We start from the raw sequence: 270,276 nt of genomic DNA on the forward strand, positions 1-270,276 counted from the left end.
CGTAAAAAGAGTACATTCCATGTCCATCGCAACATGGTGTATCTAACGCAAACAGAATGAAACAAATTCATCAGCGTATTTCAGTGTGTGAAACATGCAGTGGAAGTGTGTAACAAAACAAGTATATTCCTGAAAAGTACTATTTTGAAAAATGTGTTATGCATATTGTACAACATGTATCTAGATATTGTGATGGTTGTCAACATCGTTCGTGGGTGCATACCTGTATTGATAAACAGTTTATTTGTGATCAAATGGACATTGAGTTTCCACCAATTGATATCGCAATAGACCTTAAAAGACTTCAATTGGAATTAAAATTATATGCTAAAGACAAACTAGTGCAAGAAGTTCAAAATACATTGTATCGACAATATCCAGAACCACTATCTGGTATGGATGTATGTGGAGTGTAATAAAATGATCCATTTCAATGAATTGTGTTTTTTTCATTTCAAGTACAACCCTATGTTCTGACGTGTACTATTGCACCACAATGTTGCCAGAGGTTTTAGTTCTAACAGTTCCGGTTCTTTACTAATGAGTGCACAAACTTTTAAAAATGTCAAACCAAACTTTGAAACAAAACTTTCGAAACAAAAAAAAATTTAAACAAAAAAATTTGGAAACGAAAAATTTCGAAACAAATTTTCAAAGAAAAAAATTCAAACCAAATTTTCTTCTAAGCAGTTCCGGTTCTTCACTAATGAGTGCATAAACTTAAAAATTTGAAACAAAAATTTCGAAACAAAAATGTTCAAACAAAAAATTTTAAACAGAAAAAAATTCGAACATTTTTTAAACTAAAATTTCAAACAAATATTTTTTTAGTTTTGAAACAAAAAAATTTCAAACAAAATTTTGAAACAAAAAATTTCAAAACAAAAAATTTTTAAACAAAAAAAAATTTGAAACAAAAATTTCAAACAAAAATTTTTTTAAACAAAACTAGAAACAAAATTTTCAAACTAAAAATTTCAAACGAAAAAATTTCAAACCAAAGTTTCAAACAAAAAATTTCGAAACAAAAAATTTTCAAACAACAAAACTTAAAACTGAATACAGCAAAGATTTGAAAATCAGCAACCAATCAGATTGCACGAAAGATAGTGATCAACCAATCAGATTGCACGAAAGATAGTGATCAACCAATGAAATTGCATTAACAATAACTTTGCCAGTGTTGTAGCATGTATTCCCTTAAGACTATGAGTCATAAGATTCAATAAGGATAGCTATGTATCCCTGTACACTACCTCATCAAGGTCAATCACGTGGTACATCGTATTGCTTACGTTTATATTTGGCGGGGAATAATCAATACCAATGACGCATTCTCAAATTATCCTACAAAGTTTAAATGTACCAATGTCCTGGACTCCTAATCCCATCATAGGTCAATAACTGATCACGTGATCATAATGAGATACCCAAAGAACAATTACCAATTATTGATATGACAATAAGAAATGTACCCCTCCCAAAATTTAAGATTGGTACACAAATACACCTGTGTCTTATAAAAAAGTAATAAATCCTGTACTTATTCAATAATAAAGCCGGTCAATAACCTTTAAATTTTGAATATTTGGCCATAAGAGGAATACCAATGGGTCCTAGAAAACGTTTACCGAATTTTGTTATTTGATAATTCCCAAATTTAAAAGAGAACATAAACATATAGAGGTAATAAACCATATAACGTATTAAATAGGGGTCAATAACATCCGAAATTTGATTTTGTGGACCATCCAAATTTATAGTGGTACATATTGAAGACCTGTACGAAGATACCAAATGCTTATATTAATCAATTTCTAAAACTGAGTGGATGAGTCAAGATACCCCTCCCAAATTTTTTAAAGGGTGCATCAATATACCCATGTCTTATAATAGGGAATGGACCAATATACATAACCATATAATCATATAAGGTAATAGGACCTCATCCAAGGGGTGAACCAAAATACCAAACACGTGGTTGTAGTAAAATTTGGCAATTTTTTTTTACGCATGAAAGAGAACAAGGTGAACTACCCAAATTTATCATAATACATGTTAGGGTCCAGTACTATAATACCAAATATATAAAATGAGCAATTTCCAAAATTTAAGGGGTGGGCCAAAGTACCCCTCCCAAAAAAATTTAAAGAGTGCACAAATGTACCTATGTCTTATGATAGGTAATGGACCCCTATACATGACCATATAACCATATAAGGTAATAGGACCTCATCCAAGAGGATAAATTGGGCCAAAACACCAAACACGTGGTTGTACTAAAATTTGGCAATTTCGTACCCCTAAAAGGGAACGAGGTGGAACACCCAAATTTATCATAATAATACATGTTAAGGTCCGGTACTATAATACCAAATATATAAAATGAGCAATTTCCAAAATTTAAGGGGTGGGCCAAAGTACCCCTCCCGGGGTGCACAAATGTACCTATGTCTTATGACAGGGAATAGACCCCTATACATAACCATATAAGGTAATAGAACCTCATCCAAGAGGATAAATTGGGTCAAAAGACCAAACACGTGGTACAACGTATTGCTTACGTTTATATTTTGACAATTTTGTACCCCTAAAAGGGAACGAGGTGGAACACCCAAATTTATCATAATAATACATGTTAAGGTCCGGTACTATAATACCAAATGTTTAAATTGGGCAATTTCCAAAATTTAAGGGGTGGGCCAAAGTACCCCTCCCAAAACTTTTAAAGGAGTGCACAAATGTACCTATGTCTTATGATAGGGAATAGACCCCTATACATAACCATATAACCATATAAGGTAATAGAACCTCATCCAAGAGGATAAATTGGGCCAAAAGACCAAACACGTGGTACAACGTATTGCTTACGTTTATATTTTGACAATTTTGTACCCCTAAAAGGGAACGAGGTGGAACACCCAAATTTATCATAATAATACATGTTAAGGTCCGTTACTATAATACCAAATGTTTAAATTGGGCAATTTCCAAAATTTAAGGGGTGGGCCAAAGTACCCCCTCAAAAATTTTAAAGGAGTGCACAAATGTACCTATGTCTTATGATAGGGAATAGACCCCTATACATAACCATATAACCATATAAGGTAATAGAACCTCATCCAAGAGGATAAATTGGGTCAAAAGACCAAACACGTGGTACAACGTATTGCTTACGTTTATATTTTGACAATTTTGTACCCCTAAAAGGGAACGAGGTGGAACACCCAAATTTATCATAATAATACATGTTAAGGTCCGGTACTATAATACCAAATGTTTAAATTGGTCAATTTCCAAAATTTAAGGGGTGGGCCAAAGTACCCCTCCCAAATTTTTAAAGGAGTGCACAAATGTACCTATGTCTTATGATAGGGAATAGACCCCTATACATAACCATATAACCATATAAGGTAATAGAACCTCATCCAAGAGGATAAATTGGGTCAAAAGACCAAACACGTGGTACAACGTATTGCTTACGTTTATATTTTGACAATTTTGTACCCCTAAAAGGGAACGAGGTGGAACACCAAAATTTATCATAATACATGTTAAGGTCCGGTACTATAATACCAAATGTTTAAATTGGGCAATTTCCAAAATTTAAGGGGTGGGCCAAAGTACCCCTCCCAAATTTTTAAAGGAGTGCACAAATGTACCTATGTCTTATGATAGGGAATAGACCCCTATACATAACCATATAACCATATAAGGTAATAGAACCTCATCCAAGAGGATAAATTGGGCCAAAAGACCAAACACGTGGTACAACGTATTGCTTACGTTTATATTTTGACAATTTTGTACCTCTAAAAGGGAACGAGGTGGAACACCCAAATTTATCATAATAATACATGTTAAGGTCCGGTACTATAATACCAAATGTTTAAATTGGGCAATTTCCAAAATTTAAGGGGTGGGCCAAAGTACCCCTCCCAAAAATTTTAAAGGAGTGCACAAATGTACCTATGTCTTATGATAGGGAATAGACCCCTATACATAACCATATAACCATATAAGGTAATAGAACCTCATCCAAGAGGATAAATTGGGTCAAAAGACCAAACACGTGGTACAACGTATTGCTTATGTTTATATTTTGACAATTTTGTACCCCTAAAAGGGAACGAGGTGGAACACCCAAATTTATCATAATAATACATGTTAAGGTCCGGTACTATAATACCAAATGTTTAAATTGGTCAATTTCCAAAATTTAAGGGGTGGGCCAAAGTACCCCTCCCAAATTTTTAAAGGAGTGCACAAATGTACCTATGTCTTATGATAGGGAATAGACCCCTATACATAACCATATAACCATATAAGGTAATAGAACCTCATCCAAGAGGATAAATTGGGCCAAAAGACCAAACACGTGGTACAACGTATTGCTTACGTTTATATTTTGACAATTTTGTACCCCTAAAAGGGAACGAGGTGGAACACCAAAATTTATCATAATACATGTTAAGGTCCGGTACTATAATACCAAATGTTTAAATTGGGCAATTTCCAAAATTTAAGGGGTGGGCCAAAGTACCCCTCCCAAATTTTTAAAGGAGTGCACAAATGTACCTATGTCTTATGATAGGGAATAGACCCCTATACATAACCATATAACCATATAAGGTAATAGAACCTCATCCAAGAGTATAAATTGGGCCAAAAGACCAAACACGTGGTACAACGTATTGCTTACGTTTATATTTTGACAATTTTGTACCCCTAAAAGGGAACGAGGTGGAACACCCAAATTTATCATAATAATACATGTTAAGGTCCGTTACTATAATACCAAATGTTTAAATTGGGCAATTTCCAAAATTTAAGGGGTGGGCCAAAGTACCCCTCCCAAAAATTTTAAAGGAGTGCACAAATGTACCTATGTCTTATGATAGGGAATAGACCCCTATACATAACCATATAACCATATAAGGTAATAGAACCTCATCCAAGAGGATAAATTGGGTCAAAAGACCAAACACGTGGTACAACGTATTGCTTACGTTTATATTTTGACAATTTTGTACCCCTAAAAGGGAACGAGGTGGAACACCCAAATTTATCATAATACATGTTAAGGTCCGGTACTATAATACCAAATGTTTAAATTGGGCAATTTCCAAAATTTAAGGGGTGGGCCAAAGTACCCCTCCCAAATTTTTAAAGGAGTGCACAAATGTACCTATGTCTTATGATAGGAATAGACCCCTATACATAACCATATAACCATATAAGGTAATAGAACCTCATCCAAGAGGATAAATTGGGCCAAAAGACCAAACACGTGGTACAACGTATTGCTTACGTTTATATTTTGACAATTTTGTACCCCTAAAAGGGAACGAGGTGGAACACCCAAATTTATCATAATACATGTTAAGGTCCGGTACTATAATACCAAATGTTTAAATTGGGCAATTTCCAAAATTTAAGGGGTGGGCCAAAGTACCCCTCCCAAATTTTTAAAGGAGTGTACAAATATACCGATATCTTATGAAAGGGAATGGACCCCTATACATGACCATATAACCATATAAGGTAATAACATCTCATCAAAGGGGATAAAAATCGACCAAAAATCAAACACGTGGTATAACGTATTGCTTACGTTTATATTTTGGCAATTTTGTGCCCCTGGAAGGAAACGAGGTGGACCGCCCAAATTTATCATGATACATATTAGGGTCCTGTACTATAATACGCAATGTTTAAATTGGTCAATTTCCAAAATTTAAGGGGTGGGCCAAGGTACCTCTCCCAAATTTTTCAAGGGGTGCATTAATATACCCTTGTCTTATGAAAGGGAATGGACCCCTGTATACGTCCATATAACTATATAGGGTAATAATACCTCATCAAAGGGGATAAATTAGGTCAAAAAACCCCGAAATTTAAATTTTTGGCAATTTTTTACCCATGAAAGGGAACGACATAGACACCCAATACTGATAGAGGTACATACTATGGTCCTAGGCTACCACACCAAATTTTTAGATTTGACAATTTCCAAAATTTAAGGGGGGTGGTCCTATGTACCCCTAAAAGGGAATGAGGTGGACCACCCAAATTTATCATAGTACATATTAGGGTCCTATACTATAATACCCAATGTTGAAATTGGGCAATTTCCAAAATTGAAGGGGTGGGCCAAGGTACCCCTCCCAAAAATTTAAAGGGGTGCATTAATATACCCATGTCTTATGAAAGGTAATGGACCCCTGTATACGCCCATATAACTATATAGGGTAATAACACCTCATCAAAGGGGATAAATTAGGTCAAAAACCTCCGAAATTTGAATTTTTGGCAATTTTTTACCCATGAAAGGGAACGACATAGACACCCAATACTATTAGAGGTACATACTATGGTCCTACCCTACCATACCAAATTTTTAGATTTGGCAATTTCCAAAATTTAAGGGGGGTGGTCATATGTACCCCTGCCAAAATTTAGGGGGTGGGCCAAGGTACCCCTGCCAAAATTTAGAGGGGGTGGTCCTATGTACCCCTAGGTCATTGACCCCGGCCAGGGACCATGGGTCCTGAGGCAGGGACCCAGGGGCCAAAAAGTTAGGCAAAGTGACGCGATTACTACTTTGGGCTTCATTTGTGAACAAAATGGATTAGAGAAAACCGACAGTTGTTGCTACCAAATGGAGAACCTGATTACAAAAGTCCAGCCTGGGAGGAAAATCCCTTGGCGATAGACCCTGTACCCATTGCAAATGATAGGGGTAAAAATTGTTGGCATGAAGGATCGACAACACCCTCTCATGACTGACATTATGCTGACGGGCAAGCTCCCTGGAACTTCCACTCGGGTCATCGAGCACATGTCGTAAAATACGTTCTTCGGCATGCACAGTGCGTTTCTCACGTGGTCTTCCCGTGTCATACATGGCAGGGTGAAACGTTCCAGTCGCACACAAACGACGAAACAGCGTTGCAAATGTATGATGCGGTTGGTTGGCGTCTATTGGGATATCGATCGTTGTATAATTGGGCTGCCTGCTTACCATTTCCATGTGCTTCTCCATACACAAAAATCATCTCGGCCTGCTCCTGATTGCTGTAATGGGCTATTGTCACAACACACTACACTATGAACGTGATTCACAATACACAAAGTAGTAGTTGCCCACTTCAACTTCACGGATGACTGACAGACAAGCTAGGTCTGCTTACTGGTGATGTATTGTTTGTTGGTTGTGCACTCAGTGTTTCTTCAGTGCTAATTCCTTGTTCATCGGAATGAATTGGACTGGCAACTTGGGGGTCCTCTCGAAGCAAATCAACGAAGTACGTATGTAGTGTGGTTTAGCCATATGGTAGCTATCGCCCTCTGTTTGTGACCGTGCAATGTTCCCGAAAATAGTCAATGTTTTGCTGTCAGCAGTGTTCGAATAAACGAGGGGGTGCAGGGGAAATCACCCTCACGTAAAAGCTTATCCCCGGCTTATATCATGAAAATAACATAGTATCCCTGGTAGGAATAATTAATACCACTGCATTGTTGGTTACCACCAGTACCTGGTGGTTATGGATCTTCACCACATCGAAATGAAACTACCGCTAATTTTATTTTTTTTTATAATATCTTGAAAACAAATAACATTATTGGAAAAATAAAAACATAGTGCACTAGATAATATTCTGCATGTGATACCGTTATCACAACTCACCTATCTTCTTTGGGTGTGCCGCTATTTACAAAACCCGCAAGAAATGCTAACTCTTTTGGCAGTTGCAAATGAAAAGCAGATAAGTGAGTTGTGGTGACGGTATCACATGCAGAATCATAATATCTAGCGCTCTATGTTTTTGTTTTTCTAATTTTTGTATTTATTTTGAACATATTAGAGAAAATCTATAAAATTAGCGGTAGTTTAATTTTCGCTGTGGTGAAGACCCTTATGCAACCACACATAGCGAATATGACGCGTCCACCATTTCGTCTCTGAGATGTCGGCATGGTTACAACTAATTATGGTTACCAGGTGGGAAACCTATCCATGCACGCCTATTTTGACGTATCTTTACCTGACAGTTTATCCGGTAGTCCCTACGCTCCTTTGGGGAATCCCTTGTGCACTGATTTCACGATTGCGACATACCCATCTTTGAATAGAGCCATGCCGCCTTGACTCTATCTTTCGAAATAGAGAAGATATAGCGCTCTAGAGTGTATTTTGCCCCGTTTTCAGCATCATGTAGCTCCGAAACTATGTGTCCTAGAGAAAAGTGCAAAAGGACTTTTTTTCTTGTTTCGGTGTCGAGAATCACCTCCCGAATTTTGTCGGTGGAGTTTCCTACCACCCTGTATACATAATGAATTGTTGGGAGATATAGAAACTGTAATTGGAGACAATATCGTGGATAACTCTGAAAGTACTGTTATGCTAATGATAGGAGAATTAAACATTGGTACATAAAACAATGGTGCAACTAAAACTTTTGAATATCTACAGTTTTGTAATTTTTTCAGGTAAATATTAAATATCCAACCAGGTTAGCAAATAATAGAAATCTTTGATTGACCATGTATTAGTGAGTAATTTAAGTGTCGTTATGACTGTTAATAATATACTAGCTGATGTCAGTGACCATAATAACTTAATATTTAAACGTGTATATTACTGTGAAAATCGTAAGAAATACTTAAGTTTACCTAATAATTATTTTAGATATACTGAATTATTATTTTGTATTCCTCTTTAAATGCTAACAGTATTGATGAACAATTTAGTCAATTGATAAAAATACTTATCAGAACCAATTGAAATAGCTATACGCAGTGACGGATTAAGCTTCCTCGGTGCCCCGAGGCACAAACGTAATGAGCACCCTTTGTTCTCTCTATGAGCAAGCAGTTCAATACTTCATAACAAATTGTAGAAGACAGGTAGATTGAATACGCCTTTCCTGGATTTCCACACTTTTCACTGTTTATAAAAAAAAAAATGGATCAAACTCAGTGATAATCTCTAGAAACATCAAGGATTGCTCATTGTGCGAGAATGGAATTTTTCTTCTTAGTCACGTAAGGAAACCCTTCTTAACATATTGACCAAGTCGTCTGAACATATGTCTGAAAATATTTTCCGAAGTCCTCACAAATGTCTACTTTATTAAGAGCGCCAACTCGTAGTTACGGTGTTCTTCAGAATATTCATGAAATGATACAATAGAGTGGATACTTTTGCACTTTTGTTGGAGATTTGACGGCTAGTGCGGAAAACGTGCCATTAATGGCACCGACCTTACTGATTATTATTATTATTATTATTATTATTATTAATATTTTGGACAACCCCTTACCCTGTCCCAAGTCCCAACGGACTTAAAGTTTTTTTAAGTGTTTGGTTAGGCAATACGCACAACACCAATGACAAAAAAGCTGCTTGTGTTCGTTTTTAGAGTTACCTCAGTGTTGGGTAAGTTACTTGTAAAAATGTAACGCGTTACAAGTTACTTTACTTTCTCTTAAAATGTAACGCGTTACTAACCCGTTACTTTCCTCAAAAAAGTAACTGTTACTTTACTTCAAAAGTAATGTGTTATTAACGCGTTACTTTTAGGTCCGAAACTGAATATGTGAAAAAAAACTTATTACTTCAGTTTTCCGTATTACTATTACTACCGCTATTATTATTATTATTATTATTATTATTATTATTATTATTATTATTATTATTATTATTATTATTATTATTATTATTATTATTATTATTATTATTATTATTATTATTGCAGTTCTCAATCGATATATGTAAATGCAAGGACAAATTTTTACTTGACAGCTATATGAACATTTTAATGTAATGTAACATTGACTAAAATGCCATACTGCTTTACTCGTAGGTATGGGCACGAGTGAGTTCGAGCAAGTTCTCTTTGAAACTCGATTCGACTAGAAACAGACATCTTTGAGCTCGATCCGAGAACTCGGTTTGAAAAATTTCCTCCAACTCGACTCGAATTCGGGTCCAGTTTCGAGTCGAGTCGAGCCAAATCTGGTGTATAGTTTCGCGTGCTCTCTTCAAGTATCTTACATAGACAATATAATTATTATCAATGGTACTACTACTACTACAACTTCTTCTTCTTCTTCTTCTTCTTCTTCTTCTTCTTCTTATTATTATTATTATTATTATTATTATTATTATTATTATTATTATTATTATTATTATTATTATTATTATTATTATAATAACAACACTGTGTATGAACATGAAAGATAGGCGGTTTATATTTGAATACTAAAAAAGTAGTTGATTGCCAACCTCAGTAGTTGTGAAGTCTAGGAGTCAAGGACATTGTTCACGAGCTTCTGAATTTGGGTTGAGGGTCTAGGTTGAGTATTCGGGTTCGAGCCAAACATTGTTAAAAGTTATAGGGCACTGGCCAAATATCTTGAAAACTTCTCGGCCCCGGTTTAGAATTGTCAAGGATTCGAGCAGCTCGGCTCACAGCTCGTTCACTATCGACCCAAACCGAGAAGTGAGCCGAGCCAACAGCTCACCCATCCGAGTCGGCTAGAGCCCTTTGCTCAGTTGAGTCGAACCGAGCAGATGGCTCAACCCAACCAAACCAGCTCGAGCCGATGGTTCACCCCAAGCGAGCCGGCTCGAGCCATCGGCTCAGTTAAGCTGAGCCGAGCTAAGCTTGTTATAAAAAATCTCTTGTAGTCTCGCTATCGAGACGAGACGAGATGCGAGCAGTGTCCCCTCTCGTGAGCAACACTAAAAATATTCCATATTACTGCTTAGCTTACATTTCTCAGGCTTTCGCTTCCCAGTGTAATCAGGCCATGATTTCAAAACGAGTTAAAACGAGCGAGCCATTTATCAAACTCGACTCGACTCGATACTCAACGCCAAAAACAGTGAATCGGCTCGGAACTCGACTCGAGAATATTACTTTTGACTCGACTCGAAACTCGACTTGGATGCGAGTCGAGTTTTAGCTTGACTCGTACCCATCCCTATGCGTTAGAAAAATTGTTGCTTATTATTATTCTGCTAAACTAATTATTTATAATAATAACAATGTTGCTATGTAAAATTAAAAATACAGAATATAGAGAAACATTACACTACAACTGACAAAATGAGAACACATGAACTGGGGGTAAATCAAAACTTGCCAATGACTCTAAAATCGATACGTGCTTTTTAAAGCTAGTTGTTCCAAACTGTATAATTAACAGGACTTTAGGATACGCAAACTGATCTAAAATAACTCTAATATTACATACCATCAACATTACATCGATAAAGTAGACCTGCTCATCAGAACACAGTTTATTCATATTAACCCCTTATTGTATGTCGTTAATTATGGCACCATAGTTGTTGATAAATATTTCCCGTCGGGGCACGACTTTACTTTTAAATTCTGTTCACCATCATCTTCAGCCTTTAAGAAAAGGTATTCTTTCAAATGTTCGAACGATAAAATATTTTCGTTCTCCATCATTATAAAAACAAAATCAAGCAAAGTAAAATAGACTACCAGTACCATTGCACTCGTAGTTCACTCACTGAATGTATTGATTTGGAGCTGTTAAAATCTAAGACAAAATCTTCCAGATGCTTGCAATCAGTACACGTGATTTTCCTGAGGCTGTCCTCATCTTCCAAAAACAGCAAGTGGCACTACATTTTGTTATATAAATAAACAAATCAAATTGTATCTATGCTGTATTTGCAAGCCTACCAAAATAAAGTTCGTAAGGCGAAACGGGAAAACGCACATCGAGATTTCCCGTTCTGCCTTACATTAAGATGAAAAATGATAACAGGTTTTACATGAAAATTACATTGCTAGAAGTCTTAAGGCGAAACGGGAAAAGGCGATCAGTGCAGGAATCGTCGGTTACTGACATCTTTCATGCTCCATTGTTCCATTCTGAGAAATCCACTTACAGGAAAGAAACATTTGTTTCCGAAAAAAAATATACATATATTATAGTTACCCATCCCAAATGTAACGCGAAAAAAGTAACGCAAACTAGGTACGTTACTTAAAAATTTGTAACGCGTTACCGTTACAGTTACTTTGGAAAAAATGTAACGCGTTACTAGGAAACGTTACTTAAAAAGTAACGTGTTACCAGTAACACGTTACTTGCGTTACGTTACTTCCCAAGACTGAGTTACCTTATAGCTATAATACAATTATTTTATTAAAAGAAACTTGTAACAATGCCAGTAAATAATTTTAAAATGTTTGTGAGTCAAAGTACAGCCATATTAACTCACTTGTTGGACTTAAAGTCCAGATTTTGTTTGGAATGCTACGTTAACGATGATTATAGGCATAGCTCTTCATATAACACGATATGTTTTTGGCAACTCTTCGCTTGTTATGTACACCGACAGCAAATGCCATCTAATGGCAGGCTACACAACTTCGTGGTTGCTTACTTTGGCCATGCTCTTCAAGTGAAATGAGTGAAGTGCAATTACGGGACGCAGACAAGGTTGGACGACGACAAGCCTGGACACTTAATTTTGGTCGCTCCCGACAAGGTTGGACAACGACAAGGTTGGACGACGACAAGCTTGGACACTTCTCAATTTATCCTCTTGCGCCAGACTCGAACGAATTCCTGAGGTGTCCAAGCTTGTCGTGTTCGATCCCGACAAGCCTGGATACATCTCATTTTGGGTCGTTGACGACAAGGTTGGACGACGACAAGCCTGGACATATTCCAATGGGCTGATTTGGTGCATTCAAAGCACGTAGATCTGACAAATACAACTGTTTATTCACTTGTACGAGTGTACAAGGACAGTTAGTGTTATCAATGTACAAGGGCAACTGTTCTCTCTGATTATGCTGCAGTGTTATTTTTATACCACCGTGATATTCATAAAAATCGTAAGAAGTACCACAGACATGAGGGTTCAAACCTATTCAAGCCATCAGGCTTTGTCGCCGCTACGTTTCGACGACACCGTATCGGCGTCAGCTCAGTTCGACGAAAATTTTATGTACAAGGGCACACATCCCATTTAATAATTATTTAACTAAAACGAAAATTTTGTAAATAATAATAATCTCTTTTAATAAAAGATAAATCAATTTAAAATAATTCGAAAATCCTCTAGTAGAGGGCAGTAGCTGACTAACGAGAATCAGCCAATAGCGATATAGATGCGAGCCATGCAACTCTATATTGAAGGACATGTATGTATGAACTGGAAACGCCTTAACTGGTAGAGTTTGTTGGAACAGACATTTCAAATTGGGTCGTTGACGACAAGCCTGGACACATTCCTGGGGTGTCCAGGTTTGTCGCGGTCGATCCCGACAAGTCTGGACACATCTCATTTTGGGTCGTTGACGACAAGGTTGGACGACGACAAGCCTGGACACATTCCTGGAGTGTCCCAGCTTGTCGTGGTCAACCCTGAGATACTTTGACATATCTCATTTTGGGTCGCTGACGTCAAGGTTGGCCAACGACAAGCCTGGACACAAAAAGTGTCCAGGCTTGTCGTCGTCCAACCTTGGCGCGGTCCCGCAATTACACACGTACGCTGACGTTATGCGACATTCATTGGTTTCGAAGTGGTTTAAGTGGTGACGAAAGTGTAACTAAATTACCAATGACTGACATTTGAAAACTAGTTGTACATATTTGGCTTAAAGGAAGCATTTCTGTGGTTTCAGAAAAGAGAGTTTTTGACATGATAAAATCATTTTATAATAAATGTCGCACCAAGGAAAAACATTTCAGTCGACAAGGACAAGAAGCAACACTTCGTGCAGGTTTTGTTGCACATGCGGAAAAGTCTCTTTTTGATATTGCGTCTTGCCAATGTAAAACCACCGAAGATTGCAACTGTGAGAGGACAGCAAGATTCCAAAACAGAATTCAAGTTTCTTTTGGACCAGAGAACATCACGGAAAATGAGCATTGGTATCATTGACGTCCGACCAAGCAAATCTCTGTCAAAGATGTTTTCCCCTAAAGTGAGCAGATTTAAGGGGCAGACAACCAAGAAAGACGCTGGAAGTGTTGAAGCAAGTCCATCACCTAGTGGCATTAGGCATAGGCACAGGTCAAAGATACTGACGTCGTCAGGGGAATCCAGCCAAGCTGTTGAATCGGGAAGCACGTCGGGATCTGACTTCGAGGCGCGACCAAGAAGGAAACATAGCCTAAAGCGCATTTGTCTTCAAAATACAGCGGAGACAGCATTTAGAATCGAGCTTTAGACAGACAGGTTACTTTGAACGCTTCTGCCGTACCTCAGGACGCGAGACTCATAACGCCAGAGGACAAAAATCTTGTTGTTGACAGATCTAAGGTACGAAGAGGAAAATACACACTGGATGACAAAAGGCTCACCTAGGCCGGGCTATTACAAGTATCTACTTCGACCGAAAAAATGATGCAACGATTGTGTAAGAAAAAATTAACGGCAAACTACGAAGACGAGAGGTTACAGAAAACCATATTACAGTTCTATTGGAGCCCGGTTCAGAATACGTGGGTCATGCCACACCTAAGTCAGGCACTGGCATGGATATTGCCGAAAAAACCAGTACGACTTGTCAAGTCTTGAGGCTGTCGGCAGCGATGGTGAAGCCACAAACTCAGGATGGGATAACGGCGGGATAAGTCAGATGCAAAGATCCCTAGGAAAGGAACTGCAGCATCTCATTTGCCAATGAGTTGCCATTTCGACACCTGGTTATCGAATTGGATGGTGGAACGACCGGGCTCAACGATTTTTCCGGCCCCATCGTAAAGTAATTAAAGGATTGTGAACGTTCACCGATCGTCTCCTTTACACCCGTTGAATGGGTGTCTGAAATGAAAAAACAAAACAGATGGTTTAAGCAGCGACCACAATTATCTCTTTGAAATTTGTAAGGCTGTTGCTACAGGAATGTGTACTACCGATCTAGCAAACAGAAAACTAGGACCATTATCACATTCACGATGGCTTACATTGGCCTATAGGATGCTTCGCCACTACATCAGTACTGATAAAGCTAGTTCAATTTTGTGTCTACTTTGCCAGTACTTTGTTAAAATATACGCTCCCGACTGGTTTTCAATATGGCGAAATCCTTCGTGCGAAATGAGCGCCATGTATCTGTTTAGCATAATTAAGCTATCACGTTTTCTGCCAGAAAATCTACAACACATAGTTCATTCTGTTCTACAAACAAACGGATATTACGCTCATCATGAAAAAATGCTGATAGCGATGACAACAGATGAAAATCCACATATTCGAACGTTAGGCTGGAGAAGGATAAGAAAGTGCCGCAGCCAGAAGACTCTGAAATCAAGCCGCCCACGTGACTTCATTGTTCCGCAATTAAACTTTACAACTGAAAATTACTACGACAGGAGCGTCATTTCAGATTTTGCTTGGGGGGGGGGGGCAAGACCCCTTGATATAAGTAAAATTTCGCGTTTTTCATTGATTTACTATTATTATATTGATAAAATCTATATACATTTCAAACTCAGGGGGGCAAATGCCCCTCCCTGCCCCCCTAAATGACGCCCCTGTACTACGACATGATTAATTGGATTAAATGTCTAACAGAGCCGCCAATCACACGAAACATAACGGATCCGCAGCTTGAAGAAAACATCCGAATTTGAGCTACTCTAAGAACAACATTCCCTTGCCATAGTCAAGCTGTGGAACGCACAGTGAAGCTGGTGTCTAAGGCAGCGCGCGTCCAGAACGCAGGAGCTATCTACGTTAGAGCTAAACTGAAGTCTAGAAGAAGAATGCCCCGCTTCGAGACCAAGAAGAACTACGTGCCCTAAGGTCAAATGTCAACGTATTCCTACTGGGTGAGTGGGCGGAACTCGATGTGCAACCACCACCCCGTGGTGAGTTCTGGGTTATTTTGCGTGAAGAGCAAAATAAGCGAAGAGTAGCACAAAGAAAATCGTGCTATATCAAGGACTATGCCTATAATACTAGTTAACAAATTTAAACTTTTTGTTTGTTACATGAGAAAAATCATCTGATCTTACAGGAACTTTTTGCGCTGAATTCGAATATGCACTCGGTTTCTCTCCATCACGTACAGTTTTCCCGTAACAGAGGGATTTTCGGGAAATTCCCTAAAAAATTTCCCTTTTTCAGATATTTTATTCCCCGAGCTCCTGTCCCCTTACATATAGTAACATAGAAATTATACCTAAGTATACCTTGATTTATATTTAATAAACCCTAAAAGTTTCGTAAAAATAGCTTTGTTCTTTCTAGAAAAATAAATATATTTGTATGTATACTGTGTGCACTGTTTATTGCACCTGATAGTAATGCTTTCAGATCTCCTGAGTTGGGGTAAAAACGATTTGCTTTATTACTACAAACACAGACATAAAAATGAATATTTACAATAGTCAACAACACACTTGTATTGCTCTCTGTAAATTAGAAACGTGTATAAAAATAGAATGTACTTCCAACGTATATTTTTTTTAAACGTACAGTATATGTATATCTTAATATATATATATACAATTCTCCAAGTTTTTTCGTTTTGTCTTGACCTAGTCCGTGATTTGCACCTGACAAAACAAGAGGCGGAAGTTCTGGGATCAAGGTTCCAGCAGTGGAACTTATTGGATGCAGAAACGAACATATCAGTGTACAGGAAAAGGCATGTTCAATTTTCAAGCTATTTCTCAATGCAAGATAATGTGTGCGTATGTACGGATATAAATGGGTTGATGGCGGAGCTAGGAATTCCTTACGTTCCAGAAGAATGGAGGTTATTTATCGACGCGTCAAAGGTCAGCCTTAAAGCTGTCCTTTTACATAATGGAAATAAAAAACCTTCTATACCACTTGCGCACTCAGTGAAGATTAAGGAATCCTATGACACCATGTCAACTTTGCTAAATCTTATAAATTACAAGGACCATTGTTGGCAAATATGTTGTGATCTCAAGGTAGTAAGTATTTTATTAGGACTGCAGTGCGGTTACACGAAGTACCAATGTTTTTTATGTTTATGGGATAGCCGAGCTGATGACAAACATTATGAAGTGAAGGAATGGGAACCTAGAGTGAATTACGTACCTGGAGAATGCAACGTCAAATACGCTCCTTTGGTAGATCCTAATAAGATATTACTACCGCCACTTCATATCAAGTTAGGACTTATGAAAAACTTTGTCAAAGCCATGGACACATCTGGTGAAGGTTTAAAGTATTTGCGAGATAAGTTCCCTAACCTGAGTGATGCTAAGATTTCAGCGGGAGTGTTTATTGGTCCCCAAATTAGGAAATTAATGCTTGATGATAGCTTTGACAGCAAGTTAAACAGTGCTGAGCTATCTGCCTGGACAGCATTTAAGTGTGTTGTGCGCAACTTTCTGGGCAATAACAAAGCTGAGAGTTACACAGAAATCGTACAGGACATGATACAGAAATACAAAGAGTTGGGTTGTAGGATGTCTTTAAAAATCCACTTTTTGCACTCCCACCTCAGCTTCTTTCCTGCTAACCTAGGTGCTCTCAGCGACGAACAGGGGGAAAGATTCCACCAAGATATGGTGGAATGGCAATGGAGAAAAGGTACCAGGGACGATGGGATCCTTCAATGATGGGAGACTATTGTTGGGGTCTTGTTAGAGAATGTAACATTTCTTACAAAAGAAGGAAGTAGTGTACGTTTTTGTAATCCAATGGAAGTTTCATATATTGTGATAGTTTTGATTGTCTTTTCAGGACCTTTTGGTACATTTGTATTATTGTTTATTGTAAATTGTCACACTTGTAAATTATATTGTATTATATTTTATATATGTGTTTGTGGTAATAAAGCAAAACGTTTTACCTCAACTTAAGAGATCTGAAAGCATTACTATAAGGTGCAATAAACAGTACACACAGTATACATACAAACATATTTATTTCTCTAAAAAGAATAAAGCGATTATTACGAAACTTGGAGGGTTTGTTAAATATGAATCAAAGTATACTTAGGTATAATTTCTATGTTAGTATATGCAAGGGGACAAGATCTTGGGGTCAGTGGCGGCGGTTGGACGTTAAAAGTGGGGGGGGGGCAAGACATGATCTGAATATTTGATATCAATGTTAGTTTTCCTGGTTGCTTGTAACACTTTGACGAAAGGTTGTATAACTATTAGGATACTGTCTCTTTCAGTTATACCGTATATCTTGTTTCATATTTTATTAAGTAAATTGACAAGAGCAACGCACGTAGATACTAGCCCTTTGTACTCTTAAACAACGAAGGTGTAAGAAGAGATTTGATTCATTGCTCATCAATATCTGTCTGGAAAATTGTGTGATCAGATTAGGGGCCTATTTAATAACAAATTTGCAAAACAAATAAACAGAAAGGATAATATTAATCAAATAATCATAGTAATGAATAATAAGGCTTGTTCTGCAAAAGTTATATTGAAACTGGAAATTAATGAACAACTTCTATTTTTAATTCCACGAATGCTATTATATGTGTTATTACTCTTAGAATGACAGAGAATACTATAAGCCAGCGTTTCCCAACCTTTTTCAACTTGCGGCACACTATGTGTGTAACTTGAATTCTCGCGGCACACTCATAGATTTTATTATTTTTAAATATAAAATACCATGGTATCTTTTTCTGTGATTACTGATCTCCTCATAGAGAAGAAAGCTCCATCACTGGTTTTTCACCATGGTAAATCATTGTGCTTATGTTTCATTCTAATTTAAAGATAGAAAACAATTGCAATGAAATATTGAACTTAAGTTTTAAAAAATACGCTTTCTTTTTCGAAAATTGCATCCAAACTTTCACTAACAAGGAAGATCACTAAATAACGAACGAACAAACAAATCTCTTTTACTTTTAAAACACAAATGTAGGTAATTCGTACGCATGTTTGTTTTGTCGAAAGGATTGAATATTTTAAAATTTAAAGTTACGAAATAGTCTGCAACAATAAAGAAGCAATAATGGTCATAACGTCATAACAATGATAACAAATACCTTTTTCAACATTAAAAATGTACAGAAAAGTAACGCGGTATGAAACTTAAAACTCTAGATTCATATTAGAGGTTCATAGTAATGGGAAATACAAATATACATTTTCCCCTATGTCCTCCAGTTTAATTGCTATAGAATTAATAATTTTGTTTCGATTTACTCGCGGCACACCAGCGGCCCATCCACGGCACATCAGTGTGCCGCGGCACACCGGTTGGGAAACGCTGCTATAAGCATATGCTACGACATTTAAAGAAATACTTTTGCAGCTTCCCGAAACATGTTCGCTGCCATTAAGTACAGTTTTCACTTTCTTGGAATATATCAAAACTCAGCAATACTTAGAGTCACTCTACATTTCAGTTATACAAAATAATCCTAAAACCTAGAATTATGCTGAATTCACTAAATTTAATTGTATATACAAAACTATATATGTACACCCCTAAACTCGTATATTACACTGCAAAATTAATATTCCTTACTGAGCTCCTTCGTGGCTAAGCGGTTAGCGTACGCGCCTTAGTGTGGGAGACCCGGGCTCGATTCCCGGGGGGAGCTCACGTGGTTCGGACTCCACGTTGATCATTAAGTCCACGTCTCATATAACTTCGCTGCTGAACAGGATGTTAAACTGAAAAAATCAAATCAAAATATTATTATCAGAAAGAAGAAAATACATTTTAGGAACTGTCGATTTTTGTACAATTAAAGAATAACTTGTGAAGGACTTCTTTTCTTGTGGAATGTTATCTGAATTAGTTCCAGAGCGGCTCACTAACATATCGAGCCCTTGCAAGAAGAAATGAAAGTACGCTTGAATTGTGGCGCTCCAATAGATTAGTTTTTGGACCATTTTTAGTGGCAGTTCAAACGCAATTCCTGTAGCTTTCATAATTCCACGGGCAGACAACCAATACGTACTCATAGAACGACAAATATTTTATGGCTTCATTTTTATTCTATGAACAAATAATACCTACAAAACTTTATATTTCCAAATAAAACTATATACATTAATGGGTAATTTCAAAAAAGTGGGGGTCAACTGCCCCCTTTGCCCCCCCGAATCGCCGCCCATGCTTGGGGTGTAAAATAAACGAAAAGGGAAATTTTTGAGGGATTTTCTCGAAAATCCCTCTGTTACGGGAAAATCGTACGTGATGGAGAAAAACCGAGTGCATATTCGAATTCAGCGCAAGAAGTTCCTTTAAGAACAGGTATTTCCTTTTGTGTAACAAAACCTTTGTTAACTAGTGTAATCATCGTTAACGTGGCATTCCAAACAAAATCTGGATATTATTTCCAACAACTGAGCTAATATAGCTGTACTTCGACTCACAAACACTTTAAAATGATTTACTGGCATTGCTACAAGTTTCTTTTAATAAAATAATTGTATTATAGGCATAAGGTAACTCTAAAAACGACCACAAGTAGCTTTTTTGTCATTGGTGTTGTGCGTGTTGCCTAATCAAACACTTAAAAAACTTGTCCGTTGGGGCAGGGTAGGGGGTTGTCCAATAATAATAATAATAATAATAATAATAATAATAATAATAATAATAATAATAATAATAATAATAATAATAATCAGTAAGGTCGGTGCCACTAATGGCACCTTTTCCGCAGTAGCCGTCATCGAATTTCCAACAAAAGTGCAAAACGCTCCACCCTATGATAGATTATTTGAAATATTTTCCACTGTTAAAAGTCACGAGTTTACCATATTTGTTTTGGACTGGAGAATCTTACACAATAAACAGCAGCAGTGTTGCACAAATTTACCAACTAATCCCGCAAAATTTATTCATCATTTACACACTTACTGAAAATATTCTTATTTAAACTAATCTTGCTCTTGCCTACTATGAGTCTGCGGTTTAGAAAAGAAAATACTTTTTGAATGCTGAATAATTCTGCATCTTACGAGAATGTCATCTGTATAGTACTCGTTCAGACACCAATCTGCCGAGTCATCACTAACAAAATTGGTAGCATCACCATTACAGTGGCGAGGCCCTACCTCATGCAGGAGCTGTTTCTTCCTTTGAGCATTTTGCATATTACGTGGTTCATTCAATATGGTCGTTTTCACTTCATTTTGCGTATACCACTAGTGCTGCTTTTATTTCGTAAGTTTCTTGTTCCTTTCGTTTAAAAAAACATCCATTGTGTCGAGCTTTTCTGTAAGCTGTTACTCTTTCTCGTCTTCTCTTGAATATAGCAATAAGCCACTTCATTTTGCTTACTTTATCTTGTTGGATTAGAAGCAAGAACTCATCAAGTTACAAAAGCACACAACTTTCAAATGTGGAAACGACACTTATTTGCCAATAGATTCAACAATGTTGTATTGTTTATAAGTATTTTCTCTAGTTCTGTCTAATTTTAATTTCTTAAGACTAACATTGTAACAATCACGCGGAAATATCAACACCTCAATGTAAAGATTTTCAACTTACATTGTCTGAATCTGTCTTTCGTTGAATACATTCTGCTGCATTATTCAGAAAAGATTTATAGTTAAGACCATTAGGTAACTTTAAGAATAAAGAATAATTACGAATTATGAATGTTTCCAACAAAATATTTTTCACATTAAGAGTCTTCATCCCGGCAAAATTAAAATACCGCTAATTTTACAGTAATTATGTGATATCTTCAAATAGATAAAAGATAATTGAAATATGGAACAAGAGCGCCCTAGACAATATTATTTTGCGTGAGGTACCGTTATTACAAGTCATCTAGTGGCTTTCCGTTTTCAGCTATTTAGAAACGCGAAAATAAATGCCGATTTTCAAAATGACTCGAAATTGAAAGCAGATAAGTGAGTCGTGATAACGGTTTCTCATGTAAAATAGTATTGTCTAGGGCGCTCTTGTTCCACATTTCGATTATCTTTTATCTATTTGAAGATATCACATAATTACTGTAAAATTAGCGGTATTTTAATTTCACCAGGATGAAGACTCTTAAGAAAATACTTCTATCATTTCTGATATTTGCAAAAGGGATTTGCTGTCCTCATGAGTTGCCGCCCTAGAGGTCTTTCTCACTTTAGCTACTCATGTGGAAATTATAAGAATTATTGATACATAAAAGAGAAAGAAAAATCAAACAAGAGATGGATTACGTAGTGTGTACAAGAACACAATAAGTCAAACAATATCCATATTAGTAAATTATTTCCTTGCTCTAACTAGTAAGTGAATTTGCAACCCAGTAAAGTAATTCCAACTTATAACTTACAACTTACTTGGAGGTAAGTTAGATCCAAATAATTATAGACCTATATCTATACTAAACTCAAACTGTTCCAAAAGCAATTGAGAAGTGAGTAGGTAATCTAATGGTAAGATATCTGAGCTTTAAAAATTTCTTTTCAAATATGAATATTATTTTAGAAAAAGTCGAGTATCTTAAATGCTCTGACATAGTAGTAGAAGTTGAAGAGTGCCCGGATAACAATCAACTTGCAGTAGGATTATTTATTGATTGGAAGAAAGTGTTTGATACACTGAAGCATGACATACACGTGTAACTATAAAAGATCAAGAGTATAGAATTCAGAGGCATATTGCTTCTTTGATTCAAGAGCAATCTATCTAATCTATGTATGTTATAAAATTGAAAGTGACTATGTTTATGACTTTTAATCTATTGAACCGCCCTACCGATCTTGATCAAATTTTCAACATAGGTGAGGTTCAGAACTGGAATGAATACTATCATTTCAATTTGATAGAACAATGTAGGGGAGGGCAAGGAGTGGGATACATATATAAAAATAAATATAAATAAAAATAAAAGTTACTAGGTTTGTGACTCAATAACTCTTGAACCATCGGGCCTGGGGTGATTTTAATCAATTTACTTTGACGGTGCAACTTAGGGGAGGGGGATGGATATATATATATATATATATATATATATATATATATATATATATATATATATATATATATATATATATATATAAATGAAAGTGACTGTCTCTGTGACTTCATTACCCTAATCTTAAACCACCCGACCTATTTCGATCAAATTTTCAACATGGATGAGGTTCGGGCCTGGGATGGTGTTTTATCATGTCACTTTGTAGTCTAACGTACGAAAAAATAAAGGAATTTTACTTTGCAATAGAAATGAAACATGCCCTAAAATGATATTGAGCACATTGTAAGCAAACCTGAAAAAGTCCTCAAGAATATTCAGTCTGGAAGGTCGTTAAATCCAATATGGCCGCCGTTGGTGGTCATTTACGGCAGACGTAATAACAAACAGAGTAATTAAATGACTTTGTAAGAAAATTACAGGCTCAACACCCCTTATAAAAGTTGTTCATCATTATGTGTCCTTTCGAATGAGACACTGAACATGCCTCAAATACACTTAATTCATTATCTACACATGGTAGGCTCTTTATGCTTCTTGTAAGTGTAAATGTAACTCTGTTTGTACTAATAGTAATGCTCCATGCCAGTGAACAGCATAAAAAAAAGTTCAAATGCTAGAATGAAAAGGAACACGGAGGACCCGTTGAAAGTTGTAGAATCCATAAAATGCTTAAATAAACGGAGACACGCACCAGGAGGAAGAAGGGCAGAACGGTATATTCTTTCTAGCAGTGTAAATCACAACTAAAACGTACTATCCCCACTCTTAAAGTTTCCTCTAGCTGAGAATCTATCTAAAATGTTAGGATTCAGAGCCACTATTACATGGTGACTTTGTGGCTCTACTAGCAGATCTATGATTGGATGAACGGATTAAAGTTCATCGTTCCCTTCAACAACAAGGCTGTATAAGATGTAGACCTACAGCCTAACGAGCTATCCGAACTACATGAACTCCCTCCGGAACTCGAACGCTAGTCTCCCGCCCGAAATGAAATGAAATCTTTGAGTATTACGTTCCACGGTTATGCCGGTTAGGCTAAAGGAGACGGTGATGATGAGTAATGAATAAAATTGTGGAATGAAGACAGTGGGAGGAAACGGGAGAACCCCGAAGAAACCCATGCATACGTTGTTTGTCCGCCTCAAAGTTCACTTGGCGGTGGCTGGTATCGAACCCGGAACCCCAAGCACCAGAGGTGAACGCTCTACCACTGAGCCACCGCGGCCCCAGTCTCCCGCCCGAGTCTCGCGAGTACGCGAATCATGTAGTTCGGAGTTAATTATCGGACCTAGAAACATAGTACTCACTACTTCTATTCAAAATTGAGATCTTGGGGGGTCGTAGTGGCTCAGTCGTAGAAAGTTCACCTCTGGCGCATGGGGTCCCTTGTTCGATTCCATTTCGCGCCAAGTGAACCTTGTGGTGGACAAACACCGTGTGTGAGGGTTTCCTCGGGGTTCTTCAGTTTCCTCCCACTTTCTTCCACCATTTCATCCGTTTTTCATCATCACCGTCTTCTTTATCCTAGCCGGCATATTCGTGGGACGTAAAGATCAAAAGATTTCATTTCATTTCATTTCAAAATTGAGCTCCTTGTACGTTTCCATTACAGGCGAGCGAGTGTTTGGAACAAGCAATTATTCATTCTTCAAGAGCTTGAAAACTACTGAGTTTACTTATTTATTGAATGGAGAATTTATTTTATTTTCTTTGTTATATGTAATAAAATACCTATAAAATATGTTTTGAATCCTCGCGACTTATCCTTTCGTTTGATATCTAACAGAAAAGTTACGCCTTAAACAAATATGTCATGAGAGTATGAAGACTCTATCGACATCTTATTCATCAAATTCCAAGAAACGTTTTAGATTATACATAGGAATAAAGACAACATGCATATAGTACCTTCTCTTAATTTCGCCGCAGCCAGAAAGAAAGAAAGAAAGAGAGAGAGAGAGAGAGAGAGAGAGAGAGAAATAAGACTCAAAAGTTACGAACCTTCTTATCCAATATTATAAAATTCTTAAATGTTGAATATTCCTTTGTACATACTGTCATTTCTGGCACCAAATATTCGGTTTTAGCATCTCTTAAATTCTGATCGCATTTTAAAAAGGCGATATACCAATTATAACTGAAAAAAATTAACCTATTACTTCGTAATGAATCAGTAAAACAGGTTTTATCCTCTTTAACTTCTATCTCCTCTCTCTCTTTCTTTTTTTAATTGTCTATTTCCTCATCTATTATGAAAGGTCAAACAATGATCTGAAATACTATAAGGAACTTAATATCTTCAATAATAACAGCAAGTTCGCTTGATTTCTCTTTTTCTTTTTCTTAGCCCATTTTCATGAAATGACAACTGTTTGACAACGATTCTTTGTGAAAAACTGAAAAATAACTATGAGTTAACAACACTGAAAATGAGACTAATAACAGTTGATTCTTCCATAAGCAAATAGTACACAACAAATGCAATATATTATAGTAATTAATGTATTGTTAAGGCATAGTAAGAACTTTTAGGATCCAACTCAAAGTGTGTATCTGTATGAGATCGAAATCTTGAACCAAAATCGAATTTGTAAGAGAAAACTGTTATAACAAATGACAAAACACGCGAAGTGCGTGCCACAATTTAAAGATGTCGCCCAAGGAAGCCAGCAGGTTACCTACTGCTCCGAGTCATTCGGTTAAACATAAACAATGCAAATCCATAAGTGCAGAAGAAAAGTATTTATTATTATATATTAAAGTATTATTTATTTACTTTGCAGTACTGTAGTTACTATTTGTATGTTCGCATGCTATACAGTGTAAGAAAGCACATCAAGAAATTGAACTTAAGGGGGAAAAGTACCATCTGTTTTCATGGATATGCGTAATGATTTAGGTAATAGATGAAGAAGATCTCCCATAATGATAAATATGCTTGCAGTTACATACTAGCTCTTTATAGTTCAGTTGATAATTTGACATAACGCATTGTAGTTTCATCTGTAATTACAATTTGTAGAAAAATAACAATGTTTAGTTGCTCTTAAATGAGAGGTGGATTATATAGTACTGGATAATTTGCCCCATATCACAGCGATGGTGTGAGAAAAATGAAATGAAATCTTTAGTTTTACGTCCCACGATTATGCCGGTTAAGCTAAGGGAGACGGTGATGATGAGAGATGAGTGAAATGGTGGAATGAAGAAAGAGGAAGGAAACGGGAGAACCCCGAGAAAACCCACGAGCACGGAGTTTGTCCACCACAAAGTCCACACGGCGATGGTGTGAGAGTGAGACGAATAATGCACATCGCAGTGTCAGAAATATATGCACGTGCAGCAGCAGAAATATTGTGGGAAACAGACGAAACAATTTCCTTTTCACCAATCAGCAAATAGTCGTGCGCGCAGTAATACAACATCGAGTTACGCAGTTTGTTTTTGATGGGTGCAAAGGACTGTGAAAAACGCTTTAGAAACCATGATAGATAAGAATGTAACAGAGTACAAATATAAGAAGGCACCACAATGCATCCCACTAATAGATAAACTGTCCATACGGGTAGAAGATAGGCCTAATGTCATACATATTAATCTTAAGCAATTATTTCTGCGCCTGCTGTCTTCTATGCCAGATTGTGAAAACAACAGAATATATGTATTTAAGTATGAGTTATGTAATGTGGCTCCTGTTGTTTGATAATGATGGCCTTCCGCGAAGAGCTGACAAGTCAGTGCTTTCAGTAAGGTTGTGGCAGCACCATCCCCGTGTTTCAGTTTCCATGGATGATGCAAGTGTCATAGATGGGGGTTCCATATTACGAAGAGTGACATGGCCAAACGTGGCAACGTTTCATGAAATGTTTGCAGTATTTCCAGTACGTAACCAGCTGCTACAAAGGCTCAATGGTTGTGTTTGACTCCTTAATGAGGCAGAGCCAAGTGCGAAAGATGTAACTCACTTAAGAAGATGTGGGAATAAAGTAGCACCACAGGCCCTGTTCACTGAAGCAACTGTCAACAAATTAAAGAGAGATGTGTTCCTTAAGAATGAAAGTAACAAACAGCGCTTCATACAAATGTTGAGTGATGTATTACGCGATAAAGGCATCACTGTACTCCATGCCGCAGGTGATGCCGATGTCCTTATTGTTAATACAGCACTTCAGCACGTTTATCATGAGAACATAGTTGTAATTGGAGAAGATAGGCCTACTGATCTCCCTGTACTTTTGCTGCATTACATTACCAACAAGCACATGAAAGTCTTATTTTCTATTTAATGTGAAATCTCGAATATCTCGTGTTTGGGATGTGCAATCACTACGCCAGGCTCTCGGTGAGCACTTCTGCACAATATCTAGTCGTGCACAGTGATGCCAATTGAAGGGAAATTTCCCTTGGGGCAGGAAAATTTTGAGTAAATTTTGGAGAAAAGGGAAAAAGGGAAATTGCTTGTAATCTCTCAATATTGCAGGGAAATTTGAACCTCTCTTCAATCATTTATAGATTGAATGTATTTACGTATCTGATTAATCTCATTAAAATTCAGTATAAATTCAACATCCTATATGTTCCAAACATAATCTGTTGCACATATTTCACATAAATTCTCACAAGTTATCTATCTTTGCATTGGTTAATATTTTTCAACATTACACATCGATCAACATATTCAGTTAAATTCGAAACATTACAAAAATGCTTATTTAAAATCTTTTATCAAATTTAATCTTCCCATTGTTGAATTAAATGCAATTCAATAAGATGAAATGTTTCTCAATTAAGTTATCACTCCAACTATTATAACAGTTTGGTTTTCTCAATCAGAAGATGTTTTTCCCAACCAGAAAATTGATTTTGAAGAGGATTAATCGATTTAAGAGAAGAAAATCTGCGTTTCGTGAATGTAAATATATGGGCGAATACTGGGACATTAGTGTATGTGTGTTTTTGTAAGTTTACAAATTCTCTGGTGACTATGTGCACTGAATTATAAATTCTTAAGAGTCCCGCATCTCTAAACTTTGTATTGTGCTTACGAACATTCCTCGTGTAGAGCCAAAGACAGTAGCAGCTAGAGTTTTCTTTGTAACTGTTCGTATTCGTTTCAGTAAATATGAGAATGCTGTTCTTAAGTACATACCAAATATATACTTAATATTTTCTTTGTACCTTAGGTTACATTAATATTAAAATCTATCATAATATCTAGGATAAAAATTAAATTTACATGGAATTAATTATATATTTTTATGATTTATTTAGGTTGTCCGTCCTGACTGAGGTATTTATGGCGTTTTTCCTCAGTCACACCAGGCAAATGCAGAGATTGCACCTATAACATAGGTCCTGGCCTACACCTTTCCATATCCTTTCCCCTCCTCTATCGCGACGCCTTAGATACCTAAACAATAAATCAAGTTCAAATTCTGCGTAAGCTCAAAGGAAGGCTGTCAGGTATCTGCTTGTATGTGGTTATAAGATTGGGGTGAGGGGGTGGAAGCGAAAACGATTAAACATGCGTTTACTAAATACAGTACTTGAACGGTTTGGATGAAGGGAAATTTTGTCCGGGAAAGGGAAATTCTGAAGCTTGTGAAGGGAAAACGGCTCTGAAGGAATTGGCATCACTGGTCGTGCATAGCATTCTTGGATCTGATACTACATCACACGCATTTAGCTTGGGTAAGAGTATAGCCCTTTCCAAATGTATTAATGATCGTAATTTTCGCAATATCATGCTACGGAAATATTCATGCTACGAAATATGGATGGAGATGCAATTTCAAAATCTGGGGAAAGAATCATAGTGTTCTTGTATGGCGGTGAATGCAATAAAGATATAAACACTCTAAGATTTAGAAACCTTCTGTGTAAATATAGCTATATCTCATTCAGCACTTAATCCCACATCGCTTCCACCATCAGGAACCTGTCACTACCACAGTTTACGTGTATATAATCAAGTACAGACTTGGCTGGAGGATTCCCTTAATTCTTTTGATTGGGTCTGGCGACTACAGGATGGAAAGGTAATGCCGCTGTTAACTGACCTTCCACCGGCTCCTACATATTTAGTACGCACGTTACGCTGTACATGTAAGACTGGATGTGGTAAAGCATGTGGCTATAGGAAGCAACAACGTCACTGTGTTACTCATGCAAGAAGTGCCACGGTACTTCATGCACGAACAGTGCACAAATATTAGAAGACAATGAACAGGATTAGGAACAATTATTAGTGCATTATTCTTAAAGTTTTCTTTTATTTTCATTATTAATATCTACTGTGAATTTCTTATTTCTTAATTTCCATCTCGTACGTTACATGTATATGAAAATTTCTGGAGTGTATTTTTGAGCTACTATCCTATTCATCTGAATTATATTACTTTGTAATTTTCATATTTATTTCTCACAATGCAGTTGTATACTGCATATGTATGTATCGTCGAGTGTGTTATGTATACGAATAAAGATTTTCACTGTTATCCTCAATCACAATTTACACAGTAGTTGCAGCATTACTATTAGCACACAGAGTTACATTTACACTTACAAGAAGCATAAAGGGCCTACCATGTGTAGATAATGAATAAAGTATATTAGAGGCATGTTCAATGTCTCATTCGAAAGTACACGTAATGATGAACAACTTTTATAAGGGGTGTTGAGCCTGTAATTTTGTTACAAAGTCACATAATTACTTTGTTTGTTATTAGATCTGCCGTCAATGACCACCAACGGTGGACATATTGGATTTAACGACCTTCCAGACTGAATATTCTTGAGGACTTTTTCAGGTTTGCTTGGAATGTTCTCAACATAATTTTGGGGCATGTTTCATTTCCATTGCAACTTGTTCAAGGTCAATCCTTATCTTGGCTGGACTATTGACAGTAGAACTAGGGATGCGCACGAGTCGAGTCGAGTCGAGATTTAACCCTGTCTCGACTCGTCTCGAGAAAATGTTGTCTCGACTCGTGTCTCGACTCGAAAATATGTTGCTGTCTCGTCTCGAAATTCGAGTCGAGACAAAATATACGAGTTAAAATATACACACACATCAGCCAGGCCATTATGAATACCTACCTAATTGTTAGTATGTCCACCTTTTGCCACGAATAACAATGGCAACGCGTCTTGGCATGGTCGCAATGTTCCTCGGTGGGTCGCTGGAGAGAGTTGGCACCACATATGCACACAACAGGTCATCTAATTCCCTTAAATTCCGGAGAGATGGTCATGCGCCCTCACGTCACGTTCAATCACATCCCTGATCGATTGGGTTCAGATACGGAGAGTTTAGGGGCCAGCACATCACTTGGAATTCACTTCTCTGTTCCTCGAACCACTCCATCACACTCCTGGCCTTGGGACATGGTGCATTATCTTGTCAAAAAATACCATTACTGATGGGAAACATGGCCGTCATGAAGGGGTGTACGTAGTCTGCAAGCCCCGTGCGACGCCCCGGCTGTTATGGTGCCTTGCTCGAGCTCCACTAGACACACGGATGCTCACCTGAATGTTCCCCAGATAATAATTAAGCCGCAGCCAGTTTGTCTCCGTCCCGCAGTACAGATGTCAAGGAGCTGTTCCCTTGGAACACGACGGATTCGCACCCTCACATCGTCATGATGAAGAAGGTATCGGGAATCATCAGACAATGCAACGCTCTAGCATTGTGCCAAGGTCTAGTGGCGATGGTCACGTGTTCATTTCAGTTGTAGTTGACGATTTCGTGGTGTTAACATTCGCCATCGTTAGGAGTGTTCGGTGCACTGTGTGTTCAGACTAGTGTTGTGAAGGCCTGTGAAAAAAACGGAAATTTTGGGTAAAGAAACAGTTCTTTTTACGGTTTTCCCGAGCTGAGGAAAAAACGGAAAATTTGGGTATTATCAGAATCATCATTTTAGTTAATCACAGAATCATTTTAGTTAATATGTTAAATCAAACATATATTTCGTAGAGATATCTACATTGTTCTATGTAAAATTCCGGAAATTTTGAACCCATTAGAAAAAAAAACTGTTCGGAAATATTGGCAAAAACAAGAAAATATAGTTTAAAAACTATTTATTGGCCTGATGCTAGTAATCTTACTTGCTGTAATATGTCTGCAACATACACAGTTGGAAGTCGAAAATCCGAACTAATTGGGACCACAGGTAGTTCGCATTTTAAAATTGTTCGGATTTTCGAAAATGACCAAGAAAATGCCATTTAGGCTTATATATACTGTACGGTATGTTCTTCTATCGATACAGTGGTTATTCAGAACATACAGTAATACAATACAGGTACGTAAGGCTACTTATATTTAATGTTTCTGAAGAACCTGCTTGTACTCAAAATAACACTGTTGTTGTAAGTCACACTTAAAACTTATAGGCCTAAGAAAAAATAAAAATATATGACAAACAATTACATATAAATGAACTTTTGTAAAAACACTGACTTCACATAACGTCGACGGACACGCTATTGTTTATTTATCGCTAGCGTTAAAATGTAAAAAGCTTCTAGGGACCGCGTTCGGATTTTTGACGTTAAGATTATCGACGTCCTACTGTATATACAACGTATTTTGCTAACGGAAAAATACTTAATGCAACAGGTTTTAATTCTACTTTACACACATATACCGCACAAGTGAGTAAATTTGAGCAGCGAGAAATACATTAAGTGAAACTTCCGTTAGTTATTATTACAGACTAGCAGAATACCCGTTCTTCGCACGGGGAGAATTTGGACACAAAGGGCACCAAAACTGTCACCAATGAACTTGTGGAGCCCCAAAACTATGAATTTCACATTAATATTGACAATTTTCAATTATCTTTACATGTCATCAACCCCCTTAGAGTACTAATGGGGCTGAATTTGTGGATTTAAACAGTATCTTATGTTCGAAACGAGTATGGATTCGAGGTCATTTTCGATCATATATATATATATATATATATATATATATATATATATATATATATATATATATATATATATATATAGAGAGAGAGAGAGAGAGAGAGAGAGAGAGAGAGAGAGAGAGAGGAGGATCCAAGGAGGCTATAGGCCCCCCTTCACACTCAAGTATACACTGCATAAAATGGGCTTCAATCCTGCTTTACACTGGCTAAAACTGCAAACTATTGTTTATCCCCTCCCTAGATCATATCCTGGATCCGCCATTATATATATAATGCTCAAAAAATTAGGGGTTCAGCTGAAATATCACACAAGACCTTAAGATAAGGTATGAATAAGCTTGTGTTTGACTCATATATATCATACAATAAGGAATGCCTTAAGATGTACTAGAAAAATGGGGCACATTCTGGTGTTGGGGCACGGAAAACCTTGTTCACATGACTCATGACACAAGACGGTCATGTGTGCACCTCTCGAACTGCTCACAAACAGGCATGCAACAACACTGATTGTTCCTTAATATGTCATATGATCACTTCGAATAGCCAACAGAGCCTCGCACCTGCGTGGCATGGATTCAATCGATGAGTTCTTGGGGGATATTGTACCACTCATCCAGAAGAGCGACTTCCAGCTCTGGAATGGTTGTTGGATTTACTGGCCTAGCGGCAATTCGTCTGCCAAGCATATCCCAGACATGCTCAATTGGAATGAGATCCGAAGAGCATGCTGGCCACTTCATCCGAGTGATACCCTCAACATCCAGCATCTCATCCACTAACCGAGCTCTGTGAGGACGAGCATTGTCATCCATAAAAAGGAACGAATCACCAATGGCACCAGCATAAGGAAGAACAAGAGTTTTCAGGATCTCATCCCTATATCTGAGAGCCGTCAAAGAGCCATTTCGGATGATGTGGAGATCAGTACGCCCACCAATGCTGATTCCTGCCCACACTATCAGTCCACCACCATGATACTGGGATCTTTCTCGCACAAATATGGGATTGTGTCGTGTTCCACACTCTTTCCAAATGAAAACACGTCGATTATCAGGCTCCACACTGAATCGAGACTCGTCAGAGAACAAAACATTGCCCCATTCATTGCGTCCCCACCCACGATGTTCCTCCGCCTACGATCTTCGATCAACACGGTGTCGTGGAGTTAATGGGACACACACCATAGGCCTACGTGCGTACAGACCATCTTCTCGAAGGCGATTGCGGATCGTTTGAGTGGATATTGTGCGTCCTGTTGTTGTTCGGAAGGCTCGCGGGAGCAGAGTTGTATTCTAGTGCCGGTTTCGACGGGCTGTTAACAAGAGATAACGATCGTCTCTGGCTTTGGTTGCTAGTGGGCGGCCCTGTCCATGTCTTCTTCGAACACTTCCAGTTGTTTGAACTAGATTCCACAATCGGGGAATCACACTTTGTGCTACTCCTATGACATGTGCCACCTCCCGCTGTGACTGACCAGCTTCCAATATGCCGACAGCTCGCCATGCCAACGATTCTGGCAAATGACGTTGTTGCGCAATTTCACTACGTGGATTAGTGACGCACTAAACACAATGAGAACAAAGGTATCCTGGATCTGGAATGTGTTGGCAACTCCACACTACAAAGTAATATCTGGTAGCGCCACGTCACTGATCATGTGCACAGATGTTCCAAACGGTTTGTTTCCACGTTGGGCCTTCATGATTTTAATCTGAACTGGACAAGATACAGTGTTCTCACATTATTCGTAAGAAGTTTTACACGACTTTTCATCTGATTCCCTAATTTTTTTGATCAGTATTATATATTAGCTAAATATACCCATTTTTCGCATGGAAGTCAAGGCCTGTGGAAGTATTACCCTCATTTCGGCGACCGCGAAAACTATGGATCTGAGACTAATATCGATCATTTTTGATTACTTTTACATGTCTCGGTATCCCCCCCCCCCGCTGACTCCCGGCCCGCATACAATGATAGCTGAATTTGCAAGTAATCGCTAATGAAAGTGTCACCATTCATCTCAGCAACCGCGAAAACTATGGATATGACACTAATATCGGTCATTTTGGATTACTTTTACATCTCTCGATATCCCCCCCCCCCCCGCTGATTCTCGGCTCGCATAGAATGGTAGCTGAATTTGCAAGTGATCACTAATGAAAGTGTCACCACTCTGCGACCGCGAAAACTATGGATTTGACACTAATATCGGTCATTTTGGATTACTTTTACATCTCTCGGTATCCACCTCCACCTCCCGCTGAATTTGCCCGGCCCACATACAATTGTAACTGAATTTGCAAATCATCGCTAATGGATGTGTCACTATTGATCTCAGCGATCAGCGATGTATTTGACACTAATATCGGTCATTGTGGATTACTTTTATATGTCTCGATATCTCAATCCCCCCCTTGGTGACCCCCGGCCCGGTGCCGCAAGCATGAATTTGGAAGTTAATGCGATCGGAGTTTCACCATTGATTTTAGCGACCGCGAAAACTATGAATTCAACACTAATATCGGTTATTTTCTACTACTTTTACATGTCCCGGTAAACGACCCCCTGAGACCCCCCTGGTTCGAATTTTGACAAAATCACTTAACTCTGGTCTGGAGCCTGGACCAAGGCATTCGTGACTAAAATTTGGTAACTCTCGGTCAATTTGTCTGGTTCCCAAGCCGGTTCCGGTAAACGCTCCCTTGAGACTCCCCTGGTTCGAAATTTGAAAACAGGGCTTCGTCTTGATCTGGGACCTAGGCCAAGGTACCCGGACCAAAATTTGATAACTCTCGGTCCACTCGTCTGATCCAAAGGCCGCACACAGACAGACAAACACGCAAACAAACTCTTATTTTATTTATATTAGACAGCTGAATATACCCATTCTTCGCATGGGGCAGTATTTGGAAGACAACGCCTGTTGAAGTATTACCATTCATTTCTGCGACCGCAAAAACTATGAATCTGACACTAATATCGATCATTTTGGATTACTTTTATATGTCTCGGAATCCAACCAGGAGGTCTCAGGGGGGCGTTTACAGGGACATGTACAAAAGGTAGGAAATGGCCAATATTACTGTCGAATTCATAGTTTTCGCGGTCGTTGAAATGGTGACTTTCACTTGTCTTGGTAAGAGATAGGCTTTTTGTTTTTAAACAAGATAACGCGCCCAGCAAATGCTTTACATTGTGAAGATTATATTAGTGAAAATTAAACGAATATAATTTTACAACTTAATATACATATTACTAAATGTTGAGCTCCCCGTTGTTATGTGGTTAGCGTATGCGCCTTTCTCGAACGAGGTTTGATTCATGGTAGAAGCTCATGTGTTTCAAATCCGACGTTAAACTATAGGTTCATGTCTTGTAGAACTTTGTTCCTAAAAACGACGCTAAAGTATATTGTAATTTAATATTACTAAATATTAAAAAAATAATGACTTACCAAGGTGACGTCAATTTGGCAGTCTTCAAATCCATTTTATACTTTCACTTAATCCAGTGGATATTAATATAACAATTACAAGATACACGCGCATATAAATACTCAGAAACAAGCACATACACACGTACTCATACACAAATATGAACACTTCAAATCTATTTACACGTGGTGGACTGCGCTGCATCAAGCACTGTTATCTTCGTCATCATCTTCTCATGTATCTGCATTATTTGATTCATCCACAGATTTGTTGTTTGTACGCATCATTCATTTTTGCATTTTCGGGAGGGTTCAGAGTTCTTTCTTCATTTAAAGAATCGGTTCTCTGTATTGGAAAGAGAATCAGGGGAGGAAGGGGGAATTTATACTTTCTGAATGGATAGCATTGTAAGAAATATATACAAAACATGCCGCTTCCGACGCAGCACTGAAGCATTTCTTTTAGCGGTGTATTACTAGTGGTCCCCTTGACGATCATACTCCCTCCCCTCTCAAGTTGTAAAGTGAGAAGGGACAGAAACATCCCAGATAATCTCACACTCAGGGTTCAGTTGACAATAATAAAACTATGGGTAAGTAAACATCTTGTGAAGAGTCACGTTTTGCTTCTTTTTGAACATTTCTGTGAATTCAACAATACAACAGCGGAAATGCTAACTGGTTTTATTACTCCAACCACTTCAACTACGGTCAGTGAACCATATAAATTTTCGTTCTTTTTCTGTTCTCCAGAGGGAAGAATGAGATTTTGCCAAGATGCTAAAGTGAAGATGTTACATGCTAAATGAGAGTGAATTATGCTAGATCCAGCTAGTCGTAGCCGCCTTGTATAGATAATTCAATTCAAATTTTCAAAGTATCCATTTACTGAATGCTCATATCGTGTATGCATGCATTTGCATGCATTATTTTAATAAGTAAATAAATTATACACAATTAATTATGTCAGTGATAAACGGTGTTTATTGGGCAAAAAAAAAAAAAAAACTCCCCAAACAATGAAGATTAATCTTAGACTGGAGAAATGGCTATCCTTCGTTTTCATTATCATTTGGCCATGAAACAAACGCCTGACAGATATACAATCCCTATATACAACTATGTGATGTTGTAATATATAACTCGTAGGGTATGATGCTTTCCTTTTTCAAAAATTTCAGTACTTCTAGTGAAATGAAATCTTTAGTTTTACATCCCACAGTTATGCCGATTAGGCTAAAGGAGACGGTGATGATGAGAAATGAATGAAATATTGTAATGAAAAAAGTGGGAGGAAACGGGAGAACCCTGAGAAAACCCACGAGCACGGTGTTTGTCCATCACAAAGTTCACACGGCGCGATCTAATATCGAACCAGGGACCCCAAGCACCGGAGGTGAACGCTCTACCACTGAGCCACCGCGCCCCACAGTACTTCTAGTGTACCCCTAAAAATGTAATAAAAAACTAATGGCCATGTTTTTTTTAAATATTCAATTAGAACTGGACAATTTACACAAAATTTGGAATCGACAAATGAAAACGGCACGTTTCTAGCACTTGTGGGCTCGAGATTTCATTGTTGAAACGATTGAAGACAAACATATAAACTTTTATGTGAGGAGAAACATATACGCGTAAATCTAGTATTTTAATATATAGATAATAATTGAAATAGTTTTATATTGATATTTTTGAACTTACATTTTTCACGTGTTTGATAAAAAAAGAGATATCATTATTAGTAAAATTAACCTAATACAAACATTTTAATTTTTTTCAATTTTTCCGGAAAATCGAAAAAATGTTTAAAAAAAACAGGTTCAAAATTTCCGGAAATTTCACAAGACTAGTTCAGACACACTTGTATTTGCCCAGCATTAAACTCTGATCTTAGTTCCGACGCAATTCGCTGCCTGTTCTGTTTTACCAGTCTGACCAGCCTACGACGTTCGACATCTGTAATGAGGTGAAGGCGCCCAACCCCTCGACATTTGAACGTCTTTTTCCCTTGGTTTTGCCACTTGTTGAAGACAATCACCACAGCACTCCTCGAACACCTGACAAGTCCTGCAGTTTCCGAAATTCTTGTGCCGAGTGTTTCTGAGTGAGTACTTTCTTCAAAATAATATTAAAAATTATAGAAAGATTTTCGAGACATTCGAGTCGAGTCGAGATTTGTACCAGCTGTCTCGACTCGACTCGAGTCTCGACTCGAACGCATCCCTAGGTAGAACTTAAGGGAGGGGTATATATATATATATATATATATATATATATATATATATATATATATATATATATATATATATATATATATATATATATATAACTTAACTCTTGAGCCACCCGACCGATCTCGATCAAATTTTCAGCATAAATCAGGTTCAAGCCTGTGATGATTTACAATTCTGTATTCACAACACTAACATATAGGCGATTGCGACTTTTGGACCAAATATTTCCCTTAATAGAGAAGAGACGTTCGGTAAAAGCATTACCTACGGGAATACATAATGCAAATTGAACCAACTTATAAAAGTTTGGCAGATTTTCATTTCCACATTTCTGAAACAAGAGACTCCGTCATACTTTACGCAAACTCAGGAACAACTAAACAGTATTACTGAGTGAAACAGTATAAAATTTATAAATGTACATTTCATATCTGCATTATAATACTGTATAGTAAGACTATTCATGGCTTTGGATTAATTGTTTTAACAAAAGAGACACGCCTATATATTAATTGGAAAGTGAACACGAAGACATAGGATTGGCTGAAGGGCTCGGTAAATAAGAAAAATAAATAAATAAATAAATAAATAAAAATAAAAAAGTACAACAATGACTATATATGTCTGTTAAAAGAATTTAAATTTTTTTATAACAATGACTATATATATGACGGTTAAAGAATTTAAACTCTGTTATAACAACATTTATATATATATGTCTGTATTTTCATTAATTTCGATCGTGTCTGAAGAAGGATATGCTAGATATCCGAAACAGTTACAAATTATAATTTAAAATAAAGTAAAGTTTTAAGCTTTGGTCAGTGTCTCTTTTGTTAAAATAATATTGTATATAAACCGTAGTGTTTCAAACAAGCACTACTGAATATTTTTATATTTCTTGTCCCCCGCTATCTTTTTTTTAAATTAATGAATTGTTTTGTACTTTATTCGGAGGTTTATTATGTGGTTGATACCACTAACGCAAGCTCCAAATAGGTTATTTTTTTCATTTTGTGAAACAACAAAACCTACTTTCCATTATTGATTGTTATTGATTGTAACTGTCAGAGACAATGAAGCGGCAATTTTTGACCTTTTTTAAAACAAGGAATCCCTTTGAAACGAAATGACGTCAGTATAAAGCTATTAACATTAATCTATAATCGTAAGAAAATATAATTACTCACGCAACATTTGAAGTGACTTGCATAGTAGTGAGGGTCATCGACTGAGATGGATAGTTTCTTTAGTTGTTCCTGAGTTTGCTTAAAGTATGACGAGTCTCTTGTTTCAGAAATGTGGAAATGAAAATCTGCCAAACTTGTATAAGTTGGTTCAATTTGTATTATGTATTCCCGTAGGTAATGCTTTTACCGAACGTCTCTTCTCTATTAAGGGAAATATTTGGTCCAAAAGTCGCAATCGCCTATATGTTAGTGTTGTGAAAGCAGAGATACAGTGTAATGTTATTTTTTTTTCCAGAAGTGCTCAGACTTTTATGACTATTTAATAACAAAAACCATGCTTCTTGGAGCTTCGAAAGGTAACAGAAAGTATTCATTCATGTATAAGGAAATTTAAATGGCAGTTAATTTTACAAGTATTAATATGAGCTTCGAGATCATATTTGAAGTTACTTGGCAAGCATTTTAGTAATGTTTCGTACATTGTTTATGTCTAACGTAACTGAAACTCATCCTATGTACAATCCGCGGCAAAAAACCTGCAACATGAGGATGTAAGTTTATTGTGATACTACGCCTAACAGTACAGGGAATGAACATAACGTCTAAGTGGAACGAATCACGCCAGGATAAACCTTGTCCTCCTCCCGTGTACACTTATTTTGGAGCAAAAGACTTCGTCATTTCACAATAAACTTATATGCTCATGTTGCAGGTTTTTTGCCGCGGATTGTACATGTGTAATTTCGATAAACTGGAGTCACAAACTAAAGCAGAATACTTAAAAAGTGATACTTTTGAAGAAAGAAAATTTGAGGTCAACTGCTAAAAGGGAATAAGTAAAAAGAATTTTTCAAGAAAGAAAGTTGTTTTCTTTAAAATTAGCATTTTTGACTTTTTTCTTTTTGCAATGCAACTCCCGGATTGCTCTCTTTAAAGGTACAATTTTTCACTTATTCTCTTTTACTTTGTTATGCTAATAATAAATAAAAACATGTTTTTAATATTGAGAGTCTACCTTTGCATATGGGTGTGTAAACGATGGATTATGGCTAGTTTTACATGTCTATCTTTTAACTTGACTTCAATCCTCTATATGTCCGGGATTTCTCCAGAGGAAAAGTGATAATCCTAAGTAGTATGATGTAGATTTCTATACATCAAAGCAAAGGCCGCGCTTGCAGAACTTGTTAGTTTTAATGGTTTGAACATGTTAAGGTGATAGATAAAGCATTTTCGTGTTAATTGCTTGGTACATGTGAAAGTAGGTCTTGATTTCTAAAATGTGAATGATATTTGTCATGTGAATGACTTTTCATGTGACAGAAGGACCGTGGTCCATGGCTTGAGAATGGCCCCTGGGTCACCAAGGACATCCTATACCCCCAGAAGCTTTTTTGAAGGTCCGTATGCCAAAGCATACTAGTTGTTCCCTGAGTTTCTATGCTTGATTTTAGGTACTGTATAAAACTTGATTCTTATGATCCCTGTAGCCCTCGGTCCCCAAATGTAAAAAATGACCCCCTGTAGGAGAAGAGGAATTGCTTAACCATGACATTAGCAACAATGTTTCGTACAAATAAAAAGAATGGGAATTAAACCCGGAACTCCCATGCCAAAGGGGTCCACAGTAAATGCTTAGTCATGACATTAGAAACTCTTTCGTACGAATAAAAAGAATAGGAATCGAACGATTGACTCCCAGGGCAAAGGCGCGCGCGCTAACCGATTACCCACGGAGAAGATTGGATATTCATTTATTGGAACGCTTTGTAAGCCTACCAAAATGTGTAAACTTTGTAAGATGTAGTGTAGGAAGGGAGCCCAATGAGAATCGAATACAGGATATGGAAGGAAGGAACATTTCTTTATAATTTATTCATTCGAACACTCAATGAGTGTGATCATACTAAATGTGAGAACTTGTGAGGTCAAAATATTGATTCTTTAATCATTCATTTCATTTTATTGTTCATATGCTCGTTGCTGGTTCATATACTGTATACAGAACATGGTCATGATACGTCCGTCTTGGCAGAAGTCAGGAGACTGATTGAAAGCCAAGAGGAAAGCTTGCTGTTCTGCGAAGTGAAAGTGTGCCTTTTGCGTGACGTCAGCCATCCCTAAGTCACATTATCATTGGCCTTCACTACCCGTTACAAGAAAATGCATATGAAAATTCCCTCTGCTGGCGTTGGGCTGGTATCTTGTATTTCACCCCATCCCCCTTTTTACACTTGCGAGCATTCCGTCTATGTGATTCACCTGGCTGAGGGGAAAAGGCGAGTATGATGCGAACTGAGAGTGATGGGGAGGGGAGGGAGCGACTCTGTTGTCTTGCTGGCGATAATATGCAGTCAACTTCCCCTTCTTTAACTTTTGCACACTATAACCCGTACATACAGACAGTCTTTCCCCTCTCTATACTTGTGAACAGTGTCTGATTTCTATCACTGACCCAGGCCTACATACTTTTGCTTCCCTATTGCTACCAACTTTCGTCTTGGTAGATGATTGATGATAGATGATGGTGAGATGATTGATATTGATTAGATTGAAAAAATGATTTTGAGAACAGTACTTGTGAACGCATTAAGGAAATTCATAATATAACCATTTCTAATCAACAATTTAATGGCCACGCATTAGAATGAAATTTTATTATACAAGCTGTACAGGAAGTCTAACTACAAATCACAATTTCAATCTATGAAAAACATGTCTGCAATATGACAGAATCTATGTAGATCACATCTTGAAAATTTTCCAGAAAAGATGTAAATGCAATCTCTTATTTGCAGTAAGAATTTGTAATACGTGAAAAGTCTAATGTTGTATGAAAGTGTTTATGAATTTTTGGAGAGAATATGTTCATTGATGCTGGATGAATGACCTAAATAAAAATTTTATAAACCCTGATCTCCTTCTTTTTTCCTAATATTTTAATATTAAGCTGTGCATATTGTGCTATCGATTTGTTTTTGCTAATTAAACTTTGTTTTTAATCGTTTTAGAAAATACATATAAGTTGTCCTCTTTTTGTACTATATTTTATGGTCTTTTTGTATAAAAAACGGGTAAGATGGAATTTACAGTGTTTTGAAAATGGTGGGATGAAAAGTAGGAGGAAACGGGAGAGCTCCTGGAAAACTCACAGGTACAAACACATTTTGTATTATGAAGTTAGTTTGTTGAAAAGCAACTTTGCATACATTTATGCTGTAATAACTTACAGTGCTTGAGAAATGAATGAAATATTGTACTGAAGAAAATGGGAGGAAACGAGAAAAACACAAAAATCTGATACAGTTATTGTATGGTACAAGCCTAGCTTGTTGAGAAACAACATGGCACATTTTTATTCTATTGTCTTCTTTTCTATGAAAGTTCGTTAAGAAGAAGTTTACAGTGTTTGAAAAATGATGGGATGAAAAGTGGTAGGAAACGGTAGACTCCGAGTAAACCTAGGGGACAAAGTTATTGTATGGTACAAGCCTAGCTTGCTGAGAACCAACCTAGCATGAACTTAGGCAGTAATAAGTTATAATTTTTGAAAAAATAGTGGAACGATAATGTGGGAGTAAACGGGAAAGCTCCGGGAAAAACTACATTGACAAACCCATTGTATGGTACAAACCTACCTTGTTGAAAACCAACTTAGCATGAACTTATGCAGTAATAATTTATAATCTTTGAAAAAATACTAGAATGATAATGTGGGAGGAAATTGGAGAGCTCCGAGAAAATCCACGAATATAGTTATTGTATATTATAACCTAGCTTGTGGAAAACCAACTTAACATGAACTTACGCATTAATAAGTTACATTTTTTGAAAAAGTAGTAGAATGGTAATATGGAAGTAAACGGTAGAGCTCCGGGAAAAATAAACGGACACAGTTATTGTATACTATATACCTAACTTGTAGAGAATTATTTCATTTTCTTTTTTCTATGAAAAGGCGTTATGAGGGAGTTTCCAATGTTTGGAAAAATGAAAGACTGAAGAAAGCGAGAGGAAATGGGAGAAACCCGAGAATACCCCGAATAGGATTTAATCTATTATGAAAATACATGGTGGAAAGCGAACTCATGTACATTTACACACTGAAAGTTGTAGTATTAAGGTATTGTCTTTAAAATGATGGAATGTGAATGTAGAAACAAATGGGAGGAACCCTGGGAAAATTCACGATCATATAGAATTTCTTGTGTTCTTAAAATGTATGTTTTATAAGGTAAATGCAGAATTTAGGAACTAAGAATTGAATGATTGTTATATGTAGTTTATTGCTCAACACGACGGATGTGTGAGACGTTGACCTACACTTTTTACCGACAAATATGGAAATCGTTAATAGCTAACTGCGTAGTTAAGAAAAAGCAAGAAAGCTATATTTTTGTAAATTTTCATAAGACTTTCCTTGTAGTGATTTTACAGATAATCCAAACCACTTAATGTATCATGCACGGGAACCGGTTTTCACACAAGAAGTGTGATACGCGGAACGTTTTGCGCACGCGGACCCTTATTTGCAAATTGCGCGCGAGTTTTAACGTTGAAGCCGTAAATGCTTGTAGTACAACGTCGGGTCCGATTTGGGTTTTGAACTCGGGTCTTTAAGGCAAAGACGCTTTTCCCCGGGCTTGAATTCGGTTTCCTAGGCTAGAGACGCAAACGATACGCGTTATTGCCGATTTTTTAACGCCAAACGCATCTCGCCAGGAACCGAATCGTAAATTTTACGGTATAGATGCTTCCGCCCAGATTTGAACTTAAACCTTTTATGACAGAAGCCGCATACATTAACCACTTAGTTAATTACGAATCGCTTCGATACAAAACTCAGATTATGTACTAGGGGCACTCCACCCCGTAATCAACGCAAGGTCCTTTGTTTATTAAATACGTATAATTGTTTTAAAATACTTGTTTATTTAAAGTAATTTTTAAAACGGTAATTAGGCATGGAGATTACACGCACGAACATCCGACGTGAACGACACTTTACATTAAACTGAACAGTAGTTCAAAAAATTGACACCAGGTGTCGCTACTAGCGGCAGTTTCGGCATACATGATAGGACGTCGGCATACATGATACGAGGTGATATAGTACCTTTTTATCCGGTTTTGATATTTCCTATTGCACTGTTATAGGTAAAAGATAAAATAGAATTTCCTACTGGAGTTGTTTTAATCAGTTGCTTTAAATATATAGAGAATTTTGAAGGAGATAAGATTTTTATTGAGATCTATTATTATTATTATTATTATTATTATTATTATATTACAGTGAGCTAATCCTTGGCGTACCATTAGTGGGAGCAGCACTAGTAAAAAAAGAAATCCAGTTTTTTAAGGAGACTACCATTTTGTTGAGCGGCCAAAGTACCCACGTGGCCACATCATCTTGTTTTCACATATATACCAGGGAATAATCAGAGATTAAGAGGCGTGTATTATATAATTCTAATAGTTAGTGATTTCTATAGAGAAATCACACATTTTGCAATTTTCCTTGGCTTGCTTTCAACCAGAATTAAAGAACAGAGAGAGAAAGGCTCTTATTTAAATTGTAGTCATTATTCTGCATAAAATAATTTCATTGCTTTCTTTCTCTTTTACTTTTATTATTATTTAAGTGAAGTTCGAAAATAAGTGATTGATCCTTCTTTTACACAATATTTAACTGCTATTTGAAAATTATTGGTTGCTTCCTTTGTCAGACACAATATTTAACTATTGATTGAAAATAAGTGATTACTCTCTTTTTTAAAATTTTAGCCATTCCTTTGCATAAACAATTTGATTGCTCTCTTTCTCTTTTACTTATTATTATTTAACTGAAGCTTGAAAGTAAGTGATTGATCCTACCTTTACACAATATTTAACTGCTGTTTGAAAATAATTGGTTGCTTTCTTTGTCACACACAATATTTAACTATGGCTTGAAAATAACTGATTATTCTCTTTTTTAAACATTATTACTAAATAAACTTGATAACTCAAAATAGTTGTTTCTATTTTGTCTAATTTAAATGGATTTCTTTTGCACACTAGAACAGCTCAATCTTGTGGATGAACTCTACTTGCAGGAGCTGGTGCGCGGTCTAAAGGATTACCCTAGAGTTTTGAGCGTCTGGAAAGTCGTAATAAAGCTGAGGCGGCTGGAACATCGGGAATCTTAGAGGTGTGACGCGCTGCTTTGTCTCATTCGTGTTTTCAAAGGTAATGGCAAATTAATTCTCCAGCACTGTGTATCCTGTGCTGATATTTCAGATCTGCTTTTCCACGGATTTTTCCGTACATATGAAAGATATGATCAGGCTAAGAGAAAACATGTATTTATTATCTTGTGGGGAAGGTCAGGTAGACAGAATAAAGGATACGGAGTTGTCAAACTTTTGATTTTGGGACCCGGATTGTTTCGGAACAATGCTTAATCATATCTGAAATCCCCATATTCGTCACCCCTCAAGGAACTCATAACTTGAGTTATAATAATATAAATCAATTAACTAATGACGATTTAGGATTTTAGATGAATTAGATGGGACTGGCAATCTAAATTCTGTTGAAGAAAATGAGGAGATTGGTTGAAAATGTAGCCAAGGGTGTGGTTAGGCTACATCTCCCTACGCAAGAGGTACAGGGACAAAATCCTCTATACAACATCCCTCCATAAGATTGTGTGCAGGATAATAATGACTTTGAGAAGCAATCTGATCCTCGGCCTGGCCCGTCATACGCCCCTGTTCCAGCATTGATGGGATATGGAAGCAATAATAGTAATAGTATTACAAGTGGTACAAGTAGTACAAGTAGTAGTATTAGTGGTAGTAACACAAGTTGTGGTGATGATGGTGCTGGTAATAGCAGTAGTAGTAGTAATGACGGGCAAAATCAGAGAAATAGTAACTTCGAAGTTATTAGAGAAAGCAGAAAAGGTTTCGTAAGTTTCATCTTACGAGCCATGAAATCGCCGTCAGACCTGTGGGTAATGAGAGAAGCATAACCTAGAGGCTCACAATGAGTTTAATTGATTTTGCGTTGGAACATGTGTTATCCAACGCGTGCCCCACGGATTATATCAGGCTATGCATAGATAGCAGTAACAGTACAAACTAACCTGTGTATATTCCATAGACAAAAAAACGGTGATTTCTGTGCTAGAATGTCCTTACCTCAATTGGACTAGTAGTAAGTTTAAATGAGAAGTTCCTTTTGGGGCATGAAGTACTCTTTCCGTTCCACATTGCCAACAGCATGTATGGAAGGGGGAGAAATGCAACGAGTGCCTTGAGAAATATTCAAAATACTAGAATTATTTGAAAAAGCGTTTAATACGCAAAGAAAATAAAAATATTTATTGTCTGCCTCTTGCGATTGATTATTGTTAACGAAACATACACTAAGTATTTAAAGTTTGTATCTTTTAATAATAAGAGACCGATACGTGTCTTCTTAAAGCAGAAGTTATCTGCGATAAGGCAGGAGTTAACGTTGAAACGAAGGGAGGCTGCGACTTTACAGATGTTGATGCTTTCCAATCGTATTTGAAAGGGGAGTATCAAATTGAAATTTATGACGAGCATGAAAAGAATAACCGGGAATATATAGTTCGTTACCGAGGAGAACCTGTAAAAATAAGATCTTTATTTACTATGAAAGAAGTGACACTGTAACCATTTTGAACCTATTCGCAATATTAAGTTTTTTCGGTAAAGGAAAGTGTTGTTATTATTGTTTGGAAAATTATGGTGAAACATTTCTGTTCAACGTGTGACATGCGTGTAGATATAGACCACACATGTTTTGTTCGGCGGCAAAAACCTGTTCATACTAATAGGATTATGTACATCTCTTATGACGTAAAAGATGTTGAAGGCACCGAATGCGCGTGGTGAAAAGGAACATGAAGTTGTGCACATCTGTCACGTATGTATAAGTAATGTATCGATAAGCCTTCTAAAACGTGTGGTGATAATGTTGCAAATCGTTCGTTTTCTTTTAAAACGGTGACGGCTTTTATTAACCATGTGTTAGTAGAGCGTCCTGTCTTTAGCAGGAGAGCCATCGCTCACTACTCCAGCAGCTACGATGGTCTCTTCTGCTTTAGAAATCTAATACAAGATCAGCATATTATTTCTACTGTACTTATTCAGGGTCAGAAAATTTTTAACATTAATATTGGCAATCGTATTTTTCACGGACTCTTCTTTTCCTTTTTGTGAAATTATCCAAATTACCCAAAACATTAGGCCTAAGTCAAAATTTAAAGAAGGGAAATTTCCCATATTTATTTAATACCGAAGAAAATCAAAATTATGTTGGTCCCTATCCTGCGCTTGAGTTTTATGACTCTGAGAGGCGAAGCACAGAAGAAAATGAATTGGAAGTCTGGCACAAAGAACATACGCTAAGTAGAAAGGAGTTTAACCTCCAAAAGTAAATGCTCTTTTATTGTGAGAATGATGATAGAATTCTAGCAGAAGCGATTATCAAATTTAGCAATATTAATGAAGAGAAAACGAATGGTTTACAATGTTTTATTACTTCATTCACCATTGCAAGTCTTGCGATGTGAACATATCGTACTTTATACTTACCTTAAAATACCATTTCTGTAATTCCCGATTTGGGTTTCCATCATAAGACAACGTATAGTGGTAAAGCTACGCAATGGGTTATGTATATGGAAGAACACATTCGAATAGAAATCCAGCTTGCTAGATGTGAAGGAAAGTGTATTGGTAGTTACAAGGTCGATTGATGGAACGAAGGACTCAAAGCTGCCTCTGACTTCTATGGGTGCTTTTCCAGAGCTGTAAGAGATGTTTCCCTTTTAACAGCGACGCCATTTTGCATGACGATCATGGCTCGTACAATACGATGGAAAAAGATATGTACAAACAATAAGTACCACAAAAGTATAGGTATAAACTTATACGAAAGGTGGGAATGTTCTTGGGATAAAAAGGTAAAGACGGATAAGGAAGTACAAAGGCTTATTAAAGAAGGTTGTTCTAATCTGCCTGATTTCCTTATTCCCAAGAATTGTTACAAAGGCGGCCGCACTAAAGTGTTTCGTTCTTACGTCAACTGTATGGGTGATGACGCGTTTAAATATTTAGATATCACGAGCCTTTATCCATGGGTCATGGCACAAAAACCTATGCCTTTTAATACACCTAAGATACGTACGGGGCTGGGCTTTCCAAATGTGGAAAGTATTCATGGTGTAGTGAAATGTACTACATTGGCTCCAAAAGACTTGTATTTTCTAATCCTGCCGTGTGTTGCGGGAGGGAGATAACTTTTTGGTGTTTGCCGTATATTTCTGGAGGAGGATAACACTAACGATTGTACTCATAGTGATGCTGAGTGTGCTCTCAAAGGGTCATTTTGCACTCCAGGAGTAAACCTTGCTCTTCAAAAACGTTAAAAATACTCGATATATACCAAATACGGGAATTGGAAATCTTGGTTTTTGAAGAGGGGAATGTAGTGGATTGTTCGGAACTTATGTGAATTACTTCCATCAACTGAAGCAGGAATCTCTGGTTTCCCTCATTATAAAACAGAAGAAAAACAAAGATACATCGAGGAATATTATGCTCATTAAGGCATACAGTTGAATTATGATAACATTAGGACGAATCCGGGATTGAGGCAATGTGCAAAATTTTACCTCAATTCATTCTATGGTAAATGGGGTTAGCGCACTGATATCACATAGTGTAATCGCTAGTGATGAAGTAACGTTTCTTAGGTGTTTAGGAACGTCACGGTATGAAATTCAGTTTGGTCCCAATTAATCAATTGATCACTTAATCATTTAATTATTATTTAATTATCATTTAATTATCACTTACACACACATTGAAACTGAGAACATTCCATTGGAGTTTTCCAATGTGATACTAGCTGCATTTATTACTTCGTCGGCCAGACAAACTGTACGAACTACTGACGTCGGTAGGACCAGACAGCAATCTAGTGTGACACCGATAGTATCATGTTCTTACAGAAAAAAGGTGAGGAACGTTTGTTATCGCTTGGAAACTATTTGGGTGATCTCACAGATGAAATTCCAGAAGGCTGGAAGTTTACAACAATTCTCGCATGAGGCTAATTAATGCCCAAAGGGATGTTCGGCATATACTTAAAATTAGGGGATTACACTGAATGATAGGACCTCTCAGAAAATTAACGTTGATAGTTTCTATGAACTAGTATCTGGACAATTAGAGTCCACAGTAATAGAAAATACAAATAGTATCGTGCGTGGACCAGGATTCCGTATCTTTAGCTGTACAGAGACACACCCTGAGGTCAACAAAAAACGTAAGCGTCTTGGCGAACATGACGTAACTGGCGATGCACCTGTCCGAAAACGTGCAAGTGTACCTTACTGTTATAAACCCACGAACGAGTGAATGTGAGGTTTAAGAATGTCTCTTTTTTCCTTTTGACGTATCACTTCCCATAGAAATTCGGAAGAACAATTGTAGATTGTGAACATCCTAAAATCTATTTATTTTTAAATTTATTTTTCTTAACTTATTTTTCATTTGGTTGGTTCGTTTCTTATGGAAACTCGTTATTTATATATTGGATTGGTTTCTGTGAATCCTCGAGAGATTTAAAGATTTCAAGCTTGAATATTCTTATATCAGTGATTTTTCTTTTTAAAGCATTGCGTGTTTTAGAAAACTTCAGTTTTTCTTTCTTTCTTTTTATGTGTGAATGTATGTATATAAAGCAAATGCTCTATTGTATGCATTCATTTGAGTACAAGATGTTAAAATTTCAACATATTTCTACTATTTTAATCGCCAATCCGTTAAGGACTGGAAAACTTGTTTTGTAAATCGATTACTTAATGAACGTAATCAAATATTTAGTTTAAAATTTAATGATATTGTATGGTGTTATGGGGACGCACATAGACGCACAATTAGACGCACATGCAAAAATATGTTTTGTAGAGGGAAAACTTGATATTGGTAATTTTTAAATTAAAGAAAATTCATTACTAATACTTGATTTAATGTCGGAAACCAATAGTGATGTTGCTAATTTATTTACAAAGTATGTACATCATAGAATGTTGACTGTAATATTTATTATTCAAAATATATTTCCAAAACGAAAACATGCACGCGATAGTTTAAATGCATATTTTATTACAGTATTTAAAATCAATGTGATAAATTACAAATACAATATTTAGCTATGCAAATTATGCCTCGATATAGTAAGGAAATCGTGAATGTGTTCGAAGAAGTAACACGTGAATCTCACACTTATTTATTATTTCACTTAACATAGAAAACAAACGATGCATTGCGAATACGTACAAATATTTTCCTAATGAAATCATGTACGCTAATGTAAAAGACATGTATTCAGAAATTTTTGTTTAGTCTGAGTCAAGATGTTGAAGGTGAAAGAACACTACAACACGCTCCGTGCTCTGTGCAAATGCAAGAGTACAAAACGAAAACAAATTTTACAAAATGCTTCAGAAGATTTAATAAGAAAAATTCTCAAGTAGCTTAAAACACAATAAAAGGAAACATTTCTTTATATTCTTCTCAGAAGCAACGTTTGCGTAGACAAAAAGATCCTACGTGCATTTTCTCAACAGCGTACGGAATTAAAGAAGAAGTGGTTAGTACAAAAAGGTGGTTTGCTTCTACCATTAACATTTGGACCACTTCTTGCAGCAGTAGTCAGTAATATCTTTTGTCATTAATCATTTAAGAATTACGTAAAATAATTTTAGTTCCTGAAATTGTTCTACATGAAATTCGATCCTATCTTAAATCGATAGATTCACATCAATCACGTTTACATGAAGAAATGAATATTTTAAAACGTCATGGTCATAGTGTACAAGTTGAAATTATATCAACAAGTTTTCCATCGTTATTTAAAATATACTTCATCTTCACAAAAACCTATTACATTACCGGTTATTTAGGAGGAAGAAGAAGAAAAAGAAAAATCATCAACTTTCCAACATTATAACATTACTTCTATTTTATAATTTGTATCAGACATTTTAAATCAGTACCGAAAACACTGCGCAGGAAAACAGATCTATTATTAAACAGTCGACAAGTTCTGATAAAATTCAGTAGGATAACTCTGGTATAGTACGTATCGATGGAAAAACAGTACCAAATATTATAGATTTGGTAAATAACATTGTTCGTACAAGAAAATAATCAAGAAATCCTAAAGGTATTCATGAATTTAAATTTTTTAGATCTTAATGTTCCTAAAGAATTTATTGGCACACCTAGTAGTACACAAGCATCAAAAGTGAATATTAGTAGTAGTAGTAGTAGTAATAAGAGACAACGTAGTCGTAAAGTAAGAAAAAGTATGTACTCCTGCAGCAGTGGCTAATTTATTTAAACATTGGAAAGAATATAGTAGGTAAAAATGAAAAAAGTTACCAAAAATATATTATGATTATTCAAATCCTGATTCTTTATCATATACAAACATTACATTGTAAAACAAAGTTATCTAAAAGGAAAATCAAAAGTAGCCAGCTTCTCAAGATGCTTATACATTACATGCACCAGCTCGTAAAGTTTTTAAATGTAAAAAGCGTTATATTAGTGCACCAAATGAAATATTACAAATGGAATTAACAGATATGAAAAATATTGCAAAGTATAATAATAATTATAAATATATATTATGTTGTATTGATATTTTCTCACGTTATGCATACTGTGTTCCCTTAAAAACAAAGAAAGAGCCTGAAATGGCGAAAGCAATGACATTTTAAAAAAAATCAAGTTACCCCTGTTTAACGTACAAACAAATTTAGGCGGTGAATTTTATAATAGTCATGTAAAACAATTATTTAAAGAATATGAAATTAATCATTATAGTGTTCATTCCGATATTAAATGTGCTTTAGCAGAACGATTTATAAGAACGTTATAAGAAAGATTGTATCGTTACCATACTACAAAGAATACTTATAGATGTATTAATGTATTCGATCAAATTGTAAATAATTATAATCATTCATGTCATTGAAGTATTAAAATGGCACCTGCACAAGTAAATGATTCCAATGTGAATCAAGTGTGCGAAACATTATAAGGAAATAGAATTAATAAAAAGAACATAAGTTGTAAATTTAGTCCGGGTGAATATGTTCGTGTTAGTAAGTATGAATATATTAGAAAAAAGGTATATACCTAAGTCTTCACAAAAAATATTTATTGTAGATAAATGTATTAAATCAAATCCTGTAACTTATAAATTAAAAGATTGGAATTGTGAAGAAATTAAAGGCATATTTTATGCACAAGAATTACAAAAGGTTATTATAAATTCAAAGAAAATTTATCTACTTCAAAAATGTATTAAAACGTAAAAGTGCCTGGATCTATGTAAAATGGTTGGGATATAAGACAAGTATGAATTCGTGGATTAGATCAGATTATATTCAGTCTGCAGGATAAATTCAAATTTTACACACGACTTTTACGTTACTCTTCCTTCAAACGCAAGTAGTAAACTTTTTGATAATACTACAGCTTAATTTCGAGTTAAATTAGCACAACCTATTGATTTAAGTGATGGGGAATGGGGTATTGCATTAACACAAATAAATATTCCGTGGAGTTTTATAATGGTGAAAATGAAGAAATTACAATTACTACTGTTATTGATGAGGAAGTTGAACGTCATCATGTTCGAATAACACCAGGATATTATTTTTCTATTGAATCTATTCTTCAGTTGATTCCTGAAAATGTTCGTATATTACAACATTTACAAAACAAAAATCAAATTGTTATTAAACATTCTTTAAAATTAGAAGATCAATGTATGATTGGTATTACACCAGGATTACAACATATTTTTGGATTTATTAATAAAAAATACACTTGATATTAAAAATTTTGTATACACAAAGTTTAGAAATGTTGATTTGATGTTAACAAGTGGAAAATTTCCTTTTAATTTAGATTATAATATTCCCAACACAATTACTGTCTGCGTTGATATTGTAAAACAATAAAATATAGGGCCATTAGTTCGAAAACTGGGTGTGTATATAATGTATAACATGGGCATGTAAAAATGTTTATGTTTCACACACCACATTATGTTAAAGTTGAAAAGAAATATTTTGATACAATAGAAGTAAACCTAGAATATGAATATGGATTAAAATTACCATTTCGTTTTGAAAACCTCAAACTTGATACTTCACTTTAAAGGTAAATGATTTTGATATTATTGACGATAGTTTTTACATCGCATTAGTTTCAAACGCTAGTACAAATGTAAATCCTACAGATAGTCTAACACATTTTATCAATCAATTAAAAATAGTAAAGGATTATCAGAATCCGATTTTTACGTGGGGTTAGGTGAAGTACATATTCCATTAACATGTTATAAAATTGCCGAATGTAATGTGGTAAAAATTTTTAAAAATTCAGAGCCTATGAAAAGTAAGGTCATTGTTGGATATTATCCAACTATTCGTCATTTAATAGATGAATTAAACACAGTATGAAGATTTATAAGATTTAGTTTCTGTCATATTGTACATGTCGAATGTGATGAACGTGTAAAATCAGTTACATTGTCACACACATTAGCTTTACAATTAGGTTTTTCTGAAAAATCGGATCTTGTTAAAGAACGTCGCGGATTCAACAACCATACTTAAATATTGTATATCCTCATCGAAGTTTTATTTATACAGATATTATACAATATCAATTTTTAGGTGATATAAAATTGATTATTATTATATATAAACAATCTCTGATATTAAATACGGAAAAGCGCAAACAATTAAGTTTGAAGATATTCATTATATACCACTCGTAAAATTTTGTTTTAACACAACCGAAATACTATCAAAAGATCACGCAGGGCGAAAACAATAAAAATAATAATTACAAAATGATAATAATTACAAAATAATAATTACAAATGATATTAAAATTCCAACATTTTTAATATCAAGTGTGTTTTTTATTAATAAATCCATTTTCTATCCATTTACGTATTGGGCGCGACATGGTATCCCTGCCCAATTCTTCTTCCAATTGTGTTCTTGAAGCTACTCCAATATCTGTCTTAAATCATAACAGTTATATCTTAGGCCGTTCATTGAGGATTTTCATGTATATCTTCTCTTGTGCTGAATGAACCAAACGTTCTCAATTACTTGTGTATTCTATCTACATAAATAGACCAATCCCTGTGCCCCTTTATCTTTTTTTCGTCTAAAACATATTTAACTGCGACATTACCTTCTTATAACTAACTGATTCATACCAGCTTTTAGTGTGAATTACCTTCTTATTTTTCCCCACAATTGCATTGATATGCATTGAAATCTCCGATGACATTTACGCAAAGGCCCTTTCTTTTCCTGTCCACAATTTCACATATTTTCTCATAATTTTCCTCTATTTCTTCAGTTGTATGTGAAGCAACTGATACTTAGGAGATGAAATAATTCTCTCTCAGCGTGGCGTACAACAAGGCAACCCTCTTGGCCCTGGTTTGTTCGCACTAACTTTACAATCCATCGTTAACAGTATCAATGCGGAACTGAACATATGGTATTTGGATGACGGGACTATAGCTGGAGGCAAGGATACAGTACTAGAGACATTAAAAATGATTCGTAGACGGGCTAAGGAGATCGGATTGCAAATGAATTTCTCCAAATGTAAGGTCAGCTTTCTCGGAGTCTCCAATGAGCAGTCTAATAATCTCTTCAAGCTGTTTGACGAAGCCGCGCCTGGAATTCAAAGAATTTCGACAGATGATTCCAGGTTATTAGGAGCAGCAATATCTAATGAGGCAAGACGAACAATATTAAAAGACAAAATTTCTAAATTAGAATTCTTCTTTACACGTCTTTCCTTGATTTCAGCTCACTCTGACTTTTACCTACTACGTGCCTCATTGTCCATGCCAAGGCTGCTATACTTTCTTCGCTGTGCTCCTTCTTGGCGGGATGGTGATCTACTGGAATGCTATGACAACACCTTGAAAACCGGTCTAGAATCTATCCTGAATTGTTCACTCAACAATAACTCTTGGTTGCAGGCGTCCCTCCCTGTTAACCACGGAGGTCTCGACATTTGCCGCGTCATGGACCTGGCTATTTAATCCTTTCTGTCTTCATTCTATGTCGCTAAGCCATTGATCGAGACCATTCTCCAACAACTACCACATGTTAATGAGCTACAAGTATTTTCCTCGGAGTAGATGTTTTCAGAAAATCTTAAGGGAATTCATGTCTCAAAACCTCCACTACATTTCGACAAGCCGCCAGGTGCCAAGAGTTGAAAATTGAGATAGTTAGCTTTAACCGTGAGAATTTTCCGGGCTTACTAAAGCTCTCCACTTTTGAAAGAAGCCGATATAGCTAATGGTTTTACCAAAACAGACAGGATAAACAAATACGTACAATTATTTCCTGAATTCCTGTACGTGCTTTTCTTATTCACACTTCCCTTCACCTCCCATTTATCAGAGTAGTGTTCTGGCCATTGAACTCCAAGAACAAACCGTGGGAATCCATGCTTCTTTGTCTCCAGTCACAAATACACAACATTTGCCACTCATATGGGAATACGAAAGAGTTAAGAAAAATAACAAAACTGTATTTTGCGTGGCCAAAATACGCAGGTAAATTTATCATTATCATCAAAGGGTAACATTGCTTCAAAGTGGCCAACTTCCCAGATAAACAAGTGGCCAACTTAGAGAGTAATAAGTAACGAATATCTTATGGGAAAATGCTGGTTCAAGACGAACCAGACCAAGATAAGCAGGTATCCAACTTAGAGAGGTGGCCAAGTTGACAGGTTTTACTGTACTTAAAGGGATGTAGTGGTGATACAGACATACCAACCGACGTCTTCACATACAACTGAAGAAATAGAGGAAAGTTATGAGAAAATATATGAAATTGTGGACAGGAAAAGAAAGGGCCTTTGCGTAAATGTCATCGGAGATTTCAATGCATATCAATGCAATTGTGGGGAAAAATAAGAAGGTAATTCACACTAAAAGCTGGTATGAATCAGTTAGTTATAAGAAGGTAATGTCGCAGTTAAATATGGTTTAGAAGAAAAAGATAAAGGGGGACAGGGATTGGTCTATTTATGTAGATAGAATACACAAGTAATTGAGAACACTTGGTTCATTCAGCACAAGAGAAGATGATATACATGAAAATCCTCAATGAACGGCCTAAGATATAACTGTTATGATTTAAGACAGATATTGGAGTAGCTTGAAGAACACGATGACCCTTCCCGGGGCCGACATTTTCTCTGATCATAACCTTATGCTGGTCGAAGTGGATATTCATATGAAAAATGTTGACAAAAGAAAAGTAGGCAACAAGATATTGAATACTGAAACGTTGAAAAATGAGGAAGTAGGGAATCTTTTCGTTGAAAAAGTCGAAGAAAAATACTCAAACGAGGGTATTCTGAAAAAGATAGGTTCATGTTGTAACAGATGGTGGGAACATATTAAACTTCGCGTACAGCAGGCTAGATAAGAAGTATAGGTTATAGCGGCTAAGAAATCATGGGCTACAGAACAGATGTAGCAAAAAATGAGTTACAAGAAGACAGGGGAACAGCTTGATACAGAAGAAGACAGAAAGATGTACACAAAGTTAAACATCGACTTACGAAGGGAAACAGACAGAGCAAGGGAATAGAGTTACAAAAGAAAATGCGAGGACATAGAAGAATTAGGAGGAGCTGGGAAATCTGAAGAAATATACAAGGATGTGAAATCTATGAAACTTCGGAGGAATCAAGGGGATATTACGATGGCAGTAGAAAATAAAAATGGGAGGTAGTCATCGAGAGAACTGAAGTCTTTCAAAGATTGAAAGAATATGTTAAGTACTTATATGAGAGTAGAGACCTTGTCGCATAGATGTTGTTATAGCATAGAAGTACGCGAAGATGATAAAGGGTTTAGTATTCTTCGGGATACGTTTGAAAAGCTATATTCGAAATGAGAAACGGAGAGGCAACTCGTAATATACCAATCGAATTCATTAAGGATATGGGAGACAAGGGCAGGAAAGAACTGTTTCGATTCTGCAATAAAATATATGAAATAGAAGAATGGCCAAAGGACTTCCTGAAGACGATCATGATACCGATGGCAAAGAAACCGAACCCACAGAGGTATGAGGATTATAGAACTATTAGTCTTACATCACATGCAGAAAAAAAATTTTCCTTCGAATACAGAACAGAAAGTTGTATGGAAGAACAAATTGAAATTGTGAAAAGGATCAGTTTTGGTTCAGGGGAGGTAAGGACAAAAGAGTTGCAATTACATTTTTAAGGGTCGTCGGTGAAACGCAAAAGCTTTATAGAAAAAGTGAATGAGGTGTTGTTATATTTATTGATATAGAAGAGACATTCGAAAGTGTGAACTGAGAATTGTTTGGGAATTCTAAAGAAGGTTGAGTTGGAATGGAAAGATTAAAGACTTATAAGAAATTTATATATGAACCAACAAGTAAATGTTAGAATAGAGGAGCAAATGATTGAGGAGAATGGAATTGGAAGAAGAGATAATGAAAAAGAGCCTACATAATCAAGACGGCATTTCGGAAGGAGGTAAAACAATGAAATGCATACGGTTTGCAGATGATATGGTACTTGTGATGGAATCTGAACAGAAAATCCATAAATGTTAGAAGACTTGAGGAAAGGCTGTGAATACTATGTGATAAAAATAAATGGTATAAAGAAAAAAAAACATCGTGATTGGAACGAAAATGTTGGTTTCAAATATAGAAATAGAAGGGGAGAGAATAGAACAGATGACTAGTTTTTGATACCTGGGTAGTATTATTAGTGATAATATGAAGTGTAAACGTGAATTAAAAGCAAGGATAGGAATGGGGATAGAAGCCCTTAGAAGGAAGAGGTCTGTTTTGTACGACAATCAATAAAGAGTTGAGAAAAAGACTCATAAAACATTTCGTGTGGAGTATTGTAGTGTATGGGGTAGAAACATGGACATTACGCAAAAATTGCGAAAAAACGACTGGAGGTTTTCGAAATGTGGGTGTAGAGAAGAATGGAGAGAACTAGTTTGGTATAGCGGTAAATGAGAGGGTGTTAGAAATGGTGAGGAGGGAAAAATAGTTTTAAATATTATTGAGAAGAGGAAGGGAAACTGGTTGGGATATTGGTTGAGAATGAACTTATAATGGGTGACGTCCTAGAGAGTATGGCGACAGGAAAGAGAGAGAGGGAGCGGAGGAGTCTACAATTGATGGACTAAGTGAAAACAGAAAAAAACGTACGTGAAAACAAACAGATTTGCGGAACATGGAAACTTCTCAGTTTCGGCAAGTATTTGCCAATAATGTCAGAATATCTATGTTGCTAATAATGATGACGACAGAGTTGTTCCTTTTAAAATTTTTTCAGGGGCCAAGAAAGTCCATCGATATGAGTTTCGCGTTTTTTTTTTTTTTTAATTATGCTAGTATACACTTTATTAAAATGTGTGTGTTTGTCAAACTCAGGGGAAGAAATTGCCCCTTCCACTTCAGAAATAATGCCCCTGCTGCTATTCCTGTTATTGCGAAACAAAACGCAGATTCAGATTTGCGTGGATGCAAACTGTTACGCTAAGAGGCTTTATAAGGAAATCACTATGAAGTGAATTCCTATGTGAATAATGTGTTAATTCATGAACCATAACGATAGAAGTCACCGAAAGCTTTCCGACAGATAAGGGATCTAGTAAGATGAGGAGCACAGTGTATTTCCATTGTCATCATTTATACACATAAACATACACGAAAAAGCTCTCCACAAGTAATTTTGGATTTGATTCAGTTTTGAGTTTAGTGCTTCTTTAAGAGCCTTTGAGGTTATATGAGACGGACCTACAGCTTAATGTGGAATTCAAACCATATGACCTTCAATTGACTGTGTAATAATGGATCACATTTGGTACTAAGAGTTAGCAGTTCTACTTAATTTCCCATATTTGAAGAACCCGTATTCTCATTACACTCTATGAATGCCTGTTCTTGTTTGTCCAGAAAACAGACAAGATGAATGAAACGTTTCATAATGTTTCCGTTTTCAAGAAGTCACTCATTGTGTTACCGATCACTTATTTTCTTTTGTTCACAATGCATATGGTCAATCTTAGATTTTAAAAAAGTTTATTCTATAATTACTGCATGCAGATGACATTGAGAAAAATTGCCTTAAAAGGAAGAAGAAGAAGAAAACTTTGTGTACATCATTCATGCCATTGTTTGTTCCTTCTTCCAAATATTCTTATCTTTTTAAAGAAGTAATAGACCAGGTCAACAATATAATTTGTTTGTAGAACAACTACATAGCAACGAATTACTGGCATGTAGCATACTAGGAATGCAATGGATGTACCCGATTGCAATGAAATGAGCTGAGCGAGCTTAAACTACGTAATCATTCCTGGCCATTATGCAATAATAAATGCCATTTTTAATTATTGACAAAAAAATCGCGTGAAAACTTTTTCCCCATGTTAAGTCTATGCAAGCGTTTTTCGGTGATTATTCCTCGATGGTACATCGGATTTTTGATTTCGACCTATGTTGTCACTCAGCACGACATACTCTATCAGCGTGCTAAGTTTGGTTGAGATCGGCCAAACGGTCTAGGAGGAGTTCGCGGATAACCAAACGGCTAACCCGAGTATAAGAGCTTCGCTTCGCTCAGCTCAACTAGGAATGCAATGGATGTACCCGATTGCAATGAAATGAGCTGAGCGAGCTTAAACTACGTAATCATTCCTGGCCATTATGCAATAATAAATGCCATTTTTAATTGTTGACAAAAAAATCGCGTGAAAACTTTTTCCCCATGTTAAGTCTATGCAAGCGTTTTTTGGTGATTATTCCTCGATGGTACATCGGATTTTTGATTTCGACCTATGTTGTCACTCAGCACGACATTCTCTATCAGCGTGCTAAGTTTTCTTGAGATCGGCCAAACGGTCTAGGAGGAAGCGTTTTTCGGTGATTATTCCTCGATGGTACATCGGATTTTTGATTTTGACCTATGTTGTCACTCAGCACGACATACTCTATCAGCGTGCTAAGTTTTCTTGAGATCGGCCAAACGGTCTAGGAGGAAGCGTTTTTCGGTCATTATTCCTCGATGTTACATCGGATTTTTGATTTCGACCTATGTTGTCACTCAGCACGACATACTCTATCAGCGTGCTAAGTTTGGTTGAGATCGGCCAAACGGTCTAGGAGGAGTTCGCGGACAACCAAACGGCTAACCCGAGTATAAGAGCTTCGCTTCGCTCAGCTCAATTACTATTTAAATGTCAAAAACATGCTGTCATTTTAGTTGAAATATTAAATTGAGTAGTTAGACGAACATTCTGTGCAATTATTATTATTATTATTTTTGAATACTCGAGAAGGAAAATTAGATTGCCGAAGATCACAAAGTATACAGTCACAATTACCTCTAGTGTCTGTGTCTGTCTCCGTTTCATAGGCTTCTTCGTTCCACTGTAATAATCAGAAGATGCTACTCCATACCTTCTTCTCATATATTACACAAGATTCAAAACGCATGCCAATATATTTTGTAAATTATTTTTTGAATAGTTTTAGTGCAAAATTTTCTATAATCATGAGAAGAAGATTGACTCTTCCTCACAATCTTTCTGTTTAAAGTTTCGGCGTGGGTAAGCAGTAGAAAGACTTTCTTCCAGACCAGCAAACTGTGCAAAAGAATGACGCTAGTGGACATGATTATGGCTTAAGCTATTGTGCTCCTACTATTAACTGTATGAGGAACTCGCAACAACTATTCAGTTTAAAAGTCAAGGGAGTAAAGCAAAAGAGCAATTTTGGAATTCGGTTGGAAAATGAAGAAACATTAATATTATGTGTATGAGTTTTATCTTTGAGTATGCACTGTTTATCTTACATACATGAGATAACCGCCATTGATCTGTACCTAGAAATGCAACACCTTCCATGATAAATAACTTATAATTATTTACTTGATGTCGTTGACACTAAGTCTTTCAGAAGATGTTTGGAAAATCTCTGCGTAGCGTTTTCGATTATTAAAAGAATAGAGATCAGTTAATTAAACATCGGAGAAAATCAAGAGAAAAGGTTGAAGAGTTCAATGTGGATGTTGGTGCGGAGATGTTCTACTTGGAATCCATTCTGTTCTTATATACAATTTTTATGTGCAATTATCTTCTGCATTTTGACAATTCTTTTACTAGTGCAATTGTTTTTGTATGTTTCATAATAATTCATCTTTGTGCCGCCCAATATCAGTATTTAGTCTATTTCATTTCATTTCATTTATTCGCCTGTTTCATTAGCTTACAAAGCACGAGAAATTCCCATGTAAGCATTACAGTTGTCAAAAGATATTCAATATTGTCAAGTACCAGAGGTATACATCATATTATACCTACACATCTTTCTAAAATACAAAACCATATAATAGGCTATATCAATTATATAAACATGACAGTAATTAGGCAACCGTTTATAGCATACCAGACATGTACTCACGAGTAAGTAATCTGTTGCCAAGTCTTAACTTAGTGATACATTTAAATATTCCTTAATAGTATAATTACATATTTTAGCAAGTAGATTAAATAACGACTTACCAAGAGCAGAAACATTGGTCGTATTCTTCAAGTACATGGGAAGTTTATTATGAAATCCGACACAATTAATATACACTGCTTTGCTTATATTAGCATACTTTTGATGCATCACAAATATGTCACTAGCTTGTCTTTTATTATAGTTATGAGCGTTTTTGCTAAAGATAAAAGATGCCTGTTTTTCACAGTAAAAAGAATAGTTTTATAAATGTATAAGCTGGAAAATGTTAAAATTTTTGCGTCTGTGAAAACCTAAGATGTAGATTTTATGGGTAATCCAAAAATTATTCTAATCGCTTTCTTTTGCAATCGGAAAGTGCTTAAAACATTTTCAGCACTTCCCCAATGTATTATGCCAAAGCTAATTAATGAATTAAACTTGCCGTGCCAAAAATATTAAAAAGTGCTTCTCTCGACACAGTCCCTTTAAGTTAGTATAAATCAATACACACGTTACTTAGCTTGTTTAACGTGGAGATGTGAGCATATCATGAAAGATCGTCACTTATGGTTTACACCTGAAAGCTTTGTCATGCAAGAATAATGAAGTAAGTGAGAGAATATTTTTATTCTAGGTGATATGCGCGGTTTTCCTGAAAAATGAAAATGTAAGACAATGGATTTATCATGATTTATAATTAACTCATTCCCTGTTAACCACTTTATTAATTTGTCCGTGAAAATGTCAGATTTCCTCTCAACTTCTATAGATTTTCCTGTCAAGGGCGCCGATTTCTCTGTGAATTTAGAGGGCCCATCCAGATGCAGAAGGGATATATGAGGATTTTAAGAAATTGCATTCAAATTATACCAAATATTGCAAATTCATAAATACAATGTGAGGGGGCCTACATGAGCTTAGGAGGGCCCGGGCTCCCTCAGGATCGGTGCCCTTGTTTCCTGATATGATCATGTTGATGTCAACAGCATATAGAATACATTTCGCTAGATACATATATTCTAATAAATCATTTATATACACCAGGAAGAGAATAGCAACCAAACCGGAACCTTGGGGAACACCTCTGATTACAGTCGATAAAGACGAACAAGTTGTTTGAACTCTATCTGCAGCTAATTTTGATATTTGTACTACTTGTTTGTTGTCTTCTGGATAAATAAGGGAGAAACCAGTTTTGAGCTACACCTCTAATACCATAAGCATACACCTTGCTTAAAAGAATAGCGTGATCAATGGTATCAAAAGCTTGCGATAGGTCGATGAATAGGCCAACAATATACTTACAGTTCTTTACTTTTAATTCAAGAGCCATATTGGACATGTAATCACACAAGACTGTTTCAATACTTTACTTAATTTGAAAAGCATGTCCTGATGGTGATAGGAAGTTACAAGACTTCAAAAAATTTCAGAGTCGGGACTTCATGACCTATTCAAAACTTTTTGAGAACGTGGAAAGAATGAAGACTGGGTGATAATTTCTTATATCGTAATCGTGATTCCAATATTTTATAGTCGTGACATACTATTTGGAATCAAGCAATTGGTTCGTCTATACCATCCGTTTTTCTTTCTTTGCTTTGTCTTCTTCTTTTTACTTGCAGTTCTACTGCGAACTTTTAGTCAATTAGGGCCTTATGCAGAGTCGTTTTGACTTGTGATTAGTACCATACTAAAGAGTTCGATTAACATATGTTTCCTGCAGTAGTCAAGCCTTTAGTATGACTCTAATCATACGTCAAAAAGACTCTGCATAAGGCCCTTACTGTTTTCATTATCAATTATTACATATTTAATCATAACGACCACATTACTATGTAATTTCAGTGATGTTGTTGACTTGGTGCTAAAGCTGCGACCAAAGTTAATAAGGATTATTGTTATTGAATAAGAAAGAAGAAAATGAATTTTATTTAGCCTGTGTATGGTAAACAGATGATCATTTGTCTGCATAGTAAAAACGATTAAAACGAGATTATCATTATCATAAAGAGAAAGGTTGTTTGCTGCTGGAATGTATGATGGCAACGGAAGGAAGTGAAGTTTATTCAGAAGTAGAAGCCCATCAAAGATCTGATTTGTCAACTATAGAGTCGGTAAGATTTAGTGCAAAGTTTGTTTCATGAGAAGTACCCTCGTCGTTTTGTAAAGTAACTAAAGAGCACAATGCAATATTTTAGTGGTACTCCTAGATGTACAGATCTACAGTAGGAGTTACGCAAAAAAATCCTGGTAATAGTTAAGAACAGCTACTTCTCATCTCCCGTGCACGAGGATACATCTTACTGTTGCACTACCTAAACACCCTAAGTACAAGGGCAAGAACTCAGTCTATTACCTACTTTTTAACACCCTAGATAGTCAATAAATAATTCCTGAAAGTATGGCGTTTCTCGTCCTTCCCTAAATGGAAAGTACGGCTCAAGTAGGTAATAGACTGAGTTCTTGCCCTTGTACTTAGGGTGTTTAGGTAGTGCAACAGTAAGATGTATCCTCGTGCACGGGAGATGAGAAGTAGCTGTTCTTAACTATTACCCACTGCCTTCTACATCCGTCCGTTCCCTCTACCTGCCTGCTCAATCAGCCCAAAAATGCGTGTACCTTTCATCACGAATTCGCCACTAGATGGCAGGTCCTACCATGGCATCCTACCGTTTGACAGTCAATCCTGTAGCGTTGCAGTTTGGCATTTGTGCGTATGCAATACATGTTAATAGAAAGAATGTAAAGAAATCTAAATGGTTTGCGTAAAGGATATAATATGCGGTAGTCATTGAAGAACTACAAAAAAAAAAAAAAAAAAAAAAAAAAATCAAATAGAAACACATTTGTTGATGTTACGGCTGAGGCACAAAAATTAAAGAATACGCACAATCATATATTGGCCTAAATAGAATATATATAATTTTATGCTCTTGTGTGGAGGAACTCTGATGCTATAAGCAAGGGTGCTGATCCTGGGGGCGGGGGCCCGGCCCCCCGCATTGTACTTATGAATATGCGATATTTGGTATAATTTGAATGCAATTTGTCTTAAAATCCTCATATATGTCTTCTGCATCTGAACGCCCCCCTCCCAAATTTACTGAGAAATCGGCGCCATTAACTATAATTGTAATTATACAGGGTAGCTCAAAAGTAGGTATACGCCTACACCCCTGCATCCATCAGGTATATCATTCTAGCTTATAGGTTTATTTGTTTCGGCTGTTCCGAGCTTAAGAAATAAGTACAAAGACATTAAGAATAAATAAAGAAACTAAGTCTACCTTATATATAGCAATAACAAATGATATAAAAATCAATCAGTACTGGGTTGATCAGTAAGTTACTGTATACCTACTTTTAGGCCACCCTATATATAATAAGGAAGTTTAAACCCGAACACTAGTCATTACTAATACAAATGTCAAACACAAAGAATTGTACCTTTTCTAATACACTTTCCAGACTTTGGGCCATCGCAAACCACACCACAACATGTTATATAGATTTTTCTTAGTCTAAGCCAAATTGTACATTGTTTTAGTATTAAAATTAGTGTTGCCGACGATACGAAACAGCAACTGTCTATGAGAAACGAGATGACAAAGCTGTCTCACAATATAGCAACAGCTTCTTGAGATGAAGTAGCTTAAATCTTGTCTCGAGAGCAACAATATCCAAAATATACAAGTGAGTATCGTTTCAGACAGTGAAACTACAGTAGACTTCCAAGCTATGCAAATTGAATACTATATTGAAGACATGGACATTCTTGGGACTGAATCGATTATTGAGAAACCTTTCGCAAAATCTCTTACCGGTTTTGCTATATCAAAATCAACATTGAAACTGGACGTAGTACTGAATTTCTTCAACTTCCAGTCAGGGGCGGATCCATGGAGGGGGCGATCGCCCCCCCCCCAGAAGAGCAATCTTTCTTATTTTATATATATAAATAAAACCCATCCCAAAGTTTGGAGCCCTTAAAAGTAGCAGTATGACAACCCACCGCCCCCCCAGAAGTCGGTCCTGGATCCGCCCCTGCTTCCAGTTTTACTAAGACATAGGGGTGCAGATGGGTTATTTCCCTGAGACCATGAATCAATTTCCGAAAACAGTTTGTGGCTATCTATCACCGTTTTGAGTTATAAGCTTTACTGTTGAAACCGGAAGTGGTCGATTTCAACCAATTCCGGCTTAAGCAGAAGGTAGTCCAAGGAGATGGAAGATATTCCTGGGACACTGAATCGATCCCCGGAAACTGCATGTCGATAGCTCTTGCCATTTTTGCTCTGATACCTGTCAACCGAAGGACATAGCCGTTCTAGAAGACTGCCAACACTTATATTATAGTTTGGAAGTCTAATACTGGAGATCTTTTTCATTTTATAACTCCTCATCAATATACCCCATTGTTGAACTCATCAGCTGTGGAGTATACAGTTAGTTTATTGACTTAGAGAGTTTCGTATATGCAACTGCCAAAGGCTTGAGGAAAAAACGGAAAATCTAGTATCCCTCATGTATACCCCTATTAATTTTCTTACATAGTTCATTATCGGTCGGTATTTCATGAAATAACACTCCATTGTATTCCAACTTGCCTTTTCTTGCTTTGCAGAATAATACCCAACAATATAAGACCATTTTTTTCTAAACTATTGGAAAAGTGTGGTCATTCCTATGCAAACCATAAAAATTTACTCACAGAAAATGGTCAGTACGTGCTGCACTCTAGCGTCGAAATTAGAAAACAAGCGTTCACGCGGGAGACAATGGTTTTTGAAAAGAATGAACAGGCAGGTAAGTGAATCGAGAAGGCGGTGCTATTACCATTTATTTTTTTTTTTTGGGGGGGGGGATGTTCTAGAACACAGGTCCCCCCCATATATGTTAGTACGAAGGTTGTTTCTTTTCTGCATCAAAGTTTAATATGGCATTTATTCCGAAATTGGGCGTCCGCTTTCTCCACGTTTTTTCGCTGTTATCTCCTTTCCACACTTTCTGCAATTTGTTATTAGGTTCATTAATCCGTGCTCTTCACAAACTTTTAAAAGATTTTGCTCGTTATCAACGTATTGCTTCACAAATGTTAAAACTGTTAGTTCATTGCCCTTGTACATTCGCCATGTTGATAACATAAATGCTCGTTTCTTTCCCACAATGCAACTGTTCGGTTACCTTGCGCCAAATAGTTCCCTCCGCTCGCCGTATAGTCCCATGTTTATAACCGCTTATATATAACAAATAAACAGATTTTTCGAGACTCTTATACATTATCAAGCACACAAACGATCAAATTATCCATATCTTTACTATAAATTTTAAAAATTTTGCTGGAAACGGACGCCCAACTTTGGAATTTAACCCTTTAATATTTGCGGAGCGAGCGTCAGCGAGTGAAGGCGGGTTAGAGCCCTGCAGGGCACGTTGTTTTCGGTCTTTATTACAGCGAAATGAGAAGGGGGACCTGTGTTGTAGACCTTGCCATTTATTTAGCATACTCGTCCCCTAGTTCCTTCAAAAGTCATAGGTGACGGTACTTTCTGCACTTTAGCCTTAGAACGACATAACCATTATGGCCATAAATAGAGTATTTTACGCACAAAAGAGTGGTATATATATAATAATATTCGTGTAAAAACACGCACCAACTTGTGATAGGCGGTGACTACAAGCAAAATTTCTACCAGTTCAAGTGCAGGACATTGCGAAGCAAGGGGTTCTCATGTATACTATTACCCCAATTATAATTGTTGAAGATTTATAATTTTTCAATATTTTTTGTAGTGATGCGTCAAAAGTAAACAAGTACGGAATGCACATACTAGTCTATGGTTGTGGTCGGTATAAGTAACGTTTTTATGTATTCCTGGGTGCAGATTTACTTACACCGTCATAAAAATGGTAATTTCACGGTTAAAGTGATTAATTTCATATGAAACGGCGGAGTGTTGCTAAACCATACATGGTACGCATATTTAAACATTTCATGTGAGCATAAAACCCATCAAAGAATGGCATAGGACCTACATAATACGAACTCATATCCAGGTAATATGTATCAGTACTTACATAAATTGTCAAATGCGTTCTTGTGGTAATTCGGAATGCTCATTATTTATTATGGAATTATTTCTTAGGCAATGATAATAAGAATAATTGAATGAAATCCATAAAGAAATGTTTCAATTACTTATATCCACGTATCTATCAAGCACACCGCAACGATGTTTTTTAAATGTGCTCCAAGAAGCATTAGTTGCAGCATTGTAGCAGAATGCCTTTGAACCAATGACGTTCAAGCTCTCCAGGCACGTAGCTGTTAGATACTGGTGTCTAACATTTATATTACAAGCACGGATATCTTATTGCAACCAACAGGTTGCATTCATGCTTTTAGTGGCAGCCTGGCGCAAGTTGTTTAGTGTTTGTATGACATTCGTTCGGACGTGTAATTATGCCTGTAAGGGGTTCATATCAGTTTGCATTCATATTATTAACGTGTACGCACATGCGCCAAGGAAATAAGGGTAATATCTTAGGTAATCATTTGGAGCAGAAAAAGAGAAGTACCTTTTTTTTTCAACTATATTGTCAATTGCACGTATTCTGGTTTACTAAAGGGCCCTCACGGGAGTGCGGCCGTGAGGAGAAAGCACAAATATTAGATCATGGGTATACGCGTGAACGAAGGCAAATACGAATAACACTGACCAATTTGTACTAGGTGGTTACTACACGCTAGATTTGTCTCTCCTTTCTTTTATCGTGGTATTTCTATATTAACTACGGTTACTAACTTCATGACACACACTGTTGTCTATCTTACCTTGTAATAGAGTATTTTTCACCTATTTACATTTTCTATTTTGCATAGTTTTCTTCCTCCTTACAACGTCGAAGAACATCAAATACATGTCTTCCCCTTATTAAATATAGTAGTTTTTCCGCCCAAGCCTTCAGCCCGCTGCACACTATATGTTAAAAATCATGCTTTAAAAAATATTAGAAGCTCTAGTTCGTTACATTTAAGAAATTTATTGTTTTCATATAATTAAATTAAAAGAATAGTTTTCAAGATCCCCAGTCAAGTAAGTTTGTGGCGGACAGCATCGTCTCCGTGGGTTTTCTCGGGGTGCTTCCGTTTCCTCTCACTTTTTCATTCCATCATTCTTCCATCATCATTCACTTGCTTTCATCATTGTCTCTGTCAGCCTAAAGGGCATAATCATGGGACGGTAAACTCAGTAGTTCGTTTTGAATACAGTTTTTAAGTTGCAATATAATCGTCAAAAAAGTTTTAAATCGCTAAATTATCTGCAAGAAATACTTACATGGCAGCTAATTTTATTTTCCTACATACCCTCAATCCACATTGAGGTACTTAAGAAGAAAGAGAAGACGAGCAAAACAATGTATTTATTTAGAGCAAGAATGAGGATCTTCCATTCTATAGATAGTGAATAGCCCATTACCTGCTGTGTGAAGTTTGTGGGTTGTTGCTGTCACCTGCTGACTTCCCGTTGCACGTCTGCATCATTCGCATCATCCAGCTCGTAAGATGATTTCTTACTAATCCAAACTGGAAAAAATCACTTGGAAATAGGCTAAGTAGGTTGTGCGGTAGTTTGAGAAGAAGTTGTAACGGCAACTACGCACGATTCTTGTAGATTTTGCCTCGAGTTAGACTTTTTCGGCTAATGGCAGCCCGAAGTTGCAACGACACATTATAACACAATGAGCAGATTCAGTCTCTTCTCTCCTCTGAAAATGGACAAATCACATGTCTCATCCATTCCAGAGCACGCTAAACTAAACTTTCCCAGTGGAGGCCATAACCTTGAAGAAGTCTTCATCTGGCAGTGAAGATAGTTCTTTTCACCTCATCACTTTAGACTTCTAATGATATACCTATGTTTCATCGTCCATGACGATCCTGTCTCCTTTGCCATACTGACAGATACGTTCGAATGCTTTTGTGTTCTTCGGTCGCTTCATTCAATTACTGGATACGCATTATGCATGCACTTTTCAGAAATTCAACTTCTCGTGCGCCATGTTGTAGGTAGTCCACATGAACGCGGTCAATCGATCCTCAACTTACTACAATGTTCCATTTGTCACAATCTCCACTGAGGGGGGGAAGAGGTATAAATAATAAAAAATATAGGCCAGATTATGATACATGTTGATGAGTGTATTCAGAATGTCCATATATTAGAGATATCGTTATTATATAATTGTTATTTAGTACTATAATTTCATTGTATTCAAAATGCAAAAAGTTTGAATAATACGTATTTACAGTAAGAGAGTAACCTTATACGGGTTTTAAAAAAATAAAAAGAGAGCGTTGTACGGCTATGGGGATCGTGGAGACAGATTGGCGCGTCCTCAGGTTGCGGATCGAGGAGAAAGCCTCTAGATATAGAGGTTAGCTGCGAATATACTGAATAAGCAGTCGCGGACAGACGACTAGGAGTGGTCCTCTTCAGCTTGGGGGTTTGGGTAAGGCTAACAACCTCATCCTGTAAAAAAAAAAAAAAAAAAAAAAAAAAAAAAAAAAAAAAAAAAAAAAATGGCACTTGCTCAGAAACATTCACAAAAGCCTCGGACAAGGACTGATAATTTGGCATGACCTCAGCAAAAGAAAATGAACATGAAATTTGGAATATGGAATATTAGAAGTCTTTATACGACAGGCTCGTTAAAATCCGTAACGAATGAGTTTGAGAAATACAGGATGGACCTAGTAGGAGTTAAGGAAGTTAGGTGGGAAGGAAATGGATCTGTGAATTTCCGGAAATTTTACGTTCTTTTACGGGGAAGGAAATAAAAATCACCAGTTAGGAACAAGGTTTTTCGTTCACAAACGAATATTACCAGCAATTAAACGGGTTGAATTTTCACTGACAGACTTTCTTTTATTACTCTTAAGGGGCGGTGGTGTGATATTATTGTTTTAAATGTGCATGCCCCAACTGAAGATAAGGATGACGATATAAAAGACAGTTTTTACGAAGAAGTGGAACGGATATTTGACCAACTCCCGCGATACCATATGATAATTCTACTAGGGGGTTTCAATGCGAAGGTAGGACGAGAGGATAATTTCAAACCGATTATAGGGAACGAAAGTCTGCATAAGGAAAGTAATGACAACGGTGTTAGACTCGTGAACTTTGCAACATCCAAAAACCTAATCGTGAAGAGTACAAAATTCCCACATCGCGACGTTCATAAATACACTTGGACATCACCAGACGGAAAAACACATAATCAAATTGATCACGTTTTAGTAGATAGAAGAAGGCAATGTAGCATAATTGATGTCCGGTCGTTTAGAGGGGCTGATTGTGACCCTGATCACTACCCGGTAGCAGCGATAATACGAGAGAGATTATCATTGAATAAAGGTAATGTTCAATGTCCGAAAACGGAGAGATTTAATTTAAAGAAATTAAAAGAGAGCCAGGTAAGAGAGGAATACCAGATTGAAGTTTCGAATAGATTCTCGGCTTTAGAAGATTCGGAGTGCACTAGTCTTGAGGACACTTGGATTGAAATTAGAGATAGCATTAAAAGTTAAGTAAAAGAAAAATTGGGACACGCGGAAATACGTAGGGACAAACCATGGTTCGACCAGGAATGTATTAAACTAGCAGAGAAGAGAAAACAGGCAAAATTACACTTGCTACAAAATCCGAATGAAATAACTACACAAAATTTCGCAGATATCAGGCGGGAAACTTCCAAAATTTTTAAACAGAGAAACGCGATTTTTTGAAAGCTAAAATTAAGGAACTTGAAGATAATTAGTAAAAATAGAAATATTCGGGGCATGTATAAGGGGATCAGCGAATTTAAGAAAGGCTATTAACCTCGTGCTTATATATTAAAGAAAGCTGACGGAACAGTTCTCACTAATACGAATAGCATCTTAAATAGATGGAAAGATTTCTTTGACGATTTGCTGAACACGCAGCCAAAAACTAATGTGCGTGGAGAAAAGGAAATACACACCGCACAACCGTATATTCCAGAACCCAACCGAATAAGTAGAAACCGCTATAAAGAAATTAAAGAAATCTCCGGGTGTAGACGAAATTCCGGCTGAGTTAGTTTTAGCTGGAGGCAAAAAATTGTGGAACAAGATACACAAAGTCATCCTCCTTATCTGGAACAAGGAAGAATTGCCACAAGAGTGGAAAGAATCAATCATTGTTCCAATTCACAAGAAAGGCGACAAAACACTGTAATAATTATTCAGGCATTTTTCTTCTGTCAATATCCTATAAAATCCTTTCAAATATTCTATTAGCAAGATTGACCCCATACACAGATGAAATTATTGGAGATTATCAGTGCAGATTTAGACGAAACTGATCAACTATCAACCAGATATTTACCATTCGCCAAATACTCGGAAAAAAGTGGGAATACAATACCCCGGTTGTTTATTGTTGACACCGGTGTGCAATCCAAAAGTGTTCTCTGTGTGGTTTCTGTCCTAAAATGAGGAAATACCTTCGATTGACGAGTTTGAGTCGTATATGCGTGTGCATGATGTCTCCGAGGTGAAAGGGGCGAAATCCGTATTAAAATTGGTTTTGTGGTTATCTTATTATAAAGAAATAAAAAAAAATAGGCCTAATGAACGTTAAAATTCCGTAATCTTTAACAATGAAATCTAGTGCAACGGAAGAACGAAAAGTGTATTTTTATCAATTAATATTCGTTAAAAGTGTATGTTTGAAATTTTCAACAATAACAATGAGTGAAACAAAACAATTTTAATAACTTATAACCATAATATGGATACATCAAACATTTCAAACGATATGCAATGTCTTCATTGTAATAAACATTTTCTTAGCCAAAGAGGCTTATCCATTCACACAGCCAAATGTCATCACGTGATACGCAAAAGTAAGGGCAGTAACGTGAAACTTCAACAGCCTATACTATATTTCGGATTTATTAACCTTAGATTTCAATGACAATTCTTCTGAACTTTTATCCAAAATGAATGATCTTATGTCTCATTTGAAGGCTAATGTTCCGGTTCATCGTCGTGTCCCGGCGGTGCTCGTTCATCGCAAGCTGATTCTCTATGTGATAGTATTCGTAATATCAACAACACCAATAGTGTTGATTCTTGGATCGACCTTCTAGTTTTCCCTTACGCAGTGCTTTGCATCCCACCGCGTTCTGAGAAAGTAAGTAATCTCACCACTTGGATGAAGCTAAGAGTCAGAAGCTGGAGGGAACATCATCGTGAAGTATTAACGAAGCAGCATCGAGGGACCAACGAACCTCGCAAACCACAAAAATCCGGTTCAATCAGTACCAAGAGCATCGAACAAAATTAGCAGATGGTGATATACGTGGCGCTATCAGACTACTGATATCCGATGACACTGTGGCTACGCCAGATACTACATGCTCTCAGAGAAAAACATCCAGCCCACGCTCACTCATTCATCAATCCCGAACCACCTGAGGACTCGACTACAGTAACTAAAGTCTCTTCCATCGAATTATTAAAGGCCATAAAATCCTTCCCCTCTGGTTCGGCAGGCGGAATGGATAATTTCCGTCCCTCAATCTTAAAAGATCTACTTATAAATCAAGACTTCAATTCAAGGGAACGCTTAATCACATCCATTTGTGAATGTATGCACTTATTTATATCTGGGAAAGTGCCGACCATTTTACGACTTTTTTTGGTGCTTCACTTATAGCACTGAAGAAAAAAAGCGGTGGAATTCGCCCAATAGCTGTTGGCAATGTTTGGAGACGCTAATCAGCAGAAATTATCTGCTTCCGGATACGACATTAATTAATTAATTATTTACTACGAGCTTCACTCTCACTTCCAAGATTACTGTATTTCCTCCGTTGCTCCCCTTGTTGGCAGGATAATAAATTATTTGACAAATTCGACAACACTCTTAGAACAGGACTGGAATCCATTCTAAACTGTTCTTTGAAAGACAGTTCATGGTTACAAGCTTCCTTACCAGTTGAGAATGGAGGCCTTGGGATTCGTCGAGCCATGGATATCGCTATACCTTCTCTCCTCGCATCATTCTATGGCTCACGAGAACTAATTGGATCTCTTCTTCAACAGGAGGTTAACTTAGACTCGATTCGAGATGTACAAGAATGCATCGATAAATGGACTAATCTGGTTGGAATGGATCCCCCACCTAACGACAAAAGACATATCCAGTCTGCTTGGGATGAACCTATAGTAAAGCTTCGTTTATCTTCACTCCTATCATCAACTAATAACCCAGATGACAAAGCCAGGCTGTTGGCTGTCTCCTCCTCCAAAAACGGAGCATGGCTTCAAGCCCTACCTTCTCACACACTCGGCCTACACCTTTCTAATGAGAGAGCCTTCGTATTGCTACAGCTCTGCGCTTAGGTGCTAATATTTGTGAGCCTCACTTTTGTCCTGCTTGCAACGCATATGTTGATAATAAAGGATTACATGGTCTTTCATGTAATAAAAAAAAAAAAAAAAAAAAAAAAAGTGCGGGTAGACAATCTCGACATCATATTGTAAACGACATTATTTGTAGAGTCCTCGTTTCAGCGGGAGTTCCTTCAATAAAAGAACCAAATTGTTGTTGCCGCTCTGATGGTAAAAGGCCTGATGGCATGACCTTGGTACCGTGGAAAAATGGAAAAGCACTAGTCTGGGATTTCACATGTTCCGATACGTTTGCTCCTTCCAACTTACCCCATTCTTCAGTTCAGGCAGGTCTCGTCGCCGCTCACAGAGAATCAGACAAAAGACCAAAATACTCAAACCTATTGGACAAATATTGGTTTGTAACAGTAGCAATAGAAACCAGTGGGTCTTGGGGTCACGAAGGATCTAATTTCATTAATGAAGTTGGTCATCAAATAGCAACCAAAACTGGTGACCCCCGAGCTACTGCATTCCTTTTCCAACGTATCAGCATCGCCATCTAGCGCGGGAATGTGTCATCGATCTTAGGCACATTACCTCCTGGTAAAGAACTGGACGAGATTTTTCTTCTATAACACACAATAAGACGGGAGTAAAGACATCCTAGGAGGCTGACAACCACTTTGACTAAGTTCATGAAGAATGTTTTGAATCCAGTTTGGATAAATATAAATTCTTGGAAGTCATGACTAATACCGGTAAATTTGGGAGTGGTAGCAACATTATCTACAGATTTTACTTTGTTACTCAAAACCGTTAAAGACCCGAAAGATATTGTTGTCAAGCTGTCCGATGTTTATTTTGGAACAAATATGATGGCTACAGATACTGTATGTATTCTTAGATGGGTTTATAAGGAGGAAATAATGTCCGTATTGTTATTGTAATATTCTTATTAACGGGAAATTGTATGTTTAAACCTCTAATGCATATACAAAAGTTATATTATGGATCACTATAAGAATTCCTAGTATGTCTAGTTCACATTGTAAATCAGGCCTATGGATTAAATCATTTCAATAAATTATACAAATACCCCGGTACATCAACTATTTATTGATTTCAGAAAGCAAAATCGGTTAGGAGAGAAACATTATACAACGTTCTTACGGAACCTGGAATACCGAGAAAGCTAATTATATTAATTAAGATATATTTAAATGAATCCCAAAGTAAGGTCCGGGTAGGAAAATTTTTGTCCACGAGCTTTCACGTCGAAAACGACCTGAAACAAGGAGATGCGTTGTCACCATTATTATTTAACTTTGTGCTGGAATACGCTATAAGGAAAAACAAAGATAGCTCCCAGGGCCTAGAGTTGAACGGTACTCACCAGGTTATGGCATATGCTGATGATGTAAATTTAATAGGGGATGATAGGAGAACAATAGAAAGAAATGCAGAGATCTTATTAAACGCTTGCAGGGACATGGGTTTAGAAGTAAATGCAGAGAAAACTAAATACATGGAAGTGTGTCGGGACCGTAATATGGCAAATTATGGATGCGTTAAAATATTAAATAATACTTTTGATAAAGTAGATACTTTCAAATATTTAGGATCAATATTAACAGACGAAAATCATATTCACGAGGAAATTAAATGTCGACTAAAAGCAGAGAATTCGTGTTTCTATTCAGTTCAAAATCTCTTGTCGTCGCGAATTCTGTCGAGGAATTTGAAGCTTAAAATATATAAAACGACAATCATGCCTGTTGTTCTGTATGGTTGTTAAACATGGTCGCTTACTCTGAGGGAAGAACATGGACTGAAAGTATTTGAGAACAAGATCCTGAGACGAATATTCGGACCCAAGAGGAACGGGAATGGGGAATGGCGGAAACTTCATAATGAGGAACTACATAATTTATACGGTTTACCCAACATTGTTAGGGTCGTCAAGTCTAGGAGGCTGAGGTGGGCAGGCCATGTAGCTAGAATGGAAGAAAGTAGAAACGCTTTCAAAGTCTTGACTGGAAGACCAATCGGAAAACGATTATTAAAAAGACTTAGGCGCAGATGGGAGGACAATATTAAGATGGATCTCGCAGAGATAGAAATACAAAGTAGAAACTAAATCCAATTGGCTAAGGATAGAAGTCAGTGGAGAGCTTTTGTGAACGCGGCATTGAACCTCCGGGTTCCATAAGCCATAGAGTTAGTTAGTTAGTTAACTTTTTTTTCTAAACCGAATCGTGTTCAGTGTCACGGGTCAGGGAAAATTTATTTACTTAGTCATGGAAATTCAAGAAATCAATACCAGAATTTCAATGTGAACCCTGTAAAGACTTATGTTATTTCTCAGTACATTTTCTGTGTTGCTCTTTATTGTTCCTTAGATTGTCATACCATGGTTTACTAGTGTTTCTATCACAAGACTAAAGACCTATTTATGCTGCTGAGTTTGATTGTAATTTTTTTTTTTTTTTTTTTTTTTCGTGTGACGATCCGGACTCATCTGGTTGGTTTATTCACTTATTGTATTTTAGGTTGAACATTTTATCTTAAAATTTTATAAGGGGCGAGGTGGATCAGTGGTAGAGCGTTTAACTCTGGTGCATGGGGTCCCTACTTCGATCCCAGCTCGCACGACGTAAACTTTGTGCTGAACAAACACCATGTGCATCGGGTTTTTTCGTTGTTTTCCCGTTTCCTGCCACTTTATTCATTCCATTCATTTCTCATCACCTAGCTGGCATAATAATCGTGGGATGTAAAACTCTTCATTTGTAAAATTCTATAATTGATTTTCCGTCTTGGTATACAGTTAATGTGCAGTTAAAATATGTCATATTGTTTACTTTGTTTCATTTCTTTCTACTTCAAGGAAAATAATGATACAGATGAAGAAGGTAGTTCAACGTCAGAAGAAATAGAACCTATTCTGAAGTACGGTAGAATTACAAATGATCTTCAACATATTCTCTGTAAAGATGCTGCTAGTTGCATTGCTGTTCATCCAAAGGTGAGATATAAAACATTATTATTAAGCATAAAATAATATGTTAGTAGTATTGTCTCCCTGTTACTGGTAAAGATTGACATGCTGATGTTGTCTATAATTTTGTAATGAGGTTATGTTATTCTTGTACACACACAGTCGTTCAGTAGTTTACAAAACGTTTCTCCCATGCATTTAGAACGTACTTTGTAGGAAACAGGGTTGGCAAAAACCATGATTTTTATTGAAAAAAGGAAAGAAAACAGTTTTTTTTTATTTAAACCCGGTTTTTTTTTTTTTTAACCAGGTGTTTTGGTTTAAATAATTTGCTCGATGTATTTATATCACATATGGATAGAAATAAGTTTGTTTCGCCTTGATGTAATTATGCAACAACTAGGTTATGCTGGAAGGGATCACATAAGCTTAAAGCGGAATCTAAACGGCTTTTCGGCTTACGTCCGAGAGAAATTGTCCTCCATTTGAACTCGAAACCGGGACTAATTGGGCATAAATGAGATACGTCTGCCGACTCACTCACGAAGGACTCCTGATAAAAATACGGTGTACTGATTTTTACATACTTGTTAATATAATTAAGAGTCATTTCAGAAAGACAAAAAGATAAACAGTTGCAGAAATGAAATCATTGTACAGAATTACATATGAACAATTTCAAAATACTACAGAGTACAGAAGAACTAATTTAGTCCAAGTTAGTTCACTACGACTTTCATTGGTCCAAGTTAAAGGAATATGATGACTTAATTTGCATATCAGTAAGAAAGGTGAATAAAGATAAGAATACAAATAATTTGAGTCCACCTTGGCTCTGACCAATTTATACATAAATAGATACCAAAGATACTTCTAATTTCAATAAATGCCTCTTGTGGGGTTTGTATGACCCCCTCCCATTTCGATTTATTTTATCAATAGTAAACATTATTAAAACGAAACAATATTTAGAATTTTCTTCGGTTGCAATTGCATAACAATAATAAAAAAACTACAAAAAATCACAAAAGAAATATTCATAAACTTTTATATATATATATAATAAAAGGTGCTTTTGTAGTTTTATATCTTTGAGTAATGAATGGGGGATTTAGGTCTGAATATAATACTATAATATTCAGACCTAAAAAGTGAGTGAACGGGAATGAAACGTGATAACTCATAAATGTGTGTTCATCAAGATGTTACAAACACTTACCCTTTTACGAACATTTTTCGTTTTTTGGTTTAAACCAGCCAACCCTGGTAGGAAATAACGTCGTTCGAGAAATAATACTGTGTTGTTTAAAATATACAGAAGAAAACGATCGATGTATCCGTAAAATATTTCAAACCAAGAATGTTATATAGTTATTCCATATATTCATATATTTCATTAAAAGAAATTTTCATATATTACTAAATTTTCATATATTTCTATATTACTTTGATACTTTTACCTTGTTAAGGGTAAAATGATGGAAGGTAAAAGAATAGTATCCAATGTAGCAATTATCAAAATTTGGAATATAACTCTTTAAAACTAAATTTCACTTGCGCGCTAATTAACAGTTGTTCACGATTTCAAATTTCTAGAATGTGTAACTGATTCTTAAATTTTCATCTCCAATTATTATTATTTTTTTTTAAACCAAAAGAATTCTTAGTCAAATGCAAGAATGGATAACAAAATTTACGAAGCAGGAGGTGGAATTTCTTTGGTAAAAGGAGTGTTCTGAATTTCTGTAATTGTGATAGTGTATGTATTACTTGAACAATCATAGCATGTGTAGAATTCAGCGTTTTCCATGCAAACAAAGAACAGAACGTTAAAGAAAATCAATTAATTAATTTATTAAAAGATAAGATAGTGAATGTGAACTTTTTTTCAGTATTTTTTAGGTACCGGGTGTATCAAAAGTCTGAGGCAACAGGACACCTCTTTCATGAGTAAAGATAGGTAAAAAATGAAAAGATAGGGAAGTGTTGGAAAAGGATGATTTTCAATCTCAAATGTGACATTTGTCCAGTCGCATCAGCCATTTGGACTCAACAGTGGTAAAGCGCTCTATGAAAATGAAATGAAATCTTAGAGTTTAACGTCCCACGGTTATGCCGGTTAGGCTAAAGGAGACGGTGATAATGAGAAATGAGTGAAATGGTGGAATGAAGAAAGTGGGAGGAAACGGGAGAACCCCGAGAAAACCCACGAACACGGTGTTTGTCCACCACAAAGTCCACACGGCGCGAGCTGGAATCGAACCAGGGACCCCAAGCACCGGAGGTGAACGCTCTACCACTGAGCCACCGCGTCCCAAAGCGCTCTATGTTGAAGAAAAGAAAAACATTTTCGAAGAGAACGTAAGGCCAGGCAAAAGTGACGCGAGGAACGTGAATATTGTTTTGTGAGGAAAACCTAGAGCACCTGAAATCCGTTTTCCAATATTGCCGGATTGTTGACATGGTGAGGGCTCAAGGGAACAGTTTGCTGAACTGGTAACGTTAGTTCTGCATTTAATATAGGGCTTCTTACCAGTGTGGAGCTCAAACGGTAGTGTGATTAAAAAATCCACTATTTTAGATTAAAAACCACCTATTTCTAATAACATTCTTTTCTTATAGAAATTAATGACAAAGGAAACAACCAATTTTTTAACACACCAGATCCTCTGTAGTGAATTTTGTAACGCACAAAGAGTAAAAAAGTGAGTGAACGGAGACGCGAACCCGGGACCTCCGGCATACGGTGCCGATGCATTAACCACTACGCCACCCAATCCGTTTCTCAGAACAAGCTCTCACTTTTTCACCCTCGACGTCGGTGCTCTCCACTCGGACCACGTTGGTTGTACCACAGACCACTGCTGTGCTTGGACAATCCCTATGTCCATATACCGAGCACCTATGACCTCGAGAGTGAAAGAGTAAGTGGCTTTTCTGGAAAGCGGACTGAGTGGCGTAGGGGTTAACACAAAGGCACAGTATACTGGAGGTCCCGGGTTCGAGTTCCGGTCCAGTCAGTTACTTTTTCATTCTTTGTGCTTTATAACATTCTTTTGTTTCCATTTTTCGTATCTTTACTCTTGCGGAATTTGCCTGTGGCCCCAGACTTTTGATACATCCGGTATATATATTCACGGAATGCATTTTGATAGCGATTCGTAAGGGAGAGTGATTTGCCATTCGTCTAGAAAATTGCATTGGCTAATACAGTTCATTCTAGCGATAAAAGTAACTACTTTAGGAGCTTTTTAATTAAAGAGATGATCTATTAAAAACAAAGTCTTATTACTTTTCTAAGACAGTGTATTTCTTCCCACATACGTTCAAACAAGAGTTTACCTATTGTGTTCACTACCACAACGTTATCACGAAGCATGACTGGCGCGAACATCCTGATTTCTTTATAACAATACAAAAATAAACCACACTTTGTGAGGTTATACAATCCTGAGGGCTACAGCAACAGGTGCTGGTTGGTATCAAATGTATGTCATATCACGCTTTGGCAATACTGAAGTTTAAGTGATAACAAACTTCACATAAGAAGTGATCGGTGTTCCATCCTGTTTAAAAATTAAATGTTATTTGTCTTGTAATTGAAGCATGAGCCAAAGTAAGATACGTAACTGCTATTATTGTCTTATTTAAAAATAAATAAATAAAAGAAATTACTTTTGGGAAACCTTATTTATGATCCACATAAGAATGCTGTTTACAGTTTCCCATATTCGTGTATCATGGTGGGTTATTTTTTCCAGTTGTATGGAAGATAGCTTTATCGTTGATCACCATATTTTCTACGAAAATTTTGTCCTCGGTCATCGAGATCTGGAAGCATGCACAAAACTTTTTAAATGTGTCCTCGCGTAGCGTAGTAGCTAATGTGGGAGGGTTCAGTCCCCGGTGGGGACATTCAGCCGAAGAAGTGTGAAAACTTTTTCAGGCAAGCCATCCTGGTTATGGTTTTCCTCATTTACATGTAGCAAATGCCGGGATGGTACCTCACATAATGGTCGCAAGCCGCTTCCTTCCTTCCCAATTCCCGGGGCAGTATGATCGCCGAGGGACGTCATCCCTCATACATGAGGGGCTAAGACGGTACACGTGCCGGAGTGATTTGCCATTCGTCTAGAAAATTGCATTGGCTAATACAGTTCATTCTAGCGATAAAAGTAACTACTTTAGGAGCTTTTTAATTAAAGAGATGGTCTATTAAAAACAAAGTCTTATTACTTTTCTAAGACAGTGTATTTCTTCCCACATACGTTCAAACAAGAGTTTGCCTATTGTGTTCACTACCACAACGTTATCACGAAGCATGACTGGCGCGAACATCCTGATTTCTTTATAACAATACAAAAATAAACCACACTTTGTGAGGTTATACAATCCTGAGGGCTACAGCAACAGGTGCTGGTTGGTATCAAATGTATGTCATATCACGCTTTGGCAATACTGAAGTTTAAGTGATAACAAACTTCACATAAGAACCTTAATTCCTGTTCTTATTTTTAAAACTTTTGTAGCCTTTGAATATTGCGTGATAATAACTGCAGTAGATAAGATGGTAATTTGGAGTAGAAACTCTTTTTGGAGAACCCCCATTGTTGTTTCTGTTATCCCCAGTTCTCTGACTGCGTTTCCGGTTTATTTTCGTGGTTTGCTCAAAACTTTCTCACACGCGTTCCTGTCATCCTTTTGAAGTAGATAGGTAATCAGTTGACCCTTCGTTCTATAAGCAGCCTGTTTTTTTTTTAAACTGTTTGTACCTTGCACAAAATGAATTGTCGCAACATATAGTTTTTTTTTTTTTTTTTTTTTTTTTTTAATCTTAATACTAAATGACGTTCTAGAGTGATTACGGATCTACTAACATGATATTTCACAAAACCATTTCCTTACACTTCCAGCAGCACTCACTCACACAAAACTGCAGTGTGGCATGTAAACTACATCTCATGGAACTAGAAAAAATATTGAGTTCTTCCATTCCATTTTGATTTCACGAATTTAAATTTAATAATCTACTTCTAACAAACGTGAAACTCTTAAAGATCATTTTGAAACGGGCTCTATGTACAGGGTGTTCATGAAGTCCTTGACTAGGTTAAATAATCATAAAACCACAATTTCGTTGATATTGTTGTTGTAACGGAGGTAATAAATCTTAGTTTATTTGTTTCTTTATTCACTTACGTACGTATTTTTAGCATAATTCACTATAACGAAACATAGGCACAATTTAGTACATGTAGCACATCAAACTGATATTTAATTTCCAACATTTTTGGTGAAAGTGTTCCTCTATAATGATTTCAATGAATTCCTGAATCCTTTGCTTCAGGACCGCGATATTCCGCATTTTGGTACAATAGGCTTGATCGTTTTAAAACTCAGTTTTCTATTTTGGTGATAAACTCTGATTTGGTTCACAATATGCAAGAGTCAACTGAAACATAGGGCAACCATAAGAAAACAGTGAATTTTGTAAAGGTGGAAAGAAGTTTTATATTAATCATAAACTTTTCTTTCTGTGACAAAGGGAACTGCAGAAACTTACAAAGCTTACAGCATACATTAAGCTAATCAGTAGATTAGTTGTTGAGAGGAATACCAGGAGTTATATTTTTCTTGATTCACTACATGATTAGAAAAATTACAATGTATTTGTGCTATAAATGGGTAGCATTTTTCTTCTGATAGTATAGTGCAGTATATCACAAACCATATCTTTCAAGAAAATTTCCTGAAATAAATATAGGAGCATATAGATATAAAGATTTGTCTTATTTCCTTGTAAAATGTTTCTATTATACTTGAATTTTATGTCGAAAGTAGTTCTTTTGTATTGTTATTATTATTATGTCTTTTTAGTTCTTATGCCTTGGAAGCCACTGGGGAATGATTCATCTTCTGGATCATTTAGGGCACAGTGTTGGAAATAAGGAACTAAGAGCTCATACAGTCGTTGTAAACCAGATAAGCATTGATGAAAATGGCGATTTTATTGCAAGCTGTTCAGACGATGGAAAGGTATATTTTCGTTTCAGCTTAGAGTAATATGTGTTAGTATATAGATCGGGTGTTAGCTTAGAGAGAAGAATGTAGTAAAGTGAGTAGTAGTTTATTTTTTGTGTGCTTTAAAAAGTAAAAAGGGAAGTGGTAAAACGTAAAAGAGGAAGGTACGTGAAAGGATAAAAGGATTTCGCAGGATTAAAATATTCTCCTCTGTGTATTCTTACGTGCACATGCAACGGAATTTTGGCTATATCGATGGGTATACGGACAAAGGTGATATGTCCATGCCGTAATTTTTGCAGGTGACAACATTCAATGCATCTCACAAATCAGAGGTTCATGCAAAACTTTGTTTTTGTTAATGGATTATTTACTGGAGGTTCTTTTGTTTTTATGTAATGTGCTACAAATGTAAAAACCCTTCGGACATTATCCATATCAGTCAAAACCTGATTTTCGAAGAAAAATGGACAAATCACCTTTGTGCAGATACCCATCGATATAAATTGTATCACATTAAATTCAGGAATGCATCTAAATATTTATTAGTGGCTATATTTTCAATTGGAATATTCTTCTTTGTTAACAGCTTGTTTATTTATATACACAGTACCATTTCAGTCGGATCTCATGGCTTGCATTATATAGTGAAAGATCATTAGAGTGGCGTGAATTACCCACATAGCCACGAATGACCTCTAATGACAAATCTTGTCAGGTGTGGGTAAGCTTACTGTAACATTCTGAAAATAACATACTTAAACTATATATTGATAAATGATTTCCAGCAATTATACTTAATAGCCTCAAGTAACTAACTTCCTATTCCAATCAAGGATATTGGGATTTCAATTAGAGTGGCTTGAATTTTGAGTTTAGCGTCCCGTTCAGCAGCAAGGCTGTATAAGACGTGAATTTACAGCTTAACGTGGGATTCTAACCACGTGAACTCCCGCCGGGAATCGAACCTGGGTCTCCCGCGCCGAAGGCGCGTACGCCATCCACATAGCCACGAATGACCTCTAATGACAAATCTTCTCAGGTGTGGGTAAGCTTACCTGTAACATTCTGAAAATAAAATACTTAAACTATATATTGATTAATGGTTTCCAGCAATTATACTTAATAGCCTCAAGTAACTAACTTCCTATTCCAATCAAGGATATTGGGACTTCAATTATATTACAATTTTTTTTAAATAATGTGTGTAGTGGATCATCACATCAGGAGGACCATGGCTCAAGGAGTCTTCGCAGATCAAAAAGTTGGAAGCAGAACATACTCGTTATTTTGAACTGTCAGTGAAAGTGATAAATCAGTTGGATATTTAAAGTTATTTTAGCTACTATAACTATTTTTTTTTTTTCAAGAAAATAGAAATTATCAGAAACTACTTTATATTTCATTCTTAGCTTTATTTTTCTTAAAAAAATCCAAAGCTTAACATAAATGAGTTGATTAAGCAAGGAATGAGAAACAGTAATTAAAAAGTATATAGAACATTGGAACTGAAACAAAAACATCAATATGAGTTGAAAAGCTTCTTTACGTAAACTAAAGAATGCAGAAATTGATCCCATCATTCCACTGCATGCTGCATCACCATTCGACGTGTGACTAGGAGCTAAGACAGGGTGTTTTTCGCACGGCTCTACCCCTGTGAGTCCACTCCGTTTTATTTTTCCCTTTGTTTTTATTGTTTTCCTCCTGTTTTATGCTCTATGAAAAATGGTCCAGAGGAGGGTTGAAAGCTAGGCAGTACGAAGTATTTTCAGAAATCACAATTACAAGTAAATAAAAGGATTATTAAAATTCCTGAGCGTCTTAGCACATTGTCTCTAATTGAAATTCGTTTGCGCTGACCAAAGAGCAAATGTCAAGAACTAAGTTTCGTTGTTTCTTATTGTGTACGTGAATTTCTTAGTGGTACTTGTAATATATATGGAGAGCCACTTCGCTGTTCTGTAGGTAGAAAAAATATTCCTGAGATGGTATATGACATCTTCACGTTATGAACTTTATGTAGTCCAGATATAATTAGTAATGAAGGTGCTTCAATTTTTAAGCATTGTTTAAATCTTGGTTGAGCCAATATTCTTCAAGAACGTGAGTTAATGACCTTGTTAATTGAATTTGTTATGAGTATTATGTCATTTTTTGAGTCAATTTTGAATTTCAGTTTTTCTCTATAAGTATTTTTTGACATGATGGTAAAGGAGTTGCCATTATAAGATCTGAGGCACCCACAGTTATTTCGTTTAACTATTTCATAGATTTCGTAATCCAGATTCATGGTGTTTTATCTTATTTCGGGTTAAAACTGGCCTAACTTACATTGAAAATCTCTTCAAAAAGTTTCCTTGCTATCCAGGTTTTCAATTAACTATGTTGATTTTTCTGTCGAGCTAATGAAACACAGAATATTTAGATTCTTATCTAGTGTTCTAGATTAAAACCTTTTGTTAAAAATATTGTTAAACTTCTCTGGAATTTTCTTATCGGGAACGTAAAACAAGTTGATTTTGGTTAAGTTAATTTCAGATCTGTCGTTGTTAGGGGTTTCTATAGGTTTTGCGAATTCCTCTTCATTTGTACTTTTCATGATGGTACCAGTATGATCTGCTCGGTGAATACATAGTTAAAGTTTTTGAGGAATGTGTAATTTGTGTTCCTGATGAAGTTTCATTGGCGTCCCTCATAGAAAGAGCAAAGTGGTTTGGTTGATATTCCGAATTAGAACTGGTATTTACGGAACTGGTGCATGTGTCCCTGACTTTTTTTTTTTTTTTTTTTTTTGAGGTAAATTGTTCATTGTGGTCGTTGGTTGGTTAGGACGTGGAAATCAAGTACCTTAATATCGAAAATGTCTTCTAAACTTCTTAGTTTTGAATTTGATTTTTTGACTTTTGCGTAGGAGATTTCGTGCAAGCTAAGATACATGTTGTACGTACGGCGTCCTTCCAACAATTTTAATTGATTATTGGCTAATTCTGACCATAGGTTAAGCACAGATTTGTTTTACACTTGCAGAGTAACCTGTACGTTTCTGTGTTGAACTTAAGTAGCTTTTTCTTGAACATTTCTAGTATCTTTATCGATTTCTAAGATTTCACTAGAATCTTGTATCTCATAAATTTAGAAAAAATATGATTTTTGCAAACTTTTAAAAGCTGAATACCTAGAGATTCAATCTTGCAGCATAGTTTTCAAACTTTTGAAACCCTAATGAGGATTGCTACAAACTACTCATAATGCTATGGTTATTTTGTTTTGAGGATGTTACCGCAAGCTTAACCTTGTCTGACATAATTTTTAATTGAAGACCTGAATTGCAGAACATCCCAAGTCTACCGGAGTACTTTTGTGATTTTAGAAGAAAGAAAAGAAGATTACACTTGGCATGGTATTCTGTTTAGCTGATATAATAATAATAATAATAATAATAATAATAATAATAATAATAATAATAATAATAATAATAATAATAATAATTTTGATTTGGATTTACGTATTATGCAAATGAATAGCCCTTAAAAATAATGGATATAGATGCTAACATAAAAAACAAAACAAACGGGAAATGCGAAGAAAAAGAGTGGACTTGGGATGTTATGCAATTCAGCTCTTCAATTATATAATGGAATCCATGAGATATGATTAAAACAGCAGTGTGCTTATTTAAATTCTACGATAGTAGTGTTTAAAGGAAAGAAAATGTCCAAAGATGAAATATATACTACTAATCGATAAATCTTGTTGAACTATTGCGAGTGTAAAAAACTCCTCATGTGACGTTTTTTGAAAATGGAGGAAAATTAATTTAATTTGAGAATCTAAAAGTTGATGTTACACGAGAACCATTCCACTTATTCAGGTGAAACTGATATTGAATTGTATCTTCACTGTGCTTTCATTATGATACTAACAAGATGACAGTGCGTAGTAGGGTTAATGAGATATAGCCTGAAATAATCATTAACTCGTAAATTTTAATTTCTGCTTAATTACAATAAGCTGAAGACAGGAAAATAAAAATTATTCTGAACGGATTTGAAGTAAAAGACGAAAGTAGGAAGAGATATGCTCAATATGGATGAGGAAATAAAGCGTTTGGAGAAGTAAAATGAATTGCACAATATTGTTAATTTTTTCTAAGGATATATTGTTAATATACTACAGCCAGTTTTATGTACATACATCTATACTTTCTCGCTGTGACTTTTTCCTTTCATATATGACAAAACTCTCATCATGTGACTAAATTTGCAGATTAAAGCTTTAGGGAAGATGTTTAATTTCTTGTTTCGAGTAGGAATTTTTATTAGATAAGTGTTCTATAATTTCATATTAAAATACGTTCTATTTGTTTTCATATTATTATTTTTTCTGGTTGATTAGGGAAAAGTACGTTACTTAAGTATCATCGTTGTCATGTTTTCTTGGTTTTCTTTTTTCATCAACGTGGGAGAGCCTGTACGGCTAATTACACTAGCCTACGATGGTTCTGTTTTTCAACATTTGATGATGGATTCCCATGCATCTTGGTGCGCTTAATCCAAAAAGAACCTTAGTTTGTTTCCATCACGTCAAACTTGTTTGCAAATGGCATATATAATATGCAAATGTAATATATGTCCAAAAATGTCACAAATATGCGATGTAATGACATAGTCGGTTTAGTCGTTTTATATATATATATATACTAGCAGCGTTCACCCCGCTTCGCTGGGGTCACCCCGGAACGCAATAAACTTTGTTACTTAGATAATTTTTACTTTTTCGCTTTCAAGTGATATGATAGAAACCATAGAAGATTGGAGTAAATGTTAACATTATATCGCCTGTCATTTATGTTAACCCGCCGAGTGACACGGTCATGTGGGTTGCATATAAATACGGTTAGATTTAGCTATGATGAGCTAACAAAGGATTTGTACGTTATGGACACTTGAATGGTCAATTATCTCAAGACACTGGTAATTGAAAATTAAAGTGATATGATAAAAACCATCTAGGGTCCAAATCTTAATAACCCCCCAAAAATGAAAGAAATTGGTTCAGCCGTATTAGCGTGATGAGCTAACAAAGGATTTGTACGTTCTCTTTTATATATATATATATATATATATATATATATATATATATATATATATATATAAAACACGTGGTATTGTGCGGCTTAGAAGTGGAAGAAAATAGAATAGGATATAATAGAAAAGAAATACTCAAGAGTTTAGTCTTTATGTCGAACTCTTTAGACTAGTAATGCTATTTTTCTGACTTTTCCGCGCTTGTTTTTTTCTGGGTTCATCTCGGTGCAACATCTAGCAATAGTCCACCATCATTGTTGTATTCCGTCGTCCTTGGTAACGCTTTTCCATTTCGTGGATGTCCTGATGGAATCTCTCATTCATCTCTTCACTAACCCAGATTCTCGGGGAAGTAATCCAAATGGGAATGTAGGAAATGAACCTTCAAACTCGTGGAACAGTCTAATTTTTCGTACTTCAGCAGCATAGTATAAATGATAGACTTGAAATTCGGATCCTTCTTGTTGCCCAGAAACTTGGTTACTACGTATTTAAAGGTGACCTAGGTTTCTTTTTATGCAACTGAAATACACGAGATGCACTTGTCGCACGAATGCTATCTGTCTTTTTTGCCTTGCCAATATGAACTCACCAGAAATGTAACTAAAGGAATCTGCAAACGTTTTACAGCCTCTTAACGTCATGTCGAACACTGTTTGCTGCTCCCCCGACACACACAAACTTTTGATCGTGGAGGATAGTACGGACTGTTGCACCAGCACTAACAGTTGCAGTGTACACCACATTTAATAACATAAGTGTTGTCGTCTGCCGGTTTATGTTGCCAGCGTTTAGTTTTCATCATAAACAAACAGATGGCAGCATTTCCTATGTCCTGGCATCGGTCTGTACGTCTCATATATGTGATGTTTCTAGAGATATAAATCATTCTGACACATTGCGATTTGCAAACAATTCTGACATGATGGAAACAAACTACGGTCATTTTTCGATTAAGCGCACCAAGATACATAGGAATTCATTATCCAATGTCGAAAAACATGACATAACCGAAATAATGCAGGCCTGTGTTACACATCAGGGAAAATTTCAAAAAAATGTTCTAAAAAGCCGGGAAAAGCCAAGGAATTCTTTTCCCGTAATTTTTGTCTCCACCCTGAAATAAAGTTTTGACTGATTTTTACTGTGTTTTCTGCAGTCCTAACTCTATGTCAATAAAATAGTTTTTCACATCTTAATTATGCTTAACTTTGGACACTAGGGTGTTATCAGTGTGGCCTTACTTGCAGAAGTTAAATATTCAAAGCACGGAAGAGATGAGTTAGGATCAAGCAATAACTGAAGAAGTAATATTGCAAGAAATATTCATTTTTCTATAATAATAATAATAATAATTATAATAATAATAATAATAATAATAATAATAATAATTATAATAATAATAATAATAATAATAATAATAATAATAATAATAATAATAATAATAATTATTATTATTATTATTATTATTATTATTATTATTATCCCCTCTGATCAGTCGATATAGTGATATACAGGCCATGCAAATATTAAGAACCAAGATAACTGCTCTGGATTTTCTCTTTTGTTCAGGGATTTCATGGGCATTTCTTACAATTTTGCATGTAATCAATATATCTTTTTTGTGACATTTATGACATTTTGTATTGTAAAGTTCCTTTATTTTTTCCTCCAATGTCCTTTATTTTTTCCTCCAATTATACTAGGTACATAATCAAAACAGATGATGACTTAACTTAAAACATTGTCTCCTCAATAGCTAAGTAGTTAGCATGGCAGTCTTGGATACGATTCCGGGTAGGATTCCGTGTTTTTCAAATCGAACGTCAAAATTCTAGGTTTTGTTATATGACTTGTATTCTGGAATTCTTCTAGGAGTAGCTGCTGGTTTGGAAATTCAACACATTTGCATCAGTCAAGTATTTTTAGTAACTGTGTTTGCTGTTTGAATAGAATCTTGTCGAAACAGGAATCGAGAATAGCTAAGTAATTAGTATGGTGGGCTCATTTCTGAATCATTTTTTTAAAATGTAAAACTGAAGGTTTTTTTTTTTTTTTTTTTTTTGCATTATATCCTTTGAAGAAATCAAAATCTAAACTGATATTCCAGTTCAATTTCCACTGGGACTATTATAGATCTTAAAGATAATTTTGGAAAGTATTTTTGACAATTTCTGCAGAACAATGTTCGGAAATTGTGATTTTAATATGTAAGTCGTGTACAAATGTTTAAATAGATTAATATAAGTTAATTCTTACTGCATGATACTGTTGATCGTAGGTTCTTAATTCTAATTTTAAGTGATTAATTTTATAGTAAATTTTAACCTTTACATTTTTAATTATAATTAGTTGCTTTTTCATAGTTTTAATTGTGATTTTAATCCGTTAAATTAAATTGTAGTAATGCTACAGATAGTGAAACTTAATATATACTTGATATAATGTATTTTTGGGGATGAAAAGTTACATCTAACTTTATACGTAAGGTGTATTGATGAGGTTATATTAGGTTATATGAGGTTATATGCTTTGTTGTCAATGTATCTTAATAAAGTTACTTTGTAAGTTACAAATAATAAACAGTCTGATTTATAGTTAAAGATTTTGCTGATTTGGTGTGAAAGCGAATAAAAATAGAAATAATGAAATTAACGGAGGTACACCACTGCTATTTTTCAATATCTTGTTAAAGAAATTATACTTTGACGTAGGTCGTATGCAATGACGTTCTTTAATTTTTTTAAGAATCTAATTTTATGAAGAGATTACTAAAAATCGACAATGGCCATGAGTGTACCTGATTGGCGAAAACCTACGTCGCTAACTTGCTTAAAAATAATAAACTTAGTTCCACACTGTATGATAATTTTATCTAAATGTAATCTTATTGCAGTGCATATTTATATCTACACCAAAGATTGACAAATTTCTTTCCTTATTCACAGGTTATTTTGTATGGTCTTTATTCAACTGAAAATAATCAAAGCTTAGAAATGGGAAGACTAGTGAAGTCTGTTGCTATTGATCCAAATTATTCAAAATCAGGCTCAGGGAGGCGTTTCATAACAGGCAAGTAAAATAAAATGGCGTACTATACGTTGTGTTTTGTAGATAAATTATGTGAATATCTAATTTTGTAGCGTACTGACGAAATGCGATAAAAGAACTATCGGAACCATGTTAGTTTGATATCTTTGCTGTATGTACCAACGTATTTCTTCTCACTTAGTGCACTTTTAATGTCAGGAGTAGAATTTAAACGTGGGTAAGGAAGCAAATGCAGTAAAAATTAGAAAGTCCACTCAGTACACAACATTTTTCTTTTTGTCCTTTGAAGCTGAAGTGAACAATCTTCAGTTCAAGAACATTTCGGTGGACCATGAGAAACAGTCGTAACATTCATGCATGCAGAAGTGACATACCATCGCTGCCCTTCAAAAATCGCTCTGTGTAAAATGAAATGTTTTATGTGAATGAGAAAAATGGAATGCATTCTGTGTTGCCGTTTTTTAGGTGGCGAGAAGAAAATCAATGTAGTTGCTGGCATTATTGTTAGAATCTTAATATAAAATCAACCATATTTCTTTGAGAATACTTAACGTAAAATGATAGGAGCAGTTTGACCCCACATCACATGCTGGATTTTGTTTTATTTCGTAATTACCCCTTAAATGAACGATGTCATATAAGGATCTTTATAGGTATGTGCTCTACAACAATCTGTGCCCATATCTATAAAAATCGCATTTTGAGGGAAAACTGCACTTAAGCACTTTTTGAAGACGCAGTGACGATATACTGTCATTTGACCATTCTCAGGCTCGAATTTATAAATTTCCCCCAAATTTCCTCGCTAGGTATTACCCAATTAGAGGAAATCCAAGGGTTCACTTTGGAAATATTATTAATAAACCAACATGTCACACCCCTACCTGGCAAGTACCAAGGTGATTACAGAATTGAAATGTGGCTGTTTTGACGTAAAATCTAAGATGTATAAGTGCGTACGTGCTTGCTTTTGTTGTTATTGTTTCATTGGCTACTAGACAGCCCTTACATGTATGGGAAGACCGTTTGTTTCAGTTTCAGTACAAAACGCATTTCCAGTATTTACATATGAGTGTATGCACTGAGCGTAATTTCATATCTGATGTCACTAAATGATGGTTGCTTAGTTAATAGAGCGCTGACTTCACACCCGGAAGGTGGAGGTTCAAATTCCATCTCTGACCTCCTCGGTTGATGTGCAGATGGCTGCAGAAATATAGGTCACATAACGGCTTGCTACATTCACTAAGACTCTGCTGCTTATTCATTCCATTTTCTCCTAGATGATTGGTCACGTAGGGATCTCATATCCACCTTCTGACGTGTGTACGCCACAAATACCTAACCATCCGTGGAATATACTGTATCTATAAATAACCTATCTTCGAGACTCGCTGCTTGTCTAAGTAATTACCTCATCTCTGTTATTATGTAACCACGCATAACGTTTAGAACTTCTGGTATGTTGAATCCGATTGCAGTAACTATTTTTTGCCGACAGCGAATTTCAATTCCTTTGTGATGCGCCCTTCTCTTCATGCTTATTTCGATCAACCTTCATCTCAGAGACCATTGCATAGTCATTTTACACGTCTACAGGATGTCTATCGGTCACGAAAGTCATGAAAAAGTCACAAAATCAGAAAACGGTCATGAAAGTCAAGAAAAAGTCACGAAATTTAGCTTTTGGGTCACGATATTTTTATCTGTACAAATATAAGTATAAACTGAAAAATTTTGTTCTATAAAACGTGTAACATTTATTCTAACTTCAACTATTTTTGTTGAACAGTTAGTTACATATTTGCCCTAAGTTCGTCAGAAATGATTATTGAATTACTTAAGATGTAAGTTAGTCAATGAATGTTCAATGATAACACAAAATAAAATAAATGTAAACTTATGTATTTTCCGAAGGCTTTTTCACATTTACCTTATATTTCTTTTTCACATTTACCTTATATTTTTACAATATTTCTTCCTTTTTTAATTGAACATACATGCAGTCATAATGACATATTTTTGGATTATTTCTTAACTACCTATAAATCTTTCTGGCCACAAAACCTAACAACATAAATGTGCAGGTCCGGCCATAAAAGAAAATGAAATCTTCCGTACCAGACCATTGTCCATAACAACGTTACACATTTATACGGATTATCGTTACAAACGTCAAAATTCTCCACTAAAAATGTCTATGGTCGGCTTTAGACGTTACTAAGTCGCAAACAAAGCACGCTTCTACCACATGCATGAAAATTCGGTGTAATTCGCATCCAAACTCCCTCTTGAGAATGTTACGAAATTTTGTGGTTTGGGAAAGAAAAGGTCACGAAAAAGTCACAGAATTTCATTTTGGAATTTTAGTAGACACTCTGGTCTACCATCCGCAGTTTTGGCTAAAACAGGGTTGCTTCATGTGACGAACTCTTGGACTGCCAGGCGTTTGATTGTTGAAAAACACCGCTCTAAAGTTTCTATGTTCGGAAGCCTCTTGTTCGGAAACTATGCGGTTTATGACATGTTGATATGAATATTTTTGGTATGCAGAAACACCTCCCAAATTCATGTTACGAATTTCATTATATATATATATATATATAGATAGATAGATAGATAGATAGATAGATACATACATATATACATACATACAGATGGTGATCAGAAAAATGGAAACACCTGAACGAAATTGCAACTTACCAGATTAATATGGTGTCGGGCCACCTTTCGCCTTCAGAACAGCCTTGATGCGACGTGGGATGGAGGCATAGAGGTCGTGAATGGTAGCAAGTGAAATTTTACACCATTCCTCGTGCAGGGCATCGGCCAGTTCTGCGAGAGAGGATGGAGGTGAATAGTCGCCGGAGTCGTGTTTCCAAGACGGACCACAGATGTTCAATTATGTTGAGATGTGGGGATTGGGCGGGCCAGGGGAGGTGTTGAACTTCATCCCGATGTTCCTCAAACCACGCTGCAACAACGCCAGCTGTGTGAATGGGTGCATTATCATCCTGGAAGATGGCGTCATTGTCCGGGAACAACATCCGGACCATAGGATGCAAGTGGTCTCCTAAAATTGCGACATAATCGTTGGCAGTGATTCGTCCGCTAAGTGTGACCACAGGACCCAATGAAAACCATGATATGGCGGCCCACAGCATCACCGAGCCGCCGCCATGTTTCACAGTTGGGCGGAGACACTGCAGATCATAAGCTTCTTTGGGCGTTCTCCACACATAAACACGGCCCGTGGTTGGGAATAGGGTGAAGGATGACTCATCCGACCATATCACACGTTTTCAGTCCTCAACGGTCCAAGTTGCATGGTCACGGCACCATTTGCGGCGTGCGAAAGCGTTATGGTTCCTGATGAGCGGTTTGGCCCGTGCAACACGACCCCGTAAGTTCATGTCATGTAATTCGCGGCGGACTGTGATTGTCGAAACAGGGTGGGGGAGGTGCTGATTGAGTTCCTCCGTCACTTGCTCCGCAGTGGCACGACGGTTCTGCGTGACAATGCGCTTTAATACCCGTCGTGACCTGTCATTCATGATTTTCTTCCGCCCACTGTTCCGCTTCCCCGATGTGGTTTTCCCGTGTGTTGTGTAGGCCGTCATCACCTTCGACACTGTCCCACGCGACACACCTAACACAGTAGCCACTGCCGTCACACTCACTCCACATAACCGTTCACCAACAATTTGCCCTCTTTGAAAACCTGAGAGGTCTCCCATTTTACACTACCTCCGTCTGCTGCAGCCACTGGACACTGCAGTTCCACTGCGCCTGACGTAGTATGGAGACCGACCTAACACACCACCACCAGCGGTCCGGCACTGCGGGCGCCACGACACCACTGCCAACCCATACATCTGACGTGTTGCCAACTACAGGTGTTTCAATTTTTCTGATCACCATCTGTAGATAGATAGACAGAGAGTTATAGATATATTCATAATAATCTATCATTTCATAATAGATTACCGATTGTCTTTAAGTATTATACATAGAATTATGACATCATCCTCATAAGAATTCTTACGTTTGAAGAGCACTTTAAAAATGATAAACTAGCGACATTTTTTGGAAGGAAAAATTGTAGGTATCTCCATGTTCTAATGCGATAAGTGTCCTCTTCACACCTCTGTTCGGTTCTTCAGATATTTATTTCATTCTTTATGTAGATTGACGCAGCGGAAAGTCAGAGGAGATAAAATACAGAATCCAAGGACAGAATTTAAAAAATGAGTTTGAAGTTATTATGTAACACTCAAAACCTAAGGATTGATTCTTTAAGTGATAATAATGCCACAAAGTCGTTTTTCGACGAAGAAAACAAACAGTTCAAAATAACAAACATAAATCTCGATTTCAATCACGTATTCTAGGTCATACTAAATCTATGTATATAGTAAATTTTTGTAGTAGTACTTGCTGTACTACAAATGGCAGAAGAAGTTCAGAAAACCTAATATAAAGAGTTTAAAAATTACAGTTAGTTTCATGTATGTAAAATAGTGATGCAGCAAACATTCTAGTGATCCGATCCAGTGATTTTGTCATTTAAACATTAGCTTCAATAGATTAGTTGACTGATTTGGAATTTGGCATCCTGTTCAGCACTAAGGCTTTATGAGACGTGGACTTAAACAGCTTAACTTCGAACGACATGAGCTCCCACCGGGAATCGAACCTGAATCTCCCACGCTAAAGGCGCGTACGTTAACAATATAATCACTAGGGAGTTCAGCTTCATTAAAAGTCAGAGGTGAAATTTTCTTAAAGTGGTTATTGTCATTGTAATACATGAAGCACAAATAGAAGCTCTAATTTTTTAGTCCTGTACCATAGATGACAATACGTAATTTAAAGAGTTACATAACGACAGTTACATGCTTAGAAGTATTTGATTGTGTAGTATTCGCGTCAAAAGGAAGCTACTGCGCTGTGAAATTTAGAAACAGTACATCCTAATCAGTTAAACATTTGGTGACTAGAGTTTGATATTTTTATAGCCAATATGCCTTCTACATTTCATTATTCATAGAAAGTTGGTTGATCAGTTTGCATCACTTCTTACTTGTATTCGATCTTCCTTCGTACAGTTTGGATGATACTCATGTAATGAATCACTTAATCTTCATGTCGATGTGTACACAATGTTTGATAACATAATAAATCTTTTTACCGCAGGAGATGAACGACTGGTACTTCATGAGAAAACCTTATTTTCTCGCCTTAAACAAACCGTATTGTATGAAGTGGAAGGTACTGTACAGAATATTAAATGGAAAGGACAGTTTGTTGCATGGGCTAGTGATATTGGTGTTCGTGTATATGATATAAATGCACGCTGTTCACTTGGTTTAATAAAATGGAATAGAAATCCAAAGTAAGTACAACTTTTGTTCCTTTGTTGAGATTTAATGTTCAAAGAAAACCTAAAGCGCCAGTAAATTAGTTCTGCTGTGTTTTACGGCGATGTAAGCGCAATTTAGTAGTTTAATTTACTAGTGATACTTCATAACTCCCAGTACAAAATCTGAACGTTGAATACGTGTTATTCTTGATCACTTGTATTTAACCAAAACTATCCCTGTAGATTTGATACTGGTAGATGTGCTACATCCAAACCATATTACACATATTACTTTGAATCAGTTTCAATGCTGCGTGCAGCACAGATCGTGGACTATGCATGACGTGAAGTTTATAGTATTCTATCATAAGACTATGTTCACTTGTTTCCATGTCCAGTAAAGAGTATGTATGTAGCTCACGCCTACCCCTTTCAGGTTATTTTGTGTCTACTGTGAAACACGGAGGAAACTAGAAACGAATATCCTCAGGAATATCTTGGTAGGAACTAGCCACTACCTATAAAAGAAATAGCTAGAAATTTAACTGGAGACTGGATAAGACACCTTCCAGTAACCACGAATTGTTGCTGTATTAACCAGCAAATGAGGTCCAAACCGTAATAATACAGAATTTTGACCATGCAAAGTTTTACCTTCGTTGCAAACTTGTTTTAGGGGCAGTTTATTCAGTTTAGGGGGAGTTTATTCAAGCTAGTTCAATAATGGGACAAGTGCCTTAACGTTAATGGTGAAAAAGTTTGTACATACGTACTTTTACACTAAGTGCAAAAATTCTAGAATAACACATGGACAATATCAGCACAAAGAAACTTACTTATCGAATAACGCTCACGATGAAAATATAACTTATTTTTTGCTTTTAATCTAAAGCAGTGGTTCTCAATGCGGGGTGCGCGACCTAGCCGGGGGGTCCGCGAAGCCTAAATATTGAAGTGTGTTGTAATGAAATGGAACTTACAGGTGTTATGGAAGAAGTATGTTTAAGATTAAGAAACTGCAGCTGTGGGTAGTACGAGTACAATACAATAACTATTCATCATTTCCATCGATTGATAATGACAAAACTTATTCCAGATTTCAATAATATTATGGCAAAACGCAAAGAATTTCATTCCTTACATTAGTGACCCACCCCACATTTGAGAACATTGTTTATCAAGTGGATTTTTTAAAAAAATGATTTTCAGTTTTGAAAATTACTGTATTGAAATTTCGTTCAGTAGGAAACAATCATATGTATCTTTAGAACAAATTACTTATTGTATTATTTTTCCTGATCTTTTTCTTGTCAGTGGTAGTTCTAATTAGTATAATTTTTTAATACCATGTGAAATTTCAGATAGCATTGCAAGGGAGTCCGCAGATCACTTTCCGAATAAACGGAGGGTCCGCGTTATCGGAAAGTTTAAGAACCACTGATCTAAAGGTTCCACAAAAATGTGACAGGTTTATTTTCTCCTTCGAATAAATTATTCAGGCTGAACGTTATATTGTCTTTTATGTGAGACGAAAGTTTATGTTTACTTGTAATATATGCTAATATGTCGTTGTTAGTGCTTGTGTAAGGAATAAGATTGTGTAGTGTTGCAGCATCGTAATTGAGTTCATAAAAATGATATTGCATAAACTTCATATATGTATGTATAAAACATGTTTGGAGTTTGTCAGCACATACAAGCGTCAGTTAGCTTGGTGTGTACATTTTCCTTCGAGATTATAGGCTATTCCTGAAATCATCCTCCTACCATAATTGTGTACGTAAGTGTGTAACATGAAAGTAAAACAAAGCTTGACTTATTTTTCATTCGAGGGATTTGCACATTGGTAGTCTGTTGCTATAAAGCTAGGTGCTATGCTGAATGAGCTGATGTACTGTCTGCCAACAGCAACAACCATTTGTTGAGTATTATTCGACATTGGGTCTTCAATTCCTTTCGTAACCGAGCTGGGATATGAGAATAACATTGACTTTCGTTAGTTTGACTTGTTGACAGGTAGTCTGTTATGATGATCTCACAGTCCTAGAACACGAATAGCATCATTTTGGCAGCAGATTTTTGCACCTTTGCCGTTTTAGGGTGGAAGAGGAGAGGTTTCCATCGCTTACTCATTTTTTTAATTTCTGGGTCAGAAAGATATACTCAGTCCTCAGTGTTTAGGAGGACTAGTCATCCTAAAAAGTCCTCTTCATTGCGCTTAGAGCAATCCAACATTTTCCTGGAGTTTCCCTCTGGAGTTGTCTCCTGGAAAGGGGTAAGCAGCTGCGACACTCATCGTGCTAACACTTTCTGAGGAGGTAGCTACTTATGTATTATATTCTAGTGAGGTATATAACTAAGCACAACACTGTCAATGGTTATCTTTCTGTCTTCCGTTATGATCTACTCCACTTTCTCTGTCATGACGGCATCGACTGTGAAAGGTCTCACAGATCTATTGACACCCGGAGTGGCCATGTGTCCAGTTTGAAACTGCCATTTTCATTTGGATATCATTTCAGGATGGACTTTCATTCCATAGACTGCTTTCGTCTCCTCGTGAATTTGTTTTGCTGGTTTTCCATGGAGATGGAGGAACTTGATAACATCCGAGTCCCAGTTTGTCAGTCATTGCATCTTAAGTGATTTACCTGTAAAAAAGGAAAGAACAAATTACACATACGAATCAGTGTTTTCTATGCTTAGAAGAAACAAGGTATAATACACATATGGAACGTACCGATTTTATCGGTAATGATACATTGTAGTTGCACGTGGTTTGAATTTTTCGTTTTAGGTTGTGTTAGGTTCAATCTGTTATTATACGTGTTAAGTTATGTTTAATTTGTTATTATACGTTTTGCGTATGAATTTATAGTCGATAGTCCCTTTTATTTAATGTTTAATACTGTTATGATCGTATCTTGATGGTGTACGTAATCTTTATCTGCGCCATAAACATAGTATATGTTATTGTCCCTAGAAGTTTAGTAGGCCTCAGCTTAAATTAATTCGGTAATGATATGTAATGAATATTTTCTATCATGCAAGTGTTTATTTATAATATATAGAGGTTGTCATTATTGACCCGTATATTGTATATTTGCAGACCATATTAGTAGAGAGCAAAACTTATTAAATAATTAGTACGTACCGGTAATCGTATAATTAAACTGAACAGAAATGTTTAACATAATTATCCATTGCAATACTACATTAGAAGCGTGCGTGATCTTCTAACTTCATAACACGAATGCATATTAATGTAAACTACCCTGTTACGTGAAATGTACACTTGCACGTATTTTAGTTTTTCTTTTGAAACTGAATTAGTTCATTTTATCAATGTTAGTATCGTTGGCACAAGGAAACTACTTACTTTTAAATGTATTCAATACTGGCTGACAGTTTATAACAGATGATGCCTGAAGAAAATTGTGGTATTACATATCAAGTCAACCACTAACATTATCGTAAGTTTTCTTTTCTTTTTCGCTTCTCATTTGTTCGCGCTACTACAAGTATTACGTTACTCTGTTGTTTGAGAAGAGTACGGAAACTTGTCACATTTCGAGATTAAGTGAGAATAGTAAATAACTTTTTTTATACGATTTTAAAATTAAGTTTTAGGTTTTATATATATATATATATATATATATATATATATATATATATATATATATATATATATATATATATATATATATATATATATATATATATACGTAATAAGAATAATACAAATCTTTAAATCTGAGCGGGTAATGATGCTTACATTTGTTATTATTAAGACGCGATATATTATGCGTGATGTGTGAGTAAGCATGTTGAGTGCACATATAGAAAAAGGAAGCAACATGTCGACGAAATTGACCGTGACACAGCAGAGTGATTTTAATTTAGAAATTATGTAGCTAAATCGCTTCTTTTGATCAATCTGTAAAAATTATCTAATTAGGAGTAACCTATACCACAGTTTGGTGAGAAATGATCCTCTGCTCAAAATTAAACTAACCTTTTTGGATAATTGTCACGGTATGGTTTGTTCCGGCCTAGTTTAAATGGCATCGCTGGACAAGAAATTCTGTGACTAGCGACGGGATCCGACCGAAGATCAAATCCGAACGGAAGTGAAATTTGGTTGAGTCCTGTAGCTAATCAACTAACAGAATAGTTACCTCATTTGTAGATATCCAATATATTTAGCAGGACAGCGTGAATATTATTTAGAGTTGAAGAATACAATGTTGTTCAACTCTAAATAATTGGAGAATTGTAATTTTACTTAAGTGCCATTTCCTTTATAAACATGTCTCAGATGACCATAATGAAAGGCGATCAGTCTGTAATATCGTAGATGTGCTGAATATGTTATTGCAATGAGGTATTTTGAACAGAGAAGTAGGGTTTTTTTCTCCATTTTCTTTCGTTTCTTTTCAACACAAACAAGCAACTTCTAGAATTTTCGATGATTTATTTCAGTATGAGAAAATACATCAGAAATTTTGTTATGAAATTAAATACTAAAAATGTATTTGGATGAATAGTAATGTAAATCTTCGGTCATTTACAAAAATTCTTCTATATAAATATTTTTTCTTCATTCGATTTATATTGATGTTATCCATCCTTTTAACTAGAATGATGTATATTTCTGTATTTTATTATCTGAAAACGATAAAAAGGCAATAATAGAGAGAAATTGAACATTCTACTTCAGTCTTGTGTTATAATTGGAACTACTATAGTATGACTTTAATATATATATACATATATTAATACATTATTCTAGAAGTTGTAAATTCTTTACAAGCGGTTACTATTTTGGTAAGAACTTGGAAAAGAGTTAGATCATATTGAATATAAATTTGAAAGTCCAAAATGGAAATTGAGAATAAATATTGAAATCTAGAATAATTGACTGGGCAAAACAACTATTTTTTTTTTTTTAATTGATATTTTCAGTTAGAATCCGTTGCTATGGAAATGAATTTAAATCATTCTATATAAATAAAACGGAGAGAACTCCTTTTTTCAAATTGGTGACTACATCTAAGATTTGTGATTTTTTTTCGAAACGAAACTCTTTCCTTTTTCACATATCCGACGGGGTCATAGTTCATTTCTGTTAAAGACGAATCAGATATATATAAAACAGTTAACATATATGAAACAGTTAACATACAAACTTCCTGTAGTTTTCCTTTTACGTACATCATAAAATTTGCATCCTTTTTCATGTATACCTGTGACATACAACTTCTGATCTTAATTTCATAATACAACATTATTCGTAACTACATGAATTGTATTACAGTTGAATAGTGTACATGTTGTTTACGCTTCTGTTCTCTTTCGTTTTCCTCTTTTCTGTTTTCACAACGAATTGTCGTAACACTTACTACCCAAAACGTTCTCTTTTTCACCTCTTTTTAACTTCCTTTTTTTTCTTTTTCTTTTTGATGAAGCCATTGTCTGTTTTATTCTTTTTTGCCACTGTCGACACACATTTCTGTTTTCTTCTTTCGGTTCTGCTATTCTTTTAATTTGTAACTTTTCTTCTATTTTTTATTCTGGTTTCAGTGCTCTCAACTTTATTTTATAAACTAACTTTCTCCTTCTTCATTCTTCCTTAATCCTTTAAATAGCTTTTTTGTTTTAATGTTCTCTTTACTTTTTCCTTGAATTGTGTTCCTTCTGTCTTTTTCTCTCGAAGTTTGTTTCTTCTGTCAAACGTGGTTTCATGTTTTCTGTGAACTTCATTTTCTCATCTGTGTCCAATATTTTAGAACGTGTTTCTAGTAGCAGATTATTCACTCTCTGTAACCCACTTGTAACAGCCTTCAACTTCTCTATGTTATTCTTCTGTTACTCTTCTCTATTATCTTTAAATCAAACCGCTCATGACAGGATGGATCCTATTCCGGTCATGGAAAGCTTATAATTCGGAGTAATTATCCGACTTCGACTTGAAGAGCAAGTTTGGCACGCCTAGTGAAACCATCGAACAGTTCCTTTATATATATAAACCTGAGACCAAACTATCTAAATTTCTAATAATGAAAATAATTCAGATTTCCTTCTAGCTAATTTCATGCATTTATTTGGCATCCAAATCGATATGTACGAAATACTCATGCAATATAAATCATATACTCATGTACAACTAACATATTCATGCACATAAATCATGCAGACTACTTATTTGCATTAGTTAATTTAATACATTTTACATTTGCAGGCATCAGCATGCTTTTTGTTGACAAGATATACATATAGATCTACATGTTAGCAATCAGACTAAAGAGATATGGAGAATTACATGCTACCTAAGTTACTTTAAATTCATATATAGAAAACAATATCGATAATCAGACCATATGTTTCTCAGGCGATTAATTGCCGTAGATTCTATTCATTTATCTTATAAAAGATTCATTCCGACGTAGCTTCACTTTTAATTACATATTATATAAAGAAACCTTATTTCATTTCATTAAATTCATGGCTTTTAATGTTGGAAAACATATTTGATCATATTCTAAATTCTCCCTTTTGATATGGGCTGGTAGCGTGGCGATTAACTTTTAGATTCTCCTTAAGATGAAACATAAAACTTTCTAACGTATTGTCTGATGCTAATAATTTATTTCAATGCTTACATAGATATAAATAAAGACGCAGTCGTAGTAAAGTGCATGATGAGTAATCTCTTGTATTATGATCATAATCATGGATAATTTAGCTATGAAGTTCAGCAATCTAACGTATCGAACATCGAGGGAAAATTAAGCTATTTAATGCATAATTACGTGTTTCAACATTTTTATCACAAAATTAATTTAACTTATAAATAGTCTGTTATAATAATTTCAGTGATACGACGATATCACTTTTTTTTTTTTGAATTATTAAAACTGCAAGGAATAATATATTCAACCTTTCTTCTAAGAAACACACTTTGTTACACATTTATTCTCACAACACATTAGAAGAAAAAGAAGTACATCTATTCGGTATTTAAAGAGATGACATGGGCTCTAATACATAAAGCTTATAAGCATGAATGCAAAATTCTAAGAAAAATTGATGCATTAAAATAACATTCAATAATCCAAATTAGACAAATAAACGTGCAAATAATTAAACATTGAATACAACTATTTAGACAAAATAAATAAAACTGGAACAGAGTAAACAATCTGTTACATACTTTTCACCTTGCAAATGCTTAGAGGTAACTGTCGCTTTTTTTTTTTTTTTTTTTTTTTTCATTCATTGTGTAATTATTTGTACAGTCCAATCGTGGAATTATTGCAGGGTTCCTACTGGTTAGGGAAAATCAGAAAAGTCAGGGAAACTCAGGAAAAAAAGACTGGAAATCAGGGAAAGTTAGGGAAATTTTATAAAATATATTTTTTCTAACATTAATTGTACACCAATTTCAGCTTAGCCAATCAATAATTATCACAGTATGGAATGTTGATCAGATTTTTGTGGGTGGTAAGTGGGATGTACATATGAGCAATTGATTATTATTTGTCTCTATGGAATAAATATTCTCATATATTTATATTCACCGTTATTTATTCCTTATATGTCAACGTCATCCGACACCTGTCATGAAAGTCAGGGAATTTCCTGCCAAAGGTCAGGGAGAAGTCACGGAAATAGATTTCTCCAGATCAGTAGGAACCCTTGCTTTTCATTCTGTTTGGATTTATTTATTTATTTATTTATTTATTTTTTGAAAGCACTATTATGATAAGTAGAATAAATTTTCTTATATTGTAGTCCTCATCGACCTCTTGTAGAAGATTTTAGTGAAGAATGTCGAAATTAAGGGGAAAATAGAATTATATATATATATATATATATTAGGCGCAGATCCAAGTTGAGGTCTATAGGGGCTGTAGCCCCCCTTGACGCTTAGGTATACGCTGGATAAAATGGGCTTCAATCTACTTTCTTTACACTTGATAAAGCGGCAAACTATGGTTTAGCCCCTCCCTTGATCATATCCTGGATCCACGGCTATATATATATATATATATATATATATATATATATATATATATATATATATATATATATATATATATATGTGTGTGTGTGTGTGTGTGTTTGTGTGTAGGGTGACCATTTATTTTGACACGCCCTCGTAACTTATAATTACTAATTAATAAAACTCGAACTTTTGCAACATGCGAATATCGATAGGGAACGTTGCTTGACATACTCCGCAACAGCACATAATTAATAGTGTTTAACTTATCTTTTCAGCACTTACTTTAAGGTGGGACTTGATCCACAATAGCTCCTCTCAACTCTCCAAAAATTAAATAAAATAAATAAAGAACTGTGAATACGTGGTAAATTAGAAATGTACTTCGTAGCAAATATTTTGTGTTTTCTTTAGGATTCGTATATATTTTAAAATAAACTACAGACATTTTTGATTTGAGTACTGTGGGACATTTTTCGTTACAGTTACATGATATAGTAAAGAAGTAGATTTTGTGTAAGAACATGCATTATTTTCGGCGTTTTGATGGCACATGCAATAATAAAACTAATTTTGATTCATAGCAGGTCTAAGTTACCATATCCGCTACTGGTACTATTCTCACGACATGACATAATATTGCCAATTGATATGGTGTTTTTATGACAATAACTATCGATTTCTTGGTAGTTACCTGTTTTAAGTTTAAGAATCACAACGTTAAGCACTAATCAAACAAATTACAGGGCAATTCTGTGTCCCGAAGAATGTTGTCGGGACGTTGGGATAGAACATCGTAATGAAGGAGGATCCCGTAAAATACGGGACGTATGCGAACTCCAGTTTCGTCTGTTAAAAGTCTATCAGCTTAACACTGATGCTGTTTTATTTTACCTACTGTTCCTCAACCACATATTTTTATAATTGGTTTATTATTGTTTGTAACATTTATAGATAGGCTACACGCCCTGCCAGTTATAATCGAAATATTTGGTCAAGACTGACCGACTTATTTATAGTTGTATACGGTTGTAAAGCTGATTCGTCACTAAAATTCTGTGGTTTATTAGTAGTTTCTCTGTATATTATTTGTTTCTTTGTGTTAACAGCACTAAATTATACACTATACTACAATGGACTCTTTCGTAACCGACCTCTTCTTAACCGTACTATATCTTCCAAGAATAAGTATTTTTCGTTTTCAGCTGGTCTCGGTGCTATACGACAATACCTAGGTATACTGTACAATAATAAACAAACTAATAATCGCTATGAGGTTTATTTTGTTCAATTGAGAGCCACAGGAGCAGCCATTGTTTAAAACTTATGATTTTGGAAGTTAAAATTATTGAATTATTATTCTATGAGGATTTATTTTACGATCGTAGACGTGATATACAATTTAGGGGCTATAAATTGGCGATTTTCGCTTTCAGCGACGTTTTCGTTATTCAACCAAGGCCCGGTCCTGTGCTGATCGGATAACAGGATTCTGCTGCACTGACAAAAAATATTGAATTATTCTGTCAAATGTGCTCGGAAAATATTCTATAAAAGTAACATTTATACTTCTAGTTAAGTGGCATAATCGGATTTTCATTCAAGTGCTACTGATACCACTTTCGCATGTGCAGCTTCGTCCTTATATAGGCTTATATTTTATTTTTACAGTGCTCTTCCAGAACATTATCGTTGCAACTTGTGCTGGAAGGATGACACTACGCTTCTGGTTGGTTGGGTGGATACAGTAAGAATATGTGTTATAAGAAAACGAAGTTCTGCCGAGCTCATAACTAGAGACGTCCCAGAACATATAGTAGAACCTGGTAAGTCATATATATATATATATATATATATATATATATATATATATATATATATATATATATATATATACTCTCGTTTTGTTATTTTCAGACAAATTTTTCTTAATATTTGTTGGCTCAATGTATACTTATGGAAACTCATTTAAGAGCATCTCTTCCGATTTGAACGAAATTCGTACCACAGATGCCTATCTACAGAGGTCATATTGGTCTTAGTTTGAAGGAATCAGCACACCAACCATTGTAGACGACAGGTTGATCATTGTTCTGTAGAGAGCATGCTGCTGATAGTTAAAAAATCGTCGCACAACACAATGATTGCAGCTGCTTTTGGTTCACAGTCTCTGTGATACTAGTGAATGTTTATTATGAAAATGATCTTAAGTGTAGCAATATAGAGTTGCTTCGAGAGGTCGGATGATTGTTCCGCAGAATTGCCGCTTGCATAAGTCATTGCGTGTCAGTGGTCAATCTATGGCATATATGATGGGAGCAAGAGAACCTTTACATCACAAGTGTTTCCAGTACTTCAACGACACACAAGGAAGCTCTTCGACAGAATCTTTGTTCGGACCACCCTAACTGACAGGACAGCGACCACCCTTTAATCATAGTACCCGCATCCCCTCCCCCTTCGCCATGTGAGCGCACGAACACTGACCAATTGTGTGTTGCAAGTATATCTACGTTTTCGCTTTCCTTGCGCACAATTACTAGTTGTCGAGAACGTCTTTGATAGTGTTCGAAGTGACAGGTTTGTCAAAGTAAATGGAGGTTTTGGCATTCAGTGACAAGAGTCGCTTCTGTCCTTGACAGCGATGAACATACACATGTCAGTTGACATACAGATCGATAGAAACATCCTACATTAGCCCTACAGATTCTGGGATTCTGGTATTGGAGTATTAAGCTATATCTTTTCCTCAAATCTAGCTTTAGTTAAGGGTAGTATTTCAAGAGTACCTTATATTCGTGATGTCGTCAGTCATATTTTCCGACTATGATGCTTTGCAGGACCCATCCTCTAGCAGAATAACGCGTGTTTCCCGTAGCGCCAGGCCAACTTAGCATGTTCCTCTCGTCATAAGGCTCTTCCCCTGGATTGATACGTCTCCAGACCTAAGTCCTATTCAGCACTGTAGAATATGACGAGATGGTGCCTGAGTGCCAATCGGACTTCGGTAATAACCATCACCCATCTATATCTAGCATGTGCCATATCCTAGCATCTGTACCAAAGGCTACCTGCCCGATCAGTTGCTTGTCTGGCGACGTGCTATTAAGACGAGTACTGTATGGTTTTGTACGCACTGTATAGCGTCTTCCAAGATAATCTGCAGACGCGATGGTGATAGTACTACAACTTACCATTAGTTTATTCTAGTTTGCCGATTCGTGAATTCCTACTGGGTGTTTCCACCACTATATACACTCAAGTATTAGTTGTCTGATAGAATAACATTGGTGAATCATTTGTAGTATGATGAACTTACAATATATTTTATTGATTAATAAATTCATTGATTAATAAATTTAACTCATATATCAAATATCTTATTCAATCAAGTTAATATTTAAAAAAAATCTTTGATGCTACTGTTTAGGAACAGTGATCATGGGAAGATGCAAAATAACGCGTCAGGGTTTTGTTTTTGTAACTGCTTCGTAGGGCACAACATATTTAGTACTTTAATAGTTATTGATTAAAGAAACTATTTTATATTGTTCTTTCACAAATAACAGTATTTCTCTGCGTCTAAAACCATATCTTTCTCAGACAAGACGAAACCATAAATTTGGATAGTTATTGTGCCGAATTACGAGAAGTGAACGAACATCATCAGATGCAGTCAGCATTAACGAACATACACGATATGTTTGTTATGCCTGATAAACTTCGTTTCCCTTCGTATTTGTCTTAGTATATCACAAAGTCTTGCTGATAACGGTGCGATCGGTTAACGTACGCGTCAGGGTATGTGGAAGTAGTTGCATCATGTTTAAAGCAACGTGACTATAAAACTAGATGAAAAAATCGATCATGATATACCCTGTGTACAAAGAAAGCATTAACACTCAGTGTAATCAAGCAATACATATCAGTGAATGATGGGAAAAAATTATAAAAGCGATTGGCTGAATAACATTGGAGCAGCATGTACGCTGCGGTGAGCTTTACTTAGTTACCAGTAATTAAAAGATATTAATTTTGACCATCCGAAACTTCGCCCACTTCATACAGCGGACCGTCATTGTCGGGAAGGAGATGAGGCTGAGAGAGCGATTTAATTCATCATTCATATGATCATCCTTCATCCGCATGTTCTTTGCTTGCCCTCTCAGTGGGAATATCGCTGCCGGACTCGTAGGTATGTGGTGAGAGACTTGATAGAGATGAACAATGGACGTCTTTCTCTCACAGAGGTTGAATGTGCACAATTTCATGCGTGTGGGTTATTTTATTAAGTATCTGCAACTGGACCCTACTAGGGGCATCCAAACTAAAAGAAATAGCTTTTCCAAGAAAGTTTCCAAAAACATTCTCAAAATATCTCTGAAATTCATAGGTCGTGATACATGTGTTTGGTAAGCGCGATTCATTCTGAAGATCGGAGGTACGATCCATGAATTTAAGATAATTAGGGTACGATTAGTGACATCATAAATGAAAGCCTACAATTTCCTGTGTGAAAACATGTATTTCCTGTGGTATTAAAAGAGTTAATATTTAAAAATAAAATCTTACTTAAGTTTGGAAGTCTTACTTGAGTTATATATAACACAAAAGATAAGTATCTGACAAGATTTGAAGTTTTTTACTATTAAATATGTAACCTGGTAGAAACAGTTACGAAAATGTTGAGAATTGAAGATAATATTCAACTTTTGGTAGTTGAATCCCTTTAAATTGAGAATAATTTTTTTTTTTTTTTTTTTTATTTTCTTACTTTACTCGCAGCTTAGTTATGGGGGATTATTCGTTATGGAAACCTTGCTTCTAAGTGAGATCTGTCTGAAAAGTATCCGATTTTCCTTCTTTCTGGAAAACTGCATGGCACAGGTTGGTTACACTGCGTCGTGAAAGAAAGGATATGATCTATTAAACCTGAGATAGCGGTACTTACATCTTTTGCTGTGAAGGTGTAGTCTCTGCACAGGTTTAAAAAGATGAAAACGTAAGTGTATGGATACGACCCGAAAACAAAGGTATAGTTAACCCATTCCAAGCATCTGAGATTGCTAAGGCCCTAAAAACTTGCGAAGGCCAGGTTCGTAGCTAAATCAAAGTAATATTGATTGTGTCTTTTGCTGTGACATTATGCATCATGAAGGAAGGACGTACAGTTAGAAATGACTAATTTTGGACGTTTTACGTCGTCTATGTGACATTCTTTGTCCGAAATTACCAGATTTGTAGAACTCAAAGACCGGAAAATTGCACAAGGATCATGCTCCAGTTTATGCAGCTCATGCCATTGTCTTCTTCGGCATAGTGCAACATTCTGACGCTTTACCGGGCTTCCTACTGTGCGAATGTAGCCCTGTGTGACTTTGGCTGTACCCGAAAATCAAAAGTCACCAGAAAGGAACTCCCTGTCGCATCCGAGAGGACATCTACCGAAACGCAACGGCTGTCCTAGCAGCTTTTTATTGAGTAGTGGAAAGAGCAGTATTCGGTATGTGGAAGCAGGAGGAAACTATTTGAAGGGGATTAGAATGAACAGCAGCAGGTCCGAAAGCATGGTCAGATACTTTTCAGACAGGTCTTTTGTATACCTTCACAGAAAATAATTGGATGTTACTCTTAATATGAATTCTACAAATTCTAGTACAATTTTAAGAAGAAAGTACTTATATTTGTGTAGCATAATACTAAAATAGACTTCTAAGTATATAAATGTCGTAACATATTTGTCTTGGTTTCTATTTTTTCAAAACAAGTATCTTGTCACTTAACAGCAGAAATTGTGGAATATAAGCACTTTCTTTAAAATTTGTTAGGAAATATTGCGTGAGCTTCTTCAGTTAAAATATTATTTTATGGAAGTAACATATTGATGGAGTTAAGACATTTCTATACATGAACAAGACTGCGATCATGTAATAAAAGTGTTACATAATACTCAAATAAACGCATGTTGATTTCATTAACTTTTTCAAATAGAGATACAATTTTCTTGTGATAGAAGGTCTAAGACTTTTTAAGGTGATAATTAATGTAACTTTACACTTAATTTCGGTGAAAAAAAGTTTAATATTCTTTTGTCTTGTTTTTTTTTTCTTTTTTTAGTCTCGACTTTTCAAACTGATTTTTATATTGCTGGAATAGGACCTTTAGAATCATATGTAGTGGTTCTTGGCTATTCAAAGGAACGGGATGATTCTGGTGAGGCGCAAAGACCACAGCTTCATGTACTAGAACCGAAGAAAGAAGAATATGTAGAAGTTTGTACAGATAGTCTTTCGTTACGAGGTTATCAAGCTTATAGTTGTAATGATTATCATCTAGGTAAGAGATATAGTGTTCTTTTTCTTAATTGTAATTGAATTTATCTAGCAGAGTAAAATGAAATGAATTTTTACTTTAGTTTGTTAATTTTCTGGTAGTTTGTAAAAATAAGCCGTTCCCAATATGTGCAGCTTTATCATTATTACGATATTCTCGAACATAATTACATCTACCATTTGTATTTTATTATTCTCAATCAAAATACCCTTTCGTAATTTCTATTTGCAATGATTCAATTTCCGATAGGAGAGCATCAACTCATAAAAGCAGTTCAAAGCCTCCTCATTTAAACTGTTGTCTCTTCCTATTATCTTGTAAAATAATCTTGAGAAGGTAGAGCAATTTATACACGGGATTCTGTTTTCTCCCACACCCTTTTCAGTGTAAAGTTTCTCATATAAAATGTAACACAGAGTGACTATAATTGTAGTCCCAAGACCAATACAAAATCCATTAAATAGTTAGGGTAAATAGGTCTTCCAAGACACACGCCTACTAGGAAGGATCCCCATAAAACTCCAAGCAAGCTGAGCGAGTGTGGGTTAGGATTCTCAGCGCTCCACGCAAGCAAAGGAAAGTTGGAGTCCTTCAAAGCTCCAAGCAAGCTAGGCGGGAAGGAAAACCACGAAGCTGTACGTAAGCTGGGTGGTCGCGGTTAGAAATCTCTCAGAGCTACACGCAAGCTAGGTGAGCGGTTAATTTCCCACAAAGCTCCAGGCAAGCTAGAAGGTTGAGTTTAGGTTAGGATCTTGCTTGTATCTTATTTATATCATCAGTAAAAGGATGTCCAAGGAAATAGCGACGATAGCGAAATCTCAAGTCAGCAATTTAATCATGCCATATTACTATTCTCAATTTTATATAAGATTTTTCTCGTTTTGCATTTGACACAGCAGAACATAATATAAGAAAATAAATCAGAAGAGAAACAAAATAAGTAACATAAACAAAACAAACAACAGTAACTGTAACGCAATTAAAATAGCGGCGTTACAAAGTTACAACGCAATGTCGATTACACAAACATGTAGCATTGTGTACATAGAATGTAAGAGAGATAGTATACTAGTTTCAGATCACTTTAGCATGATGATCGTGGAACTATTCAGCTCAGATGCTGCTATAATCATTCTGCATTTTCAGTTTTTTTTTTTAAAATTATTATTTATTATTTTTTTTTCTTCAGAGAAACGTAAAATCCTGCTACATTTCAACAACTTATATGCCATTAAAGAAAAAAATAAAATAATTGTTCCAGCGCTGTTACCTGTTTTCGACACTAATAGTTTATCACTTTATGTCAGTGGTATGAAAGGTTTTTCCATGTAACATTGAATTTGGTCTAATCTGACTTAGCATGAAATTCTAAATGACGAAAATGTACCAGTTTCAATCTAGAGCATAGACCTTCCCGCTGAGCTAATGGCTATTGCGCGTGCCATTGATGCATGTAGTCCCTGGTTCAATTCCCGGTGGAAGCGCATTAAATGCATTACAGTTTCTTTCTTGTACTATAGGTCCACGTCTCGTAGTCTCAGTGCTGAAAAGGGACGCTCACTTCAGTACATAACATAAGCTATCTGGAGCGTCTATCATGGACTTATTTCTACTTCCACATGTACAGTAATACACATAATCTTTTTATTCCATTAATTTCTAACCCAATGAAGATCAATTCATGATTATAGGAGTTTAGTAAAATTAGTGACTGTTTTCTAAGGTAAAATAGTACAGAGAAGAAAATCTTGATTTTACTTTATTTTATTTATATTTTTACTTTTATTTTTTAAATATGTCATTTTCAGAAACTCTCGTTGAAGAAAACACCTTCTTTATTGTCAGTCCCAAAGATGTCGTTGTAGCTAAACTATATAACGCAGATGATCGTATTCAATGGCTTATTGAACATAGGTGAGTATAAATGCATGTGCGCAACATATGTATGGTGTTATGTCCATTCTTTTTCTGATGTAGGCCTGTTCCACTCTGAATTAATTTCATTTTGAGGCAAAGGGAATGCGATGACCACTTCGTGTTTCTTTCAAAACAAGTGTGGGATACATCAAGTGTATGTTGAGGCATACTAAAGGGTTTTTATTAAATAAATTTTTATCCGCTAAGTTATTGCCACTTACATTTGACGATAATAACATTTTCATAGAAAATGAGATTTATCGCTACGTGATACCCTGTAAATACAGATACTATTAGAGATTTAAAAAAAAGGTTTTTTTTTTTTTTTTTCGAAACAGGAAACTAGTACTTTCATTTTCACTAGGAAAAACAAAAAGAAAAGAAAAAGAAAACGTTGATCGAATACTCGGGAATAAGGCCTATCCGATTGATTAATTGAAGGAACGATAACATGTTTTCTCCAAATGTATTATTCTTTCTTTGCCTTAACGCTTTGAAGCACGGTGGTACTAATATTATATCACATTTTATATACCACCGTGCTTCAAGGAGTTAAGAGTTTATATAAATATTATATTAACAGGAGGTAAAGTGTATTTAATCTTCACATAGCTAGATTTGTTGGCCTATTATGTTAGCTTACTAACCAGAAAATTAAACTTTATTCATACCAAGTCACAAACAAAATTTAAAGTCACTATGAGTTATAAAGTGCAAGAACCAAAAAACCACTAAGTACGATGATTAAAACTTCAAAGGATTTCAACGCTGCTTTATATATGCCCTGGAACGTAATAAATACTTCTCGCTTATATTTGTTAGTTCGATACATAACCTACCTTACAGTAAATGCACTCTCCTTTTTAATGCTACACACATGCTTCATGACGAGAAGAAAAGTCCGTCGTTTAAGCTGGCTGTCTAAAGTGTACCACATTCGTGAAACAGTACCAGCTCAACTGGAAAGAGATTGAAAATGCCGTGACCATACAACATGGTGGTGTCAACGAAGTTTTCGTAACACCTAGGACGACGAATCTGCGCTTCCCTGCAGAACAGTGTCACGGTGTTTAAAAAGTTTCAATGAGGGGTGCCACAGTATTCCAGATATGCTTCGGCCAGGTCACCGTAGACTATAATTGAAGAGGATGTGCAGCCTGTTTGCACATTGCTGAAGACGGATCGACGCTAAACGATTCATGAGTTAGTCCGAGATACAAAATTATTACATACAACTGTGCTTCATATTCTGAATGAACGTCCAAACTTGAAGAAAGGAAGGAAGAAAAATAAATAAAAAAAATAAGAAAGCAATACGTTCCACACTATTTAATGTAATGTAGAAATTGCCACTATAGGATGCTGTCCAAACCCACTTGGAGCGCTGTGAACATGAATGTGAGGGTTTCTTATTATGTTGATTCTCGCTTAAGACTGTCATAACCTTTTCCTAACGGATAGTGTACCCAAACGACAAACTGTCAATGCGAAGTGTTACTGTACATTTTAATGTGCATAGCATGTAATCATTGTCGCAAATTAAGCGACGACACTTACTCCAACATTCTCCCATCGTTTTTCAGGATAGTGCTCGAGTGCATCTAACCTATCTTGTAGCTGATTTGTTCCCTCGAAAAGACTGCTATACCATCCGCTATATACTCCTATGACATGCTGAACTCTCCCCATATGATCATGATTTTATTCCTGGGATGAGGGAACCACCACGAGGCATCCGTTTATGAAGTGTTCCAGAAATAATAAGTACTGACATATGCCCTAGGATACTTTTTCGAAAACAAAACCTTACCTGAGTCTGTGATGATATAGCAATTTTAAAATCGCGCGAAGTGTAATCTAAATTCATCCGTTTGTTGATTTCTTCTCGTATATGATTATATTGAAGGAAAATAACGGCTCAAATTTAACTGGAATACCTAGGGTTCAGAATTTGCTGATTTAAATGGGAACACCCTCTTGATCTTAATAGATGTAGAAAAAGTATTTTTAGATTCTGACTCAATGCCATAATGAACTTCTATTTAAAAGCAATAACTGAAAATCCAAATACCCTATACATTAGATTTTATGAAGTATTCAATTGCAACAGCACTTCGTAGCAGAGAAATGTTTTACAGCCTGTCGGTGAGGCGTAATCCTGTATTCGTACAGTAATAAAACTATAGCATAGACTTGTGCTGAGTAATCGGTTTCAATAAATCATATGTGCACTCATGTCCAAAATTATTGTCGCATGTCTATAAATATTCGCCCGGTATTTCTTATAATGTTAGTATGTGTATAATCGGCAAAGACATGTAAATAGCAAATTTCATGTCCAAAAAGTAGAAAATAAGAACAATAAAACGAAAAATAAAACTTTCTTGTCCATTTAGCAACATTTTGTTTTACTCATTCTAATTTTCGTATTTATAATTCTTTCCTATGAAATTTACCAAAAATATACATTTACCAATTATACCCATAGTATTAGTATTAAAAGTACCCTGCAAAATCATCATCAAATTATATTATAAGAAGACAGTTATAGATATGCGACAATCATTTTGGACATGGGTGTACATATTCGCACGGAGTGCCTATTTGTCACCACGTCTCACGAAATCAATATAAATCTATCTTCCAGACCTACATCTTCCTTGGACCGCAATTCAGTGGTAGAGCACTCACCTCTGGTAATGTGGTCCCTAGTTCGATCCCATCTAGCACCAAGTGGGCTCGGTGTTGAACAGTCATTTGTGCGTTGTGAATAGTCATTTGTGTCATTTCTCTGATTCTCCCGTTTTTTCCCACTCCCTTCATTCCACCATTTCATTCAGTCACATCATCATCGACTCCTTTAACCTACATTGCATAACCAATGGGAGTAAAACTGAAATATTTCATTTTATTTTGTATTAGTCTCTCAAGTATTGTGTAGCAGAAAAAAGGTGTTGCAGTGGGTAAAATTGCACCGAAAGACATTGTTTTAGGGAAAGGTACGTAATGGTTCTTTCCCATGTAAACATTTCCCGTATAGTAGAATAGTGTACTCTGCAACTGGTATCCATGCTATTCTGTTCGAGGATATTCCCGCTAAGAATCCATATGCTGGTCCCGTAGATTACTCTGTTTTTGAACTTTTGAAATGGTGCCGTTCATCACGTGTTTGCATTTACGGTCTCTGGAAAGCCTCTAAACAGGTATATACCTCCAGTAATGCTGCAGTGGAAACTTCAATGACATGCAATGGTTACATCAAGCGTGATCGGGTTGGATGGACGGAAAACGACAATTTCAATTTGTTCAGATGGAGTAAATCAGTTTCTGCGGAAAGACCGCGGTGGCTCAATGGTAGAGCGTTTACCTCTACCTCTAGTGCATGGGATCCCTGGTTCGATCCCAGCTCATGCCAAGTGAACTTTGTGGTGGACAAACGCTGCGTGCTTGGATTTCCTCGGGGTTCTCCCGTTTCCTCCCACTTTCTTCATTCCACCATTTCATTAATATCTCATTATACTGTCTCCTTTAGCCTAGCCGGCACAACCGTGGGACGTAACACTCAAAGATTTCATTTCAGTTTCTGTGGATCTTATTAACTGTTAACGTTGTATTAATTATTTTCAATTATATGTATTTACTATTCATCAACAGAAACAAAGTAATAAAATCGATTAAGAGATCAACTTATATTGATAAACTAGATGCCAGTAAAGTTTTAAAGTAAACTAACTGCTTTTGTTATTGTATTGTTACCAGTTGTTCCTTTTTCTCCCTTTCTAGCAAGTATGAAGCAGCGATGGAAGCAGTAATGAAGAATGATGGTGCTGATCTGAAACGATACACGTTATTGCAAGTAGGCCGTGCTTATTTGGATCATCTTCTTCTAACGGAGAATTACGATGAGGCTGGAAAGTTATGTTTGAAAATACTTGGTAAATTACCTAAATGCATATTAGTAAAATTATTTTTGTTGCTGAAGGATATTATTTAGTTGGTACTCAGTTACTCGTAAGATTTTATAGTGTAAATTATTTCTTGTATGTGGATGAGGGATGTGGCTGAAGAAGGAAAGAAAACATGTAGGTCAGAACTCTCACACGAAGCTTCGTCTTAGCTGATCTGTTTCTGTTTCATTGTTCTTGTGAAGTTCGACTATATATATATAGATATATATAAAAGTCAAAGAATGGCGAACGTAGTAGATCTCACGTAATTAATGCTTATTGACATGTAAGCTGGACGAGATTTGGCAAGGGCAAGACCTATTGAAGATTAAACTCAAGATCTGTGAAACATTACATGATAGCCATGAGTTCTTATAGGTCTGGGAAAGAAAGAAACAAATTCCAATAAATATGAATAGAAAAACTCCCTTTTAAAACGTTACCCTTTTGTAATTCTTATTTGTTTTGAGTTGATAAGGATTGTGCTTCACATCAAATTCCTAATTCGTTTTTCATTTCTCCTTTTTATCTTTCGGGACCATGTGTTTTAGTCGAATGGTAGTTTGGTGCATCTCCCACTTCCCATGACCAACTCGGACACTCGTTAATCCTGGTGAAGGCGTGTGTATGGGGTTGCTAGGAAACTAGCATATTTTTCCTATAAGCGCTATGGTTCGTTTGCGGTGACCGCACAGAATTTTTACTGCTAATATTTTTAAAAGAATAATCTCACTTTTATGGAGAAAAATTTATCATTTCGGATCTGAATTCAACCAACTGCAGAAAATAAGCAAAGACAAGTATCGTGGTTATTGTAGTCCGGTATAGTCTAAATAAAGAAAAAGATCGATAGTGCGAATAAAGGACCTTTCCCCTTTCGTTACAAATGAAGGTTTTACCTAATTACACAGTAAGGACATCAGCAAATTGCGAAATGACAAAGTAGGTAGCAGTGCAAACGATCCATCACTATAGACACGGTACTGAAATTAGAGATCATTGAACCATTTTGCCTTCTCATAGAATTTCGTCTCTGAGGGAAGAACATAGACTGAAAGTATTTGAGAACAGGATCCTGAGACGAATATTCGGACCCAAGAGGAACGAGAATGGGGAATGGCGGAAGCTTCATAACGAGGAATTACATAGTTTATACGGTTTACCCAACATTGTTAGGGTCGTCAAGTCTAGGAGGCTTAGGTGGGCAGGTCATGTAGCTAGAATGGAAGAAAGTAGAAACGCTTTCAAAGTCTTGACTGGTAGACCCATAAGAAAACGACCATTAGGAAGACCTAGGCGCAGATGGGAGGATAATATTAAGATGGATCTCGCAGAGATAGGAATACAAAGTAGAAACTGGATGCAATTAGCTAAGGATAGAAATCAGTGGAGAGCTTTTGTGAACGCGGCACTGAACCTCCGGGTTCCATAGGCCATAGAGTTAGTTAGTTAGTTAGTTCATAGAATTTCGTCATCTACTGAATATTAGTCTCGTAATCATTGGATGTTGAAACTTCCTGTAAGTAATTGACGAGGAGATTAAATGGAAACTAGCAGACGAAGTTGTTGAAGTAGCTCGTACTAAGAATAAAAAATCAAGTGAACTGCGTCTAACGGTCACTGATGTTTACTTTCATTCTACTAGGGTCCGTAATTCGTGAAGGCTGATGTTATCGTCTAAAAGCTCGACCCAACCTTGCTTGAACTCTTCGTTTGTGAAAAATATGTTGTTCTACTGAATATTCGGCGTATTCTTGTAAATTTTCGGAATACTTAGACCTCAAGAGAACGTTTTGGGCTGCCTAATAATAGTTTGGTTTTGGAAGGTGTTTCTACTTTTAGAGACCGTATTCTCGCTTACGTTCGAACAATTGAATAGTTAATTTCTGTGAGTGCAATGGCCCGTCGTCAATGTAAATTGGATTTCCTCATTATTTCTAAGAAAGAATATTCCCAACACCTCAGAAATGAGAAAACAAACCAATATCAGATAGACAAAAGAGTTTTACGAGCGTATTAGGCTGGTTGGTCATTATTTGATAAAGAAAACTATATATAAATTTGTTTACAGAACTTAAGTAACATATATTTTTGTAAAATAAAGTTAAATTTATAAAACAAAAGTATTCTCTTTCTTTTTAATTTTTAATTCAATGGTGATCCAATAATTGGGTAGGTAATATTTTCATTTACTATTTCATTTCTTTCAATCTACATGAAGAAAATGAATATGTCAGCATCCACACATACACCAGTTGCCATCTTATCCACGAACCGATCCCCTTGTCGAACTGCCCATAAAAGAATCAGCCTCACTACATTTATTCTGTTCCTCATACTTATTCCTCATTAATAATTGTTTTTTAGTTTATCTATTTTTGCTATATACTTTCATTCTGTATTGTCTTGCATTTTTTAACGTATTATTTTTAATTATTTTTGTTTATTATTCGAGATTAATTTTTATATTTTTAACCCTTTGTTTCCTACATTACATAAAATTTTCCTTTCATTCATTGTTCTTTGGCTATTCTACACTCTCATTATCTTATAATGTCCTTTAGTTTCACCTTCGTGCAAGAGAGTTCTACTTTCAGCGTGGTAACATTGTTAGCCTGATCCTGTATTCCAAAATGGCACGCATGTGGTTGATTCACAGCTGCCTGTTTGTCTTTCGTATTTTATCTTTCTTTCTTTCTTCCTCCGTATCTACTAACGTATCTAATAAATGGATCAGCGAAATACCTTATTGCGTTCTTTTAGTGTATGTTTGATGATGTTTTCATTATTTTCTGGTTAGTAATTGATTTTCCATTCCTACTTCGGGATTCTTTTGTTCCAACTGTGTATTTATGTATTCCTTTCTCAATATACGTATATTTAAATTAAAAGAGAAATTCTGACCAAAGCATATATTAACTAATAAATAATAGCGTTACAGTTTCGGCAAATTAACTTTGCCTTCTTCAGACACATTATCCAGAAGTTCCAAAGCTAGAATGAGTGGTATACGTATATTTAAAATCAGCTACTACGCAGCAGGAGCGAAATAGAAACTTAGTCTTTGACTCTTTGAAATTATATTTTAAATGTGATATTTTGAACCTACATCTCTCTGTTTTAGGAAAAGATAGAAAGTTGTGGGAAGATGAAGTGTTCAAGTTTGCCCGCATTCATCAATTGAGAGCGATTAGTCCGTATTTACCAGAAGGAGAAGACCGTTTGGATCCTCATATATATGAAATGGTTCTATACGAATTTTTAAAAATGGACCCGGAAGTAAGTACGATTTGAACTCCAAGGAAAACTACTATTTGATTTCACAGTTTATGTGGGAAATCTATTAATATGTGGTTTGTGAATATGTACTACTTTGTGCTGATACTATCACATGATCATGGTAGTTGCTTTTCTGTGTGTTTTATTATATAGTATGAATTCGATTTTAGTTTGATTTTGAAGGGATCAACGCCATTCACCCCTCCTCTGTGATATAACACATGCCGTATTACGGTGGGTACCTATGAACACACCGATGTTATTGATAAGTAAACAAATGCACCACTATTGCTTGCGCATTTCAAATTCCTTCACGATTGAAAATCCGAATGGGCCGTGGGAGTATATAATCAGGATCTCGGAGAATCCCAAAATATTCCTCTCAGTCTATTATTGGTTGGACCGACTCACAATAAGCTCTATCTAAGCTTAGTTGCAGATCTCCCGGCTAGGACGGTCGCTTAATCTACATCACAAGCAGGAATATGGGATACGCCCATTTCGCAAAGAAATGAATCCAATTTCCTAGTTATATCTATTGGTTGAGAGTACTATTCTAGCTAGTAGGGTTCTACCAGCATTTGCAGTGCAAGCACCCGAATGTTAAGGCAAGTTTACTTCCATCTTTTACGTCCGTAGACCCACCAGGTACCAAGTCGTATGGTATGACCTCAACCCGGCAGAGACCAACCTAAATCCTAAAATTCCAGAGAGGGCTTGCTAATCCCTGCCCAGCTTACATCAGATCCGTTCAATTGTCCGTGCTGAGATGCCGCGTACCCTTTCAGACTTAATGGTTCGTAGAGAGTCATTTCGGGGATATGCTGAAACCTCTTCTTCTTCTGTAGAGCCTATGGAGCGGCAGAAAGAACATCTCTGTAGCTTTGGATAACGTTGCTCCCTCTCACGTAAAGATTTTAACGAATTAAAGTGGCGATATTCACTTTGTCAAGCCAGAATCGCCACTTTTTTTTTTTTTTAAAAATGTCCAAAGTAAACAAAAGTGTTGTCAATCGTCAGTGATTCCTTAGTACTAGTTAGTGCTTCAAGCACTATGTTAGTGCTCTCTCCCACGTAAAGTTATTAATGAATTAAAATATACTACTTGATATTTACTTGACGTCAGGTCAGAATCGCCACTTTTTTAGTATTGTTTTTTTAGTATTGTCCAAAATGTACAAAAGTAGTGTCAATCGTTAGTGCTTCAAGCACAACGAAAATGCTCTCACCCTCGGGAAGTTATTAACAAATTAAAGTGGCGACATTCACTTGAGGTCAAGCCAAAATAGCCGCATTTTTGTTTGTCCAAAGTATACAAAAGTAGTGTCAGTCGTTAGTGCTTCAAGCACAGCGTTAATGCTCTAACCCACATAAAGTTATTAACGAATTTAAGTGGTGATATTCACTTGACGTCAAGCCAGAATCGCCACTTTTATATATTTTCCAAAGTATACAAAGGTAGTGTCAATCGTTAGTGCTTCGTTAGTGCTGGTTAATGCTTCAAGCACAACGTTAATGTTTTCACTCACGTAAAACTATTAACTAATTAAAGGAGCGATATTCACTTGACGTCAAGCCAGAATCGCCACTTTTTTGTACTGTCCAAAGTATATAAAAGTAGTGTCAATCGTTAGTGGTTCATTAGTGTTGGTCAGTGTTTCAAGCACTATATTAGTGCTCTCACCCACGTAAAGTTATTAACGAATTTAAGTGGCGATATTCTCTTGACATCAAGCTAGAATCACCACTTTTTAAAATAATATACAAAAGTAATGTCAATCGTTAGTGCTTCGTTGGTACTGGTTAATGCTCTTACCCGCGTGAAGTTATTGACAAATTTAAGTGGCGATATTCCCTTGACGTCAAACCAGAATCCAATTGTCCAAATGTTGTCCAAAGAATACAAAAGTAGAGTTAATTGTTAGTGCTTCGTTAGAGCTGGTCAGTGCTTCAGGCACAACATTAGGCTTTCAGCCACCTTAAGTTGTTAACGAATTAATGAGACGATATTGAAATAACGCCAAGCCAAGATCGGCACTAGGGACATTCTCGTAGCAGGCTAGGGACTATTGTTAGAATATGCTTTAGATACGTGGGTATAAACTACTGGAAATTGTTAAGCATTGTTAGTCGATTATTTAAATTGTATATTTAAGAAAAAATGATATACATCTGTTTACATTCGAATTCTTGTGCCACACAACCTATTTGGTTTGTTTGATAATACGTATTTTTGATAATCGTATATTTTAAGTATATATTTAGTGAATGATGTAAACCCATTTAATTCACATTCTTATTCTGCATGTAAAAATATATAGAATAATACTAACTCCCTCAATACTATTAAGACACATACTGTTGACGACAACCGCCATATAAGTGTACAAGTGTAATCCACATTTTCAGTTCTTTCTTTTTCCCTTTCTTATATTTTATTTTATGGAATGACTGAGGATGATTCAAGGTGTTGGCTTTCAATATGAATACCAACCAAGTGCCATATTACCCAGTACTTCATGTAGTGTAATTATCGAAAAGAATGATTTTCATAGAAAACATAAAAATAACTCAAAAAATTAATGTGTAGTTACAAAATAGTGGTGTAATTTTGCTATCTTGTAACGTTTTCAAGCTCAAGTACGAAAAAAGACTACTAAACACTTATGAATACTAATTCTTCTAACTAAGTGTGAGTGATGGAGGAAAAACACACGTGCAATTTAAGGATTTCCTCAAAGCCCCAAAATATAATTATATAAAGTCAACTCTGATGATTGTCTGGAAGTAGAAATAGAAGTTATTAGTCAGGTAACCGATCATAGCACAAATCATGAAGAGGATCATACAAATTGTGCAAACAATATACTGGAATTATATTGAAAGCACTAATGATCGACACAATTGTTGTTTACTTTAGACAATATTTAATATTTGGTCTAGGAATTAATTCGTGCGGTTGGTACGCACACATTGAAGCTGTAGTACAAACACAAAATACATAAATACCTTAAGAAAAATATTGTCCATCGCTAGCCACCACTTTCGCCCATCTGTCAGGCAATGTACGGATTCCGTGGCGAAAGAAGTCCTCATCCTTGGAAGCGATCCAGTCAGAGACCCATGTTTCGATATCTTCTGAAGAAGTAAACCGCTGTCCAATCAAATCGTTGTTCATGCAATCGAACAAGTAGTAGTCCGAAGGAGCAACGTCTGGTGAATACGGCGGGTGGGGTAAAACTTCCCATCCGACATTTTCTAAATAGGTTTTGACCGGTTTTGCGACATGTGGGCGAGCGTTATCATGTTGAACAATAAGTTTATCATGTCTGTTCTCCCATTCTGGTCGTGTTCTGGCCAGAGCTTGCTTCAAACGCATTAATTGTCGTCGATAACGTTCTCCATTCATAGTTTCACCCGGTTGCAGCAGCTCATAGTACACCACACCTTTCATATCCCACCATATGCACAGCATAACCTTTGCACAGTGAATATCTCGTTTTGGTTGTGATGGACCTGGTTCACCTGGTTTCACCCAGGCCTTTTTTCGTTTAGAGTTCTCGTAATGGATCCACTTCTCATCACCCGTAATAATTCGATGCAGAAACCCCTTTCTGCTCCGTCGTTGAAGCAGCAATTCGCAAATGGTTTTTCGTCTTTCAACGTCTCTGTCTTTCAATTCATGTGGAACCCAATGTGACATCTTTTGAATCATTCCCATGGCTTTCAAGCGTTTGGAGACTGTTGTTTGATCAACGCCTAATGCTGCTGCAAGTTGTTCCTGCGTTTGACACGAATCCTGCTCGAGCAATGCTGTCAATTCTTCGTCTTGAAATTTTTTTGGCTGTCCAGCTCGCTCTTGGTCTGCTAAGCCGAAATCACCACTTCTAAACCGTGCAAACCATTTCTGACACGTTCGCTCAGCTAGAGCATGGTCACCATACACTTCCACCAAAATACGATGACTTTCAGTCGCACTTTTCTGCATGTTAAAGTAATGCAGCAGGACACCCCGCAAAAACACTTTATCAGGCACAAATTGCGCATGTTCACTTAACTACAAACTGGTGTTGTTGACGCTTTAATCCACTGCCCTATACTACGAACGATACGCGATGACAGGGGTTTGCAACACATGTGTGGATACACGGAACTGTAGGACGCTCCGTTCGTTGCGCCATCTCTTGTCCACCCGCACGAATTAATTCCTAGACCAAATAGAGTGGAGGTTCTGGCTTGACGTCAAGTAAATATCGCCACTTTAATTCGTTAATAACTTTACATGCGTGAGAGCACTAAAGTTGTACTTGCAGCACTAACGAACCTCTTACGATTGACACCACTTTCGTATACTTTGGACAATATTTTAAAAAAAAAAGTAGCGATTCTGGTTTGACGTCAAGTAAATAACGCAATTTAAATTCGTTAGTAATTTTACGTGGGTGAGAGCACTAATGTTGTGCTTGCAGCGCTTATTAGCAGTAACGATTAGTATATTTTTAATTTAGTTTTTAGCAAGTGGTAATTTTAACTTGACAAACGCTTTTGGATATATACCATATGTATTAATAAAATACACAGTGAGCAAATACTATATATATATTTATAAAGGTAACCAAGAAAGTTCTGTCGCTTTTTCACCCACCACCTTCGAACATCGGTATGTCACCAAAGACGTACCTGGAAGATCAAAAATAGTCCCCATCAGATTCGAGGACCTTCTTCCAACGTTCTGGAAGGCCATAGATTCCATCGCGGTAAAACTTGGTGGGCCGTGAAGCGAAAAAGGTATCAAGTGCATTTTGCACCTCTACTAGGGATTTGAACTGACGTGATTGTCCATCAGGTGATAATCGGACGGTGCAATGTAAGGGGAATATGGCGGATGCAATACCTGTATTTCCCATCCAGAGCGTAGAATGGTGTCCCGGGTCATCCTAGCCACGTGGAGCTTAGCGTTGTCCTGTAACAGGAGGACCCCTTTGCGATTCAGAAGTTCTGGGTCCAGAGTTTTGAGTTTTTCTAGAACACGGCTCAACTGTTGATAGTACATAATTGCATTGGTGTTCTGACCAGCTGGTAGCAGTTCCCGATGCACGATGCCGCGAGCAATCCACCAAACACATAGGAGGACCTTCTTCTGTTGCAGTACTGGTTTCGGCTGTTTCGGAACCGGTTCATGGGATGCTAACCAATGATGACGGCACCGTCAAATCATATGGGACCCATCGACCCAACTTGTACTGCTTTCCAAGTTGATGGAGGTGCTGTCAAATGGTTTCTTCATTCACACTGAATTGTAGTCCCAGTTCCTCACATGTCTGCCACTGTTCGCTTCAATTGCTGCCTGAAGATCTTCATTTTGTACATGTGTTGGCCTTCCGGCACGTGGTGCGTCTTCGAGTGTTTCGTCACCCTCCGTAAACTTGGTAAACCACCGCTACACTGTCCGCGTAGTCATGACACCCTCACCAAAGGCCTGGCATATCTTCCGCCCCGCTGCAGCGGCGTTTGACCCCAGTTTGAACTCGTACAGCATACACGCCCTTATGACGCATTGTGAAGGTCCCATGTTCACGCTGTCCTTACACAAGTTCACGGTGTAACTAAAGTGCCACAACCAGGTAGTATGTTGGATATACCCACGCCAACAACTGACCCTCGCCTTATCTCCATTCGCATTAAACTCACGGTGTGTGGGCCAATTGAACACAGACTTCCACAAAAACCGATAGAACTTTCTTGGTTACCTTTATTTGTATATATATATATCTATATATATATATATATAGATATAAAACAGTGTCGACAATGTATCATCGCCTGCATCAAACACATTTTGGAAGTACAATCTAAGATGACAACTTGAATATAAACAAAAAATAACGCCCTTGTTTAAGTCAAGTGAATATGGTTTGGCTGATTATACACAAAATCGAATATATTTAGGTAACCATATTCTAGTGAAATCCGGTGAGACTCAACAGTGAATTATAGAAAACTATCCTCTTGCTAAAAATGTTGTAGTTTTTAACATATTGCTCAATAAAAATATCTGGTATAAAATGAAAACAGAAAGTAGTACTAAATACTTCACATAAGGAAATTTTAATAAGTTTTCCATATTTTCCGGAGTATAATCGTAAATTATTGTATGAAACACCTTTCAATACTCAGAAATCTTCTGTAGATATCACACTACATTGAAACATGCCTATTCATGCATTTTTTAAATTTATTTTTTTTTTTTTTTAACCACAATCGCTCTTATGGCTCCGATAGATTTCGGGCTAACTGACTAGAAATTATTTTAATTTATATTTTTATAGTGTCATCTTTTCGAAAGAAGTTACACTTCAGATTCTATAATATCTTTCTTAACATTTTTAAATGGCCTATAAATTTAGAAAACTTGCTGGTATAGTTCATCTGAAAGAAGTAGGTCTTCAGTTTCGTACTACTTTCTTCATATTTTTAAATGAGTTGTGTATTCAGAAGAAAGGTTAAATAAATATTTCAGCTATCTGTAATCTAAATGATAAAGTTGTAATGTGAATTTTTGTTTCTATCTAGGGTTTTTTGAAATTAGTAAAGAAATGGTCATGCGAGTTATACAATATACCAGCTGTTGTAAATGCAGTATTAGAACATCTTCTTGTGAATGACTCGGACAAAACAACTTTGTTAGAAGCATTGGCAATTCTTTATTCATATGAGAAAAAATATGATAAGTCATTAACAATGTACTTGAAGTAAGTAATATACTTTGGCTTTTTTTATTTTTTCCATTAGTTTATGAACTTGATTTCTGTTTTAGTGACTGACATTGTATCTTTGCGATAATTTAATCACAGTCGTTTTATATAGAATTGTGAGCAAATTACTCGAAAAGATAGGACGTATATGTATCTACAAAGTCATCCAAAATACGCATCACACCCCTAATAATTGTGAGTTGTGGCATGTAAACATGGCTGATGAGTCAACGTATTCCACTAAAACTAGTGAGGACATCGGCCCACGATTAACCACACCAGGCATCCGATCAAGGACATGCAAACGAATTTCAGAGAACGGTTTAATGAACCTGTCTCAACGAAACAGATAGTTTTACTATGAAAGAAAAAACTATTTAATACTGATTCAGTCAGAAATGTGTCACACTCAGGATCACCTGCTACGTCCCAATTAATATGTGCTGGAACACCTGCATCTATAGAAAATTCACCACCAAAGTCCTTTTTACGCAAGAACATGAACTAGAAATGCCTAACGTAACATTACAACTGCATATGAAACAGGATTTTACTATTGAGGCTTATAAACCATGATTTGTAAATGAGTTGAGTGATTGGGACATAAAAAAACTCAATGAAACTGTGGGAGTTTACATGACATATTTCCAACAAGTCCTGTGCTTCATGACATAATTTTCTTCGATGAGTGTGCAGTTTATTATAATCCAAAGGGATCTTCTATTTATGGAGTTCAAAACTTAATACAGCTCACATTTCTTTGGAGGGCTGGAAAGGAACCTACCGCATAGGTGGAGTGGCCTGCGATGTCTGACAAGTATCTCTTCTTCCATATTTCTTTGACAGTGTTGTAAATCAGATGTCCTACTCCTTTTTATGTGTGGTTTATTCCGTAGCTGGAAGAGCAGGGATTTCTTGGGAAAATGTGCTTCGAGTGTGATGGTACACCAACACACAAGGCGTTTGGCATTAGAGAATGTCTGAGTGAATGAAGTGTGTAGAGATAAATTAGTTGGAAAAGTTCAGCACAGTTACCAACACTTTTGGAATGGCTGTCAGAAGTCTGGATCTTTCCTCGTGCGGTAATGCATTATGGTGGTACGTTAAAGAATACAGCGGACACTTAAAGCTGCTTGTGAATCTGCCTTTCTATCATCACGGAGAATTGCACTCTTCACTTCCCTTTCGAATTATCCTGTGCTATGAGAATGACGGAATTCTTACAAACTCTCTGGAGTATTCTGAGTATAACTTACATATGATCTACTCTTTATTATAATCCACTTGTACATCTCTTCCATCATAATTAATTGATTCTCCATTATTTATAGTGGTGAAATGACTTTTCGATACATATCTATATATGTCAATAATATCCTTGATATTTCATGTATTGGATTTCATGAAAACCGAGGATTTATGATTATTATTATTATTATTTAAAAGACTGACTAGTACGGGTAATTACTTCAAAACAATTATCAAACAAGGCTTCATTATCTCAATTCGATAAGTTAAAGCAAAGGAAGCATGTAAACAGTCAATGTTTTCTTTTCTAACTTGAAAGTCTGGAATTGGAATCCTACGGTTTGCCATCCTGATTACATTTCTATGATTATGGAGACGACTAAACCAGACCCTTGTTTCCTTTAGTTTTCCGCAGACTGTTATACTGTCTCTTCGGTAGTATAATTTTTAATCTTGTAGTTTTTACCATGTTTTGCCTGGTCTAGAATTTATATTAATTTTGATGAGTTAGTAGAATTTATAAGAAAATATAAAAAGTAATATGACGGTCCCAGGCCCTGGTTGAGAAAGGTGGAGGGTTGGAGTGAGGACAAACCGCCACTAGTTTCTCCGTAAAACTAAAAGAAAAAGAAAAGAAGACACAATATTTTATTCTAGAGAAGCAGAAGAACGAGCCTTTCGTGTACTCATGGTTCTAGAGAAAAGGTAGTTCCTTCACCATGCTAAAGTGCTGTAGGCCAATCCCCTGCTCACTCGAATCTCAACGATTAAAAAGAAACAAAATAAAGCAAGCCAGACGGCTTGAAATATACAACGAATTGGCGAGGGTAAGGTTCAGTGAGTATTGACATATAGAATGTAAAGGTTTTAACGGAGAGGAATGATAATTAGCCAAGGAAATAGAAAAACAAAAGAACAGGAGAAGAGGAAATAGATACTTTGTTATGTTATACAGCGGAATAGTAAAAAGGGAAAGAGCAAGACCAGGAGTAGCATGCATGCCAAGAACCACAAACAACACATCAAGGAATAGCAGTTTATCAACGAAGTAATAATGACAGTAAGCATAGAAGGATAGAAGATAAATTTTACTTTTGTAATTAGATATGCGCGAGCGAAGATGATACAGGAGAGTAAAAGGAAGAGTTCTGCGACTACTACAAAGAACTGTTAAAAATATAGACTCAAACATTATTTTGTTAGGACACATAAATGCAAGAGTTGGTAACAAACCGGAGGAATGGTATGAGATAATAGGAACAGAAAGGGAAGAAACATTAAACAGTAACAGAAGGAAATTATTGGATTTTTGCCTATTAAACAACCTCATCATAGCAAATACATTCTATACATAAATTCACCAGGGAGGAACCATGCAAAAACGAAAAATCATAGACTATGAAATAATCCCAAGAAACATGAAGCAATATGTGAGAGACGTTTGAGTTAAGCGAGGTCCCTGTATAGACAGCGATCATAAACTGGTAACTTTAGACTTGGTACTTCTAAAAGTGAGAGAGAGAGAGAGAGAGAGAGAGAAAACGAAGACAAGGAAGTGAATCAAAAGCTTCAAACTAAAAGAAGAAACAAAGAGGAAATGATTTTACAAGATAATGATACAGAATTGGAGAATGCAAGTATCTTTGGCAAAGATGATGATTTAGAGATAATATGGGATAGATGGAAAACTACGTTAATAGCAGCAGTGGAACAAGTATGTGGAACATATTCAAAGGAACAAACAGAAAAGTGACATCTTGGTGGACACTCGAAATTAAGACCGAAATAGAGAAGAAGAAAGTAAAATTGAAGATATACCTCACAGGAATTTTAGAAGCTTTCTAAGATTACTGGAACAGAGAGATAACATTAAAATAAAAATCAGAAAAGCTAAGAGAGAAAAATGGGAAGAATTTGGCAGACGCCTTAGCATGCACTGGAGAAAGTGCTAAAAAATCCCGGGACATTGCGAATAGCATGACAGATGTCATATAGATATTACTCCAAAACATGCACATCACGAATAGGCGTAGCATACACCACACTTTTAATATTCTTCCAAAGGTAAAAATCCAGACGATTGAGGTTTGGACTCCGGAGAGGCCATGGTATGGATCCTTTCCATCCGATCCATCCTCTTGGGAATATAGGTCCAAATAGCGACTTACATCCGCACAACAGTGAACCAGAGCACCATCATGCATTACCCATGTGCACTAACATACTGATAATGTACATCTTCAAAAAATACCTGCAAAGTGTTCCCAGTAAGTCGATGAGGCAGAATGCAGAGCCCAATATAGTAATCACCAAAACTACCAGTCCATACATTAGTTCTACAGCGGTGTTGATGATGAGATACAGTCCTATCATAGAAATTTTCGTCCGCCCACATATGAGTGTTCTGAAGGATTGTGATTGCATTATTTCTAAAGGTAGCCTCATTTGTGAACAAGACTAAAGACCAGGCGCGCAACCAGAAATTTTTGTTGTAAGGGGTCCAGACTTTGAGGAGAGAGGTCCAATACTACAATCCACTGCGTCTGTGTAGTATTGAACGGGTATTATTCTGCTCCGGAAAAGACAAAAAGTAATTGTAAAATACTTCCACTTATATTTTCAGAAAAAATAATAAAATTAGGTTGTTTTTGTAAGAGAAAGAGTGCAGATAAAGTGTGTAAGATCAAATTTTCATGCTGCATCAATTATTTCTCTGTTAAACGTATATAGTTTTATTAAGAAAGTGTACAAATGTATGTTAAGCTAGGAAATTTGGGCAGAGAGGTCCGGATACGGTGGATCCCGTGGGTTCACCCCTGCTGAAGACGAAAATGTCGCAGTGGTAGTACCTATACGAGGGCTGCTGGATAAGTTTCTGCAGACTACTGCGTACAGTGGCGTTAGTGTTCCACTGTTGTGAAATTCGTAGAAATAGACCTTTCTATATTTACATTATGTTTGTTTGTTTAAGCCTTTGAGGGAATGCGCCAACAACTGCTTCAGGCAACATAAATCATTCACCATGCATCTTATTTTTCACGTGTGGGAACAAAAAGAAGTCATTTGGTGTTACATCATTTGAGGACAGACAAAAGTCTTTACTTCGACACTATTTTCGAAAAATAAAAATAATAATAAGTTTTTTGTGTGCTTAGGGAACCGGCGTTGTGGTGGTAAAGAATGATGCAATGATTTGGGTTTGTTTTGTGCAATTCATTGATTATCTTTGTCGAACAGAAATTTTGTATACTACTCAGCGTTTACAGTCTTTCGATCTTGTAAAGCTATGGTTGCCACGTGTCCGATATAACAGAAGATTCAAGCAATCATCTGCTTGGCAACACTCCTCTAACGAACAACTTTTGTTGGTTTCGGTAGCAATCATCTGCTTGGCAGCACTCCTCTAACGAAAAACTTTTGTTGGTTTCGGTTCACTTTGAAACATTCAAATAATGGATTTCTTTTTAGTTTCGGATTTGTATGAATAGACACAAATTTCTTCCCGTGTAACGATGTAGTATAGCAAATTTGACGTACCTCGGTTGAAAGTTTTGAGCATTTTTTTTTTTTTTTTTTTTTTTTTTCACCAATTGACACATAGTTTGTTTCTGAGCTTCAGTCAAGTTGTTCAGATCTAACGGCTTGAAAGTTTCCTTACATTCAAATGACCCCGCAAAATCGTATGTATTGCATTAATGTCAATGTACAAGGATGCCTGAATCTCACGGGGATGTCATATGCCGATCTCTCTTAATAATTTCACGTAGCATCAACACTTCTGGCAACAACAGACGTAGGTGGACCAACTTTACGAGTTTCATCGCTGAGAAATGTGCAACCACGCTGGAACTCGGAAAACCAATTGTACACAATCGTATTGGATGATGCCTCATCTCCAAAAGCCAAATGAAGTCAATCGATGCATTGTTTCGATGTTAAATCATGAAAAGTCATTTCCCGAAAGTGTTCACGAGTCTCACACAAAATAATTTTTTTAAACTGCTGTGAAGAATACACGAATCGGCTTAAATAAACAATCAAAAATAGTTACAACATTGAAAGTCTGTTCTTCCGAATTTTGTAATATTGTAATACTAGCACTACTGTTAGCAGTAGTTTTCATGAACTTTTCCAGCAGCCCTCGTAGTATAAACCAGCGACAAAAGTCTTCCCGCACATTGAGATATGGAGCTGTTAGTCCTTGTACCTTTTAGAAATACTATTAATGCAGTACGTTCTCATGAAGAACTCTCCGCACGGCTTACATTCATATCACAAATCACCTGTCTTCATTATCAACAATTTGTAACATATGGTCCTCCACATCTGGTATCTGTACGTGACACGGTCTGCCACTGTCGACATGTACGGGCCTGTAAACAAGATCGGACTGCAAATTTGTTGCTGTATTGGTTGTTGTTGCTGGGGAAATCGTCCATAGTGCAGATGTGCTGCTTCTTGCCATTCCCGTACATGAAAAGCATATCCGGCTGTTCTTGGTACGAATAACGAACCGTACACACACAACCACCCCAATCGCAGTTTTACTCTCCAGCACACACCCAGTACCCTAGTCTTATTACTGATACGCTGATAACGATAACTTGCGACTGATGTGCCATCTACTGTTCAAACGACACATTGACGTTTATTCGTCCATGGGATCGTTTTGTCCTGTGTGTGCAAGCTGTCTTTCCACGACGTATGGTTTCGCATAACTCTTGTATATTAAACCAACGGTGTCCAACCCATGACCTCCGGGCTGTTCATCATGTTGTGCCGATTTTTGAGGCATTCATTTTAATAACATTTATCTATCTGTTGTGGCTACGATTATATCGTTTTCGGTCATATTCATGCACAACAATTTATATACTAACTTCACAGGTACGCATATTTGCAACTTTCGTAAAAGTCCATCTTCATATTGGCTTTAGCTTCTTCCTGATTCACTAAAGATCTTTGCTCAGAGAGTGGTTTGTGTTGGCTTTAATCTAAGATCTCTCTCCTCGAGTATATTCCATTTCCATTTGAAACGATATACACCTGCCGTTACATGTGAGTACCCGCATATCAGTTATTATATCATTCGCTATGTGAAACATCGACATCTTGCAAACGAACTATTATTTGTTAGTGGTCAGTAGTCCAATGTTCATTTACACTTGCGTTTACTTGCCAGAGTTGCCACAAATCTTTTTCGCCTTCTGAGAAAAATCCAATGCTCCGCCAGTGTATAGTTCTGAAAAGTGTCTTTAAATTGATCAGATTAGAGATCTATAATGGGTACATATTTTGGACAATATTTAGTCCAAAAGTGTATTACTGTATTATTTCGTTAGTCTGTAAGTCGTATACTACTCATTGCTGGACACACACACACACACACACACACACACACACACACACATATATATATATATATATATATATATATATATATATATATATATATATACTAGCCTTTGACTAGCTCGGGGCTCCGCCCCCAGGCCACCGCATTTGCTCGGCCCACGGTCTCGCATTTCTTATATATATCAGTCTTTGCATCAAGAGTGAATATCGTGCATTTGCTGTTTAATTACCTGAATTTGGCCCAGATGGGGTCTTCACCCCCTGATCCTTCGTTTACTCGGCCTACAGCCTCGCACCTCTTAAACCCACAAAATTTCAATTTTCGTTAAGTATTTCAATTATCTAAAAGATAGGATTTTGTATCCCAAGGAAACGCTCATTTAAATAACAGGAATTTCTTCTCCCTCCCTTTAAACCCCTTAAAAACTAAAAATGTTCACTTTTGGCAATTTTCCTGTGGGTTAGTCCCGGAAAGCTACAATAATCACAAATTTCATCATTCTAATCCTGCTGGAAATGCCTAAACATTTTGGGGTGTAGAAGATGCCCCATATAAATAACATGGAAAAGATTTTTCCGTTCCCCGTAAAACCACTCTACAGTTGGATTTTTTTTTTTTTTTTTTTAATTTTTTGGCAAGTTACTTAGTTAACGCTAACAAAATCGTGTGAGCATACCGAATTTCAAGCTTTTATTCCAATTTCAAGTACCAAATGAGATTATAGGCCCAAAAACAGAACCATTTAAATAACATGGGTAAGTCCTTCATCGCCCTTTTAGATCCCGAAAACTTAAAAATATTCACTTTTGGCTACTTTCCTGTCGGTTACTCCCGAAAAGCTACAATCAGGTCAAATTTTGTCATTGGAGGCCTACATTGAAATGCCCAATAATTTTGGGATGTAAAAGGTGATAAATAGAGAAGATTTTTCAGTTCCCAATAAAACCACTTAAAAATGGAAATTTTTATTTTTAGTGATTTACTTAGGTAACGCTGATGAAAACGTACAAGCATACCGAATTTCAAGTTTTTATTCCAATTCTAAGTACCTAAAACATGAGATTATAGGTCCAAAAAAGGCCCATTTAAGTAACATGGGGAATTTCTTCATTCCTCCTTTAGATCCCCTAAAAATTAAAAATATTCACTTTTGGCAATTTTCCTGTGGGTTAGTCCCGGAAAGCTACAATCATGCCTAATTGCAACTTTCCACGTCAACCAGAAGTACCCTTTATTTTATGTCAGTTTATGTAGTTTTATATATAGTTAGGATATAAATGTACTGTATATCATTTTGATACTGTAGTACAAATATTTTCTTTTTAATTTTATTTTTTATAGGTTGAAACATAAAGGTGTATTTCAACTTATTAATCAGCACAATCTTTACTCCGCTGTGCATGATATGATCGAAGACCTAATGGCTCTCGATCACGAGCAAGCAATCAACATGTTCTTGGAAAAGGACAGAATTCCAACTGATGTAATTGTATCAAAGTTGGAGAATAACCAAAGGTACCTCTATCTGGTGAGTAGTTTGCTTATGTCAGGAAGAAAATGAAATTTGATTACGGTGATAATATGTTATTGAACATTATATATATATATATATATATATATATATATATATATATATATATATATATATATCGGGTGATTCCATTAGTCCGTTCCAGGCCTTTAAATCGAAAACGGTCCAAGGTATGTACAAACTGAAAAACATGTATCCCATTAGTTGCAAAGGACAACAGAGCGAAGTAAAAAGTTTCGTCCCAGGGTCCCCCGCAGGGCCCCAGATGGGGTCCAACTCAAAATTGTCAAATGGAAAGAGGGGTCAAGTGGTTTATCGCTTGAAAGCTCTTGTAAGAAGAAAGAAGCTACAGCAAGTCCCGATTCTCTACGATCACCCTATGCAAAATGGCGGCGGGTCAAAATGTCATCAAAATTTGCATTGAAAACAATATGGCCACCCCTATAAATCTGAAATGGGCAGCCAGACGTAAAAACTGAGAAACAAGTATCTCATTATTTCAAAAGTACAACATACCACGGTAACCAGTTCGAGATATCCAGGCAGGGTCCACCTTCAAATTAGCAGTTGTTTGATTGTGCTGGAGGGAAGACCCTGAACATTTTGAACAGCTATATTTCCTTGGTAACATACGTTTTCCGGGTACAATACTACAGAGATTGTTCAGTCCTTTTTCGTGACACTACTGAAAAGTGTTGTCTTGTCTCGTCTCGTAGCCAACACTAGTAACATACACAGTATGGAAATGGAAGCGTTATGGTGGACAGGTAAGCATATTATATTCAAACGTCTAACGTTGTTCTAAGAATTAATTTACCATCGCATAACGTACAAAGGATATATCATATTTACCTTGGAGACGGCTGCTGTCCATTATGTAACAGATGTGCACTTCACACATCACGTTTTACCGAAATTGTCGTCCATGTACAGCAAGACAACGGTCCAGACGGCAATAATAATTATAGCCCACAGCTTCAAGCTCTGCCTCTCCTATGCTTCGAAATGCGGTCATTATACATTGCCTCATATCTTCTGCTGTAGTTGGTCTATTCGTGTAAACAAGCTCCTTGGGTCGACCTCAGAAATAATAGTCCATGCACGTAAGGTCTGGAGAGCGAGGAGGGAAAGGAGTATTGGACCCTCTTCCTAACCAACGGTGCGGAAATAAAGTATTTAATGCATTTCTGCGTATACGAGCAGCATGTGCTGGACAACCATCCAATTGCATCCATATATTACGCTGCACATGAAGTGGGATGTTTTCCAGCAGTTGCGGTAGATGTTCTGTCAAGAATTGATGGAATAGAGCCGACGTTAAATTTCCATCAATAAACCAGGGCCCAATTACATGTGTTCCAATGATACCACCCCACACATTGATGCTCTAACGTCTTTGTTGGTCGATCTGTAGTGTCCAGTGCGGATTCTCCGCAGCCCAATAATGCACATTGTGTAAGTTGACATGACCATGACTTGTAAATATTGCTTCGTCTGTCCACAGCACGTACATACTGAAAAACGTTGGGTTTGTCCTCAATTTCTGACGGACCCAATTACAAAACTGGTGGCGATTATTACGGTCGGCATCTGTTAGCACCTGGCACAAGGAGATATGATACGGGTGGCGTTTATGCTTCCACAGTATACGCAGTACACTTGTTTGACTAATTCCGCGATCCCGGGCAATATCTCTTGAGGATGCATTAGGACGTACTTCGAGAGCAGCCAAAACATCAATAACGATATCGTTGTCATCTACAATTGGAGCATGTTTGTGACCCCCATATTGAGGAGGTATGCGCCCTGTTTGTTTCAGACGATTTGCTAACCGTCGAAGTACATTATGGGAAATTGATTGTCGCTGTGGGAACCTTGCATTATAAATTCGGGCTGCAGCTCTACAGTTTTGCCTACATTCCCCTAACAACATTAACATGTCAAATGCCTCCCCGTCCGTATATGGCATTGTTCCAATACAATGCTATCTTTAGCCGACACTGCACTAACACACGATATTAGGGTAGTACGTGCCACCTTCTACAATGAAATGAAAGTCTTCTGACACACACACACACACAACTCAATTCTTAGCCTGTATTACTTTTGCACAGCACAAGTACTTCACTACAATTCGTACTAACGACCCTTCAGCAAAGCGAGCTCAACTTACTGTGGAACAAACTGTGTTCCAGCGTACCTCACGTTCGTGCCTTTCAATTCAAGGTTGTCTGCGACTGTTTCTCTCAAAAGGCGTATGTTTTGTACAACAAACATAAACCAGCAAACAGCACAATCCAGTTGCAGTAATCGTTATCAAAGATGTGTATGTTTATTCATTTCGGTATTTCATTTGAAGTTATACGTTTCACGACATTAATGTCTCATGAATTTCACTTTTACACGACGCATAGGGAAGAAAAGGGCAGGTAACCTTGCGTCAATCCCATTATTTGCCTGTTGTTACTGAGGAACACTGAGGGGGCGCGGTGGCTCAGTGGTAGAGCGTTCACCTCCGGTGCTTGGGATCCCTGGTTCGATCCCAGCTCGCACAGTGTGGACTTCGTGGTGGACAAACACCTTGTTTGTGGGTTTTCCCGGGGTTCTGCCGTTTCCTCCCACTTTCTTTATTCCACCATTTCATTCATCTCTCATTATCACCGTCTCCTTTAGCCTAACCGGCATAACCGTAGGACGTAAAACTTAAAGATTTCATTTCATTTCATTTTTTGAGGAACACTGAGCTTAAGATAGGTATACAGACGAACCAGGCTGTGACATCATTCAAACCTAGGTCGGGAATTGGGGGAAAATGCATTCTCGAACGAAAATAACATAATAACGCGGAGAGGGTCGCAAGTGACACTCGGGGATTGGCAAGATTTATACGTCATTGGATACCACACGGCAAGTCCAGAATACAGATCTATTTATACCGCCGTTTTGGGTTCTGGGCTGAATGCGGACAAATGGTGCAAAACAACATGTCCCAGGGGAATGTTCCGTATAATTGCTGTACCCTGGAGAGTTATGGTGTGCATCATGGAAACAAATCATCGCGTAGTGCACACAGCCGAAATATTTCGTCCGTTGCACTAGCCAGTCGGGAGGATACAGTGTTCAATTTCCTTGATTCCATAGTGTCGGAGGTCAGGGAGGGGAGAGGCCACCCTAAGAAGCAACATCACAACTACCGACAAAGGGCTTTCAAACACACATCCTGTGCGGACACCAAGGTCAAGATCTGGGAAGAGCCCCAGACCTCTTACAAAACAGATGCAGGAAACATTGGTAGAGCATGCTTGCCTCGTTCCACATCTCGAAGAATTCTGTGCAACCAAAGTGAAAACAGTTGTTTTCTCCCGACCGACTAGTGTCATTGACTCAATATTTCGGCTGTGTGCACCACTCGCTGATGTGTTTTTATGATGAACACCACAACTCTCCAGGGCTACCGGGCACTGTCCAGCAATTTTATCACCAATTCCACTGGAATATGTGTTTTTTCACATTCATTTCAATGCAACTTTTGATGACATTTTGACCCGCCGCCATGTTGCATAGTGATCGTAGAGAATCAGGACTTGTTGTAGCTTCTTTCTTTTTACAAGAGCTTTCAAGCGATATACCACTTGACCCCTCTTTCCATTTGACAATTTTGAGTTGGACCCCGTCTGGGACCCTGCGGGGGACCCTGGGACGAAACTTTTTACTTCGCTCTGTTGTCCTTTGCAACTAATGGGATACATGTTTTTCAGTTGGTACATATCTCGGACCGTTTTCGATTTAAAGGCCTGGTACGGACTAACGGAATCATCACCCGATATATATATATATAGTTCAAGGAAGGAATGTTTCAATTAACAGTCTTTTTTTTCTTAAAGATTCAGATGTATATAAAATACATAATCACTACTCGTCCATTCCAAATTACACTGAGAAAGATATTTACCAGTGTAGCCTCGCTTTCGCTAGAATCGCTGCTAACTCCAGTCCACTTTATTGAATACGGGATATTAAAGATTAGATAAAAAAAAAAAAGTACACATAAAGTTTTTTAGTGAGGTCCCACCCAAGGAATTGTTACTAAATTTTTCGTGTTAGTAATGATCACACAATGTATCATGTTTTTGTCTAACATTAGAAGAATGATTATCTTTTATGTTCGGTGAGACTATTGATTAGTAATGACCAGAGCCGTAGCTCCGTGGAAGGGGGGGGGGGGGGAGAGCGGGACGGTTACCCCGGGCGCTGATAGCAAGGGGACGCCGAACGAGCGAGAAGAAAGAAAAGTTGTCGGAAAAGAGTAAACGACGCGGCGCCCCGTAATTGGTGCCCTATTAAATCAATATTGTTGTCAGTTTGCAAAGAAATACAATTGTTAAAAATTTTCTTGCTCGCTCCGCTCGCAACCCAAATTTTTAGTAAAAGCCACAAGTTTTTACTTATACTTAAAGGAAGTTACTGTATATAATTTGTTAATGACAATGTGATATACAAGGTGCCGAGTAATGGCTTATAGTGTGTACGCAGGAGCGTTTTCAAAATAGGAAACGATGAAAGTTTGATATACGTGTTCTGCGTTTTAATGGTTATGAGTTTGCTTAGTTAATCATGCTTTTCTACCCAATCGGATTAACCACGATAGTGAGAATGAAGGTATAAAAATGAGAGGAGTGAAGAGACACACTCAAGCTGCTGTTTGCACGTGAATATTAACAATGAAGGTAAACAAGGGGAATAATAACATATTCGAAATCGTAGGGTAGGGGCTAAAAGGGTCAGAACTTAACCCAACGAATTTTGTCTTTCAAAGATTAATCACTACCAGTGATTTTTTTATTCCATTGACATGTGAAATGCTTCCTATTCAAAGGAATTTATTGGGATCATTTCTTCATCAATTAGCTGTATCGCCAGGATATGTTTTCTGTGCATACGAGTCAGTTGTGCTCTTGTTTATCTATCTACATAGAGACAAAACATAAACCTTTTGAATTTCCGTTATATTTCACCAAATACTTTTTACCATAAAAGAACTAACTAACTCTATGGTCTATAGAACCCGGAGGTTCAATACTGCGTTCATAAAACGTCTCCAATGACTTCTGTCCTTACCCAACTGAATCCAGCTTCTACTTTGTATTCCTATTTCTGAGAGATTCATCTTAATATTGTCTTTCCATCTGCACTACGTCTTCCTAATAGACGTTTTCCGATGGGATTTCCAGTCAAAACTTTGAAAGCGTTTCTACTTTCTTTCATTCTCGTTACATGACCTGCCCACTTCAGCCTCTATGATCTGATGTCTCTAACAATGTTTGGTAGAGGGTGTAAATTATGCAGTTCCTCGTTATGAAGTTTCCACTATTCCCAATTGCTGTTCCTTTTGAGTTCGAATATTCGTCTCAGGATTTTATTCTCAGATACTTTAAATTTGCGTTCTTCCCGTAAAATAAGCGCCTATTTTTCACAACAATACAGAACAACAGGCATGCTTATCGTTCTACATATTTTGAGCTTCAAATTCCTCGACAGAATTCGCAACAACAAAAGATTTTGAACTGAATAATAATACGAATTCCCTGCTTTGAGTCGACATTTAATTTCTTCGTGGAAATGATTTTGATTTGTTAATATTGATCCTAGATACTTGAAAATATCTATTTTATCGAAAATATTATTTGATGCTTTGACGCATTTATAAGTTGCAGTATCACGATCCCAATGAACTTCCATGTAAATTATTTAATATTTTCTGCATTTACTTCTAAACCTGCAAGCATCTAATAATGTCTCTGCATTTCTCTGCATTGTTCTTCTACCATCTCCTATGAGATTTACATCATCAGCATACGCCATAACCTGGTGAATACCATTCAGCTCTAGGCCCTGGTTGCTGTCTTTGATTTTCCTTATAGCGTACTCCAGAATAAAGTAGAATAATAATGCCAATAACGCATCTCCTTGTTTCAGACCATTCTCTACATGAAAGCTCATGGACAAAATTTTTCCTACCCTGATTTTACTTTGGGGTACGTTTAAACCTATCTTAATTAATCTAATTATTTTTCTTCGGTATTCCAAATTCTGGAAGAATGTTGTATAATATTTATCTCCTAATAGAATCTTAAGCCTTTTTTGAAATCAATAAATAATTGAGGTACGGAGGTATTGTATTCCCATTTCTTTTCGACTATTTGTCGAATGGAAATATGTGATCCATAGGTGACTCATTTCGTATAAATCCACACTGATAATTTCCAATAATTTCATCCGCGTATAGGATCAATCTTGCTATTAAAATGTTTGAGAGGATTTTATAGGATGTTGACACAAAAGAAATGCCTCGATAATTATTACAATCCTCTTTTTCGCCTTTCTTGTGAATTGGAACAATGATTCATTCTTTCCACTCGTGTGGTAATTCTTCCTTGTTCCAGATAAGGAGAATGAGTTTATGTATGTTGTTCTACAATCTTGTTCTAGCTAAAATTAACTCAGCCGGAATTTCGTCTACACCCGGAGATTTATGTTTCTTTAATTTCTTTGTAGCAATTTCTACCTCTGTTCGGCTAGGGTCTGAAATTGATGGTTCTGCTGTGCATTTTCCTTTCCCCACGAACATTAGTTTTAGGCTGCGTGTTAAGCAAATCGTCAAAGATAACTTTCCATCTATTCAAGATGCTATCTGAATTAGTAAGAATTGTTCCATCGTTTCTCTTTAATAGATACTCGCAAGGTTGATGCCCTTTTTTAACTTGGTTGATGCCCTTGAACATGTCTCGAATTTTTTAGTTTTACTATTATCTTCAAGTTCATTAATTTAAGCTTTCAAAAAATTGCTTTTCTCTCTTCTAAGCATTTTGAAAGTTTCACGTCTGATGTCAGCCAAATTTAGTGTAGTTATATCGTTCGGATTTTGTAGCCAACGCAGTTTCGCCTATTTTCCCTTCTTCGTTAGTTTCGTGCATTCCTTTTCGAACTGTTATTTGTTCCTACGTATTTCCGCGTGCTCCATTTTTTCTCTTGCTGAAATTTTAATGCTATCTCTAATTGGAACCTAAGTATCCTCAACATTAGTGTTCTCAAAGCTTTCTAAAAAAGAGATTCTATTACACTTCAATTTGGTATTCCCCTCTCGCTTGGTTCTCCTCTAATATTTTAAACTAAACCTCTCCGTTTTCAGATGTTGAAGATTCTTTTTATTCAACAATAATCTCTCTTCCGTGTTATCGTTGCTACCAGATAGTAATCAGTGTCACAGTCGGGTCCTCTGAACGACCGAACATCAATTATGCTAGACTGTCTTCTATCTACTAAGACATGATCAATTTGATTGTGTATTCTTCCATCTGGCAAGGTCTATGAACATCGCGATGTGGGAATTTTGTACTCTTCACAATAAAGTTTTGGATATTCCAAAGTTCACGAAACAAACGCCGTTGTCATTATTTTCCTTATGCAGACTTTCTTTCTCTATAACCGGTTTGAAAATATCCTGTCGCCTTACTTCGCATTGAAATCCTCTAATAGAATTTCCATATAGTATCGCGGGACTTGGTCGAATAACCGTGATACTTCTTCGTAAATGTGTCTCTTATATCGTCATCCGTATCTTTTGTTGAGGTACGTACATTTAAAACAATAATATCACACCACCGACCCTTAAGAGTAATAAAAGAAAGTATATTATTAACAAATTCAACCCGTTTAATTTGTGATATTTAAAAAAATCGAAATTAAAATGCTATTTGTGTGGTCACACATAGAATAAAATTACAAAAGCTTACAATTATAACGGGAAATTAATGCTCTCACCCACTTCTAATATTTCAAAAGCACATATTTTCTAATGTATTGAAATTTCATTTCTTATCGATAGTATGAAACGTTACAAATAATTGTACTGTAAATTTCCATAACTGATCTCCAAGTGGATCTGTATACCTACCAATGTTAATTTTGTCAAGTTTAACAAAAAGTCCAAAATACGCCTCTTGAAAACAACTCTTATTTGTAAAAGAATACATAATGATCGCTTTTGGCTGTTGCAATGGTCCGTTCAAGCAGATTGAGAAAAAAAAAAAAAAAAAAAAAAACAACAACGGAAACTTAGTATAACAACAAAGTCACTCCGACTATCCTGCTTCTCTTATATGTTAAAAAAAAACGAAAGGAAAACTAGGTGTGGTGAGTGTAGGGGGGCGGCGAATTCTACTCCGCCCCGGGCACCGAAATCTATAGCTACGGCTCTGCTAACGACTCATTCCTGCATGAGGTATTAATCATCCAGGACAAAAACATGATGTCACCAAATTTGGATTACACGTTTTCTTCACTTAAATACTGGAGAATCGCCTGACGATGCTGAGTCATCGGTGATTAACACGTGTCCCCACCTGCGGGTCGAAGCCGTAACCAGCCATTTCGGAAGTGAATCTGTAAGATGCTTTTTTGCTGTTTAGTGTCCCATGATTATGCCTGTAGGCTGAGAGAGACGGATGATTAATGCAAGTGAATGATGATGGAAGAATTGGTGTAATGAGAATTACGGAGGAAACGGGAGTTGCCCAGAAAACCCACGAACACGATGTTGTCCACCACAAACTTATTTGGATGGGGCGGTGTGGATAGGAAGTGTGGCAGTATTCACCCTACAGTCCAGATCTGGCACCACACGATTATCACATTTTCAGCTAGCTTAAAGAACATGTGGGTGGATAATGATTTGCCAACAATGAACAAACTCAAACGGTGGTTCGCCAATGGCTCCGCGACTAAGGATCGGATTTTTATCGGCAGGGAATTGAATTATTGGTGGAACGTTCGGACCATTGTTTATAGTGACTTGGTGACTATGTCCAAGAGTGGCAAGTGTTATTTGTGTCACTTTGCGTTGCAGTGGTTCTCAATACACTTCCCGTGATCATGTATAGCTTTTTCTTGACTGACTGATCCTCGTACATTCATTGTGTCTTACTCAGGCCCGTATTTACATATTATGCGCTCCTGTGCTCTAAATAATTTGCCGCCCCCCTGCACCAGTACCAAAGATAACTGATAAGAAAAATAATTGTTGACATTATTCACGGTTCAGTAATGGTTTACTTGCATCTATATTAATAATACAGTAAGCTGTCTGTCTGTAGCGCTTTTCAACTCGAGCACCATAATAGAGTGGAACACGAAAATCTAATATGTTTTAAAGCTCTCAGAGAAATTATTCAAATGATCTATTTCCAGGTCCCTAGGTCACACCTGAGCTGAGATATGGTGGTGCAAAGCTCCTGTAAGATTAACATGGGGCATTTTAAAAATAATCGAAAACGTCTAATGTTAGAGTTGAATTAATAGTTTTTTTTGGGGTTCCTGAGATGAATAGTGACAGTTTTAATCCAATTCAACTTGAGAGTCATACTTCACTCCCCAGGAAGGGGGCGAGATTTTAAAAGTAATCGAAAACGACAGATATTAGTGTTGAATTCATAGTTTTCGAGGTCGCTGAGTTTAACGGTATCAGTTTTCATGATGTTCAAGTTCATCCTCACCCCTTGGGGGGGGGGGGGTAGAAGAGGACGACTTTTAAAAAATAATCAGATAAGCTAGCTAATTAGTAACTACTGTAATTAGAGCAAATTAAACATATTAACATATTTTCTCGCTCTTGCTCGGGACTGCGGGATGCTAGTTTTAAATATTACTTAATTGTGAATCTTACAAAAACTCCAAAATTTTGCCGCCCCCTAAATTCTGCCGCCCTGTGCTCGAGTACAGAATAGCACTTACCTAAATACGAGCCTGGTCTTACTGCAGAAATAAATACGTATATACAAAATACTGGAAATAATTAGTCAACAAAATAATTCATTCAATATTGTGCCACTGTTGAATAGATGGTGAAGACCACATTGTTTTACTTCGAGTGTCGAATAGTGGTCGACGTTTTAACGTAAATGACAATCAGGTTGATACATTAAAATGCATTTACTACTATTTCTTTGTTACTAACAGATTTCAGCCTTATACAGAATATAGCAACAAAATCCAGTTCTTGGTATGTATGATAAATTACATTTTAGTGATGAATGGTCAATGTGAGCACACTAGTCGACAGTTTTATACCAGTGGTCTTTGCATGTCTTCCTAAACGAACGTCATATCTTCCGCGCGCATTTACCTACAAAATACCACATTTCATATGTGGTCAATAATATGTGATGTAGAGTACTACACATTTTTCTTATGCTAAAAGATATTCTACTATATAATGGTGTTTCTGTGTAATTAAAATAAAGTACCATAATTTTGTAATATACACTTGATTATTTCTTGCAGTATCTTGATGCATTAGATAAAAAGGATGTGAAGGAAACATGCAAGAAATATCATGGGAGACTCGTCAGATTATATGCAGATTTTGCAAGAGATAAATTACTTCCTTTTCTGCGTCGAAGTGATCAATATCCAATTCAAGAAGCATTAGATATTTGCAGAGAAAGATCGTTTTATTCTGAAATGGTGTATCTTCTTGGTATGTATTTTTCTGCACAATTGAATAAAGTAAATACCTTGCATTTTCTGTCTATTTCGCTCTTAAATTTCAAAAATTACGGATAGTTATGTACTATCATTAAAATGCCCTTTCTCTAGGAAACAATAACTTGACATAACATCGATTCTTTGGATGGTTTGAATGTCCCTATGTCCAAGCAAAGGATTTCAGTCATCCCATCTCAATATCATCCACACATTCGTAATATTTCCGTCTGCAGAACTTTGAGTGCCTCTGTGTGTCTGTCTCCTTGTCCCAACGTGCACGATTGAATTAATGTATAATTTGTCGTCGTATTTTACGAGAAGACATTTCAAGCCAGTTCTGCACAGTTTGAGGCAGATCATATTGTGCCTCATTCTTCTAGAAGATCTTTACGAAACAGCATGAAATGCATAAAGCCTTAAACGATCAGAAATGTGCTACTTACCTGTTACCCTTGAATAGGGTATTTAGAAGGAACAGCGGATCAAACCATGGCATGTACCAGCCTCACAACTATGGACCTATTTTCATGAAAGATTCTCACTATATTGACGAACTACGAAACACCGTGTCTGATGTGCTGGTAACATAAATACTCAGGAGTATATTCTTCTCTTATTTTTCACTGAAGCTGAAGACATTTTCAATTGTTTATTGAATATGCGTGGCCTGTCTCATCAGTGGAATGTGAATGTAATTTGTGAATATCTTTTTTCTATCTGCAGTTCTAGCACCCATTTCCACCCTCTTGTCAGTGTTAGTAAGGTTTCGTTATAGCTATTGTACTACCTACTGTGGGCAATAATTACCGTCCGTGAAATATTATTGGTATATAAGTAACAGTGTCGTTCGAGAAATGTATGTACGCATCATTTCGGGAATTGAATTATCGTGTGACGAACTACAAAAATTAATGTTTCCTTCCCCAGATCAAGTTGATTCGTTGAACAGTACATTACAACTCATAAAAATCCTACAATTTGTGTAAGTTGTAACGTAATAGTGAAGCTATTTAACAAGTTGTACGTTGCTACTTAATAACCACGTGTCTATAGACTATGTATTACATTTATTCTCTTAAAGTTTTGCACTTACATTTCGTTAAAATTTTTTGTATAATTAATCCACCAAGCAGTAACTTACTGTTTGAATAGATACCAAAAAATCTTTCTCTCTTTTTCTCTCTCTCTCTTTTGTTTCTTTTTCAAAATGACTGTGTTTTAGAACCTTACGCAGATTCCCCTTTTCAAGCCAGGGAGTGAAAAAGTGAATAGACTCCTCCAAACCGGCCAGATGGAAAATAATAACAATAAAATTGTTGGAAATTTAAAGATAGTTTCTTAGCAGAAACTAACAATATGTTACGGTTTTGATTATTATTATTGTTTCAGAAATTACCATCATATCGCATCATAATTTATTTAAGTTGCCTTTGTGAGTTCCAATGCGAACAGTACAACCAATAAATTATCTTTTCTCAAGTCGAAATATTGTTCCGAAGGTAAGATATCCCTCTATTTGGATTCCTAGGAGCGGGATCTCTTGGAAAAGATTCTTGGACGAGAAAGTACCAATGGACAAAATAGCGCTAGATTAGAAACGTGAAATACGTGCAGTGTTTTATTGAAGAAAACATAGGAAATCTTAAAGAAGTGCAACAAAATAATCTATATTTGGTAAGAATTCGTGAAATTAAAGTAGAAGGTAATGGGGAATTCAGGAGCGAAGCATAACGTCTGATTTGGTTTATGACAAGAGGAAAGTAATAGTGCAGGAGTAACTGAGTAAGCGTCTGATAGAGAAAGTACCCAAAATTTTGTTCGTTGTTGATATATATTGTTAGTGTAGAAGAAATTGTAATCGTTCTTCAAACTAATATAAACTATAGTCGAGATCTTTTAACTGGGTTAGTCTTACCTGGAATAGCGAAATTGAATAAAATGGATCTTTTTAAATCGCACCAATTATAATTTTATTTCCAACTAAGTATTTTTGGTTGTAATACTTAATCACCATCGTCGCACCGACAAATCTAATTAATTACAATTACGCACCAAATAGAATTTTAACTACATTTGCAATTCAACGTAAGATTGCATAGAATAACCGCTAATTGCTATTTACTCCCTACTCCAGGACATGTGTGTAACATTTAAACGTACTCAGACCACAAATACAGTTCATTTCCCAACAGTTGTTTATAGCGTTATGATGTTACGACTCAAAGGAAAAGAAATGGATTTATTAGTGATACAGACATACACACGAACCACTGTTCATACAATTCAGAACCTAGGGGAAAACTATGAGAAAATTAAAGAAATTAACAAGGAGAAAGAGATGCAAGCGTAACTATAATGGGAGATAATAATTAAAACTAACCTGAATAATGTTTCTTTCATGTATTTTCCAACCTATATTTCAAATACATTTCCGAGGCGCTTCGTAATGGGTTATGCTTAAGAGTTTCTTCTATACTGGTCTTCACAGTTTTTTCTTTTTCTTTTCTTTTCTTTTCCTTTCTTTTTCTTTTTTTTTTTTTTTTTTTTTTGTAACAACAGTAGTGTGTACGTATACATTTTTTAAATATAGTATAATTTTGTTAATTCACTAATACCTTAATGAAACCTGGTTCTATATTTCTTGAATCTAGTCCTGTAATCTTCTAAGTTGCATATAATTATGTTTTCTAAACCCTGTGTACAGTCAACGGCAAAAATATATACCCATACCCGACTGCTATTGCCCAATTAGGTCGAGTGGTTTCGCAAACGCTTGGACAGATGCAACCCAACTTACACCTAACATTTCAATCAGGAGACTACAATTGGTAAGTCTGTGGAGTTAATGGCACAGCTTTTCCTGTAGAGTTAATGAACGAAGAAATTTCTTTGTGATTTGGAAGGTGGTGTCCAATGAGTTCTATATATTAATGATATAATTCGTTGTGTGTATAATGTATTTATTATTTCACTACATACTGCATGTAAGAAAAAAAGAAAAAAAAAACACTGGTTTTACATGAGAATGTCAAAACTAAATAAAAAGATTAATGGATAAATATAAATATACAGATTGATTAGATAAAAAATCTTTACAATTTTCTTTCTTTCTTAACTTGTCAATCGAGCTTGCTTCAATTAGGAAAAAATCTCATGAATAAAAGTGATTCAGAACTTACACAAGCTCCACTGTGTTGCAAAGATGGTTGTCTACACCTTATTTAAAATATATCAAATTTTGTAGAGTAACAATTTCGGAAGAATAATCCCTCTGTGTTCTGGAAGCTACGTTATCTGCTGTACCATTTCATAACCTTTTGTGATAGAATGATAAACGAAACGAATTTTGCTATCACATCAGGTTTCCTGAACACCATGATTATTCTGTCTGAATATATATGGAATGTAATGTAATATTTGTACCACTAAGCCACAATTGATTTTATTTCAGGTCGTATTGGAAACACCAAGGAAGCACTTGATTTGATAACACGTGAATTAAATGACATTGAGCAAGCTATTAACTTTTGCAAAGAACACGACGATATGGAACTGTGGGAAGATCTCATTAGCTACTCCTTAAGTAAACCAGGTATGTTGTCCGTTTCTTCTTTTATAATGTTATCGGTGTGTTATCTTTAATCTGCAGAACTTCGTATTCTGAATATTGTTCTAAGTGTCCACAATCGTAAGAGATATTAAGAGTGTAAATAAAGGCTTAAGAATGTTAAAATATCATCCGAAAATCCGAATATGAGAAAATAAGTATAAATTATAGAAAACTTGAATGCACTATCTCTCTCTTCCCGATACACTAGTGCTGCCGTAGATTGTAGAACCGAGGAAGAGATTTTGTTTCAGATGGAAGTTATGTCCATCAGGTATGACAGTCTTCCCTGATAGAAAATTCCTGATCCTCTAGGTTGAGGATTGAGCAAAGGATTCAACAACCCTTTCTTTTAAAACAGAATATGTGCATATGGGTGTAAATCTGAATTGGAGATAATTTTATGTGTCCCCATTTTCATCTCATGTATTTGGAAGTGCATGCTCCGTACTAATTTTACATATTGCAGTTCATAATGCTGCATCTGTACAAAATAGAGAGATTCAGGTTGAAGTCGCGATAAATACGTTTCATGTTGATTGAAATAACAAAATTCCATGATTTCGTCACGCCGGTCTCTGTCCCCACCCATCCTTATGTTGAAACAGCTGTTGATCAATTTCCGGCGCAGTTTCTATTTCTCTGAATAGCTGTGTGAGACTGAAGTGCTCAACGAAATCATATATATATATATATATATATATATATATATATTAAATTCATATATATGTCCCGTAATGTTGAAATAATGACTCTCCTTGTATGTTTTTGTGCACCTGATTTAGACGAAAGCGCTTCAGCAAGCAATAGCAGCACTACTACAGTCGTGTGAGGGATAGGGAAGAACAACGTTACTTACGTTCATTTTATACACGTATTTTTATGAAGTACTACAATAAATTAAAATAAATAGTAAAATTCTGAAAACTAATGCTAATAATGATCCCTGTGATATATAATTATACTTACATGCAATCCGGTTAAACAGGTATTGGATTGCTTTCGAAAAAATAATATGCTGTCCTCGTGATGTCTTTCAGTTTGTAGTTGTTCCTGATTTGTTAAAACAAAACCACGCTGGTCCCCATGACTGCAGTCCACCATAGTCCTTGACTGAAGAAAGAAGGAGCAAGATCAGAAAGGTGCAAAAAGCGTTTGATGAGATTGATACAAAAATGTTGAATCCCCAGGTACCAAAGTTTCTGTAGAGTTGACTGCCAATATATATATATATAATATGAAAAAGATTCTAGTATTTGACGAGGAACTTACTAAGACATTTACGCTTAAAACAGATGAAGGACATTTGATATAAAGCTTATCTACCGAAGTTCGATTGTCAATAAAATAATATATATAATATATAAATATAAAGATCAGTAAGTGAGTAAACAAGAAAAGTATTATTAGATTTATGGAGGAGATCGCTAACTCGAGATTGTTCTCAAGAGAGAGATAGAGAGAAAAGCAGAATATAAATTAAAGTTTCAAGAGAGGTTTATGAATCATACTGTGAAAACTGTTTGTATTTATTGTTTGCATTTTATACTGCATTTGTAGTCTATGTTCAGTATTTGAATACGGTATTTGTTCGTTATTTCGATAGTCAATAATTAATGTTCAATGTTTCGTATTTAATACGTTCAGTATTTCTAGTACTTGCATATATCTAAGAAGAAAACATACAATTTAAAAATACGTTGTAATTACTTATTTCATCAAATCTTCAAATAAGTTTTTTCAAAATCTTATACATATTACGTATGTTATGGTTCAATGTAACAACGGTCCCCTCAGGTAACACCGTCTTTTTCTAATAATATATATTTTTATTACTCTATTTGCTCGAGTTCCCGGGACTCTTTCACTATCATTTTGTGGTACCTGTATAAGATTCGACAGCAAACACTATTATAAATGCAAAGGAACAAGAGTTTGGCAAAAATGTGTACAATAAAATAATGCATGAAGTTTGGGTATATTACACTTCGTGGCCTTTCTTCTTAAAGAAGTTATTTTGGAATTCAGTTCATTTCTAAGAAGATATACTCAGATATTGCTTTACTAATGTAACTATTATCGATGCATTCGTTATATAAATTATAAGGTTAATTAAAAAAAAAAAGAAAGAAAGAAAGACCGTCATGATGGAATGCCTTGGTTATACTGTTAATATTTAAAAAAAAAAAAAAAAAGTTTACATAACATGTTGTTCGGGTAATGCTAAAAAGCAATAATAGGAATAAAGTTACATTAGGAATATTTGGTGAATCTCTTGCTGCCACTTTCAAGTTTTGCCACGAAGTGCTTGCAAATTATCAGATTTTCACAGATATATGCATTAAAAACATAGGAATGGATGATACATATCATGACTAAGGCAGAGGAATTCAAAAGAAAAGAAAAGAACCCGTAATAGTCCTTGTGAATCGAGAAAATACCAGGCGCGCTAAAGAAATAGTTAATGACGCTATAAAGAAAAATATAGGTATTGTGACTATTCAATAAAAATTGAATATAAGCAACATACATCTTCTGTAGAAGCACAGATAATAAAAAGAGCATTATATGGAACAGGTTTTAAGAATAGAGTGAAGTGAAAAAGGGAATTTTTATATTAAAAATCAGATATTTAAAAGTGAGCACAAATGATATCGCAGAGCCAATCAAGGAGAAAATCCAAGCAAGAGATGGACCATATTTTGCGAACCAACAACTAGTAAGAAAGTAAGTGTATAAATAGGAAAAGAAAGTATACATTACTCTTATAAGAGATGGACCATATTTTGCGAACCAACAACTAGTAAGAAAGTAAGTGTATAAATAGGAAAAGAAAGTATACATTACTCTTATAATGGTAATATATAGCAGTGAAAGTGGACATAAAAAAAAAAAGGACGAAAGATAAAAACTAAGAAATTTGAGAGAAGTATAATTAGAAGATTATACAAACCAATAAAATATTAGATAATAAAAGAATAACAATGAATTTAGTGAAATTTTGGGAAAGAAAAATACAGTAAAATTTATAAATTCAATGCTGATGAAAGATAGTAGAATACCTTAAAGAGCAATGAAAGAAAAAATTTACTTCACTGTAAGAGAGAAGGATTACAGTGGTACTGTAAGAAAGCAGGTGAATGGATGATTTGAGGATGGCTTTAGGAAGATAGGAATCCAGTCATGTGAAGGAAATATCCAAAATCGAAAAGAAATGAGGTTACAGAAGAAACTAAGGCTCACACAGGGCTGTGAAGGTAGTTGGTAAGGAAAGTTTTCAGCATCTTACCCGTGACATATTTTGTCATCAATCTGTAAAAGTAATTCGTATACCTCCATTTTTTTTTTTCGGACTTTAAACCATAAGAAGTATTCCTAAAGCTGAAAGAGGATTGATCCCTAACTTCTGATTCAAAAAGTTTTGTATAAATTTGATAATTTCATGTAACACATGATTTCCCAAAATCTATTGAAGAATTTGAAGCTTAAAAACATAACGTGATAATTATGCCTGCACTACTGTATGGTTGCGAAATATGGTCTGCGGTGACCGATGCGCACGCACGTCGAATACATGTCTTCAGATCATCAATGTTCGTCTGTTCTGTGGACATCGCACGATCGTTAACAAAACCCCAGAAAAAAAAAAAAAAAAAAAAATCAAGTGAGGCTAGGTCAAAAGATCTTGGAAACCAGCAAATAGGATCTCCACGCCCAATCCATATATTAGGTGTACGTTCATTTCAACGACATTCGGTTTGAATAGAGGGTTAGTGAAGAAGATAGAATTTATTTTTGGGACAATGAATCATTGCAGAAAACTGCATCTTGATATCTTGTGCTGTTCTTCCTCTATGGAAATTACTATTGAAACTGGAAGTAATATTTAATTTTAACCACTTCCGGTTTTTCGATAGTCATGGTACGTTTCCTTAAGACACTGAATTATTTGCTGAAAATGCTTGTCGTTATCTGTTGCTTTTTTTTTCCTGGGGATAAAGTTGAAACTGAAAATAATAAATTTGAACCACTTTCGGTTTTAATAGAGACTTATTGGAGAAGATGGTACCATTATTGGGACCCTAAAGCTATTGGAGAAAACAGCATTTAGCTATAACTTACCATTTTTGCTCTATGGAAATCAGTATTGAAACCAGAAGTTGCTCATTTGAACCATTTCCGGTTTAAACAGAGAGTTAATTAGAAAAATGGCATTTATTTTTGGGACAGTAAGTCTATTGTAGAAAACCGCATATCGATATCTTTTACTGTTCTTCCTCTGTAGAAATCAATATTGAAACGGGAAGTAATATTAAATTTTAATCACATCGGTTTTTGGAGAGTGTTGTGAGTAGTCATGATATGTTGTCTTAAGACGCTGAATCGTTTACAGAAAACAGCTTCTGGCTATAAGTTACCATTTTCGTTTTATGGCGATAAACGTTGAAACCGGAATGGCTAATTTTAACCACTTCCGTTTCGAATAAAAGCTTAATGGAGCACATGAAACCTATTCCTGGGACGCGGAATCGATTGCGTAAAACAGCATCTTGGTAGCAGTTACAGTTTTTGATCTACAGAAAGCAGTATTGAAACCGGAAGTAGTAGTGAATTTGATCCACTTTGGTTTTGGTAGAATGTTGTGGATAGTCATGATATGTTGTGTTGAGATGCTGAATCGTTCAAAAACCGCTTCTTGCTATCTGTTACCATTTTTGTTTTATAGCGGTAAACGTTGAAACCAGTATTAAAAAAATAATAGTAAATTTAGACCACTTCCGGTTTTGGTTGAGACTTGTGAATAGTCTTAATAGGTTGTTTTAAGACGCTGAATCGTTTGCAAAAAAAGAAAGAAAGAAAAAACACCTCTCTCTCTCACTGTTTTCATTTTGAAGTAACAAATTTGAACCACTTCTGGTATGATTAGAAAGTTACCATAGCAGATGAAATCTATCGTTGGGACACTGAATTGATTGCAAAATACCGCATCTCGATGTATCGTACCGATTTTGCTCTAATACCTGTGACATGGACGGATCGACGGACAAGGCTGTTCTATAAGACTTTCGACAATTATGAGTAACATAGTTTGGAAATCTAAAATTGGAGGGCGTTAGGTCGGGTGACCGTAGAGACTAGGACAGGAATGTCTGTTCATTCTCGCTGGAGACTGATCCGTTGAGTTTTCCTTACAGAGGCATCTTCTAGTATGATCTGGCTATACCAGCCAAATGGAGTTGGCACTTCGTACATCTTTGTTGAAAGTATTGTTGCACTTTGTGACCAACTGATATACATGAAAGTAAAGCACAGCATACGCTTTCTCAACTGATGTCGCCTTCATTATTCACTGTTCAGTGCTGCGCTCTCATGGCAGAAATCTGATGATACGTGCCTGGAAGAGGTGAAAACTTTTTGAGTCTTTCTACATTATTATAAAGTTTCGTGACAATATGTCGAATAATATGGTAAATTCATAAAGCCACTCCATCATTTTTAATAATTCGATATGGGGACCAACTTAAGAGTGAATAAAGTTTGATTATTCAGGGATTGGACTTGTAGTGTAATGGTTAGTGTATTAGCGTGATAACTGAGGTACGGATTGGATTTCCAACTCAATCTCGCACTTCTTCGCTCCTTAAATATTCATTGAATTTACATTTGGAGTGGGTATGGTGCAAGGAAAATCGGTTGATTCCTCCTACTTCTTCCGATAGTAGTATTAGATTGTTTTAAAATCCTTTCGATGAGAGAGATTAATAACGAAGATTTTGAAAATACGCTGTAGAAATTGTAATCTAGGCGAGGATTGTTTTGTAAAATTGGTATTTGGAATATCTTTGGAATATAAAATAAGTTCATATTTTTATTAATTTCCTGTGTATCAGATATGTTTCTGCAATCGAGGTTACTCAGCTACGTATATTTTATTTTATTTTTATTTTTATTTTTATTTCTATTTTTATTTTTATTTATTTATTTATTTATTTATTTTTATCCATGACCTATTTAGTTTTACAGTCATTCTGCTGAGTTTTGGAAAGCTGTAGCCGTTATGTTCTGGAACTTGTTAAAATTTATTGCTTTGTTAACAATATAAATGTTGGTACCAATATAGAAGTTCCAGAAAGGTATTAGAACACCACAAATAGAAGAAATAGATTACAGCTCTTTCAAATAAGGTATTCCAAACACTTAGTTTCTATCCTTTACTGAAGAAAATCATTTGACCTCGCGTTAGTATGCATTGCGGTCATCTCGTTTTGCCTCGTTATTTCAGGCATAATATGTATGATGCTTCGTATTTCTCATTTCTGTCATACTACTGCAACGATAACGCTCGTGTAAATCCAGCTTTAGGGCAAAAAGTGCTTTCAAATGTTGCACCAACTAGAAGAGAAAGAAAAGGAAAAGAAAGTATTTTAAAATGTACTAATTAGTATTTATTTATTTATTTATTGTCCTTCAACGGGGAATAGAATCTCCAATTACAAAAGGTACATAATATAGATAGTTTATATAATATTTATATTATTATACATAATAGTAAATATAAGAATACTAACGAAATTCCTGTAGATACTTGACAACGACAATAATAACTATCGTAAGAGTATAAAGCCATTAAACGTGAAGAGTATTACAAGTAAAGGAACCATTAAAAGTCAAATAATTGTTTTACACATGTATATGCAAATACATGTATTCACATTCTAATACAATATTTTTTTTAACTTCTTTGTATACAGAGACAGAGGTAATGCTAAATCTAGATCTTTCTTTAATACTGATATGCTGTAAACCTACTGTACATTCTATATAATGATGGCCCTTATACATTTCAGTTCTTGGAACATCTACAGTCAACATATGTCGCTTACGTAGATAGTTTGGTCTAGCATTGAGTCCAATTTTTTGTAATATTGATTTGTTTATTGATTCTTTCAAGTTTGTATGTTGATTTCTGTCGTTTACTTTTCTGTATGGCAATGAATTACGGTACCTATGTACTTGTTTATTTATTATAATGAAGACATAACAAGTTAGAACGCCGAAATACAAGGTCACATGTCAGTTTGCTGTTGTATATAAGGTAAAATATAAAATATATTGGAGATTTAGCTACTCTAGCTAATGTATAATTATTTATGCAATAAATAACGTAGAATAGTGGGGATATTATTTATTCCAAGAGTGAAAATAACGAACTGTGTGGCAAATATATATGGTTATACTACCTGATGGCTATACGTACCAGTCTACATTCGCAAGGAATTGTTTTTCCGCTGTATCTATATCTTTTGTCATTCATTATATATGAATTGCCGTACTTTTATCGATAACATATGCATGATACTGATATTACATTTACCCAAAAGTCAGCTTGTAAAGGAAACCTGATTAACGTGTAAAATGTACGCTATGTTTTGCTTCTCTGCTCCAACTTCTATCACCCACCCACCTTATCCTCTTTCTTTCCGCTTCTGCTTTTTCTTACGTTCCAGTGACTGCCTTTCATTAATGCTCTATTGATAAGTCCTTCACTCTAGCCGTTTCTTTTGAATACTTTTTTTCAGATTTCATAACATTTTTGCTACAGAAAATTGGAACATTCATTGATCCTCGTATGCTTGTACAAAGGATTCAAATTGGTATGGAAATTCCTGGCCTAAAGAGATCACTAGGAAAAATGATGTGCGATTATAACTTGCAGGTAATGTATAGTTAAAAATTTTGAGTGCTTTGTAGTGAAAATATGATATATTGAGGTTTACGATGCAATAATATTCTACGGTTGTTTAAATCGAGTCACACTAATGCATATTGTATCATAATTTTAAAATTACATAGTTTCTAATTCAAAATCGTTTGCAATTAAGACGTTCTGTTCTACAATCACTAACTAAATGTTTGAAGTACTAATATAATAACTTAGGTCTCCTGTAGTTTCAAACGCTGTTTTGCATCCTCCATCTAGAGCTCTAAATGTGATTTCGAAAGACAAATCTATCTATCTATTGTTTCTATCCATTTCACTTTGTGAATTGAAATGTATTTTGGTCATATAAATAGGCAATAAATAATTAATATTTCCCTGGAATGGGGTATGTATAAAGAATTTATAATACAGAGTTGTTGATGAGAAGCGAATAGCTGCCATAGCAGCAACAATTATCCCTACAGCTAATATAGATAATTTGCCAAATAACGGGTAACAAACATGTTTGAATATGAAACCAATAAAAATAATAATAATAATAATAATAAAAGAAAAACATGCTGTAGTATTCGATAGTACTCCTGGTATAGTCTTAGAGGACTACAGTGCAGCCCACTTATAACGAATTTCAAGGGACCAACACAATGAGTTCTTTATATCCGAACTTCGTTATAAACAAACTCATGTATTTTTCCGAATTAAGGAAAAACAAAGGATTAGGTAACAAGCAGATATGTACAAAAATGAATGTACAGTAGTATAGCATTACATCTGAAGAATAATTTTATTAATTGGGTTGTTATCAAGCCTATCATACATATTGCAGTTTTCCTACCTGTTCAAGCACCTTGAAGAAGTCTGTAATTTTCTTCTGAACCATGTCTGCTGCCACTGTTCGTAGCACCGCCGCCTCTACTTTCTCAAATGCCCGAAATGCATTATCCGGCACCGTGTTGCTGTGTTCGAAAAGATAGCATTGCAAGTTTTCCAAACTTTGGACCACTTCTTTGAAACTCACGGGTTTCACATTTTCCACTACTTCCTCATCATCGGAATCTGCTTCATCTTCCTTCGTAACCTCCCGCACGCTTTTTCCACTTTGCTTTTGTTTGCCATCTTTCAATCTAGCGATGCACAAACACGAGTTAAAAATCAGCTTGCGACGTGTTCCTACCGTACAGCTACCGAAAAATACACCTCACTATCTCTGCACGTCTAACACAATGAGCTCCAGTGAGAACAGAGATTTATTTTTAACCTTAACTTTGAACTCTAGTGGACGCGCGTTGACGGAAATATCTGCACCCGGGGTGATTTCTGCTGTTATCCGAGTGGAAGGGGGAGGAGTGAGTCATGCCTGGCTTGCACAGCAACAACAGCTATGAAAAGCAGTATTGCGGTACCTAAGTTATCCACGAGCAGAAGAAAAGAAAACATTATCCCGTTCTGAAAACTTTGCTATAAGTGATCTTTACGGAAAATATTGTTCGTATATACGGCCATTTCTTCCATGTTTTAAATAGGCAGTGTGACGGGGATTTAATTTATGTTCGTAATATCCAATAATTTGTTATTTCCGAATTTGTTATAAATGGATTGCACTGCATTAGTGGCCGTTACAGACAAAGTACAAGTTATAAACATTACTTATGCTTCTCGAATTAGTGATACAGAGTTCGTATTTAATTAAACGGTGAAGATTGTGTTCAAAAACTTATTAGTACAAGTGGACTGTCAATTCAAGGTATATTTGTACCAGTTCGAAGATATCTCACCTGCAACGAAAGTTACGTATATTATCAAATGTTTTGCGTGCCGTACCAAATGATTTATTATTGAATGGTATAAGTATGGAAAAGTAGCAAGTACGATAAGGTCTATCTATACCTGTAGGATGTAAACGTCCAGATTTACAACACGTTAGATTTTTTTGACGAGATGTGTATGTGCTATTTGACAACCCAAATAACCAAACACTTTTCCTATCTTTTCCTTTAGAATATGATGGTATTCATTACAGTATATTCGTTTCTAAGGATGATATGGAATATCTGAAATGTAATTTATACGGACATGCTGCAGGAAATTGTTACATTGTACCACAAAAGTCTTCAGTTTCTAATGAGAATTAACATCAAATTACGTTAGCTGATATTATTAGTTCTTCCCAACAGGCAGACGAGTTTCGACCATATATAATTTCGTAATGTCTCCCTTAATATTCAAATTCCATTGCCACAGCTATTTTAATCGTATCTGATCAAAAGACTATTCGATCCTGGCAACTTAAGGCTCTAATTCTTCTAGATCTTCAAACCAGAGAAAACTACAGACCCATTGTTCTTACGATTTTCGTCTGGAAACTCACATGCTCGCAGGTGAACAATTACTCGGTATGTTCTTTTTTGAAATTAGATTCTTAAACAGAATTTAGAGTGGGTTTCGATTTTTCCCATGTAGAAGGAAACGTGTCACTCTTAGCTCATCATCATCAGAAACTCCTTGAAAATTATGCCGCTGTTGTTTGCTGATCACCGACACCCTCGCAGTTTTCTTCTGCGTTGTGGCTAGCTTTACAACCACTTTGCAGCGAATCCTGGGACTATGTGCCCATGGGACATTAAAATCTATGTCTTTCATTGACTACAAATAAATATGGCTTTCCGTTTGTTTGCAGCATGATTTTTCTGTTTCACTTTAATTGTTAACTTCATCAACACTCGATCTTATTATCATACACCGAACTGTACACAAAATCTCATAGTTTTATCAAGAGTACTGAGCATTGCTAGAACAGTACCTCGGTTACATTGTAGACTATGCGTATAGCTGCAAAGATATGAATCCTGTAGACGGGGAAAGCTCTGAATTCAGTCTGTTTTATCTGTATTCAGTATTCACTGCTGGATTAACAGCAGTGAAATTTTTCGTCGACCACTCGCCTCAGCTTTCGCCTCATCCAGTGCTTATTTGCATCGACTTGGAAAGCGTTCTTGTAAGCCTTGAGAATATCTTCGGTAAGTTCGCACTTGTTATACACTTCTAGTCACAAGAACCTAAACTCCCTTCCAGAAAATAAGTAAAAAAAAAAAAAAAAACCCTCTTACATCCCTAGGAATTCCCTTTAGGTCTGCATCATTATCTCTGCATTTTTGCCACAGTCAGGGGTGGAAATTGAACGATAATATTGCAGTATGTATATGAAAATTTCGTTGTAAATATACAAAATAGCTACAATGTAGGAAATTACGGTAATTTTAAGTCGCAAATTTGATATATTTATATTCTTAGTCTAGAATGACTCAGAGAGCGGTGGAAATAGGGGAAATATGATAACCACAAATAGATTACAATGATCAACCATCTACTTCACGTGATTTCGTAATTATTTCACTGCCAATTCGAGTGTCCCCAAATCCCTTTCTCAGATTACTTTCCTTGGAGCGAAAACTAAGGACTAATTTCTGAAAAACCCACCGAAATCAGCAGAGTAAAAGCAAAAATATTTGAATACATTTTGATGTGATTCATCCGACCCGTCTTTTGTGTAGGAGGTTGAAGGGAAACTTTTTTTTTTTTTTTTTTTTTTTTTTTCTCAAGGTGTGTTGAATATTTCAAGAAACAGTAAAATTACATTTTCTTGTAGTGTCAGTATTACAAACTAAATGAAAATAAACTAGAACCTGAATGAATTTTGATGTGTATCAGGTGAGTTACCTTTCTTTCTTTCTTTTTTCCCTCCTCAAACTGGGCACTTAAAACGATATTTTTTTTCAGGAAAATAGATAAAGGCTTTTGAAATTTATTTTCTGATAAAGTTCTTCAGCAAGTAACTCTGTAAATAGTATTCAAAATAAACATACAAACACGGTTGGAAGAATCTTTAAAATTATGAATCTTCATAAAAAAATTATATATATATATATATATATATATATATATATATAATGATTTGTTTATTTCTGTCTCGTGCGTGGGGTCACTGGACTGAGTGATGGACAAACACTATGATTGTGGGTGTTCTCATAGTTTCTCTCGTTTTCTCAAACTTTGTTATTATATCATTATCATCCATCTCATTATCACAGTCTCCTGTACCATCGGTGCATAATAGTAGAACGTTAAACTAAACAAACGTGTTCCCCTAGTTTTAAATTAAATCCCCCAAAATAAAACTATTTTAAGCTAAATTTCATGGCAATTCTACCTTTTGCCAGGAAGGGAAATTTGGATATTTAAAATGCAAGATTGCTGCTGATATTTCATATGTTAAACCTTATCTGACGACTGAAAGAAAGATAAGGTTCGTGTAACAATATTCCTTATTAGAATTTCAGTAACTTACATTTATGTATGTTTACGTCACTTCGCATTTAATAATGATCCCACTTGCATCGATTAAGACAAATAAGAAATTTTGCACTTTGTTTCTCGTTCCTTTGCTTTTCTGAGGTAGACCAATATTAAACTAAAATCCACAATTGCATTTATGTTTAACTTAAATTGTTTGACATTTAAGTTAAACATAAAATTAACAATTTGTTTGTTTAATTGCCTTCGAGTGATGTATGTACATTCTTTATATTGCACGATTTAATGCAATGCATGTTCCTGTGTAAATCTAAAATACACTTTCCAACCATGGGATCATCCAAACTTAACATTTTAACATTCTTTCGTGAAGTCATTAAGATTCTTTTTCTGTCATGAAATTATCTTACATGATACTGCAGTATTGTAATAATAATAATAATAATAATAATAATAATAAAATAAAATAGCTTAAGGAAAACGCGAATTGCACACTTCACTCCGATCCTTCTGCATGAACTAGTAGGAAAAGAAAATTGCTCAGTGATAAAATAGTTGAATGATAAGCTGTGTGAAAAATACGAAAATGATACAACTCAAGATCGGTTGTTGAACTCTTCCAACGACCTACAAAAAATATTTTGAGAAATCTAAAGTAAAGGAAGAGGATATTAAAAATTGATAATGTGTCAATATATATATATATATATATATCTACATCAGGAATCAACAAACTTGAATATTTTCGAGATTTGATTGCTCTTAGTTTTAACGAGCGAAGTCATAACAAGGTTCTATAGATTGAGCTCTTAACTGTCAAATGAAAACATGCTATATCACAAATAATGTGCGTAGAAAAGAAAAGAAAGAAATAAACGTTATTTTTATGGCGTTATTTTCTTTTAAACTTTGTAGCTATATTTGCTTGATGAAGTTACATTTTTAAAATATTTTATTTATCTGAAAATATGTTATATGAAATTTAAAGTGGAAAATGCATTTGAATAAAATCATGTTGTTCTGTAAAAGGTGATAGTGGAAAAGAGTATGGTTTTAAAGGATTGAGATATATATATATTTTAGTTTAACATTAGTGTACGCGTATATATATATATAAAGAGCTTTTTTTTTCAAATATACTTTATGGGTACAGTCAGTTTAACTTCACAGTTAATTTAACCTAACTTAATCTATGTACAAGGATAATGGATGAGTTAATGGATGAGTTAAGTGATTTCATCACTTCCGCTCTTAACTTAAGTGCAAAGATCTAAAATCACAATTTTCAGTTCCAAACAATACGTCTGCTAAGTAAAGAAAGGACAGATCATTGTGTGTTGTACTTCTATTTTCATGGAAATGTGTTGCCCCTCTTATTTGATATGTTTGCTCTCTTAAAGTTCCCTCATTCAGAAATTTGCAATTTTCTCTTTATTTATAAGCCAATTCAAAACATAACGAATGTAAGTTCTATATGTACCTCACATCTTTGGAACCTATCGGAAACAAATGAACAAAAAAGCGCTAGAAACAACAACGTTCTATAAAGAAGAGCGTTGACAGACCAGATAATTGAAATTACGCTGAAATACTGGAAGATTACACGTAACGAATATCCGTGTATAAACTCTTGAGTTGTGATTGTGTTTGGTCTTGATTTTAACATTGCGGTTTCGCCAATATTTGGCAACCACGGACTCCCTCATTATTTAAACTCACACTAGCGAACGTCTACTTTCTAATAGAGAAGTACAAAGGGTAGATTTAACAGAATGAAGAATCATTTCTTATCAAATCAACACAATAATTTTACTTCACATTCTGAAACTTACAGGATTGTTTTGTTACCTGTGGACACCTTGATTGAATATAACGAATTTTAACACTTGGAAGCAGCTACATTTTACTAGCTGGTGACAGGAAAGCGATGTCTTACCTTTCTTGTTACGATATGAACATATCTAAAGTGTAGCGTATAATATCCACTACTTGGTTATTTGTTTTATACCTGATAAATGAGAGCACGAATTAGTTATTAGTTTGTAATTCATTGTTCTCTTACATTACACACCTAATGTAGAAGTCTCAATTCTTATTCTGTATGTAAGTTTATATAGGTTGGATTACTAAATTATGTCCAAACTATAGCAGGTGATACATAATAATTATTATTTATTTTCTAGGTGTCAGTACAAGAGGGCTGTAAAAAGATTCTTGTCTCAGATTATTTCAATCTTCATGCGAGGTTAGCAAGAATGCATCATAAAGGAATTCTAGTCCAAGGTAAGTCGTTCAGCCATTTGTAGTATTATCAACTGGCCTTCAACTCAAATTGAACAAGCTCAAATTCTCTTTTAAATCCGATTTAAACTACACGATGAGCAAGACAATACGTTGATTGTAAAAATTAATAACATGTAACAGTTTCGCCAACTACCCACTTTATACACAAGTAGAGAGAGTGTAATAATAAATACACATCAGGTAGGTAACACACAGGTAATGAGGTAATGACGTCTCTTATATACTGTATATCTAATCTGTTATTACCCGTATTTATAGCAGGGTGGATTGATTTAAATCAGTCTGATTTAAATCGAGATTTAAATCACTTGATTTTTTAAAATAAAAATCGTTGATTTAAATCAAATTCCGAAATAAATTAATTTAAAGTGAAAATAAGTAAAATCCAGCCTCTGTTGTGTTATTTCAATTATGGAAGATAATCATAATACAATAAGATGCAAATGAATGTACAGCACAGTATGAAAACGAGTGTTTCATGCAGAGGATGATTAGGGAAAATCCCGTTTTGAACGGGTAACAGAGGAATTCTGCTTTCTTATCTCCGTAACATAAGGTTTTTAAATTGTTAACTATTCCAACGAGAAAATCACCATGGACATTTAAGACGAAAATTCTTTTGTGTGCGCGTCTGTTTTTGTTCCCAGATAATAGGGGCGTATTTATAAAGGTGTCCGACTCCCTCTCCAAAACTTAAATCTTTTTTAGGTTTTATAACTAGGCGAAATTTGCGTATTTTATATGTATTTCGTGCCGCAAGCTAGTTCCAATTTTTTTTTAGGTATGCCCCTGCCAAATATGAGTAACTTTTGTGAAAAAAAAAGTATCGTGTTGATAAACTTCGCCGTACTTTTTCCTTAGTGCTTAAGAAACATTGTTTGGGATTAGAGATGCAAAATAGCCGATTTTTTTGAATTGATGTTTTTTTTTTCACATACAAAGGGAAAAAACGGAAATTTTGGCTTTTTTCATTTTCATGATTTTTCTATCTAAATAGCTTTCTTATAGTATACTCTAGAGCTAAACAAGATTTCATGACCTAAATGCCATATTTCCCTCTAGAATTCACCATCATGATGGATGGAGCTCATGTTTTATGAATTAAACATTAAGTACGTAGTATTTGAGAGCAATTTTAGAGGCTATATTACTTATCGACATTTTTTTCTTCTTTAGATCATTTCATTTTTAGTTATTCGTGTTTCATTTCTTACAGCTTAGTACTCCAGTTTCTAGCACATAGTTAAACTTATGTTTTTCAATATATCCGTTAGAGCATACTTCAACATTTCTGTTATACTGTAACTGTGTAATGATGTAGCAATAATCTTCCGGATGCAACCTTGAATACCATTTTATACAAATAATCAGTACGGATTTCTAAAAGTGTTTTGGAAGGGTTTTTTTCTTATTAATGGTTATTTTTTTTCTAAAAATGCCTAATTTTCATTTGAGGGGAGCTTGAAGTTTATGAGTAAAGACATAACTAAAATTTCGTTTGTTTTAGAAATTCCGTAATTTCGGAGAACAGGCTTCAGTCCGAAAGACACCTCCACCCTAACCCCTTTCGCAAATCCGTCATTGCTGGTAATTAGAAATAACAATAATTTAAAACATAAGAAATGAAATCAGCAAGGAATCACAGTACACGCACTATCTCTACATTCACAGATGGAATTAAGAACTTTTGTCGGAATGGTCGAATGCGGGACTGAATCCCGGATTTCCCAATAAAAGCGGAAAAGCTAACCACTCACTCATGTTTGTTGTTCTTGACTTAAATGTATTTCGTAGTATTTATATATATATATATATATATATATATATATATAAAAGGGAAAGTTCCGTAATGACATGTTGAATTCTTGATAAAAATTCAGAAACCTTCAGGACTGGGTAAACCGTGATGGTGGTTATATATTCCAGAGCCTTGGAAACCAAACGCTCAGATGAACTATATTACGCATATGATCCATGAACAGAAAATTCAGTACTTTCCTGACTCTAAACAAGCTTAAGGAAAAGTCAGTATATTACAGAATTTGGAGCTTACCGATTTTTGCAGGTCCGAAGCACCTGATAGGTGGTAACAGATTATTACGTATGTAATAAATGAATAGAAGATACATTTTCAACATTTCTGTTCCATTTCAAAGAAGTTTCTGTAGGGGTAGCAAAGGCGGAAGCAAGAGGTGCATTAACAAATTAGGTGATTTTTGAGAACCCATACAAAGATTGCATATTTTTCAGTCTTTTCAAGTAATACGTTGAATTGTAATAAAACAATGATTATTTTTCATTGTTACTCTAGTACGAATGTTTATGAAAGTCTCGGAAGTCAGACATAATAAACTTATAGGCTATAACAGATTGACGAGGGAATGATATTTATTTATTTAACAATTGCCAGATGCAGCTCAGAGGCTATTTTATACTGGATATCTAACAACAACATGGAAAGGATTTGGGAAGGTATCGGCCAGGGCCTGTTTTAGTTGGTACCATCCCAGCATTTGCCTGGTAGGACTGAGGGAAACACTGGAAAACCCCAGTCACGATGGAAGCCTTCGAAATGTGGGTGTGGAGAAGAATGGAAAGAATTAGTTGAGTCGAGCGGAAAACGAATGAGAGAGTGTTAGAAATGGTGGGTGAGAAAAGAACACTTCTAGATATTATTAGGAAGAGGAAGAGAAACTGGTTAGGACATTGCCTAAGAAGAGATTGTATCATGAGGGACGTCCTAGAAGGTATGGTGGCGGGAAAGAGAGGGAGGGGGTGAAGGAGACTACAATTAATGGATGATATTAAAACAGAAAGATCATACGCGAAGACGAAGAGGTTAGCGGAGGACCGTGGAGCATGGAAGCTTTTCAGCCGCGGCAAGTGACCTGCCAATAAAGGCAGAATACCTATGATGATGATGACTACTTAAATGAGTTTTTCTATTGTAGAGAAGCGAAACAAAACCTGCTTTATCAATTTAAAGCAGAATTTGGAAAAAAGCCCAAAATCTTCCAAGAAAAAAGCGAAGCAGAAAAAACCGAGCCCTCCCCTCCCCCACCAAAAAGACTGTTTTTTTCCGAACCCTTGCATCTCTGTTTGGGATTGAAATAAGTGAACGACTGGCAATCAATTCAAAATTCAAGCCCAATACTTTCACTTAAATGGCATAATTAACATTTAATATTAATTCCTAGTGTTTTATCTTCAGTTCGTGATTTGTATTACGCGAGAAGAAAGATTTGATTTAAATCAAAACAATCGATTTAAATAAAATAAAAAATCAACAAAAATGATTTAGAAAAAAAATCATGTTTTTTCCACCCTGATTTATAGTGTCTGATGAAGGCCAGTGGATAGCTGGCGAAACTGTTACATGTTATTAATTTTTACAATAAACGTATTGTTTTGCTCATCGTGTAGTTTAAATCGGATTAGTCTCTTTTAAAGTTTAAAGTAAATGTCTATACATCAGTATACGGAGAGTTCTGTAATTGCTACTTTCTTAATCTGTGACCGAAAAGTCTGACGTAGATCTCAATTTGTGGTTAGACTTTAGAAAAAAAAAAAAATGCGAAAGGTACGTAAGACACTTGTGAGAGTTAAATTTGGTATGAAAATTTTCAGTGGTCAAATCAATGATAGACAAAAATTTGATTGTTCATGTAATTGCATGACACGGAAAACTGACAGTTAATATAAGTTATATACCCTCTTTGAACAAAGTAAATCTCAACGTTCAGGAGGTTTGCATAACTGTGAATCTATTTACGATCATTCGAACTCCAATCATTTGTTGGACTCAGCCTATTTGTCATAAGTTATTATGAAGCAAGATAAAATATGGCTTGTGTGAAAAATCCGTGTATCCACTGCAAGAACTGTAACTTTCAGTTTCCGCCGCAAATTCAGTCATATATGACTGAAAACAAAAGATAGTGTGAAATAGAAAAACGCTTTATACAAAATTCAAAAGCAAATTTGAAATAGATAAGAAATAGTCGAGCAGTTTGACTAATTAGTTTGTCAATCATATGTTAGTGTATTCAAATTCTGTAGGAGTTTTTCTTTCTCCTAACTTAACACGGAAACTAAGAACATTTCTTTTAATTAACTTTTTTTGCAACTCCTTTCCTTTCAAATTTGATAAGGAAAGAATACTATAAGAATTGAGAATGTAAATTGTTAATAGCTGAAAACAAACTTATGGGTATGTTCAGTATTCTGTTTTATCTTCTGATTCGTATCATAAAATCATTCAGCAAGGTTTTCTTAAATAGAATATTGCATTTGTTTCTTATTATACATTTTGAAATGGCAAAATCTTAACTTCTGTTTAAATGAATGAAATAATAATATAAGTTTATCGTGTGTGTAACCGATCTTCGGAGGGGTGCTTACCTCTAATGAAAACTTGAGTACTCTTTCGGATTGCACTCTAAAGTATTATCTCTTTTACATAAACCTGGTGCTAGATAGGAACGCTGAATTCCATTTAATTGATCAATTGGTCAACTTAATATAATGACAGGGGGGCGTGGTGGCTCAGTGGTAGAGCGTTCACCTCCGGTGCTTGGGGTCCCTGGTTCGATCCCAGCTCGCGCCGTGTGGACTTTGTGGTGGACAAACACCGTGCACGTGGGTTTTCTCGGGGTTCTTCCGTTTCCTCCCACTTTCTTCATTCCACCATTTCACTCATTTCTCATTATCACCATCTCCTTTAGCCTAACCGGCATAACCGTGGGACGTTAAACTTGAAGATTTCATTTTTTTTAATATAATGACAGTTATGATTAGTATGTCATATAAAAGTAGTAGTACGATTCGTATACGTAAGTTATGATTCGGTAATATTTTTACTGTTCAATGTTGTATAGGCTTGATTTTCAAAATTAAAATCGTTCTAATGTATATTGAACGAGTACGTATTCGCATATAAATTATAATTTAGTGCGCATAAATGATGGATCGGTTTGATAGGACTTCTTCAAAGTTTAGGAAAACAAATTTAAATAATATTCACTCTTTTATCTGTTGTGATATGCTGATGGGACAAAATTTCAGGTCTACTCATAAAATGCATTAAACGAAAGTAAACACAACTTAATTGTAAAGCTATCTGGAAATTAAGGAAAAGTACAATAGGACTGAACACTGTAATTGATATCTTGTTGATCGGTATGATGTGCGTAATCGTGCGACATTTCAAACAACACTTTGTAAATGCTTTAACGTGATATTCTTCATATAGTCAATCGTATGTGACAAAAGCAGAAAAATAAATACTTCAACAAAGACAATACCTCTAGCTACGAGAGTAGTTGTTAACTAATGAAATAGTTCCCCAATCTAAGAAGTGTGTTCACCCTTCACATGTTCTCTAGTTCGTCGTATGTTTGTTGCAATGTTTTTTGAATAATCCAGTCTAATACTGTATATATATACAAGTTTACGCTAACGTCTAAACTACGAAATAAACAACCCAAAGGTTTAGTATACAAAGAAAAGTGATAGGTTGTTATTTACAGGTTGAAGAAAATGTTGTATTTTATTTTACTGTTGTTGATTGGTACAGTTCTCATCTCAGTCCCGGGTTCAATTCCAGGTAGGAACACTCGAAAAAGTGTAAAAGCTTTTTCAGGCCACCCATCCTGCCTGAGATTTTCCTAGGTTTTCCTCATTCATACCAACAGATGTTGAAATGGTCCCAGGCCACTTCCTTTCTTTTTCTCCAATTCCCCGGGTATCGTTAATACCGAGGGTTTCATCCCTCATAAATGATGGACTAACATGACCATAGATGCCGATAGCCCAGAAATCAAATTCCTAATCCTAATCCTAGTTATCTCTACAGCGAAAATTCCCTTGTTTGAGCTTAGGCACTGAGAAGTTGACAACCAACACGGATGAATCATATCGGCGCCAACGTATGTAGATAAGAACTAGGATTAGGATCCTAAGCATTATGATTGCTAGGTAAATAAAGCGTAGGCCGATGTATGTTTCACATTTATTTTCATTTAGGTGGGTTTCTTAAGTTTCTTCTTTTTGAAATGTAAGCAGAAACATAATTAATTTCTTCCTTTCGCTGTAAGTTTCGTCAACACAAAATGTAAACATTGTCACTTCCATATGTTGCATAGTTCTTTGAAGTCGTATCAGAAACAAATGACACAAAAAGAGCTTTTTTCTTTCGGTACTTAGCGTTGGTCTCAAAGTAATCTCCATCAACATCTAACACCCTTTGCCAACGTTACTATAGCTGCGCAATGCCATGGTAATAAAATTTGGGGTTATTGGATATAAAGAAGTCCGTGATCACGTGCCACAAGTCTGTGTCATTGTCGATGGATTTTCCATAGAGGTGATATTCTGATGGCGCTATATACGACAAGTATGGTGGATGGCACAGTGTCTCCCAACCAAGTTGCTAAATTATCCCTGGTCGTCCTTACCACATGTGGTCTCGCATTGTCGTGGACTCTTTCCATTAACCTGCACAGGCTCCTTCTGTTCCTATGCATGTTCCACCCTGTGGCAATGCTGCAAGTATAGATCCACAGTGCTAGTGTGGCCAGGTGGTAGGAGCTCCTAATGCACCACTTGGCGACTAATCCACTAAACATGGAACGTGATCTTGCGTGGGTGCAGAGATGGTCTTCCGGTGTGAGGCACAGGATCACGTGGTGACAAACAAAGTTTGGGAGTGTCATACTGAACCCTCCTATCGTCACTCGTGAACACTTGACCAAATATGAGTGTGTTGCAGTGCTGAGACCGCAGCGATAAAGAGGCTTCACTCGTTGTTCCTTGTTGAGACTGCAGCGATAAATAGACTTCACTCGTTGTTCCTTGTTGGCTGCCGATAATGTGTGGGGTATCCACTTGCGAAACTTGTACATCTTTCCTATACAGTGCAGGTGAAGTGTGGCTGTTTCCTTAGAAACCTGAAAGTGTTCGGTAAGTTCACCACATTTTTGTCTGCTGTCCTCCTCGGCTCGATTGGAGGGCTAAATCAAACATCCTTCCGCAAGATTATAGCATTTTCATCGATTAATCTACACGGTGTTTTCATGGCCTCGACATCCAACACCTGTGATCACTCACTGCGGGCTTCATCACAAAGGCTCAGATCTCCCGATCTGAATTTCTACAACCAATGCTGGGCTGTGTGTTCATGTACGGCAACCTCACCAAATACACGACGCATTCAACGACTTGATGCGGCTGCTAACAGGATCATCTTAAAGTCATACAACCGCAAAAAGCTGCTTCGATACCTCCATTTCTCTTCCATATTGAACGAGGTATAATCCTGTGCATAGTGTGCTTGTATTGGCGTAAATAAGAAGTAACACTACCCCCTCCCCCATACGCACACACTTCCCCGTCGCTTTCTGGTACGTGTGTCACTTCATTTCTTCTCTGTCCACTTGAATGAATTGGACATCAAAAACTACAAGAACTGTTTTGGTTACCTTGTGCGTTACTTTGTGTCCATGAGATTTTCGGGAATCTTTTTGCTACCTTTATCATCTATTATTTTATGTCATTATTAGCTGTCATTTATCATACATCGCCTGTAGCCTGTATAACATAAATGATGATAGGTTAAGCTAAAGATTTTCTTTCTGTAGAACTTCAATCTCCCTCGTTTTTAACAAGATGAAGAAGGGTAATTAAGTTGATGGTAAATAACAAAGAACAGTAACAGAAGTCATCACGATATTACTGGAAAAGATTAAATTAAATTTGCTAGAGATACTCTAAAACATATTGTTAAAATATAAATTTAATTAACTTGAGTTCTTGGGAGTGTATACTAATTCTGTGTAGTGGGCGATACTTATTTAAGCAATATGATAGGATTCCACTAAGAGTCGTAACCCATCATCATGTACGCCAGAATCCAGTAAATCTAAAACCAATTCCAATATAAAGAAATTAATCCTCGCATCACTTAGTATTATCTCACACTAGAACTACATCTCCTTTATATAACATACAAATATCTCGAAGAAAGCCTCTTGCTATTCTATTACCTCAAACGATCCAATATTTCAGAAACACGCTGATCAAAGTCCGTAAATTCCTGTTCACAAAGAATATATGAGAAACTTTTCCATTGGTTTCACAAACTATACTTGACCCTCGCTGTAATTACTCTCTCTCTCTCTCTCTCTCTCTATTACATATAATGAATTGGAAACATATAAGTTCGGTAGAACACATCGCTCGTATGGAGAATACATCTGTGATGCATACAGCCTGAGTCGGAAGGTTTGGGATCATGAGACCTCTGAGTAATGAAGAACAAAGTAGAAAGGTAATATAATTCAGTATGTTAAAGTGCATAATATCGATGCATAAGATACAAAGCGAGGCTTTCTTTCTGTGGGAATAGACAATGCGATGTTCCTTGAATCGTGTTAGTTAAGGTAATTTAGAAATGGTAGAAGAATTTCTTCGGTTTTATATAAATTCTAAAGAATTCTTGACTGTTGCTTTATATACATATTTCAACTCACCGACACTATTCGTGGAAAATATGTTACTCTGTACAACATAGTAAATAAAATATAATTCTTCAATATTATCAGCGTTTAACGGTAAAAATATACTGGGATGAAACCTATACTAGTCGATAGATCTTATTAACCAGAACAAAATAATATGCTGGGTGTAAAATCTCATGCGCAGTTTCCGAGAAAAAAGATAAAAACTAACGTCTTTGTGAACATAAAAATTTGTGATGTACGACACGAGAACTGAGGGGCAGCGAAATGAAAACCGAACACTCTCCATAAAACACATTTTTCGCAAAAGCTGGCAACACTGCTGTTACTTATCGGTACTGCCATATCTTGGGAGGAAAAATGCATAGTAACAACTCAAAAGAACACACAGTTGTTCGTTTATTGTTCTATAGGTGGACGTAGTGAAAAATGTGTTCGTCCAGCATAGAAATGAAGGTCAGTAAAGAAGAGCAGAGAGGTGTTGTTCATTTTTTGGTGGCTAAGGGTGTTCATCAGTCCACACAATCACATCAGGAGTAATTGCTCGATGGGCATGTTCTGGGTGCGAATCGTCTTGGAGTGATGTACGTCCTTCTGGGAATTCCTTATGCCACTCCTGCACATTTGTCAGTGACATGCAGTGTGTTTCGCCATGTACAACAGACATGCGATGATGAGTTTCGCGTGTTCCAACAATCTTAGCCACCAAAAAATGAACTACACTTCTTTGCTCTTCTTTGTTTGCCTCCATTTCTGTGCTGGACGAACGCATTTTTTACTACGCTCACCTGTAGAGCAATAAATGAACAACTGTGTGTACCTGTGAGTTGTTACTATGCATTTCTCCTCCCGAGAGATGGCGGTATCGATAAGTAACAACAGTGTTGCCAACTTTTGCGAGGAATGTGTTTTATGGAGGGTGTTCGGTTTTCATTTGACTTCACCACAATAAGTGACATATGACCTCTCATATGTCACTTACTGTGGTGAAACTGATACTGAAATATACCTTCATTAAACTCTTCATTATTGCACTAACAAGGCAACAATGCATAGTGTGGTTAATGAGATACAACCTATAATTATCAGTAAAACTCAAGTTCTGTTAAACTAAAATATTATCCAAAGATAAGACACGTACCGATCAGTAAACCAAATCGAGCCGAACAAAATGGCATACTGAGGGTGAATTATCATGCGTGATTCTGGAGAAATCCAAAGTAAAAAAGAAAAACACGAATTTTTGTGGCGCTAAGAAAATGTCATTCGTTGAAAATCATAATTAATAGTTCGTATTTTGGTGGAAGAAATTTTTATTTATACTGTACTAGCAGAATACCCGTTCTTCGCACGAAAAGAATACGTTTCATATTCGACATAAAGGGTAGCTGAATTTGGAATAAACTGCATCGGAAGTGTCACGATTCGTCTGAGTGACCTCGGAAACTATGGATTCAACACTGATATCGGTCATTGTCGATCATTTATATATATATATATATATATATATATATATATATATATCCCCCTCCCCCAAGTTGCAGGGCTAAATTTGGATTTAACCCGGCATCAAAAGTGTCACTGTTCATCTGAGCGCCCCCGAAAACTATGAATTTAGCACTAATATCTCCCCCTTCCCCTCCTCTAACTTGCACTGTCAAAGTGAAATGATGTCAGGCCCGAACCTCATCTATGTTGAAAATTTGATGGAAATCGGTCGGGTGATTTAAGAGTTTAGTCACAGAGGTACTCACTTTCATTTTTATGTATCTCCCTCCCTGCCCCTCAGCTAACTTGCAACGTCAAAGTGTAATGATAAAAACTATCGCAGACCTGAACCTCATCTATGTTGAAAATTTGAAAGTCACAAACATAGTCACTTTCATTTTCACATAATCACACAGTAGTATATACTGTGTATGTACTGTATATATGAAATACATTGCCAACTAGCATTCTTCTGTTGTCGTTTGTCTTTTCTAACGGTGATACACATGCTGTTTTACGCATATACTACTTGTAATATTTTAATGACAAACAATTCCACAGAATTAAGTTTATTCAAAAATGTTGATTCTGCATTCATTTTAACTTTTGATTTCTTTACAGAGGAACAGCTGTGCGGAGCGTGTCACAGACGGATCATAGTAAAAGGTATGCCATTTATTAGATATTGCGATGTTCTCAATATAGAATTTCACAGTTGCCTTTCCTGTCTCGTTACTGTGCCGCATATCTTTGGTATTTTTATTTCTACTGTCTAATGTATATAGGGTGGTTCATCAGTAATGGGTTTTGTAAAAAGTTTCAGCTACATAACGAGACACACTATGCCTTACTTCCATTTGATATTGAGAACTTGTGTGCGAAATAATGAATTGCATTAAGCATAATTTAGAAGTCCCCCAGAACGTTTGCTTCAGTTGATCTTTGAAAATATTATTATATTTCATGAAATATATTATGGTCAGGGGGAAAGTAAGAATATATGTAGCGTTCTGGATTCTACAAAAGTTGTCTTTTCTTCTTTGTCGTCGGATATAGAATACACTGATGATCCTGAATATGTGGTTCCGAGTCAGGCAAAAAGGAAGAGGAGGATACATGGAAATTCTTCTCAGACACTTTTCACCCCAGTACAAGACCGCTTTAATACATCCGACCGCAAGCCAATGACAACTATTGGAACTGTGGCTAAATGAACAAGTTTAAACATTGGAGGAAAGACTCTTTCAATAAATTCCTTCCGGTGTCAGCGAAGGAGAAACAGGGAAGAAATAGGAAAAAGGCCTTTTCTGGTGCTGCCATACCTCCAGCTGTTTCACTTATACTCCACTGGGATACAAAGGTGCTGATACATATTGATCCTCACCATTGTAGCAGTGTTCATAGGGTTGCTTTGGTAGTAACTGGAAACGGCGTAGAAGTTCTGATAGAGGTACTGCAAATCCTTAACAGCATAGGTATAGTTCAAGCCCAAGCCTGTTATTCGGCATTCCCAGAATGTGGCTTGCAGGATCAGATTAAGGAACTTGTCTTTGATACAACAGCTTCGAATATCCTTCTTTTGCAGGGGGCCCTGCATCAAGATTCAATAGATGTTGGGTAAGGAGTTCTTCTGGATGGCCTGGCGGCATTAAATTTTGGAAGTCATTCTGTCCGACGTCTTCAAATACGAATATGGTCTTTTGGCAGAGCCGAACATCTCCCTGTTTGCTCCGTTAAAGGAGCAATGGCATTCTCTTGATCACGATTATTGGAGCTCTGCTCTCGATGATCCTGATCTGGGGAAAAGATTATCGGAATCAGGGAACTTAGCAGACCTGAAATCCCGAGCGTTGAATCTCCTGACAAATGCAATAGAATTTCCTGCACATTCGCAAGGCGATTTGTGGTTCTTTCATATGCCTTCTTGGGTAAACAGCCTGAAGGAGGAGTTCACATTAAAAACCCAAGTGGATGGCAAAAGCTATTTATATGATAAAGATATTTCTCTTACGGAAACAGCTCAAAGTAACTGCTGATGAACATACTGCAGTTAACTTACAAACGTCAGTTTCTTTGTCAGTCTTTTATACTGTTTATACTGGTATGAGGCACCAATCGCTGCTCACGCTCCGAAAAATGATTTGAAGTCATGAAGGACCTTGAAGCTGGTCTACCAGATCAGTCCAGTGCCAAAGTGGCTTTAAATGCTCTTCCGAGACATCTGTGGTGTCGCTCAGAGGAGTTAGTGGGACTTCCTTTCTTGACGAACGAGTGTCTTACCAGGACAAAAGAAAGATAGTGGATAAATTGGACGCGTCAGAAGAGGAGGAACTCAAAAGGTTGGAGAGGAAGAACTTATCTCTAACAGCCCTCCACGACTTCACCTGCAAGGAAACCGAAAAAGATCTTCGATGTGATACTTCTAAATAGCCAAGAGAAATCTCTTACATTTCTCGCGATAGACCCGCCAACATGGATGATACTACATACCAGAATTTAAGAATGCTCTCAAGGGCATGGCAGTTGTCAACAACACTGTTGAGAGCGCGATCGCTCTTACTACTAATTTTAAGAATTGCCTAACGAAGGATGATTTTCAGAAACATTACCTTCTAAAGTTGGTTACAAATCATCGTAAAGATATGCCATATGTTCAGAAGTCTTTGTTTGTTTGACGTGAAATGTTACAAGTGCGTCATGTTCATCCTTAGATGCTATCTGCATTGTCAATTCATTTAATATAGGTTTCTGCATTTCTACTTTTGTACTGACATAATCATTTCCTTAAAAGTGGGGAAAACGAATGAATGCACCCAGTCAGCGTAGAAAATTGTACACACATAGTGATTTATTTTGTATCGAAGCGTTGTGTATCTGCATATAAGCTGTTTCAAAATTACTTTGAAGATAAGAAAATCATTTTTTGGAGGACCTCTAAATTTTGGACTAGAAAGACAAAATTTGGTAAGTGAACTCTTTATAGCTAGTGTTACAAATTGAAGATGTGTCTTAATTAGAATAAACACTTTTGGAAAATTGAACCACCCTAATATTATATATATATAAAGCAAATACTTCCCGTTAAAATAAGCATAAAATGAAAACTACAATTCATAGATTTACGTTCATGCGTTCTGGGGACGGATAGGAGGCAATCTTACTCAACCAAACGTTGTTGCTTTCTTATGTCATTTTTCGTCAGATTTGTCAGATTTACTCTTAGCTTTCCTACTATTGTCACCTCCTACGAGTCCTTGCAGAAACTGCAAAAGGAACAAAAGGAAGTCATAATCCAAATAAATAAACAAAACAAATAGCTCGTATTCACGATCTGTAACCTACTTCCTCAAAAATATACAAAGAACGAATGTATGTTGAATACTCCTCCATTCCATTTTATTTCTCTAACCTTATTGATACTATAGATTGACCATATTGGGAAGTGGGAGAGAGATTAAACATCTTATAATACTATCTTTGACAGAAGGTGTAAATCAAAAGCCACGCTCGATGCCAGGACTGCTTTCTAGGTTGCACGAAACAATTATTCACATCAAAACAAATAATTTTACAGTAAGACATGAATAGTTCAATGTGATGGGTAGGTTTGGTTATTTTTATCATTCGATAAATATTTTAGGTCAATTCTCATTGTTTAGGTAGCCGCTTGAGATAGAAACATGAGAGAACGCATATGGATAAAATTTCTGAGCTTCTTCTTCTTCTTCTTCTTTTTATTATTATTATTATTATTATTATTATTATTATTATTATTATTATTATTATTATTATTATTATTATTAAGCATCACTATTAAAAAACCTGTATAAGGGTATGGAGAAATTTAAAATTGAACTAAAAGAAACTTATTTTATTAATTGTGAAGAAAATACATTACATTACCATATAATAAATATGCAATTATATTTGTAAACTAATATCACGTACTGAAGCGGTTTCAGTAACAAGCAAATAATGGCTTATCAGTATAAAAGTTTATCAGTGGCGTAATGATAACTATGCGGACCCCCTCAATATATGGTAAAAACTTAACAGAAAGTACATGAGTTACAATTATAGCATATTTCAGCAGACAAAAAATGCAAATTATGCACTGATTATCACTACTAAATTATATTGTTTGTGGTAGTTACTCATTTGTTTAGCAGATAAATTAGTAATATTTTTGTACTAGTACAGAGGATAGAAATTCAATTTTCAGTGACCATATACGCATTTTTATCTGCTGCACTATTGTAATAAATCATGAAACTTAAATAATATTTTCCTCTTTAAGATAACATCATTAAATAAATATTAACATTTGAAGTAATCCTTTGGTTTTCAAGTAATAGAAATTGCCGTTAATTGCCAAACTAGTAAATTAGATGCTGATATTACTGTAAATATATGAATTTCTCTTTGTGCGATGTAGAAGTATGTTTCCAGCTGAGAAAGAAAACACCTACCACGATTCCAAGTGTTAAATATTTCTGTTATTATCCATGTTTATTTGTTGCCTTTCAAGTCTTTCTCATTTCATTTCCTTAGTATAAACATTTTTGGAATCAGGGAATTTCCTGGAAACAAAATTAAGGCACTTGTTAAGCACAAAAACAATGTGTAGACTTCAGTGGATGGTATAGTTAAAATCCCACTGTCATTACTTCATTGTCACAAGTTGTTTCCTAAAGTAGATAAAGTTGTACGACAGAGAAAAATATTAACGAGAGATTAATCCTATTATTTTTCTTAACTGAGTAGGATGGGAATGCATGTCATAAATGCCAAGTCTATTATAGTTTTGCGCATCGTTAATTGCATTTATACTTCACTTTTGCATAATCTCGTCAATTTTTGAAGCAAGTGAGCATTGTTAAACATCTACCCCGACCTCAGTACAAGATTAAAATATGGAATTGTTTGATATTTTGATATTATGGATTTCTGTTCTATCCATAATGAACACATAAGGTTACCCTATAGACCCGCCATAATATATGATATGTCCTTTCACATTCACAAAAAGCGAAAGTCTGCTGGCCCCCTAACCATAACAGTCCCGTTTGCATTGCATGCCGTAACGTTCCGTTTCTAGTTCAAGCTATATTGAGAAATGTTTTCGTTTGTTGTTGCACCTAGAGACTACTTTCATTGCTACGTAGTGTAGTTTTCATTTTTTGACCTTGTCAGTTAAACATTTCAATGTACAAGGTTTCTAAAAATCATTTACGACGCTTGGGAGGTGAATCTTCTCGTAGGGAAAAAAAAAAAAAAAAAAAGAACTCCAGTAAGCAATTCCTCGCAATCTACTTGTTTTAAAGATACACATTGCCGAAAGCATGTGAAAATAAACTTCGGAACTGAATATCTTCGAAACTACTAGCCCTAAAGTTATCGTCTTAAAGTTATAATTTGCATGATTCGGGATTAAATGGCGGCGCGAAGATTCCCCAAAGGAAATAAAAGATTCCTGGATATTCCGTTAGAATAGGTGGATTCAATTAGTGACAAACGCCATCTCAGGAATTAAGAAATATACGTTAGCTGGACGTCAGTATCTCAAACAAAATCAAGATGGCTACGAATTTTATTTGCGTGATTGCATAACTACGGTAATGAATGAGTGTAACGGTCAAAATGAAAGTAAATCTTCAGTTTAACGTATTAAGATTATGTTCTGTCGCTCAAATGAAACAAATGTTAATTAAAGTAAATTATTACAGTTACGGAAGAATTAGTGGAATGAGAATGTATAAGGGAACGGTAGTATCCCTCGCCCCAAGATGTTATTCATCAAAACTTTTTTTGGTCTGGAATCAAACCTGAGACCCATTTTACCAGGAGTAAGCACTCTGGTACTGAGCCACCGTGTTCTCGTAGCGTTCACATGTGGAACATAATTATACATGGAGCAATTGTAATAAAATAAAAAAAAAGTAAAGACTACTGTGTTAAATAAGTATACAAACATGGGAACTTGAACTTATATGGCGAAAAGTGGCAAGACGACAATACCACAGAAGTGCGTTAGCAGGGAGTCCACAAAGGAACATAAATTGGATTATTGAAAGGAAAAACATATTTAAAAAAACAGATGTGTAGAATGAAAAAAATGAAATCTTTCAATCTAACATCCCACGATTATGCCCTTTGACTAAAAGAGACAATGGTGAATGGTGAATGATGATGAAAGAATTGATGGAATGATAATGTAGGAGGACACGGGACAATGGAAAACAATGTTTTCCACCACAAACAGCCGGGGATCGAACCAGGGCCCAACCCACCAAAGGTAAGCGCTCTACCACTAAGCCATTGTGTCTTCCATGTGTATAATGAGTTCACCCCCGTAGCGATAGCCATAAGGACCGTATTCTCGTGGACTTCCCCTCAGGAAAGTCCCCGAATGATATTGAAAAGCTGTTTACCTGTACGAAAGAGGCACAATGAGGAGCGCCTCAGATACGGTGTTAATACTACCTCCCATTGGCCTCGTTACACATAAGACATCATTGGCAAATTCAGTGTTGCCTGGTGCGATTGGACACTGTGACATTTCTGAGATCACCGCATTACTCTTTGTTTCACCCTAGGAAGAATATAAAACGGAAGTACGTCAAACGCGTCAAACCAGTGTAGCCAGTAGCAAAAAGTGCACTTTTCTGTCAGAAAGGATGAAAGACTATTGTCCCTTTATACATGTGCATATATAGTCTCATACAACAAGGTTACAGACCCTACGGTTGCCTCTATTCGCAGAACAAGTGGGAAGTGAACGACACAAGTCACTTTATGTAGTTATTTATAACAATTTCTTTATTTAAATAACTTAATAGTGTTTGTAATCCAATTTTATGTATGGCCAAACGACAAAGCAAAATGAAAAGATTTTCGGTTTATATTAGACCCCAATAACAATTGAGATGTTATCATATCACATTAATTATAATAATGTACCAAAGAGAAGTGGGGAGAGTCTCATCAGCCTCTCAACTTAGAAAGCTGAAATTTGACATTTTTAGACAATAAGCAGACATTCTAGCAATTTTAGCGTTTTTGATAATTCCCTTCAGATTCTAAACCCTTCTAACATTCAATTTTTTACACATTCCTGGATAGAAAAGGAATCCAATTCTATCTCAAATCCAATTCCATCGTTCAGTATCATATATTTATTGCATCAATTAAAAAAAAAAGTTTTGCTGATTTATTTGTTTCCTTTCAAAATACAAAGTAAACACATGCTCATGTCTGGTTTTGTAAAGCACATTATTTCATTGTTTCGGAGTTTCGATCAAGACAATCAAGATGGACATGCTTAATCCTTCTGCTCTGGGCGCCGCAGTTCCTTCCGAGAAATAATTAAGCGTAAGTTTTTTTTTAATTTTTTAAGCAAATTGATACGTATAAATGAAGGTTGAGAGGGAGGAGACTATTAAACCAGTTATCACTAATAGTTGAGTTACAGAATATATTACTTTGTGAATACACCAGCTTTTATTTTGAACATCCCCCTAAGTACAAATATTGATTCCCTTTCTAGTGGGAGGAAGCGCTTTTAGTATATTACGAGTTGGTAGTGGGTTGATATGTAAAAATAATCGGAAACGAATGATATTAGTGTCGAATTCATAGTTTGGGGGTCACTGAGATGAATAGTAACTTTCCCGAAGCTGTTCAAGTCTAAACTTAGCCCCATCCACATGGTGGGGATGAAAATTAAAATGTTCAAACTCATTAAGATTAGTGTAGAATTCATAGTTTTTGGATCGCTAGATGAATAGTGACAACCTCCAATCTGTCCAAATAGTGTTACTCACGAGACGAGAAATAAGGTTTTCTCCCCTCGTCTCGATTATGGAAGACTGACTTCTCGTCTCAATTATCGAAGGATTAGTTCTCATCTCATCTCAAAATTTATTCGGACTGTTTTGTAAATTTATTTATGCACCGATATTTCTTAATTTCATCCACAATTTATGAGATTCCCTCCTCATCACGAGAGGTTTACGAAAGGTGTAATATAACAAAAAATTAAACTATGTTAATTTTTGTAGCAGTAGTGTGGCCAGGGAGGATCCGGGCCATATACACCCCTAAAAGTTTTTTTTTCTTTTTTTTTTTTAATTCCTGCATTATTATTTTTGTCAAAGCTATAGGTAGCCAATTTTAAAACTGTCAAAGTTAATAGCCTATATGCTATTCTTATTTTCAGTACATTATATTTTTTATGTATTTCATTGTCATTTACGATGTAAAACCTGTTTAAATGCGCTTGCCCTTTCTCTATTGAAAGTATTTAAGCAAAACTAAATTTGCTTGAACAAGTCATTGAAGCGGTGGGGGAATATAAATTTGTAAAAAAAAATGAAACCTAAAACAACTTTTACGGGGGAGGGTTCCGGACCACCCACTGTTCTGTGTGGTATTCCATACTACTGGTGCGAAAAGAAATAACGGTTTTGCGGTTATTAAAAGAACCGACAGAGATTTTTCAAAAACCGGGAAGATTATAAAACAGTTCCGATTTTCAGAGAAAATTGTTTCGAATTTAAAAAATGTTGCGTTTGTGACTGGAGCCGATTTTTAATAGAAAACCGAACCGTTTTTTTAGTAGAAAAACGAGACGGTTTAAAACCAAAAACGGTTTTGGTGAATTCGGTTAGTGACAGAATTTAAAATGTTTTTGAAAATGGTGGTAAAAACAAATTGAACTTCAGAGTTGATTTGCGCGGCAGTTTATAATTGTTCGGGTGTCCAAATAGCTGGTAAGTTCATCTAGTATATTAATATAAGTGCTTGCAACCCTAACTGTAGCCGACATCAACAGCAGAAGCATGACACAAGTAAGATTGTCAGATTTACTCTCACTCAGATATTAGTTTATCAACAAACTTTTTTAAATGGAGCTACTTTTGCAGTAGATACACAAAGAAAGTAAGACAGACTGTTAGAATAACAATAGAGGTATGCAAACTCATTCTTTATCAGTTAAACTTCTTACGATAAGGTAAATTTGGCAACATGAGCTCAGTTGTTGCCACGTCGGCGGAAGCGGGATGACAGTTTTCATTCATTGTGTTCTGTGATAGTTCAGTAAATTTGGTTGTGCGCGTTTCTTGTTTTGTTTTATTTTGTTATTTTCTTGTTATAGTTATTCCGTGTGTTATCTGTGTTATTATTAGTGCTGTTAGTAGCTAATTTTGTGTTTAACTGCTGTAGTGGTATTTTTGGAGACAGTCGCTGAAAATTCCCGCATTTTTATAAGAAGCAAAGAAAGAAGAGGAACCTCTTTCTACTGGTGAAAAAATCATGTTATTAAACATTTATTCATATTTTCGGAAACAGACAGTGAAGCTGGAGAGAGGATTTGTGCTTAGGCGTCAAGGCATCTCCGGAAAGGGGGGGGGGAAGTAATAGTGTGATTCATACCACGACAGAGGGGGTAAATTCCTGGGACTGACCTCGTTTTCCACGGCACAAAAACAGGTGATTATCACGGAGAATTTGAGCAGGAGAATATGAACATGTCCAAGAAATACTCCTCCCGAATGTAGCACCAAATTTCGTGATAGTTATAGATAATGACCGCAGACACTCAATAAAAGACGAAAAAATCCCTACGAAATCATGTTCCAAAAAAAGAAATTGTAGAGTGGTTAAAAAATTAAAGTGTTGAATGTGATTCAAGCTCCAACAAATTTGAATCAATAGAAATGTTAAATAAAGTTGCTTCCAACATAGAAGTCTTCTACAGAATAGACCGCATTGCAAAGGGAGCCGAATATTAAGTTCTTCGTCTCCCCCTTATAAATGCGAACTCCCTCCCACTGAACTTGTGTGGAGTAAAGATTTGGGTGCTTCTTGCCTCCAGGAATAGATTACGTAAGTTAAGTAATTACAATTCCTCTTCTATTATTATTATTATTATTATTATTATTATTATTATTATTATTATTATTATTATTATTATTATTATTATTATTATTATTATTATTATTATTATTATTATTATTATTATTATTATTATTATTATTATTATTATTATTATTATTATTATTATTATTATTATTATTATTATTATTATTATTATTATTATTATTATTATTATTATTATTATTATTATTATTATTATTATTATTATTATTATTATTATTATTATTATTATTATTATTATTATTATTATTATTATTATTATTATTATTGAGTCGCTTACTGCTGCGCAGTTTGGTTTGTGTTCTTTTCTTATTTTCTCAAATCGGCTTCCTCCTACTCATAATAAGTGGCAACGTTGCGCTCGTTGAACGTCATTTCCGTTTTATAATCTTCCTAGGGTGGGACAGAGAATAGTTCCAGTGACACGTAAAACGATGCTGTTGGCTGTTACGATAGTGTTTCGAACACTAACCGTTTCAACTCATCTGCACAGATATAAATAAAGCGGAATGATGTCGCTTACCAAGTCATAGGCCTATCCCGCCCAGTCTAACCGTTTGTAAATATCTAAATGAAGAAGCTTCTAATATCCCGTCAAAATATGATGGTGTACTGTCATGTTAGAACCACACTCATTACCTAGTTGGCTAGTTCTCTAAAGTTTCGGGAAGAAAGTAAACTATTAACAAACGGTAGGACGGCAGGGAAATTATTGTACGTACATGTTTTATTTCTGCATCTTTGAACAGTCTAAGTTATATTCTTTGAGCAACCCACCATTGCACCTCTGTAATATTATTATTTTGCCAGTATGCTTCCCGAAAATTCAGCGTCCAACGCTTTCCGAGGTGTCTGTCTATTAAACACTTTTGTTCTAGGTTTTTGTTATATTTACCTCGTGTATTTCACGTTTATTTACCTCTCACTCGTTCTCAATTATCTTGGTCTGCTACGAGGAGGGCACCGTAGCTCAGTGTTAGAATGCTCACTGTTGTTCAAGGGGTTCCAGGTTTAATCCCAGTCCAAATGAAATGAAATGAAATCTTTGAGTTTTACGTCCCACGGTTATGCCGGTGAGACTAAAGGAGACGGTGATGATGAGTAATGAATGAAATGGTGGAATGAAGAAAGTGGGAGGAAACGGGAGAACTCCGAGAAAAGCCACGCACACAGTGTGTGTCCACCACAAAGTTCACTTGGCGGGGGCTGGGATTGAACCCGGGACCCCAAGCACCAGAGGTGAACGCTCTACAACTGAGCCACCGCGCCCCCCAGTCCAAATGAGTCGTTGAATGGCACCGTATCCGTAATTTTTGTGGGGAGGTGTACTCCCTTTTCCTTCACATTCTCATTCCACCAATTCTTTAGTAATTATGACCATTCACTTTTCTCTTTTAATCTTAATACGTTAAACTGAAGACTTCATTTACTTTCATTTTGTCCTGCCACATTCATTCATTACTGTAGTTATGCATTCACGCACAACATGCAAGAGTCATCGTCATCTTGATTTTGTTCGAGGGGGGCGCGGTGGCTCAGTGGTAGAGCGTTCACCTCTGGTGCTTGGGGTCCCGGGTTCGATCCCAGCCCCCGCCAAGTGAACTTTGTGGTGGACAAACACCGTGCTCGTGGGTTTTCTCGGGGTTCTCCCGTTTTCTCCCACTTTCTTCATTCCACCATTCCACTCATCTCTCATAATCACCGTCTCCTTTAGCCTAACCGGCATAACCGTGGGACGTAAAACTCAAAGATTTCATTTCATTTTTTTGATTTTGTTCGAGATATCGAAATCCTTTCAACAAATATTTATTAGTTGCTGGGACTTGCTTCATATGGCATCAGTCGGACAAACCTTTTCTAATGGAATATTCAGGGATTGCTCATTTTCTTTGGGGAATCCCTTATGTCGGCGTCAAACGATTTCAAATCATGCATTTTTACGTGGAGCAAATTACACCTCTAAGGCTATAAGATGCCACCTTAGCTCTTGGACTAGTAGTTTTGGAGATATTCAGTACCCAAGTTCATTTTTCTCAAGTTTTCAGCAGTTTGTATCTCAGAAACAAAGCGATTCCGACGGAATGTTTACTGTATTTTTTTCTTATTAGTAGAAACACTTCCCAGGTGTTATAAAGGATGTTTAGAAACTCTCTTTATGTTGTTTTATACACAAATATAAAATAGATCATGTAAATTATTTATCGAAATACGCCAATTGCATACATCACTCCCTTTCTTTATACATAAATCAGTAAGCGAACCAACTCAGTTGATGAAGCTAAGGCTAGCACGGAACAAACTGGTAAAACTAAAGTTTGGCGTCCCGACTCGGCTTAAAGGCTCATATGTTTACTTGAGTGAACTTATGGGGGGAAAGTGAGAGTTAGGTAGCAAGAAACAGACAAGTCAGAAAAAGAACTGGTCGAAAAGTGACAACACCTACATCAGAAACCTTGGTTCCATGTTGAAACAGTCACATCTACAAAAATCATTACCAATCACCCTGTCGCAGCCTTTCCCCATCCAATATGTCACAAATAGAACACATCATTGTATGACCTCCATTTTTTCCCTCTGACTTGCATCCCGATATTACCTGGTACCTTCTCCAAGTTTTCCAGAATTTTCTGGAAGATAGTAATTTAGCTGCAGACACTTCTAGTGAAGTTAAAGCAGAAGGTAGACATCCTATGTAACACAACTTTCCTTCCATTTCAGAGTCAGATAAGAATTCCTGTCCTATTTGTATATACATACTGCTTTTTTCGCACGTGGAACGGTCTCTCAGCAGTAGTGGAATACATTGACAATTGTCCATTAGCTACATGTCGATATCAACACACACATTGGCCACATTTCAATATCGATCATGCGATCCCACTAGTGACATTCATTTAGTTTACCCAATTTCTTAGTGAGTCACCTTGCACGATTTCAACTTGGCCTCAGTTGTTGTATCCTTATTGGTATGCAACCGTGCACATCATATTGCATCGGTTTGAGGGAATATTATTGGTGAATTGGCAATGGCTTTTATGTTCTTGACGCTAATCCTTACATTTTAGACGCTTTGAACTCATGTTTACTGAGTATGAGTGCATTTCTGGGCATTTTTCATTACGTGTTTCCACACATGTGAATCACCCTGCTTCATCTGTTGTGCTCTACCGACGCTCCAGATGTCTTTCTAGAGCATTTGAGTACAAATTCGCTACACTTAATACTCAGAACGTAACTGTTGGCCAACATCCCTACCTGGCGATTATGCAGCCAGACACAACGGGCTTGAAGGTGTCCGCCGTTTTGTACCAGATATCGACTTAATACAAACGAATTATTGTTACCTGGTAGAAACCCTATCAATTCATATCCATTTAGATCAATTTTCATTTGGCAGATTATCCGAGACTCCCTACGTTCCTTTGGGGAATCCCTTGCGCGTGCATGGTAGGATTGTGAAACATGCAAAATCAAATACAAATATAGTTTCCTCTGAAATTCACCATACCGCTTCTTCTAACACTATTAGTCTTTACGCTATTTATGCTCGAAGTTCAATTTTCTGCACTTTCCCGCGCCCATAACTCAGAAAGGACGCCGATTTCGACTTACATGTATTAAACATTTCTTGCCTGTTTTCTTGTTTACTTTCAACCTCCAAGCGCTGTAATAGGTATTATGAAACACCATATATATAGGGTGTTTCAAAACAACACCGACAACGTTTGGGAGGTGATTCCTGACATCAAGACAAAAAATATAAACCAACGTGGGTACACAAATGCTTCCTTTCGGAATTATGAGCTAGCTGCCGAAAACATGGAAAAATAACTTTAAAGGTCTATAGCTCCAATACTATGGAATCTACCGTAGTCAGGTCAAAACTTTACTTAGGAACTAATATGTGCCCTATCCAAAAATCCACGTTTCAGAATCCTAAGGTACTCACGCAACAGTTTTTAAAGAGGGAGTTTGGCTACCATAATATAATTTGAAGTACTCACCAACTACCTATATAAAAATTGTTGCAGAAGTACCACATAGTTCTGAAACATGGATATTTGGATAGGGCACACAATAGTTCCTAAATAAAGTCTTGACGCGACTACGATAGGTCTTATAGTTTTGGAGCTATGGGCCTTTAAAGTTCATTTTTTCATGTTTTCAGCAGACTATAACTCCGAAAGGAAGCATTTGTGCACCCAGGTTGTCCGATACTATAGTTTTTGTCTTATCTTGGTGTAATGAATCACCTTCCAAACGTTGTCGGTGTTGTTTTGAAACACCATATATATATATATATATATATATATATATATATATCGGGTGTTGCAAAAGTGTTACAACTCTTGCTAGGTGACTCCTGCCACTGAGACAATAAAAAAAGTTCTCTTAAACTTTCGGTTATTGACATTTGAGTGATATTTGTATTTTCGAAACATGCCACATTCAAGATGGTCGGGAAATTACGCAAGATTTTATTGAACCTTGACCCATTCAATCCACAATATCTATGAGACCTTGACTTAGTTTGTGAAATTTTGTATTTACTTTCCCCAAACACTTGCGCTTGGTATTTCCTGACAACACAGTTGTGGTACCTACCAAACAGGCCTTGGCCGATACCTTCCCAAATGCTTTACATTGTTATTGTTGTTAAATATCCAGTATAAAATCGCTGGTGATTGTTAAGTAAATAAAATAAAATAAAATACATTAAATAAAATAGAACAAATACGCATCATGGAAAAAAAAAAAGAAAAAATAAAGACAAAAATGCTCTCCCAAAAGTCTCTCTTAAAAGAAATAAAAGTTGTAAACTAAAAAGTGGGAGCTTTTCAAATTTTTAAATTCAAATGTGAATTTTTAATTTTATAAAAATAAACCCGAGGAAGCAAGTAAGAAATCCTGCAAGTCTAGCTCTTCTACACTGCTTGACAAAATGTTAAGAAACAACTGTTTTTTGACACGTAATATTCCAGGCAGCCGATCGATTACAGTCAAATACAATGCAGAGGACGTAGTTGAGCAGGACCCGTTATCTGTATAAGATGCAGGGCACGAAAGCTTTGTATTCAGTCGAAAGTGCATGCAGTGAGGTGTTTGGCGTATATAGCGTCGTAAGTGATGGAACTCTGTTCTGTGTAATTTAGAGTAGTGGGGCAATAATTAAGTGCAACATGGCTTCAAGACAACATATAAGTGCGTACGATCGTGGACATGCAAGTGGATGGCTGGAAGCTGACCAAAATATCACTACTATGGTGACATGGCAGTGTCAAAAAGTGTCATCTCGCGATTGAATAAGGGTGTGGAAAGTGGAAATGCGATGCGAAAAAACATGCCGATGGTCATCGAAGGAAGATCACACCTCAAGATGATCGATATGTATCTCTAGTGGCGAAGGGGAACGGACAGCGCACGCCGCGTCAGATAGCTGCAGATCTTGGAACTGCTACCGGGACACATGTATCTGCCAGAATAATTTTTCGGCGATTAAATCAGATTGGTTTGTATGCAGGGAAGCCTGTTAAATGCATACCACTTCAACCACGCCATCGTCGCGAACAATTACAGTGGTGTCAGGAATAAGTTGGTCCAGAGTGATGTTCTCCGACGAACTCCGTTTCACTGTAACAAGTGATTCTGGCCATCAATAACTGTGGAGAAAGCGGGGAACACGTTATGCACAACAGAATGTTCATGAACGTGATCGCTAAGGTCAAGGTGTGATGGTGTGGGCAGGTGTTATTCACAATGGCAGAACCCTGCTTCACATCTTTGAGCGAGGTAGCCGGATATCGCAGCGGTATTACAGAGATATTCTCCTGAATCATATTTGTCGTTTGGTGGGGTGTGGTAGGTCCAGACTTCCTGTTCATGTAAATGCGCGCCTACACAAGACCGCTGAAGTATGTGACACAATTGAACGTTAATATATTACACGTATGCAATGGCCTACGTGCTCTCCGGACCTTAATCCTACTGACCATGCCTGGGATGTCCTTGGCAGTCGTATTTCGAAACGAACTCTCCCTCCCCGGACCATACAAGAACTGACAATCGCCTTGCAAGAGAAATGGGGCAATATCCCAGAAGGACTCTTCACTAATTTAGTGGAAAGCATGAATAACAGATGCAAAATGTGCATTGATGTCCGAGGAGGTCACACATCTTTCTGAGGTACTCATATCTGTGTCCATCTAACAGAAAGACTAATTTTGCGTGGGTCTGGACATGCTCCAAAGAGCGCCTTTTTCTTTTTCGGTTTTCTTCTTTTTCCATGTGGCGGAATCTATACCATTTTCCATTAGAATTAATTCCACACTATCTCTACTGCATATATACTGCGTTTCATTTCTTTCCGCAATGTCTATATAAGTTATTCCGAAAAATGCCATTGTTCCTTAGCATTTGTCAAGCAGTATAGATAGATTACAATTTCCGTGATCAGACATTTTCTCAGATATTGAAAGGTGTTTCATCACTGCTTATTAAATTATTAAACCTTGATCACACTGTCAGACAAAAGGATTTTTAAAGGGCGTTTCCCGAACTCATAAGCTGATGTACTATTCCAGTATTCACTTAATCTGTCAAAAAAAAGTTTGGAAAAACCAGTGAGGATCTGGTTGGCTATTGATTTTTAAAAAATATAATTACTCGAACAGCTGTTTCCAGCAAAATTTAAACGTAGAGCCGCTCATACAGATGTAAATTCCAATAATAATTATAAATCGGTCAAGAAGGTGTGAAAAAGCCTTTGCAGATCAACTATCCTAGAAAGGTTTTTCTTCACTCGCACCAGGCAAGTGTCGGAATGGAATTTATAGGCCTCAAGTAGTCTCTTTCCAATGCCTTTAACCCTTTAGGGTTCCTATGGTACAATTTGTACCATACGGGTGTTTCATGATACATTGCGTTATAACTCTTCTATTTGAGCTTTTTCGTCCTTTTTTTTTTTTTTTTTTTCAAGTCCAGAGGCATTGTAGAAGCCCTTACGTATGGTTTCACACCTTACTGCGTCCAGACGTAGGAGGTGATGACGTCATAATTTTAAAATATATATTTTCTCTTATTAAGCCTATGTTCATTATTTTTTGGCGGGCTTATTTTTGCACGTAGAAGATTGATATTTTGCACAAACATTCAGTCTATCGAGTAGTATTTACCAGATTTTTTCCCGATTTCGGCGTTAAAACAGGGGGGATCCAGAGGGGCAAAGGGTTGAAAAAGGGTTATTTTTACCCAAAAATCCCTTTCTTCGGGATTTTCCCGCCTTAGATACATGATGAAGACACGTGAGTCATACCGTCTGAAAGGCCGTTCAATTCTGAAGAGAATGATTGGCGGATTATAATCCTAGGGTAATTAAGGACGTCTCAGGGAATTTTTACAAAATATACTTCTGAATAGGGGAATATGGGACATTGTCGGTATTTCTTTTTTTACGGGCTTCTTTTTGCACATAGAAGATTGAAATTTTGCACAAACATTCAGTCCACCAAGTAGTATTTACCAGATTTTTTTTCCGATTTCGGCGGTAAAACAGAGTGGTCCAGAGGGGCAAAAGTTGAAAAAAGAGATTTTTAGAGCAAAAAATCCCTTTCTTCGGGATTTTCTCGCCTTAGATACATGATGGATACACGTGAGTCATACCATTTGAAAGGCAGTTCCATTCTGAAGAGAATGAGGTATGAACTATGATCCTAGGATAAATAGTGACGATGCAGTAGCTGCTTGACTGAAAGTCTAAAAAAACACCCCAAAAAGCCGGGATCCCCAAAGGGTTAACGAAGGACGTTATTCCTCTGGCATCTTCGTCGTCAAGTCGGAGGTGCCATAACAACCTCCATAATGTGAATAAATAAATATACTTACGTCTTTATTTGAAGTAATACCTGGCAAATTAACATGTTTTGTGGAATTTCTTCGCTATTTCTCGATATCTTTGCTTTTACATTTTCACCAACGGAATTTACACAGCTATTGTCTCTTTCCCTTTTTAACTCTAACAATTTCTTGAGCATCTTCCAAATTGTGAAGCGACTCTTAATTCGTCAATCCACAAAGAAAGTTTACACGCTGCTAACCAAATATTTTCGAAGTGAGGTTGTACTGAAATGATCAAAGATTGCTGTGACACGCTCATACGCTACAAGACACGTTCCTAACTTTTGTTTTCTACTCCTACTGTTAACAAATTTTCTTCAAATATTTTTTATCTGAACGAAAACGAAACAACAAAGAAAAATGTTTATTTTTACCCCTTTTTTGCCCAGTAGGTTGCAGAAATACCACCAGTACTAGCTGCTGAGTACTTATCGAAATCAATTGCCGCTTTGTCAATTGCGACTACAAATGAGCAGTACTAATCCGAAGTTCCCTGTTATAGTTGATGGTATTGGGACCGATGGTGAATGCTTTACACTAGACCGAAAATAAGTTACATGTTTGTTATTTTTGTGGAGATCAGCGATTTCTTGGCGCGAATATATTAATTTCCTCTTTACCCTTGGACTAAAGTAAAGCCCACATTTTTCTTTTTCGGAACCTACCGCGATTCGAAAGGAAATTTTCTATCCCGTATTGCCTCGCTCAAATTGTATCCAATCGGCAGACTTTGAATTTGGATCAAAGAGGGTATGAAAACTTTAGTCATTGCTAGGTCAAAACAGAACAACTTCAATGTCACCACATGGATATAGGCCCTACACCTTACCCTCGTTCCTCCTCACCTATCTCCCACTTATCTTTAGAAACAAAAGAGCTTCTAAGAGTTTCCAAGAAAAACATTTGGAAATAGCTCGGCTTTATTTTATTATAATACCAGAAGTCAGCTTTCAGACGGTAGGGACAGCGCATATGACATTTTGAGGAAAAACCACTGCAGTTTCAGACTGCTGTTTTCCATTATAGAAGAGATTCTCGGAAAACTAGATTCCCATATTCCCAAAACGCAAACATTTTAAAACAACGCCGTATACCCTTCATTACATCCCTGACTAATAGTAACATTTTTGTTTGTGTGTTACTACAGGGTGTCTATCGGTCATGAAAGGCAGGAAAAAGTCACGAAATTTAGCGTTTGGGTCACGATTTTTTTATCTGTACAAATATAAGTATAGACTGGAAAATTTTCCTCTATAAAACGTCAATATTCACCAACAAAAATGTGTATGGTCGGCTTTAGACGCTACCAAATCGCAAGCAAAGAACGCTTCTATCGCATGCATGAAAATACGACCTAATTCGCACCCAAATTTTCTCTTTAGAATATAAAATTTTATTGTTTGGTAAAGAAAAGGTCACGAAATTTCATTTTGGAATTATAGTAGACATACTGTACTACTACCGACACGTATTTTCGTTTCTGCAACCCACTGCGCAGTACTGTCTCGCTGGCTGTCTATACGAAGAGCGTTTGCATCCTTTCTAAAGTCTTTCCAGCCTTAGAACAAAGTAGACGTAAACAAAGCGAAATGTATTACTCCGCGGCTCACACGTGCTTCGGCAGCCAGAGACGTGAACAGCAAGATCGTCTGCTAGCTTACTGTCGTCGCATAATTTCCAAAGTGTAAGGCTACAGTGGGTTGGTAAATAATAATTAACGCACTGACTACTGCTATGTTGGAAATATGTATTTTCTTAAATCATTATATAAACGAGATTGCCTTTGTTTCTGTTGCTCTTTTTTGTGTTTTATAACACGAGACGAAAATGGATTACTGTCACACATCGTCGCCATGAAACTCTGCCTTCTACAATAATTTTAAATGTGTGGGGTAGGCGGGCAAACGCATACGCATGCGCAGTAAATACTACATGTCCAAATACGGGTGAGGTTGAAATAAACCTACATCTGTTGTTAAATATTATATTTATTGCGTTTATTATCACAAAATGCAGGATAAATTCAGATATCTTTATGTGACATTATTATTTTAGTAGGGGTTATATTGCGGTAGGATACTAGTGCAATGAGACCAACAACCAATCACTAGTCATCGACCCCACTGGTTGCCAGGTTGGTTTGTTTACATCTACTTTTTTCTAATGCTGGAAAAAGAATACGTGTTCTTCCATCTTTGTGAATTGAGATGAATCTGCGTCTCTTTCGCATATGAGTGACATATGAACCCAAAGGAAAAACACGTATTTTCCGTTTTTTCTTTCTTCCTGCTCCTTACCACTCTATTCGCTCATTTCCGTAACACATTGCGACAATGTTGTACACGTGATTGGTCCATTTCCGGATGTTCTGCTTTCTTCGCATGGGCGTGTTCTACCTCATTGCCTTGCGTCGACTATGGGTGGTATTTCGTACATTTAACATTTTCCGATATCTCTTCTCGTTCTCGCTATATTCCACATAATCTCATTTAGATCCCATTTTATTCCCCTATTTGACCCTTTCATTGCACTTGTTGGCCGATATGAAAAAAAAATACGTATTGCTTATTTTTCAATGTTCTCTATGTCTGTGCATCTTATCACAATCGGTGTGTTAAACCGGGATACCGTGCGTTGTTAGTATCTTACTCTACATTTAGCTGCCCACAACTAGTAGATATTCCAATTTTAGTTGTACTAGACCCTTAAATAAAAGAATTCCAACAACGTTAATGCTTGTAAACATTTTAGTATTTCTGACTAGGAAGCCACTCGCTTAAATGCATCTTGTAATGTAATTATAACACTATAGGCAATGATCAAGTGCTTCTATAAAGAAACATAATATTCTGACTGGATACAACTTTAATTCTGAGCACAGTATATTGCAAGCTCCAATGTACTGTGCCAGAATTAAAATTCTTTCCTATACATCATTTACAAGTGATTTAAATATTAAGCATTAACATTTACAAGCATTTGTTTTATTATGTCTTTTCCATTTTTCTATCTAAAATCTTTGTGTTTATCCATGCGGTTACTTCAACTAAATATCTTTCGTTTTCTTCTCGCAGATGTGAATCATGCTAGTAATGTAATTTTATTCTATTGCAAACATCTATTCCACGAAGATTGTGTTCTTGCACTTGATGGCGAGGTAAGTTCTTTTTTCTCTGTTTACAGTTTTTTTTTTTTTTTTAATTGCGTTCTGTTTTGATCAAACATCAACAATAAAATATAATAATTGAGACATTCTTGGTGTTTCGTTGGTGTTTTATGTGACTTTAAATCCATATACAAACTTGTTGGTACATCGTGACTTTTTATTTCGTTGTCTGAGCTGTTAAACTAACAAATAAAATATTTAAATCATGGAGTTTTTAGAGAGAAGAGAGGTGCGTACTGACAATAATGAGAGATTTTTATGTTCGTATGGAGAAAAATAGGAAGAAAATGCATTAACAAACATGATTTGGGTGAAAGAAATGAACGGATTAATTGTTGCAAACAGAACTCCCTAAAAGTCTTGGTCCAACCAGCACAAGTATTTCTCTTGTTATATGCTGTACTATATATTATATCTAGTTATGTGCTAAAGTCATTTAGTGAGGGCATTGGAGTTGAAACCTAGGTTTGGACTATTTCCGTTTCGCCTACTGATGTAACTACCAATTTACATTATAAAATTTATCTCATCGTAGATGTAGTCGAAACGGATATTCTCGTCATTGTTATTCATGTTTCGCGTATTCTCACGTGATTGAGTATATTTATTGTCTGATGGAATTCTTACAAAGATTTATTAAGAAGATTCATTTCTCAACATGACAACAGCAGCAAAAGCTGTCTGTAACAACAGTATTAACTTTTTGGCTTTCTCTAGAACTTGCAAGTTATTAATTGCGTAGCTAGACGGTCGGTTCTGCTGCCATCTATTGAGGAAACATAACATTACCGTTTCCCAGAAATTTAATTTTGTAGTCGGAAAATAAATTTTCTATGACAGTTCAAAGTGTGTTTCTGTGTGTACATTTTTTTTTTCACACACCCGGCATTTAACATGACACACGTCAATTCGTAGTAAAGTTATCGTATTTGTTCTACATGTCTATTAATCCTGAAGAGTCAGTTTTTAAAGTGAGGAATTTCCTTACAACGTGTACTGTAAATGAATCCAGTGTCTTGTTCATTAGTAATGTTGATACAATGTTAAGCTTATAAGAAAGATCATTTATATTATAAACACACTTTCTTTAATATTATATGTTTAATTTCATATTGTATATTTTTTTTTTTAATTTCAGGAGAGATGTATGATATGCCATTCACATAGGAGAAATACATGCAGCGAATACGCTTGACCAGGAATATAATTTATCCACGAACTGCATCTGTATTATGACTTCAAGAAATTGTAGAATTTGCTTTGTTCCAACTTTCGTGTTGAGTGCAGTACCTTAACTGTTGCCTATAAAATATATTTAATTCAGTTATTTCGAATTCCATAATATTTATATATTTTGTTACCTAAAATGTATTTGTAAATTTTTTCTAGCATAATGATCTATATATGACAGTTTCCAGCAAAAGTTCGTATTCTGTATTACCCCCTTTTCTTTTTATTTCGTTATAAGATCAAGACAACTATGTCGTCCTTTAAATATATATAGAAGTGATTTTAAATTTCTTTTGCAACGTTTCGTGGGCTAATCAGTGCACGCAAATAATAATAAAAATCTATATATACAAAGCATTTGCAAACTAATAATGTTAAAAAAATATGGCCCAGAAAATTTACATAGAAAGTTACATCTATAGTTTTCACAGCTACCTCATTCAGAACTCTGGGATAATTGCACTTGGGATTCCCCAGATAAAGGGATTCCCGGAAGTTTTTTAAGGAAAGTTAGATAAGAAATAACATCTATGGAAGGATTGTTTATCAAGGATAAGTGCTTCGTATAAGGTACGTTGATATTCCCACACATGAAAGATGAATTACTTCATGAATTGTGTCTGTTGCATACCTCCAACAGTACGTATATATATATATATATATATATATATATATATATATATATATATATATATATATATACAGGGTGGGCCATTTTAATTAATCCACGGAAATATCTGAAAAATGATAAAACATAGAAGAAATGTTTCAAGCACACGTTATGTATTGCTAAGGGGGAAACCCAATTCCGCCAAAAGTACCCCTTCTCGCCCCCCTAAATGGGGGTAACGGGGGGTAACTTTGAAATGTCAAATGGGAACATGGGTCGAGTAATACCTCGTTCGAAAGGTCTTGGAAAATTAAGTAACGCTGTACCAAAAGATGTTCCATATTGTGCACCGGTTTCAAAATGGCCGCCAAAATATGGTTCGGAAACTCCAGTACCCGTAGTGTGAAAACCATGGAAGGTAAATGAATGGAACAAAATTGAAATACGTAAATATCATAGGGCATATCGAATGATGTAATCTCTGTGATCCCAGTGGCATTCCTAAAGGGGTCTTGGGGGCTAACTTCAAAATTTCAAATAGTAACATGAGTCGAGTGGTACCTCGTTCTATAAATCTTGCAAAATCTAACATATTGCAGGAGAAAACGATTGATGTAAAATGGCAGTGTTCTCAAAAGGCCGCCGAAACATAGTATCCGTGTCAGAGGAAAGGTTTAGTACCCGTAGTATGAAAGAGATTGGAGATAAATCAACAAAAGAAAAACTGGTGTAGCTAACTGACATAAGGCACATCGAGAGGTGTTGTCGGGGTGACTCCAAGGGCCAACTGAAAGGTATCCGGGGCCAACTTGAAAATTTCAAATAGCAGCTTGAAGCGAATAACATCACGTTACATAGACAAATTAATATCAAACAGCTTCTGTAAGAAAATTTTCGACATGAGACACCGTTTTCAAAATGATCGCAAAGACATGGTGACTGTGTCTAAGAAAACGTCTAGTGCCCATAGTATGAATACGGTTAGACATAAATGAAAATAACGAAAATTAAATAGGAAAACCACGGAGGCGTTCCAAGGCTCGAGAATAATACAACAGAGATAAAAATATTAGAGTAAAATTGCCGTAATGTATAGAGAGAAATCCAAGTCCTGCAAAATAATCTCTCCCTGCGCTCTGTATGTGAGTGGGGTGGAAAGTAAAGTGAAAGTTCAAACGAGAACTCTACTTTAATTCGTAAATTAAGGCTAACCTTACAAATAGGTATGGTGTGGTTGAAACATTTGTTTGTAAGGATGACGCTGTAGTGACTAAAAAAGAGAAACTTTTATGCAATGCGTTCTGGTTATTCAGAAAGCATTTCGGGGATATACGTACACACCGTTTCGTCCATCAAGCTCACAATATGACATGAATGCTAATAGTTAATCGAAATGTAACTGTGGCTATCGGCGTTATCTTAGTGCACAATTCTCTATGCAAGAAGTCTGCCTTCCAAACAGCATTGGGTAGTTCAAGCGTACGCCCGAACCGTTGTCCGGTCGGACATTGAAATTTTGAAGTTAGCCCACAAGACCCCTTCAGGGAGGCCACTGGGATCACAGGGATTACATCATTCGATATGCCCTATGATATTTACGTATTTCAATTTTTTTCCATTCATTTACCTTCCATGGTTTTCACACTACGGGTACTGGAGTTTCCGAACCATATTATGGCGGCCATTTTGAAACCGGTGCACAATATGGAACATCTTTTGGTACAGCGTTACTTAGTTTTCCAAGACCTTTCGAACGAGGTATTACTCGACCCATGTTCCCATTTGACATTTCAAAGTTACCCCCCTTTACCCCCATTTAGGGGGGGCGAGGAGGGGTACTTTTGGCGGAATTGGGTTTCCCCCTTAGCAATACATAACGTGTGCTTGAAACATTTCTTCTATGTTTTATCATTTTTCAGATATTTCCGTGGATTAATTAAAATGGCCCACCCTGTATATATATATATACAGGGTGGACCATTTTAATCAATCCACGGAAATATCTGAAAAATGTTAAAACATATAAGAAATTTTTGATGTGCACGTTATATATTGCTAAGGGGGAAAACCAAGTCCGCCAAAAGTACCCCTCTCCGCCCCCCCCTAAATGGGGGTAACGGGGGGTAACTTTGAAATGTCAAATGGGAACATGGGTCGAGTAATACCTCGTTCGAAAGGTCTTGGAAAACCAAGTAACACTGTATCAAAATATGTTTCATATTGTACACCAGTTTCAAAATGGCCGCCATGATATGGTTCGGAAACTCCAGTACCCATAGTATGAAAACCATGGAAGGTAAATGAATGGAACAAAATTGAAATACGTAAATATCATAGGGCATATCGAATGGTGTGGTCCCTGTGATCCCAGTGGCCTCCCTGAAGGGGTCTTGGGGGCTAACTTCAAAATTTCAAATAGTAAAATGAGTCGAGTGGTACCTCGTTCGATAAATCTTGCAAAATCAAACATCTTGCAGGAGAAAACGATTGAAGTGAAATGGCAGTGTTCTCAAAAGGCCGCTGAAACATAGTATCCGTGTCAGAGAAAAGGTTTAGTACCCGTAGTATGAAAGCGATTGGAGATAAATCAACAGAAGAAAAACTGGAGTAGCTAACTGACGTAAGGCACATCGAGAGGTGTTGTCGGGGTGACTCCAAGGGCCAACTGAAAGGTATCCAGGGCCAACTTGAAATTTTCAAATAGCAATTTAAAGCGAGTAACATCACGTTACATAGACAAATTAATATCAAACAGCTTCTATAAGAATATTTTCGACATGAGAAACCGTTTTCAAAATGATCGCCAAGACATGGTGACTGTGTCTAAGAAAACGTCTAGTGCCCATAGTATGAATACGGTTAGACATAAATGAAAATTACAAAAATTAAATAGGAAAACCACGGAGGCGTTCCAAGGCTCGAGAATAATACAACAGAGATAAAAATATTAGAGTAAAATTGCCATAATGTATAGAGAGAAATCCAAGTCCTGCAAAATAATTTCTCCCTGCGCTCTGTATGTGAGTGGGGTGGAAAGTAACAGTGAGAGTTCAAATGAGAACTCTACTTTAATTCGCAAATTAAGGCTACCTTAGAAATAGGTATGGTGTGGTTGAAACGTTTGTTTGTAAGGATGACGCTGTAGTGGCTAAAAAAAGGTGAAATTTTATTTGAATGGTAACGCATATCTGTATGGCTGAGTATGATTTGATGCGAAAACAGAAGGAACGTTATACGAAAGAAGTTGTCGAATACGAGCAGTTGCTGGAACTTACAAACGTGTGAATTTGCTGATCTCCGTCGCCACAGAAACTTTTATGCAATGCGTGCTGGTTATTCGGAAAGCATTTCGGGGATATACGTACGCACTGTTTCGTCCCTCAAGCTCACAATATGATATGAGTGCTAATAGTTAATCAAAATGTAACTGTGGCCATCCGTATTAACTCAGTGCACCAATTCTCTATGCATGAAGTCTGCCTTCCAAACAGCATTGAGTAGGTCAAGCGTACGCCCGAACCGTTGTCCGGTCGGACATTGAAATTTTGAAGTTAGCCCCCAAGACCCCTTCAGGGAGGCCACTGGGATCACAGGGACCACACCATTCGATATGCCCTATGATATTTACGTATTTCAATTTTGTTCCATTCATTTACCTTGCATGGTTTTCCTACTATGGGTACTGGAGTTTCCGAACTATATCATGGCGGCCATTTTGAAACTGGTGCACAATATGAAACATCTTTTGGTACAGCGTTACTTAGTTTTCCAAGACCTGTCGAACGAGGTATTACTCGACCCATTTTCCCATTTGACATTTCAAAGCGAGGAGGGGTACTTTTGGCGGAATTGGTTTTCCCCCTTAGCAATATATAACGTGTACTTCAAACATTTCTGCTATGTTTTATCATTTTTTTAGATATTTCCGTGGATTAATTAAAATGGCCCACCCTGTATATATATATATATATATATATATATATAGTAGGGTGAAGAATTACTACTACATTGTTAATACAAATGGAACATAAACTATAGCTCAGTAAAATAATGGTTATTCAACAGGAGGTTACCCACAATAAAAATAGTCGACTTTAAACCACTTACCAGAATAGTAAATCTAATTTCTTCACCACCAGTTGTGTTCGATACAGTGGCGACGGATCGGAACGATCTCCTGGTAGCGTGGTTTGTACTGTAGCAAACTCCTACGTAGAATGGGAAAGAGAATGTCTCGCCATATCGGTTTGGCAACTTTCCGAAGACCCTGTAATGAACGCTGTTCGAAGTCCAAACCTACAATAGTCCATTGATCAGGAGGCGTCGGAGTATTTCACAAGGATGAACTCCCGTCTCCTTTGCCTTCCTTACATAGAACACCTGAGATGATTGAGCAGTATGGCCTAAGGCCTTCTCTGTATGGATCCACACATTTATTGTTGTTGTCACCGTACAAGTGGGAGATGTGTGTCATACAGAAGGTCCATTATTTTTTTTTTGGGGGGGGGAAGGAAGTTGCGTTGACTTTGGCGTTTGAAGCACTTCGACGACTGGCAGCGTTCTACGACTGCAATATCCCGCCACCACCAGAAATCTTATGGAAACTTTGTCTTGCACTGTAGCACAGTCACATTTTTTCAGTAGGAAATGGAAACGAAATGAAGTCTTTCAGTTTAACATCCCACGATTATGCCCGTTAAGCTACGGGAGACTATGATTAAGGCACGTGAATGATGATGGAAGAATTGGTGGAATGAGAATTTCGGAGGAAACAGGAGTTCTCCGAGAAAACCCACGGAGACGGTATTGTCTACCACAGACTTCCTTGTTTGTAGAAAATGGATCGAACTCTTTGGTTTCATTTAGGCAGTGTCACCCTTCATCCAGGGTACACATCCATTTCCCCTTATCTCCTGCGAGGTATGTTTCATATAGTTTTCTGACGATTGTCAATTTACTGAATGTAGCACTCTGTGAGGCGGTGACCATTTATTTTGTGACGCGCTTCCAATGCGAGGTTCTTTCAGATGTTGCTGATAACTGTGTCTTTTGATATATCGTGTCATATTGCCAGATTTCTCTGCGTTGGTGGATCATCCTGTGTCACTGCTCTCGTAATGGCACGCCCTGTATTACAGATTCGAGCCGACTGGGTTGTGTTCTCACAATTTCCGGGCGACCACATACCGTAGGAGCCTGTTGGGCTCATCATCCTATCATGATATCCACACTAGCTTTGCTGACGATTGACTTCTCTTCTTTGCACCGTTTCATTATTGCTGAATGGCTATAATGGGCGGTGGAAAATTCGCAAATGAACTGTAACGAGGAAGCTGTCACTTTTACATTCATCGTTTCACGGATTGTGCTTAACTGATACTATTATCAAGTACACGCCTCAATATGGCTAGCAATATATCAGGACATAATAGCAGTTAAATGCGTCATTCGGGAGGACCAGTGAAAGTAGACTATTTTCATTGTGGCCAACCTTCTACAGTATAAGCAGTTGCAATATTGCCATAGCCAGAGGAGGCCCAGGTGATCCGGGCTTCCCCTCATTTTTCAAGCTTAAGAGATAGGGGAGAATTGTCCAAATCACACTACTTCTTGAATCGCACCACTTGCATTCTGATAAACCAAATGGTATACGAGCCATTTACTGTCAATTTTGGTAACCTACTACAACCCTGATGAGCCAACAAGTAAGTGTTAGGATAGGGGAAGACCTGACGGAAGAGAGTGCAATTGGAAGGAGAGTTCGACAAGGATGCTGCCTCTCGCCAACACTATTTAATGTCTATCTAGAAGAAATAGTGAAAAAGAGCCTACATGATGATGATGGCATTTCAGTAGGAGGTAGAATGATTAGATGTATAAGATTTGCAGACGATATGGCGCTTGTTGCGGAATCTGAAAAGAAAATCAATAAAATGTTAGAAAAAATGAGAAAGGGCTTTGAGGAATATGGGATGAAGATAAATGTTAGAAAGACAAAAGCCATGGTGATTGGAACGAAGGGGTCTGTGTCAAATATAAAAGTAGGGGGGCAGAAAATAGAACAAGTGAATAGTTTTCGATACCTGGGTAGTGTTCTTAGTAATGACATGAAATGCAAACGTGAAATAAAAGCAAGGATAGGAATGGCGAAAGAAGCCTTTAAAAGAAAGAAAAGTCTGTTTTGTGGGACCTTGAACAAAGAGTTGAGAAAAAGACTCATAAAATGCTTCGTGTGGAGTGTTGTATTGTATGGGGCGGAAACGTGGACATTACGTAAAGGTGACGAAAATCGACTGGAAGCCTTAGAAATGTGGGTGTGGAGAAGAATGGAAAGAATTAGTTGGGTCGAGCGGAAAACGAATGAGAGAGTGTTAGAAATGGTGGGTGAGAAAAGAACACTTTTAGATATTATTAGGAAGAGGAAGAGAAACTGGTTGGGACATTGCCTAAGAAGAGATTGTATCATGAGGGACGTCTTAGAGGGTATGGTGGCGGGAAAGAGAGGGAGGGGGCGAGAGAGACTACAATTAATGGATGATATTAAAACAGAAAGATCATACGCGAAGACGAAAAGGTTAGCGGAGGACCGTGGAGCATGGAAGCTTCTCAGCTGCAGCAAGTGACCTGCCAATAAAGGCAGAATACCTATGATGATGATGATGACTACAACCCTAAATATATCCCTATATGGTGTATGGTGGTCAGACGAGCTTAGTGTATTTGTTGATAACAAGAGGTATGTGAAGTTTGCCTACCCAAATTAGCGTACCCACTTTTATCTACATGAGCCGTTAGTTCCCGTTAGTTCTTACTAAAGTTATGTTAGTTCCGCGATTTTAAAGAAATTATACACAAAAACCAATGGGTAGGCCAAAGCCAACAACCTTTCCCACATTTTTCGGCATAAATCGTTAGTTCCCGTTAGTTCTTACAAAAGTTCCGCGATTTTAAAGAAATTATACACAAAATCCAATGGGTAGGCCAATTTCACATGTGAAGTTGGCATACCCAACAACCTTTCCCATGTTTTTCGGCATAAATCGTTAGTTCCCGTTAGTTCTTACAAAAGTTCCGCGATTTTAAAGAAATTATATACAAAAACCAATGGGTAGGCCAACTTCACATGTAAAGTTGGCGTACCCAACAAAGTTTCACACATTTTTCGGCATAAATCGTTAGTTCCTCGTTAGTTCCCGTTAGTTCTTACAAAAGTCGGTCGTTAGTTACGCGATTTTATACAAACTAGAACATTAAAAAATGTGTGGATAGGCTAACTTCTCATGTGAAGTTTTGTACCCAAAAACCTTTCCCACATTTTTCGACATAAATCGTTAGTTCCCGTTAGTTCTTACAAAAGTTCCGTTAGTTCCGCGATTTTGTACAAATTAGAGCATAAACAAAAATGTATTGGTAGGCTAACTTCATATGTGAAGTTGGAGTACCCAACAAGTCCCACTTTTTCGACACGAATTGTTAGTTCCCGTTAGTTCTTACCAAAGTTCCGTTAGTTGCGCGGTCTTATACAAATTAGCACAGTATGTCAGAAGTGCTTAAAGGACATGAAGAACTGCATCGAAACTTTGTGTAGTGACAATACGCAAAAAATAAATGAATATATATATATATATATTTTTTTTTTCTTTTGCCGGAAAATGGTTTTATGGGCAAAAGCTACCACCCAAAATTTTGAAAGTTGACGGCTGAAAGGCATGAAGAAGTGAATCGAAGGAATGAAACTATGCACAGATATTGTAGACGTAAAATGAAGGAATACTGTTTCGTATTTTCCTTTTAAAAAAGTTGGGCGGGCCACAGACCTTCTAAACCGTTGACTACGAAACATCAAAAGTGCAATTCGGAGGAGGCTTTGCCCCAGTACAGTTTTGGGAGCTAAGGCCCCCTACGAAAAAAAGTAATTTTACCGTAGTAGCGATGGAAGGAGTAGACTGAAGCAAACGAAATCGTGTGTAGGTATTGTATATGTTAAATAAGGCCGCTCGTGTTTCCCAAGTGTCCGCATCCGATTTGCTTCAAATTTGGCACATCAACAGTAAATAGGAAATAAATCGACACCTGTTTCTGTTTATGCGGAAAAAACATTGTGATGATTAAAGGCGCACCCGAACATACTATAAAATACGCTATACTATTCGTGCTTACTCTTTGTGGCAAATTTGAAGAAATCGGATGAGGACACTTGTTGAACACGAGAAGCTTTATTTTACATACGTAATATCTACACACAATTTCATTCGCTTCGGTCCACCCAACCGTTTTTATTATTATTATTATTATTTTCAGGAAAATTCGAATCGCGTATTCCCTCATCTTACGTCTACAATATATGTATACAATTTCATTCATTTTGGTCCACTCTTGCCTTTTGGATATCAACTTTCAAACTTTCAAGTGGTGCTTTTGCCCCATAAAACAGTTTCACGCAGGAAAAAAAGTATTCGTTTGTTTTTTGCGTATTGTCCCTATACAAAGTTTCGTTGCAATTCTTCATATTCTTTAGGCATTTCTGACAAACTGTTTTAGTACTTTTGATATTTCGTGATCAAAGGATTGGAGGTTTTTGTGCTCGGTCCAACCGTTTTTTCCAGGAAAATGTGAAGCACGTATTCCCTCATTTTACATCTACAATATCTGTGCACAATTTCATTCACTTCGGTCCACTTCTTCTTGCCCTTCGGACGTCAACTTTCAAAATTTTGGGTGGGGGCTTTTGCCTCCTAAAACCGTTTTTCCGCAGAAAATAAAAAAACACGTGTTCGTTTATGTGTAGTATCTACCTGCTACATTTTATCAAAATCGGAGTGTTACACTTGGGAAGTGTTACATATTAGACTTGTAGACTTTAAACCGGGCCGCAGTGGCTCAGTGGTAGAGCGTTCACCTTTGGTGCATTCGATCTCAGCTAGCGCCAGATGAACTTTGTGGTTAACAAACACCGTGAGCGTGGGTTTTCTCGGGGTTCTCCCAGTTTCTTCATTCCACCCTTTCATTCATTTCACATCATCACCGTCTCGTTTAGCCTAGCCGACATAAGCGTTGTACGTAAAACTTAAAGATTTCGTTTCATTGTAGAGTTCTACGTCCCTTTCAGCAGCGAGGCTATATGAGACGGAAACTACTGATTAACGTCGAATTCGAACACGAGCTCCCAGTGGGATTGGAAGACCAACTGAATACGTAACAAGTAGTGACTTTTCATGAATACATGTATCATATAAAAATCTCTTCGTTTGATACTAAAATATTATTATTATTATTATTATTATTATTATTATTATTATTATTATTATTATTATTATTATTATTATTATTATTATTATTATTATTATTATTATGTTACATATTACTTGAGATGCAAACTATAGTTGCAGTATTGTAGAAGGAATATTGCCTAACTGATAATGCTTATGAGAATCGTTAGGTTTCTAAAGAAGTGGATCTACTCTTCCCACCCTGGGAAAGCAGTAATTACGTAAATTCCTCTTCAACTCTACAAATAAAGCACTGTTTAGCACATGAAACACTGGAAAATGATTAAATTTTAAACAGGAAAGTAAAACTTTCCATATTTATTTTTTCTGTGAAACAAATGATTGTTTAGCTTTACAGGGAGTCCATAAAGTCCTCCAGGGAAGTAAAACTCTATAACTCGAAAACCGTTATGTTTAAGTGTATAAATTTTTGGGGTTGGAAGAAGGGAAGTTTAAAGTTTTGTTCTGGCCACAATGCTCGATGACGTTTGCGCTGGTAATCACGTGACTTAAGATGGCGTCTATTAAAGAAAATGCGCAGTGCGCTTTGTGGAATTAAAATCTTGCGTTTCAGTGTGGAGAAAGTTCCAAACAACGTATGGGAAAACACCCCCAGCAGAAACAAGTATCAAGAGGTGGTACGAGAAGTTCAAAGAAACGGGAAGTGTGTCAGATTTACCACGCAGTGGGAGGCCAGGAACGAGTGACGATGTGATTCACACGTTGCAGGACAGCGTAGCCAGGAGTCCAATGAAGTCGCTTAAACGTAGGTCATTGGAACTGGGAATACCGAAGTCAACGTTACACAAGATCGTACGCAAGAATTTGAAGGTCCGGCCCTATAAGTTAAAATTTGTGCACGAGCTGATAGAGGATGGAATTCTGTGAGTCAATGCTTACTTGCTTACAAGAAGATGCTGACCTTCTGTCTCGATTCTGTTTTCAGATGAAGCCACATTTCATGTGTCGGGAAAAGTGAGCAGGCACAACTGGCGAATTTGGGGGTGGAAAATCCACTTGAATTCGAGGAGCACAAGCGGGTAGCCCCAAAGTCAATGTGTGGTGTGCTGTTTCAATGCACCACATTATCGGCCCTTTTTTTCTTCGAGGAAGAGATGGTAAATGGTAACAATTATCTGAACATGCTACAGACATTCCTTTTGCCAGAACTTACTAGGTTAGGCATCCTTAATGAGGTCCACATGCAACACGATCAGGCACCGCCGTACTATGCCCTTCAAGTTCGACAGTTTCTTAACGAAGAATTTAAGGAGAGATGGATTGGCCGAAGAGGACCAACACCTTAGCCTGCAAGATCACCAGATTTGTCACCTTGTGATTACTGGCTGTGGGGACACGTGAAGACCAAGGTGTATTCGCAGAAGCCAGCTAATCTGCACGATCTCAAGAACAAAATAACCGATGTGATTTTGAACATTCCAGACAGGCACCGCCAACACGCAATTCTTGGTTTCCCGAAAAGACTGCAAGAGTGTTTGGACTTGAATGGCGCACAATTGTAGGTTTGGCAATGGACCTTAACTAGCTGAAACAAAACTTTGAATCTTTCTGTAAGTACACCAAAAAGTATTTGTTAATACATTACGTAGTTTCCAAGTTATAGAGTTTTACTTTCCTGCAGGACTTTATGGACTCCCTGTACTGGGAAATGTTTTTGAAATGTTGTATTCAACATTGAACGTTGAAAAAGAACAGTAATGGAACGAATTCATTTGTTGATACGGGCCAAAACAAAAAGCTGTCATTTCCAGTGGCGAAGCGTACTATGAGGCTCCGAGGCCGGATCTACCCTGTTTTCTACCGTATATTTTCTTTAGCTTTGGTTTCTTATAAAATAAAATCAATACTTCAATATTTCAGTTTTCTCAGTAACAAAATAGTAGGTTGGAAACACTCGGAGTCCCTTCCGTCTGAGCCTCACCAGCTCGGTAGACAGGATTACGGGCTACGCCGCTCATGGAGCGAAGCTATTATCGCTGGGAATTGCACGCATTGTTGGTAGGGTGTGAAGGCTCGCCTCTGGGAGTTTAGTTTTAGCGTTGAAGGCATCTTTCAATGCTAATATGTTATAAAATGATTTCCGTATGTTGAGTAAGAAGTTTCTGTGTAGAATTATGTATTTATATTAGTGATAACTTGTTTAATTTAGGCATATACTCTCAGGAGTAACTCAGAGTAGCTGTTTTTCTTTTCTACGTACGGCCTGGTCCATAATAGCTTGTAGAATATAAGTCTGATACATTAAACATATGTATAAATTCAGTGGTGCCCACCCCCCCTTATGTCCATGACGCACCCCCCCCGCAATTGTCTATCTATAGGTATTCTTCCATGAAAAAAAATCTTTTCGATTAATTTTACCCCCCCCCGCCAAACATATTTATATAGATTTTTAACCCCCCCCAAATATTTCAATGACGCAGTTTGCGTCATAGCCCCCCCTTGTGGGCACCCCTGATAAATTTACTAAACTCTACCGTACAGGATAAAATAATTATATTTGTGTCTAATTTTAGTTGAGTTTTCTATTTCATATAACACTAGTTAACAAATTTAAACTTTTTGTTTGTTACATGAGAAAAATCACCTGATCTTAAAGGAACTTTTTGCGCTGAATTCGAATATGCACTCGGTTTCTCTCCATCACGTACAGTTTTCCCGTAACAGAGGGATTTTCGGGAAATTCCCTCAAAAATTTCCCTTTTTCAGATATTTTATTCCCCTAGCTCCTGTCCCCTTACATACAGTAACATAGAAATTATACCTAAGTATACCTTGATTTATATTTAATAAACCCTAAAAGTTTCGTAAAAATCGCTTTGTTCTTTCGAGAGAAATAAATATATTTGTATGTATACTGTGTGCACTGTTTATTGCACCTGATAGTAATGCTTTCAGATCTCCTGAGTTGGGGTAAAAACGATTTGCTTTATTACTACAAACACAGACATAAAAATGAATATTTACAATAGTCAACAACACACTTGTATTGCTCTCTGTAAATTAGAAACGTGTATAAAAATAGAATGTACTTCCAACGTATATTTTTTTAAACGTACAGTATATGTATATCTTAATACATATATATACAATTCTCCAAGGTAGTTGGTATTTTATTAGGACTGCAGTGCGGTTACACGAAGTACCAATGTTTTTTATGTTTATGGGATAGCCGAGCTGATGACAAACATTATGAAGTGAAGGAATGGGAACCTAGAGTGAATTACGTACCTGGAGAATGCAACGTCAAATACGCTCCTTTGGTAGATCCTAATAAGATATTACTACCGCCACTTCATATCAAGTTAGGACTTATGAAAAACTTTGTCAAAGCCATGGACACATCTGGTGAAGGTTTCAAGTATTTGCGAGATAAGTTCCCTAACCTGAGTGATGCTAAGATTTCAGCGGGAGTGTTTATTGGTCCCCAAATTAGGAAATTAATGCTTGATGATAGCTTTGACAGCAAGTTAAACAGTGCTGAGCTAGCTGCCTGGACAGCATTTAAGTGTGTTGTGCGCAACTTTCTGGGCAATAACAAAGCTGAGAGTTACACAGAAATCGTACAGGACATGATACAGAAATACAAAGAGTTGGGTTGTAGGAGGTCTTTAAAAATCCACTTTTTGCACTCCCACCTCAGCTTCTTTCCTGCTAACCTAGGTGCTCTTCGCAACGAACAGGAGGAAAGATTCCACCAAGATATAATGGCAATGGAGAAAAGGTACCAGGGACGATGGGATCCTTCAATGATGGGGGACTATTGTTGGGGTCTTGTTAGAGAATGCAACATTTCTTACAAAAGAAGGAAGTAGTGTACGTTTTTGTAACCCAATGGAAGTTTCATATATTGTGATAGTTTTGATTGTCTTTTCATGACCTTTTGGTACATTTGTATTATTGTTTATTGTAAATTGTCACACTTGTAAATTATATTGTATTATATTTTATATATGTGTTTGTGGTAATAAAGCAAAACGTTTTACCTCAACTTAAGAGATCTGAAAGCATTACTATAAGGTGCAATAAACAGTACACACAGTATACATACAAACATATTTATTTCTCTAGAAAGAATAAAGCGATTATTACGAAACTTGGAGGGTTTGTTAAATCAAAGTATACTTAGGTATAATTTCTATGTTAGTATATGCAAGGGGACAAGATCTTGGGGTGTAAAATAAACGAAAAGGGAAATTTTTGAGGGATTTTCCCGAAAATCCCTCTGTTACGGGAAAATCGTACGTGATGGAGAAAAACCGAGTGCATATTCGAATTCAGCGCAAAAAGTTCCTTTAAGAACAGGTATTTCCTTTTATGTAACAAAACCTTTGTTAACTAGTGTAATCAGTGGGGTATTTACGATTTTGTTTCGAAAGGCTCTGCTTGTTTCAGGAGGGGTTTTGCTAACTTTATTCCTGGAAATGTGAAAATTCTCCAATAACAATAAAAAATTGCGATAAAATTTCAGTGAGTGCTTAAGCCCTAAAGCCACCCCCTTAAATATGCCACTCCATAGAATACAATATTAAATACCTTGCGCTGATTCAATTAAAGTTCCTTCTGAGCATTGACTTTTCTAGTGAAGTCATTATCACGTGATGCATTAATTAAAAAATGAAACGAAATCTTTCAGTTTTACGTTCGGCTAAAGGAGATGGGAGTGCATTAATTAAATGTAGTATTGTACTTATTTTAAAGTGAGAGATCCAAGTAACAAACGCTTACCCAAGAAATTTGACAGCTAACTGTAAGAATGTACTTTCTCTTTCTCTCCTTCCATTTTCAAATATGCAGGAAATGAAAACAGCAACTGAAGAGGAAATTCCCTTTATCCCCCCTGCAAATCACAGACAGAAGAAAGTATGAACTGCACATCAAAATATTTGTAGTGGAGCTAAATGGGAATATTCCATTAATACATATTACGTGTTTTCCTCGTGTAAACATTTGTTGAATAATAATAATAGACTACTTTCCGTCTACTTTTGCTTATATATTCATTCTTGTTAAATTAAACAACAACGAAAACTACTATGTATAAGTACACATAAATTCAAGTCTAAACAGCGTTGGAAATACAGCTAGAAAGCTCTTTAAAACAAGTAGGTTTAAAAAAAACTCAATAAGAAGAGTAGTATTCTGACTATAATTTTAAACATTTTATGATACATTAAATGTTATTTGTGTTATTAGTTTGTCAGGCCTACCCTATTTGTGGGAATACGCTTCGCCACTGGTCATTTCTAAAGAGAGCAGAAACATAGGAACGAAATATAAATCGAAACCTCTGCTGAGCTAGTTCTCTCAGAACAGTATGTTATATTAAAAACATTTCTTTTAACATTTTGATTTTGTCTTATGCCTAGAGGCACTTACAAGATCAGTACAAAATTGTCTCTTAACGTGTAAAAATTGCGTGAAACAAAAGTGGAACAGAATACTAAACAGTTGTGCAGTGCTCACTTTAAGTCAAACAACATAATCGAAATAAGGAGTGGATCCTGGCTGTCAGCAAATAAAAACTATTTTATGAGCTGTTGGGGCAACCAACTGCACATACTGATAGAAATAGAAGCTACTGCTAGAAATGGAAGAGATTCAAATGCTTCAGCAAAAATGAAAATATGCTTCGTAGCAATTAAATTCCATCTATGAAAAATTATGACCGAGCGAGATTCGTACACAGGCTCCCACGTTAATAGTCCATGACTTTACCGTCTGAGCAGCGACTATTTGCGTGCTTTCGTCTGGTATATCAATGCATTTCGAGCACTACTTTGAAACATGAACATGAACATTGAAGCGAAATAATTATAATGATGGGATGGACAGTTGAACTGTCCACTATGCAACGCTAGTTGGGCAATACAACATTACGCAAACTCTATTTTATATACAAACATTATTAAACATTTCACTTTCATAAACTTACTCTTATGATAACAAAATCTATTTCCTAATTAAATTCAATCTATAGATAATTGTTGAGTTGAGTTGATTTTGAGTTTAGCGTTCTTTTCAGCAGCGAGGCTATATGAGATGGGGCCTACTGATTAACATGGAATCCGAACCACTTGAGCTCCCGCTGGGAATCGAACCAGGGTCTCCGACAACAAAGGTATAGATAATTGTGTGTTATATAACAGCTAATATTCTTGATATAAAGTATGAAATAACTAAATATTTGATTTAAATGAGAAACTTAAGATATTGCAGATTACTGAAATTGCGATTTAATTCAATTTTAAGCACTATACATCCATATAGATAAAGGGGACGGTGATGATGAGAAATGAATGAAAATTTTGGAAGGAAGAAAGTGCGAGGGAACAGGAGAACCCTGAGAAACCCACGCACACAGTGTTTCTCCACCACAAATCTCACTTTGTGCAAGCTTGGATCGAAGCAAGGACTCCATGCACCAGAGGTGAACGCTCTACCACCAAGCCACCGCGGCCCTATGAAAAATACAACCATATTTATTCTCTCCCTCTCTCTCTCTCTCTCTCTCTCTCTCTCTCTCTCTCTCTCTCTATATATATATATATATATATATATATATATATATATATATATATATATATATATATATATATAGGAATAGGTATGAGGAGCATGAATAATTTTCATTTTGGACGTATGGTATCAAGTTGGTATTTAACTCAGAACTCTGTTCTTAATGAGTTGATTTGGAGTTTAACGTACACCTTGTCTCAAAAAGGTTGAGCGCATTCTTTATTGGTGTTTTGAGGCAAAAATTTTCAAAGTCCAACTTCGGGTATCTTCGGGAAATAGTAAACCAGGTTCGAACCTCCAAGCCAGCCTTTGCAATCGGGAAAAAGTTTGCAGATGTGTTTTTCTTCTTTTAAATATAATAAGACTTGTTATCAAGTGTTGAAAATAAGCAACATTGATTGAAATACTTAATGACACAATATTTCGAAACTTTGTATTAATGTCACCACATGCTTGTTTGTCATTTAGCTCTCCATACGTAATGGAACATTTAGATATGTAAACGAATCTTTCCATATGTAAAAGAATGCTCAAAGTTAAGACATAGAACATAATTATCGCCTAAGTACTAAAATAATAGTCAAAGTAGAACAAAAACAGCGTTTCTAGTGGGTATGAATGTCATAATTTTCTTGAGAACCGTTATACATCGCTAAAAGTACCTTAGCAGAAGTCCTTGTGTTAGCTCATTGGTAAGCTGTTGGATTTCAAATCATAAGGTTGTGAGTTCGAATTCCTTCTGGGTCAATACTCTTTTAAAATTATATTTTCCGCAATGCATGAAAAATTATATAAAATAATGACATTAAATACATCAGTTGTATATATATAACATAATCATTGCAGAATGTAGTAATTATTATGTTTAAGATATAACATCTGAAATAGGTAGGTGTCCACAGTAGGTCTGTATTATATATATGAGATTGTTAAATACAAGTTAAGAAACTCGTTCACTAGCAATAAATAAATCATGTAGTGTATTTATTTGCAGCTATTTGTCATATAGAGGGTAATTCTCAACATTCATAATACAGCATGTCATTTATGTTCTTGAAAACTTATTCGATGCATAAACCGAAGATTTAAACAGAGAATCCAAAGTCGCAACGCTCGCAAGAAATTCATGAACCCCAAAGGTCACGTGAGCAGACTGGAATTGTCCTTATGAAGCACGCCACAGCAGAAAGTCTTTACATAGATTTTCAATTCAATTCCTGATATATGCTTTTGCAATGTGGAAGTGGTGATGCCTTTAGTCGCTCTCTCTCGCTCGCTCGCTCACTCTCTATTTATACAGAATATAAAAGTGGATGTATGTGTGTGTTTCAACATAATTCTGATATATCTAGCGCAATTATAACTATATTTCTTACAGTCTGGAAAAGAGTACTGTCGGGATACATATCAAAAATGCTAGAAACTGGTCGATATTAGTATCGAATCCATAGCTTCGTGGTTGCTTAGGTGAATAGTTCTACTTTCAATTCAAGTCCAATTAAGTTCCCATTAGCACCCAGGGTGGTTACGTAGCGACATAAAAATATCGAAATCAACCGATATTAGAATCGAATCGTAAATTTTCAGCGCCGCTAACAGTGCCGCATTTCCCATTAGTCCACATTAGTCCACATTTCACATTAGTCCCATTGCCTAGAGGGCAATATATTTGCAGAGTGCAAAGTTTAAAACTTGAATAATATTTTAATTTTTTCCGTATGAAAAAGTTAAAAATCAAGAGCAAATATACTATTTCATGAACAATCCTCTTTTACTGTTCTAATATGTATAATAATAGCGTAAGAAATCTAAAAATAATTCAGAACACGTTTCACATTTGTTATTTTTTGTTACGTAGTTCTAGCTGTAGCATGTAGTGAGTGGTATTTAAATGTAATAAATTCACTAATTAAGCATATTCGAATTAAGTTTTATTTTTAAGTTAGGGATGAAGGGGCGGAGAAGTATGTAGTTATTGGGGCGCCGAGAGCAAAAGTGCGTAGAGGCGCCGAGCTTTTAAATGCAACATTGGTCGCTAAATTAATTGGTAGAAATTTTAATGTCATTTAAGACCAAATTTAGTCCTAACGGTGGCAGTATCCGTTTGCTCTCCTAGGAGAAATCAAAGGGGCTGACATCAAAATTATATATATATATATATATATATATATATATATATATATATATATATATATATATATATATATATATATGTATATATATATATATATATATATATATATATATATATATATATATATATATATATATGTATGTATGTATGTATGTATGTATGTATGTATATATAAAGACCGACATTAGTGTCGAATCCATAATTTTCGAGGTGGATTAGATAAAGAGTGGCACTCCAGGTGCTCAACGATATAGAAAATTAGTTTTTCTTTCTTTTTTTACGTTGGTCTACTTTTCCTTGATTTGAGACTTTCAAATTTCATCCTATTTTCTACTGAAATGTGTCTGTAAGGCAACAAAGAAATAATTATATATGATAAATTTAAATTCATTTTAATTCGGAAGTTGAGAAACACTTTGCCATTATATATCGTAAAGGTAAGATCCACCAGCATAGTAACAGAGAGGTGCTTGAGCCATTGACGGTAGAAATTCAAACACCGGTAAGTGATAATTTCACAGTCTTGTTTTATTACAAGTGTAGCCTCTTTAGTCAACGGAGAAGAGGACGTGGATCATGGGTCAGAGTTGATGTCGATGGGTCGGGGTTGGTCGCAATGGTTCAGAGTGGTTCATAGTTGGTGGTGGGTCAGAGTAGATCACGATGGATGATGGGTCAGTGTGGGCCAATGGGTCATTTGGGTGGTGGGTGATACTGGATCATGGTGGGTCGTGAATCAAATTTTCATTGACCCACACCATCTCTGGTTAAAATTGTACTAAAGATAAGAGGCACCGAAGATGCATGTCGGCTATTATGCTCAAATTTTGCACATAGATAGTACCCCAACAGAAAGCAATAAATCTAAAACGGTTCACGGTATCACGTCCTAGAACTCGAGATGTAGGGGTTTGTCTGATTGGCTAAATTAAGACGTCAATGATTTATCCATCAACAAGCAAGCTTTTTATGATCGTTTCCGTAGGGAAATCAGAAGAACACGTGCCTAGTAATCGTAATATTGATAGTTCGCGTCCACCCCGGGGTATTTGTTTTGAGTTTTTTTTTTTTTGATTCCCCTAAATATAAACAAATCACACATATAGGCATTTAAACATATTTTGGGAGAGTAATTTTGTGGTTCGTTGTCGTTTCATCGCGTCTCTGCCGCTGGTAGTAAAGTTTTCAAAATGGAACTGCGGCCACCGCGGATTGTCGCTGCGGGGCCACCAATTTTTGGCGAGAGGTCAATAGTTGACCATCTGTAGTCCACCGACGCTTACAGCTTAGGGTAATGAACGATGTCTTTGCCTTGTAGACGTCATGACTACCGACGTCGGCAGTCAACCAGCTTTTAGTATTCCTTTACTAACCATCTATCGTTCATGTTTATACACGGTGTTGTAATAATAATAATAATAATTATTATTATTATTATTATTATTATTTCTAGTAATAGTAGTATAATTGATAATAGAATAATTATATTGTCTATGTATTGTCTAGGTAGGACTACACACAGGATTTGGCTCGTTTTAGTTTGACTCGACTCTAATCCGAGTCGAGTTGGAGGATATTTTTCGCGCCGAGTCCTAGAGTAGACCTCAAAGATGTCTGTTTCGAGTCGAGTCGAGTTTCAAAGCAAAGTCGCTCGTGGCCATCCCTACTAATGAGAGCTTAATCGGAGTTAAGCGAAATCGAAAGTCACACTATTTATCTAAGCGACCCCGAAAACTATGAATACGACACTAATACCGATCATTTTCTAGCAATCTTTTATATGTATCCCCCTCCCATTCACCATAGGTAACCCGACAGCACTCTTTTTCAGACTATAAGAAATTTGGTTAAAATTACTCTAGGCCAGTGGTTCTCAATCTAATTCCTATCACGATTCCCTTTTATCACATTCTCTTGCCAGCGACCCTTTTATAATTTGTGTTTTATAATAAGCTTGTGTGGGATTTTTAACATACCTATTTCTATAATAGTAGAATCCATTTCTTTTTTATAGTGAACAGTGCCGTGGCATGGAAAATCAGCGCTTGGGGCGAGAGTATACGACGATGTCTCCGTACATATGAGTGAGGTCGACAGACTAGCTGCGAAGCGCCACCATGGTTGGCACGAAGCTCAATAAAATTTTCAAAAGTAAACTCTGCCTTTTCTTGATTTTGAGCACATTTTATTACTTTTTTCCTTCTATTTTATACATGTGCACATGCACTTTCCTATAGGGATGCACGCGAGACGCGAGAAGTTTCGTCTCGTCTCGCATTTGCGATACGAGACACGAGACGAGAGTGAAAATTTTATGCGAGACGAGACTAAACCATGCGAGACGAGACGCTAGACGAGACTCGGTTAAGTCTTGCACGAGAAGTCTCGCGAGACTTCTCGCAGTCTCGCAACATTTATGAATTACATTTAATTGTATATTTAGTAATTTTACATTTATTGAGTTTTCTAAGTTGAGCGTTAATGCCTTCAGGAACAAAAAAGTGATTGGGGTAATAGACATTTTATGAGATTTATTATTAATCAAGGTTAATTTTCAGAATTAAAGCCTTCTTTAGTTTCTAAAAAAGAAAAGCTTTGTAAATTGGAAATTTATTACAGCATCGATTTAAGACTTTATTTTGCGACACAAACACAAACACGCGGGCGCGTACGAATACATGAACTTCTATTTTTGGTCTGAAAAGCGAATAAGACTTCCTATTGCTGCGAAATATGATATTTCTGTTGTTTCTGTCTTTTTCACATTACTACTAGCGATTAATGTTGGGGGATGGCGGGGAAATCCCCTCTCGTCAAAGTTTATCCCCGGCCCGGCTCGCAGAAATAACATATTTTTACATGGAATAAGTATTTTCTTTCTATATATTTATCAAAAACATTCCCCTCTAGTTCGGAAGTTTAATTCAAATACTGGTTTGGCAGGATGTCCCTATAGGTTTCGTGGGTGATGGTAGGAATGGCCCTATATCTGTCAGTAATTTTATTTTCTAGATCTGGCAGTATAAGTTGAAAGCGAAAATTGATAAAATGCGATAATCCAACATTGCTACAAGCCCGAACGAACCAAAAGAATTGGGCCGTATTGTGTTTTGAGGAGTTCTTTTGTTGTGTACAAGCGCTTTTGGTGGTATAAAAACATGTTTATACTGTAAAATCACCCTTCAAGGAAACGACCAAAACGTGTAAATGTTGATAATAGCGACGATATTTTAGAGGAGGCAAATATTGCTGGAGACCTCTAAGCTGGAAAACAATGTTGGATCCAGCAACAATTTATGCTGGTTTTGCTGTAAATTATGCTATTAATTTGACGAAAATTAATGGTCCAGCGATCAAATTCCAGCACAACTTTTCTTTTAATTTGGAGCGGAGGGGACACAAGTTCGGATACCATATTGAACTCTAGGTTCCATCTCCTTAGGATGTTATGAACATTCATCCCATGGAAAGCAATGGCAAACCACCATTCACCTTGCCAAGGGACTTTTAGGTCAAATACCTGCCTTCGGACAGAATATCACATCATCATTCATTAACAGCCATAGAATAACACATTGCAAAATTTTGACCTAGAATATATGCGAGACCATTCAAGAAATTCTCGCGCGAGACGCGAGATGAGACTCAAGATTTTATGCGAGACGCGAGACGAGACTTCACATTTGCGAGACGAGACCAACGCTTGAGGTTGCGAGACGAGATGAGACTTTTCCATTTCTCGTCTCGTCTTGTCTCGCGTGCATCCCTACTTTCCTAACATGAGTAACACACTTCCTACGAAATTTGTGCCCCCTTTTTTCGGCACCCGGCATTGACAGTGGATACAGTAACTGTACTATCTATATTCCCAACGACGAAGGTGCTGGTTCAAGATGGATGTTAAACTCCTTCTTTGAAGAGGCCATTAACGTATCTGATCTAAGCCCACAACTTCTTAACCAAATAATAGAATGATCATGCTACAAGTCTTTGCAACTGGTTTTCTGTAACAAAGACTTGGACAAGTTCTGCCTGATGAGGAGAGAAGAATATCCTGGTCTGGTGTCTGCTGCTTTAAAGTAATAATTCCATTTGCTACATCGTACTTGTGCGAAAGTTTTTTTTTTTCATGGTAAACATTAAAACAAAGACAAGAAATCGCTTATCAGTTAAAAATGGCTTCATAATGTTCGTCACGAAGATTGAACCGGGCATTGCTGCACTAGTGAAATTACACCATGCTTAGGTATCTCATTAGGTTTCAATTTTAATTGTATTTCAATGTGTAGGTTTTGTTTTATGTGTATTTTTCTAGTATTTCTATATACAGTTCTCATTAGTATCATATCATACGTCTTTTATTTAAATTCATTTTTAAACAACTCTGCACCCTTTGACAATGTTCAGTAGACTTATTTTTTATTGTTCTGTACAGTATGTATAAAAATTAAAGGATGCCTATCAGAACAAAATTCAAAATAATTTCCGGTATTAGATTCTAACTATATTTATCTCTTCCGCTTATCTTCCCGACCTCCTAGGGGCCACGACTCCCAGGTTGAGAAACCCTGCTCTAGGCATACATGAGTTATGCTGGAACATACATACATACATACACTTTTATATGTATAAATGCAGATAAGAGAGAGTTGAGAGAGAGCGATTAAGGTATTACCGCTCTCAATCTCTTCACTTTACTTTTGCGATTCGTGAATTTCTTACGTGACAGTTTGGGGCTAGCTATTTTTTTTGTCTTGAACCACGATCCGATTTTCGATATGCTCTACCTAAATGCTGTAATGCGAATATTGAGAAGTTACCTGCGTATGAAAATAGCTGCAAATAAATACATTACATAACTTATTTATTGCTATTACACGATTTTCTTAATTTGTATTTAATATTCACATATAACATACCGACGTTCTGTCAATACCTCAAATGTTATATTTTAAAGATAAGAATTGCTTATGTCGTGAAATGATATGAATATATATATTCAACTGATATATACAACTGATGAATTGTGATGTAACTATTTTACATAATTTTCATGCATTGAGGAAAGTAGAATATCATAAAAGAATCTCACCTGAACGGGTGTCGAACTCACGATTTAAACGCTCGGGGGTGTACCACTGAGCTAACATGACCGCTTTTCGGAAGCTGCTTCTGAAATATAACTGAGCTCATACGTAAATTATTTTTTTCGTATGGAAATCACAATGACGAAACGAGAGTGTGAATATATAGTTTCGAAATATTGTATCATTAACTATTTCAATCAACTTTACTTTTTTCTACACTTAATACCATTTCAACATGTCTTATTATATTTAACAGAAGGAAAAACATATCTGTACATTTTATCCCGATTGCTAAGGTTGGCTTGGAGGTTCGAACCAGCAGCTTTAGTTTACTGTTTTCAGAAGATACCCGAAGTTGGACTTCGAAAGTGTTCGTCTCAATACAGCTATCATCATATCGCTCAATCTGTTTGGTATATGGTATATGTTTTTATACGTGTAAAGTCAGTACAACAATTCATTCTTTAAACAGCTTTTCGTATGTATTAATACTCCTTTATAAAAACTGTTTTTAATATTATTATTACGGCGCACCATTTTCAGATTTCTTTCGCGAGTCGTTGACCAAGTCGTTCCTCACAATAGGCGTGTCGTGCAATTAACCAACCATGCGTCAGGTACTAGCTTTTACCTATTGCTTCCTGCTCACAGCTCAGAACATTGGTAACTATGGATAGACGTACAGCAGTAACTACTTTATGGGAGTTGGAAGGCTATTCTGCAACTGCAGCTAGCAGGCGAGTAGGTGTCCCGGCCTCCACAGGAAAGCGATGGATTCGGAAATATGGTCCTACACGTCAAACTGGTAATTTACGATCTTCTGGTTGTCCGCATGTGTCAACCGAAGCCGAAGATGCGAGATTAGTAAACGAAGCCCGGCTAGACCCACTAAGGACGTCTAGACAGCTAAGGGAAGCTTCTCTTTTTCCTGGTAGTAAGCATACAGCTCTGCGAAGGATTCGTCATGCCGGGTTACGTGGCTGTGTTGCTGCCGTGAAGGAAAAACTCTCAGACGACCATAAAATTTACCGTCTCGCGTTTGCACAGGCGAATGTAGGTCGCAATTGGGAAGACGTAGTTTTCTCAGATGAATCCATATTCACAACATCAAATGAGGGACGCCGTTTTCTGTATCACCTGAGAGGCACCCGATATGACCCTGGATGTGTTGCTGCTTGAAATCGCAGTGGCCATGTATCTATTTCATGTTGGGGTTGGATTTTCAGGCGCGGAGCAGAACAGCTTCACAGAATTGAAGGACACTTGGACAGTGCTCAGTACTTAGATATTATGAGTAATATCATGGTGCCATCTGTACGAGTAATTCAGCCTGATGGTGTAATTCAGTTCCAGCAAGACCAGTCGCCAATACATACTTCCCGTGTGGTTCAGGAATGGTTCGCAGGGCAGCCTGAGATTGATTTAATTGACTGGCCGCCTCGTGGAGCAGACCTCAATCTCATGGAAAATATGTGGGCAGAAGTGAAGAGTACTCTAAGGGATAGTTGGCCTGAGGCAGATCCACCAGAACCCAAGATGACCTGTGGCATCTTGTTTCCGAAGCATAGCTGGAGGTAGGGGAAGGCGATAAATTTGTCACCCATTTAATAGATTCCATGCCCAGAAGAATAGGGCGTGTAATAAATTCAGAAGGGTGATTTTTTTATTCTAGTGTTTGTTTTAAATTGATAACATAGATGTAATATTTTATGTAAGACTCCTGTAATTGGGATTCTCCTGTTAAAGTCAGCGGATTTAAATAAATAAAATAAGTATTGGACACAATATTAATGTTCCCGCCTTAACTCCCGAAAACAGTCCTTTTCAGGGCTACCTAAACGCTTCTGAAAATATTTCTAGAAGTAAACCACTCCTTGAATCCGATTTCTGTGCAATTCTACTAACAAAAAAAAAAAAAGATAATTCTCTGCAGGCTTTGAACTCAAGACGACCTCATTAACAAGCCCGTACTCTACCAGTGAGCTAACATGAACACGCAAATCCAACCTGAAGAAACACGACTTTCAATTTCCGGTATTCCATTACACTGATGGTCATATACTTTGCAAATGTTGTGTTCAACTTGGGATATTCCGCAACACATAAACAAAGCGAGAGAGAGAGAGAGAGAGAAATGAATATACAAAAGCAAATTCAACGTATTCGAATGAGACTCTAAGTAACGATATTCCGTTCTAAAGAGAATTTGTGTTTCTTCCCCTGACGTAAAGGGGATCGGGAAAAGTTATGTGTCTTGAAGCAGGATCCGACTTTGGATACTCTGTTTACACACTTTTTATATTCGTAGGAATATACTGTATTTCACGAATGTAAATGACATGCTGTATTGAGAATATTGAGAAGTTACATCTGTATGACAAATAGCTGCAAATAAATACACTACATAATTTATTTATTGCTATTAAACAATTTTTTTAACTTGCATTTAACATTCTCATATATAATACCGACCTACTGTGAAAATTATCTCAGATTTTATATTTTAAACATAATAATTACTACATTCTGCAATGATTATGTTATATATATACAACTGATGTATTTAATGTCATTATTTTATATAATTTTTCATGCATTGCGGAAAATATAATTTTAAAAAAAGGCATTGACCCAGATAAGATTCGAACTCATAACCTTATGATTTAAGGTCCGACAACTTACCAGTGAGCTAACACAAGGACTTCTGCTAAGGTACTTTTAGCGATGTATAAATATTCTCAAGACAATTATGACATTCATATCCACTACAAACGCTGTTTCTGTTCTACTTTGACTTTTATTTTAGTACTCAGGTGATAATTATATTCTATGTATTAACTTTGAGCATTCTTTTACATATGGAAAGATTCGTTTACGTATCTAAATGTTCCATCACGTATGGAGAGCTAAATGACAAACAAACATTTGCTGACATTAATACAAAGTTTCGAAATATTGTATCATTAAATATTTCAATCAATGTTGCTTTTTTTCTACACTTGGTAACAAGTGTTATTATATTTAAAAGAAGGAAAACACATCTGCAAACTTTTTCCCGATTGCAAAGGCTGGCTTGGAGGTTCGAACCTGATTTACTATTTCCCGAAGATACCCGAAGTTGGACTTTGAAAAATTTTCCCTCAAAACACCAATAAAGAATGCGCTCAACCTTTTTGAGACAAGGTGTACCTTTCAACATGAGACGTGAACGTATTGATTAACGTAAAAACCGAACCACGTGAACTCCCGCCGGGTAGTGATTATGATGAGTTTGAGTTTAACGTCCCGGTCATCAGCGAGGCTATATGAGACGTGGACCTTCTGATTAATATGGAATCCGAACCACATGAGCTCCCACCGGGAATCGAACCCGGGTCTCCCGTTTTTTTTTAGTATGTTCGTGTATATAGTATATCGTATATATATAGCATCTTATATAGTATATCATCGAATATACACCAAAATCTGCTTTCCCCCTTGTCAGTAACTTCTGTATATTTCCTACTCGGTTATACACGTTTTAGTTATTTCCAGTAACCTTGAACGACAGGGACACAAACACAGACACATCGAGAACATTTAAAATTCAAAAAGTTCTCCCACCGGGAATCGAATCCCGAACCCCGTACACCAGAGACGCATGTGCTAGCCACTAAACCACACAGGCAAGTTATAAAGGCAGCGCGTTTTAATAGTTCTACTGGAAATGCTCCTGATATGCACTTGTAATACATTGAGTGATTTATTCGAGAGAGGTAAAGCTCTTTACATTGAATCCTTTTCTTTGTTTCGTTTCTATTGTGTTTATTCTTTGTAATTTTTGTACAAAGCAAATATGAGAAAGCAAATACATTTTTCGCTACGGTGTCCAGAAATACTATTTTAATTGATCATAAAACAGAAATCTTTCGGTGAAGTAATATGGGGTAATGTGCTGTATTCTATTTTTATACCTATTTCCTTCGTGGCTAGGCGGTTAGCGTACGCACCTTTGACGTAAGAGACCCGCTTCGATTTCCGGTGTGAGCTCATGTGGTTCGGATTCCACGCTAATCTGTAGGTAAACGTCTCATATAGCCTCGCTGCTGAAAGGAACGTTAAACTCAACATTATTTTTATACCATCAATAGAAGAAAGGGGTAGACGATACTATCCTGCTAAAAACATGCATTTATTTCTTTGACACATATCACATAGCATCGGACTATTTGTGACATTAATTACAAAAGCTTCAAGCGTAGAAATCGCTTTAGAAAAGTCCAGATTATGAATTACAATAACTTTTTACCTTGTAATTAAAAATACAAGTATATGTAGTTTTTTTTCTTTCTCACAAACTCTCTACTTCTCCCTTCTGAAACGTGTTAGTCTTACCGCCTGGGGTAAAAGATCTGATAGCATCAGAGATGCTGCTCGGGAATGGGGGACGAAGCTGACTCGAGCTTGAAGAAACACTTGCTTGACAGGTATGAAGTAAAAGAGGAACGATGTCCCTCTCAGATCTGATTTAACCATCTCATTTTTCTACTATGTTTTTATCAATGCATATGAACTACTAAGTTCAAGTAACTCTTTTTAAAACACCCTGTACTTTGTTGAATAATATCGTACGTAGGTAAATAATATTGCATGTGTTACATTTATCTAGCTGAAAATAAGAATGCCACAGTTGCTAATGAAATGTCTGGTTTAAAATCTATACACTCAGCTGTTCTTTAGAAATAAATCTCAAGACAGAATTACTACACTAATTCATAAATCTTTAAAACCTGAAAGTGCTGAGTGAAGTGTTGCTAGGTACAACAAATTACACGACCGAGAAGTTACATTGATCATTCGTCGGGTGTCTATCGATACCATTGGAACCATGCTTCTCAAATATATGTTGAAAAGTTAGTTATATATAGTACGTATTATTATTGCTTTTGAATGAAATGTTCCATTTTAATTTAAAGTTTGGTTCATAGGTTAAACTTTCCATTATTGGCCTATGTAGTTGATACGTTGGCTTACTAGTAGTCCCTTCATTTATAATTAAGGAGAAGAAAATACAAGGTTAAAACAGTATGATGTAAATGGTTTGCGCTGTTCATTGCAATCGTGAGATCTTGGTCATTTTATATACCTTGATATCTTGGGTCGATACATCGTAATTAGGCCAGCTTATTTTCTCAATCGTATCACGTTATAAAAGATGGTACTTTCAATATAAAGGGTGTTTCAAAACAACACCGACAACCTTTGGGAGGTGATTCCTGACACCAAGATAAGATAAAAAGTATAGACCAACCTGAGTGCACAAATGCTTCCTTTCGGAGTTATAGGCTCCCGAAAACATGAAAAAACTAACTTTTAAAGCCCATAGCTCCAATACCATGGGACCTACCGTAGTCGGATCAAGACTTCACTTAGGAACTATTACGTGCTCTATCCAAATATCCATGTTTTACAATCCTTGGTACTTCCGCAACAATTTTGAGTTGAGTTCAATTTCAGTTTAGCGTCCCTTTCAGCAGCGAGACTATGTGAGACGTGGACCTACTGATTAATGTGGAATCCGAACCACATGAGCTCCTGCCGGGAATCGAACCCGGGTCTTCCGTGCCAAGGGCGCGTATGCTAACCGCTTAGCACCGCAACAATTTTTGTAGAGGTAGTTGGTGAGTACTCCAAGTTATATACCCGTAGCCAAGCTCCCTGTACAAAAATTGTTGCCTGAGTACCTTAGGATTCTGAAACATGTATTTTTAGATAGCGCACATAGTAGTTCCTAAGTGAAGTCTTGACCCGACTACAGTAGGTCCCATAGTATTGGAGCTATGGGCTTTTAAAGTTCATTTTTTTCATGTTTTCGGGAGCCTATAACTCCGAAAGGAAGCATTTGTGCACTCAGGTTGGTCTATACATTTTGTCTTATCTTGTCAGGATTCACCTCTGAAACGTTGTCGGTGTTCTTTTGAAACACCATGTATACTTTCAAAATAGTATCTTCCTAGCCGGATTTCTTCCAAAATTTCTTTTACTTGTTTATTTTTCAGAATGAAATACCTTTTCAGTTATATCTGAAACTGAAAGTAAATAACGTGCACGTTTACCTTTTGCGCGCCACTCGAAATAATTGTTCAAAAATTAGAATTCTTTCACTAATTTCCTCCTTATTGTTTCCTAAATGATTTGTGCTAGGCGACATAAAAACATCTCACATGACATAGTTAAAATTCAAGGGTGCCATCAAAAGCAATTGTTAAAAAATTACAATTCTTTTACGATTTGCATATAAATACGGCGTCTGCATGTATGCATAAAAACTATAACTTGTGCTAGGTGGCTACTAAAAGCATGAATTCTATCTAACCGAGTCAGGACAGGGCGCGAGTGTTAGCAAAGGGGTGCGTTCGAAGGGAGCAGGCACGTCAGCGAATGTGGGTATACGCATAAGCGAGGGTAATGAAAACGAGTGGGTTTTAGCAATGATAGAGTTTCAATAGCACTTGTTATGGTTTCATACTAGTAGCGTTCCACTTGTAAACATAAAATACAACTTATGTAGACTATGCAGAAATACACCGCCGGTGAAAATAGTTTCTAATACAGTCATATTTCATATGCACTCACTTGTTTTATCCGTAGTAAAACACTTCTAAGGATTTTACACTAGTAATCTTAAACTTGTAAACATAAAATACAGGTGTATTACTTTGTATTTAATTATATCGCTTGTAGAAATTTATTCTTTATAAATATGTCTTTTCATACAAAGTACATTCCAAAATGTGGTGTGCCAAAAGTAAACCAGGACCGTAACTAAGTTTGTTTGAATGCTTAAGAAGAAACTCAAAGATTCTATCAAACGTTTGCAGAGACATGGGTTTAGAAGTAAATGCAGAGAAAACTAAATACATGTAAATTCGCCAGGATCGTAATACTGCAAATTGTAGATCTTTTCACCAATTCAAAATAAGTAGACTTCTGTTAGTCCGGCTTCCAACAGTCTGGAATGTCCGATGCCCTGTTGGATTTTTTTTTTAAAGCCTATTTACTGTCGGTCTACAGTAAAACTAAAATTAAGTTTTGGTTTACTTTGGTTGAAATGATTCTCCTATTGTTTCTGGTTAACGATATTTTCTGCCAAACATCATGCTATAGGTGTATCAGTCTATAAAGGTATGCCCGATAAATGTGGCATTTCAGTAATCCGACATAGGCAAATTCCCGAACGTGACGGATTATCGGAAGTCTACCGTACTATTCATATCTGTGACAATTATTCCGTCCGTATTCTTTAATATGTAAGGGCGAGGTTGATACCCTTTCTTAAATTTGTTATTAATTTTATGTGTGTGCCGAATATTTTTGTTTTGGGATAAAAAAAAGATTCAATATACCTAGGTATTTCAACTAAAAATGTTCTTGTAGCCTAGGCCTTATATCTGGAGAACTACGGGTCTATAGCCAAACTCAAACTATCACATAACTCAATATGATGTGGTCATTCGTACAAAATACGAAAACTCGATTTAGGGGCCGTTCAAAAATTTTGTGGCCCCTGGTTCAAAAACTAATTATTGGCAAGATCGAAATCTGTGTAAAATTAATTATGGGGCAAGATCGCAATCTTTTGATCCATTTTACCTAAAATGATTGTTACTATTATCTTCAATAATTTTAGATTTCCAAAAATAATGTTTCTTTGTTCTAAAGTTAAGTTTCACTCGTGATGTTTGTTTAGTTTTATTGTTTAGATTTTACTGCCAACGCAGTTCTGCCTGTATTCCTGGTCAAACCATAAGGTATTCCTGTGTTTCCGTTCTGCTTTTCCAATTTTCGCAATGCACGTTCCCCAATTTTCCCAATGCGCAGTCCCGAGTTTTCGTCCTACTGAAATTTTAATGCTACGCTATTTTTAATTCACATATCATCAACACTAGTATATGTAGTACATTCTGAATCTTTCAAAACCGAGAATCTATTCGACACTTCAATCTGGTTTTTCCTTTCGCCAGAACCTCCTCTATTTTTAAAAAAATTAAACCTCATTGTTCCCAGACACTGTTTCTCTTTTTAACGAATCCTTTCCTTGTTATAGCTGCTATCGGGTAGAGATCAGCTTTCGCGTGAGACTAGCTTCATCCACTTCGGTGCATTTTTAAAACCAAACCCAAAAAGTGCTAAAAATGTGACGTAATACTAGAAAAATTTCAAATCAACAATTAGAAAAAAAAATGCTATCACAAAGAGCCCAGAAAGAAGGCCTTTTTGTGGCTGAGGCCAGAATCACAACCAATTGATTTCCAACCTGCTGCAAAATAATGTGTGAATAGTGTGTTCTTTACAAACAATATTAATGAAAAATGTGTTATCACCCGAACTTCCAAAATAACAGTACTTTTCATGGGGTCCCAGTAGCTGCCTCTACTCACCTAAAAAATGTGCTCTTCAAGATCAACAATTACAAAAAATGTTGTATCATGGTAAGCACCGAAATAAAGGTCTTATTGTGGGTGGGGCCAGAATGACGCTAGGCCGCCACGACAACCAATCGCTTTTGAACCTACTCCAAAAACTGCGTTAATAGACTTATTTCGAAAACAATTTAATAAAATATGTGCTACCACGCAAACTCCGAAAATAATTCACACTTTTTAAGGAGCCTCACACACACCGACACATTTTTTTAAACCCACTCAAAAAATGTACTCTTTAAAATTGTTAAACCGTTCTTCGTGACGTAGAGAGTAATGGAGGTTGAGTTTGGTTTTAAACGGCATCGGAAGTGCTTCGTCTGAACGACCTCAAAATTATGTAATGGACACTAATATCGGTCATTTTGGATCATATCTTCTTTCCCTCCCCTGAGTTGCACACCGTCACAGTAATATAAGACCGATTCCAGGTGTCCGAACTTCATTTTCGTTGAAAATTTTATCGACATCGGTCGGTGGTTCAAGAGTTATTAAGTCAGAAAGAAGTCTCTCCCATTTTCATTTTTTAATATATAACCCCTTCCTCCTCCCCTACGTTGTACTTTCAAAGTGAAATGATGAAAAGTATCCCAGGCCCAAAGCTCATTTATGTTAAAATTTTATCGAGATTGGTCGGGAGTCAAGAGTTATTAAGTCCTCCCTTAAGTTCTACAGTCAAAATGAAATGAAAAATTTTCCAAGCCCGAACCACATTCATGTTGATTGATATCGATCGGGTGGTTCAAGAGATTAAGAGTCAAAACATAATTACTTTCAATTTTATATTCATATATATTGGAAGTATCACGGGAATTCCGAAATTAAGGAACCAAAAAGTTTGAAAAATTTTGATTACTTTTTAAGTTAAAACTTGTTTGCTCTTGTTAGAATTTTTTAAAATAATATTTAGAAATTATAAGTTGAAAATTTTTAATTCCAACATTATTTATTAAAACTGCTATTTCTGAAATGCCCGTTCTTCGCATGGGAAGAAAAGGTTTATGGGAAATATTTGAATTCTTTTCCTAGGGTCTACCTGTCTACGCTAATAGATTTCGCTAGCGTGCAGGTGATTTGCCAATTTAAGATTTCTCACTATTTAATTGCAACTTTTAAAAAAACTGCTTTCTGTCAATTTGATTGTTTCAAAGTAGGAATATCGCTCTATCTATACTTACGAGGAGTAGGAAAATAAGTTTCCCCAGGCGACTGTAGACAGAGGTGGGGATACAAGACCAAAAATGGCATGTGGCATTAAAGATCAGACGTAACTTTTATTTTTCCACATAATTACCACGTACATTGAGACATTTGTTATGCCTGTCTTCAAAAGCCCTTCCGGGGAAAATTCAGGACTCTGCGTACGGAAGAAGCGTCGAACAGCTTCTGTGACTTAAGCATTGCTTCCAAAGCACTTGCCGCCAAGAGTCTTCTTCAAAGCTGGAAACAGATGGAATTTATTGGGTGCGAGATCAGGACTGAATGGTGAATGGGCAAGGTACTCCCACCCAGGAGTTGCAATATGGTTTTGGATTGCCGCCGTTGAGTGTGGTCTCACATTGTCATACAAGAACAGAACACCAGATGTGAGAAGGCCGCTTGTTCCGAATCGCTTCTTCAATTTCAACAGGGTGTGACAGTATACCGCGCAGCAGTTATGGTTCCAATCTCCAAAACGTTAAGCAACAACACGCCTTGTGCGTCCCAAAATGCGCCTTCTGTCCATAGCTGCCAGGCTTAAACTGAAAGACACGCCTCCGCCTTTCGCAGGCGATGCGACGGCGCCATCTGCAGGATCGCGGGCCAACGATATCTACTTGTGTGTGGGCGTGTTGCGCGTGCAACCGCTGTCTTTTTCCCCCATTGATGTTCGCTTTCCTGGGAAAAATAAGAGGTGAAACAAATTTTCGTACTATCCCTTGTGGGTTTGATGAATAATAGTTGTTTCTACAGTAATATTCCGCCTTATGCAGAGTCGTTTTGACAAATGATTAGCGTCATGCTAAACGCCCGACTTCTGCAGGAAGTAGAGATGCAAGGGCTCGGAAAAAACCGGCTTTTTTGGAAAAAACTCGGTTTTTTCTGCTTCGCTTTTTTGCTTGGGAAATTTTGGGCTTTTTTGAAAATTCTGCTTTAAATTGATAAACCAGATTTTGTTTCGCTTCTCTACAACACAAAAAGTCATTTAATTAGTGGTTGATGCCGATAATAATATAAAACCTCGAAAATAAACCATGAATTTCGAAAAGATATTTCAAACAGTTTTACTTCTCAACATATTTACATTATGAATTCCAAAGGATTAACCAATGTATATAATAAGATTTTTTAAACCTCCTACATACAAAAGTAAGCAGGGTTGGCAAGAGCCACGGTTGTTTTTGAAAATGCCAAAAACCAGTTTTTTGGGGGGAGTTTAAACTAGGCTTTTTTGGTTTAAACCAGGTTTTTTTCGGTTTAGATATTTTGCTTTATGTATTTATATTACATATTGACAGAAATAAGTTTGTTTCGCCTTGGTGTTATTATGCAACAACGGGGTTATGCTGGAAGAGGTCACATAAGCTTAAAGAAGTCCGGTCAGTAAATTTCTTAAATTGAGAAACTCCCGCCCTAGCCATCGGGAAAATCCCGTCATTACTCTAAATGTAAAACAATAACGGAAAAAATCCTGTTATTGCTTTGCATGTAAAATTTAAAGGTCAACGTATCATAATCAGTACGCTGAAACTGAGGTATTAAATTACAAATTTAGTGCGTACATATCATTGAAAGTACAATCCAAGCTAATGTTGGAAGCTACGTAGGCAATCGATAAATTTTGTCGATTTATATCAGAATATTTAAGCAACCTTGGCTTCTTTATAAAACAACAGGCATTCAGGCATGCAGAAATATACCATTTAGTTTCGTTTCGTATATTTAGGCTTAACATCCTTACGTATTACCGAGGTTATCAAGGAGAAGACTTTCGCTTAAAGTGACATCCGAACCGCTACTTTGTTTACGCATGAAAGAAGGGTTGTGGTTCGACCGAGAATTGAACATGGGACACCTTGATTAAAAGGTGAAAAGGAAATAAAACTAATGCAGATGGTTTGATGTATGGAAACGTCACCATGAAGTTCACACGATTCGCATTTTTCGTACCTTTTATTTTTTTTTTCGGTCGACACCCTGGCCGAGGCTTCAAACTGCTCGAGCATCCGCCCTATTCTCCAGATCAAGCCACTACTGTTGAGATTTACCTCTTTTCTCGACTGAAGCTCAGGGGCAAGAAATTTCAAGATGATAGCGAGGTGATGCTCACTGTGGAAGCATTTTACGAGGGCGGATTGTTTTTCTAAGGATATTCAGGATTTAGGAAAAAGATGGACTAAATGTATCGATTTGTTAGAGATATAGGAAAGTAAATATAATTTTAAACCATAATTGTCGTACTACATATTCGTTATCATTACTTTTGAATCACGCCTCGTAGCACGAAAAGAAAGGCGTTCGAAAGATATAGTAAGATACAATATGAAAAGAAAGGGAGTCTCAAGATACAGTAAAATGTAGTATGAAAAAAAAAACATTCTAAAGATACACTAGATATTCTAACGATATTGGAATCTGATTCACGTGTTCAAATTTTTATACACTTCTACTGGGCGGGAATCGAACCCGCCAGCCACTAGATCAGCGGGGAATTGCAGCTAATATGACTTGCATAGAAAGATAGTTTTTCTAGCATATGTAAATGACCATACCTGAGCAAAACTAAACGGCGTCACAAACATCTTGGCATTTGAAGGCGGCGCTCCAAGTTGTCTTTAAATGCTGCTAGCAAATGAGAGGCCAGCGGTATTGCCAGGTTTATTTTGCACGCAGCCACGTCTATCCCCTGTCACCTGATCTCGCTTTAGTTTGTCTGCTTACCCATAGCCACACCCCTTTATCACTTGGCAACGTCACGCGAGAGCTTGCGTTTTATTCGTTTAGCTGAATATGCCAAGATGTTTACTATTTTGTGATACTATCTTGTAATACTATTTTGTGATATAGAACTTTTTAAAATCAAATATTTTATAATTGTACATAAACAATATAAAATCAGGATAAATCTGTGGTATCAACATCAGTCAGGGCCGGCCTTAGGTGGTGCGGGGCCCGATTGGGAACATTTTGCGGGGCCCCAGGTTTACAACTAACTTGCACCAAAGTCTGTAGAACATATATATATATATATATATATATATATATATATATATATATATATATATATATATATATATATATATATATATATTGCGCTCTCCCTGTTGGTCTACTGGTTAGCGCGTGCACCTGTGCTGTACATAGTCTTGAGCCCGATTCCCGCTGGGAGAACACACAAAATTTATTTTCATAATCACTCCCTTTTATTAATCATCCATCTTCTCGTAACGAAAAAGCCTTGGACGCCAAATAAAAAAATCATTTTCATTTCATTTCAAAAGTTTAATAGAGATTTTGCAGCCAGAATGGATTGCAATCGAAGTGTGCGCTTAAATATTGCGTGAAAGTTTGTAGACTAAACATATATAAGGTACATTTCAATATAAAATTATATATATGTAACTGACAAAAAGCTTTCGATCAATTGGACGAAACTTTTTAAAATACTTGAAGAAATTAGGGTCAACTTGAGAGACCGACGGCTCATTCGGAATCTGTACATAGGACAACGAGTCACGATGCGCTTGAATGAAGGAGAAACCAATAATGTGGAGATTGCAAGAGAATTCAGACAAGGATGTAGTATGTCATCCCAATTATTCAAGACTTACAGTGAAGGAAGCATTAATGGGAATTGGGGATTTCAAGATTAGAGGGCAGATCATTAACAAGATCAGGTATGCAGATGATATTGTTATTATAGTTAGAACCGAAGAAGGACTACAAGAGATGATTGGCAAAATAGTTGACACTGGCAAACTATATGGAATGGAAATCAACATTTAAAAAATCGTAAGTCATTATAATATCCCATGGAAATGCGCCCTTACGGGTCAGAGTAGAACAAAGATTACTTGAAGAGGTTGACCATTTCAAATATCTGGGAAGTATTTTGACGAAAGATGCGTACTGCGAAAAAGAGATCAAGTCGAGAATTACCATAGCCAAAGATGCACTCAACAAGAAAACGTCACTCTTAACTAGCAGCCTTAATACTGGACTAAGGAAGAAATTGGTCAAGTGCTATATATGGAGTATTGGACATTATTGCACAGAGACTTGGACATTACGAAAGTTAGAGAAGAAATATTTATAGAGTTTCGAAATATGATGTTGGAGGAAGATGAAGAAGATAAAATGAACAGAGATAATAACAAACGAAGATGTTTTAAAGCGAATAGGAGAGAAGAGAACGCTTCTAGCCACTATCCTTCGTAGAAAAGCCACTTGGATTCAGTGACGACGCCAGAGGGGGGGCAAGGGGGGCGAGCGCCCCCCTAGTAGCTACTTTTGCCCCCCTGACTGCCACCTAGACTGCCCCCCAGACTCCTACAATATTTAAACATTCTACATGTAGTATTTTATATCAGTATCATAACCAATCTCATTGTCAAATTGTAGTCTATTTTCCATGCATTTACTATGTGGCAGATTAGTCCTCATCTTTCTTCTTTGAGCGTCTGGGTATGCACGCATATTTCTGTTTTCTAATTTAGCGCCTTTTGAGGTAAATTTTAGTTATACTTCTTTCTTATGATTTTTAATTATTGTGCTTAGCGAACAATAGTAGATTTGGTCGACTTGTTTTCTTCTCATTGGATCAACTTCGATTGGAAACAAAAGAAAGGTAAAATCAGTTACGTAACTTGTTTGTATTTATCCAGGTTTGAAGTTATTAGTTTCATATTTTGTTTTATTTAAAGGTTCTATACTTCTTTTTTCTGAAACATTATTCTTGGCTTTCAATATCCAGAGGATGTGCTTATATAACAGCTTAGTTTGCAACTACCAGGACTTATTTTTTTGAAGGGGATAAAGAGTTGTGTTTTCCCTTCCTGCAAATGATAATAATAAATTTAAGGAATTAAATTGATTCCGAATAAAACGTATTGTCACTGATCTTTAGTTAGTAATTGGTATGTACTAGTGCTCCCTTACTTATTTTGTTTCAAAGTACTGACGTGACGTCTACCATATTGACTAGGAACTGCTGAAAAATTCGTAGCCCAACCCAGAAGGAGTGCACGTGGAATGGTGAAATTTTACTTCTTCTACATTTCCCATGAGAGTCAATATACTACCTTGTACAGTGCTCCAGTTTTTGCAGAAAAGTTAAAAAATCTATAGATTTCCTCGCACCACTGCTCGTAGCACTACCCCTATCAGATCTAAAATGGTGGCCTTTCAGGTGTTTTTCAAGTTTGGGAAATAAGTAGAGGTCTGCACGTAATAGTTAGACGGAGCTAAATCTGTGGAATAAGAATAATTATCTAGACATTGTAATCCTAGATTATGCAATGTCAGTTGTGTTCGCAAGGGCTTTATGGACAGGTGTATTCTCCTAAAGGAACAGAATTCCTTTCTTTTCATTTTTCGCGGCGTTGAACTTTGAATTTTTCTTTCAGTTGTGTAAGTAATGTAGAGATTCTGGATTAAATATCTGACCGTTGCGGAGGTAGTCTATGAGTATGACTCCATACTTATTGCAGAAGAATGTTGCAAACAGTTTTTCAACCTACTTCTGTGTCTTGAACTTCTTGGGGCGATGGGGAAATGAGTGCTACTACTCCATTGACTGTTGTTTCGATTCAGGATGATAGTGGTACAACCATATTTCATCTATGGTTACTATTCGTGAGCGAAATTGATCAGCATTAGGTCAAATTGGAAGATTTCTCTTAATGCCGTCACTCTATTCTCCTAACAGATATTTTGGGAACCCATTATGCCGAGAACTTGCGTACACCCAAGCCATTCTGAATTATGCTACCGACGAGTTCCAAAGAAGTGCCCAGAATCTCTGACAGAAGTTTTGCTGAGAAGGTAAAAACTGAGAAAGCGGGTTGCAGCTAGACCCCAACTATAATAAGTATATCGTGAGTTTACTATACATTTTAAAAACTATATAAACAATAGCTTAAATTATTTTTGTCACTAAAAAACTGGGGTGCCCTAGGCCCTGAGCTATATTCACCACTGACTGAAATGCTGCAAGTTTCAAGAATAATGTCACAAATTGCACCCATGATTTCGGGAAGAGTCATTGCTTTTAATCATTTTGGATGCAAACATCATTTGTTAAGACATCGCGACGTTTATACTAAGCCACTTACTTCTTCAGCACTGTATATAACGGAGGAGAGTCCCGTGGTGTTTCACGGATTTCCTAATTAATTTAATTCGGTGACTTTCCTTGGTGGAACAAAAATGTTATAATAGTTAGGATTTGGATGTTCGTGAAATTCGCTGTTTGGGCACAATAATCACTTCAGAGGCCTGAGAAACAATAAGAATTTCATTATTAATATGAAAATTTGTATTTGTATATACAGAGATAGGTTTTGCAAAACTACAGTATCATTTTTCTACCTAGTACCTACACTCCTTGTGGATTGGACTATGGCATTTTCAGCAGCTCCTCGTAAATTCTCTCTCTCTCTCTCTCTCTATATATATATATATATATATATATATATATATATATATATATATATATATATATATATATATATATATATATATATAGAGAGAGAGAGAGAGAGAGAGAGAGAGAGAGGGAGAGAAAGAGAGAGAGACGTAGCATATAGTACTAGACGAATGTGTTACTTGTGGCATACGTGAAAGTAATTCAATTTATGTTTATGCTTCAAAAGTTTCATTGAAAAATATTTCATGTCCAGACGTTACTTATTTGTTAGTTACAAATTTTACTTCAAATAATTTTAATTTATAATCATATAGGTCTAATATGAAAACAGCAACAAAATACACAATGTAATGTAAAATAAGTCAAACGTAATAAATATGTCATTTTTGGTATGGCAAATAACCGCCTCCCCCCGAAAATGTATCTGCCCCTCCTTTGCCCCCCTAAGAACCTAAAGCTGGCGTCGTCACTGCTTGGATTAGACACGTTTTGCGAAGAAATTATCTTCTTGATATCATCATAGAAGGAAAGATGGAAGGAAAGCGAGAAATAGTAAGAAGAACACAAGTGATCGATGATTTGAAAAATAGAAGAAAATATTGGGAGTTAAAAGAGGAAGCTGAAAATCGAGAAGCATGAAAGAAACACTTCCAGATCCAAACTGAAAATTAAGAAGGAAAGAAGAAAACCTCATTAGACCCAGGGCCTGTCAAAAGGCAGAATACTTAATAATTATAATAATATGTAAATCTACAACTAGCAATATTAGTATATCATATCTAAAAAGGTCATAGTCATAATACTACTTGTTTTAGTGCCTGTGAAATTATTTATTTAAACAATTAATTTAGTTTAGTTCAGAAAAGGCAAGACAAGACAAGAAGTGTTGGTTCGTTCCCGTGAAGTGGGGCCAGAATGTCTAGTCCTCAAGCTACTTTGTCCAAAGAGAAAATTCTTGAATGGTTTTGTTTTTGTGGATGAATATGAAAGCTGTGTATCCGATGGCATGTAGATGGCCCTAAAATTACGTTTTCAGTCCCCACATTACCAAACACTGAGGTCCCCGGACCCCCCGTAAAATTTTAAAGTTGTTAAAAGAAGCTCTAAAATTACGTTTTAGTTTCCCCATGGCGTTCCTCAGTGGCCAAAAACCTGATTGATCAGAATAAGCGATAACAATGTGTTTCAAGTTTGAAAATGTCATTTTATTTGTAAAACGGGTAAAGGGATGAAAAACAAAAATACATTAACTGACACCGGGAGGAAGTAGACCCTCTGTTTGAGGGTATGCTTATCATGGTCGCCATTTTCACGTCAGCCATCTTGTATCTCGTTCGACTCTCTTAATCAGAAAGGGAGTCATGTAATATATCAAATTGAGTTAGAATTTTACGAGAAATACAATGGTGAAGTCTACCGTAAGTTTATATTTATAAGACACAATGAAATGCACATTGATAAGAATTCGTTGGTTCAAAGATTTTTTAACAGCTCTATGTTTTTGAAAAGAATTCAAGTTAGGAAAACCTAATGTACGCTAGTGAGAACATCGTAGGTAGGTACTTATGAAAGGTATAATCAGATTGAAATCGTTATCGACTGCAGATAAAAATGAAATTGCGATGAGACGATCATAAACCTTTAGGAACTCATGAAAGATGGATGACATACTTTCTATTGGATTATTCGAGTTAGAAGACAAACCTTCATAAGCAACCATCTAATCGTACGCAATATTATACAGTACATTCGATTTTTTTGACTTGATTTTAAAAAAAAATCCACAGGATTTTTCGCAGGAGAAGGCAAAGTTCGTTCTCTGCTTTTGTATTTTTAATATAGCTATAATTAGAGAAAGAATATGCAAAGAAATCGCACTGACGCTGATTTGTTTGATACCATCTCTGTATTCACGGTAGTATCACATGACAGAATCAGTAAGAACGCCATGAACGTTTACGTAGTGGGGTGTTCAAAATAAAAGAGGGTGTGCACCCAGAATAATGATATACATTTTTACACAGACTCAAAGAAAACCATATTTTTACGCCCAGGGATGTATGTAAGGAAATTTGGGGAAGTGTTAGGGGTGTGCAGAATACTCCCTGGACATAATATCTATTTTTACAACAGAAGTTGCAAAGTAAAAAAATAAAGAAACTACAACATCATTAAATTCAGAAAATATTTGCTTATGTCCGGAAACTTAATACAAACTATTCATTTAATTGTCAAGGACAGGCCATACCCTCCCTTGTGGAGTCCATGTATGTACCTGTATTGCAATATGTTGTGTGTACTTGACAAACGAGAGTAGCTGAGCCATCTTAACTGTACCATAGTCACTTGGCCGGGGGCCCCGCAAGGACTGGGGACTCCGCGAACAGTAAGGCATGTATTAATTACATGTATTAGGAGCAAGATTTAGTCATAACAAGGACCACAACACACGTGTTTGTTCTGGGACCTAATATGCTCTTAAAACGGCAATGGAGAATACATTAGACTGGAGAGTAGAGTAAACGGCACTAGTGCGAGGCCCCCTTAGGCGCGGGGCCCGATTGGGAGCAATCGGTCCAATCGGCTTAAGGCCGGCCCTGACATCAGTGTTTAGAAATGATGACTTCTCTTATTCTAGCTAGTATTTCTACTTTACGATATTTTACAAGTGATTTGAGATTCATTGGTGAATGACTGACTGTGATATCGTGTTCAGCGTTTTCAACAATGGAGTGCTCACAACAATGGAAATAATTAGAAAGATCAAAATTCTGCACGGATAATGCACTAAATATGTATTAGTACATACGTCTGCGTGATTTGACATCCATTGGTGAATTACTGAGATATCGTGTCCAGCGTTTTCAAAAATGAATGGTTGTAACAATGGAAATAATGCACTAGATAATGTTGAGCTACGATAATGTTCTTAGTTTGGTTTTATTATTACTTTAAATAATGTAGTTATTGTGTTTCAATCTTTTTTTTATTTCCTAATATACTTCTATTGGCCGAGGGTTGCGCCATCTGATGGCTCAGCTTGAAACTACTTAGAAGTATTGAATAACCTTAAACCAGTTGTTTATTTTTAAAAAAAGAAGAAAAACAGCTGGTGTAAACCAGCCAACCCTAAAAGTAAATACTTCTTTAAAAAAATACTCAAATAAGTAGCAAAATTCTATGTAGTATTTTACTTCAAAATATTTCATACCCTCTTTTTGGAACAAAATAAAATTAAAATAAAACAAGAAAAATACTTAGATTTATATGATACACTTAAAGGCTGCACACCTAGAGCTTTTGGTTTTGTATATTCTTGAAATTCTACAGTTTTATATAAGCACCATCACGGTTTATTCAGTCCTCAAGTTTTCTGTATTTTTAACAAGAGGGATTGAACATAAAGGGTGTGAGATAAGAACATGGTAACCCATAATTTTACTATTTTAAGAAATTAGAAATTTTCTGCTGCACAATCCATTTTGAAAGTCGGAAAGCTGATTTTTCACATAAGTCTATACATGAGGGATTAAACGAAGCGGTATGCGTTGCTGCCTATCTGATGCTGCGTAACTTAGCAATTGAAAATTTGTTAGTTACCATGTTCTTGGCTCACACCCTTCATATCATTATGGAACTCTCCCCACCCCACCAACACACACAAAAAAAGGACTACAGAATATATTTAAGTTAAGATAAATACAACTGCACAACGAACATGATTGACTGGAGCTTTTGCGCTTCTATCGAGAAGTCCGGAATTCAACTCAGCATTCGACCATTCTGACAAAACTTTTCTTCATTCCATCTATGAAGTAGAAATAGTGCGTGTACTGTGAGTTGGCTGACTTCATTTCTTATTGTTTTTAAATCGTTATTATTACTAATTACCAGCAGTGACGGTTTTGCGAGGGTTAGGGGGGGCGGTCTTTCGGACTGAAGCCTGTTCCCCAAAATTACGGAATGTCTAAAACAAACGAAATATCTATTAGTTATGCCTTTACTCATAAACTTTAAGCTGCCGTCAAATAAAAATTACGAATGTTTAGAAAAACTAAACATTAGTAAGAAACAAACCCTCCCAAAATACTTTTCTAAATCCGCCACTGATTCTCAGTATAAAATGATCTTCAAGGTTGTATCCGGAAGATTATCGCTAAATATATAAACGAAACGAAATACAGTATTAGTTATGCCTGTACTCATAAACTTCAAGCTCCTCCCAAATAAAATTAGGAGATTTTAGAAAATGAAACAATCCAAGCTCCTCCCAGATAAAATTAGGAGATTTTAGAAAATGAAACAATCAGAGAAACCCGTCCCAAAGTACGTTTCTAAATCCGCTACTGATTATTTGTATAAATTAGTATTCAAGGTTGTATCCGGAAAATTATTGCTAAATCGTTGCACAGCTACAGTATAACAGAAATGTGGAAGTACGGTTAGACGGATATATTGAAAAACGTACGCTTTGACGGATATATAGAAAAACGTAAGTTTAACTTCTGCGTTAGAAGCTAGAGTACTAAGCTCTTAGAAATGAAACAGACGACAAACTGAAATGATATCGAGAAGAAAAAATATCGATAACTCAAAAGTTAAAATAAAGTTAAATAGCCTCTAAAATTGCCCTCAAATACTACATTCTTCATGTTAGCTTTAATTCGTAAAACATGTGCTCCATCCATCTTGATGGTGAATTTAGAGCGAAATATGGCATTTAGGTCATGGAATTCTTATCTAAGTATAGAATATACTATAACAAAGCTATTTAGATAGAAAAATCATGAAAATGAAAAAAGCCAAAATTTCCAAAATTCTCGTTTTTTTTTCCAAAAAAGCCGGCTTTTTATGTGAAAAAAACCATCGATTCAAAAAAGCCGGCTTTTTTGCATCTCTACAGTTGACAGTAATAAAACTATGGGTAAGTAAATACTCTTTTATAGAATCACATTTTGCTTATATTTTTAAACATTTCTGTGAATTCAACAATACAACAGCGGAAATACTGATTGGTTTCATTACTCCTACAATCGCTTCAACTAAAAGGGATAATTCCCGACGGTCGTTGTACTATCTAAATCTTCGTTCTTTTTCTGTTCTCCAGAGGGGAGAATGAAATTATGCTAGATTTGGCCAAGATGCTAGATACTAAATGCTTGTGAATTATGCCATTAAAAATATTTAGTAATATTAAATTATATTATAGTTTGGTGTCTCTTTCAGGAGCAAAGCTGTATGAGACGAGAACCTACAGTTTAACGTGGGATTTGAACCACATGAGCTCCTACCGTGAATCAAATCACGGACTCCCTCGCCGAAGATGCGTACGCTAACCACATAGCCACGGGGAAGCTCAATATTTAGTAACATCTATTTAATTGTAAAATTGCATTTGCATAATTTTCACTAATATAATCTTTACGATGTAAAATCTCAGGTAGGCACATCATCTTGTTTATAATCAGAAAGCCCATCTCTTGGAGTTCAGTCTTGGGTTGGATTGCGGAATGATAGAAATCCGAATGAGATACTTTTATTCTATTTTGTACAGTACATTCGTTCTTTCATAATCTCCGTGTTTGAGAAGAATAGGCACGAATAGAAATTTAAGTCACATTCAAATGTATTAAACTGTTCGATTAATCTGAGAATGGTTGAGAAATTAAGTGCGTCTGGAGGTACACTATTTCGTAACTCAGTGGATACAATGTGAATGTATTAAAAGTCTACTGATTCACCCATCTAATTTAAATTTTGTAAAAATATTCTCTGTGAATACTAAACTGAGGATATTTTTTTTAAAATTCGATTCCTAATTCTTTTTTTATATTGTTCACTAGGTCTCTATAATCTTTCGGCATGAAAACTTTGAAGTTTGCACCCAGGCTGTTCATAAGGCAAGTTTTTTTGAGAAAGGAATTCTGACAGCGTCATATTAGCTTTGAACATGAATACAGTTAAAACACTTCATTAAAATAATGAAGATAAGTAGGGCGTGTACTTAAAATTCGTTTATGAAGACAATTTAAAAATCTGGCATAATTTACAAAAATCTAGCATAATTCAGGTAGGTCCATGTTTGGCATCTTCGTAAGTCTCAAATGTGGCAATCCTGCTCTTTTCTTTTTGCTTTTCATTTGAAGTACTGATATAACGGATGTCCATTTACGTCCCTTGTAAAAACCAACATACTGTATTTCCAAGATTTCTCCTTGCGAGATGCCACTAAGCTAACAAAAAATATCCTGACCAAATGAGCTCTCTCTTTATGTGTATATGTTTGAAGAAAGAACAGGCATACTGTAGAGATATTGGATTTCCCTCATATTATTAATATTCAGTATATAAACAAATCAAGATTCAAAAACGATTTTATTTTTTATATTTTTTTTTACTTTTTTCTTTCTTTATTTTCTGTGCATGATGAGAGACAGACGCAACTTGGAATAATAAGACAGTCAGCAAACATTTCAAAATTCTCTTTAGTAGACGATTCCTCATTCTTCATTCTTGGTAAATTTATGTAACTTATATAATCTGATGTAACCAAAGTGTTCTGTAACTGTTGACAAATTATTAAATAAGTCGAGAATTCCATTTACCTTGCACTTTCCTGAATCCTACACGTGCGTACTTTGGATGTTTTTCCGTAATTTCGTCGGCCATCTTCCTACTTTGGTTCATATAAAAACGTCCCAGGACCCGGAAGAGGAGAGTAGCACTCGAGAAGCGGTGAAATACACGAGGAGCGGTAAAGTTCACGAGGAGCGAGTGTGAGCAACGGCAGGAGAGATCTATACCGAATTCCACGCCAATTCGACACAGAAGCCGAGACATGGAGACCACCAGTCGACGTCCAGGAACTGAGGTACCGAATACACATCCAAGGTCCTAAACGCCCAAACAACCTTCCTTTTCTTTCTTCCTAAACAAACTCTCGACTCTCTCTTTTTTTCTAAATATTTGTTCTTATTTATTTATTTATTTCTACCCACATGCCGTATAAACTAAAAACGCTCGTCGTCTTCTCAGTTACCTCTCAATTCTACCAGTGAGCTATATTTCCCAAGTTAACGATTATAGTTTCTTTTCTTTCTTCAAAACGACGACGAAAGCATTCCTACCGAATGCACAAGCGTAAGATGATGGAGATGCTGATCTTTTTTCTCTCATCAGCTTAAGATGGTGATCAATGCTAGTTTTCTTTCAAACCTCTAAACTTTTTTCTCTTCTTTTTAAGGCTTTTTAGAATCACCTCCAACTTCCCCGCCACCAACCCTCTATGAAATTAGTTTTCTTCTCTTGTTTTTTTAATTTTTGAGCAATCTTCCTTATGCTATTCTATAATTACCTTTCTTTTTCTCTCCTTTTCGGAGAGTGGTGGAGCCCCAATACCTCTTGTGTATGTTTTATGTGTTGTATTTAGTTTTTAGTGTAGGTATAGCATATTTAAGGTCTTGACTTGTGCCCAATAGTTTTATTACTTGTGTTATATGTTGCGAAGATTAGCGGACGAATTTTTGATACCTTTAGAGGATATTTTTAACTTAAGTGATACTGTCTATTTCGATCCCGCGGCCTGTTCCTCTCCTAAATCGACTAAATTCACACGTAATTATTTAGAGCAACTTAAAAAGAAGCTAGAATTTTCGGAATCATTTTCGGATATTTCTCTTGATTCTTTAGACGTAACTGTTCGTGGTTCTAGTTCTAGCAGTATGGCAACAGGAGGAAACGATCCACCTCCGTCCATGCACGGCACGATTGTGAAACCGGAGCCTTTTTATGCCCGGTTGGGTGACGATGTAAACACGTACATCAGACGATATGAGACCATCGCTAGCATTAATTCGTGGGATGGTATGAGACGAAAATTGGTGCTAGGGAGCCTACTCCGTGGCCCCGCTGAAAACTGGTTTGCTGGCATAGAAAGAAAACCAGAATTTGCTCAAATGACTTACGACCAGTTCAAGCAAGCTTTTATAAACGCTTTTAAGGACAATTTGGTGCCACAATTATCTGAAGCTCAGATGCGAGCCCGTGAACAGAATGAATCAGAATCCGTTCTAGAGTATGTTTATGCGAAGCAGGATTTGATTTTACGCGCAGACCCGACTGCCGATGAAAAGAAACAATTACAATTCATTGTGGAGGAACTTTTACCCGATTACTTTAAAGTTGTAGTACGAAAGGAGTACAACACGGTCAGTGACCTTCTGAACGACCTAATTATCGAGGAAAGGACTAAATTGTTATTGAAGCGTAAGGAATTAGAGAAATTCTTGAAAAAGAATTCTGCTGTTTTGCAGTCGTCTTTATTTTCTCCGGCTAGCATAGATGCTCATACTCAGAATAATGCTGAAGTAAGGGTTCAAAGTCCGATTACTGCTCAACCGTATAATACACAGTCAGCATACTTGCAAAACCAGCAGACTCAACAGAACCAATCGGTAATCGACCCGTTGACTGACATACAGCAACAACTGTCAAAGTTGACGCTGCAGATTTCAGCCTTAGCTCCTTCAACAAATTGTGAAAGAAGCGATGATTTTCAATATAGGAAAAAGCAGTTTAATCAGCCGAAAAATGTAGGTCAGGATTACCAAGGAAAACGGAACGGTAATCAAAACAATAGAAGTCAGAATAATAATGCTAATACTAATAAAAAGTGGCAGTGATTTTGCGTCCTCAAGTAATAGTAATTCTTCGCCAGGTCAGGGTTCGATCCCGGATAGAGGCCAAATTATTTGTTACAAATGCAAATTACCCAATCATATTGCAAGATATTGTCGTATGCCTGCTTTAAACACGCAGAGTAGATGATCGGGACGAATCTACTCAAGGTTGCGTTATAGTCCCTATAGTGTCCTTTAACGAATTGCCTCATGTGTCAGCTTTTATGGACGGGAAAGACGTAGAACTGATGATTGACAGCGGCAGCCAGATCAGTTGTCTGGGGGAAAATTTGGTCCCGGAAAATGCTAAACGTTTCCGTATTAATACTAGACTTCGGGGAGTAACAGGGAAGTCTATACAAGTCTCTGAGATAGCTTTATTAAAATTTAGGATTGGTAAAAAATGGTTTACTCATGTATTCAGAGTTATTCCAAATTTTGATTATGGGCCTTTGATTGGCGCCGATTTTTTGGAAAAGCACAGGGCTGTTTTAGATTACAATAAGCAAAATTTAACTCTCTTCCGATTCGGTCGCCCTCCTTCGAAAACGTTACCTCCGAGGAATTTAGAAGTCAATTTGTCAAAGGTCTTAACATCCAGGCTTGCGCAGGGATCTCGGGCTATTTTTAGAGTATTGGAAAACACGATTTTACCACCTCGCTCGCATACTCTGGTGAAACTACGCAGTTGTTGGGATATTTCGGGGAAGAAGTTATTATTGTCGCCCTCTCGCCGGATAGAAGAAATACTGGACATTTTTATTCCATGTGCGATAGTGAATGGAGGATGCCCCGTGGTGTATGTTACGAATCCCACCATTAAGGAGATCAAACTGCGACAAGGTACACATCTTGGGGATGCTGAAGATTTTGAGGAGGTCCCAGAAGAGCCTGAGGAGAGGAGTTTTTCGTCGGTAGAAGAAAGCCTACCGTCCCCGGAGAAGATGGAGCTTTCCAGGCGACTTTGTGATCCTAGTCGTGTCGACGTCAACCCCGAGCTATCTCCAGAAGACAAAGAAAGATTCTACAGTCTCATACGAGAATTTCCTGATGTTTGGAGTTGGTCTGAGGAGGACATAGGACTCGCACGAGACTACCTTCATGAAATTCGTCTATCCGATCCCACACCCGTGAATAAGACGCCCTACTCAGTGCCTTATCATCTCCGTGGAATACTCAAGCAGCAGTTAGACACGATGCTTCGTCAAGGAATTCTGAGGGAAAAAATCTCGCCCTGGAACCACCCCGTCTTGCTGATTAGGAAGCGTAATAATCAGTTCCGATTCGTAAGTGATCTGAGGGGTCTAAATCAGCAATCCCATCCTTCGAACTTTGCGACACCGTCGGTGGATGACATAATCAATCGTATGGCAGGACATCTCCTTTATACCTTGAGCGATTTGACCAAAGGGTTCTTCCAAATTCCGATTACAGAGGAGTCGAAAGAGTGTACAGGCTTCTCGATACCAGGCATGTCAAGTTATCAATATTGTGTCCTACCTACGAGACACATTTCTTCCGCAGCAGCGCTTAATAGACTGGTCAAATTGACGTTAGCAGGCATTCCAAGTACAAATATTATGAATTATGTGGACGACTTCTACATTATCGCGTCATCTGTAGACGAGATGGTGCATTGGTGCAAGGTCCTTTTTGAAAAACTTAGAGAACGGGGACTAAAATTGTCTCCCGAGAAGACAAAGATCGCACATTATTCTTTGATAGTGTTGGGACATCGTTTATCAAAATTTGGAGTGCAAGTTTCGGATCGAATGTTAGCCACGATTCAGAATTTCCAACGTCCACGCACGAAGAAGAATTTAAAAAGTTTTTTAGGGGTGTGCTCCTTTTTGCGAAGATATGTTAAGGATTTCTCGGAAATCGCTTATCCTCTTCAAACTCTGCTTCGAAGAGACCAAGATTTTAAGTGGGGAACCCAGCAACAAGAATCTTTTGAAGCTCTGAAAAAAGCAATTTTGGAAGCCCCAACATTGATGGCATACAAACCTGAGAGGGATCTACATATCTACACTGATGCGTGCAAGAAGGGCCTCGCAGCTGTAGCAAAACAACCTATTTCAGACGATCCTGAAGCTGAATTAGTGCCGATCGCATATGCCAGTCGAGCAGTTGGACCTTCAGAAAAAAATTTGTCCGTGTACCATTTGGAACTCTTGGCTCTGCTGTATGCCCTGCGATCTTTCAGATATTTCGTGGTGGGTCGACATTTCTATCTTCATACGGACTCCAAAGCTATTACGTTCCTTCGCCACAGTAAGAACCTGACAGGTAAATTAGCACGCTGGATGTCTGAGATTGATTGTTACGATTTTACCATCGCCCACGTGAAAGGTACCGACAACATAGAAGCCGACAGTTTGAGTCGCTTTGTTAAACATAGTCGCGACAAGGAAGATGAAGAAGAGAGTGCCTCTGACCCGAGAATTTTCCTAATCGAAGACATGGACCTCATTGATATCACAAAAGAACAGCGAGAAGATGCAGTACTGAAGAAAATTATTGATCACTTGGAGGATCAAGCAGAAAAGGATCCAGCCTATGAAAGACAGGCATCGTATTTTGTTTTGAAGAATAATGTAGCATACAAAGTGAATAAGACACCATTTGGTAAAGTCTATTTGTTAGCAGTACCATCGACATTGCGAGACATTGTATTTGAGAAACTGCATTGTGGGAAACTGGGTGCGTGCCATGGTGGATTTTCGAAAACACAACCTTTTTGTAAAGTCTGTCTATTTCCCTAATATGAAAAAATTTGTGTATGATAAGTGCCAATCTTGTGTGACTTGTCAATTACTAAAAAAGAGGAGTGGAAAACAGTTCGGTAGTCTTCAGACACATCCTAGCGTCCATCCTTTCTTTAGAATTTATGTGGATCTCGGTGGGACATACCCTAGTAATAATATCTTACGCCACAAATTTCTAATTATAGTCATAGATGAAGGAACTCGTTTTTGTATTACTGGTTCTCTACCAGATGCTTCTGCAGCTTCTGTTAGTGCTTTCATATATGACAATGTCATATTGAAGTATGGGATACCAACTCAAATCTGTTGTGATAGAGGTGTTGCATTTACCAGTCAATTATTTAAGGAGTTATGTAAAATACTGGGGACTCAAATACATTTCGCTGACTTCAAGGGCATTTTTCTATTGGGAGCGTAGAAATAGCTGTGAGAAATATAGAACAGCAATTGAAGATACAAAACTGACCAATCACGTTGTATTGAACTTTTACCAGAAGTGACCTTTGCCTATAACGTCACGTGCAATTTGAGCATGAAATATTCTCCTTTCGAACTCCTCCACGGCTTTTCTCCTCGGTTGTTGCATTCCGCCATGTTGAATACGGAATGTCAATTTTCGGAAAACCAAGACAGATTGGAACGACTGAAGTATATACGCGAAAAAGCCCAAGAAAATTTGTACAACCGACACCTGACGTCCAAGAAGTCTTACGACAAGAGGCGGATACAACAAGAATTCAAGCAGGGTGAAGCGGTTTGGATTTTTGACCTGTCTAGAAAACGAGGACAATGTGCTGCCTTTTCGGGAAAGTATTTTGGACCTGGTCAAATTGTGTCCAAAAAACATGACAACAGCTATTATGTTAAGTTTCGAACACCTAGAGGACAGATTAAGATAGACTCATTTTCTATAGACCGGCTTAAGAAGTATTATCCACTTGAGAAGGGAATGTCTAAGGACTTGCAAAAGTTAGAGAATCAGGACGCACAAATATTGGGTGAAGGAGTCCAGGAAAAGGATTTTCAGCAGCAGGAGGAGTCCACTTCTTTTTTGATGGAGTATCAGGAAGAGGAAAGCACGGGGGAAGCGGATTCATTGTTCATTCGAGATGTGAAATTGATGTCCGAAATTCCGTCGTGGGAACAGGCCGGACCCGATACTAAATCGGTGGCTGATGTAGAAAAACTGAAGTTTGCCGTTAACGAGGAAATTAACCGGAAAGTTGCTTTGTATTATGGTTCTATTACGTCACTGGCAGGACAAGCGATCGTAAATTCATCCAACACCCAATTGCAACCAAGAGGAGGTGTAGACTTGATGGTACAGTCTTTGGCGGGAAGTGAAATGAGGCAGGAGTGCAAGAAAATTGGTCACTTGAACCCAGGTAACGCCGTATTAACCTCAGGATATAATCTACCTGTAGATTATGTTATACATGTATCTGCACCCGATGATAAAAATGCTAAGCGCCTAAAGATGTGTTATGAGAAATCCCTACAGTTGGCTATGGACAATGACATAACGACCATTGCCTTTCCAAATATAGCTACAGGAGTATTTAACTACCCGAAATTGGAGGCTGCAAGAATTGCTTTGAACGTAGTACGGGAGTATCTCGAGGAGTATCTCGATTATTTTGAAAAACTAATTTTTGTTCAATTCGATAAACAAAATCAAATTATTTACGAAAAAGTGATGCACGAATATTTCCCGAAATAAGTTTTTTGTCCTTTACAAGAGCATAAAATATATACAGTGTACTTAACCTAGATTAGTTTATTATTGGCCTAACAGGGAGCTATTTCTATGTTAATTTGCAGTATGTTAGTACAACCTTTTACCATCAAAAAAAATCCTGTCCATTATTCTGTTAAAATGCAGGTCCAGAGGAATTATTAAACCATCTCCCAAAAATAGTTTCAGCTATTACTTTTCTACCTTCATTGTTGAAAATAAAATTAGGTGAAGTACTGAGATGTACTAGTAGGCATTCCACTTACCTAAAAAAAAGGAAACATTGAAATTAGTAACGCAATTTAACAGGAACATATATACTTAGGCTAACAGAGATAATAATCAATAGAACATGTGAAAATTCTAAATTTCTCATTATATTTAATTTGTGTTTCAGATAACCTATTTTGTTTTAAGCTGCATTATCCTATCTTTCTCTTTCCCACATGTGACGTCTAATAACACCGAGTTCCAAATAACATCTGGTTTGTTTTTCCGTAAACTCCCAAATGTTATTTTATACCAACACTCATTACCGATATCTTTCAATTTGACATTTTCCTTTCCGCATGATGTTAAGGTTTCTTCTCTTTTTGAATCTCTGCTTTGCAACGAAAATGACACTCTAGCTCCAGATGTCTGCGAAGCTGCAAAAGACTTACATGATCTGCAAGTCCACATTAGCGATTACTTTTTAAAGCCTCCAAATCCACGATTTCATCGATTATCAACCAGATCTCCACGTGCACTGCTAGGGTTCATTGGGAAAGCATTGAATTGGTGTTGTGACGTAGCTGACAGTTCTTCTATTGATTCGATAAACAAGAAGGAATTTCATTTGGAACAGACAGTACTGGGTTTACAAAAACAATTGTTGAAAAACAATTTATATATTCAGAACACAACTTCAGAATTTTTAAGTTTTCAAGATCAGATACAGGATAATTTTCATAAAATTAGAAACTTTTCGGCAAAAATATTGGATCAAGAACATGATCTGGGAGATCATCTTAATAAGCTTGCAAATCGAGTCCATAAAGAGGTCATTTAGTTCATCCAAGAGTTTTATTCGATTTCAACGCAGTTTGTACAGTTTCTACAAATTTTTAAATATGATCTGACAATTCAGATGTGTACAGATGCTAGGCTGAACCCTAATATAATTCCTTATAAAGTGTTGCACGCACATTTATCTGAATTTGAGAATATCATTTTGAAAAATGGATATAAGTTAGCCATAGATAAGTCATTATTGGAGATGTATTATTCAATTAATGTTTTGACTTGTTCTATCACCGACACGTACATTTACCTACAGATGAAAATTCCGATCGTTGAAATACAGCCTTCGTTTGAGTTATATGATGTGCAACCACTTCCGTTTGCTGTATACAACCAAACTTGTACCGTTGATATTCAGCCTTTAGTTATGGTAGTTCAAGATAAAAAAGATCTTATACCAATAACAGGAACAAGCCTTCTTGCTTGTCATTATAGCCAATCAAAGTTATGTAAGATACCTACACACACTGTGACACGATCTCGTTTAATAAATTGTGCTCACGCAGCTTTCGTTGCCAGTACAGTAAGGGAAATATTACACAACTGTGACCATACATGCTATGATTCGAAAGAGGCACAGATTATAGACATTGGATCGCATGAGTTTGTTTTAACACACCCACCAGAATTTCTAACTTTGAAGACTAGAGAAAATGTGTCTACTGTTCGAGTTCCAGAAGAAGCCAGATTATACGGAGCCCTTAAAATTCGAATACCATGCAATACTAAATTAATTGTGGAGAGAAATCTTTTCGTCAGATCGGATTTTCCGTGTCTCGACAATGATCTTACAGAACCTGTATTTTTACATCTTTTTCCGAGCCAGCTAGTCTCTAATGATCTGATGTTATTACGATCTACGTATAAAGGGAATGAATTTTTTAATGTTTCATCTTTACTTAACGATGTTTGGAGTTCTTCGATCAGACATATGAATATATCAGCATTTACGATAATTGACCAGACGCCCATTAAGATGCCTATCTATAAGCATGAATATTTTATACCAGGAATTATTATTATTTGGAATATCATCATCACTCTTCTACTTATTTATTTGCTAAGGGAACATGGGATTTTCAATTTTATATGGTTTTGTAGAAAATGTAGTGCGTCTACGGAATTTTCCTTGCAAGAGTTGAGCTACTTTTTAGACATTGTGCAAACCGTTATTGCAATTGTAAGTCTAATTTTGCTCTATAGAGTTATGAAAAGTTTAATGAAAAAAATTGGTGACGATACGCCACTGCAGATGAAGAGTTTTGAGAATAAATATAACGAGAGGACTGAAGAAAGAGATCAAGAACCTGAAGTGACCCCAGAAAAGTTCGCCACGTCGAACAGAAATGAGGATGCACATTCAGTATCTGAATTGAGTTTACCTCCTCCTCCGGAAGAATTGATAGTTAGTGACGGAAGTTTTGGTACAGAGATTATAGTGCCGCATTCTACCGTCTTGGAATTAAGGAATTCTAACGTAAAATCTTCGTACATTTCCAACTATATAGTGTATTCTTAAAAGCGGATACGGAAACTGAGATGTCGAGCAATTCACGCATTTTGTGAAACAGCATCTAGAAGAAGATATTAGAACATATATACGCACGACCATATAAAATTGAGAATCATTACCGGACATACCTATTTTCATGAATTTAGAGACCTTCTCCCCCCCACAATTTTTATTTCCAACATAATTTTACTAACACAATCGAGTATTGGGCGATAAAACCCAATCCAACCTCTAGTTACCTTAAATTCCCAACCTAATCAGGAAATGGGTTAGGTTTATGTTGGAAATAATGAGCCCCCCGGCCCCTTTAGAGTGTGATATTAAGGAAATTGTATTTAAGATATTAACAGGAAATTGTTTAGACATTTTGGGCATTTGGTCAGATCATGAATATGAAGTACTTATACTAATACTAATTCCTTCTTTTTCTTCTTTTTTTTATGCTTTTCTATTGTCCCAATTTTACTGATGCCTCATAGTACACTCATAGTTTTCTTAGCCTAATTGTTCAATTTGCCGCTCTGGTAAGACTCTCATTTAACTAAACTTGACAAATAATATAATAAAATATAATGCTTATCCAACATTGAGCGTGAATTGCAAAGAAAACCAGTAAACTCTAAAGTACCCCTATAGACTTTCCCCGGAACTAAATGCATAGATCCATTATTTCCAATTAGAAGTAATTTTCGCTTCTAAGTTACTAGTGACGGAATTCTTGTTTTTTGTATCATTGTAGTCGAGATAATAATAATAATAATAATAATAATAATAATAATAATAATAATAATAATAATAATAATAATAATATATTCATAGAAGAAATTAATAAATACGAAAGTAATTCACAATTCCATTCATAATGAATGGAATTGTGAAGTACTTTATCATTTATTGGACTTCCTTTATGAATATATAAATATTCATTATAGTGCATAAAATGTCCTAAAATTGCGATAAAAATTGAAATTTGTATCCCAATTTGCTACGTAAAGTGTAAATTATTTTTTTAAAAAAACGCTTATATAACCTCGTACCCGTACGTTTCGAATTTCGAGTCGAAACAGTCTTAAATCTCGACTCGTGCATGTCCCTGCCGAGAAGTGAGTCGAGACAATAGCTTATTCGAGCCGATGGGTCATGCCAATCAAGTCGCCTTGAGCCGGTGGCTCAGCTGAGCGGAACCGAACCGAGTTGATGGCTTATCCTAACCGAGCCTACTGAAGCCATTGGCTTAGTTGAACCGAGTCGAGCCGAACCCATGGACTCGTTTCAACCGAGCCCTCTCGAACCGAAGGCTCACCTGAGCCGAGTCAAGCTGAATCGGTGGCTCATCCTAACCGAGCTGGCTCGGGTTATCGGCTCACTTGAGTTAAGTCGATGGCTCATCCCAACCGAACCAGCTCAAGCCGTCGTCTAAATTGAGCCGAGCCGATGGCTTATCCCAACCGAGCCGGTTCGAGCTGTTCACTCAGTTGAACCGAATCGAGACGGTGTACCCCTTGAACTTTAGCACTTTCTGTACTTTTTGGTGGCATCTTTTGCTTTTCGTTTTGTATATATGCACTCTTAGGTGCACATAAGTTATGAAAAAAACTGACTCGAGTAAAACATATCTCTTTACAGTGCATTAAGTAGTAAATTCATGAAATATGAAAGAAACTGGTTGCATAAAATATTAATAAATAGATCAAGATATTTAGAATATTTAATGTATAGTAAATATTATACATTATACACGATTAACTTAAAACAATGATTGAAATTAATAATAAAGCATAATTTGGAAAAAATAAAGCATAATTAAACAAAAAATAAAGCATAATGTGGGTTGCTCTACTTGTTACACTGTAAGTTGGTCCACCTGCGTATCTTGGAAGTTGGACGCATTGAAGCAAAGTTTACCCTATGATGATGTTGATAAATTTACCTTCGTATCTTGGCCACGCCAAATACTATTTTGTTAATGGATCAAAAATTTTGTTGTAGGCCTTAGAACTACATACAGTGTAGTCAACCCCAAACTGTCACTTAACTCAGTATGATGTGCTTATTCTGTAGAAAATAAGAAATCTTGATTGAGGAGCCGTTCAAAAATTTTGTGGCTCCTGATCCAAAAACTACTTTTGGTCAAAACCACAATCTTTTGATTCATTTTTTTATCATTCCTAAAATTCCTGTTTTTCGTAACTCTTTCGTATTCCCATATGAGAGGCATATGTTCTGCATTTGTGACGAGACAAAAACGCATGGATTCCCACGATTTGTTCTTGTAGATCAACGGTCAGAACACTACCCTGATAAAGGAGTAGTGAAGGAAGTTGTGAATAAGAAAAAGCACCTACAAGAATTCAGGAAATGGTTGAACGTGTTTGTTTACCCTGTCTGTTTTGGTAAAACCATTAACAATATCGACTCCTTTGGTCAGTGGGGAACTTTAGTAATTCCGGAAAATTCTCAAGGTTAATGTGCTTTCAAACCAAATAATTCAGTATACCAGACTAGTTTTCAGGAAGAGAAAGGTATGCACATACATTGAACTTACTGCAGTATTTTTTTTCTAGTACTGTGTATTGTTATAATTACTTTATACATATTATTTAAAAGTAGCTCTCGTGCCATTGCTCATTAAAAATTTAACGTCAAGCAACATTGAACTTACTGCAGTATTTTTTTTCTAGTATTGTGTATTGTTATAATTACTTTATACATATTATTTAAAAGTAGCTCTCGTGCCATTGCTCATTAAAAATTTAACGTCAAGCAACACTAGAAATCCTATTCTAAAAATACACCAATCACACATATTTTCTGTAAGTTGACCACCTGTCTAATAGGGATGGGCACGAGTCGAGCGAAAACTCGACTCGAGTTTCGAGTCGAGCGAAAACTCGACTCGAGTTTCGAGTCGAATCATAGGTAATTTTCTCAAGTCGAGTTCCAAGTCGAGTCACTGTTTCTGAGGTCGAGTTTCGAGTCGAGTCGTCTTTGATGAATGGCTCGCTCGTTCAGCTCGTTTTAACTCGTTTTGAAATCATGGCCTGATTAGACTGAAAAGCGAAAGCCATGAGAAATGTAAGGGACACTACTCGCATCTTGTCTCGTCTCGATAACGAGACAGATTTTTATCACGAGACAGCCTCAAATGTCCTGAGCATCAATATAAGTATATATTGTAGCACCTACCATCAAGGCTGAGACCTGTACAGTCGAAATTTTGAGTACAAGCAAAAGCCTACCCGGGTAGTGACGTCAACCACCTCGGCGCGGTTCAACTGAGCTAACAGCTCGAGCCGGCTCGTTTAGGATGAGCCATCGCTCGGCTTAAATGACCTGATGACTTGAGCCGGCTCGGTTAGGACGAGCCATCGAATCAGATCAAATAAGCTGATGACTCGAGGCGGCTTATTTGGTATGAGTCACCGACTCGACTCAGGTGACCCATGGCTCCGTTGAAACGAGTCCATCAGCTCGACTCAACTGAGCCGATAGCTCGACCGGCTCGGTTGGAGTGACCCGTCAGGTCACTTCTGTTCGGCTCTTGTGAGCCCTCGGCTCGAGATGGCTCGGATGGGTGAACTGTTGGCTTGACTCACATCTCCGTTTTAATCAATAGTGAATGAACTTATCAACTGAAATTTAAGAAATGTTTTACAAGTAACTTATCAATTTATTTTTGGATTAAAATATGTATTTTTGTGGAAATGGGCGATAATAATGACATGAAAAAATGGGAGAAATCAGAAGAACCTGAAGAAAACACATGAACACTATGTTTGTCCACTAAAAAGCGCACTTGGAAATGAAATGAAATCTTTAAGTTTTACGTCCCACGATTATGCCAGCTAGGCTAAAAGAGACGGTGATGATGAGAAATAAATGCAATAGTGGACTGAATAAAATAGAAGGAAACGGGAAAACCTCTAGAAAACCTAGTCACACGGTGTTTGTCCACCAGAAAGTCCACTTGGCGCAAGCCGAGATAGAACGACGGACCCCACGCACCAGAGGTGAACGCTGTACCATTGAGCTACAACGGCCCTAAGGCCCACTTGGTGGGAGCTGGATCGTACCCATTCACTCTACGCACCAGAGGTCAACGTTCTACCACTAAGCCACAGCGGCCCTAAAGTCCACTGGGTGGGACCTGGAATTGTACTCATTTACCCCACGCACCAGAGGTAAACGCTCTACCACTGAGCCACAGCGGTCCTAAAGTTCACTTGGTGTGAGCTTGGATCTTACCCATTCACCTCACGCACCAGAGGCGAATGTTCTACCACTGAGCTACAGCGGCCATAAAGTTCACTTGGTGGAAGCTGGGATCGTACTCAGGGGCGGATCGGGCTACCGGGCGGCGCCCGGTGCGCCCCCTTAACGAATCGCCCCCAAGATGCAATATATAGAAGACAATTACGGACTGATAAGAACCAAACTTTAAATTGTGAAAATCAATGCGGCGTCGTGGAAAGAAAACAATTTTAGTAGAAGCTGATGCTTTTGCCGTTGGTGCTGATGCGGTGGCGCAGTGGTAGAGCGTTCACCTCTGGTGCTTGGGGTCCCGGGTTCGATCCCAGCCCCCGCCAAGTGAACTTTGTGATGGACAAACACCATGTGCGTGGGTTTTCTCGGGGTTCTCCCGTTTCCTCCTACTTTCTTTATTCCCCATTTCATTCATTACTCATCATCATCATCTCCTTTAGCCTAACCGGCATAATCGTGGGACGTAAAACTCAAAGATTTTGCTATCAACACACTTCTCAGAGAAGATATTTCGAAAGAAGTCTCTCAAGCTGGAATGTTTTCTGTTCTACTAGACACTACTCAACAGGCCAGGGGTCTGTTGTTTTACGGTATGTTGTTAAAACTGTTGTTAAAGAAAGAATTATTGCTGGAAATTCTGCAGAAATTGAACTTACGTTAGATATTAAGAAATGTACTGGAAATTCAACCGATGGCGCAAGTAATATGCAAGGACAATATTTCAAAACAGCTGTGATCAGTTACACGTGTCTTGTTATGCTCATATACTCAATCTTGTCATATGCGATCGACAAAAAGTTGCATTGATTCTGTCTCGCAGTGGCGTATTTACGATTTTGTTTCGGGAGGGGCTTTGCTAACTTTCGGGGGGGTCTTTGCCTGAAAATGTGAAAATTCTGCAAAGATATTTCATATACTTTACTATAGTAAGTAAGATTTCGGGGGGGGCTTAAGCCAGGAAGCCCCCCCTAAATACGCCACTGATTATGCTGAATGACTGAGAGTATTTATGCGTAAGTATTATTTGCGAATGCACATTTGAAAGATCAATGTCAACAGAAGCGTCTTGCGGAAACAAGATGGTGGAAAACACTGTACTTTGCAGAAAAGTTTTGGTAATTTTTCGAACCTACAAAGTGCTTTGTATATACATAGAGTTGACCATAATAATAAAGTTAATTGCTTCTACAGAAAATACCAAACCAGAAGCTAGGTGTAAAGCGAAAGAATATATAAAAGATATTCTCAAGTTCAAAAGAATTCTGACAGGTATGTAGTATATAGGTACGTATATACGAGGCGCATCCAGAAAGTAAGTTTCCCACGCGTCCCATAGCTAGGAAACGGTGCGGAACTTCCCTAATGCTCTCAGTACACTGTTGCCACACTTGGTACAATTGTACCAAATTCAGCCCTTTTTGTCATTCAACGGCCCGTTGGTACCACGCTGGCATTTTCAGCCCCTTTTGTGAAAAATTTGGTACAATTCTACCTAGTTCAGCACCATTTAACAATATTCTTGTCAAATTTTCAAAAATGTCAGTAAGCCTCTTCCTACATCTCTTTCTTGTGATGTCTTTCAGAGAAGGTTCTAGGACCCTGGACCGGTTATACATTTTTTACAAATGTCAGTTTACTTACCTTATATTCTTCTTACATTCTACTATCCTCCTTCGGTCGTGAAATAAGAGAGAATAAGTGCAATAATTTATATTTTAATATTTTATTATAATGTACTGTGTACACAAGAACTCGGAGATGATTGATTTGTTCCTACTTTTATGTATTTTTTCATATATGGCCATAACACGATTTTGGTGTATTGGTCACTTTGAAATAGAGGCGCGTTTGGTTTCCTTACAATACGTACCGAAGATGATAACTGTTTTCCCCTTTAATTTGCGGCCTCTGTTATACTTTCTACGTGCGGGAAAAGTTTAATCTATTCCACGGTTGTTCGGGATCCTCTTGGATATTTTTAAAAAGTAATTTTTAAAAAGAACACTTTCTTTATTTGAACTCTTGGAAGAGGGGGCGAGTGTTCTATAACTTTACCTCTTTTAGTTTCGTGTTATAGAGTCATGTACTACACTGGTATAGGATTATGAATTCAGCCCTTTTTCTTTCAATTTGGTACTATTTTTCAGCCCACTCCAGAGCTTGGACTGTGGCAACACTGTCTCAGTAGCGTCGTGGCAGTGGTTGAAGATGGACGTTCCTATTCCAGCTCCCGCCGCGTGGAAAAACACTACTAGTCCACAAAACGCATTTTGAGCTATTTGAAGAAAGAACTTTCGTTTGTTAATGCCACAAATGTACAGTCGGCATTATAGCATTCTGTTATAACGTGCGAAGTCTTGGAAATTGTACTGCTCTTCATTACAACTTGTAGTTCTACATCTTTAGTGTTATTTTTGCCTTTTCTTCAAAATGGCTTATTTTGGACTCACACTGTTTTCCCACTCGCCGATTCAATTCTAACGTTATTTCCGAAAAGTTATTTTATTATTATTATTATTATTATTATTATTATTATTATTATTATTATTATTATTATTATTATTATTATTATTATTATTATTATTATTATTTGGATATGCACAACCAGAATTCTAAATACACATAAATTCACATGAATAAACACATAATACTTGTTAATGGGCATAGAAAAAGTACACATTACGGGGCCTATATTGCGTACAAGATAGCCCCCAAATGTCATCCCCTCTTCCTCGAAAAATATCAGGGTACAAACAAAACTTTTTTTGGGTTCAAACGGTACAAACGATTTGCTTTCGAACTGTGTATTTCAATTTTTTGTGCTGTGATACGGGGGAGCTATCTTGGCGTCAAGATAGACCCCCCAGTTGCCCTCTCAAGTAACCCTGTAAGGAAAATGGTACAAACGAAAATATTTTCGATACAAACGGTACAAACGTAGTACAAAGGAATGACCTAGTCATTGTTTCAATTTTGTAAAGTGGGGGGCTTCCTTGCTATACGTGAAAATTTTATAAGAAAAGGGAACATTTTCTTTTAAAAAACCTACAAACACTGTCCTTAATTTGTACAGGTCCAGTATAATTTGAGAACACCAAATTATACTGCTAAAACGGTTTAAAAATAAATTGTTTAATAAAAATCAGTAAGTGTTTATTACAGCAGTTGAAGTTAAATGATTTAATCGAATTTCTGTTTAGTATGTAAGCATTACCTTCCATGTGTGTGAATTAGAATTTTGTACGTAATATTTCACTTTTTTCTAACTACCATTGTTAACTATCATTTGTTTCTCTTTATTATTGAGTATCCAACAATTATTTTTTCCATAGCAATTGAAGATTAACTTGATGTAAAATAATTTTCTCTTATCTGCGGAATTAGCTAGACACACACTGAGGTAAGGTAAAAACAAATATCCACGCCGTCTCTCGTACCACTCTTTCTTATTTTGAACTTTATTTTGTTAAAAAAAAATGGCTGAAAAGATTGTCCCGGTCCAGGATTCTGTAACATGTATAGCTCCATTTGAACAAATAGCCAACAGCTGTGAAAACTCGTTCAGGGAAGGCCTTCGCGCACTCATTTACTTGTGGATGCAGGCTGGTTATTCACCCTCAGATATTAGAATGAAAGTCGAGAGCGTACGTGCGCGCATCAGTGACGTCATAGATGACATTCGAGAAGAAACCGATATCAAGAGTGACATTGATGATAATAGGAGCTTTTTATATGCTGAACCTCTACCAATAACTCAAAACAAAAATCAAGATCAGTTTGTAGAATCTAGTGCGATATATCAGGTCAGTGATAGAAAGCCATTTGTAATCTGGAAACAGTTTCACCTGCACTTATTAGACATGAATTTGAAGGTGGAAACAGTAATATGGATGGTAAAGTCAATTGAAGCCTCTCCAATAATGTTCTTACAGCGTATTGTGATAGGGTATAATATTGTGCGATCGCATCTAAGCGAATTCTCTTTATTAAGTCAGTATTATCCCTCCATTTCGTACAAGAGTGCGAAACCACGGACAAGTGGTATTACAAACTCCCTGTCACCAGAAAATCATGCTATCACTGAAAAGACTTCCAGCGTTACTTCGGGATCGGATGTGGAAAAAGCTTCAGTCTCTCGTTTAGGATTTGAGTCTAAAGTTGAGTGCATCGCAGCTTCAACGACAACCGAAGCAGCTGTTGATTATGTACTGCCATCACAGGGAGTTGCTGTTAGTTCTTTTCCCGTTCCTCCACGTTTGCCACAAGTGATCTCCAGCAATAGTATGCCATTAAGCGAATTGCAAGCTCCAATTGATACGCAACATACAAAGAAACAATCCACCAATTCTCTGAACACCATAGAAAAAGTAGAAACTCTTGAAGCGTCGTTGCCAGCAATTGAAAAAGATCCAATATCATATGCAGTAAATGATGCAATTGATCTTGCTGGTGATAAATTCTCTAACAAACATGAAAATTACATATGTTATAATATGGCGTTTAAACCACTTCACTGCTATAAGTTTGCTGATCCTTACTTGCCACTTTTATGCTCTCAAGAGACTGCAGAAGATTCATCATCTGAGCAGGATTCTTTGCAAAAGAATTTCGAGAAAGTTATACAGATGTATCCAACGGAACACGATCTGATAACCCATTTGGAGGTCTCTCCATCAGGCACAATAATACAACGTAAACCACGTAGTAAAGATGATGATGAATTTGTGAAAGACAGCAGCGTGAACAACGAAAACATCCTTCTGTTTTACGATCGGGGTCATGATCGTCTCGTTCCATCAACAGTACCAAGAAAGGTGTGGAATAAATTGTTACTAATGTCATTACAAAAACAAAGTACGTCTTTGCCTACAGACGATGCAGTGATGGATGAGATTAACAAAATACTAACACAAGCTGTTGAATCTCCATCGTGCGTATTGGTTAACAGATTATTACAGGCTCTCTTAAACTTTAGATGTCACGAGGTGTATTTGGAAGCAGCAAAATTGCTCCAAAAATATTACACAAAACTGGTCAAAAAAGTTCATTTAAGACTTCGTCAAATACAAGAAGAGCTTACGTTCTTCCCCACCCCTTTGGTAGAAGCGTATCAGTACTGCTACCCTCTTGCGAATCCATATCATGACAGCATAGAGAAAGAAGCACAAAAACTTGCGGACTCCATTGGAAAATCTATTATCTCCTGCATTCAAATGATTAGATCTATGATTCCGGACTCTGACTTCATGACAACGCAGAACAATCAGTGTAAAATGATTAAGTTATGGTACAAACAGGAAATGAAAACTATACAGAATCTGCTGAAGGAGATAAGCGCCACGTACAAACCACAAAGGCCATCTGGACTGCGTGGGAGAGTCGCTGACGTGACCAGAAGGCTGGGACGGTGCTTTGCTCGAATGGGCAAGTGCTGTTCAACAGCATCCTAATGCCCTCAGGAAAGAAACCTCAATAAAAAAAAGTACAAAAAAATTCTCCGTTTTACACATTTCGGCCTCCTCATAGATATGTAAACATTTCTCCACGATAAACAGGCGTGGTTCACCCAATTTGAATAATAATCACTCCTGTTAGTATTTGTTCCTCTCAAGACAAAAGCCACATTTTTGGTTCCCCCTCATCACACAAGGCTTTTGAATCCAGCGAATGGATCCCTTGTGCATGGTCTTAGTATTTCGCTAGAAAGTTCATCTTAATTACTAATTACAGCACTTTGCTGACAGTTCATATTAAAAATCAAATTGAAAAGTGGATCTCTTCCAAGATTTTCGGCGAGGTGAATGGATGGTTATATCTCCGTTTTGGTTTGGAATCTACCTCCATTCTCTCAACTTAATTGAAAATATCAAGAGAAGCTGTGAAAAATAATAGTCAAATTTTCAAGATAAGAATTCAATACTCCGAGTGGTGCTCTATGTTATTCCCCAGCAGCTTCCGCCACTCATTTGGAAGAATAGTAGAAAGAAGATTGTATTGTGCCAGCATAAGAAAACGTGAAGAAATGTACCTTCAAAAAGTCGCCCATAAGTAGCAATTGAAACTCTTTGAAACTCTTTTGGATAATTCTCAAAACTTATATATTTTGGATTTCACCCTTATGGTATATAACGGAAACCTTCTTCATGGAGTAACATGTGTGGCCATCCAATTTTTAGCAGAATCACACATGGAATTTAACCACTTTAACATATCAAAAGCAGCATTTTGGATGCCCCATCGAAGAACACAGGCTTTAGATCCAGCCAAAGGATCTTCAGTGTATGGTTGTCACATTTCTTTGGATTATGAAGAAGATGCTTGTTAAAACTCATAGTAAAATCATCAGGTGGAGAAATAAACATATTTCGGCGAGTGAGAGGATGGTTAGATCTCCATTTTGGCTTGGATTGAACCTCCATCTCCTCAACGTGTTTGAAAACTTCCCAAGGAGCTGCGAAAAATATAAATCAAATTTTCAAGAAAACGAACAATTCTTTTGAGTGGTGTTCTATCTTCATCCCCCAGCAGCTTCTGCCACTCACGTTTCGACACATATTTAGAAAGAATACTTCGCATTTTGCCATTGTAAAACCCATGAAGAAGAGTAGATACATTTACAAATAAAATTATCAGGTTATTTTTTTGAAAAGCACTAGTGTGTTTTATTTTTTGATTTATTTTTTTTAAAGAAAATTTAGTAGATACTTAGTGTGACGATTTTATACAGGAAATACAAACAAATGAAAATAGAATAATTCCTTTGTTTTAAAGATTTTGTTTCGATATTCGTAGGAATAACCTTGCAGAAACCTCAGTCAGAATGCTCGACCAGAAGATTGAAACCCAGATATTCCTACGTGAGAAGCAAGGAAACTAACAGTTCATCTTGCACAAAATTCCAATCTTAGACCACATTGTGCTACAGGAAAACTCAAAAGGCAGTTACATATCCGAAGAGTGATAGTTCAATATGATAATCCCTTGCTTGAAAAAGCTGCGTACCTCAATCTGATGTTTTTATTAGCGGAAAACTATTGTTTTCGATAGATGTTATTTGAACGATGAATAACATTCATGAATTTTCACTTTCGGAGTCACTAAAAAGTAAAGATATATTTTCAAATAGGCCAAAGCATAGAACATTTGAAAGCAGAGATCATAGGAACTTCTGCTCAATGTCGTGCCGTGGGGGAGGGGCCACGGCACCGGGCACTGAAGTAAGGGGGCGAAAAATTCCGGGGGAGAAAGAAAAGACAAGAAGGAAAGAAAAAAAAGAGGTCCTATAATATTATTCATGTTAGGAAAATGCATGTGCACTTATATAAAATGGAATAAAAAGGGAAAAGCAGAGTTTATTTTTAAAAATTTTCTTACGCTACGCGCCAACCATGGTGGTGCTTCGTGGTTGATCTGTCGACCCACCCATATGTACAGGAGAGCTGCCGTATACTCTCGGCCCGGGCACTGGTTTTCCAAAGCACGGCACTGCTTCCGCTCAAATTATTTTTGTCATAATACAAATTTGGCGCCAAACTGGGGGGTCCTAATGAAGACATACATTTAAGTAGGCTTTCATTAGGCTTTCAATCTATGCTATCCCTGAGTATGGGAAGTTTCATGTGAATGGCTATGTCCGTCCCTCTGTCGACAAGTATCAGAACGAAAACGGTAAGAGATAACGAGAAAGCAACGTGCTTTTTGCTCGTCGTGGTGATTGTCCGTTCATATATTTCGTTACTTTTCACTGAAGGAAAAATGTTGTTGTGGCTTTTGCCCAAAAAGAGCTAGTCTTGCTCAATGAACACAAAATCAATTACAGAGGAATGAGTAGTTACACTTTCTAATACATAATACGAGAATGGATTGCAAAGTTCATGGTCTGAACTACAAAATTAGAAAAGATTTTGGTAAGTTATGTTTTCTTTTTCTACGTAATCCCCCCTCGACCGAGATGCATTTACGCCACCTCTCCCGTAACGCTTCTATACCACTTTTAAAAAAATGATTCCTTGAGCCTTTTCCAGGTTTCTAAACAAGTGGAAGCCCGAGGGGGAAGATCAGCCGAATAGGGTGGGTGCGGGAACAGTTTGAACCCATAAGAACGAATTTCTGCTATGGATGCAAGGCACGTGTAAACGCGGGCATTGACATGATGAAACAACATCATTCTTCGCAACTTTCTGGCCTTTTAATTCTGATTTCCTCACGCAAACGTAGCAGAAGGGTGCATTAATATTCAGAATTGACAATTTTTCCCTTTCCACAGAAATTAATCAGGATAATGCCCCTAGCATCTCCCCTCCCCCCCAAAAAAATTGATAGCCTTATTTGCCGACAAAATTTGTTTGACTTTCTTAGAGACTGAAGATCCAGGTTGTTCCCATTGCTTCGATTGTTTTGATTCCGGTGTATGACGGTGTACCCATGTCTCGTCTATAGTCACAAATCTACTAATAAACTCCTCCGAATCACTTTCAAACAGTTCCAAATAACCACAGGAAAGATTGAGTCAATTGTGTTTATGTTCAACTGAAAGCAACTTGGTACCCATCTCACGGACACCTTAAAAAAAAAATAAACCTGATTTGTTAACGATAATGTTTTGTTCGCGCTCATAAGAAATACCTATAGTCTCAGTCAGCTATCTCTTGGATTTTGATTCTGCGGTAATTCAAAATTTTATTGACATTTTCTCTAGTGGTCGACGTTGAAGGCCTGCCACTGCGGAGGGTCATTTTCAACGCTGTTTCTGCCACTTTAAATTCAGCTATCCAATTTTTCAACCATAGAATACAAGGGCGCGTAGCTTCTAGTGTCCATATGAATTTCCTGCTGTGTTAAGCCTTTTTATGCAGGTACTTAATGACAGCTCGATGCTCGATGCTCGATTTTCTCCATGTCAAAAATTTCTGACTTAGAGCCTTATAAACTTCTCACCTGAAACAATAGAGAAATGAAATTCTACTCAGTGACTACCAATGAATATAGCTAAGCAGCTAATGTATACAAACATAAAATAATTGCTTCTTTCCTAATAAGGCCACGAACTTTCCAATCCATCCTCGTCTTAATCTTTACTATATTTAAATCTTGCACTATTAGTAAAGACCCAGGCTCTTATTCCATAACAGTTTGCGTCAACTCAACGCAGAAGCTGGGTTTGAATTTGCTACAATCAGTATATAATTGAATTTTGCATGTTTCGGGTTGTGTTGCGTTCCGCAATTTTTGCGAATACTGGTGCGGAATAAAGCCTTCAGAGTTTTGGTTTGAGTTTACACTAATGCAGTGAAACAATGTACTCTTATTACACACCGGAACTTTGAGAAAAACAAAATTACGGACTATAATTTCGCCAATCTTTCTCATGACACTTAAAAACTTTAACTATAGTGGGTAAACTAATATCATGATAATTTATAGGAAAATGAAAGGATAATCACGTAAGATACATGGTAAACGATACACTTGAAAGACGTAAGCAGATGCTTGGTTGTGATTGGTCAAAACTGGAAAATGTGAACAAACCTTTATCTCTGATTGGCCGAACGCCTGTCCATGGTATTTAAAGAGAACATCTAGAAACTTTTTCTTTAATTTGATTTTATCAATAGTTTTCCAATAACTAATTGCCAATAGTTAGTCAAAATTCAGATATAATACAGTATTCTTCTTCCTTTACTAGTATGAAATTAAGATATTTGTAATTAAGAATTATGAGGACCATTGAGCAAGTTGCAAGCAGCAGAATCTGACACAAAATCACTCATTTTGATCACGATTGTGCACATTTATGTGCAATTTTATGAAATATTTGTATTAAATCTGGCTCGGAGTGTGCACAAATTTCACATGAATTAAAATTATATTCAATAACAATAGAACAGTGGTGGTGCCCTCACACATTTTACTCTCGTGAGGGTCACCCTTCCTCTTCCTCATTTTAATAAATCAGGATGAGAGTGAGAATGAGAGTGGGCGAAAGCGAGAAAATATGGTGAGGGTGTGTGTTTATCAGCGATCTGGCTTACTTCTCTCAATTGAGCTCACTCCTACTGAAACTCAGGCTCAATTCTCTCACTCACGCTAGGGCCCGAGATAACTCACCTCAATTGTGCTCACGCTCACTCTCGATTTGGATTCACTTCTTTCAATTGAACCCACGCTCACTCTGGTTTGAGCTCACTTATTTCCTTCGGCCTCGGGATACACTCTTCTCAATTGAGCTGGTACTCACTTTCGGCTCGGATTCACTTCTTTCAATTGAACTCATGTTCAATCTGATTCGCACTCCACTTATTTCATTCGGTCTCGGGCTCACTCTCCTTAATTGGGCTGATGCTCACTCTCGGTTTGGACTCACTTCTCTCAATGGAATAACAAAGGATCTAAAAAGAAACCAATCCCTTTCCAATTGTTTTTTCAACGATTCTTTGTTTAATATTCGTCAATCAATCTTTAAAAATACTTTCTTCTTTATTAGATCCTAATTAGATTTATCGTTTTCACCTGCCTTCGCGAACCCATGAATTCTTCTCGCGACCCCCCTACGAGTTCCGACTTCCAGTTCGAGAAACCTCGATATATGCGAATTAATTTCAACTGAATGCCAAAATCCAGAAAGTCGAAAGCAAGGACTCCAATTCGTTGGTGGAGGCGATCCATTCACCGCCATTTTTCCAAATCTACAGTGTTTTGCGTATTAAAAATAGATAATATCTTGTATCTTAAACTTCTATGTACACCAAAACTGGCAGAAATCAACCACTTCTGGTTTTAACATTGGATATTACAGAGTTAAAACAGTAATTAATAGCGAGAACCGACTTTCTGCAATCAATTAAGAGCCCGAACAACATATTCTGTCTTCACTCCTTATCTCTTTTTCAAACCGGAAGTGGTAGAAATTTATTAGTCTATTATCCTGTTTCAATATTAACGGAGAAAAATATCACACCATACAAACCAAACTCTTTCACGTGGTGTACATGTTACACTACAGCTTGTTATATGAAATATGCATTGGATATGACTAAATTCCTTCATCTCTCAACATTTTAGTTTCTACTTAATTTACATAAGTTATACAATTTTAATTTATTCGGAAGGTTTTCTTTTCTGACATAAGGGAACCACGCTTACCTCTGGTGCGTGGGGTCTCTTGTGCGAACTCCGGCCAGGTAAGTTTGTGGTGGACACATCGTGTCCTTGGGTTTACGCGGGGTACTCCCGTTTCCTCCCACATTTTTATTCCAACAATTCTTCTATCATCATTCATTTGATTAATCATCTGTCTCCGTTAACCTAAAGAGCATAATCGTGGGACGTTAAATTGAAATATTTCATTTCATTTTTTTAAACATTCCGATAAACCAAGTTATTGAGAAAGCTAAACTAGACTACTTAGCGTAAAGCGAGTAACGGCCAAGCCTTACCAGCCACCTTTGGCGCTCGAATCTTGGAGAATGATGTGTGAGTAAGAGGACATAGGCTTTTCCTCATAGTTAACACGGTGAACAGGGTGTCTATCGGTCACGAAAGTCCCGAAAGTCATGAAAAAGTCACGAAATCAGAAAACGGTCATGAAAGTAAAAAAAAAAAAAAAAGTCACGAAATTTAGCTTTTGGGTCACGAATTTTTTATCTGTACAAATATAAGTACAGACTACAAAATTTTATTCTATAAAACGTCAAAATTCACCACCAAAAATGTCTATAATCAGCTTTACACGCTACCAAAGCGCAAGCAAAGCATGTTTCTATCGCATGCATGAAAATTCGGCCTAATTCACACCCAAATTCGCTCTTTAGAGTGGTACGAAATGTTGTGGTTCAGTAAAGAAAAGGTCATGAAAAAGTCACGAAATTTCATTTTGGAATTCTAGTAGACACCCTGGTGAACGCCGCGATAAAGTTTTGTGGATATTTCCATAGGACCACTATAATAATATTGTTAATGAAAATACATTTAAGAAACACAATATTACTGGCTCCTTAGCACAAAATCTTTCGAAAGGGCCACGTTGGTCCATTCTAACGGAAAAGTCTCACCAAGACTGACCGATGGATGGCCTCCTAAGTAGAGATGCAAGGGCTCGGAAAAAAACCGGCTGTTTTGAAAAAAAAACTCGGTTTTTTCTGCTTCGCTTTTTTGCTCGGGAAATTTTGGGCTTTTTTCAAAATTCTGTTTTAAATTGATAAATCAGACTTTATTTCGTTTCTCTATAACACAAAAAATCATTTAATTAGTTGTTGATGCCGATAATAATATAAAATCTCGAAAATAAACCATGAATTTCGAAAAGATATTTCAAACAATTTTTCTTCAACATATTTACATTATTAATCCCAAAGGATTAACCAATGTATATAATAAGAATTTTTTAACCTCTTATATACAAAAGTAAGCAGGGTTGGCAAGAACCATGATTGTTTTTGAAAATGCCCCCCCAAAAAATGGGGGGGGGGAGTTTAAACCAGATATTTTGGGTTTAAACCAGGTTTTTTTTATTTAGATATTTTGCTTTATGTACTTATATTACATATTCACAGAAATAAGTTTGTTTCGCCTTGGTTATTATGCAACAACGGGGTTATGCTGGAAGAGGTCCCATAGGCTTAAAGTCAGTAAATTTCTTAAATTGAGAAACTCCCGCGCTAGCCATTGGGAAAATCCCGTCATTACTTTAAATGTAAAACAATAACGGGAAAATCCTGTTATTGCTTTGTATGTAAAATTAAAAGTCAACGTAACATAATCAGTACGCTAAAACTGAGGTATTAAATTACAAATTTAGTATGCAGATATCATTAAAAGTCCAACTTTTACAAAGGAAGCTACTTAGGCAATCGATAAATTTTGCCAATTTCTGTCAATATATTTAAGCAACCTTGGCTTCATTTCGTATGTTTAGGCTTAACATCTTTACTTAATACCGAGGTTATCAAAGAGAAGACTTTTGCTTAAAGTGACATCCGAACCGCTACTTGGTTTACGCATGAAAGAAGGGTTGTGGTTCGAACAAGAATTGAACATGGGACACCTTGATTAAAAGGTAAAAAAGAAATAAAACTAATGCAGATGGTTTGATATGTGGAAACGTCACCATAAAATTCACACGATTCGCATTTTTCGTTCTTTTTATTTTTTTGGTTTAAACCAGTTATTTGAAGAAAAAACAGCTGGTGTAAACCAGCCAATCCTAAAAGTAAGCACTTCTTTAAGAAAAATACACAAATAACTAGCAAAATTGTATGTAGTATTTTTACTTCAAAATATTTCATACCCTCTTTTTGAAACAAAAAAATAATAATAATAAAAAATAAAATAAAATAAAATAAAATAAAACGTAAGAGAAATACTTAGATTTATATGATACACTTAATGGCTGCACATCTAGAGCTTTGGGCTCTGTATATTCTTGAGATTCTACAGTTAAGTTTTATATAACCACCATCACGGTTTACCCAATCCTCAAGTTTTCTGAATTTTTAACAAGAGGAATACAACATTTCATTACGGACCCCCCCCCCCAAAAAAAAGGACTACGGAATATATTTAAGTTAAGCTAAATACAACTGCACAACAAACATGACTGCGTGGTTAGCTTTTGCGCTTCTATCGGGAAGTCCGGGATTCAACCCAGCATTCGACCATTCTGACAAAGTTTTTCTTCATTCCATCTTTGAATGTAGAAATAGTGCGTGTACTGTGAGTTGGCCGACTTCCTTTCTTATTGTTTTTAAATCGTTATTATTACTAATTACCAGCAGTGACGGTTTTGCGAAGGTTAGGGGGGCGGTCTTTCGGACTGAAGCCTGTTCCCCAAGGTTACGGAATGTCTAAAACAAACGAAATATATATTAGTTATGTCTTTACTGATAAACTTCAAGCACCTCCCAAATAAAATTAGGACTTTTTAGAAAACGAAACAATCAGAGAAACCCCTCCCAAAGTACTTTTCTAAATCCGCTACTGATTATTTGTATGTATTGGTATTCAAGGTTGTATCCGGAAAATTATTGCTAAATCATTGCACAGCTACAGTATAACAGAAATGTGGAAGTACGGTTTAACGGATATATTGAAAAACTAGCCTTTGGCTAGCTGGGTGCTCCGCCCCCAGACCCCCGAGTTTGCTCGGCCTACGGCCTCCCCCTCTTGGACCCACAATTCTATTGTTTTTTTCCCTTATTTTCAACTATCTAAAAGATAAGATTTTGTATCCCAAGAAAACGCCCATTTAAATAGCATGGGAATTTCTTCATCCCCATTTAGACCCCTAAAAAATTAAAAATATTAACTTTTGGCAACTTTACTGTGGGTTAGTCCCGAAAGGCTACAATCATGCCAAATTTCATCATTCTAATCCTGCTGGAAATACCTAAACATTTTGGGGTGTAGAAGACGTCCCATATAAAATATCACGTGAAAGATTTTTCAGTTCCCCATTAAACCACTCTACGATTGGAAATTTTTATTTCTGATGATTCTTTTCACAGAACGCTAACGAAAACGTACAAGCATACCGAATTTCAAATTTTAATTCCAATTCTAAGTGCCTAAAACATGAGATTATAGGTTAAAAAAAGTCCCGTTTAAATAACATGGGGAAATTCTTCATCCCCTCTTTAGAGCCCCTAAAAATTAAAAATATTGACTTTTGGGAATTTTCCTATGGATTTGTCTCCAAAAGCTCCAAATTTAATCATTGTATCCCTATACGAAGTGCTCAATAATTTGAGGGTTTAAAAGGTGTCCCATATAAATAACATGGGAAAGATTTTTCAGTTCCCTATAAAACCATTTTAAAGTTGGAATTTTTTATTTTTACTGATTTACTTAGGTAGTGCTAACAAAAACGTAAAAGCATACTAAATTTCAAGTTTTTATTCCAATTCTAAGTATCTAAAACATGAGATTATAGGTCCAAAAAAAAGGCCCATTTAAATAACATGGGGAAATTTTTCATCCCCTCTTTAGACCCCCTAAAAATTAAAAATATTTTCACTTTTGGTAATTTTCCTGTGGGTTAGTTCCTGAAAGCTACAATCATGCCAAATTTAATCATTGTAGCCCTACAGG

The 270,276-nt window shown here is 36.4% G+C and overlaps 1 protein-coding gene across 2 annotated transcripts; it reads left to right on the forward strand.

Annotated features, from left to right (window-relative positions):
• Positions 1-63,279: 63,279 nt before the first annotated feature.
• On the forward strand, positions 63,280-195,548 carry lt (vacuolar protein sorting-associated protein light). 2 transcript variants are annotated; one of them, XM_081740168.1, is made up of 19 exons: positions 63,280-63,516; positions 76,720-76,857; positions 82,708-82,866; positions 90,890-91,013; positions 96,189-96,387; positions 106,031-106,185; positions 110,477-110,695; positions 112,501-112,606; positions 116,393-116,544; positions 119,681-119,835; positions 126,409-126,587; positions 134,536-134,722; positions 145,064-145,259; positions 148,719-148,859; positions 156,455-156,591; positions 163,092-163,191; positions 173,838-173,882; positions 194,123-194,205; positions 195,353-195,548. In XM_081740168.1, the coding sequence occupies exons 1-19, from the start codon at positions 63,439-63,441 to the stop codon at positions 195,407-195,409; spliced, it is 2,610 nt and encodes an 869-aa protein (XP_081596294.1). In that variant the 5' UTR covers positions 63,280-63,438; the 3' UTR covers positions 195,410-195,548. The 2 variants fall into 2 exon arrangements, with proteins under 2 accessions (XP_081596294.1, XP_081596293.1); XM_081740167.1 differs by lacking the exon at positions 63,280-63,516 and adding an exon at positions 66,182-66,208.
• The last annotated feature ends 74,728 nt before the right edge of the window (positions 195,549-270,276 follow it).

This window comes from Thermobia domestica, chromosome 15, assembly GCF_964235325.1.
Source record: "Thermobia domestica chromosome 15, izTheDome1.hap1.1, whole genome shotgun sequence".
NCBI lineage: Eukaryota > Metazoa > Arthropoda > Insecta > Zygentoma > Lepismatidae > Thermobia > Thermobia domestica.

What these genes read in the sequence shown, in the direction of transcription:
- lt (XM_081740168.1), top strand. Translation starts at nt 63,439, where the DNA reads ATGATGGCAACGGAAGGAAGTGAAGTTTATTCAGAAGTAGAAGCCCAT. An exon ending in AGAACATATAGTAGAACCTG is followed by an intron (nt 106,186 to 110,476) that starts GTAAGTCATATA and finishes TTCTTTTTTTAG; the next exon opens with TCTCGACTTTTCAAACTGAT. An exon ending in TTGTAATGATTATCATCTAG is followed by an intron (nt 110,696 to 112,500) that starts GTAAGAGATATA and finishes TGTCATTTTCAG; the next exon opens with AAACTCTCGTTGAAGAAAAC.